Source organism: Mirounga leonina, unplaced genomic scaffold (assembly GCF_011800145.1).
Source record: "Mirounga leonina isolate KUSES-001 unplaced genomic scaffold, KU_Mleo_1.0 Mir_447, whole genome shotgun sequence".
Taxonomy (NCBI): domain Eukaryota; kingdom Metazoa; phylum Chordata; class Mammalia; order Carnivora; family Phocidae; genus Mirounga; species Mirounga leonina.
In genome coordinates this window covers 6,978,014-7,250,482 of record NW_023270757.1, presented here as the reverse complement: position 1 = coordinate 7,250,482, position 272,469 = coordinate 6,978,014, and the positions used below count along the sequence as shown (strand labels likewise).

Genomic DNA, 272,469 nt, shown 5'->3' with positions numbered 1-272,469 from the left:
ATAAATAAATAAATAAATAAATAAATAAATAAATAAATAAATAAATATTTTTTAAAAATAATCGATGGTGGTTACCAGGTCCTGGAGGGTAGGGAAAATGGGGACGTGTTTAACAGTTGTAATGTTTCGGTTATGCCAGATGAGTAAGTTCTAGAACTTTGAGGGACAACACAGTGCCTACAGTTAACAATAACATTGTACTCTTAAAGTTTTGTTAAGAGGGTAGATCTCCAGTTGTGTTCTTACCACAAACAGCCACCACCCCAACAAAAACCAAATGGCCAAGAGCCAACTTTGGGAGGAAATGGATTTGTTTCTTACCTTGATCATGCTAATGATTTCACAAATGTACACCTATGTTCAAACCTACCAAACTGTACACATTCAGTACGTGCAGTTATTTGGATGTCAATTACCCTTTCATGAAGTCGCTAAAAATTAGTTGATATTGTGGTATACACCTTAGCCATGCATTTAAGAGATTTATACTATTATGGCCTCATTCTTAAGATTTTACACTGGAGGGGCGCCTGGGTGGCTCAGTGGGTTAAGCGTCTGCCTTCGGCTCAGGTCATGATCCCAGGGTCCTGGGATCGAGCCCTACTTCGGGCTCTCTGCTTAGCAGGGAGTCTGCTTCTCCCTCTCCGTCTACCTGACACTCTACCTACTTGTGCTCTCTCTCTAATAAATAAATAAAATCTTTAAAAAAAAAAAAAAGATTTTACACTGGAGAATTTCAGCACTATATCATTTCCTCACTTTGATTTCTTCCATTCTGTTGTTAATGTGCACAAGTCACTCTGCCCAGAATTCCCAAACCTCTCCCAGCCATGGGATGTGGCCCCACCAGAGGTGGAAGCTCCTCTCTTTCAGTTTTCTTCTGCATCACTAACTTCTCCAGAGTCATCCACCCACAAAAGGCTTACATTTCAACCTGTGCCCTACCCTTATCTACTCTCCCTTCAGTAAAACAAATACATCTTTGTTCAGAAAAGTCCCTCGGAACATCTTAGTGTCTCTGCCATGTCATTTGTGACCTCACTCTATCCCTGATTGATCTTAACGGCCAAAGGGCTTCCATATCTCTAAGTACTCTTTAAAGGTTGAGCACAAGCAAGCTCTAAGAAAACGATTTCCAGGTAGAAGAATGGGCCTTAAAAATGGCCCAGCAGCTGCATTCCTAAAAAATGTCAAAGTCATAAAAGGCAAATCTGGAGAGTTGTTCCAAATGAAAGGAGACTGAAAGATCATGGTAAGTAAGTACAATATATGATCCTTAACTGGTTCCTGCACTGGAGGACAAATACGCTATAGAGGACATTGCTGGGTAGATAAACTGACAAAATTGAAACAGAGATGGTAGCTACTATAAAAATCCAGTGTTCACGTCAAATTACACAAGTTGATAAATGTGCTTTGGATGTGTAAGGAAATAACTCTTTTTCTTAGGAAACACACACCAAAGTATTTAGGAGGAAAGGGCCAGGATGTATGCAACTGAATTTCAAAAGTCTGGGACAAAGAATAATGTCTGTAGAGAAAAAAAGAAAGCAAGGGACAAATTATAAACACTACGTAAATCTGGGTAAAGAGAACTAGGACATTCTTGCAACTTTTCTGTAAGTTGCAAATTGTTTCCTAATAAACGGTTTTAAGAAATGGCCCACTGATCAGTCCCACTGAGTTTTAACACCCCTTGAGATGAACAGACTGATGTCCACCACCATCATGCTCACACCCAAATCCTGAAACTGAGGATTTCTAACTTTTAAACAGTTTTATCAGGTTTCTATCTCAGCCAAAAACACTGGGATCATCTTATTACAACTGTGGTTGTAACACTGTCAACATGGGTTTTTAAAAAAAAAAGATTGGAAAAAAAGGCAAATGGGATAAAAACACATACTACATATAAAGACACCAAGAGAATGACATTAATCTCATGATTTCAAAACCTTGCCCTGTAACGTACCAGCTGTGTGACTTGGGAAATGCCATTTTACCTCTTTCTTTTTCAGTTTCTTTCTCAGTAAAGCACAGATAAAAATCCTTGATCACATGATAAATAGTAGCTGTGATTAAGAATACTAACAGAATCAATAGGAGATAAGCAGACCTGAAATGTCTTTATTCGGAAGATCCCAATTTTTCTGAGTGCATCTGGCACAGCTCCCAGCTCAATAAGGCGTGGGCTACAGTCCTACAAGCCCATAGATTGATTCTTGCCAAGATGGAGCGCGCCATTCTCTTCTTTCTGTGTGTCAATATCACCGTCTCAGAATGCCCATCTGCCACGGACCCCTCCAAGCCAACCGCACCGCACTTCCGCCTGCCCCTGGCCGTCCTCCAGAGCCCTTTCACCTCAGGCTCGTCTCTTCTTTTAGGTCCCCTCCCAGTGTTGGGTTAGGCAGATTTCACTTAAATTCTATTTCTCTTCAAAGATTTTTTACATTGGAATATACCAATCCTGTGTTGTCTTTACTGTGCCTCCTGTTTTAGGACTTTTCTCTTATTCTTCATTTCCTCTCTGAAAATCAACTGATAGTCGTCATTTTCTAATAACAGACACCTTTTGTTGCCAGCCTCCTACAGAACAGAAACCAATATTCAGGTGCAGGTGTCCACTCCTCCTTTCTATGTACATCAGTGTCACGGTCTAGAAAGAAATCTATGACTGCACGGACAGTATGACCTGCATTTGGAAATTGCAGGCCACCAGATCTGGGGATGAAGGGTGTGCTTCACCAGATTCTTGATCAAGACAATGGAAACTCCCAGTTTGAAAGTTGGAGACAATAAAACATGAGGCTCTATCATGGAGCCCAATGCGAAATATTACCACATGATTTTTATTAAAAAGGAAAGAATACAAAGGTTTTGGCACTTGGCTTATGTGGTTGCAAATACACACCAAAATTCAGAAATGTCTTTAGAGATGTTTCTTTTGAAGTAATTTTTTTTGGTCTCAAATACAGTTTTTTCCAGGTGTTCCTCTTACAGAATCCTATGTAGCCTTAGCATTTCAGGGTTTCGTGTAATAAAACGATATCTGAGGAACAAGGGAAACTTTTTGAACCATAACTAACTGGAAGATTATATGATGACCAATATTTCTGTGCTCTGCCTTCCTTCACCAAAAGAGAAAATAATGAATCACCTTTATTTCCAGGGAGTGAGAGAAGAAATTCCAACAATGGAACATAGGATTGTGAAAATGTATATCAGACCCAGGTAAGGATCTACGAGTTAATTCAGTTTAACTCTCTATTTTATAGAATAAGAAACTGAGGCCCACAGAAGGTTTGCCCAGGACTACTAAGCCACAGGTAGTACATCCGGGTCATCGTTGGCCTCCTTGCTCCTGCTGCTGACATCGTCCTACTTCATGGCCCCGCACATGGCAACCATTCCACGGCCTTGTCTCCAATACTCCTTCTCCTCGTCGAGGTCTCCTCAGGGCTTTCTAGACAGGCTGCTTCAGAATCACGTCTTGAAGTACTTATTTCCATTCTCGTTTTCCTTCTGTGATATTAAGATTGAACTCAAATGGAAAAACCCCATTCTTGTTGACTGAAGTGCAATTTGATAGCATTTGTATGGAGAGCTCCTTTCTTATTCCTTTTCTTTTCTCTCCGTTTATCCAACATTATTGAACTCCTACTGAATGAGAGGAACTATGGTAGATGGTGAGGATATAAAGAAGAGTAAGACAAAATTCTTGCCAGAAAGAATTCAAAGTACTCCTTGAGTTATTTCTACTGTCATTATTGAGGGTCCAATCCATCCACCAGTTTGCAGTTCTCTTAGTTCTTGCCTTTTTTCTATGTGACATGACATGGCCTAGTTAACATGAGCTATAATTTGTTGACATGAACATTAATATTGTCTTCCCATCCATCCATCAGTCCATTCTTCATCTGTCCCTCCATCTATTTACTCCATCAGCTGAAGATACCCTTCTGTTGTCTAGGACACCGAACTGTCCAATTTAGTAGTTGGCCTAACATAAGCATGTTTCATCGTATCGCCTATTTCTCATAATGAATGGTCTTTTGTCCATGGGGTAAATAGTTTTGAGTTATGTAAAATCAAAACCTGGCACACAGTGGTTTTTACTCTTGTCCCCTTAGGGATGATCATTTTAAGGTGCTTCCTCCCATTTTTTTTTTAAAGCTATAAAATGACATTTAAAAATAGTACCATATAATCAAATCTTTTCAAAATACCAGAAAAGAATCGGTAAATGTATAGAAACTTGAGCCCTCATGTTCTTAGTGGCTAGTCTCTTAATTAACAGCTTAGAGATCCCACCTGCTGTCAGAATAATTGCGCCATCTTTTCACTTAATTTTTATATGACCTCAAGAGACCTCCCAGTTTTTTTTTTCCTTCTTGGAGACTTACTTTACTTCCCACTTTATGTTTCTCATAAAGTGGTTCTTTCAATACACCTTCTAACTCAAGGAAAAACTGAAAAGAAGGACTGTTGTCTTTGTTAAAATACAAGAGCCTTCTTGACAGGGAGGGGCTCTGAAATAAAGGGAGCAGCCTTGTTAAAACTTTGAGCTGTGCTCGAACACATCCTAAAATGATTAAATTGTCTGTTCTGGTTATAAATTATAAGCTGGGTAGTTTAAAGCCAACTCCCATTGACTAATAAAATGGAAAATATTGGGGTAGGCCAGATACCAGTTTTCTGTGAACTGCTTCTTTATGAATTGCAATGCAAAATGTTCAGTACAAGTGATAGTAAACAAAAGTTGGATTAAAAAAAATGCCTGGAGGATATGTGATTCACAAGAATTATGGAATCTGTTTCTGCCTCCAGATAAAGTCTACTAATAAATTATAAGCACACCCAATGTAGCTGCTGATACAGTAATAAATATTGATGTAAAACAAAACTCGGAATACTTTCTTTTGCAGCCTGAATCTTGCAGTCCAGTCTGACAGCTCTATGTCACCCAGACGTTAATGAAGGGGAAATTATTTTTTTTTTTTTAGATTAAACAACAACAGTGGAAAGCTGGATGTCTATATAATAAGGAGGCATTACAGTTCACATGAGAGGAATGGATTCTGGGGGAGACAAGATATTTTATAATGCTAAGTCCCCCTAAAGGTCTAATAATTGGTACCTCTAACGCAACTAGCATATGACAGCAATAAAAGATGAGCTTAGATGCTTTCCTTCTTGGTGTTTTTTAAGAAAAGCCACAAAATTTAAGAGCCTACCTTCCCTTTACTTCACAAAATTATTTTATATTTTTATCGATATTTTTATCTCCCAACTGATTAATTGCATCTTTGTCCTTTGCTTTCCTCCCCAGAAGGCTCCCATTTTGAAAACTTTGATAGAAAAGCTGACTTTTTGTGATTGGTTTTGATTTTTATTACACGCTGAAAATCTGGAAATGGTATATAATCAAAAGACCCCCCGTTTGGAAACTCGAAAACCTGAACACTGGTTTCATATCCAGCTTGAGTTAGCTGTGAGAGCATGGGGAATTCATTTAGCAACTCTGCATCTCTGTGTTTTCGGTTATGACATGAGAATGTTGACCTGGGTGACCCGTATGGTCGCTCTTAACTGTAGATTATGACTTTTGTCAGCTCTAGCTCGGTACACCCAAGGCTCATTAAAACTACCCCAAGAATGTAAAAATGAGAGCAAGATATCCATGCCCCGTCCTGAGATTTTTTGTCCTAATCGAGCTGGGGTAGGACCTGGCTATGACTATTTTTAAAAGGCTCCCTGAACATTCTAATGTGCAGGCAAGGTTGAAAACCACTGCTCCATAAAACCCTCTCAAGGCTTCCCATTTCTTAGTGCTTACGCCATATCCCTGAAACTGTGCACAATAGTCTGAATCATCCAATTTAGCATTTCTTTTTTGAGTGCTACCTTCTGTTTTCCTCGCCAGATTGTAAATGACTTTCCCTGTGTTGTCCACTGAGTCTACTGCTGCTCATGGAAGGTTCCAAATAGATTTTTGATGATTGAACCATTTTTGCTTATTGGACATATTTTGAATTGCAAAACAGTTATAGCTTTTGATTTTATAAACCCTAGATGACCTTAAGACCATCACCATTTATTGTAGTTAGTCCATTAATGAGACTCCTGTGCTGGACTGGAAGCTCCATGCGAGCAGGGCCATCAGTATTAAGCACTGTATCCTACCTACTACCTCGTATCTAGTTAAACACATAGAGGCATTGAATCAATCACTGTTGAATAATTTAATGAAAAAATAAGTACATGGATGAATGCATTTAAAGTCATGCCAGTGTATTGTCTTGTTTGTGGAAAGTGAGCATACAGTCATCATAACTTGAGGTGGTATGTGTATACGTGTGCATGTATGTGTGGGTGTGTCTATATGCATGTCGTGGGTGGGTGCTTCAGATGCACAATCACTGTGAGCATCCTTAAGAGGATCCAAATTTGCTGAGTATTCCAAAGGATCCCTCAGCACCTCTTGGTTCTGCACAGCTGGTAGTTCTGCTCTCCGTAGCTATAGTCCTGGGAAATATGGTTTTAATACTGAGTGAACAGATGGTGTAGGGTGTGTTCTTAAGACAGTTTTGCCAGGAGGTAAATTTATGCTTTATAAATGTACTTCAAAACTATGCTATTTGATTTAATCACTTAATGCAAAGACAGCTGCATACTATATTTGCCTTAACTGCAGTTATATGGGTTATCTGCCAATCTGTTAATTATAGTATTTTGAAAGGCTTCAGGAAAAAAAACAGTAATTATACAGATGGGGGGGGGAGTGGGAGAAAGGAACATTTTTGAAGCCTAAATTCAGACATTCATTCCCAGCTAATACAAATTTATTGAAGATTTAGAAAACCTGTTAGGAAAGTGGGAGTGGATGGGATGGTCTCCCTTTGAAACGGACTTGTGTGTGTGTGTTCCCAGTCAGCATTAGTTACCGTGGGTAATCACCAGGAAGCTGGGAATGAAGCACCATTCAACTGGACAGAGCTCCAGCCCATTCTCTAAGGTCTTGGAGCAATTGCTCAATTCCATAACATTTTTAAAAAGGAGGAGGAAGATGAAGAGGAGGAAGTCCTACTTTAATTACAGACATCATTCTGCCCTTGATTTTCTCATACTCTCCGGGAATCTACTTGCCTCCTGAGCGCTCTGTACCTATATTTTCTCTGCTAAGCAAGTGCAGTAATGATTAAGCAGATTTAATTAACACTTTATCAGGGAAGAGGAATATTTTAAACTTAGTCTGACAACTTCCTTTTCTTGCCAAGGACTAGATGCCACATCCTTGTAGAGAAGTCTGGCCCATTTTCCCCGTCCTCTGGGAATTATGTTCAATGAATTTCATTGTCATTTTGAGACCAAGATTTCCTCTCTGTGGGCAACTCTACCACAGTTAGAGGTTTAAATGGTACCCGGGTTATAAATCAGAGTATTCTGGAAAGGGCATTACAGATTATCTGGTCCAACTCTCTCTTTTCACAGATGAGGAAACTGGAGACCCAAATCTTTAATTGATTTGCCTTCCCATATTAGTTAAGAGACTTTGCACCAGTGTCAGGGAGGGGAAATGAAAGTTCATGCATGGGAGGCCAACATTCCAAGATAGGAGAAATGTTTTTCTGGTTTATACTGAATTGCTTATGGCACAGGGTTGAGTGTGGGAGTGTGTGTGTGTGTATAAAATAGCTTCCAGAGAAACTCTGCCACTAGCCCAATTACCCACTTCTGTTGTTCCAAGAAGGCATTATTCCTAGGAGGTATGTCAGCTTTGGGGAATTCCAACTGTTTCCAGAGTCACAGCCCCACATAGAAAATCTAGGTGTCTCCTGGCATCCTCACTTAACCAGCAGTATATTGGCAATCCTTTCCTTAGATACTGTAATTTAGAGTGGAAGAAAAAAAAAAAAAGAAAATCTCCTGCTGTCATCAAAGTTAAAACCTGTGTCTGTGTATGCCATTATTCTTGTTGCTTGGAGTGATTTCTGAAACAAGGGAGCAAAACCAACTTTATTCAATCCTCTACCAAATTTACGTGAAAACCTTCTCTTTATAGATCATTTATGTTTTTCATATTTATATTTCTTTCTATTTTAAATATCTAGTAAGTGTTATTTTTTAAATAGAGAAAAAACACCAGGTAAGCTCAAATACAGTCAACTGGTCTTTGTCCAAAAAAAAAAAAAAAAAAAAGCATACATTTTTCAACAAATGGGACTGGGATAACTGTGCATTCATATGCAAAAATATAAATCTAGACACAAACCTTATATCTTTCACAAAAAATACTCAAAATGGATCATAATCCTAAATGTAAAATGCAGAACTATAAGACCTAGAGAAGATAACACAGGACCTCTAGGGGGCCTTGAGTTTGGCAATTAGTTTTTAGATATGACACCAAAAACATGAGAAAATGCAAGAAAAAATTGATAGTTGGACTTTATTAAAGTTAAAAACTTCTGCTCTGTGGAAGACATTGTTAAGAGAATGAAAGACGAGTTCAGGCTGGGAGAAAATATTTGTAAAACACATATCTGATAAGTGACTTGTATCCAAAATAGACAAAGAACCCTAAAAACTCAACAATAAGAAAACAAATAACCCCATTTATCAAAATGGGCAAAAGATCCTAACAGACATCTCACCAAAGAAGATATACAGATGGAAAATAAGTGTATGAAAATGTCATATGACATACATCATGAGAGAAATTGCAAATTAGAACAAGATACCACTACATAGTTAATAGAATGGCTAAAATCTAAAATACTGACCACACCAAATGCTGGCAAAGATATAAAGCAACATGAATTCTCATTCATTGCTGGTGGGAATGCAAAATAGTACAGCCAGTCTGGAAGAAAGTGTGGCAGTTTCTTATAAAAATTAAACACATGATCCACCATTTATACTCCTAAGGTATTTACTCAATGGAGTTGAAAGCTTCTGTCCACACAAAAACCCGCACATGAGTGTTAGGTAGCTTTGTGCATACTTGTCAAAATCTGGAAGAAAGCAAGATGCCCCTCAATAGGTGAATGGTTAAACTGTGGTATGTTCATATAATGGGATATTATCCAGCGATAAAAGAACTGAGTTATTAAGCCATGAAAACCATAGAGGAATCTTAAATGCCTATTGCTAAGTGAAAGAAGACAGTCTGAAAAGGCCACATACTGTATAATTACAACTGTCTGACATTCTGGACACGGCAAAACCATAGAAACAGTAAAAAGGTCGGTGGATGCCAGGGGGAGAGGGGGGATATTAAGCGGTGGTTTTTAGGATGATGAAACTATTCCTCAGGAGGCTATAGTGGTGGAAAATGTATTATGCATTTGTCAAAACCCACAGAACTATCCAACATAAAGAATAAGATTTAATATAAACTATGGACTTTGGTTATAATAACGTGTCAGTACTGGTTCATTAATTAGCGCAAATGTACCACCCCAATGCAACATAATAATAGGGACAACTGTGTGAAGGTGGGGTGGGGGAGCCATATACAGAAACTCTGTACTATCTATTCAAATAAAAAGTATCTTTAGGGGCGCCTGGGTGGCTTCGTTGGTGAAGAGTCTGACTTGATTTTGGCTCAGTCATGATCTCAGGGTCATGAGATCAAGCCCCATGCCAGGCTCCATACTCAGCATGGAGTCTGCTTGGGATTCTCTCTCTCCTTCTGCCCCTCTCTCCACTTGTGCGTATGATCTCTCTAAAACAGTAAATAAACTCTTTTTTTAAAAAAAGCATTTTTAAAGCATCACATTTATTTTGAGAGGCCAGAGTTTTGGGTGATGATGCTATCAAAATGAAAGTCTTTGGAAAATTCTTTTTCGTACTTCCTTAAAAGGATGTGGTGCATTTTTTTGAACATCTTCAGTGCTGACAAGCATTATTTTTACTGTAAGTTTCTGAAATCAACTTTTACTATAAGTTTCTGAAATAAACGAAAGTCCTTAAGAGGTAACATAGGTGAAAACTTCTGTTGATAAATCTAGGAAATAAATTTGTGTTTCAAAGACTAGAATTAACTATGTTTATGGTAAAACAGATCTGTGAAAGATAGATCTTTAAAAAGATTATGAACAACGACAATATAATTAGCATATTGCACAGTTTCCCAAGGTAACTGTTGTGGAAGACTGCCTTCATTCAGATGCATAAACTGATTCTCATAAAATCCGTCAGAAATATTAACCCGTTTCATCAGGCACGTACATAAGGAGGAGGAAAGAATGGAAAACAAGAGAGGTTGGGGCGCCTGGGTGGCTCAGTCGGTTAAGCGACTGCCTTCGGCTCAGGTCATGATCCTGGAGTCCCGGGATCGAGTCCTGCATCGGGCTCCCTGCTCGGCACGGAGTCTGCTTCTCCCTCTGACCCTCCCCCCTCTCATGTGCTCTCTGTCTCTCTCATTCTGTCTGTCTCAAATAAATAAATAAAATCTTGAAAAAAAAAAAGAGAGAGAGGAGGGGGTCAGGAATCAGAAACTTGAAGGCAGCAAGAGAAAAAATGTGTGGGATAATAGTACCAATAAGAAAGAGGGAAATGATAGCTGTTTATTTATAGGGCATTTTACTTACTCATTTTACCGGTGCAATAAATAAATAAATAACGTTAGGAATAGGTTAAAATTTAATACGTATAATATGTATACTAAAATTATTTTCTTACAGAACACAGAAGATACGCAGCTAATTATGGGAATGTAAGTTACATGTATAAGATCATCTCTATTGCTTAGTATGGCCCGAGGGACAAGTTTTATATATCCTTTGTTCACAAAACTCTTCTTTCTCATAGATTCTGCGCACCTAGAGCCACGCCTTCTGTTCTTCAAGGTGCCCTAGAGCGCCTCTTAAGTCTTCACACAGCAAGACTTTAGATACGTGATTTAGAAATGGGTTAACCCAACAAAGGGTGTTACCCAGTGCATGCGCGTGGCTGTCTGAAACACAAGCTCGGACAGACAGTTCAGGACGCAGCTTCGGTCTGAGAAATGCAGTCTCTCTTTGCAGTAGAGACGATACCACTGAGAAGAACAAGCCTTTTCTGAAAAATGAGAATGGCATTCAGCCATGGCGGATTGGGGGTATCATGATTTGTACTGCTTAGGGTCCCAAGAAAGTACCTTAAATAACTGACTCCCACTGGAGTCTTGTGAATATAATGTATATTAATAATTTTGAGTTCTCTACGGAGACCAAGGCATATTGTTGACATGAGCATTCATTTGGCACGACCTGCCATTCTTTTCCTGTTACTTATTTCCCCAACTAAACAGTATTTTTTTTTTTTTTTTTTTTTTAGTTGGGAAAGGCTATGTCTTCTTTTTTGGCTCATAACACCACACTGCCTTGAACATAATATATGCTAAAAAATATTTAATTTTTAATTTTTTTTATTTCATTTAGGTTTTATTTACATGTGAGTAGATATTCAAAAGCATATAGGGTGCCAGTTGTAAATTTTTTGTATTTCTCCTTTTCCTTTTTGAATGTATTCTTCTTTTTTTTTTTTTTTAAAGATTTTATTTATTTATTTGACAGAGAGAGAGATAGCGAGAGCAGGAACACAAGCAGGGGGAGTGGGAGAGGGAGAAGCAGGCTTCCCGCCGAGCAGGGAGCCCGATGTGGGACTCGATCCCAGGATCCCGGGATCATGACCTGAGCCGAAGGCAGACGCTTAACGACTGAGCCACCCAGGCACCCTGTATTATTCTTTTAAATTTATTGCAAAACTATATCAAAATAAACATAACCTCCTTTCTCTTTTTATTTTCACCAAGATTATTACAAATCTCATCACATTAATGTCATATGATACTTACTATATACATACATGCTCAAGAAATGTGTGAAGATGTCTATTATAACATAATCATGTGGAATTTTTAGAATTCCCATTTACTCTGTTTGAATGAACACTTAGGTTCATTTTCAATTTCAGCATTGATTCATATTTTGACACGTGTCAATGTATTTAGAAATAAAATATGAAATTTGACAGACATAAAACAGACTTTTTATAGAACTATTGTATTTCTACAGTATAACTTACACATAATTTTAAAAATTAAATCCAAAGCATAGGTTTTTCATTTCTGACCATGTTTAAATAACTTGTATAAGACCTACAATCTTGCTGTTATAGAAAAAAATAACTATAAAACTTAACAAAATATAAGAGACAGTTATATTCAGATAGTGGAAAATGGGCAGGGCAGTACTATGATCTAGGAGGAAAAAAATAATTGAGATCATTCCTATACTCTCCCTAATGACTATAGCCTTAAGGTATTTTTTCTGGACCTTAGTGCAGGACAGAGCACAGACAACAAAAATCAGAATATGGGGAGACTAGAACAACTGAAGTTTTCAGGCAGATTACAAGAGAGACAGTAACTGTGCAGAAGGGATCTCCAGAAGTTTGAATAGGAGTTGCATTGAATCTGTTGCTGAATATTACATTGCATATGCACAAGATGAAACTCCACAGGGGGACCACTGAAGCTCTGTAAAATAAAGTCCCCAGGGCTCACGGAGAGCTGAGAAACAAATTTGTAGAGTCCTTGTTATAAAACCAGGGCATTCAGTATTGACTCTAAAAAAAAAAAATGTTGCTTAGTAATAGAGTTAAACTAGCTGTAGAATAAAAGCTACTCTATGCCAGCCCTAATAGTGCTGAAAAGCAAGACTTAAAAAATGAAGCTGATGTGTAAATTATTTAACTACTTGTCAGAACCACATCCACCATTGTTTAAAGAAAGACAATAAAACCAAACACTTATATGCATAAACAATTTATATGAAACTTCTAGAAATAAAAACCATAATGTTGAGATGTCCAGCATACAATAAAACTTTACTAAACATGCACAGAAGCTAAACAATATAGCTGTTAATCAGGAAAAAAGCAAAATCAGTAAATAGAAACATGCAGAAATGAAAGTAATAGTAAAATTAGCAAAGACTTTAAATGAATTATTATAAATCTGCTCAAGATTTAGAAGAAAATCTGACATCAAAAAGAAAGAAAAGATATATAAATATCATTTCTAGAACTGAAAAATAACTGAAATCTTAAAATTCACTGGACACAGTCAATGATAGACAGAGGATCACTAAAATTAAAGACCTAGCAGCAGAGAATGACAAACTAAAGCACAGGAAGAAAAAAAATTGGGATAATGAACTGAGACTGAGGAACCTGTGGCATAATATTAAGTGGCCTAATATACATATAATTGGAGTCCCAGAAAAAGGATGGATGACAAAACTATTTCAGTAATAATGACCATTTTTTTCCCAAATCTGATGAAATGCATAACTTAACCCATTCCAAGCAGATAAATCCAAAGAAAACTACATCAAAACAAACCATAATCAACTTGCAGAAAAGCAGTCATAAAGAGAATTCTTAAATGCAACTAGGGGAAAAAATGGACACACTACATATTGGGCAATAAAGATGAAAACAGTGTCAGATTACATATTTCAGAAAATATGTAAGCCAGATGTATTAGTTTGTTAGAGCTGCCATGACAAAGTAACACAGATGGGGTGGTTTAAACAATAGAAATCTTGTTCCTCAAAGTTCTGGAGTTTTGGAGAAATAATGTCTAGAATCTTATCCATATTTGATTAAAACTATAAAGTTATAGACCCATGCAACTTAAGTACAGGCAACATGAACAAAATTGTTCAACACCAGTAGTAAAGAAAAAATCTGAGAAGCAGTAAGAGAAAAAAAAAAAAAAAGACAGTCTATACACAGGAAGAAAGATAGAGACAACAGTAGATATCAGAAAACTTGCAAGTGAGAAAAAAATGGAGTAACATCTTTAAAGTGATGAAAGAAAAAAAAAGCTTCAAACTTAGATTCCTATATCCAGTAAAAATAGTAAAAATACCTTTCAAAAATGAAAGCAAAAAAAAAAAAAAAAAAAAAAACAGTTTTTTTAAGGTTTACAAAACCTGGAAGAACTAAATACCTACAAATCCACATTACAAGAAATGTTAAAGAAAGTGTTCCTTCAAACATGAGGAAATGATACTAGATAGAAATATGGATCTACAAAAATGAATAAAGAACAATGGAAAGCATAACTACATATGCAAATATATGAGGTTTATTTTTAACTATTTAAGTCTCTTCAAAAGATAATTGACTTCTTAATGATAATAACAATGCAGTGTGGAATTTATAACATATTTAAAAGTAAAGTATATGAGAAAGCAGAGAAGTCAGAAGGGGAGAACTGAAAACATACTGTTGTAGGTTTTTATACTAAAAATAAGTGACATCATATAATTTGAAGATGTGTAATAACTTAAAAATGAATATCATAAATCATTAAAATAACAAAATAGTTATAATGTATAATGGAAGATAAAGTGTAATTATAAGAGATATCTAATTAGTGCAAAAGGATGTATAAACATGGAAAAATGGAACAGAGACCAGATGAGGTGGAGAAAAAACAAATAGCAAGATGATGGATTTAAAACTAACCATATTATTATCATCTTAACAATAGTCTAAATACACCAATAAAAAAAATGGTTATCAGATTGGATATAAAAGTAAAAGCCAATTATATGCTGCCTATAAAAATGTACCTCAAATGAAAAAAACAATTGGGTTAAAAGTAACAGGATAAGGAAAGATACAATGCTAGCATTAATGAAAAGAAATCTGAAGTAGCTATATTAATATCAGAAATAGATTTCAAAGCAAATCATATTACTAGAGATTAAGAGTTTCATTTAGTAATGACAAAGGGGATATTCATCAAGAGGACACAGCAGGTGCTCCTGGGTGGCTCAGTCAGTTAAATGTCTGACTCTTGATTTCAGCTCAGGTTGTGATCTTAGGGTTATGGGATCAAGCCCTGTGTCAGGGCAGAGTCTGCTGAGATTCTCTCCCTCTCCTGGTCCTCCCCTTGTTCTTACACTCTTTCTCTCAAATAAATCAACAAATAAAATCTTAAAAAAAAAAAAAAAAAAGAGGACATAACAATCTTAATTGTCCTTGCAACTAATAATATGACTTCAAAATACATGAAGCAAAAACTGATAGGCTACAATGAAAAAATAGACAAATCCACAGTTTGAGTAAGAGATTTCAATCTCCCTATCTGAACATTATCAACCAATTTGACCCATTTACGGACCACTCCACCCAACAAGAGTGGAATATACATTAATCTGTAGTTGAAGTCTTTCCACAAAGAAAACACGAGCCTCAGATGGCTTCACTAATAAATTCTACTGAACATTTAAGGAAGAAATAATACCAATTCTATATAAACTCTTCTAGAAAATTGAAAAGAGAATATTCCTCAATTTATTTTATGAGGACCATGTTGTTCTGATAACAAAGAATAAAGACATACAAGAAAAGAAAACTATACACTGATATCCCTCATGAACATACATGCAAAACTTCTAAATAGAATATAGCAAGTTGAGTTGAATAATATTTTAAAACATAATACATTATAACTAAAGTTGGCTTTATCCCAGGAATTCAAGGTTGGTTGAACATTTGAAAGTAAATAAGTTAAGGTACTTCACCATATTAATAGACTTAAAAGAAAATTCAACTCAACAGTCACAGAAAAATCACTGGACAAAATCCAAGTTTTATAAATACTCCCAGTAAATGAGAAAACAGGGAACTTCCTAAACCTGATAAAGGGCATAAACAAAAAACCTACAGTTAATTTCATGCTAAATAGTAAAAAACTAAACTGGACAAGGATATAAGCTCTCACCACTTCTATTCAACATTACACTGGACCCTCTAGTTAATGCAATAAGGCATGAAAAATAAATTAAAATTATTCATATTGGAAAGGAAAAAATAAAACTGCTTTTATTTATAGATGATATGATTGCCTATATAGAAAATGAAATGAAATCTGCAAAAAAGCTATTAGAATAAGTAATAAGTAATAGAATAAGTAATTTAGTAAGTTTACAGGATACAGGATCAATACGTAAAATTAATTGCATTGCTATATACCAACAAAAAACAACCAGAAACGGAAATTTAAAAAAAACAATATCAATTACAATAGTGCCAAGAATAGAAAACGTTTAGGAGAGGTAAACCTAAAAAAGATGTAAAGGTTTATACTCTGGAAACTATAAAAGATTGCTTAGAAACTTAAATGAAGAAGAAATATACTTCGTTCATGGGTTAAAAGACTCAATGTTGTGAAAGTGCCACTTCACCTCAAATTGATTTACCTTTTTAAATTTTTTTTAAAGATTTTATTTATTTATTTGACACAGACAGCTAGAGAGGGAACACAAGCAGGGGGAGTAGGAGAGGGAGAAGCAGGCTTCCTGCTGAGCAGCGAGCCCGATGCGGGGCTCGATCCCAGGACCCTGGGATCACGACCTGAGCTGAAGGCAGATGCTTAACCAGGCGCCCCTCAAATTGATTTATATATTCATTTACATATTCATAATAATCCATTCAAAATCATCAAAGGCTTATTTTGTAGAAATTGAAGATTTGATTTTAAAATTCCTATGGAAATAAAAAGTGCTCAGAATAGCCAAAAGCACTTAGGGAATTAAAAACAAAGTTGGAGGATTCATACTACCATATTTCAAGGTTTCTTTTAAAGCTAGAATAGTGAAAACAGTGTGACATTAATGTAAAGATAATAAAATAAATCAAGGGCGCCTGGGTGGCTCAGTTGGTTAAGCGACTGCCTTCGGCTCAGGTCATGATCCTGGAGTCCCGGGATCGAGTCCCGCATCGGGCTCCCTGCTCAGCAGGGAGTCTGCTTCTCCCTCTGACCCTCCCCCCTCTCATGTGCTCTCTCTCTCTCTCATTCTCGCTCTCTCCAATGAATAAATAAAAAAATAAAATCTTTAAAAAAAAATAAAATAAATCAAGAGAACAGAAATAGACTCACACATATACGAACAACTGATCTTCCTCAATGGTACAAATATAATTCAGTGGAGAAAGGACAGTCTTTTCCAACAATAGTGCTGGAACAACTGAATATCCATAAGTAAAAAATGAACTTGGATATATATACCTCACACCATATGTGAAAATTAAATCAAAATGAATCATTAACCTAAATGTAAAACTTCAAACTATTATACATGTACAAAACAAGATATAAGAAAATCATTGTGACTTTGAGTTTGACAAATTTTTTTAGATGCATGATCCATACAAGAACAAATTAATACTTGGGTTGTATCAAAGTCAAACTTCCGCTCTCTCAAAGACAGTCCAAGAGAAAGAGAAAAATCATAGATGTGGAGGGAAAATATATATAATACGGGACTTGCATCTAATATATATAAAGAACTCTCAAAACTCAATAATAAGAAAAACAAGTTAAATTTTTTAAATGCCCAAGAGAGATTTGGATAGATACTTCACTCGAGAAGATATACAAAGAGTATATAAGCACATGAAAAGTTGTTCAACATCATTACTCATTAGAGAATGCAAATTAAAACTGCAATGTAAAATGGCTACCCGTCTATTAGGATCACCACAATTAAAAAGCCTGACCATACCAAGTGTTGGTGAGGATATCAAGAAACGGAAACTCTCATACTTGGTTGTGGGAATATAAAGTGGTATAGCTTAGCAATTGCCTATAAAGTTTTACATACACACACTCATTCCTCATGACCCAGCAATTCTAGCCGGAGGTTTTACCCAAGAAATAAAAATGTTATATCAACACAAAAACCTTTTCATGAATCCTCAGAGAGTCTTTATCATAGCTGAAAACTTGAAACAAATGTCTATCATAGTGGCATGAATAAATAGACCGTAGATACCCCAACAGTGAAACACCACTGAGAAATGTACTATTGATACATACAATATAGATGATCTCAAAAACAGGCTGACCAATAGAAGCCATTACAAAAAGCATACATACTTTATGTGATTTCATTCATAGAAATGCTAATAAAGAAAAACTAATCTTTGGTGACAGAAAACAGGTCAGGGTTGCCTGTGACCAGATGCAGTCACCGTGGGGAAGGGAACTTGCCTTGAAAAGGGACACAATCGAACTTTAGGGGACATTGGATCTGACCTGACATCTAGATATATCCAAATATAGTAAGATCTACAGTTAAACCTGGTGCATTTTACTGAATATCAGTTCTGCCCCGTTCAAGGTGATTTTGGCTATAGTTTGTCTAACTCCATAAAACATCCTGACCAGAGCACCATTCAACAGCGAGATCTACATCATTTTCTCTGCTTACTGTCCCTCAATTTGTTCTTGACTTCCAAAAAAAAAAAAAAAAAAAAAGAATGAATGGGTATTAAAGGAAAAAAAAAAAAAGGCTTCTAGAGATGTGCCAGCTTGCTTTCAAAACAATCATTTATATGACTGAGACGAAAATGTAACTGGCCTTTTCAGCTGAAGCCGATAAAGATCTGGGCTGCTGAAACTTGCTATGCTGCTCTATAAGAGTATCACTGGCACTTACCTGGAGATGGTGGCGCAACCTTCCTGTGTAAAGACTTGAGCAGAACAGTTGCATTCCGAGCCCAAATGATGTGGTTGAGGGCAGGACAGGGTCTGGAGGGACAAGAAGGCTTATTGGGGGTTGACGCCACTGTTCCCATGCAGTTCACCTGGCTTGTGCTTTCCAATCCCGTTTTGGTCCAGTTTATACCATTTTTTGCCTCCAGGAACGCAGCTACAGCGACAGTCTTGGCAAACACAAGCGTGGATACGAAGTCAGAAGATGTGGCTTTGAGTCGTACTCTGTCTCTCTTGAAACTGTATGACCTCAGACCAATGGTTTAACTATCTGATCTTTATTTTCCTCATATGTAATTTGGAGATCGTTGCCCCTGTCACATGAGTATTTTCATTCCATTTCATAACATATTTGAGTGAATCGAGTCATCCCTAAGCCCTGAGGAAATCATGGTTGAATAGGAAATCAGAGACTTGTGCGAAAAGCTGCCATGTTGAGGCCCCCCAGAAATAATGCCACAGACAACAGGATGGCTGAGGTGCCCCACTGTGGCCCCGTTACAAGAGGAGTCATCAACTGTTACTCTCCGGGGCAGCCTGGCCCTCAGACTCAACAGAGAGAAACTTGGCCAAGTTGTACAAGTTGGGATGTGAGTTGACCTGGCTTAAACATTGGGCTAACTAAGGTTATCCTCTTTCCAGTTTAGTGTTATCAAGCATCTCATTTAAGCATAATCTTAATGATGGAGAGGAAAAGAGCTCCTTTGCAGACCTCTCTCCCCCACCAAAAACACCTTCCTCATTAAAAGTTGCCAGATAAAATATCTCATTCAAATTGGGTCACATTCATGAGATAAATAGGAGTCCTGACAGGTTTCCAATTCCAGAAAGGTCACTGTACAAACGCAGGTCTTCATAGCTGAAATACCAATGCTCTGCTTTAAGGTCTAAGGATTTCTCCTCTGCACTAAGGAGATATAAAAGTAACATGTTTGAGGTTAACTTGTATTTTTTAAAGAAAGAAGTGTCAGAATCCACTGTGGCTGTCTCCCAAGGAATCCCTTCTAAAAATATTATTACTGGATTGCTTTGCTATGAGCATGCTGTCACCTGAAGATCATGTCCTTGTAGTTCCCTAAGAAGGGCCAATGTAGGACAGGCACTGTCTGAGTAATAATAGACTAACACACCAAGGAGAAAGCTAAACCAAGCCAGGAGGATTTTCGTCTAAAAAAACCCCTCTTGCAAAGCCTTTCCAGGAAGTTACCTGTCAAGCCCTAGGCCACATCCAGAATTAAATCCTTTGCAAATCTCCAAAGTGAATTTACGCAGAAGGGGCAGAATACCAAAACTATCTGTGGGAGTTTAAAAGCAAATTTTGGTGATAACGTATGGGAAATTTGGAGAAAATTCATCACCAAAGCCAGCAATTGATAGTACTGTCTTTGAGACACTGTAGTTTGCTTGCAATAATCTCAGTGTCTGTTTAAAAATTCTTCACTAAAATAATTCAGTTCTCTTTAACTGGAAGAAAACATATATGTCACAGAGCACTTTCGTTTGCAGAGTAGAAACGTTAACATTAGCAAATACGAGTGTTAAAATTAATTTGTCTTAGAGTTATCAATGTCACACATTTATTAATCTAGAGACTTTGGTTCCCATAAGGCAGAAATAAGAGTATCCAGTATAGTGTTTAGAATTTAGATATACTTAATAATGTACCATTTTTTTTAATTTTTTATTTATTTATTTATTTATTTTTTTAAAGATTTTTATTTATTTATTCATGAGAGACAGAGAGAGAGAGAGGCAGAGGGAGAAGCAGGCTCCCAAGAGCAGAGAGCCCGACGCAGGACTCGATCCCAGGACCCTGGGATCATGACCTGAGCCGAAGGCAGACGCTCAACCATCTGAGCCACCCAGGCACCCAATAATGTACCATTTTTTTTTTAACAAATGGACTCTCTGCTCTATGCCCAGTCCTGCTTTCGGGAATAAACAGTTATTCAAAAGTATAGGCTAAAGGTCTAACCATGTCTAATAGAGTTTTCTAAGGAAATCTCATATTGGTTCAAAATGTTTCTCTATGGTGTTCCATTTCTCAAATGGTAAAATTACCATTTCTGTAATTATGCTTACAGAAAAATTCAATTCTAAGTGTTCCAAGGCCAAAACTACTAACTAAGTTTACTTTTTTTTTCTGCAGAGGAAATTTTATGCACAAAATGTTAGACTGCAGTGATGATCATAGATTATGCTGAAAGCAGAAATCAGAAAAATGATTTTATTTTTATCAGTGAATTATTACAATATAACCTTTCTTTCTTGTGTAAAATACAAAAATAAGCACTTACAAAAATCTGTCTAAATTAAGTCAAAGAAAAATTTCAACCAAATCTTTCTTTTTACCAGAAATGAAAATCTTCCTTTTGTTAGGAGAGAAAGATAAAGAAAACTGGAAACAATGATTTTAAAAAGTCATCTTTTCCCTTTTAAATTCTAGCCATTATGTGCAGTAATAGCATCAGTGAAAAGCCAGGCTTCTAAGTATCAAGTATTTCATGTGGCCATTGTTTTAATGTTCTTCATATAGAATTTCTTGTTCGGAATACAAGGAGCTTGGCTTTATCACATACATTTTCTGACATGAATTTAGATTTCAGGAATGGTAGATTTTCTTAAGAACTGACTGAACAATTAATTGATTTAGTGCTTGGTATTTTCTCAATAACCACTGAAAAGCCCGGGGATATACTCTTCTTTTTGCCCTAAGCATTTACTTCAAAAAAAGAGCTAATTTTAACAGAAACAGAAAGAATATAATCAAACTCTCAAATTTGGGGGAAAGGGTGTATATATCACTTTCTACTCTGCTTTGTATCTTGGCTATGTTTCTGAGGAAATATAATGTTCCAGTACTTTAGAAATGAGAAACAGCCCCTTTCCTGAAGAATCCATTTAGCCACTCAGAATGAGAAGGATGGGCTGGGGACAGAGAGGGGCGTGGGGGGGGTGGGGGCTCCGGGGTGGGGAGGGTAGAATAGATAAAGCAAAGGAGCGTGGACTCTACTGCCCTCTAGTGGGCATGCACTCCAGAGGAAACTCAACTGTTCCACGGATTTCCTTTATTCTCTAGTGGCTTTATTTGCCCTTTGAGAATTTAAACTCAATGGAAAGGTCTTTAACCGACTGACAGCATTTCCTGGAGTCTCAGGAATAGTCACTGCATCAGTCATAGCTATCATCTGGCCCCTGACTTTTTTTTAGGTCACTGAGGAAGCATCCCAAGCACAGAATCAGCTCTATAAAAGCATTCGTGGAAAGTGCTCTCCCCCTCCCCCTCTCCCCCCAAATTCAATAGCCTAGTTTCATTTCTCCTGAACATCTAAGGTCCTTTTCACACTCTGAAGCTCAAGAATGAAGATAACTCTGGCCCAGGGGTGTCACTGTTGCAGTGTCCATGTGTGCGTGCCTGAACCAGGCTTGGTTGTTGAAAGCTAAATGGTGATGATCCGGGGTAAGCCTTCTATTTTAATGTGGGTGCAAGGTGATTTCATCATTTACATTTATTTACTGTGTCTCTCAAAATCATAGGTTAATCCTCCATTTTTTGATTCCTAAATTTTCCCTTCAAATAGGACTTGCGCTTTTTAGAAACACTAAAACATCTTAATAGTGTTCATTGCTAATCTATACCTACCAATTTCTAATGCGTCTCCATGTATTGAATATGCTATATAATCACATGTAATTCCAACTGACTGTATGTGCACAAGGGCTTTTTAAGCTGCACAGAGTATTACATTACCACACAATGGTTCTGTCTGGTAACCTGATATTGTCACATAGACATTTAATCAAGGTTATGTAGGGAACTCCTGCCAATAATAACCACAGTAGTAATCAAAATATAATTTTGCTTCGTTTTGCTTTTATGTAACTGTCCTAAGACTTAGTAGTTGGCATGATAAGAAACGGATAGGGCTATTTGCCTTATGTTGCCACGGGTCGGGCAGATAAAGTTTAAATCAACTCCAACTCACAGACACAATTTAGGAAACCATGAACTTTATTTAATACTTGCTGAGCAAGTTGCTCATCTGTAGCTTCCTCTTCTGTCAAAGAGGTGAATTGGAAAGATCTTTCAAGTAGTTTCCTGCTCAAAATTTCTATATATTGGTGACGAACTCTTAATGGTTTAATGTCTGAACTTTTGATAGGACAATTCAATAAGTTAATGATAACAATCAACTATTATTTATTTATCTTCTTTACCTGAACTTAAATTGTACAAGGTGAGCCAAGGTTAATTTGGGTAATTTTCCTTCAATTGAGCTAATATGGTAAGATACTATTGTTAAGTATCTAAGATACTATTGTTATATTTATATTTATATTTATATACTATATGTTATATTTAAAGTATTGAATTCTTTTAAAAAAATCATTTGCATCAACCTGTGTTAAATTAAGAGTCAGTGACTCATCATCAGAAAACTTTGGGTTTTAGTCCTAGTTTTACCATGGACTACTGCTAACTTTGAAGATGACTCATCCACAATATTAGTGGATTCTTTCCTAATTTAAAATTTTTAATCTTATTGAAAATCAGAAAGTTCCAGGCATGTTATTTAGTATCACCTTTGGAACGATACCATGCCAGGGCCATAGGATAATGTCAATGTTTTGGTCAAAGGTAACAAGCTAGAGAGGTGATAGATAATTAGAATATGAAAATATACCCAAGCACAAGAACTTACCAAGTAAGAACAGCCAACTTGGGAACATATTTTACCATTAACGGACTGGCTGGTACTTTACACCTAACCTTCCAATATCAACGAACTTATTTTCGCTGTAACATAGTGGGTATGCCAAACGCTAACCTAATATTTCCCTTTCCAGCTCCAAGCTTCCTGCAGGCTGGACCATGCACAGAGGGTTTCCTTTTCACCACTCACAACTCAGCTAATTCCTCAAAAATAAAAACACAACTCCTGTCCAGTTCCTTTAGGGAAAAAAAAAAATCTTTCTCTCTCAAAAAGAAAAAAAAAAAAAGTATTATGGCCTGTTAAGTTTTGTGGAGTAAAAAACTGAATGAGAACCCAATCCTTCTGTCCCAAAGCTCAAAATCTGTTGGGGAAGAGAATATATAGCTAAATCACTTTAGCAAATCAAAGTCTAGTATGGTAGAGATATGCTCCCTACACAGATATTCCTTAGAACTTGAATCTCACTAGATATTTTTGGTCAAATGGGTTTGGTAAATGGTATTCTACACCCAGTAAAGATTTACAGTATACTGCTATATTTGACATTCTGACAAATTGGACATAAAACAAATCTCTTTTACTGGGTTTAACCAATGTTCCAGCAATTTATTTTTGGACCATGATTTGTGAATATATAACATTTGAAAAATACTGTGCCAGAGATAAAATTTTATGAGCACAAGAAGAAGAAAGATGAATAGCTACTGTTTTCTGGGTGTGCATTATATTCTAGGTACACCTTCCATGAGAAGCACTTTAATGCATACCAGCCCATTAAATAGAAAACTTTGTGAAAAATACAGGATTTGAGCTAAGTCTTGAAGAAGGAGTAACCCAGGGACATGTTTGAGGAAAAGGTAAGTATAAATAGAAACATGAAGGCCAGCATATGCCAATCACATTTGGAAAATTAGAAAGTGAGCAGTAGGCCCAGGTTTCATCAGAATAAAACTCAGGAATCATGGGAAAATTTGGGGCCAGGTTGTAGATGTCTCAAATCCTAAGCAAGGTATGGACTTATTTTTCTAACGGGTGGAAAGCCTGAGACGCATCTGAGCAACAAGTGGTATGTTTGAACGACTGGTCCATGTATTACCAGTGATACATAATAGATCGAAGACAATAGAAGCCACACACTGGGAAGTAAAAATCAGGACTCACAAAGAACCGGTACTTTTTTCACTTCTAGAGCTCTTGAACATGTCTAGCAGTTTTCTTCAAATTCTTCACAAAAGTGTTCTACTCCTCCTCCTCCTCAGTGAAGCCCCGTTTCCCTCAAACACTCACATCTGACACATCTTAACACTAGTTTTTCAGGCAATACAGTATTAGCAGTGTTTATTTATTTATTTATTTTTTGATAAAAGCTGCAAACATTTTAACCCCTTTTGTGAGTTAAATATTTGGAGGTGAGGGAACCCATTTTATAAAGCACCAGAGAGGAGTGGCCAGATAAATGGCAGGAGGACCCTCTTGTTCAGAAAGATGGACACTCGGGCGCCTGGGTGGCTCAGTTGGTTAAGCAACTGCCTTCGGCTCAGGTCATGATCCTGGAGTCCCGGGATCGAGTCCCACATCGGGCTCCCTGCTCAGCGGGGAGTCTGCTTCTCCCTCTGACCCTCCTCCCTCTCGTGCTCTCTGTTTCTCATTCTCTCTCTCAATTAAATAAATAAAATCTTTAAAAAAAAAAAAAAGAAAGAAAGATGGACACTCATGCAAGAGCCAAAGGCAGGTTTGGGTCAGTGGACAACCATATGGCATCATGGCAATCTGCACTCCCAATCCAGATAAAGAAACAGCAAGAAGGGAGAGACCCTAAGATAAGCCAGAGGTGTATCGCATTCAAAGCCTGGGCACATGACAATGATGACAAATGCAGGGCAGGCCATATTGGAAAGTGTACAACATGTTGTATCTGGGGGCTAAGTGAGACTTGGTATTTTGGACAGAATTCTGTACCGTCCTTGGATAGGGAACTAACAAAGACAAGCAGATAAACAGACTAGAAAATGAAGGCCAAGGCCCAGGACAGGAACAACAACAGGTGCTAGACAAAAGAGATGTGGAACATAAAGGAAGTAGGGTTTTAAATCAAGGTAAGACTGGTAGCCAAGATACCCATTTTGATCTGCAGATTGCAGAATGAAAGTAAATTCTTTCCCTTCTTGTCTCTGCTCAGGGCACCTGTGGGGAACAAGGCTGGATCTCTGCCGGTGACCATATAACGTGGCTCAGGGGAGGAGGGCAGTTCAAGGAAGGAAGATTCTTCCCTTAACAAACCAGTCTGGATACAGACACTCTAGCCATCGGCTAGAGCAGTGGTAAAATACGTCCCAAGTCCTATCCTCAACCTTCTTCATTCCTAACTATCCCCAAGTAAAATTGTGAAACATCAACCACTTGGGAGTTGGAGATAGCCTCTGTGCACTGGGACTTAAAAGTTTGCGCTGTGGGAAACAAAAGGGCCATAAATCTTGTTGTCTTACCTCTCAGAGAACTTCCCACCTGGTAATGAAATACACCCACCTCCTTAACCAAAGGGAGGAAGATTTTTTTCCCTCCATGTCACCAAACTCACCCAAGTCATCCCATGCCGCCTCCATCAGTTGGGGGACTCTCAGTGACTAGTTCTGGCACATGGTGGGTGGTCCACGGGTGATGGTGTGGGGGAGTCAGGGCGCTACTGGTCAACTGCACATGAGCTGGCAAGCAGGGCACTTAGTCTCTATCTAACAGTTTTCTGGTCCTTATACTGGAGGTTTCTTCCCCCCACCCCCACACACAACCCACTAGGGGTCTTTCATCCCCTATTCCTTCCCCCTCACCAGCCTTATTCTGATGTAGCTTTGGGGAGTAAAAACATTGTGAGGTAGGCACCCAAGCATTTTCCTCTAACAGTTTTTCCAGCAGCTACTCTGAGACTCTGCTTATGTTTCAGTGTGGTCTGGGGAAGGGAAAATGGCTTTTTGATTAGGAGAGAGAGGAAGGGTGGAAAAGGGGGAGGGGCAGAGAGCTAAGCAATGTATAGAAAACACACGTATTTACAGTTCCAGATACAATCCCCTCACAGTTCTGCGCATGACTCTACTCACATATCCTGCCTTGCCTTCCCTACAGTCTCACAAATAGATTTTTTTTTTTTATTTTTGCTTGCTATCACTTATTTATGTGCTGAAACCAGGGGATGATTTTACCAAGAACAGTGGTTAGAGATTAAATATATTTCCTAGGGTTACTCTGCGCTGCCCTCCATTGATAGTCAAGGAGTGTATGGAACTTCTGGGTCATCCACAAGTCCTAGGTCAACCTAGAATGCCTGGCAGGCACAAGTGGCCATTCTAGTTGGAAGGTGGAGGAAGGAAATGGGGCAGCATGTAGTGTGAGGATAGTGCTGGAGAATGAGTAGGGGAGGTGATATAATTTTTAATCCTTTCTTTGAGAGAAGAAGATTAGGATAAAAGTCAATCAAAAGATTTTTAAAAAGGTTTAATGAGCATAACATTTAAGAGTTCATAAATGCAATAAATAGACTCCTTTCGGTTCCCAGACTGTGCTTCTTGGAATATCGCTCATTTATATTTGTACCACAGGTATGTTGTGGTTTACCTATTGATCGTGCCTTTATGAAAATCGGCTTTAGATTTCAAGTCTACCATAAAATTTGTAGAGGAAATTTGGAGAGGACCCACAAGAAAGCCAAAGAGATTGGGGTGCCTGGGTGGTTCATTTGGTTAAGCATCCGACTCTTGATTTCAATTCAGGTCATGATCTCAGGCTCGTGAGATGGAGCCCCTTGTGGGGCTCCCTGCTCAGTGCAGAGTCTGCTTGAGATTCTCTCTCCCTCTCCCCCCGTTTGCATGCGTGCTCTCTCTCTAAAATAAATAAATCTTAAAAAAAAAAAAAAAAGCCAAAGAGATTGGCAAGGTGATAATAAGCTATGGGTAGAAAAGGCTTAGTCATCAGGGATGTCAGGTTTAGCGATGGAAGACTGGGGGAAAATACAACTTCATGAAACTCTCCATCTAACTCACTTAACTTGCATGGGTTTTGTTTGCTTTATATTTGTCAAGCAGGGGTTGCAAGTACCTCTTCTAGATGAAATGTTAGTGAAATTCTGAGAATGACCTGTGGTCTTCAGCCTTTGTAGTCAGACAACAGATTGGAACTGAGGCCTCCCCTTGACTGCTACAATCAGATTGCCCCTTGCCTCTGAGCCCAGGCTTAGGCCATGAGCTCTCAGTCCACGCATCTAAACCGGGGTCCTTAACGCTGTGATCCTTCTTAGGAAAAGGCTTGCCATCACTGCCATCTTCCATTCTATTGATTCAAACCAAAGACCACACCCTTTCATTTCCAGGAACTTAGCTCCTACTTATTTGTCTGAGAGAGGCAAGGAATCGTTCTTCCTACAGTCTTGAACAACGATAATCATGTCCGTATTACAAGGGTACTGCTCTAACGGGATGTGAAGAATGCATGAATATCCTTCACTAAAGGGAGAGTTGTTTGGTGTGGGGAGAAGAGAAAGCTGGGGAAGATCCCACAGAGGATATCTTTACAGTCACTGAGCCTCTACCAATCAATCTGTTTCTAGAAAACATTCACTGTCTAGAGACTCCATACAGATTATAGATTAAAGAAAATATTTCCTGAGCCAAAGACTACTCTGGTTATCAACTCTTACCTTATTTATCAAATATACAATCCATAGCCCTGTGTGTTCAGTTTTTTGTTAGTACTTTAGTTTGATTATACTTCTAGCCAAATCTACACTAGAAAACTATCTGGGGGACTGGAACACTTACTTAGCAATTTAATCCAGAAAACGAATTTCATCTGAAATATCTAGATTTTGGCTTTACTTCATTTCTCCTCTCACGCCATCTGTCATGATGCTTCTCAGAGGACTTCAGGTGGTTCACAGGCTAAAGGAGGGAGGAAATAACCTTTTCCTTGCATGATATCAAGTACCATTGGATTGACTATTCTGATTATCATTAATATTACCTAAGGTAAATGTCAAGGAGATTAAGAAGGCCTAAGTGCTACTTTTTATAAAGATTTATTATTTGTCCAGCAGATGGGGAACCCATTTTGATAAATAAGATACACATAATACTCTTTTTTATGATAAAGACTATCTTAGTGAGCAACTCCAATTGATTAAATTCCAGAAAGATTTAAACCATATTGCCAGCTAAATACCATTCGTTCCCCTGGAAAGCACCCACTGGACCTAATTTTTGGCGAGATCTACAGAGACAAGCAGCAGTTAACAACCTGCCCTTCATGCCCTTGAGACTGTGAGCAATTTTTTCTATTTCTTCAGAGAGTAAAAAATATCCATGACTTCTCACTGTTCTCTTAGTCTCACTTTCCCAAAGTTAAACAAAAAGTTTTAAAAGAAGGGAAAGAGACAGAAGATGAAAACCAACAATGTACCCCATTGGCATTATCCTTGGTTTGTTTTTCTTTGATCTGTCCAAGTCTGTCCCAAAATGATTATTAAATGTTTATTAAATGATTAAGCAATACACTCATTTATTTATAATTACTAAAGATTTATGAAGCTCTTGGTAATTATATGCAATTTGTGAAATTTTGTAAACTCTGCTTTTTGTCCTCAAATTAGAATTAGAATTGACCCTCTTTTGTTTTCCATGGATTCTGAGGAAGCCCCTATTTAGCCTTTATACATAATGATAGAAATTTTATCAGAATACACTTGGGGCTAATGATCTTCCCCTTTCCTCTGAACTTTTTCCTTTCTAAAAAAATAACTCTTTCCTTCTTCCTCCCATCCTTCTCCCTCTCCCTCACCTCTCTCCCCATTGCTGAGCAGAACTCCTGAGCTAATATTATTCTCAATATAGTAACAGAGTCCATAATGTGGACAAAACAAAGCAACAAAGTACAATCATTTCCTATAAAATGTGAATGTCCGAGACACAGCAAAGATTTTTAAAAATGTTGGAAATATCATACTTGGGAATGGATGTGGGTTTGTTCTTCAGTGAATCTATGGTGAATACTTTTTAAAAATCATGTACTGCAGGGATGCCTGGGTGACTCATTTGGTTAAGCGTCCAACTCTTGGTTTTGGCTCAGGTCATGATCTCATGGGTTGTGGGATCAGATGGAACCCCACATTTGGCTCTTCACTCAGCGGGAAGTCTGCTTGAAACATTCTCTCCCTCTGCCCCCACCCTGTGCTCACTCATGCTCACACACACACACTCTCTCTTCTCTCTCTAAAAAAATAAATAAATCTTTTAAAAATTATGTACAACAAAATAAAAAATATATACCACCTCATACACTGGAAAAATGGGATATATGTGATTTATTAATAAAGCATTTTATCAGTAGGAATGTTTCATTTCTAAGACTATGTAATAGGAAAATGACAGCATATATAGGCAGCATTGGTCAATTTGATAACTTTTTAATCAAAATACCTATAAATGTATGGTTTAGCTAATTATAACAATGGTCTATGCTTTAAAACTTTAAAAACTTTCATATCCATTACATGTTTTTGACTTTCAAAAATGTGGGTGGAAGATATTATTCCCATGAAGAAATACATTAAGAGAAACTAAGTATCTGGTTAGTAAAAATTTATGGATCAAATCCTATTTTTTCCTCTTTTGAATTTTGGAACATTTTTCATAATTCCATTCAAATTCTTTAGTAACTAAACTTCTATTCTCTCCAGTATTCAGAATCCCCATATGGAAAGTTAACTTACTTTTAATACCTTTTTCTTCTTTTCATGTGGAAGGTGAAAAATAGAGAGGCTCTTCAGGAGTAACATCATGGCAAGTATGTCACCCTCCCAAAAAAAAAAAAAATGATGCACAGTCAGAGAGGAAAGCTCACCAAAGCCTTGCACACTTTAGGACTTGCCATCACAACTTCACATGGGCACGTCTATCTGCCAGTGATCACGTCTGCACAGGTGGTTATAAACACTCTATTCTTTGGGATCTCAATGCTTTAATGTTTAAGGGTGATTCTTGGCCCTTCACAGTTTCCAAAATTTAGATAACTGAAAAATATGGTTTCTTTTATAAGTCCTCATAAACTATTTTATTAGCAAGTGGGTATTGAGAATGTTTATAAGCTTACCCCATTCGATATACAAACTTAGTAATGACTAGTCTGCTCTCCGGGTCAGAACAACACCACTCTTCATCACACCCAAGGAAAAGTGTGCTGTAGTATCCCAAGTAGAAGTTTCTATTTTCCCAACCCTCACCTAAATCTTAAACAATATGAACTTTCATACAGCCTGAAGCTTTCTTTATCGTCAAATGTGATCATCACTTGGGAGAAGTCCTGCTTAAAAGCAAATCCCCTTTCTTTGACTCCTTAGAAATTTAAACATTAAAAATTTAAAAAAGAATTGAACCATTTGTAGTACATACAATTTCCACCTTACATTTCTCCAACTGATTTAGTATCAGTCACTTGAGAAATAAGATCTAACATAGAAGAAAGGAGTACCTGCCAGACATCCTGATCTCACCAACTTCCTTCTAGAAGACTGTTTGGTCTACCAAATTAACTTTTTTAAGATTTTATTTGAGAGAGAGAGAGCACAAGTGGGAGAGGGAGAGGGACAAGCAGACTCCCCGCTGAGCCCCCTACTGGGGCTCGATCTCATGACCCCAAGATCAAGACCTGAGCCAAAATCAAGAGCCCGACGCTCAACCGACTGAGCCACCCAGGCACCCCATATTCCACCATATTAATTTCTGCTTTGTTCCTCCCTTCTAAAAAGGAACTGCACATAAAATGGAGGATGAATGTAAAATTTATCTATCCCAATTAATTTAACACAAAGGACTGAGGGAGATAGATTATGTGAGTGACGGATATTGTATAATTTTCCATTTACTTTTAAAACTAGATACTTGTCTTATTATGCAAGTGATGTGGCTAGATTGATAAAACTTCCCACTGGGGTTAAGTCATTCCCATCCCAAATACATCTTCTTTAAATATGAAGGAGTGGCACATCCATTTCACTGATCAATGAGACTCTGCAGTTCTCAGTTCTCCTGAATTGTTTTTGCTTCCCATTCTAGCAGAAATTATGAGGAAATTACTAGAATGAGCAAGTAAGAGGCACCTTCCAAGTTTATCTTTAAAGTCAGAATATAAATGAATACCAGTGACAGTGTACTCCAGATGACCCCCACGATTCCACTATGTGTATCATCATCACCCTTGAGTTCACAGGCTTTACCATTTATCAACTGCCATCACGTACAGACACTTCATCTCATCTGATACTAAAAGAACTGCGAAGAAGATGTTATTATTCCCATTTTACAGCAAGGAGGCAGAGGCTCAGAGAGATCAGCTGCCTGCTTGTTGGGAGCCATGCCAGGGTATGAATCCAGGGCTTGGGAGAAATCTAGAGTTCCTTTGGCATAAGATATTTATCAGCTATGACTTACATTCATGCAAGGCAAAGTGGGTGCTGAGACATTGAGGACCTCATTGCATAAATACCCATAACGTACAGAGAGAAAAAACTTCAGAAAAAAATCAACTACCAAATAGAAGGAATAAGAGCGAGGGACTTAGAAATTAAGGTAGATAGGATGTAAATAATCCCCAGCTTGTTATCCAAATGGCAATAAAATTACAAATATAAATTTTAAATGTACAGTTCCTTTATTTATTAACTTTGAGATGAAAAGATGAAATTATATGCTCCTTTGACTAAAAAAACCACTTCTTTTCTCCCCACCCCCCACACTTTTTCTCAAAAGTGGGCCAGCATCCTTTATCATACAATGAACGCCTGGCACCGCATCTTCTATTTTGGTGGAAACTATGTCTGCAAAAGAAAAGTTTGTCTTATTTTTAAAATGTGGGTAACAAATATATCTGATTATAAGATAAATAATAGGTGTGTATAACAAATCTCATGAAGGCACTTAAAAAATCATTCTGAAGCTAAAACTAGAAGATGCTGGTTGTCCATTTAACTGCATAGGTAGCCAATGGCCACAAACTGAAGTTCATGAGAATTCGCATTCCTTAAAGGAAGAGTACTCACAGTAAGTTCTACAAAGTTCAGGGACACCTTTGAAATACCTGTACCAAAACAAATTGTCTCAATACTTCATTATACTGACATATTTCCCAGAGTAGCTACTTCTTAAAATATTGAACAAGTTTCTGAATATCTGAGTGATATTTGGCCAATCCAGTTTGTACCTACAGTGAGAAATCAAGTAAACTTTTTTAGGATTCACTTAGTAAATTTATCTTTATAACTAATGTGCAGCCAGTAAAATGTAAACTTAAGTATTCCCTTACTGGTTTGAGAGCAATCTTTTTCTTATGGAGCTGACATATATTTTAATACTCACAGAAAGGACAAGAGACCATGACTGTAGTAATGACTTATTTTTAAAATCTGGTAAATATTTAATTATTTCATTTAACTTAGAGAATTGCCTTTTTTCCTTAAAAAGTAAGTATGTCAGGCTGTATTTTTTATGTATTGTATTGCCTCACTCAAACTTGTCTGGAGCCAGTGAATGAACATATTTTAAACTCAGCTGAGAGATTTTTATCAATACACTTAAAGGCAGCAGGGTGCATAATTAGGTATGCCTGCCATCTGCATAGCCCTCCAGGTGCAAGAGGCATTAGCTTTATTTAATATCACCACAACATTAATTTTACTCCATTAATTTATGTCATTTGTTCCTTATTTCAAACTCAAGATTGCCAAAACAAAAGCATCGGAGGTGATGACCCAATTCTGGTTTTAGAGAAAGCCTTGTAAACAAAATTTTAACCTCATTAGCAAGAATATTCTTAAGAACAGGAATTGACCAGCTTGCTTTCACATTTTAAAAAAGGAGCCTATAAACGAAACCTTCCTGACTTTGGTATCACAGAGTTTTCCCAAAGAGGGAGTGTCTGCTGAGATCACTGTTGTAGGTGGCAATGACAAGGCCCTAGAAAATACTGAATCACATAATGAAAAGGTATTTTCTTTCAGTTCCTTTAAGAAAAAAGTTACCTGCTGAGTCATTACCACCATTTTAACATTTATTTCTCCCTTTCTAGCAAAGTGAGCAGGCCTTCTGACCCTTCGTAGGCAAGAGTATCCTGATGGAATTTAATAAAGTAAGTTTTGCTTGTAGTTACTTTATACTTATGGCAAATGATATTAGTTTTCCATTTAAAGTACTGAGATACAATTCCTCTTGTAAGCACATTTAAGTTAAAAATACTATTACTAAATATTAAACGAGTTACACAAGGATATGGAAAACATGGATTGTATGACAACTGAAATTTTGGTATAAATTGATTTGCCCCCACTTTAGAGGAAAAGGGCAATATTACACAAAAATGAAAAGTGAAAGCTATTAAATTACTGAATTTATATTACCCTCTGTCTACTGGGATATAAAATACATGCACAACTATTACCATTTCTTGATAGATTATCCTATGCACAGTATCAATGATTTATATAGTTATTTCATTGGATTTTCCAAAGCAAGGTAAATCTGTACGTCTCATCGAATGGAATAAAGTGCCTCTGGGTTAATGAAGTTCAGGGGAGTGGAACTTTGGACATGAAATCATTCAAGGTAGACTCAGAAAAAAAAAATCGTAGTTTTTAATACATCAGTAAGAAAAGAAATGAGAGAGAAAGTACGCTTTCCAAGGACAAGTGTGCTGTTTTTGAAAATATGTATGCATGCAAAGAGGAGGAGGGAGGGGGAGGGAAGGAGAAAGGATCACCAAAAAGTATTCCCAAAGGACACAACCCTCTGAAAAAATGTCCAGTGTTAAATGAACAAGTTGAAGCTCCTCCTAGAAGCCACCCAAAGCAGTCTTTTGATGGTAGTACTTTCAGAATCCTCAAGAAACATTTTTAATGAGAGAATTTTGAGATCATTGCCACAGATTTGCCTCCTTTTTGACAGAATTCTAAGGGCCCGCTATTGAACTTTCAGTACTTCTCCAATAAGTAAAATTCTCAGATAATACAATTTTTTCTAATTTACATCAAAATGAATATGGACTGCCTCCCTATATTCTGAAGGGAAAAAGCAGTCGCAATACCAAGTATACAAAAGTCACCTTTAAAACATTTGCTCTATCTAGTTTTCATGCTCTTTCATTTAGAAATTTTGTCGCCTACAATTTTTTTTTTTCCATTTGAGGTGACAGAGGCTAATCCTGCCTTACAAATAACTCTCTTTTGAAAAGGGCAAAGTTAAGCATTAATTCCTAGTAGACAAAATTGAGGAACATCTTTGCATAAATCACGTGCATTCCAGAATACTTGTCACTGGCATGAAACAACACACCAGGGCTGCAGGAAGCAGGTGATGATAGTTTTGATATTCCCACACCTAGACCCGCCCCCCCAAAAAAAGCTGTTTAGTCCTGTCTCCCTGCAGGCATCCTTTCAACTTCTCTACTCACCAAGAAAGCCCGTCAATCAGTGCACACCGTCCTCAGACAAGAAGCCAGCTGACCAGACCTAATGCAACGTAGGGCCGGTCACCTCAGAGCAAGGAAGAGGTTCCTTTGCTTCACCAAACCTATCACGCTCTGCTTTACCACTATGCCCCAAAACAAACAAAAACCTGTCCCAAATCTTGTCTCGTCTTTCATGATTTTCATGTTTTCATGCTCCCTACTCCATCCCTGTTCTGATGTATGGAGCCTATGGACTTGGACACCACATCTCGATGACTCCCGCAGCTACAGACCAGGTGGTGCCTTATTATTATTGTTATCCTTAGTGTTACAGATCATCATCGTCCTTTGGGAGGGATCACAAAGAACACCAGAAATGTGTAGTATTCACCAGTGTGATTTAATCACATGAGCAATTATATGCTACCTATTATGAGTAATTCACTGTCTTGAGTTAAGGTTCAAGTCCTCAAACTCTTTGCTCAAACACTTCCTTCCACAGAGAACTCTTATATTTACACAAAATAATAATACAGGAAGCATAAGCCTTTGTCACGTCTCTCCAATGCTAATGCATCTATATATTCCTCTCAATCTTTCCCTTCCTTCCTCCTTCCTCCCTCCCTCCCTCCCTCCTCTTTCCTGTGCTGACTTTGTTAATGAGTAGCAATTCAGGAGGTTAGGTTTTCCTCAGTGTTTCTATATCCTCACAGTGGCATGCCCACTGTTTTGTTTTGTTTCTGCATTAGCATAAAGGCTGCAGCTAGCTAATTAAAACAATATTAATACCATGAAATGAATCATGACCTATAATTTAATCATTTGCATGCTCAACACACATGTACGGCTCTTCTCCTGTTAGTCAGGTCCAATGATGGTAGCTATGAATATAAAAACATTTAAGACACAGTTACTAGTGTTCCCAGGCCTCCATAAAAAAGTACCACAAACTGAGTGGATGATAACAGCAGGTATTTATTCTTTCACAGATTTGGAGGCCAGAAGTCTGAAATCAAGGTGTCAATAGGGACAACCTCCCTCTGAAAACCCCAGAAAAATTCCTTCCTTGCTTCTTCCAGCTTCTGGTAGCTCCCAAGGTGGTCTTGCGGGGTTTTTTTTGCTCCATCTTTACATGGTCTTCCTTCCCTATGTCTCTGTGTCTTGATAAGACCTTAAGGATTTAGGGCCCAGCACGATCTCATCTTAACTAACTGTATCTGCAAAGCCCCTATTTCCAAATGAGATCACATTCTATGGTTCCTCGTGGCTGTGAGTTTTGGGGAGATGCTACTCAGGCAAGTACAGACACTTACCTGGGACTGTTCTCCTTGGGGTATTCCCACATATTTACTCAAACTTTAATTTGGTTGGTTAAGTTGCTCCTCTCGAGTCTACCATGGAGTGCTGGGGAGAACACCTCCTGAACTGTTGCAATGTGTGGTCCTGTCCATTCTGTATAAGAATCATAGAATGCTTCTATTTTAGAACTGGATGCAAGCTTTGAGGTAAGATGACCTATCATTTTACAGATGAGTGAATCAGACGGAATGCACACATGCATTAGCTAGTGCAGGGCAAGAACTAGCAGAACAAATGTTCCCCAATTCCTCGCTCAGTGTTCAAATCAGACTTTTTGCCTCTATTAACATAAATAACTTCATTATGACTTTTTTCTTTCTGAAATCACTTTAGCTCTTGACTACCCCCAAGAACAATTTAGAATATTACTGCATTAACATAGCACGTCAGAAAAACAGATACAGACCGGACACTTCAGTATTAGTAAAACTTCTGGATGTAAGAAACATCGAGCTTTTCATAATGATGGTGTCCAAAGTTCTGATGGTAACTACGGACCCCATATGTTCAGTTAGACATGATAAAAACCAGTTTTAAATTGTAAATCTTGAACAATATAGTGAAGCTTTTTCCCAGTAAAAAGAACAAAAAAATACGCCTGTTTCTTTATTTGTGCACCATGAAACTTGTTATTTATTCACTTCGGTACTCCATTTACACAAAAGTGCTGTAATAAAATATCTGTACACTACTTCTGTTACAAATATAGATAATATTTAAAGTGACTTTATATATTCTAATGTAGGAGTTTCACGCTCTAAAATGGGAATGAACACATGATAATTCCTCACCAGTTGTCTCAATAAACAGCTCCATCTGTTTCCCTTAGTCTTAAACTATTGTATTATAAGATGTTAATATAAGGCAATGAAATGAAGTTATGTTAATCCCCTTAATTTTTCTATCAATTTACTAATGGCACACAACCAAAATAATTACTAACACATTGCTTTTTTCTCTGTCATTAAGATTAATAGTAATTGAAAACCAATTGCCCAGCACGCATTTTTAGTGTTGCATCGGTTAAAACCAGCATTAAAGATTCTGAGAGACTTCCATGTTCCTCCGTGGCTAGCACGGCTGCTTTCTAGAGAAACCACAGTCAATAGTGGGTGACATCACAATCTTACTTACGGAAACATGAAAATATTTCATAACAGGTCAAAAATAAAAATGAACATCAAGATTTGCATCAGCTGTATTCTTTACCAACTTAGGGACACTGCTTCATATAATTGCTTTTTACTCAATCTTAGAAACCCATTTTAGGAGGAAAATATGTAGGGGTATATTAAAGGAGGGGATATGCAATTTTTTATAATATTCAAATATTTTAAATACTGAGAGTATTTTTAAGGATTTTCAATAGAGAAAAATGTTTTATTTTCTTTTCTAGTTAGAAATGGGGAGGAGTTGGACTGACAAAAATGAAGCATTTTTTTATATAAAACTTGAGATTTTCCTTTTTCTTTTATATTTTCATTCTCACCCTAATTTACTAAAGCCATTTCTCTTAGTTTTCGCTTTGGAATTATTTTTATTTTCTTCCTCTACTAACCAGTTCAGCACATCATAATTTCTGCACATGTGACTGCCAAATGTCAGACATCTTTAGAAGACTGGGTTTACCTATGCACACAGTCCTTCCCTTTGAGTTTATGTTCACAAAATCCAAGGAGAAAGGAAAAGTGATGCTAGGTTGCCAGAAAACCATTTCCACATGAGAAAAAAAACTTAAATGGTACTTTCCCCCCAGAGTTCTGAAGAGCCTGATGAAGACGGCGTGGGGGAAAGTTATCCGCAAGAGCAGTTCCATTCCCTTCACAGTGTGGGATGGGAGCAGGGGGCTGAGTTGGCCCCACTCTGCAGTAAATTCAGGAGAGAACCATCAAAGTGACAGTTCCCTTCGTCCGCTTGAGGATGGCCACAGCTTCTTCGTGGGTCACCCCTTCCAGACTCTGCCCATTGACAGCAATGATCTGATCACCCCTTTTGAGACGCCCGTCTTCCGAGGCTGCTCCCTGCAATTATAAAGCAGGCTTGTTTGCTTCTCAAAAAAATGCTGCCTCGCTGCTATACAACAGAAAAAGATCTAAACAAGAATGTAAACTGCTCTGCATGTATACACACACTGCTCTCGGTGCTCCCTGGGTGCTCCACAGCCATTAAGCAATGATGAACAGACACAAAGGAGGTCTTGCTCCTAAATGGTTTTAGCACCGAGATTCCAGTTTCAGAGAGAATTCAGCAGTCAATGGATTAGTTGGATGGTTTTTGGCTGTTCAGCACAGCAGTTGGTGGGAACTCAAATTAATAAAGAATATTTGGGAATTTGCCTAGCAGGAATGATTTCATAGAATCCAGGGTTTTTTATCCTGTAAAGAAGGCTTACAGAAGACGACAAAGGACTAGACAGGAACAAAAGCAGTTTTACAGGACAAGGGCATGAGGCCACGGAACCCGAAGGTCTGCAGAAGCATGAAGCCCACACACACGTTGACAAGGGCAGGGCAGGACGCGAGTCCTACAAAGTCTAACTGTAATTCTTTCTGTGGCTTTGAATAGGCTGCTCGAGCTGCTTGTTCTTTACTTCCCCAGGGCGTGTGGAGTCTTCATATTTCTTATGGGCCTTAAATGGTTCAGATTAAACACAGACATTGCTGTGTGAAAAAGCATCCCATCTTAAGGCATGCTTAGAGTAGGCAATTATGCAATTAAATAGAAGATTAAAAATATGGAAAAGTTAATGAGGAATCCATAATGATGAAATTCTTAAAATATGTTCTAACTAGCATGCCTTAAATAAATTGTTCCAAGGCTGAGGAAAAGGACTGCATGACTCTTCTATTCACTGACAAATGCTGTTTGTATTTTTGGACACACCAATGGCTTTTAAAAAATCTCATAAATTAAGCCTATAACTAGGTTGCTGTAGATACAGCACTTTAAGTTGGTTAAAAATAATAATTCTTTTTCAAAATAATGGAATGAAACCTACACAGGTAGGCACTTTAAAGGACAACAGCACTAATCTAAAACCCTGAATCAAACTGTTTAATAGGTCAGCCATAAGGTTTGTTTGCTTCTTTGCACTGTAAAATCTTGAGATTCCAGATTTTCTCCTGCAGGAAATTATGTCCAATTTTGGAGCTCCTGGAAAAATGTCTTAAGAACATATTAACAATAATTATAAGGGTTTGAATTATTTTAACGGCTTCACCAATGTTGCGATAAATTTATTCTTATTCTAAACATCCTTAAAATAGAATACTTACTGTATCATTACAACTAAATGCAATTTTTTAAAAAACTGAATTCCCTGATTGCAAATAGCTGATTTACTGCAGGTGACAGAGCTTCTGGATACTCTGCAATTTTTTCAGTTGTAAATTTTCTATTTTATTCAATAACATTAAACGGCAAAATAAATGCCCTATTAGTTATTTAACCTGTGTAACTATTTTCTGTACTTTCCCATGTCTATTTTATATTTCACAACCAAAAAAAAAAAAAAAAAAAACACAAAGGAAAAGAAATGCCAGCACTCTACAGCATAGATATTTAAAATGTCCCATTTTCAAAAGACAATCAATCATAGGCAACCTGTTTTCAAAGGACAAAAAAATCAGGTCTTACTGTCGAACTAAAGTTCATTAATATTTTTATTGCATATTGTCAAGAGTTCCCATGGAATTTCAATTTGAGCCTATTTTCCTTTAAATATAACTAAAGCTCAAATTGGACAAAAATATTTAATGACCTGTTACTGAAGGGAGTTCCAAAAGAAAATGATCAACTGTTAACCATTTGGCGTTACCTCAGGCCATAAACTAATAAGCCAGCTGCTGACCACTATTAATGAATGTTTAGGGGGCAAGGGGGTGGTTAAAATGTGCAATCTTACCTTCGCAAACACCGTTTTAACATAAATGGGTAAGTCTCCATGAGGGCTGCCATATCCTCCTACTATACTGAAGCCTAAGCCATCTGGTCCTCGGTCTAGTGTAATAGATTTACACTGAGGGGGTCTACAGTAAAGGGAAAAAAGGAAAAAAAAAGAGGTTTTCGATTTTTAAAATCATATCTGTAAGTTACGGATTATCTGACATCCACCTAGAACCAGTATAAATCTCAGTGCTACTGACAGTGAGTATATTATGGGTATTTTGGGGATGCTTGAACTGTCCGAGCATGCTGTGCTCAGTATTTTAAATTTACATAATCCAAAAAAATCCTACTTAACACCCTACTTCTATTACTCATTTACAGTTCCCCTGAACTAACATGTTCACGACAAGTTCTCATTGCATGCACGCACATTCTTTTCCCAGGTTATTTAAAGGAAGAAGGCTACAGCACAGAGGTCTACCGTGGAGTAAATCACAAACATCAGGACTCCCAAGCTCAGAGAGAAAAATCCACTACTAGCAATGTAAAGACTGCATCAAATTATTTAAAAATTCTCATATGTCCCTCTCTTCCCCTCTTTATGATCTCTTTTGTACTCACGTGTTGGGGAACTGTGAATTTTTTAATCAAAAGGATGATTTATTAAATGAGTTGGCAATGTTGGAATTTCAAAAGGATAGGTTTGATCTGTTCCATGTCACATAGGGTAGTGACGTCAAGACTAAAATGTCCCCCAAAAAACTCAGAGCCAAAACCGTGGGAAGGGTAGTGGCATGCTATCTGTCTCCACCTGATAAACTAAATCCATGCCACAATCATTTAACAGTTTAGAAACACTTGGTTTTCGTATCTCATACCTCGTCTCCTGTTTCTTCACCTTTATGTGAGTGGTAGGGACATAGAAACCACAATATGTGCACTCACCCTAAATCATCCTGAAATATACTGCTTGATGTCAGCCCAGTGAAAGAAAGACTGGAAGTGGCTGGCTCCTGCTGATGACCTGTGACCACACTCACATCTCCTCCAGCAACCACCTGTGTGCGGGAGAAACAGAAAGAGAAAAACATGTGTTCGTGTGGCCAGGGAGACATCAGTAATTTTCCCTCAGAAACAGCATTTGGATTAAAACATGTACCTTATTGTCCACTTAATCATTTCTGTGAACCTGATATACAACCAAAGAGAAATTCACAAGGTCCAGAGGCCTCTTCAACTGACAGGAAAAATCTTTTAGTAATTCAATTCTGCAAAGTTCTTTGATCTCTTTCAAACATGGTCTCACATGCAATTATTTTTTAAAGAACTTCAGAATACACAGCCACTCATACCACTTAACATCCTAGCAATTAATCATTTACTGCTAAGACCTTGTATTTTTTTCCCTTTAGATATAAAGTATGAAACAAAGAATGCATCAGGATAAAATGTTTCATACATACTTTCTTGGAACTCTCAGTGAAATCATTTATGTTCACAGGAAATACTGAATAAAATGCTACCAGGAGATTTAAGGACTTTTACTGCTTTAATGCTTAAAACTCCTGTGTCCTCAAGCCACCCATACCGTGAAGAGTGCCTGGGATACAACTCTTACCTGCATTTCAATGGAGCCCGAGGCACTTTTCAGTAAGTTAACTGCTTGGGTGTGAGTCATCCCCTCAGTGGAAGTGCCACAGATAGTGACAATCCGGTCCCCAACCTGCGAGGGAGGCAAGAAACCAGCCATCTGCTAGAGCAGCCATGGAGAGTGGGACCCTGACACCTGAACAGTCACTTCCTTCTCTACCTGGCACATCACACACACACTGCCCTCAGCAACTGAAATATAACCAAGGAAGCCAATCATTTCAAGAAGTGGCCACAGTGAAAAGAAGCTGTCCATGACGATGGAGTTCGGCAGTCTCCGGGGGAAAACCACTCTTCCCTTCTCTTCATTTCTCCTGGGTAAGACACCGCTTCTTATTAGAGAATAAAATACCTGATAGCATTTAAAAACCAGAATTTCTTTGGACGTTATTACTGCACACGTTAGCTGGGACCCTGAGTCAGCTGTGACTTGAGTCCACCTCTGGCCCACGGCTCGTTTTTGTTGGCCAAGTTTGGATGGAAGACAGCCCTGCTCATTCATTGCTTTCACAGGGCAGAGCCGAGTCGCTGCCAGAGACCCGCTTGTCCCACCAAGACCCAAGTATTCACGAGAGGTCCCGCACAGAGTGTTTTCTGCTACGTGCAACAATCAATTTTTAAGTGTCAGTCAGTCACTAGTTCAGATATCAAAAGAAATTGAACCATTTCTAGTTTAGGGACTAAACTAAGAGGTGGTTATGTTTTGAGATGCTCTGTGACCCAGGAGGCCACGCAGATTTTACGTCATTCAGGCTTGAATGGAACATTCACATGACTCCAGACCTGGACAGTCAGCATAAAGAGGGCTCTACCTTAGCGTAATCCCTCAACTTTGAAGCACGTTTTGTATAGTTTCACAATGTAAGTCACATTCATATTAAGCTTCTGCAAAATGGATGACCAACTGCAACATAAATGATAGTTTTCAATTTAATGATGTTAAACTGGCATTTAAACCAGTGACACACATAAGGAGAAAATTTCATCTCATACTGGTGTTCTGAAACACTTTGTTTTACCTTCTTTCAGAGTTGTAAACAAGTAAAAACTACTAAGAAGCAACAGGAGATCTTCCCGTCTCATTTACTTGTCAATCTGCATTCCACAGCAAATTCTCCTCTCTTCCTTTTCTTCACCTTTACTCAAAGCAAACCCTGCTGTAGTCGGATTAGCGTATTTAAAAGCAGATACAGACACTGAAAACTGGCTGCAGCAAGTGGCACATCCAAAGGGTTTAAAAAACTTCTGCCAGATTTGTGAGGGCTGCCTCCGTTATTAGTAGAACTTACTCTGAGTTTCTGGGTCTGAGCTGCAACTCCATTTGGGTGCATCATTGCAATAAATATGGGAACATCCCCAAGTGGGCTGCCCACTCCTCCAGCAATGCTGATTCCCAGTGAGTCAGTAGGCCCCTGCCATGCAAGAGATTAAAATATTTCGGTCAATGTGGTATTTTAAATTGATGTTTGGTGTCTTTGGCCCGATGCCCTACAGTTAACTCAGGTCTTCGAGGTGTGAGGAAAATGAAGTTCCAGAAAACTGTATTACTTCATTTGACACAGATCCTTAGTGTGACTTAGGAAAATAAGCATCTGTCCAGGAAATAAAAGAAATCAAAACACATTAAATGAAAATCATGCCGTGGGGGTGATGAAAAGCGGGTCCACTGATGAAGAGAAAGACCCCAATTTTGGAATCAGAGAGATCTGTATTCAAAGCCAGGAACCCACAGTTACAAATGTTGGGACCTGACCAAGTTCAGCCCTCTTAATGAGTCACTAGACCTGCAGTGACAAAACGGAGATCAGAGGAGCCCTAGCAGGGGGCTTGCAGAAGACAGTGCAGGAGACGGTGACAGCACGATGATGCATCTCCAAGAATGCTCAGCAGAGAGCAAAGGCTCAATAAACTGTAGCTGCTTTTATGTTCTCTCTTGTGCACGGCTGTCAGGGGAATCTGTTTCACGAGAGTAAGAAGTATCTGTGGAAGGCAGAGGCTTGCTTTGCAGTATGAGAGGTGAGAGGTGGGGTGACACTTTGTGTGGGGTTGGGTGGATGCCATTTTTGGCAACACAGGATACACCGACAATGATTTTTCATACAAGGCCCTGTGACCAGGAAATTCAGTGAAGACTACTGTGGTATTTCCACTGTATATACCACATAATTTTTATGATGGTATGGTAAAACAGTGAGACAGCTAATAGGAAAATATATATGGAGATGCCTCTGAGGTCAACAGAGTTTATATTGTTTTCTCTTCCCCAAGTTACCTTTTTTATTTCAACTGTTCTTAATCCCTGTATTTCAGATGCCACTGTAAAGTGAAAAAAAAAAAATACGGTTATTAAAGTATTTTTATGTTCAATTAAATTTTAGTCAACGCCTGAAGCTGGAATAGGACTAAATGAGATACGCTAATTGTTTCTTTTTTAAAGAGGGTGCTCAAAGTTGCCAGTACACATGATTAAATCTGTCTCACATAGGGAATCTTTATTTTTCCAGTTGGAAAAATGTGCACACTACCCCATTTCTTCCTTCTTATTTTAATCATTGATTATATAACTGCATAATCCACTTTCAATGAGTCAAGGGCAGAATAGGCTTTGGATAGAAAGTGCACAGCTGAGAAAAATAAAGTCATGGACACATTAAAAGGAATTCATGGACTTAAGTGGCTAAATTTCTAGAATATTAGTCGCATTGCAAACAGAGATTGCCATATGGTTAGTTCTTCAATTTGAACAACTTTCAACCAATACTCCAAGCCAAAAAACCCTCTGCATCATGATTTCATGTAATTAAAACACAGGAGGATCATACTAATTTTCTCAATCAAAATTTTTGCAGTCTTCATGGAAAAAGAAGGCTTCACTTAATGGCATTTTCTGAATTACTGGTGTTGATTAAACAGAAAAAGGAAATAAAAATCAAGCATACCCGTCTGCTTAGTAAGAAAAAATTACAGAATCCTGATTCTAACGTTTAGTATATCTTATAGAAAAAACAACAAATGGAAAAACTAAACAACAAAGACGCAGCTTCATATTGCTCAGAATTTTTGCCAACACACACCTCCGCACCCATATTAGGATATGAAATGATTTGAGGAATGAGAGCTCAGAGGTAAATTGATACAGGGGAAAAAATCAGTGTTGGTTACCAAAATTCAAACCAGTAAGTCATGCTTAAAATATCAAACCAATCTTACATGCATTCTTCTTCAAGCTACTTTCCAGTGACTCAGAGGTACTGGATCCAGAAAGTGGAAAAGTGAATGATGACAGGCTGCCTTCACTCATCTACAAACACACAACAATTATTTTAGAAAGTTTTGAAGTAATAATATCCCCTAAATACCACTTACTTCAGAATTCAATTCTTTCAATGCATCTAGAGAGAAATATCTGTGAAGCAACAGTGGCATTTGATAATTTGAAATCTAACGATTTTTTTCTTTTTATGGAATAATTTGCCTAGTGACATAAATAAATTGAAGCTAAAAGAATGGATGAGATTGATTCCAACCAACTTAAATTTTAGTGGATTTTCATAGTTTCATTCAAGCTAAATTTAAACTGATGTTGTCACATAGACTGGGGCTTATGAGAAAACTGTAAAATTAGGGCCCGGCAACAGGAAATGAATGGTAGTCTTGAAGGGGTGAGTAAAGGTTCTCTAAGGACAGGCTGATGAAGACAAAAGTGAGGAGAGTGGTGTGCCAGCGATCTTGAACCGACACGTGGTGAGCTTCAGACAGGGTGGTGAGCTTCTACAGTTCACCTTACGTGGGATTTTTTCAGCTGAATGCTTGTTATAAAATACTTTAAAAATATATCACGTCGGTAGGCGTTACAGATATTAATTGGTTAACTTGTACAATTATGGAAAAAGAAAAGAATGGCTGAAATGAAGTTCCTGAGAATGACTTGCAAACCACTCAAGAGCTCCATTTCGTTCACCTGTCCCCGCTCACCCGATGCTCTTCCCCGCCTAAGAGTCTGCAGCCCACTGTGCCGAGCTGCCGGAGGCCCGGCCTGCGTGCAGACCACTGTCAGGGCCATCTCGGAGCTGCTCCAGCGCGTGGACTGCACCACCCTGATGAACCCCACAGCTACCCACCTGGCTGCTTTGAGAAGGCCTCCTCTCTGAATGGAATGGACCGGCTTTGATTCTTCCAACTTCTAAGGTCACTGTGCCTAGGGAACACTAGGGGAGTGGTTGTTTTAGGAAAATGGTCAAACAAGATGCTATAATCATCTTCGGGAGTAGATACACTCTTTAGGATTAGGTTTTTGAAAGGCCTCCTCCTTTTGGGATTTCCATAGTCAAGGATACCTCCAGTCCTTTGTGGAAGGAGGCTTTTCTAAAACATAAACAAGAGTAACAACAAGCAGCAGCAGGGGCAACACCCAGCGTCTGTCTCATGGCCTCATGATTTACAGGGAGACTGTTGGTGCCGAGCTAAAGAGAAACTGAGAATCGAGCAACTGTCTCATGAAACATAGATATGCCAAATGTACTAACTAACTCAGGGCTTAAAAAACAAAACTGAAACAATACAACAATGACCACAACAACTTGCTTTGTCCTTAACAGATAACTGGGCAAACTCTATTGCCACATGGCACCTGAACAGACCTATTACACAATGCTGAAAGAAGCCGTAATGCTATAAACACAAAATAAGAATTGAAGACAACTTCCCTGTGATCTCTAACAAATAAATCCTAGGCATGCAAAAAATACTATATTGTCTAAGGAGAAAGCACAATGAGGTATTTTGAGATCCTGGGTTTCTGGAGTTAGACATACAGGTTTAAATCCTACTGTGTGATTTACCAGCTGTGGGGCCTTAAGGGATGTCTACCTTGAAAACTGAAAAGTCTTTCACTTGACATTTAATAATAGAAAATACATAATATAATAAAGCTATTATTAGTTAGAAATTTATCACTAAAATTTGGCATCTTACTTAGAAATGTGTCTTATGTGAGATAACCTTTTAAATAAGGAGGATTCAGTGCTTATTAGACCGCGGTGGCCCAGTTAGCATCTCCTCCTCCTTCCATCCTACTGCACAGAGTCCTTGCCAGCGTTTGACCTTTACCTTCAGCAAAGCGGCCACAGCTTCCTGGGTGGCGTGCCGGACATCTTCTGCGTTCACCGTTAGTATCTGGTCTCCCTGCACCAGTCTTCCGTCAGCATCGGCAATCCCTCCTTTGACGATGTCGGACACAAACACTCCGGTATCATTTCTGTAGACATGATTTGGAATTTCAACATGACTATTTTTTCTCCACTGTAATGCAATGCTTACTTATTGAAGAGCTAACATTTTTAACTGAAAACGTGACCTCCACTCTTGTGACTTTACAAGTTTGTTTTCAGCAACATGGGGGCAATATTATTAGAATTATTTTCTGTGATAATAGCTTATGTCTCATACTATTTCATGGATTAAACAGATCTTCATAAGCATATTTATTCTTCAACAATGATGCACTGTGAGCTCAAGTGACCACGACTGTTGTCTCACTTTATGGGTCACACAGTTCCTCCAAAGCAAAAATGGGACGTAAGAGTCAGTTCTTGGGTGCTAAGTCTATGGTCCTCTCCACACCGTAACGAAGCCCTGAATGAATACTGACCAGTGGCTACATAACTATGTTGGTATTATCACCAACATTAACGTTCCTGAAAATAAACAATGAATGTGTACCTCTAACCGAAACCCTTGTTTAAGAACCATTCCTGTGATGTCTTTTAAGTTATTATGGATCTAACTTGCAAGCAAGATGGATTCATGCAAAATGAACAAACACAATTCTTATTCCAATCTTCCTTTCATTCAGGAAACTACAAACAACCCAGGATTTTCTTGCCAAGAGACAAAGATAACTGTAAGTAGAAATGTGTAGTGAAAATACGGTTGTGTCTCTTCTTGCCAAGGTCAGGCCCTCAAACACATCATTTCACCTTCTGATCCTCTGCCTTCCCATCTTTAGATAAAGGTGTTGGAACTTGGGGCATCTGGATGGCTCAGTCGGTTAAGTGTCTGCCTTCGGCTCAAGTCATGATCTCAGGGTCCTGGGATCGAGCCCCACATTGGGCTCTCTGCTCAGCACGGAGTCTGCTTCTCTCTCTCTCCCTCTGCCCCTCCCCACTGCTCATTCTGTCTCTCAAACAAATAAATAAAATCTTTAAAAAAAAAAAGATACTGGAACTTACTGGATCATGTATTTGTTAATAATTCTTATCTATAAATACTTAAATAAATTAGGTACTAAATTTATACCTATTCACCAATTTACCACCCTGGCCTCTTACTTTCTGTTCCCTTCTGATGGCATGTTTATGTTCCAGCCAATCCTTCTCCCTAGAGTATCCTCTGCTCCCTACAAATAGACCAACTATCACTGATCACTTTCAGCCTCAGCGCAGGCACCTCTTTTCTGAGAAGTTTCTCTAATCTGCTTCCTCAAATAGAGTCACTTGTCCCCTTTTCCTCTGCTGCCACAGCTCCCCCACAGTATGTCTCTGTCTCTCATCAATGGAATCCTTTGTTGCAAGAACATATTTAATTCTCGTTGACTAAATTGTGAGTTTTTTGAGGTCAGGAACCATGTCTTTTTTTTTTTTTTTTTTTTTTTAAGATTTTATTTATTTTTTGACAGAGAGAGAGACAGTGAGAGAGGGAACACAGGCTGGGGGAGTGCGAGGAGAAGCAGGCTTTCCGCAGAGCAAGGAGCCCGATGCGGGGCTTGATCCCAGGACCCTGGGACCATGACCTGAGCCGAAGGGAGATGCTTAATGACTGAGCCACCCAGGCGCCCCAGTCAGGAACCATGTCTTATTTAACTTTGTTCCCCAGAACATAATGTATTCCCCAGCACACAGCAGGTATTCAAGAAATATCAATCAGGGGCACCAACCATAAGTTGGTTAAGTGTCTGCCTTCGGCTCAGGGCATGATCCTGGAGTCCCGGGATCAAGTCCTGGATTGGGCTCCCCGCTCAGCAGGAGGTCTGCTTCTCCCTCTGCCCTTCACCCTACTCGTGCTCGTGTGCTTTCTCTCTTTCTCAAATAAATAAAACCTTAAAAAAACTAAATACTAAACAGTTTTTTTGTCTAATATTCTCAAGATCCCCCCAAATCCTAACTTAAAAAGTTCAAAAGTGAGGTCTTTTGATGCTGAGTGGGCTGACAACAGCTACCCACAGAACACTAGCACCTGAAAAAGATTCGACTACTGATAATATTCTTTGTAAGAACTGAAATTCAGTCATTTCCAAAAGATCATGAGGTTTGCCCTCTTCAGTCGTACCTTTTCCCAACAATACTTAATCCCAGGCCTTTCCCTGGCTTCTTCTGCAGCTCAACAGTGAGGGTGTCATACACATCTTCCTCTTTGTATGGGGCCTCATCTCTGTAGAGCGTCAGGCGCACTCTTGGTGGGGTCTGTCTCAGGACATGTATTGCTTCATCATGCGTGGCCTTTCTCAAGTCAATTCCATTCACCTGTGCAGAAATGGGACACTGTGAGGAGCCAGGTGAGTCAAATAAAGGAAGAGCAAAGACGAAGTGAAAGAAACAAAGAAAGAAACAGAGACCGCCCTCCCCAGAGTAGCTTTTTCTTTGTTAATTATAAAGGTATTCTGTACCTCTAGAATCTGATCTCCAGCCCAGAGTCTTCCATCTTTACAAGCTGCTCCTTCTTCATAAACTTCGTGGATAATAATGGCACCCTAAGGGCCCAGACAAGACATACTCATGCTTTAGCCCATCCTCCATATGACTGGTGAGCAGAAATGAGGTCAAAACACACTGTACTTTTAGGGGCGCCTGGGTGGCTCAGTCGGTTAAGCGTCTGCCTTCGGCTCAGGTCATGGTCCCAGGGTCCTGGGATCGAGCCCCACATCGGGCTCCCTGCTCTGCGGGAAGCCTGCTTCTCCCTCTCCCACTCCCCCTGCTTGTGTTCCCTCTCTCACTCTGTCAAATAAATGAATAAAATCTTAAAATAAATAAATAAATAAATAAATAAATAAATAAAACCACACTGTACTTTTAAAGATAATGTGAAGGGTTATATACTCACTGGATCCATAGGGAGTCATATCAAAATGCAAAGAAAAGTGTAATGCAATTTTTGCTACAAGGCTCAAAGAAGTTTATATATATCTTTCTAATGACAGGGATGTTTAAAGAAAAAATTATGAAACATATAAATCATACATACATACATATAATAGGTATACATCACCTTTCCTATCTGCAAATGAAACTGATAGATATACATCACTTTTCCTATCCACAAATGCAATAATTAGATTTTAAAAGATTTTTGACATTTAGAAAATTTTGTCTATAATTATCCAGTTATTCAGACTCCTCTCAATATGGGCCCAACCCAACCATATCCAGCCAATTAAAGTGTAGCAAAGACAGGTAAACTAACAGAAACATTTTGAACCTAAAGGTCACAGTCACAAGTGTAACTATCTTATTGAGTCAGTACTCACACAAAATAGAAGTCCTGGTAATCAATTTTTGGTATTTGCTCTACGAATTAAAATAACAACGAATGATGCATCTTTCTAGGCCTTAATGTTTCATTTAATAAAACAGACAGAACTCTCCCAGATAGCGATCTCTCAGGGCTCACTGGATCTGAAGCATCTCAGGGAGTGTCCTCACCAGCAGAGTGTCCGACCCTCCAACAATACTCAGGCCCAGCCCTGTTCGCCCTTTGGAAATCTCAATTGTTGTTTCGCAGCCTGGGATAATGGGGCAGGTTGCAGGATCAGAAGCAAAGATCGCTGGTGTTGATGACCTGCTTGTACCTAAAAATAAATTTAAAATGAAATGAAATACAAATACAAACTGATTAGGTGGTATATACAACAAACTCACAGCCCCCCCGCCCCTTGCCTGTGGGGGATGGAGGAGAAAAGGGACCCAAGGTTACAGACAAGGAAGACTTCAGACTTACCTTAATCTTTTAGTTATATTTTAAAAACATCAAACAAAATGATTCAATCATCATTAGTTTAGGGAGGTGGGAACAAAGTTACGTTTCGCACTATGGTGTATTTTCTAAATTGCTAGGGATGATATGTATAAAGGAATAAGAGCAGAGAGTTGAACTGAACCTCTAGTTTCATGCTGATATTCCACACTTCACTAGAGCCAAAAAACTTCTTATGAAATTATGATTTGTACAACTCAGAACTGAGGTATATAGTGGTCATATAAAAACACATTCTGGGAAGACTACAAAACACAAAGCACATCAGCACATCAATAATTCTGCTCATGGTACCTGCATGTCAAGGCTTTTTATGTTTTGGTTTTGGTTTTCCTTTTCTTCTTATCCTAGAGCATTTCTTCTTACGTAATCAAATCTGTGCACACATGCAACTGGATTTAATATCTGAGTTTATAAAACACCAAGTGAAACTCACATGCAGTTTCTTTCTTTGCTTGTCTCACTTGATGTTTTATAAACTCAGATATTAAATTCTGGTGCATATGTGCTCAGGACTGAAGAGATAAGAATAGATTATGAGAAAACAAGGAGAATATAATTTCACACCTTGTTTTACGATAGTCTTCATATCATATGTTTTATGATATACCAAAGAGCATATAGTACACGTCATGTTTTGAAAAAGCTGAGACAGTTGGTAGAGTAGCTTTAGGCAAGAGGCTCTCTTTTTAGGAAACCAGAGACAGACTAATTCTTGCTCCTGAAATGGTAAGAGCAGGTGTAAGATATTTTCTTTTATGTTACATTTTCATTTAGAATTTTACATTTTTATAGACAATGCTATTTTGGGATCAACATAAAATTGAAAAAGGAGACAATTGCCGTAAAACCTTTTAACATGTCAGTGAATTACCCAGTCTTTCTAAATAAAGGATTACATTCATCAGATATGTATTACTTTCAGACTTTTTTTGTCTAACTATATTACATATGTTTTAAACTGCTGTTTCCTTAAAAACCTGTCAAAAGAACTTAATGTTTCAGTTTGGAGGCCAAAAGAGAATTTTTTCTCCCATAGCAGAAAAAGCCTATGTGTTTAAGTACTTTTTTCCATGCTGCAAAGCTTGAAATTTACTGTCTTATTAAACACTAGTGTAATTTTTGTCAAGAAGTAACTTAAAGGAATAATTTGCCTCAATTTGCTACACTGGCATTTTAATGATACACACCAGTCTCATTCCATGGTCCACATACAACCATTTCATCTATTTTGACAGGATCTATTAGACCTAAATGACGATCGCTTACTATAGCAATGACTATTATTTTTAAAGAGTTTCTTGTAATGCAACGCACTGTTGATGTCACCGATAAAGCGGCATCACTGTATCCATTTTACAGATTAGAATACTGAGGCTTTAGAGAAGTTAAATTACTTGCTCAATATAAAAAAGGAATATTCAAAATCATGTTGTTACATCATTAGTCAAATACCCGAATCACAGGTACCTTCAGCAAAAGATCCTTGGTGAGCAAAGAGTAGCACTCCACTGCTTTAGAGACAACGAAGCAGAGGCTCAGAGTGGGTGGGTGGGTTCCCTGAGGCCCTACGGCTGGTTAATGTGCAGCACGCAGATCCCCTGCCTAACAGCCCAGTGACCTTTCTTCAGGAGCCCCTCTCTTTATACTTGACGGCCTTCAAACAGTGAGTTACATGCAGGCAGGGGGCTCACGTAGCAAGCTGCCACTGGGGGGTTTGAGTACGCCACAGAAGCAGGAATCACAAGAGACTGGCCCTTACTTGGGATGGACTCTGGTTCTGGGGAGCCAGAAGACGGGGCCGTCAGAGACAAGGAGCTGCTCTTCTGTTCTCCACTGGCCGTCCCAGCCTGGGGGTCGCGATTCTCAGCATGAATGCTAAGTTTCACTGTTGTCTTTGCTGTTTTCAAAAGGCTAATAAACTGGGAGGGTGTTGGTGTGGCAAGGAAACAAAATTCAAAAGCAGATTAGTAGATTTATACCAGTAAGTCACTGTTAACAGTTGGTATCCCTTTCCTTATCAGAACTTGAGGGGTCAAGAAAGAATGATTGTCCTTTCTTTCTAGTTTCTCAGCTGCCTGATATTAAGGCCAAAGTTAATTTCTATTGTAAGTCTAATTGTGGCCATATTCTTCTTTATATAAGTATAGGGTTTTCCATTTTTGAGATTTCTAATTAATCTCATCCTTTTCTCTGGATCCCTACAGACTTAGAAGATATATGGGGTACTTTTCCCACTTCCTGATTCTACCGAGAATCTGAAACAGCTTACACAGACACTTTTAATAAAATGGAAACACTTATGTTAAAAGAAGGGTAAAGAAAACTATGCAACAGAAGAGTCAAGCCAAATGGAACGTTAGAACATAGACATATGGGTTAAAAGGGTTCAACCTATACAATTATTAAAGCTGAATTTAAAAAAATGGTTTAAGCTTCTTGCTGGCCAATGTAGAAATAAAAAACATTTGCACACCAAATCTCAAGAGAAACATAGCTTTTTTTCTTGTACTTATCTATGAAATGCCTCAAGTGAGACTACTAGTAAGTATTACCACTTTTGAGGACAAGAAAACTCACAAGTAACTGTTTAATCCCAATGAAAGTAATGCATTTAATGACTGAGTCTGTTTATAAAACAACAGACAAAATGGATATTTATTGGAGCAAATATTCATAAAGATTCCTTTGGTCTTAACACTAAGTTGACCTTTGTTTAGAAGTTGCAAGTTTTTCTAAGGGAAAATGGAAATGATATTTATCAAAAATGCCCACTGAACACTGGATTTTCTAGGCAATAGAAAATACCTCAATATCATTTGATTGGAAAATAGAAAATAGAAATTGAAGAACTTCTAAATTCTTCTTTTCCTTAATGATATGTCTAATATAATGTCTAGTATAGTGACATGGTTCCAATTCCCTATGACCACACACACACATAGGCACACACACATGGATACACACAGACACACACAGGCACACACATGTGCTGGCCATGCCCACGGATGGGTTCACAGTGTTATTTGCTTCCTTTTGGAAACATACCTTTTCAACAGGATAGCCAACAACGACTTCATCATCTATAGCCAAAATCTGATCTCCAACTTTGAGCCGTCCATCCTAAATGGAAACATGTTAAGATTTGGGGTGATTTTATAGAAGTAATTCCCTTCCCCACCACTGTATGACAGTGAGAAAGCCTCACCTTGGCTGCCACCCCATGCTCGGTTAGACTCTTTATGACGACTCCACTGAGCGTATCTTCCTCACTGATAGCAATGCCCAAACCCCCTTGATCCTAGAGAAATAGTAACAACTTAGAAAACTTGAAGCAGATTAAATTTATCCAAAGGAAAGCTATATGGCCATAACTTCTGAACATCATCTTCTACCCAAGGGCTAGAAAACGGATTAAAACCATTCTAAAGTTCATTAATAGAAATCTCTTCTTAAGCAAACTCTCAAACTTTTTAATGGAAATAAATTCTCTTCTATCAAATATTCAAATGTATTCATTCCTCCCATATGTTTACTATTTCTAGCGTCTTTACCATATATATCCAGTTACACATCTCTAGTAATTTTAGCAAAATATCCAGAGAACAAAATGCATTCAATAACACAATGAATATACATTTGCCAAGGTAGTTTTGGGAACTGGCTGACGAAATAAATCATTTAAAACCTAATCAAAGTATCCTGCTTCCTCTTTCTGGCCTACAGCTAAGAAATAACAACCCAAACTGGCCCCTTCATCCCTCCCTTCTCCCTTAGCAGACAGACTACAATTACTTCTGCCTGCTCTGTCCTTTCTGGGGCTGAATACACAGCGTTGTTTCCCCAGACACTTGTGTTTTGATTTGGTGCAGAGTGAAAACACTCTCAACTCTGAGCCCAAAGACGTGCACTGAAAACCTGCCAAGCCTAGAGAGCTATATATATTTTGTCTATATTTTCCACATTTTCTTTTATCAAGACCAAATGTTCAGTAGTATTGGCTTTTGCGTTTTTTTAATGTTTACATTAATAAAATTAAAATAAGATTTTGAGTATTTTCATTCTGGTTAGAGCTAGCAACCATTTTCATTATAGTTTCTACCCAGGGAAATGTAAAGCAAAAGAGAGAAAAAGGAAATTTTGCCATGGTTTCTATGAAATGTATACATGAGAGCCACACTTGCCATCAGGCTTTTAGGATCAGGATTATGACATCAAGGTAAGGCTGCACCATCATTTTAAAGATTATCAACATCGTGGCTTTTCTGAGGTAGATTATTCATGTTTGATGATTTTCAGACTGTCATTATGCATCTCTCTCTACCACACTCTCTTTCTGCAGAATCAGTCACATGTGTAAAGCAGAGAAAACTGCACTTTTAGGGTGAGCAGAGCTCGGTTCTCATTTACTTCCTGTCTAGCTGTAGGAATTTGGATACGCCATATAACATGTCTAAACCTCAATTTTTTTTTTTTTTTTAAGATTACTTATTTATTTATTTGACAGCGAGAGATACAGCGAGAAAGGGAACACAAGCAGGGGGAGTGGGAGAGGGAGAAGCAGGCTCCCTGCAGAGTAGGGAGCCCAACGCTGGGCTCCATCCCAGGACCCTGGGTTCATGACCTGAGCCAAAGGCAGATGCTTAACGACTGAGCCACCCAGGTGCCCCTAAACCTCAATTTTCTTATCTAAAAAAGGAGTAATAATGCAGCTGACCCTTGAACAATGTGGGGGTTGGGATGCTGATCCCCTTCTGCACAGCTGAAAATCCATGCATACCTTCCGACTCCTCAAAAACTGAACTATTTATAGCCTTGACTGAAAGTGTTATCAATAACAAATAGCTGAATAACACTTTTTATATGTTATATGGATTATATACTGTATTCTTCCAGTGAATCTAGAGAAAAGAAAATGTTAAGAAAATCATAAGGAAGAGAAAATACATTTGCAGTCCTATACTGTATTTATCAAAAATTCCCACATAGAAGTGGACCCATGCAGTTCAAACCATGTTGTTCTCGCCCAACCATGAGACTGCTGTGAGGATCAGGTATAATAAGAAAGGGATTGAAAACTTGATGTGCTATATACAGTGTTGTTATTACACATACCTTCCTTCTACTTATTACCGTACAGGATATAATCAAATATACTTCAGATACATTTTCTAAACTTGCCAGGATTTTTACACCCCGAATCCCGATCTAGCCGGTGAAAGAATCAGATTTAACGACCAGAAAGGTGAATGTGCTACCAGAAAGACAAAATCCCAATGCCAAATACATCTAATTTAGCTAAACACTCTATTTGGGATTTTGTACACCAATGGTCTTTCTTATTACCACAAAGAAATGTCTGTTTGAACAAGTAATGCTCTACATCTACGATGACTGTATGTATGCAACCCTGAGATTTGGTTCTATCATTGCCTATTCACTTACCTGTAGTCAGGAAAGTACTTTAGTGGTACAGAGGGCATTTACTGGTTGTTTAGTTAACACCATTATCATATTCCTTCATGCAAGCTCACAGATTTTTGTCAGAATATCCAGGCCTCTCCCCCTGCTGCCTCAAACAACATACAGGAGCATGCTCTTGCTCTTGCTCGTTCTCTCTCTGCCTATGTTTTAGGTGGGGATATTAAAATATGCTCACAGGGGCACCAGGGTGGCTCAGTTGGTTAAGCGACTGCCTTCGGCTCAGGTCATGATCCTGGAGTCCCGGGATCGAGTCCCGCATCGGGCTCCCTGCTCGGCAGGGAGCCTGCTTCTCCCTCTGACCCTCCTCCCTCTCATGCTCTCTGTCTCTCATTCTCTCTGTCTCAAATAAATAAATAAAATCTTTAAAAAAAAAAAAAAGATAAAATAAAATATGCTCACAAATACCTTAATATTCCTCCCTTCAAGAAGGGGATCCTGAATGTGCACTGGACTGGGTTACCTGATTGTAAAATATGGAATAAAGCAGGAGGAAGGGTATGCAATTTCACACCTATGTCAAAGGCAGCGGGGCTTCCTCCTCGCTGTCTCTTGGACTACCTGCTCCGGGGGAAGCCACGTCCATATATGAGGACATGAAAGCAGCACCACAGAGAGGAAACGGGGCTTCCTATCAGTGGTCATTTAAGTCGACCATCCCGGATGTGGATCTTTTGGCCCTGGTCAAGCCTGCGCATGACTGCAGCCCTCGCTGGTGCTTTGTTGACTCTACATGGAGTCTGACCAGACCACCCACTGAGCGGCTCCCAAACCCATGACCCACAAAAACAGAGATAATAAGTGTCTGTTGTTTTAAGATTCGAAATTTTGGGGGCACCTGGGTGACTCAGATGGTTAAGATTCTAAGTTGTGTGGCCATTTGTTATGTCACAGTGGACAAATAACTCCAAGGACGGAGTCTGGATGACTTGGCTCAGTAGCACAGTTCTACTCCCACTGCCACAGTCCCAAGTCCCGGAGCAGGCGGGTGAACGGAGCGGGCTCAACTAGCATGCTTGTGGGACTTTTCTCAGAATTACAGGACAGCCACTTGCCCCCCGACCACAGGTGAGAGAAGCAGCACACGACCCTAACTATGGCTGGCAGCCATTCTGAAACTGAGAGGAAGACCAGCCTTGGGATACAGCTGACCTCTGATGGCTGTGCAGGGAGAGGAAAAGACCTGGCTCTTGATGACCCTACTGAACCACAGACCAACCATCCTGGAAGATCACTGCCCAGTAACCTGGGCCCATAAATCCCCTTCTTTCACTAAGCCTATAGGAGGAAGAAGGTTTTTTGTTATTAGCAACACGCAGGGTCCTACAAGGAGCAATAAGTTACATATCTGTATATATAATATGCTCCAATCCCACTTAAAATACTACAGAAATAAACACATATAAACACATCTACAGGGCGCCTGGGTGGCTCAGTCGGTTAAGCGACTGCCTTCGGCTCAGGTCATGATCCTGGAGTCCCGGGATCGAGTCCCGCATCGGGCTCCCTGCTCGGCGGGGGGTCTGCTTCCCCTTCTGCCCTCTTCCCTCTCGTGCTCTCTGTCTCTCATTCTCTCTCTCTCTCTCAAATAAATAAATGAAATCTTAAAAAAAAAAAAAACCCATCTACAGACGATCTGCTGGTATCAGAAGAGTAGGATGAAATGCAAGTAAGGGTAATAGGGTGTGAGTACAGTTTCCCAGCTGACTGCTTAGCTCTCCACCTCACTGCTACCACAGGACATCCAGTTTGTAACAGAAAAAGGTCTGAGAAACACTGTTCTGAGCCAGTTATTAAAACACCACCATATAGAGAATGTGAAACAAATTAAGGAAACTTATTTATGGAGTAACATTTCTATCATTCAATAGCTAGAAAAGAATGAACAAGAATTAAAAGTGGGACGAAGTAAACCACCATTATTATCAGGAGAGCTATTCTGAAGTTGGAAGATTCCCCAAAAATTCAGAAGAAAACTTTGTTGTTGTTGTTTTTTTAAGATTTTTATTTATTTATTTGACAGAGACAGAGATAGTGAGAGCAGGAACACAAGCAGGGGGAGTGGGAGAGGGAGAAGCAGACTCCCCGCCAAGCAGGGAACACAATGTGGGGCTCGATCATGACCTGAGCTGAAGGCAGCCACTTAACCGACTGAGCCACCCAGGCACCCCAGAAGAAAACTTCTTAATGCTATTTGAAGACTTTCAACCTATAAAACTGTATGGACATGAAACGTATCTCTGAAAATTGTGTAAGGTTGTTTAGATTTACAGGTACTTTCCTACGATAAAATGTGCTTAAAAACAAATCTTCAATCAATATTATTTTGTCTGATAAATTGAATTAGCATTTCAGTCAGTCACTAAGGGTTCAGATTATACACATTATAAACTTTTTGTTTACACTTCTATTTTCCGACTTAAAAAAGGGGATTAAAAAGAAAAAAAGATAATCAGGGTGCCTGCATGGCTTAGTCGGTTAAGCGTCTGACTCTTGATTTCAGCTCAGGTCATGATCTCAGGGTCGTGGAGCCTGCTTAAGACTCTCTCTCTACAGGGGCACCTGGGTGGCTCAGATGGTTAAGGGTCTGCCTTCAGCAGCTCGGATCATGATCTCCAGGTCCTGGGATGGAACCCCCATATCCCCATGTCATGGTCCCAGCTCAGTAGGGAGCCTGCTTCTCCCTCTCCCTCTGCCTCTCCCCCTTGCTTGAGCTCTTTCTGTCTCCTGTCTCCGTCCCTCTCTCAAATGAATAAATTAAAAAAAAAAAAATCTTAAAAAAAAAAAAAATTCTCTACCTCTGCCCCGCTCCACCTCCCTTTCACCCTAGCCTTGCACTCTCTCTATCCTAAAAAAAAAAAAAAAAAAAAAAAGATAATTGACCTGTCTGGAGAGTTTCTAAGGAGTCAGAACTTAACTACAAATGACCTGTTACTACAATTTCTGTTTTAAGACTGTTAGGAAAACCGTTCTCTCCTTCCTGACCCCCCTGTACTTGACATTTTTCCCTTGTGTGCACACAGCATGTAAGCCTTCATCCTTTCCACCCTCCTGCATACTTAGTATGAACTATGCTACCCCATACTATATGAGATAATGGTAGAAAAAATATAACAGCTTCTTCTTTTTCAACATGTTTTCAATATAGATGTATAGAAAATTTACCCACATGAATGTTTATCACAAGAGACATGTTTGAGCCAGGCACAGTTAAATGACAAATAAGTGAAGACATTACTAGTAAGCATTATATAGGCCAGAATATTGAAGGAACATTTCAAAATAAACAGACATGAGATTAAGCTAGATCTTGAGTCATACAGGATTTAGGTAATCTAAAAGAAAGCAGAAGGGTACCCCAAGTTGTATAAGCAAAGGCAAGGAGGGATGAATTCTTTTTTTTTTTTTAAAGATTTTATTTATTTATTCATGAGAGACAGAGAGAGAGAGAGAGAGGTAGAGGGAGAAGCAGGTTCCCAAGGAGCAGGGAGCCCGATGCGGGACTCGATCCCAGGACCCTGGGATCATGACCTGAGCCAAAGGCAGACGCTTAACCATCTGAGCCACCCAGGCGCCCAAGGAGGGATGAATTCTTAAAATAAATCGCCATGGGCTCTTGCTACAAGTCAGTTTGAATGAAGTAGAAGATTCTTATAAGAAACATATAGGTGTTTTGGAAAGGTAAATGGGCCCCAGTCGCAAGCTGAAACAAGGAACGGAAAATGGGACTTGGAGCTTTAAGACCAGAGTTTAAGTTCTAACTCTACCATTTTGAGTTATGAGAACTGTTATAAGTGGGGAAAATAAAAGCAATCTCACAGTGTGGCTGAGAAGTAAACAATGCACGTGAGACTTCACCATTAATTTTTTTCAAATAATCATAATCTTTAAAAATACAGGGTGCTATAAATGACAAAGAATTGCAGATGAGGTATGAATGTTAGCAGGCTGGTTGATTCTCCCTTCTTTGCTTTCTTGAGTTTTGTTTGCAGAGTCCACTTATAATGGGGTTTGGAGTGGACAGGCTTATATAATAGTATGCTGTGTCTTTTAGCCTGTCATTTTTTTTTAAGATTTTATTTGACAGAGAAAGAGAGACAGCTGAGAGAGGGAACACAAGCAGGGGCAGAGGGAGAGGGAGAAGCAGGCTCTCCGCCGAGCAGGGAGCTGGATGCAGGGCTCAATCCCAGGACCCTGGGACCATGACCCGAGCCAAAGGCAGACGCTTAAGGACTGAGCCACCCAGGTGCCCCATTAACCTGTCATTTTTAGCAAGGGCCTCCTCAAAGGATGTTTTTAAGCACACATTCTGTGGAGCATTCAGAACCTCATGGTTAAAATATTAAGGAAAATAATGACTTGAACAGTGTGAAGCATAGGCCGCTTTCAGACAAACAGGTGAGCGATGGAATGCAGAAAGGGCCCACAACGACCCCCTGACTGAATACAGATGGACGCATCAGGTGACCCACCTCAAAATATCCATAAGCCCTACCCGACCAATGGGCTACTCACAACCAGGCACAATTGCCAAAAAAAGGGAAAATTCCATACCTCTGTGCCTACCTCCTTGCCTTCTCCCTTTAAAAACAGCCCCACCCACTGCCTCCTGGCAGATAACCTCTCCTCTGCAGCCCTGGCCGCTGCTTGCTTGTGGTGTGTTCAATAACCTTCTATCGCCCTTGTTCTGCCTCAGGTGAATTCTTTCACCTCCTAAGTCACTGGCTTCCACAGGACTGTTGCCCCACATCTGGGGGTTCCCATCCACCTGGGAGAGACACCACACGAAGTGCTTTATACAGATTTTTTCATTTAATCCTTCAAAAATATTTCTAATATAAAGGTTTCATTATTTCCCTATCCTATAGACAAGGAAACTGAGACCCAGAAAAGTTAAGTGGCTCCGAAAGCCCACACTTGAAGTCATAGTTGATTGCCTCTAACGTCAGCTGATTCTAAAAGATTCTTGACTATTCCCCCTTATTCACTTTGGCCTTCATCAATAAAATACATTTCAGTTACCTGAGCTTTAGATTTGTTTGAAATCTATGTATAAATGGAAGCTTTCCATGAGCAATAAAATCTGGAGTTTCTTCAAGTTCTTGGATTCCCCTACAGCAACTACTTCAGAAAGGGAAGTGCACATAATAGACACCTGCTGATTAAGTCAGCAGGAGGCTAAAGGCAGAGACCAGCTGTAGAATGAAGGGAGCTTGCTCATTAGCTTAAAGAATCTCAACAGTAACCCCTGATACAGGCAGCCCCATTTACAGAAGAGAAGTGGGGACCAATGAGATCAAGTTTCCAAATATTTTATCAGAGGTCACTCAGAAGGGCCTCTGACAGACAAAGCAGGCCTCTGTCCCCGCTCCCCCCACAACCCCCCCACTGCTGAATGCCAGGCCAAGAGACTTGAATTTATCTGTTTGAGAATGGAGGTCCTTGAAAGATTCTGAATAGGGGATTAGGGCAATTAAACATCTACAGAACACCTTAATCAGGTAGCCTAAGACAGGAGGAGACAGCATCACAGAAAACTGGTACCAGAAAGCAGTCAGACATCTCTCTGCCAGCTTATTCTTTTCTAATAATTATAACAATAAAAAAAACAGGCAGTATTTATATATGAGTGCAAGGTACTGGACTCTTCACACAATATATATTTAATTCTCACTACAAATGTAGGAGATGAGTACTATTATTATCTCCACTTGGTAGAGGGAAAATTGCCCAGATTAAGAACCCTGTCCAAGGTCCCAGCCAGCAGCTTGTAAGAGGCAAAGAAGGGCTCCGACCCAGAAGGTTTGGCTTTAGTCTACAAGCTCAACCACTAGAGTGTTTTGCTCATACTGCATCTGTTTAACAGGGTCATTCTCCCAACATTTCCTGGGCACTCATTATATTCTAGGATGTCCTAAACTCTAGGTAAATAAATTAGGCCAATGCCATGAAAGGCATGTAAAAAAAAAATGATCTTATTTTGGGCTTTTCTGAAGATAAGCATAAACCTATATATTTAAAAAAAAAAACATTTATTATAATGAATCCAGCATACATTTAAATGCTTCATAATTCACAAATTGTAGGGAAATGACTGCACTCTTAAATAAATTCTGATACTTTGGGATTTAGGAGGAAAAGGAAAAATCTGTAATCAACAGGGGAAAAAGGAAGGTATCTTCTCTCTCAAATGGCAACAGAGTGAGGGATCCTGAACTGAAGTGTATGAACTTCTTGGTAGAAAAGGCAAAAAGCTTTAATGACTTCTGTTCTTTTCCTTCTACCTACAACACAAAGTGTGTGTAATAACGACTTCTTTTAAATGTACTGTAAGTAAGACCAGGGCAATCCATTTTGCAGACATTTATTGTGAAAACAAAACCAAATCAATAGCATCACAGTCTTTTTTTGCTTAAAAAGTCAGACTGTATGTCAGGCATTATGCCAACTACTTACAAAGGACTCATTTAATCTTTACAATTAGGTCAAAGGTAATATTATCATCTCCAATTTACTGGTGAAAAAATTGAGGCAAAAGAACATCACATAATGTGTCAGATGTATACCTGAGGAAGCAAGGGCTGAACACAGATTCTGGAGTCAAGGCCTGTAAGCACCATGCTGCACTGTCTCAGAACTGGACAGTGGCCTCTGGCCACTTCTTTCTGCCTGCAGTAAATATACCCCTGCTCCATGCCCACCCCCTGGCTTGCCTTCCTCTTCTCCCTGAGCACTTTGCTGCTCTCTCTGCAAATATTCTCCTTCATCCACCCCTCTCCCTGCCTGCATTTCAGCATGAGCCTGCAGAACCTGAAAGCATTTGTAGGTTTCTGTTCAGCAAACCACCTCTCTAAAGTGGTCATTTGAACCTAAGGTCCAGATCTTTTCAAAAGTAAATACTTCACTGATGCTTATCAGTGAAACTTCTAGCTATTCGAACTTTGAGTTTTATGAAGGACAAAGACTATAATTTGTTTCTTTCTTCTTTTTATTTCCTCTACAGCAGGCCCTTGGTAAATGTATCAAAGGAGTGGGGCGCCTGGGGGGCTCAGCCGGTTAAGCATCTGCCTTCTGCTCAGGTCATGATCCCCAAGGTCCTGGGATTGAGTCCTGCATCCGGCTCCCTGCTCAGCAGGGAGTCTGCTTCTCCCTCAGCCCCTCACTCAACTTTCGTGCTCTCTCACTCTCTCTCTCTCTCAAATGGATAAATAAAATCTTAAAAAAAAAAAAAAGAGAGAAAGACTGCCAAATGTCATACCTTGGGATAATCATAAAGGCAGGAAAAGCTTAGTTCCCGTTAAAGTATCAATTAACACAATAATTCTTAAGTGTCTGTGTGCACTGGAATCACCTAGAAGGCTTATAAAAATGCAAACTGCGGGTCCACCCCCAGAATTTCTCATTCAATAGGTTTTGGTGGGCCCAAACATCTGCATTTCTAACAAGATCCCAGGTGATGCTGATGCTGCTGGTCTAGAGACCACAATTCTGAGAACCAGCGAATTAGATCACTGGTGTAAAAATCCCAATTCAAAGCAGATTTACCTTGGGAAGCTCCAGATGTTGCACATTTTTAAATGAACAGAGGTCCACAGCTGCATCAGAAGTAGTACCACTTGGCTCAGCCTGACAGAGGGGAAGAAATGGTAAAATGGGCAACTGAGTGTTATGTATTTTTGTTTGCTTAATAAGGGCCACTTTAATCAAAATTATTTCATGTGTTATAATTAACATTTCATGACATTTATGAACATTATACTCTCTTCAAAATACTAATACGGTATGATTAGACAAAAATTATTTCAGAACACAGAGACACAAAGCGGTTCTCAAGACTTCCTGGATTTATTCTCTAATGAGATCTCATCACAGCCCAGCTACCCGCGGTGAGACTCACTGAAACACAGGACACTAGCGGAGGCACCACCCACTATTCTTCCCTATGTTAGTCATCACAGGAATTTAGGAGCTATTAAATGTTTTACTCTCTCTCGAAATAAATAAATAAAATCTTAAAAAAGGAAAAAAATATTCCATTTTCTTAAGGGCTTTCTATGTGGTAACATTTGTATGAAAATAAAATTTTCTCCTTTATAATCTTGAAAAGCCACTCAACTCAGTTCACCATTCGAATGATTTCTCAGTTCACCAGAACGAGTGACACTCCTCACATAGACAGCCCAGTGCTTACACTGCTTTAGGGAAGAGTGTTTCTGCTTCTGCACCTTCTTGCACTGTAATGATATGGCTCCTCTCATTTTAAGCTTTTCATTCTCTATGCCTTTTATTCATCCTTAACAAGGATCTGAGGCTTTGGCACACCAAAAAACTCTATGTTACCCTCTAGCTCTGAGGGAAGCTGTGGAGGCAGGTCCAGCCCCTAGATAGGCCCTTCCAAGGGCAGGAAAGGTGGAGAGGAAGCTTCTGGGACACGGGTCCTCGGCCTGAAGGGTGTGCAGAGACTCAGATACAGAGGTGAGAGCCAAGCCCCTGACACTGGGATCAGCCCCATTCAGATTTCTCACCCAAGTGTCCTGGTCAACCTGAAGCAGCTTAGATGGACACTCTGGGCCTTGTCCCCCCGTGCCCCCCAGCAGGCTACGTGACGGGGCTGATTCACAGCTCTAGTGAATCAGCCCGCTATGGTCATAGGTCATGCTTTCTTTTTTATCCATCATTTGCTTTCTAAAAAAAACACTAGTAATCAGCTGGTTGCCAAGTCCAATGGGCTCTATTCATCTCCTTACTTGACCTCTCCTTGGCATTCAAGATCGTAGAATATACCCTTCTTGAAATGTGCCCTCTTTGGCTGCCAGGCATTGTGCCTGCTTGGTCCTTCCTTGTTACCTCTGACCACTCTTTGTTAGGCTTCTTCCTTGTTGTTATTAAAGAATTCTGACATTGGCCCTCTTCTTTCTAAGTATTCTCTGTACGGAAGAGCCTAAGCTCCCATGGCTAACAAATGACAAATATGCATCTATGGGAATTTGTCTCTAAACTCTAGACTAAATGTCCCAATGTACATCTCTACCAGGCTCTTCAACCGCACTCCACCCTAAAGCTGTTTTCTATTTTTACAAATATCTGCTTTTTAATTTTTTCTATTCTGGTAAAAGTCAGCCATCCACCAAGTCACCACGTCAGTCTTCCGGAAGCTGTCTACATCTTGTCTGTCTCATTCACCAGCCTATTCCCAGCCCAAAAAGCAGTACCTGGCATAGGGCAGATAATAAAAACTTGTCAGGTAAACAGATTCTCAACCACTCGTTGTTTCTTATGGAGTACATTTAGTTAGGGATAAGGTAATGCTAAGTTGGATCCTAAACTTCTGCAACTACTGACTTAATCATTTCTTTCTTTCTTCCTTCTTTATTTTTTTGCATTAGTTCAGGCCCTCAATAACTTTCTCCTGAACTACTCTGATAATTTTCTTACTCCCTTTACCTTAACTTCTCTTCCTTGAAACCTCTGATTTTTCTCTGCACTATTTCCAGAGAAGTGCTTAAAAATACAAGTCTTACTCTTTGAGTTCCTTAAGCCTCAAAGACAAAGTCTCCATCACACTTCCCATGATCTGACCCAATCTCCCTTTCTCAGTGACCTTTTCCTCACCAGCTCCCCATTCCCCGCCTCCCCCACTATTCAGTGATGCCCTGCAATTCTTCTTCCCTGTATCTTCCAGAGCCTGCATGCTATCCCTTAGTCCATGCCGTCTGCTTGGAATGTTTTTGCCCCCTGCGTCTTCTACTTCCAACACATACCTCACATGTCACCTCACCTAGGGATTCACTGTCACTATCTCTGCAGAAGGAGACTTAACAACTTTTTCTACCTTCATTATTCCCTATGCAGACTCTTCATGGAAGTGGTGTGGTTATTTACATGAGCGTTTCTTGTACTAGGCTCCTTGGGGGCCAAGACCAGGAGTCATTTATCTTTAATATTCCTGTAAGGGCTCTATAAATTGTTTGCTGAATTAATACATAGTGTATCAATCAAATCTTCCCAGAGAAACAAACACAAGATACATACCTCCTTATTTTGAGAATTCTCTGAGGTAGAAGGCAAAGGTTCTACTGTATTTCCAGGACATACAGCCATCTGACTCACCGCATCTTTATTTCTAAAAGAAAAAGCAATGACCTATCATAGCATAATGATTCATATTATTTTCATTCTTTTACTTGAAGACTCAGAAGGATTATTAGAGAAAATTCTGCAACCCCAAAGACCTGGGACTATAACACACTCCGACATTTAGAAATGTTTTATTTTCATTTAAAAGAACTCTGAATTGAAAGACTAACAAAAAGTATTTAGTAAACTAAAAAAAGAAAATGCTTACCTGATAAAAATTATTTTTACTTTAGAAGGAGCACATTTAATGATTGAAGAAGCATTCTGATGACTTCTTCCATATAAAATTTGACCATTGATCTGTGAGAAACAAATAGCATTAATTGAGCCTGAAATTTTAGTTTTGCTAATTCTTATCATATCTAGCTAATAAAAAGGTCATTTTTTTCTTCTTTTAAAATATTATATGTATTTTCCTTCCCAGAACATGAACCTGAGATGGTGAATAAAGACAAGCCCAGGGTGCCTGGGTGGCTCAGTCGTTAAGTGGCTGCCTTCGGCTCAGGTCATGATCCCGGGGTCCTGGGATCGAGCCCCACATCGGGCTCCCTGCTCTGCGGGAGGCCTGCTTCTCCTCTCCCACTCCCCCTGCTTGCGTTCCCTCTCTCACTGTGTCTCTGTCAAATAAATAAATAAAATCTTTAAAAAAGACAAGCCCATGTTTTAAAGCCAACATTAAAATGATGTGCAGTGGGAGGATGGGTTAGCCTGGTGGTGGGTATTGAGGAGGGCACATTCTGCATGGAGCACTGGGTGTTGTGCACAAACAATGAATCATGGAACACTTCATCTAAAACTAATGATGTAATGTATGGGGATTAACATAAGAATAAAATTTAAAAAAAAAATGATGTGCAGGTGGGTCTGACTCCACAGATGACAGAGGAACCACTTGGACTGACTGTAGAAAAGTAGAGCATAAACTTCCTGGCAGGCACCGGGCTTCCAGCGTGTTCTGTACAAAGCAAAGGCTCTCCTGGAGGCACTAATGACCTGCACAGATCAACCTGGGAAGCCCGCTATGGTCATAGGTCTTAGTTAATCTCAAAACTCAGGCCCTGGGACTAGGCCACGGGGAGGAGCACCACAGGTAGATTCGGGATTTGGAAAGCAGAAAGTACCAAAGCAGAATAGTACCTACTGGAAACTGCCAGTCATCTAGTCACTTAGCCATTGCTGACTGAGCTTTCCCAGCCAATGGAGAAACAAGAATGGAAGGAAGAGTTTTAAGGCGATATAAAGGCATGTGGGTCCCAGTCTCCAGAAGGCTAGGACAACCAAAACAAGCAAATGCAATTCTAAACACTCTAAAGTATGGTTCAGAAATTTATTCTGTTTGGACAGCTGAGTTACTGTTTTCATTATTTAGCCTTAACCTTGACCCCACTGCACCCCAACCCCATCACTTCTACCATTAGGAATTCAGCTTCCAGAATGTCCAGTGGGTCAATCTCATTACTGAGGAGTGATTGGTCATTTGGCTTTTCAAAACCTACTAAGAAAAATACAGCACACAAAAAAATGTTTTTGAAGTGTGATCTTTATTACTGTCTTGGGGCAAAAATTGTTTCTGGTGCTACCCAGTCACAACCTTTTAATGGAAGTTAATGGGAACACGGACTCTACTTAGCAGAGATTTGGTTTACAGCCAAATTTGCTGCAGTGCATCTATTTTATTAGGCAAGCAATAGTTTTCTCAGTCACCACAGGAGGCCCGGGTGGAAACTGATGATTCCAGTGCACCAATTCAGCAAGAGTAAATTCAGCATCTTTCACAAGAACTTACCTCTAGAAGCTCATCTGCAATCTGCAGTCGACCATCTTTTCCAGCTGCTCCATTTGGATCAATCCCCACTACAAAGACACTCATCCTGGATCGGTCTTTGTTCCCAGCAAGACTTAGACCCAAACCACTACGACCTTTCTCCAACTCAATCATATGTAGCTCTCCTGTTAGGGTTCCGTAACGCTCTCTGATATTTTCTATATAAAACAACAACAACAACAACAACAACAGTAACAACAACAACAAAATTATAGGTATAAAGTTAATTTACAGCCAATGTTTTACTATGGAAGGTTATTTAGCTTCAAAAGGCATTACTTGGACCAAATGTAAATCCTTGGCAGCTAAGAAAAGCTAAATAATCTGGCCACCTAGGCATCAAGACTGGTTTCCGGGAGTACCCAAACTCTGAGGAATTTCTTTCCATCCAGAGTACAGAGCGTGGAGGGTCTGACTGATCAGTTCACCCGGGTGATTCACATTAACAAACTCTCCAAAGACTCTGATTAAAATCATTTGCAGAGAAGAACAGAAGCACTCAGAGGATTTATCTTCGTTGATCAGCAGAACTTTTTCTCCCACAGGAAGATTGGCATGCGTGTCACATCGTGTTGGGCAGCTGCTTGGTACATAGATCCAGAATAAAGGGAATGCATTTTCCTATTGCACAGAGCCATCAGGCCAGGACAAGTCAATGTCCCTGTCTCAGCTTTAGGACACATTAGATAAGACCATTAATCTCTCCCATCCGACACGTTCAAGAGGTAGAATTTATTCTTGAATCTGAGAGGGCAAGGCTGCATGCAGGTACCCTAGCCCACAGGAGCCAACACTAATTTCCAGCCCCATGAGTGCACCAGCCTGAAGGTCCAGCCCAGCTGGGCCAGTCAACCACAACACCATGACACCATAATAAACTTTTCCCTTATGGCATTAAGTTTTGGGGTGGCTTGTGACATGACATTCTGTCTCATGTTTTCCTCAGAGTACATTCTGGCCACCTCAATAGATTAGCAATATACTCTTATTTAACTGAAAATCGACTTAGAAAACCGCAAACTGCAAATCATCTCTTAGAAAATGTTACTATGCAGCTGATGTCTTACATTCTATATTGATTCTTAACCGCACAACTTTATAAACTGTCATTTCCTGATTCCTTCTAGAATCTAGCATTTCACATCCTGTACACTTCCTAAAAGCATATGCCATGCTTTCTTAAAGGAAATAATTATACTTTCAAAATGAAACTTTTTAAAGCACTGATATATTGGTAATTTTTCACTAAATTTTTACCATTTCCTTGTAAAAAGGCTTATTTCATTAAAAAAAAAGAGACACCCCAATGATCCTAATAACAGCTGCCTCTGAATGCTTCCTGTGCATCAGACATTGTGGTTAGCACTCCTCAGACATTTCAATTTAATGTTAGCAACCTCGGGTAAGGACTGCGTTTTCAAAAGAAGGGTAGCCACCAGGCAAAGACTTAGAAGTAGTTCTACAACTTGCCAAACGCTCCAAGTTTTCATCTCAACAATTATTCCATGTTACCACTCTAGTACAGAAAATGCCAGAGGTTCAAGGCAAAATATCACCAGCAGCCAGATTCTACAATGAGGAATCTGAGGTCTGGAGAAGGGCAATGACTTGTTCAGGATCATCAGGTGGCAGATCCTTCTGAGAGAGAAGAGAGCCCAGCTTTCTTTAACGCTCACACAATGGCAAAGTGGGCTTTAGCAGGAAGGGTCATTCAAGGGAAAGGAAGAACACGATTTCATGCCTTGGGAACATGTGCTGTATTCAGGCAAAACAAACAGTATTTTTTCCAAACAAAACTGCAGTATGTATAACTAAAGCTGAAACATGCTTATCCAACCAGGACATAGGCTTCGAGAAACCCAAAGCTATTCTAATGTCTCTTATAACTCAATGCATCACAAAAGACAACTTACTCCAGCTGTAACCAAACTCATCCTCTTTGTCCACATCTTCTGGGATTTTGCTTGCAGAAGACGACTGTGTCTGATCACCGCTCATTTCTGCAAATGCTGAAGAAGGGGGCGGAGGCGCATTGCACAATGGAGCCTTTTCCGGCTCTGATTCTGACTGACTGGGTGCCTGTGGGAACAAGAAGAATGCAGTGGATATGTGCAGTCCAAGGAAGAAAAATTTAAGAAATAAAAGTATAATGACAAAAACTGGCTTTAAAATATCTGACACATAAATAATGGAAAAAAAAATATGTAATGGTAGACAGGATTCAGGTAAAGTTTAAATATACTAAACAAAATATATGTTCAGAGCATAATTCATTAAACTGTTACTTGGTATTTTAGGCCAATGAATTCTTCAATTTGAAGGCTTAAATGACTTAAGATAGAAAAAATTGTACAAACTCCCCCTTTTGGAAAAAAACTCTCATTCAAAAGTCTTCATAAATATGCAGGGGTCTGGATAAGATTTTGTGGGTCTAGAAAAGTCTTCCAAGAAACTAGAACAAAATTAACAAATAAGTTAATCAAGCAATTAAAGAAGTTCAGAGGTTGCTGGTCAGACTTTATATATATATGTCTGAACATATATATATAACAAGAAACCTCATATATACACACATATATATATAAAGAATTCTTCACTGATACCTGAATCTTCTCTCCAAATGACTCCCTTAACAAACCCATGAAAGTGAGCAGTACACATGCAGGTTTATCAACCAGGGGAGCCAGTTTGTTAGCACAGAGCACACAGACTCAGGTCTGAGGAGCTGGTTTTAAGGAACAGCACCATTCTTCCCTTGCCAAGATAGCTCGCAAGATAGGTAAATGAGAAAACATGAGAGACCACTGCTACAAACCCAAAGTGTGGCATACTTGCTGTCACTGAGGGCCTATGGGTCCTATTTCAAAAAAAGGACTTGGTATCAAGTTCTTATATTATAATTATCAAATAGAATATTAGTGTTCGAAAGGCCCGTAAGTCACTGAGTTCATTTTATTCACTTTGCAGATGAAAAACGTGAGGCCATGAGAAGATTTTGTTCAAAATCACACTGGTACTAGATTTCTTTTGCCTTAATTCTTAATCCAATGAGCTTTCCATTATGCCATGCTACCTCCTCCAATTTCCATAGTAAGAGAGTACTGAATTCAACAGAGATACCCAGTGAAAGTTCTAGCTGTGGTATGAAGCTATCCCTGATACCCTGAAACTACATTTTCCCTCTCCTTCTTTACCTTTTAAACATACAAAAATCCCTCTGATATACCTCATTTTGATATACATGTGTATATGTGGAAAAGACTGCAATTTAAAAAGACTTCCCGGGGAGCCTGGGTGTCTGCCTTCAGCTGGGGTCATGATCTCAGGGTCCTGGGATCGAGCCCTGCATCGGGCTCTCTGCTCAGCAGGGAGCCTGCTTCTCCCTCTCCCTCTGTTCTCTCAAATAAATAAATAAAATCTTTAAAAGATCAAAAATAAATAAACTTCCTATAGAACACATCAAACGATAATCATGAACAAATATTGAGGAATTATTAATTGGTGTCAAGAATCAGAATACCACAAAATATACCTAATACTAAAACTATGTAACACTGAATGTGATCTTTCTTTGTTGATTCAGAAACCACTTCAGGATTCTAAGCTGCCCCAAAATGAACCCAATAAACATCAAGTACTGTTTTTCTAGTAAAGTAAAGGAGAGCTGAATGGTAGAGACTTACAGGCAACAGATTTTCAAGTTACAGAATTACTGTTGTAAAATGTTTGGTTTACACACAACTGGCCATACACACATAAAGTACGAGGGCAAACAAAACCCTGTCATCTTCTCAAATGCTGTGCCATAAAACTCTCAAATCAACAGTGTACAAATGAAATGACGAAAAAACAAGAAACCTCATTTGATCCAATCCAGGTTCATTTAACATACTAAGGTTGGGACAGGGGGTAGTATGTAATTTACATTTTTTCTGGTTAAAATAAAAAAAAGTACTTCTCTATCGTAACAGAAAATGTTAGCAAGAATAAATTAAGCCCATTTGATTTTTAAAAAGGGGAACAAAACCTGATTTAAACTTCCCATAATTTTAATAAATTTATGGATGCAAATGTAATAGGTCTTGCTTCATAACTTTCCTTAGCTGCCATTTACCTTAAAAAACAAAAACAAAAACAAAACCTTCCCGTCTAAAAAATTGTTCAAGACTTTTCTTAGGCACAACGTTTTCATACTGTGAGTAAACTAAAATGGCATCCTAACATTACTGACTAATCATAAAAAAATACGAGTCTGTACTTACAAAAAGGGGCAATTAGGTGTAAACCTTCATTCTCAATGAGATCATGTAATTAGTTTATTGTTGACACTTCTTAATCAAAAACTAATGATGTACTTATATGTTGGGTGATTGAAAATAAAAAAATAAAAAAATTTTGCCACATAAAAAATTATTAATGAAAATATAACTCTTTAACAAAGATCGTTTAGCCTTCATCGGCAAAAATATACAAAGTGCGCTTGAAATCACTCCATGCCATGTATGCATACAGGTATAACATACACACATAGCACACCATAACACACCTACTTATTCACGAGCATTTCACACTGAGACAAACCTTAAATGGTGTGGGAGCAAAAGGGTTAGTTGGGGAACAACGGAAGGTAACTCTACTTGAATTCTGTAATTCCTATAGTAACAGAAAACATACTCCTTCAGATACAGCATCTTTGGTTATCCATATTACAGTAACATGAAAATCCAATGAATATTCATAAAGTGCTTCCTGAAATTGTTGAAAGCTTTCTTCCTTATCATGATCAAATTATAATATGCAAGTTCTTGTAAGTTTTTGTTTCATTTTGGATTTGAAATTTCATCATTATATGAGAATATCCACGTCTAGGTTTACAAGCATTGAAACAGTTATATATTTCCTGAATCACGCATTTACATGGACACACTTTATGAACATTCAACACACTCCGTGATATATGCAATTATTTGTGGAGTGATTTTCACACAGAAGGGCTTTTAGGACCACCTTGTAGAAGTCTGAGAAGGATTAAACCAATACAAGGCTTCAAATAACTTGTGTGTGAAAGTAGTTCATATATTTGGCAATTAGCAAAAATTTAAATATCAGAAAATTTAACTCACAACAAAATTGAGGAAAGGCATTGGACTCACGATTCTCCCTTACTGTTCAGGAGGGCCATCTAATTTCAGCTATAAAAATGAATATGCTCTGGCAAAAAAAATGTGCTTAAGAAAGGATTTGCATGCCCACTCCAAACACACAGTTTTGCTTTGTTTTGTTTTCTTCCCTGCCCAAATTTAGTAAACAGTGAACTAGGACAAAGGCATAGTAACAAAGAACAAAACATTTGCAAAAGGCAATGGCAAGACAATGGCATTATCCAACCTTGTCAGCGTTGAACGGTAGAGAATCAGCAAATGGGTTAGTGCTGCTGAAGTTGTACTTAGGGTAAAGGTTGTGCGGCAAGGAAGGCAAAGGGGATTTCTAAAAGGAAACATAAGAGGCGCTGAGCGCAAAAGAAATGTATTTAACACAACTCAGTTTTAAGAACAAAGTACTGATTGAAATAACAGTGTGAAACCAGATCCTGTCAGATCTAGAGATTAATAACAACGTCATATTAAACAGTCGTTTACCTCTAGTGATCTGCATCTACACCTGAATCTCAATCTGGCCACAAAGGAAATGAGTTTGGGAAATTGATACCAAATTTCTTTTATTTTCACTATCACAGAGAGATGTACATAAATTTTGCCCACTTTATGTATTTATCTATGTTCCACGCATATCAGTAAACAGGTATCAAAATTAAAGCCATCATTTTTTGGCTTACATTTAAAAGCAAATTATGTTTTTGTAAAATAAAAAGATGGTCTATCTGTTCCAGAATGTAAATTAAACATTTGTCTGCTAGTTCACTGGTAACCTTCATGATTCTTGTATCTTGCTTCCCAGGAAGGAAAATTATCGTATTTAGGCTAGAGATTAAGGTGGCTTCCAATCAATGGTAGTTTTTCATTTAAAAAAAAAAAGAAATCAACAATTTTAAAGAAATGAACCACTGTTCAGTGGGTATTCTGGATTTCTATCCACTTTTTGTGGAGTAAAAACATTGATTTTTTTTTTTTAATTTACCTATAAAAGTTCCCATATTAGGGGGAATTTATGAGGCTTTGAATATATTAGAAGTCCTGGCTTAGAGTGATTCTCATAGATTTTGTGTTTGCTTGAGATATGCCCTGAGCTAGGACTATTGGAGTTGAATATACATATTAAAGGCAGGATGACTGCCAGATAGACTTTAGCATTTTCATAGTAAAAAAAAAAAAAAAAAAGGAAAGTAATTTCCTCAGCACAATAAATTCTTCTCCTTCTTTTCATACCCGCTATCTTTTTCTTTTATTGACTGTATCTTTCAGGGAAAATTGCAGACATTTAAAATTCATTTTGGCTCCAATTAAATGTTTGTGTTACTTCTGTCTATAAAAAAGCCCTACTGGCAAGCATCAAGAGTAGGGAGAGGTTGTCATGTGACACCACCCTGTCTGGGAGAACACTCTGGAAAGACTCCATCCTCCGTACGCCTGCACTAAAGCTTACGCCACATTACCCTTTCAATCTGCTCTTCTTGCAATGTTTTTCCTACAGAGGGAAGACGGGAAAAAGAAATGGGCACAATGACATTTCTGCTCATCTCAACTTTCTCTCTGCTTTTCAGTTTAAATGTCAACTCCTGCTTTACAAAAGAAAAAGACCACAAATGCCAAGGAACACGACCATTTATTAAGGTGGAAAAAATGACTAGGCAGAGATTAAAAACATATTCTAGGCAAAATAACTCAGTGCTATGGAAGGTGAAAATTATTTCCAATCCTCATACATAGAATTTTTAGGCTTTTTATTTCCTTTATAATTCTGTAGAACAATAAAAAAATAGAACCATAATGGCAAGAAATGGAATATTTAGAGAGAGCTCTAGTTTTTTGTTTTGCTTTTTTATTTGTTTCAATTTCCAGCTCTTATAGGATTAGAATTTGGCCCTGATAGTAAAGTATAAAAGTACAGCATGAGCATAGCAAATGAAGTGGTAGATCTATTACTATGAAAAGAATTATAGAAACAGGCCATATTTCTTATTAAAAAATAAATGATGAAACTCCTGTTTATAGTTCTAAGGGCTGATAGGAATGGAAATATTATTAACTAAGAAGAAGCACAGGGAAGACAAAAACATTCTCTGGCCCATATTAATAGGGCCTACTCTTTGGGAAGACAATGTGGTCCAACTGATGGAATGGTCAGTAATAAATCAGTAAGTATGGAATTTATTACTAAATATTACTATTATTATTATTCTCAGTTCTGCGAAGTTCTGATTCTTGAATAGTCTATGTGCCAAAGAGAGACTGTCTTTTCAGCCTATCTATGAGATTTTTGTTGAAGTTTTATTGCATCTACAAATAAAACATTTTCCATTGAGAGACTCTTATGTATTTGTGTTTTTTTGTTTTTTTTTTTTTTCCTTTAGATTACTGGAGACATGATTATTTCACAAGGAAGTAAATCACTGAAAATCCAGTATATCCCATTTTAAATGCAAAAGTAATTCTGATTTCTCAAAGCTGAATGCATATGCAGAGGAGGAAAAATATCTTTCCTCTATTCATCTTAGGTTCTCAGCTGGATCTCTGTAATAAAAAACAGATTAACAAGAGAAAAGTATATATATGTATTGATTTAATGTTAACTTTTATGTGACACACAGCCTTCAAAAGATAGTGAAGACCTGAAGAAATGGTTAAACAGGAGTATTTTGACACTAGGTTTGCTGAAGAGTAGGAAAGTCAGGGAAATTTGACAGGACAAAAGAATATGAGCTAAGTGGGGAAACGGGGGGAAACTTAGCAAGGTGTGTTCATTCAGGTCCCTCCCAGTACCCCTGCATCTCTGAAGGTAAGGATGTTCCTTTCCTCCAGGTACGGGGAAGGCACCTTTCACATGAGGGTTTTTATGACCTGAATCAGGGGAGAAGGGGGAGGTCTGAATCATTCCAGCAGCTGTCTTTTCCTAAATTCCTTCAGCTTAAAATATTCAATATGCCAGTGTGCCCTATTTTGGGGCAGTGTGCCCTGAATCCTGTCACATGTAACTTGACTAAACATGTCACTCTAGGCAAGATTTCTCCTGGAATAATTGCTATAAAATCAAGTGTCATTATACCTCAGACAGTAAAACAGGAATATTTTCCAGGTGTATGAGAAAAATATCGTCCCAGCTCATTAGAAAATGTGACTGGCATTGAAAGAAATGTTTGTAGTTTAAGTTTTTAAAAGTACTATGAAGAATCCTATTCAGCAGTTTACAGTATTGTCCTACATGATATAAAAGTTGGAAATTAAAAATAAAACAAAAGGAATAGAACACACACACACACAAAAAAAACTGTTTTAACTTAAACAGCCATTCACCAATACCATCGTGCTGTATCTATGTTTGACACAACAAATGGAAACAAATGTGGAAAGATTTGTAGTTATTTAAACAAACTGAATACCATTTGAAGAGAATGCAGCATGATGCAGCCCGACCATTTGGCAGATTTTCTCATCTGAATGGATAATTATTACCTAACAATAAACAACTGAATGATTAAAAACTGCAGATGTGAAGATAACTGCTTACATTAAGAACTACTAAATTCATTTCTTACAGTAAACCCAGACCACAGCTACACCTGTCTTGACAACAAAAGGAAGGACCAACAGGATAAATTTGGTCACTTTGAATTCCATTGCACAGAAGACTGACAAGTTACTTTTACTGATCTCGGCTACAGAGCTGTTTGCTACTCTCTTTCCATCATTTGAGCACTGATTTCTTATATTCTTAATTTTAAAATGATAAACTACAAAATAATTATATATTTTAAAGTTTTAGATGGTTCTTTTAATTTCCCTCACATATGTTGACATTTTCCTTTTAAAGACAACCAAACCTCAAAGCTAATGAGCAGCTGTTTCAAAGAGAATCACTATGACAGGGGTTGTTTTGTTTTCACTAAAATCCAGAAGTAGAACTTCTATGAGTTTCAGAACATCTAGGAAGCTCCTAAAATGATACACAAACTTTTCAGTGAACACATATGTTTCTGAAGAACTTTCCAAGGGGTATGTGGCCCAAATATGCTTAAGAACTGCTGCATATGCAAATAATCTTTTTCACTGAGACATAAAGAAGGAATAGTAAAAAAATAGTTTTAAACTCTTGGCATAATTTTCATCTTCAGAATCATTAGGGCATATCAAATACACAAAGACTCGCTTAGTATCTTCTCCATCAACAACATTAATTAAATGCATCCACTGTACTTTCTAAAATATTTTTAAAGCCATTTTACCTGTCATGCCTGATGGTAAAATGGGTTAGTAGGTTTCTGTCCACAGGGGGCTATCCAGTGATGAAGAGCTATACAGTGATCATGGCTGGGAAGCAGCAGTAATGAAATCATTCCTATATAAACATACTGCTTAAATTTCCACTATGTAGAATGTTCAGTGGGACAGGTAAATACATTCAAGATGATTCACAGGTGATCATGGGATTGCATACATTGGAAATTCTGTCTAGAGGATATATACATAAGAAAATGTAATCTCTCTGGCTTCTCAGGAACTCAGAGGTCATACACTAGTAAGCTAAGTCATTCTACCACATTCCTCTTAACAACATATAATTTGTGACTATGGTGAATACTAATAATTATCCATCTAGATACCTATGGCCACCAATGGATCCTACTTCTGTATGTTTTTAATAGACTTGAAGTGTTTATTAAACATGGTAGAAGGGATTTCCAGGACAACTCAAAAAAAAACCCAAAAAACAAAAAACAATATAAAGTTTTAACAAGTCCCCTGAGATTTCAAGACTGGATATCTGCTCCTAGAGACAACTTGGCCCTTGATACATTAGACTCCAAGTTGAACATTGTTTGGATTTGCCTACCTTGCCCTTTTTGTTCGCTTACCCTTGGTCTGTTTATAATGCTCTGTACCATAAAGACTACGGGGTTGCCTGCTTTCCGAATGGCTTCCACAGCTTGCTCATGGCTTGCATCTCTGAGGTCCATTCCATCCACCTGCAATGGAAGGCCTCAGCTTAACATTTCAAGAAGCTATAGAACAACAGAACAATTTGTGGATCTGTAGTTCTGAGGATCCTGGGTGAGGCTCCTGGAAAATCTGTTTCAGAATCAAAAATAATTGAGACTACTTGTGAGATTCCAGAACTTTGCATTTGTCCAGCAGATTGTGGTCCCTTATTTTGGACCCTGATTTCTGGGTCCAAAACCAACTGAAATAATCATCAGTTGACATGAAGGCTCTGCTTCTGCTTTCTTTACACTATCCGTTGTTCCTTCAATAAATCAAAATCATTAAAGAAATAATATAAGGGAACTGCCTCGCATGAAAGTCACTGTACACATTTTCTCCCGATCCATTATAGACTAGTTTGGGAAATGGGTGGGCGATGCTTTGTGTGTTTCTCTCTGTACAGGGAAGCTTGAAGTGAAAAATAAAATTCTGATGTTCAGAAAAATCAGGTTATGGCAAGATTAGTTTTGCAGAAGAATCTTTGTAGTAGACATGATAGGAGCTGGAAGCCAAGAAATTGTGCTTGTTAGTAATTCTTCTATAAATAGCTTGAAAATGAATGTTATTTTGTAACTTTTTATTGACCATGGATTGCCTGGGTGATAATCAGCTCAGCTAACATACTATATGAATAGGAAGGAAAATAGTTTGAAAGGCCAAATGCTAATCCTGCCAGAAAACTATAGGATACTATTATCATTTTATCATTTCCAATTATCACACAATAGGATATATATAACAAAATAGCAAAATCAGAGTAGACACAATTCTGGAAAAGAAAATTAATTATTAGATCTCTGCATAGAACATTATCACCTTTAAAAGAATTACATACATTTAACTGAAAACCTCCCCAGGTTGATACTTGGATAATGTAATATGCATTTCAGTGCATATTAAAAATGGCTTTCATTTTTTTGTAGAATAAAAGTTAGTACTCATGTCTATTATATATTCCATTTGTGGAAACATTTAATAGGACATTAAGTATCTTTGCTCAAGTCCAAAGAACTCTATATACTTAGAATAGAATACCTGGTAGGTCTCGACTAGTCTAGTCTAAATACTTGGCAGACGTAGGTTTCCGAATCCCCAGGATTACAGAGGCCTAAGCTTTCTTACTTACTAGAAAAGTCCCCGTACATAACAGCCCTCAACAAATCACTGCTAAATAGCACAGAGTACTTTGCAACACACACACACAAAAAATACCTTTTCAATTTGAAAGGGAGGCTTTAACTCCCTCAATACATTTAAACAACATTCTGGTGCCAACTGTGATCAATCCTTTCCAGAAATAATTATAAATATTTCTTACTTTTTCTCCTTAGGTCAAAGGTGCTGATAATTCAACAGTGAATTAGCCATAAAATAAACTGCCCTGTGATAATCTGAAATTGGGAACTTTAGATAGTATCCTAAATAAGAGTTCTTTAAAAAGGTGCTAAGATATCCCCTAATGAAAGGTAAGGATGCAGGAAGAGAGAACAAGCCCATCATTCTTCTTCCAAATGGTTGGAGATAAAAACAAGACAAAACAGACATGACCCTTGTGTCCTCCCAAGCCTCAATCTTCCTCGTCTTCAGCTCTCACAATCAACCAGTAAAGGACTAAATAAATAAATCCTAAAAATGTTCATTTTAAAGTTGTGGTTAAAATGTTGTAGCCTTCTTCTATGAAATTAATGCATTTTAATGGTAAGTTATATGGATTTAGAAAATGAGAGACAATCACTTGTATAAAGTAAATATAATGGTCCTTATAGCAATAAAGTGATTGGTTTCTACTGGGAAGTTGTCTCTTTTACTCTACTCTATAAATCCTGACAACTTAGCAAATCTGGGTCAGGTACCCTCCCTCTACCCTCTTAACTAAAACTACACTTTCCCTGATCAAATAATTTATCACACTGTTCTGAAGTGACTTGATGACTTGTTAAGTCTGTCACACTTGACAGCAAGCATGGTGCTTGTTTCCTGCAGAATGCCCCGAGCATGTCATAGCACCTGGAACGCAACAGGTGCTCCAGGAATATTTGCTGAGCAAATGAGTAGTGACCATGGAGAAAAGTCCATTTAAAATATTATATTTTGATTTGAATTAAGAGATTAGGAACAATTTGACCAAATACTTCTCTTGCACATACCAAAGTTACACATACATGAGTGTGTAAATACACACACACACACACACACACACACTCCTCAGTGATGAATGGGCACAGCACTGAGAAGAAGGAGGAGGAAAATCTGAGCCTGGATTGTGGGGGCGGGAGCATTTATGTAAAAGATAATCAGGGTAATTAGCATAAAAGATTTACCATAAAGACTCACTTGGAAAACAATCTTACCCAACAAAGTTAATCTACAATGAAATGATCATGACAAAGCATTTCTTAAAATAAAATCTGACTGGAGAACTTAGTTCAGATGTATATATTTTGTGCATGTATACATAATTTCAAACAATTCCATTTTTTCCCCAGGAAATTTGCTTGTTCTTTCAAATAGAACTTCATTATTTTAACACAGGGCCAATGTTTTTTTAAAACGGTTATATCTCCAAACATCAGTCTCTGAATCAAGATATATAATCTGTCACCATGCACTAAAGAGAAAAATTATGGATGAAATGGGACATATAAGAAAGAAATGCTTTAACCATAAAACATTTTACTTTCACGTTGGGTCAAATGACCAGTATAAAGATGATGATTCCCTTAGTAAAGAGGACGGAACAGGTGAAGAACTTAGGCACAGAAAGCTCACTAGAGGGTACCTCTACTATTCTATCTCCAGGTTTCAAGGTTCCATTTTTGCCAGCTGGACTATCTTCAAGAACATGTTTGATGAAAATGCCCCTCATCACTTCACCGTTGCTTAGACGACTCCCCATGCCTCTTCCACCAACAATGCTGATGCCCAAAGATTTGCTTGGTTCTCTCCACAGTTCAACCCTATAAAGATAAAAAAAAAATTAAGCTCTTATAAGAAAGCTAAGGCGGGAGAAGCCTCACAATGCTGGGTTTTGCAATGATTTTTGGATAGGACACCAAAGGCAAAATTAAGACAAAATTAAGACAGACAAATTAAACCTCAACAAAATTAAGAGCTTTTTTTTTTTAAAGATTTTATTTATTTATTTGACAGAGAGAGACACAGCGAGAGAGGGAACACAAGCAGGGGGAGGGGGAGGGAGAAGCAGGCCCCCCGCAGAGCAGGGAGCCTGATGCGGGCTCTATCCCAGGAACCTGGGACCATGACCTGAGCAGAAGGCAGACGCCCAAAGACTAAGCCACCCAGGCACCCCAAGAGCTTTTGTTAATCAAAAAATACTACCAACAAAGTAAAGAGGCAACTCACAGAATGGAAGAAAATATTTGCAAATCACTTTCTGCATAAGGAATTAATATCCAAAATATAAAGAGAACACCAAAAACTCAACAACTAAAAAAATAAACAGGGGGGGCGGAGCAAGATGGCGGAGGAGTAGGAGACCTGGATTTCGTCTCCTCTCAGGAATTCAGCTGGATAGGGATCAAACCAGTCTGAACACCTACAAATCCAACAGGAGATCAAAGAAAGGAATAGCAACAACTCTCTGAACAGAAAAGTGACCACTTCCTGGAAGGTCTTTTCTGATTTGTTTAGAGTATATTTTCTGGGGACGTTGTTACTCTGCTAGCATTTTGTTCTCTCATTAATCTACGCTCCTCTGCACAAAATAACAAGACGGAAAAAATCACCTCAACAAAAAGAACAAGAAGAGGTAGTACCGACTGCCAGGGATCTACTCAATACGGACATTAGTACGATGTCAGATCTAGAGTTCAGAATCATCACTTTGAAGATACTAGCTGGGCTTGAAAAAAATATGGAAGTTATTAGAGAAACCCTTTCTGGAGAAGTAAAAGAACTAAAATCCAACCAAGTAGAAATCAAAAAGGCTATTAATGAGGTGCAATCAAAAATGGGGGCACTAACTGCTAGAATAAATGAGGCAGAAGAAAGAATCAGTAATATAGAAGATGAAATGATAGAATATAAAGAAGCTGAGAAAAAGAGATAAACAACTGCTGGATCACGAGGGCAGAATTCGACAGATAAGCGATACCATAAGACGAACCAACATTAGAATAATTGGGATCCCAGAAGAAGAAGAAAGACAGAGAGGGGCAGAAGGTATACTGGAGCAAATTATAGCAGAGAACTTCCCTAATTTGGGGAAGGAAACAGGCATCAAAACCCAGGAAGCACAGAGAACCCCTCTCAAAATCAATAAAAATAGGTCAACACCCCGACATCTAATAGTAAACCTTACGAGTCTCACAGACAAAGAGAAAATCCTGAAAGCAGCTCGGGAGAAGAGATATGTAACCTACAAGGGTAGAAACATTAGATTGGCAACAGACCTATCCACAGAGACCTGGCAGGCCAGAAAGGACTGGCAGGATATATTCAGGGCACTAAATGAGAAAAATATGCAGCCAAGAATACTATATCCAGCTAGGCTGTCACTGAAAATTGAAGGAGAGATAAAAAGCTTCCAGGACAAACAAAAACTAAAGGAAAGTGCAAACACAAAACCAGCCCTACAAGAAATCTTGAACGGGGTCCTCTAAGCAAAGAGAGACCCTAAAAGCAACATAGACCAGAAAGGAACACAGACAATATACGGTAACAGTCACCTCACAGGCAATACAATGGCACTAAATTCCTATCTTTCAATAGTTACCCTGAATGTAAATGAGCTAAATGCCCCAATCAAAAGACACAGGCTATCAGACTGGATTAAAAAACAAGACCCATCGATATGCTGTCTGCAAGAGACTCATTTAAGATGCAAAGACACCTCCAGATTGAAAGTGAGGGGGTGGAAAACCATTTACCATGCTAATGGACACCAAAAGAAAGCTGGGGTGGCAATCCTTATATCAGACAAATTAGATTTTAAACCAAAGACTGTAATAAGAGATGAGGAAGGACATTATATCCTACTTAAAGGATCTATTCAACAAGAAGATCTAACAATTGTAAATATCTATGCCCCTAACATGGGAGCAGCCAATTATATAAGGCAATTAATAACAAAAGCAAAGAAACACATCGACAACAATACAATAATAGTGGGGGACTTTAACACCCCCCTCATTGAAATGGACAGATCATCTAAGCAAAAGACCAACAAGGAAATAAAGACTTTAAATGACACACTGGACCAAATGGACTTCACAGACATATTCAGAACATTCCACCCCAAAGCAACGGAATACACATTCTTCTCTAGTGCCTATGGAACATTCTCCAGAATAGACCACATCCTAGGTCATAAATCAGGTCTCAACCGGTACCAAAAGATTGGGATCATTCCCTGCCTATTTTCAGACCACAATGCTTTGAAACTAGAACTCAATCACAAGAGGAAAGTCGGAAAGAACTCAAATACATGGAGGCTAAAGAGCATCCTACTGAAGAATGAATGGGTCAACCAGGAAATTAAAGAAGAATTTAAAAAATACATGGAAACCAATGAAAATGAAAACACAACTATTCAAACTCTTGGGATGCAGCAAAGGCAGTCCTAAGAGGAAAGTATATAGCAATACAAGCCTTTCTCAAGAAACAAGAAAGGTCTCAAGTACACAACCTAACCCTACACCTAAAGGAGCTGGAGAAAGAACAGCAAATAAAGCCTAAACCCAGCAGGAGAAGAGAAATCATAAAGATCAGAGCAGAAATCAATGAAATAGAAACTAAAAGGACAGTAGAACAGATCAACGAAACTAGGAGCTGGTTCTTTGAGAGAATTAACAAGATTGATAAACCCCTGGCCAGACTTATCAAAAAGAGAAGAGAAATGACCCAAATCAACAAAATCATGAATGAAAGAGGAGAGATCACAACCAACACCAAAGAAATACAAACAATTATAAGAACATATTATGAGCAACTCTATGCCAGCAAATTAGATAACCTGGAAGAAATGGATGCATTCCTAGAGATGTATGAACTACCGAAACTGAACCAGGAAGAAATAGAAAACCTGAACAGACCTATAACCACTAAGGAAATTGAAGCAGTCATCAAAAATCTCCCAACAAACAAAAGCCCAGGGCCAGATGGCTTCCCAGGGGAATTCTACCAAACATTTCAAGAAGAATTAATGCCTATTCTTCTGAAACTGTTCCAAAAAATAGAAATGGAAGGAAAACTTCCAAACTCATTTTATGAGGCCAGCATTACCTTGATCCCAAAACCAGACAAAGACCCCATCCAAAAGGAGAATTACAGACCAATATCCCTGATGAACATGGATGCAAAAATTCTCACCAAAATACTAGCCAATAGGATCCAACAGTACATTAAAAGGATTATTCACCACGACCAAGTGGGATTTATCCCTGGGCTGCAAGTTGGTTCAACATCCGCAAATCAATCAATGTGATACAATACATTAACAAAAGAAAGAACAAGAATCATATGATCCTCTCAATAGATGCAGAAAAAGCTTTTGACAAAGTACAGCATCCTTTCTTGATCAAAACTCTTCAGAGTATAGGGATAGAGGGTACATACCTCAATATCATAAAAGCCATCTATGAAAAACCTACAGTAAATATCATTCTCAATGGGGAAAAACTGAGAGCTTTCCCCCTAAGGTCAGGAACGCGGCAGGGATGTCCACTATCACCACTACTATTCAACATAGTATTGGAAGTCCTATCCACAGCAATCAGACAACAAAAAGAAATCAAAGGCATCCAAATTGGCAAAGAAGAAGTCAAACTCTCACTCTTTGCAGATGATATGATACTTTATGTTGAAAACCCAAAGACTCCACCCCAAAACTGCTAGAACTCATACAGGAATTCAGTAAAGTGGCAGGATATAAAATCAATGCACAGAAATCAGTGGCATTCCTATACACCAACAACAAGACAGAAGAAAGAGAAATTAAGGAGTCGATCCCATTTACAATTGCACCCAAAACCATAAGATACCTAGGAATAAATCTAACCAAAGAGACAAAGGATCTGTACTCAGAAAAGTATAAAATACTCATGAAAGAAATTGAGGAAGACACAAAGAAATGGAAAAACGTTCCATGCTCATGGATTGGAAGAACAAATATTGTGAAGATGTCAATGCTACCTAGAGCAATCTACACATTCAATGCAATCCCCATCAAAATACCATCCACTTTTTTCAAAGAAATGGAACAAATAATCCTAAAATTTGTATGGAACCAGAAAAGACCCCACATAGCCAGAGGAATGTTGAAAAAGAAAAGCAAAGTCGGCGGCATCACAATTCCAGACTTCCAGCTCTATTACAAAGCTGTCATCGTCAAGACAGCATGGTACTGGCACAAAAACAGACACATAGATCAATGGAACAGAATAGAGAGCCAAGAAATGGACCCTCAACTCTATGGTCAACTAATCTTCGACAAAGCAGGAAAGAATGTCCAATGGAACAAAGACAGTCTCTTCAACAAATGGTGTTGGGAAAATTGGACCACCACATGCAGAAGAATGAAACTGGACCATTTCCTTACACCACACACAAAAATAGACTCCAAATGGTTGAAAGACCTCAATGTGAGACAGGAGTCCATCAACATCCTAAAGGAGAACACAGGCAGCAATCTGTTTGACCTCACCCACAGCAACTTCTTCCTAGAAACATCGCCAAAGGCAAGGGAAGCAAGGGCAAAAATGAACTATTGGGACTTCATCAAGATAAAAAGCTTTTGCACATCAAAAGAAACAGTCAACAAAACCAAAAGACAACCGACAGAATGGGAGAAGATATTTGCAAATGACATATCAGATAAAGGGCTAGTATCCAAAATCTATAAAGAACTCATCAAACTCAACACCCAAAGAACAAAGAATCCAATCAAGAAATGGGCAGAAGACATGAACAGACATTTTTCCAAAGAAGACAGCCAAATGGCCAACAGACACATGAAAAAGTGCTCAATATCGCTCGGCATCAGGGAAATCCAAATCAAAACCTCAATGAGATACCACCTCACACCAGTCAGAATGGCTAAAATGAACAAGTCAGGAAACAACATGTTGGCGGGGATGCGGAGAAAGGGGAACCCTCCTACACTGTTGATGGGAATGCAAGCTGGTGCAGCCACTCTGGAAAACTGTATGGAGGTTCCTCAAAAAGTTGAAAATAGAGCTACCATATGATCCAGCAATTGCACTACTGGGTATTTACCCCAAAGATACAAAAGTAGGGATCCGAAGGGGTACGTGCACCCCGATGTTTATAGCAGCAATGTCCACAATAGCCAAACTGTGGAAAGAGCCAAGATGTCCATCGACAGATGAATGGATAAAGAAGAGGTGGTATATATATACAATGGAATATTATGCAGCCATCAAAAGGAATGAGATCTTGCCATTTGCAACGACGTGGATGGAACTGGAGGGTATTATGTTGAGTGAAATAAGTCAAACAGAGAAAGACATGTATCATATGATCTCACTGATATGAGGAATTCTTAATCGCAGGAAACAAACTGAGTGTTGTTGGAGTGGGGGGTGGGGTGGGAGGGATGGGGTGACTGGGTGATAGACACTGGGGAGGGTATATATATACAATGGAATATTATGCAGCCATCAAAAGGAATGAGATCTTGCCATTTGCAACGACGTGGATGGAACTGGAGGGTATTATGTTGAGTGAAATAAGTCAAACAGAAAAAGACATGTATCATATGATCTCACTGATATGAGGAATTCTTAATTGCGGGAAACAAACTGAGGGTTGCTGGAGTGGGGGGTGGGGTGGGAGGGATGGGGTGACTGGGTGATAGACACTGGGGAGGGTATGTGCTCTGGTAAGCGCTGTGAATTGTGCAAGACTGTTGAATCTCAGATCTGTACCTCTGAAACAAATAATGCAATATATGTTAAGAAAAAAAAAAGAAGAAGAAGGTAGCGGGAGGGGAAGAATGAAGCGGGGGAAATCGGAGGGGTAGACGAACCATGAGAGACAAGGGACTCTGAAAAACAAACAGGGTTCTGGAGGGGAGGGGGGTGGGAGGATGGTTTAGCCTGGTGGTGGGTATTGAGGAGGGCACATTCTGCATGGAGCACTGGGTGTTATGCACAAACAATGAATCATGGAACACTTCATCTAAAACTAATCATGTAATGTATGGGGATTAACATAAGAATAAAAAAAATAAAAAATAAATAAACAATCTGATTTAAATGGGCAAAGGAATTAAACAGACACTTCTCCAAAGAAGATATACAAATGGTCCATAAGCATATGAAAAGATGTTCAACATCACCGATGATTAGGGAAATGCAAATCAAAACCATAATGTGATACCACCTTGTACCTACCCACTGGGATGGCTACTATCAAAAACAAAAACAAAAACAAAAAAACAAAAAACAAAAAACAGACACCAGGGTGGCTCAGTTGGTTAAGTGTCTGCCTCTGGCTCAGGTCATGATCCCAGGGTCCTGGGGTCGTTTCCCACATCAGCCTCCTTGCTCAGCAGGGAGCCTGCTTCTCCCTCTCCCCCTCTCCCCTGCTCATACTCTCATGCTCTCTCTGTCTCTCTCTCTCTGAGAAATAAATAAATAAAAATCTTAAAAAAAAGAAAGAAAAGAAAAAAAGAAAAGAAGTGTTGGCAAGGAGAAACTGGAGAAATTGGAACCTTGCGTACTGTTGGTAGAATGTGAAATGTTGTAGCCACTACGGAAAACAGTATGGAAGTTCCTAAAAAAAATTAAAAATAGAATTACCCTATGATCCAACAATTCCATTTCTGGGCATACATCCTCTCAAAATTAAAGAAAGGTCTTGAGGAAATATTTGTACAGCCATGTTCATAAGAAAAATCATTCAAAATAACCAAGTGTCCATCTAAAGATAATGGATAAACAAAATGGTATATACATACCATGGAATATTATTTAGCCTTAGAAGGGGAAAAAATTCTGATACATGCTACAACACAGATGAACCTTGAAAACATTATGTTAAGTGAAATAAGCCAGCTAAGTGAAATAAAGGACAAATACTACACAAATTCATTTATATGATGTATCTAAAATAGTCAAATCCTACACATACATGCGTGTGTAAATACACACACACACACACACACACTCCTCAGTGATGGTAAAAAGTTCCATGAGACAAATCAAAAGGAGACACAATGTACTAGACAATGGTAAAAAGTTCCATGAGACAAATGAAAATGGAGACACAATGTACTAGAACTTATGGGATGAAACAAAAGCAATTCTGCGAGTGAAATGCATAGCAATATATGCCAACATTTAGAGACTAGAAAGATCCCAAATAAGCAACGTAACTCTATGTTTTAACGAACTAGAAAAAGAATAAACTGACTCCAAATTCGGCAGAAAGAAGGCGAGAGTAAAGATGACAGCAGAAACAAATGAAATAGAGAAGAGACAAATAGTAGAAAAGACTAACCCAATCAAGTTGGTTCTTTGAAAAGATAAACAAAATTGACAGGCCCCTAGCTACACTAACCAAGGAAAAGGGACCCAAATCGACAAAATTATAAATGAAAAATAAGACATTATAACTGTTAGCACAGAAATTCAAAGGATCACAAGAGGCTATTATGAACAACTATACACCAACAAACTGGACAACCTAGAAGAAATGGAAAAATTCTTAGAAACATACAACTTACTAAGATTGAATCAGAAAGAAATAGAAAATCTGAATAGACCAATAACTAGTAAGGAGATTGAATGAGTAATCAATAGTCCCCAACAAAGAAAAGTCCAGAACCAGATGGCTTCACTGGTAAATTTTACTAGTCACTTAAGAAGAATAAACACCAATCTTTCTAAAATGCTTCCAAAAATCAAAGAGGAAGGAACGCACCCAAACTCATTGTATAAGACTGGCATTATCCTGATACCAAAACCAGAAAAGGTCAGTACTAAAAAAGAAAACTACAGTACACAATATTGCTGGTGAATATGTATGCAAAAATTCTCAATAAAATATTAGCAAACTGAATTCTGCAGCACATTAAAAGGACCACACACCAAGATTAAGCAGGATGTATCCCTGGGATGCAGGGATGGTACAACCTAGGCAAATCAACCAATGTGACAAATCACATTAATAGAACAAAATAAAAGAATTATATGAACATTTCATAGAGGGAAAAAAAGCATTTGACAAAAGCTGACATCCTTTCATGATAAAAACTCAACAAATTAGGCATAGAAGGAACATATCTCCACATAATAAAGGCCATATATAGCAAGGCTGAAGCTAACATCATACTCAATAGCGAAAGGATGCAAGCTTTTCCTCTAAGATCAGGAATAAGACAAAGGTGCCCACTTCGACTACACTTAGTCAACACGGTACTGGACAGCCTACCTACAGCAATCAGGCAAGAAAAATAAAAAGTATCAGACTTGGAAAGGAAGAAGTAAAACTGTCTCTATTTGTAGATGACATAATTTTACATATTAAAAAATCCTAAAAACTCAACCAAAAAACTGTCAGATCTAATTAATGAATTCAGTAAAGTTGTGGGATACAAAATTAACATCCAAAAATAAGTAGCACTTCTATACACTAATAAAAAACTTTCTGGAAAAAAAAATCGATCTCATTTACAATAGCATCAAAAATAATAAAATAGTAATAACACTTAAAGAGGAAATATCTCTACTCTGAAAACAAGACATTGATAAAATAAATCAAAGAAGACAGAAATGGAAAGGTATCCTGTGTTCATGGGTTGGAAGAATATTGCTAAAACATGAAATGCTATCAAAAGCCATCTACAGTGGGGTGCCTGGGTGGCTCAGTCGTTAAGCATCTGCCTTCGGCTCAGGTCATGATCCCAGGGTCCTGGGATCGAGCCCCGCATCGGGCTCCCTGCTCGGCGGGAAGCCTGCTTCTCCCTCTCCTGCTCCCCCGCTTGTGTTCCCTCTCTCTGTGTGTCTCTCTCTGTCAAATAAATAAATAAAAAATCTCTTAAAAAAAAAAAAACAAAACAAAAGCCATCTACAGATTCAATGCAATTCCTACCAAGATTCCAAGGGCATTTTTTAAAGAAATAGAAAAAACACTGATGAAATTTATATAGAATCACAAAAGACTGAATAGTCAAGGAAACCCTGAGAAAAAAAGAACAAAGCAGGAGGCATCACGCTTCCTGATTTGAAGCTATACTATAAAGTTTTAAGTCATCAAAACAGTCTAGTACCAGCATAAAAACAGACACATAGACCAATGGAATAGAATCAAGAGCCCAGAAATAAACCCAAGAATATAAGGTCAACTAATTTTTGACAAGGGAGGCAAGAATATTCAATGGAGAAAAGACAGTCTCTTCAGTAAATGGTGCTGGGATAATTAAATATTTACATGTAAAAGAATGAAGGTGACCCATATTTTACACCACTCACAAAAATTAACTTGGATTAAGGACTTAAATGTAAATCCTGAAACCTACTGGATGGATTAAGGACTTAAATGTAAGACCTGAAACCTACTGTGATAATCTTTCTACAATATATATAAAATCAAGCCAACATGTTATATGCCTTACATCACTTACACAGTGATGTATGTTCAATTATTTCTCAGTAAAACTGGGGTTAAAAGAAAGTAGAATGGTGGTTGTCAGCAAGTGGGGAGGGCAGAAATGGGGAATTATTATTTAATATTTACTGCAGACAGATTTTCAGTTTCGTAAGATGATCTAAGTGTTCTGGAGATAGATGGTAGTGATGGTGACACAGCAATGTGAGTGTTCTTAATGCCACTGATCTGCATACTTAAAAATGGTTCACATGGTCAAAAATTATAACTAAATTTTTAAAAATGTAATATAAGTTAATTTTTGCCAATTTTATCAATTTATTAAGGTTTTAACAGTAGTAAAACAAAATCATTTTGTTTATTTAAAATTTTGTTTTTTGACAGAGAGAGAGAGAGAGGGAACACAAGCAGGGGGAGTGGGAGACGGAGAAGCAGGCTTCCTGCTGAGCAGGGAGCCCGATGTGGGACTTGATCCCAGGACCCTGGGACCATGACCTGAGCCGAAGGCAGATGCTTAACGACTGAGCCACCCAGGCACCCCAACAAAATCATTTTAAATAGTTTCCCAATTATGTGTTTTATAGGGTCTGATAAACACTAATGTATTTCTGAAGCTGATTTGTTACAAGTAAATACTGGACTCACACTCCAGGCTGGGACGTGGACCGATATAAAAGTACGATTTTCCAGGGGCTCTAATATTGCAGACATTAAGTAATCAAGAAATTCAACGACTCCTGAACAGATGGTAACTTCTAAGCTTGGCAATCAAATCAAGGAAAAGAACATTCCTGCACATGCTATGTCAGAGGCTTATCCCTGTAGAAGTCTTCTTTGCCAAGGCAGACCCAGTAACTAACAGTCAGGGCATGGAAAGCAGGGGCTGACAGTACCCTTCATGATTTGATCCCACCACCACCTCCCTAAACTCATCTCCCACAGCTCTCTGGCCTCCGCTCTCCACTCCAGCTACCACAGCATCTTCTTGCTCTTCCTGAAGTTCATCAGGCATGCTCTCCCGCTTTGGGGCATTGGTGCTTGCTACCTCCTCTGCCTTGAATGTACTTCCTCCACCCGTGTAACACACACAGACACTCAGAGTTAATAACTGCATATAGCTGTAAGAGCTATGAATGCAGTAAGTTCCTGTCTTATGAAAAGGCTGGGACAGAAGAATAAGGACATTTGCAGTGAGGTGTCTGGCTGCGAGGAGAAACGCAGAGAACTCTAGCCAAGAGCTCTGAGATAATGAGACTGTAATCGGCTCTGTGCTGCAGGAAGGGAGTCAGTGTTGGACGTTAAATAGAAGAGAGCATGGTCCAAACAGATGCCCTCAATCTGAGCTTTGAGGAGATCCCAGAGGAGAGGAAAGGTTGGAGTAAGGACTCTCGTGTGGTGAGGGCAATCCAGTAAGAAAAGGCTGGGGATAAAAGAGCACTGGCGGTGGGCGCTGGGGGGGACGACAGTCCCCAGTCAGATGGAGGTACCCGAGGTCAGCGTTTTTTTTTCCTTATTAGAAATCTAAAATCCTAGAAACTCTATTTAGTTTGAAAGGATGTCACCATGTTCCTGAATCTTAATAATGTTTGTTTGAATAGTTTAAACTAGTTAAAATCCTAGTCATCATTTTCTTTCACTATGGGAATTCTGTGAAAGACAAGAACCAAAATCCTTCCTTGTTTCTGAAAGCAGTTCCTAAGATAACAAGACGAAATAAAGAAGTCAGTATATTTAGCCATTTGTAGTAAACATTTAAGAATTCAGAATACATTCGTAGGACTACTTAACCCTTCTCTTATAAAGGAAAAAATAAATTTAAAAAAATGAAAGAAAATGTCTCCTAGGGTTCTCTGTAGTTAGTGTGAATTGGAAAGTGATTCTTATAATTTCTTAAATAATAAAAATAATAGCAGCAAACACTCAAGAGCTTATTTTGTGCTCAGCATTATTCTCTAGGTGAATTCCACATACTTTCATTTAATTCTCACTTCATCCCTATGAGATGGATACTCTTTTTTTTTTTTTTTTGAGATGGATACTCTTATTAGCCCCATTTCATAAAGGGAAGAGGAGCAGAGAGGTTAAACAATCTTTGGATAATAGCCCTGTACGCTTACATGGGGTCTGGCAGACAGCAGTGTCTTCAAATACAATGTACTCTCTGGAAGAAAGGCCATAACTACTTAAAATACTGGAGAAGATTGAAGAGGAACACAGAGCTGCCAAAATGACCACAGTGCTGAGGAACCAGACTCCCTCACTGAACGGAACATGGGAAACATTCCTTGGACAGAAAAAGGAGACCTATAAAAGCAAAGTTTTAGAGAACATGTTCAGAGTTAGTTGTATGGAAAAGTGGCAGCCTTTCTTGAGCCCTATACACAGGCTTACAAAGAATGAAATTCAGAAAAGCAAAGGTAAAAGGGATCTGAGCCCAGGCTGCCTGAGCTCTGAACTGAGTCCCTGGGTTTGAGTCCTGATTTTTTACTACTTAACAGTTGTGTGACCCTCTGCAACTTATTTAGTCTCTCTCTTACCTTCCTCTATGAAATGGAGCCAGTAAGTCGCTCTACATCAGGGTTTGCTGTGAGGATTAAATTAATGAATGTATGCAAAGTGCAACGCGAAGTTTGGCATACAGCAATCAATCAATCTTTTATTACTCTTATTATGATGATTGAGATTATGATTACTGAAGCAATGTAAGCAAGATACAAAATTCAATCCACATGGACAAGTGAGAAAATGTGCACCCCACCACCTTAATCCTGTTTTGCTCAGACATTGTTTATTAAGACAAGATACCATTTTCTAACTATCAGGTTGACAAAAACGTGTTGTTTCAATGATCATATGATGTGGCAACAAGGATGTGAGGAAAAGGGAACTCGCATATATTGAGAATTGAAGTAAAAATTGGTACAGCCACCATAAAAAGCGAGTTGACAACTTCTGATAAAGTAAACAGTACATTTAAATCTATGAGCCAGGGGCACATGTGTGGCTCAGTCAGTTAAGTGTCTGCCTTCAGCTCAGGTCATGATCTCAAGGGTCCTGGGATAGAGCCTGGTGTGGGGCTCCCTGCTCGGCGGGGAGTCTGCTTCTCCCTCTGACCCTCCCCCCTCTCATGCTCTCTCTATCTCATTCTCTCTCTCAAATAAATAAATAAATAATTTAAAAAAAAAAGAAATTTACCTTAAGAACTGTCGAAGTTAGAATTCTAACATGGCTCTTATGGATGCCAAACATTTTGTATATTGCCTTCTAAATTCTACTTTTCCTCCAACAGCATTATTAAAACTGAAAAATCTATCTTTTTCTTTGCCTGTGATTACTGTCCTCCAACAAAATTCAAGTTTATCACTATGATCACCAGCTACAAAATAATTTCATCTAACTCCCTTTTGCTTTTATCCTCATATAAATAAGAAATGACACATTTTCTGCCACAGATCTAGCATTTATATTCTGTTCTCAATGTGAGTAATGATGTAGAGAGACCTTGATTTCTTTAAGTAGGCTAATAGCTTTTTAAAGAATTCCAATCAAAAAGTCATTTTAAATGGCCAGTAATGCTTATTGTTTTTTGTGAAAGCAATATAGTATGTTTTCTATACTTTGAATAGGACTCAACCTAAAAATGTTTAAATGTAAGCAACGAAAACCATCGAACCATGTTACATCTCTGAAGAGTAGAAATTTTTCTCTCTGGAGTATTTTATGTATTTATTGTAGAATAAATATTAAGTGTTTCCTAAGTGCAAGAAATCATTATGATGGTCACCTGTGGATCTGTTTAGAGGGGACAGCCAAGACGACTAATATTTTACACTTAATATACTTTACATTTACATTTTTCTTTAATTATTTTGTGTGTCTCCACATCTTGCCTATCCCAGTACATGACACTTCCTTGAAGGCAGGATTTAGGTCTCATACTTGCCTGTTATTCACAAAATCATCTGCATCCACAATCAGGACTCAATAAATTCCTATGAAACTGAATTTGATTTTACTCAGCATGAACACAAAAATATGCCTTACTGATGCACAGCGATATATCTGAACATATTTAGGAAAGCTATTTTTCTACTATATATGAAATTGGTTCCAGACAGAGCATGGGTTAAAATAACTGCAGGCTGTGATAACAAGATGCTTACACACACACACACACACACACACACACACACACACACACATTTTGAATATATATGTTACAAATGCTAGAGAAAATTTAAATTAACATTTGGTGGTAAACCCAAGATTGAACTCTACAGAAAATATTATCCTTTCCAACTACCTATGCATAATTTTCTCTAGTTAATCATATTTAGCCCCTACTATGTGCCAAACCCTTGTATATGTGTTTAGTTTAGACCCTGTGTAATAACACAGTATCCTCTCCACTGCACACAGGAAGAAATGGAGGGTAAGGGATATTAGAACACCCTGCCCTATGTCACAGTGCCAAGTTGTAATCCAGTACTTAAAACCACACCTCCCTATCTTTAAACACTGAGTAGGCAGAAGACAGAAATAGTTCTTACCGCCTGGGCTGGTTCCAATTACTGTACGCTGAATTCTGAAGCTCACTTTCTTCTCCCTCTCCTTCTTCTCGCTCTGGTAGTTCTGGAATGTCTCTGTTAAAAATTTACACAGTGAATACTCCAGAATCCTAGTAAAACTGTGCAAGTTTGTCTTATATATACTTTACTACTGATTTGCTAAAAATCAGAACTACTTCATATTTTCACCATACTTGGCCCATTTTACATTAAGGGGGAAATAAAACCTAATCAAATGAAAATAAAAACCTGACATTAGAATCAATCTACCATAACTTAGTCTGGAGATAGAGCTGAACACTAAAATTCTTAGCTAGTCTGTTTCTTTCCCAAAGAAACGTGGGAGAATAAGGAAAAGGAACAAGAAGGGGAAAATATCAGAATTAAAGAGAAAACTTCAAGTATTTCTTAAACACAACATACAAAAGGTAGAAGCACCATATGGGTTATAAGCTTACACAGCCCTGATCGATCCCTGACTTGAAAGAACTTATCGTCAAGTAAGGCAGAAATTTAGCATCTCTGTCTCCTAAGAATGGGCCAGTGTTTTCCCTTCAAGAAAAATATAAAATGCTTAAAGTCCAACTTCACTCCAGCCAGAAGGACCACACACAGAATACTCCTTACAGAAAGCAGTTCACGATGTCCTTCTATTTAAGGTCACTTTTCAATTTCTGTAGGAATTCAATTTTGCCAAATGCCAGGCATAACAAAATGTGTCCAGTCTGTTAACTAATTGTAAATTAAACTATAAATAACCATATTGATAAATACTTTGTTTTCCCAAAGGTATACTTTGTATTAATGAGTGACATTGTAAGGGCAATAGAGAATGGTTAAGCAATTATGGTGTGTCCTTAACGCTGTTAGTTAAACTTGGCTTTCTAAAGATGAATGTCCACATATTCCTTTGAAAGCAAAGAAAGCCATAAAAATTCTGATTTAATAAATGTTTGCAACTGATTTCTATAGAAACTGAATAATCTAAAGAAAGTATACACTCAAATTATATCTATTCTCCAGTGACAGGAATACTGAACTCTGTCAAATCACATAACCTTTTGACTCTGAGATCAGAAGTCATAAAACCCAATAATCGTCTGTGTTTGAATATGTTTCACAACATCTTTGGAAAGCAACTAACTGTCCAGGGTCTCCCTAAACATGTCATTCTTCCTTTGACCTAAATGTTAGATTTTTGCTTTTCAACTGTTAAGGGAAAATCTATCTGCCTAACTGTACTACCTACTGTTGTATGTTTGAATTCCTCTCCTGAGCAAGTTGAGGAAGAAGGTTCTGAATGAGGCTGGGATCCAATAGCCTAAGCCTGACAGTGGGACAAGACTTTTGGGAATGGATCCACATAACGGATTTAATTTAATTTTATTTTTTCAAAAAGGGGAGTTTTAAAAAGGATGTTAAGAAGCAGACCGAGAACAAGATAGACTGAGGGAAGCTGTATCCTGAAGATGCAGGGCAGAGAGATGAAGAGAGGGTCTAACCCTCGGGAAACAGAGTTGGAAGGAATAGGAGAGAAGAAGAAGTATGGAACACAGACAATAATGAGAACTTAAAATGAGTTCCGAAAATATTCAGTGACAGCCATGGGGAGGGGGAGGATCTTACCCATCAAGTCCAAGCTCAGGGGGCTACTCGGACACACTCTCAGATATAGTGGATCACATCTTCCTGCCTTTTTAGCTATAAGAAGACTAACATCCTGAATCCTCTGATACAAAACCCCCATTTTCTTCAAACGATTCTATAATCCATGAATCCTTTCATCAACCCAGATAAGCCCCTATAAATGTGTTGGTCATTCCTTATGTTGTTAATGCTCGTGATGTTCAGCTCAACACTTTCCAAAAAAGTAAGAAATAACCATTAAAAATGTTTCTGAATCTGTATGTATGTTAATAAAAAAATAAATAAAATTTCTGAACATGTTTGAAAACATTTATGAGAGAGGAAAAGGCATGATACAGTATCATACAAACTGTAGGCGCCAGTGAATTAATGAAATAATACTGAGATCTGAGAATTCCCCAAACTTAGTATATGAAGAGTACTATGCAGAGTGGTGCAGCTTAAGATGATTTTAATTTCTTGATTTGAGCTTTCATGTATTTTCCACACTGTATGATACTTTCTTAAGTAATGGGGAGGATGGGGTGAATTTTTTTTTTTTTTTAAATCTGGAAAGAGACAAAAGGAAATCATTCTTTTTCATTGCTAGTCCTGCTGACTCTGGCTTCAAAGTCTCCCTTGGAACTTGCTGCATCATTCACTCCCTGCACCAAGCTCACTGCTTCACTCACCTGCCAGAGGATGAAGAAAAAATATCCAGGGCCATTATTCCTCCAGATTGTTGCCCCAAACTTATTTTGAACTCTTCCAAATGTTCTGCGGGCACATAAGTAATTCTGGAATAGAACACAGTCCATGAAAAAAAAAAAAAAAAAAAAAAGAAGGAAAGCAAAGTTGTGCCTAACAGGAAAAGATTCCAAAATACAGAAATAAAATGATCTTGTCCCTTCATCCCTACTTTTTCACACAACTCATTTAACCAGCTTACTCAGCAGAGACTCCAAACTTCCAAAGGATAAAGCATCCTATATGCAAAAATAACAGATTAAAGTTTAAAGTTTTTACTTTAAATTTTAAACAACAATTAAACTTTAAAATGCTGATAAACTATATGTTTACCAATAATCATATGGGGGAGAAAAGCAGCATTATTTCAATTTCCAAATAACAAAACTAACAGCAATTTTTAGAAAGATCTATTAATCCTGGGGCACCTGAGTGGCTCAGTTGGTTAAGCGTTTGCCAGGGTCCTAGGATCCAGCCCCTCGTGCAGCTCCCTGCTCAGCAGGGGGGAGGCTGCTTTTCCCTCTCCCTCTGCCCCAACCCCAGCTCGTGCTCTCTCTCCCTTTCTCAAATAAATAAATAAAATCTTTTAAAAAAGATCTACTAATCCTTACAAATATAACTGTCAGTAATAACATTAATTTCATCCAAAGACTTTTGGGTTCCTTAGCAGGAACAAATTACACATACTCTGCTAAAATACTGGCTACCCCAAATTACTTTACATTCTTCCATAATACATAATTAATTATGGGAATTAACAAATATATAATAATTATATGTTAGCTCTATTAAGTTATGAACCCGAAAGTCTGAAGTTCAAACTAGCATAAGTTTATGGGAAGACTCTCTTACTAATTTGTAGCAACTCTGTAATAAGTTATTTTGGTTTTAGAGAAAAGCCTCATGTTTACACTTGAACGGTCACTTAGTAATTAAACAAGTATTGGCTGAATGCCTGTAATGTGGAAGGCACTGAGCAAGATGTTGACTACAGCTAGAATGTTTAGAAACTGATATTTGAAAATTCAAGTTTACTGCTGTCCTATAAAAGGCTAGATAACCAATATACCTCCAAGATCCTCAACTTAAGGAATAGTTAGGTCAGAGAAACACTGAACTACAAACTGGTTCTGCACTTGTGCAACTAAAAAAGAAGTATGTATCAAAATTACACAATATAAAAATCATGAAGACTATTAAACTAGCTATCCATAACTTACCCATGAAGACAATAAGTACATAAAACCTTAGCAGGGGAGGGCATGGATCAAAGGACTGTCTTTTATGTCATAATAAAATCCGAATTATGCCACTGGTATAATTTACTAAGGGAGGAAGATATGTAATTTCAGACATACTGGATATTCCATAAAAAGCATTCACTCTGTGAGGTCACTTAAATTTGGAGTCAGAAGACACAGCTCTGTGTGCTCATCAGAGTGTAATGGGAGGGTAAATCACCACTACCAAATCTCCATATCCTCAATCACAAGAAGGATGTCACTTTTCATGCGGCTATTGTAGCTGAAAAGCATAAAACAAATATAAAACAGTGCTTTACCAGGGCATAAGCTAGCCTGGTCACGCCTGATCACTCTGGGCAGACTCTGTGTACACTTGGGAGTCTCTCTTCATGACACTTTCACCTCCAGGACCAAAAAATAAAGCAGAAAGCACAGTTCAGAGGGTTTAGGAGTACACTGGGAGACAGAGTCGCATTCTAATTCTGGTCCTACTTAATTTATTCATCTACAAAAACACCTTCTCTATGGTGTTAAAAATATATTGAATAGTAAATTTGAATTTATCCCTTCCCAAAATAATGAGTAAAAAAATGTATAACGCATTATGTCAGAAGATTGATTCTATTTTATACAAAGACAAATAAAGATAAACCTAAAAAGCCTATTCAAGAAAACTGGTATTGGAGCGCCTGGGTGGCTCAGTCGGTTAAGTGTCTGCCTTCAGCACAGGTCATGGTCTCGGGGGTCCTGGGATGGAGCCCCAAGTCATCAGGCTCTCTGCTCAGCGGGGAGTCTGCTTGTCCCTCTCCCGCTGCCTCTTCCCCTGCTTATGTTCTCTCTTGCTCTCTGTCTCTCTCTCTTAAATAAATGAAAAATAAAATCTTAAAAAAAAGTATTATTTCTGAAGATTCAATAAAGGTAAAGGGAAAGCCAGAACACACTAGCAAAGATAATAATAATCAGTTCAAAGGACTGTGTTTTTAAAATGTTTTGAGAAGGAAAAAAATGTTTCTATCCCAAACAATGCCAAAAATGAATTTTCCTCTATATTTGTCCCAAACTGTTTTTCCTTTTACCAAGGGTAGGGGACTGGGAGTTATACAAATATTTTTATGATATTTTAGACAGCAGTGAGAAAGAGGAAAGAAAGCAGTTTTCATAAATATTTACCCCAATACAGACAGTGAGGACACGGGAACAAGATTCCCACAATGCAACAGCACATGCAAAGCAATTTTAATACACGCCTAGTCATATGGCACATAAAACCTCCGAATCCCAGGAAGGGCACCAAAAATGAATTATGAACTGAATAAACACACTGAAACAGCTTCTTTGAGAGCTGTATTAGAGATTCTTACACGTAAACTAACCTTTGGTTACAAATGGAGTGAAAGGATGAAGAATAGCATTAGTGATGCTGAAATGTGATCCGGCTATTAATCCAGAGACCGTGCCTGCACACACAGGCAGGATCATTCCCTACAAAGGAGCTTGAAAGCTTAGTAGTTGGAAAATATGATTTTCAAATGAGTTCCCAATCATCAGTGCAATGTGAACAGGTAACAATCTCATAGTTCTGCTGGTATTTACATTCTCACATAAATGAAGAAAAGAAAGCCAAACTGTTCACACTGAGTCTCTATCTGGATCTATCCCTGCAATGGGAAGTTACAAAAGCATGAAATGGTTTTCACAGACAAGTTGTAACACACAGTCATAATGAGCTTTTGAATCACCGATACTCACACATAAAAGGGGGCTCGATCATCAGCAGGTGCTGCAGAAAATCTAGAATGTGCGGCATACGCGGCGGCATCTTTTTACAATGGTGTTAACAAATGTCAGTGTCTTGTGCGGAATGTGAGACGCATACATATGTAGTTACAAGTGGGTGCTCCTGGTTGTTTTTTTTTTCCCCTTTCCACCTCCCTCCCCATTGACACCTCCCCCAGAAAAGCATCTGCTCTTTACTGGTGTCTATAGCAGTGATTATTAACAAGCATAGAAAAATGTAACTGCAATCAATCTTTTATTCCTTGATCAGGAATTCATCCCACACTTTAGGTTAAGGCAGGTGAATTCTGATTCAGCTCGGTAATTATCTGGCAGATGTTGGAAGCAGCTGCTGCTAAGCACAAAACCCTGGCTATTATTACAGAAATATAAGAGCTCCTGGCAAGGTGGAGTGAGAAGTGAAACAGAATGCATTCTGGTGAGGCTTCACATCTGGTTTTCCATACAAAATAATGAAACCTGGAACTTAAACTGGCTGTTCTTGAACTCTTGAAACTCAAATTATCTACCCAGGCATGCATGAATGCACACACACAAAGTTCCTTGCTATCTATCGCAAACGGCAAAAAAGAAATGGGGTGCGTTGTCTTCAATAGCAATGCTTTTCCTAAAACCAATCAGTTATGAAACTGAACCATTTAGAGTCTTTTTTTTTAAGTCCCCCCAATACACTCCTCCACTACCATCCCATATTAAACTAGGTTCATAACAAGAGACAAAGAGGAAGAGATGTGGGTGGAGCCTAGATCCACGTAATGACTACAAAGCTTAATTGGCCAGAGGCAATGATATGGTTCCATTCAGAGTAAAGGAAGGACTTTCCTTTTGGGAGAATTATTCACATAGCTCTTAAGGTAATTCTAAACCTTCTGCTACATAAAAGCTAGTGATAAGGAAGGGACAGGGCCAAAACACTTCATGCAAAATGCTGCTCAGCCCTGGTCAATCTAAATGGCTATTTATTTTTATCTTTTCACACACTTTTTCTGAAAAAGGATTATATGATTCGAAATTCTCTCTACCATTTACCCCCTAAGTCAAACTATAACCATCTGAATCTCAGCCTTAGTAGGACACTTGGGAAGAAATTAACGTGTTTTGTGATTATGTTTATGAATTATGTGTGTGTGCGCCCACACACAGGTGAGAATGTGAGAAAGAGATTGATTGGCTAATTGATTTCCAGAGGAGGGAAAGTTGCAGGATTTTTCTTATTCTCTTTTTTAATTTAAGATATTACATTTTGACTCCTGGGATCCTAAGGCAGTAATTTATGAAGTTACCTCGGATATCCTTAAAGGTCCTAATAAAGCTGCTGTAAGCACGAATGGGTCCATCCTGGTGCTGACTCAGAAGGTGGGAAAACAAACAAACAAAGCAAATAACAATAGCAGTAGAAAGAAGAAAAGGAGAAAAAGAACTTTGGGAGCTTGAAAAAGTACCGGACAACTTTCCTAGAGTTGACTAGATGCCTAACTATGCTAAATCAATGTCACAATGGTCTTATTTCTTGGTCACTTTCTAAGTGTTGCAGTACATTAGAACTGAGGGGGACAGAGAGATAACCAAGCACCATTTCTGGTGCTCAGAGTGCCAAAAAGTGGGCAGGGGACCTGCAGCCGTGCTCATAACAGAAGACATGCATTATCACACAATAAATCAAATGACCAATTACCAGGCCATGTGTGTTTTATACTACATCTAAACTATGTAAGCTAAAAGCCTTGCAGTAAGGGATCCCCACGTGGTCTACATCCTTCATCTTTGAAGCTAGCGGGATGGACACCGGCCCACAAGTGGTAAAGAAAGCTCTTAAAGTTTTTATTTTTTCTTAGAGGCACTGAAATTTTTAATGTACTTGGACTCACATTATTAAGATAATTAAGGAATTGTCACAGGATGAAATGATCTATTCCGTTATAAAAGTCAAAAGGGCATGCAAAATTATGAAAGCCCATTAGAGAAATTCTGCCCCCAAATAATACTACTTTTGTATAAGATGGCAGAATCCACTTCAAACAGTATATATTTTTCTGCTTTTAATGATGGCATAATGAAAAACAGAATGTATATATATTTTTTCTTATCTAAGCTCCAGCAATATATACTTTGCAAAAGAATAATACAGAATGCAGTCAGTAAAATAACATTAATACAGCAAAGTTTCCCATAATGGTAATCATTACATTAATTTAAGGTAAATAATCTTTCCCTGAGCTCTTATTTTACTATTTTATCCCTTATACATTATATAAAAATATTCAATGGTTAATGCTAGAGAAAAAAAGCCAAGCTATTACATTGATGAGGTGTGACAGAGTCATGAACTGATTTTTATGTTGGCTCAAGAAATGTTTAGTAACTTTAAAAACCAAGCCACATCTATAACGTGCTTTTAGCACATTATGGGATTATGGGATAGTTTAAGCACTTCCTGACAAAATATCCTATGTGACCTACAATTGGACTATACCAATATACTGGTGACTGCTCTTGGATCATGAGGTAGTTGACCAAATGGTAAATTATGGGTCAGACTGATGCTGTTCTATATGGTCTTTTCCATGACTGGCCATTAAAGAACTAGCTTAGTCCTAGGATTCATATACATCAATTAGGTAGTACACAGTCCCTTACATTGAGGCCAACTTCTTTGTAAGATCCTGAGTGGACCCTCCTGCTCTGTGAGAGATGTCTCAGGTTTTTGCAAAGCACTGGAGTAAAATTAAACACAGGAGGCAAATCGTTTTCAAATATTTCAACATCGTATAGTCTTAAAGAAACTATACCTACAATCAAGAACTATTCAGGAATAGTCAAATTCCTGAGGGTTTTATTTTTAATAAATATGTGATAATTTTTGCATATTAAACAGAAGTACATACTGAAAAAAAAATTCTGACTCATGAATTGAAATTCTCGAATTTCCCAAGCCAAACTGGAGTCCAAATGATACTTACTTTATGTCAGGCCCAATGAGAGAGTGTCTTCTCAACATCGCTCGTGCCTGGGCATTGGTTAAACTGATAGTAGATTCTTCATTAATAGATAAGATGCAGTCCCCAACAGCAATCCGGCCATCTCGACTAATGGAACCTCCATGAATAATGCTTCGAACGATCATCCCCAAGCCATCCTTATTAGCACTCACTGTCATCCCTATGGTAAAGGAGGAGCACAGATATGTATCAAATTCATGACCCTGAAATTCATTTTAACTTGAATTTAATAATCCCTATGGATTCATAGATAAAAGAATAGGAGTAACTTTTTTATCCAATAAAAAAACAATCAAAAGGAAAGAAAAAAGTTTCTAACACAAAATATATTTTAAGTACATTTTAAAATGTTTCTGAACCTGTATCTAGAAAAAGACATTCTATGTTGAATATACTGGAGATGAAATAGGTCTACGCTGTGGAGTGAATATAACTCAGGCTATTTGATGCGTTGCCCCCTAAATAGAAAACTCTCCCAAGGAAGGTATTTTGACAATAACAGATCAATTTTATAGCAGTTCATCTCTTATACATAGAAGAGAATAAAGAGCAAGACTACAAATGGAAAATGAGTTGTATAAATTAAGAAACTCCATGCTATTACCTTATTTCTACATCATTTATTCATTCACTATATATTTACTATATACTTACTATGTGCCAAGTTCTATGATGATTTCTTGAGATGAAAAAAGCATACCTAACACCAAGAAGCTTGTATTCAAGTCTTATCCTCAGTGCCTGATGTACAGTCTGTTTAACTGAAGTGATGTGGACCTAATTCTAATCTCTTCCCATTTCATCTCTAAATCTGAAGTTCTAGGAGCTCCAGATCTGGGTATTTCATTGCCTGACATGTTCCCTAGATGGCTAACAGGAAACGCAACCTTAGTATATATAAAATTGAATTTCCAAGTTTTCACTTCCCTTATTTCACCAGGTCCCTTCCTCTCTTTGCTAAAGGCATCATTATGCTCCTCTGCATTTCTCAAAGCAGAAATGCTGGAGTGGTTCCTCATTCCTAACTCCCTCGCTCACCTCTTATCTCTAATCCATCACCATGTCCTGTCATTTCTAGCTCCAAAATTTATCTCGAATGCATCCATCTTTCACTGTTTCTACACTAACCCTACACCAAGCCGGCACTCCTTGCCTCACTTTTTGAAAGAGCTTCCTAATTGCTCTTCCTAATTGGTCTCCTGACAACTGCCAATGTGTTCTTCTCAGAACAGACACAGCGACCATTCAAAAGAGACAGATCACATCACTCCCTAGCTAACAATCCGTTACCGGTGTCCCGTGGTGCTTCATATACAGCACACCTAATTGGCACAGATGTAGGGCACTGATGGACTGGCCCTCCCGACATCACCCGTCTTGAGCACCATGCCCTTGGCTCCCTGGCCTCCAGCCTCATGGACTGCTTTCTGAAATACACCCAGTCTCTCCCCACTTCAGTCTTTGCCTGACACCCTCTTCCTGCAGCTCTCGCACAGCCAATTCCTTCTCACTCTTCAATACCACTCCCTGAGAAAGGGTTTCTCAATAAACACCCTCTGAATTTATGTTTCCTTCTCATCCTACCTTCACTCTACTTCTTCAAAAATATAAAACCTTTTGAAATTATGTTTAAAACTTTATATAAAATTAATGTAAGGAGGGGCACCTGGGTGGCTCAGTTGGTTAAGCATCTGCCTTCGGCTCAGGTCATGATCCCAGGGTCCTGGGACTGAGCTCCACGTTGGGCTCCCTGCTCTGCGGGGAGTCTGCTTCTCCCTCTGGCCCTACCCCCTTTTGTGCTCTCTCTCTCTCAAATAAATAAATCTTTAAAAATTTTTTTTAAAAAAATGTAAGTAAATTCACGTAAAACCAAGTGCTAAAAGTTCCTTCCAAACAAGTTTATGTAATTAAATAATGTAAGGAGAGCTATAAAGCTATAAGGGTAGTTTATAAAAACTGGCTTTGAGAGACATCACAAATTCCTTTTTAGGTTTGTAGTTTTTATATAAAAATAAAGAAATTCTTCTAAATATTAATTTTAACAATACCAAATTAGACATATTTCAAATATTTTTTCTTAATTTTTAAAAGATTTTATTAATTATTTGAGAGGGAGAGAGTGAGCGAGAGAGAGCATGAGCAGGGAGGGGCAGAGGGAGAGGGAGAAGCAGACTCCCCGCTGAGCAAGGAGCCTGATGCAGGACTCGATCCCAGGACCCTGGGGATCATGACCTGAGCCGAAGGCAGATGCTTAACCGACTGAGCCACCCAGGTGCCCCATATTTCAAGTATCTTTTTAAGAACAATCCTGACTATAATATGTTTCCAACTTGATATTTCATGTCTAGATATGGGACATCTGAGCTCTAGTTACCTAGCTATAGCTCTCTCGTAGAAATGAACCATTATCAAATGTATTTAAAATATTCTGTTAAGACTTACACTAATGATTTTTATCTTTATTTTTTTAGCAACCACAAATGAAGTTTTATTGGAACCTGCCTGTGGCTGTTCACTGATGGATCTTCCATGGCTGTGTCCATGCTGCACCAGCAGAGCTGAGCAGGCACAACAGAGGTTGTATCCCCTACACAATCGAATGTATTTACTGTCTGGTCCTTTACAGAGAAAGTGTGCTGACCCCTGTTTTACATCATCATAGGAAATTTGCTAGTTCTTGGCTCTACCTCAATTTTCCCAGCCATGGAGATTCTTTTTTTCCAACAGCTTGATCGAAGTATAATTGACAAAGAAACTATATATATTTCAAGCATATAATGTGATGATTTGATAGACATATACCTTGTGAAATGGTCACCACCACAGTTCAGTTACTTACATAGTTACCTTTTTTGTGTGTATGAGAACACTTAAGATTGATTCTTTTAGCACATTTTAAGTATACAATATAGTACTATGGTCAACGTACTGGACATGAGATTCCCCAGAACTGGCTCATCTCACAGCTGAAGGCTTGTATCCTTTGACCAGCATCTCCCCATTTTCCCCATCCTTCAGCCCCTGGAAAACACTATTCTACTCTGTTTCTGTGAGTTAAACTTTTAAAAAAGTTTCCACACATAAATGAGATCACGCAGTATTTATCTTTCTCTGGCTTATTTCACTTAGGTCCATCCATGTAGTGACAAATGGCAGGAGTTCCTCCTTTCTCATGGCTGAATAATAGTCCACTATAATGGACATTTTATTTTTTTATTTTTTATTATTTTTTGGAAGCACATTTATTGATTTTAATGTTCCTAAAAACTGTTTTCTGGGAAATTTTCTTTTTTTCCCCAAGTTTTTATTTAAATTCAAGTTAGTTAACATATAGTGTAGTATTGGTTTCAGGAGGAGAATTTAGTGATTCATTACTTACATACAACACTCAGTGCTCATCACAAGTGCCCTCCTTAATGCCCATCCCCCATTTCAACCCATCCTTCCCGCTACCTATCCCCCTCCAGCAACCCTAAGTTTGTTCTCTATAGTTAAGAGTCTCTTATGTTTGCCTTTCTCTCTGTTTTTATATTATTTTATTTTTCCTTCGCTTCCCTTGTGTTCATCTGTTTTGTTTCTTAAATTCCACATATAAGTGAAATCACAGCAGCATTATCAACAATAGCCAAACTATGGAAAGAGCCCAAGTGCCCATCGACTGATGAATGGATAAAGAAGATGTGGAGAGTGTGTGTGTATAATGTGTGTATATGTGTATATATAATGTGTATGTGTATATATATCTATATATATATAATGGAATATTACTCAGCCATCAAAAAGAAGGAAGCCTTGCCATTTGTGATGGCATGGATGGAACATTAAGTGAAATAAGTCAGAGAAAGACAAATACTTTAAATGTATTATTGTCAAGAAAACACCTCTGCTTACCATAAACCAACAAAAAAGTTTAGACACTGTTTCATCCAAGATGGGTTTCTTATGAGCAAACAGGTGGCTCTGAAATGTTTTAATAGGGACTCTAGTTTGCCCGGATGCTGCCACCCTTCCCCCAAGACCCACCAAACAACTGTACTATAGTAAAACTAAAATGCATGACTATGAAACAAAATTTAATTTGGTGGCCTGTACCAGGACTCTAACCCATCATCTTGTTCTCACTAGCACCATGCACTCTACAACAAAGCAAGTCACAGACGTGGGACAAATCACTGTGAGCTATAGTAAACATGACCTCTAAGTTCATTTTTAATGGTATGTTTAACTCACAGTTCTATCAGCTATCACTATTAAGGCCACCAGGTCACATCAACTACATAAACCAGAAGTTGGCACAGTTTGCTCAGCTTAGAATCCCCTATCACCAAATGATAATTCTGCAGGTTCAACAAATTAGATGTAATAGCCACTAATTAGATTTTGGTTGTAACTTCTAAGATCTCTCGAATTTTTCCTGGAAGAAGTGTAATAGAATAGCCCAAAGCATGTACGGTAGAACCAGAGAACTGGTTCCAAATCTGAGTTCCACCACTTTTAATCAGTGTGGCCTCGAGCTGACTTAATGTCACCCTTGGCTTCATTTTACTCATCTGTAAAATGGGAATCATGCCCCCTTTTAGGGTTGTTTAGAGAATTATCTGAGAAAAACATGTGGAGTTCCTTTCAAAGTGCCTGGCACAAAGTGCTCAATAAAGTACAAAATAAAAACAAAAGGAAACTCACAAAATGTATTTTAAATGCATCTCTATCCCAATCCAAAGCTACATTGCTCTCTAAGGGCTAAATGCAAATCTTAATTCAGCTTCAAAATGAAACTTCTTTGAGCAATCTTGATGTAGCCTTGGGTAACTCAAGCACTGAAATGTATTATACGGTACATGAAAATCAGAGACAGACTAAGGTTTGAGTACTGGTTCTACTCTCTAACAGCTGAGTACCTACAGAGAAATTCCTGAGTCTGTCTAGGTTTCTAGTCCTAATCAGTGAAAAGAGGATAATACCTTTCTTTCCTTCTTACCTTTTTTAACCTTTTCTTTTTACTTTCTAAGTCCTAACACAACATAATTATCCAATGGACCATAAACCTTATGAAAAATCACCAAGACCAAATTTTTTTTAAAAATCACTATATGCATGTGTATGTAGTATATCTGCATATAACATTCCTCCCTTAAATTTAACAAAGTAAAAAAAAGTGATTTGTGACATCAAAGCAAACAGAATGTGGCAGCTTTTATGGAAACCTGTCATTTATTAATAATTTCTCTGGTTAACCCTTGAGAAAGAAACAAATAATCCAGAAGGCTAAAGCTGCAAACAACCTTACACAGTTGATTAAAGGGAGAATCTGAATCTAAGAAAAATGTGCTCAGGGGTGCCTGGGCGATTCAGTTGTTAAGTGTCTGCCTTCGGCTCAGGTCATGGTCCCAGGGTTCTGGGATCAAGCCCCGCATCGGGCTCCCTGCTCAGCGGGAAGCCTGCTTCTCCCTCTCCTACTCCCCTGCTTGTATTCCCTCTCTCGTTGTGTCTCTCTCTGTCAAAAAAAGAAAAATGTGTTCAGTGATAGACCCTATTGTAACATACTCTCCTACCAACACAAAGCCAGCCTCTAGTTAGGTTTTCTAAAACATAAACATGCTTTTTATTACTTTAAGTTGTAAAGACAACACCTTCTTACATTAAAAGCTTAAATGAATGCTTTAATTATTTTAATGCTTTACATAGACTTTTTTGAATAGTCCTTTTTTGTGATTCCGTTCATATGTAGTTACTCTAAGTGCTATAAAAATCTGAATATTGAACATCTGTCATTTGAGATCATAGAGAAATGTTCTCTCTTTGGCATACTGAATGCAAACCCCAAAATGCTAGAGAAACCTCACTGGGTTCCAGAAAGTCTAACATCCTGGGACAAAGCCCTGTAAATATTTTGCATACATAAATTATTTCAAATAATGTCAATGAACCAGAGAAATAACACTAAAAGTTACTTATACTTTTGATATTACAATTTAGTTGGTAAACTAATGAGGGTATAATGTCACACTTACAAGTAAGTGGTTTAGTCTCACAAAGCAAATGAAAGGGCTTCCTTAGGCTTTAATTTTAAGAAAAAGCTGCAAATCAATACAGCTTTTATTGCATCTTTAAGATTTCATAAATAAGTCTGAAAAATCATCTGGCATCTTGCTGTTTCTATAGCTGGATGACTTAGATCTCATTCATCAGCCTGCTGAACTGTTCCTTTTTTAAAAACATAGATACCATCCAAAAATTTTCTGATATCCTTGCTTTTAACTGTTGTGGCTTGCTGAATCAGAGCAGCTGAGTTTGATACAGGTTCAATATCATTTCCTTCAAGAATTAACTCATGTTTCTGGGTTTGAGATACCGAACAAGCAACACTTGGCCTCATCTGAACCCTGCAGATGTATTTTTCACCCAAGACATTTTGGATTTCAACAAGAGAACCATTCTCCTGAATAACAACATCGATGGGGAATTGACCATTCACAGACCTGATCTTGTACTGGAAGCCCAGTGTAACACCCTTGGTCGTGTTCTCTGCATGACAACAGATTACCATGGGCAGTAGCCCGTTCTGTTCAGTCCCCAGCCATTTGTCAACTCAGAGCCTCTTCTTTTGCTTTCCAAGGAGACTGAGCTCTACATGGATGTGACTGATGTCCCTTCGCAGGGTTCCTCTGGGACCCTTCACAATACCAGTGCATCCCTTCAGAGTGAGGTCGACTTCTTCTGTGTTGACAGAGTGTTGACAGTGGTCTTTCGCTCTCACAGTAGATGTGGCAAAGAACTCTTATGCTTTAATTTTAAAATCAGAGGTGACTGGGTGGCTCAGCTGGTTAAGCATCCAACTCTTGATTTCAGCTCAGTTCATGATCTCAGAGTCGTGAGATCGAGCCCCGTGTTGGGCTCTGCACTGCACATGGAGCCTGCTTAAGATTCCCTCTCCCCCTCTACCTCTGTCCCTCCCCCTGCTTACACTCTCTTTAAATAAATATTTAATTTTAAAAATAAAATAAAGGTTTAAATGAATATCCTGATATAATAGAAAGCAAGAACACTTCACCTTTCACTACTTTTTTCCCCAAGAGCTTAATCATCTTAGTATTTTTTTTTATGTCAAAACTCAGAAGTTAAGGTAGAAGCAACCCAAGTGTCCAACAACAAATGAAGGAATAAACAAATGGAATACTCAGCCTTAAAAAGGAAGGAAATTCTGAAAATATTTTTTTTAAAAAGGAAGGAAATTCTGACACATGCTATGAATGGATGAGCTTTGAAGACATTCTGCTAAGTGAATAAGCTAGTCACAAAGGGACAAATACTGTATGAGTCCACTTACATGAGGTACTTAGGATAGTCAAGGTTTATAGAGACAGACAGTAGAATGGCTGCCAGGAACTAGGGGACAGGGAGGATATTTATTATTTAATGAGTATAGAGTTTCAATAGGAAAAGATGAAAAAATACTAGAGATGTTTGGTGGTGACAGCTGCACAACAATGTAAATGGACTTACCCGTCACAGGAATGTACACTTAGAAATATTTAAAATGGTCAGTTTTATGTATCTTAGACCACACTGAAGAATGATGTAGCCTAACATACTAAAAGAACAAACAAAAACCCATTTGGCTGTCTCAATAGAGGAAGAAAAATATTTGACAAAATTCAACATTCTCTCAGCAAACTAAAAATAGGCAAGCAATCCAAAGGGTCGGTTTGTAAAACCAGGTATGGTCAAACCATGACTGTTAATTGAGTCTCCTGGCGGCTTCCAAAATACTTTACCAGTCTAAGCCAGAATCATCTTAAAACCCAATCTGACCCTGTCACTCTTCTGCCCTCAGCAACTGCTGCCTATAGGAACCTCCAGCAGGAGGGTGCTAGGACAGAAGTCCTGTGTCCTGCACATGAACCCCTCCAGCAACTGTATCCCACCTACCATTCCGTTAGCATCACGTCTCACTCCGCCCCCTGTCACACCTCACTTCATCCACGCCACACAAAGTTCAGTAGTGCTTCACATGTCTGCCTCAGCACTAGGAGCTTCCAATTTTCCCCAATTATGTGATAAAAATCTCCTTGAAATCTTTCTAAACTCCTCCACGCTCAGAGTAGGGATCCGCTATTCCCTCCTTTACGCCTTCCATGTTCTTGCTATGAATGTCTAGCAGAGCATGTACAGTACTTTAATGCATTTAGGATTTGATATGTCAATTTGCTTACTCTCTTAAACTCTTGATCCTTGAGGAAAGTGGTTAAATCATGGTGTCTATGCATAGTGACTAGAATATAGAAAACAATAAATGTTCAATAGTTGAATAAATAAATACATTAGAATAGGAATTTTCACCTGGGCTTTGCAAAATCTCTGCCTTATAAGAAGGTCAAAAAAAAATGGGTTCCATGGTCAATTAAATATAAGAAATGCTGCATTCTATAACTTCTTAGACATCCACAACGCACATTTGAATACCAAAGATACTGAGAAGTAATACAAATAAAAACCTGTCTCCTTAAGTGTATCACATTCCCAACTTCTAAACTTGTAGCCCATTTATAACTTCCATTAACATCCTATAGAACTAGTATTCAAAGTAACATGCTTTCAGAAACACTTTAACAGATGAAATATTTCTGACATGTTTAGATATCTATGATATCTGTCTCATAATTAACAAATTATAGAAAGTTCTATAGCTTAAGTTTTAGATTACTCTATTCAGTGTAATATGAAAGAAATAGTAAAGTTAAGTAAAAATTCTCTGCTATAGTTCCCCATTTAGCTGCTGTTAGTAGTACCCAGCTGCCACCAAATGGAACAAAATTTAGAAGGAGACAGAGACTGGAATTCTACTCACCAAGTAAGCACGGTTAGACTTCACTGCCAAGTCTCAAACTTAACAAGGAAACAAGACTCTGCCATAAGATATCAATGCAAAGGGCATTGCTTGGTTACATGATAGAAGGAACAAGATCTCTGATGTAGAGCTAAACAGTGTCTTGGGCTACGACTGGGCATCCAGAGCAACTAAGTTACGATCCTATTTAACAGCACCAAGCACTAGGGACAGAGCTGAGTCATGAACGCAAAAGAACAAATGTGCTCTGCCTCCATATAGTTTTAGCTATTGTAATTAGGATCTTATTTGTACAGGAAATCTTCTTTGCCCAATTCAGTAGGTTTGTGATTATTAACCAGCCTCAGCCCCTTTATGGGTAAAAGAGGACACAAAAATCCTGCCACCTGGAAAGAAATATTGAATAACTTGCATTTATAGTTTGGTGGTAGCACACCTGGCTGTCTTTTTAGTCTTTATTTCACTGAATGAGATAAATTAAATACAAACTGACTTATGCATAACTGGTAACATTCAAAGAAACTAATAATTTACTTTTTCAAAGAATTCTAAATTCCAAATTGCTGACTTTTCATTTTCTAAGAATTCCTTTTCTGATTTGCTGTTTCATACACAAACAATTCATATATCTTTTACTTGAATGTGAATGAGGCTCATGAATACTTTTAAATAATTAAGAGAGTGAGGATTTAAGCTAGTCTGAAGTAAACAAACCTGTTAACCATTTCAGGAAAAATAAAGAGTACATAAAAAGAGAAACCAGAAAAACTACAGGAACATTTATGACATCTATTTTACTGCTTACGGCCAACAATGCTGAAACCATGCTCAAGACTTTGTCTCTGGCAAGGGAGTAGAGAGGGAAGATAGGTGTGCAAAGGAAGGCACTTACCTAGGCTGGAGTTGCCTTTTGCTATAGTAATAGTCCTCTCAAACGATTCTTTGGACAGGTTTTGGAGCATGACGCACTCCGCAGTTGAGGTCAGGGAGCTCTGCTGAATTAAGAACTCGGAGCCCTGACAGAAAATAAATAAATAAATAAATAAATAAATAATTCACATGGAAAGGAAAACAAGACTTTGGAGTATTTCAACATCACTCATGTTCTCTAATTGGTTATGCCTTCTTCAGCAGGAAGCTATAACCAATAAGTTCATAGGTTGGATTCTGAAAATCTCAATGTCAAGAGAGCACTTGCTCCAAATGCAGAGATCAGCCAGAATACTCCAACGTGTCACTGTTTCCAACCTCATCATCATATACAATACATGTCTTAAAATGTTACCTTTCCAGTTGAATCAGGTAGCATGGGAGAAGTAAGTTCTGCACTTGGTATCATTTCATTTGGTAGGTGAGATTCAGCCCACGTTCTTGTGTTTTCACATCTGTACGGCTGTTCAATAGCATTTGCAGGGGTATAATCATTTACAGTAAAGCCAGAGGCAGGCCCCATGCTCAAGTCTACTGAAGATGGACTCTCATCCTGTCTTTGCAGGAGATTCTGGGTGTATAGTTCCTCCAAGGACATGTGCAGATCAAGTACTGGATCTGAAGAATTTTCAATAACATCCTGATGATTAAAGAACAAACAATAAAAAATCACAGCCAGAGTTACATCAATGTATTTTGCAAGACCATTTCTTAATGAATAACTAGTGGAAAACAAAACACAATATAATTTTCATTACTCAAGAAGTATTAGCAAACATACAAATTCTTCTCTTAGCTGACATTCTGCATATCTTTATTTTTATAAATGCTTTTGTATGCCTTTCCTGCAGATCATGTATGTCATGTTCAAGTGGGTTATACTTGTACTATATATTGTACATGAGATCATTTAGATACAATATTATGTTCTGTTCACAAATAAAATTATAGTTCAATCCACACAGGAAAGCAAGTAACGTCTACTTTCAAATCTTAAAGAGTAGTTCATTTTCAATCAGTATGAAGTTCCTATGTAAGATCAACAACGTAAAGAGAATATTGATTCTGATTTATAAGAATCTCCAAGGAAAAGTTATTTTGATAGGCATTTCTAGGTATTTAAGGAGAACAGAAAGCTATGTAGTTCAAATTATTATAGGGAAAACTTTCATAAATATTCTGCAAGATAAACAAAGGGAATACTAAGAAGGTGTATAATAAGATGTAGGCTCTAATCTAGGCTCTCTTACATCATAACAGAACCTCTCTTGACTTATTTAATTTCTAAAATTCCCCGAAACGCTAAAATTCTAGTTTGACATATATGTATACATCTATTTACAACAGATATATTCTATCACTTATGTGCTTTGGGCAAGCAGTTGCTCCAGCAACTGCTATTGAATAAACATATGTTTGTCCTACAATTCTCTTATTAATATTTTTAAAGTATGAAAGCAGCATATGGATACATTATCATCAGAAAAGATTCAAGCCATGCAGGTATATATATGTGTGTATATATAGAGTATAATATGAAAGCTCTCCCTATGGGTCCTACTTCCATTTTTTCCCTGGTAGAAATAGCTGGAATCAGCTGAATGTCTGTCAGAATTTTTTATTCATTTGCATACTAAATATGTACAAGTACAAATACACACTCACATATACATGCAGTTATACATTTTTAAAACATTAAGTAGAATGTTTTTACTTTCTTTTTTGAGGTATCTTTATATCTAGACATGAGAGATTTCCATGTCAGTAAATAAATGTCAACCTCAATCTTCTTATGACCACAAAACTACTCCTAAGTCTGAAGGGCCCTGGAGTACAGACGCTGGAGTGCATGTTCAGACGCTCACTGCACCACTAGCATCCTCTGTGTCTTGGTCCCTTCATCTATTAATTGCAGAACATAAAAATAATTCAGGACTATTGGGAGGACAGAGAGAGTTAATACCACAAAGTACTAAATAACACATCTGGCTTAACAGAAAATACCCAATAACTGTTAGCCATTACTGTTATTTTTATTACACATCTTTGTGCATGTGAGAAAATTTATTTAGTATAAACTCCTAAAATTATGGGCCAAATAATACGGGCACTTAAAATATTGGTACATATTGCCAAATAGTCTTCCAATTTTCTCTCACAAAAATTTGGGACTACCTGTGAACTAATCTTGCCAACCCTAAATTAGTTTGGTAATTTGATCTGAAAGAAACATATTCTAATAAATATAAACCTTAGCATTTACTATGCATGTCCCTGACAATTAATGAGGACATGCCATTTATATATCTCCTGTCAACATTCTCTTCATATATTATATCCAACTTTTCATCAGGGGGTTTCCGCTTGTTCCTGTCATAGATATACTCTGTAGGTAAAGTCTGTAATATATACCACAAGTATTTCCCCAGTCTGTTACTTATCTTTTCAGTTTGTATGTTATATAGATATATTTGCAGAAATTAAATTATTTATGTAATCAAGAATTCTTTATGTAACTCTTTATGAAATTCTTTACATAATCAAATTTGTCAAAATTTTCTGTGCTACAGAGTTTCAAAAGTTGCTTAACAAGTCCTTCCACACAAAGAAAATGAAATGCTTTCTAGTATTTTTCTTCTGTTTTATAAATGCTTTCTTTTCAGATTCAGTTCTAATCCTTCTAGAATTTATTTCAGGGTGTGGTGTGAGATATGGATCTCTTTCTATTTTTTCTAGAAGGGTAATCAATTTTTCCAACAGAGTTAATTACATTCCTCTTATCAGCATAAGTTATCTCTCTGGAATTATCAAATATTCCTGGTACAAAGAATTGAGGCAAGTGGGAATATCGTACAAGCCAGGAACATTGTTAGACTCTTCAGGAACAACGACAGGAAACCATCATCCTCCACATTGCTGGAACCTAGACAATAACCTGTTGGCCCATTCACCCAAATTTGATGACTTTGTTCTAATGAAAAATAACAATGCACTTACTACAGAATTAGCTTCTGTATTACTAAATTAATTATAATATTTAGCAGTATATCATCTTCCCCAGGCCTCAAATAAAGATAACAATTAAAACTGCTTTTCATCACAAAAGGAGGTCAAGCCGCCCTTGTTAGCTAGGGTTTACTATAAATCGTATGACAGAAATTTCCATGCATTATTCATAAAGGAGTTAACACAGACACATAGAAAAGAAAGAGCTAATCAACACAGCAGACAACATACGCCTACTTCAGAAACGTTTCTGGTTGCTGAACAACCAACTGAGTTTTATTTTTAAAAGTCTTAGGGATCTAAAAGAAAAGCAGTTCTTCCCTTGTAAGATATTCGAAAAGAACTCTATAATTTCCCAGTGCAACTTGGTACCTAAACTGAAGTCTTGTAAAAATCCACATTAACACGTGCCTCTACTTGATATATTCTTTTTTTTTTTTTTAAAGATTTTATTTATTTATTTGACAGAGAGACAGTGCAAGAGAGAGAACAAAAGCAGGGGGAGTGGGAGAGGGAGAAGCAGGCTTCCTGCTGAGCAGAGAGCCCGATGCAGGGCTCGATCCCTGAACCCTGGGATCATGACCTGAGCCAAAGGCAGACGCTTAACAACTGAGCCCACCCAGGCGCCCCTCTACTTGATATATTCTTGTTCTCTGGAAAAAAAAAAAAAGAGAGAGAGAGACAGGTTAAATAAAAATGTCAAATACACTTGAAAAGAGCTGTTTAAGGGTGATGAGTAAGTTAGGATGATACCTGGGCACGCTATTTACCCAGATGATTTATTTATATAGACTAGCCAAGTATTGAAACACTCACTGGACACAACCTGATCTTCTTCATAAGCGGTCTACCACAGAAACCCTTCCACACTGTGGGAAAACATACTAAAAGCACAGCCACTTCAATTTACTGTCCTTTCCCCCCTCTTTCTGAGATAAGGTATAGTACTTCCTCTGTTGTTTGTGTACCGACCCTACTGAGCAAAAAAGGGACTTCTTTTATACTTTGAGAGCTTGCAGTTTTGTCACCAAGACTTCCACAATCACTCTCATCATCTTGACTAGAGTGATCTCATTAGTTTTTGACACTAACTGTTTCTCCAAAAAAAGAAACAAGCAAACACTTTAAGCATGGGTGTGAAGGCAGCAATACTGATGCTACAGAATGACAGTAGGTAGAGATCTCTAGGAACAGGTAGATTTTTTTTTTAAATCATGGAATCCACTGGCTATGTTTTGTGTGCAAGGTGCAAGGAGGGGCTTCTAGCTTGACGAACACTGAGTTCAACTTGCACTAGAATCAATAGCATTTCCTAGTGGACCAGTATGAGGAACGAAGGACATGCACCAAACTGGTAGTCATTTCATCCCTGGAGCGACAGTGAGTGTCGATATACAACGGAGGGTGGGGCTTGGGAGTGTGGATAAGGAGTAGATGGGGAGACTCATTACATAAATAATCTTTATTGGGTGTATTTAAATCCAAAACAGAAAAAAATAAATGAAAGCATCTTCTCCCCAAAACCATGTTGAGCTTTTAAACAGAAGTCTACAAGCGTTTAAGTTTGGAAAACAATTATTTCTGCATTTTGTTGTCTTTAAGGGTGACAAGGAAAGGGGGATAAAAAGAAAAAAATTTAAACCTACAACAATGAGAAAACCCACTGGGTTTTTGCCTTTAAAATTCACATCTCAATGACTTGCCTCTATTAGTCCAAATGCCATAGAAGTAGCTCTACAGTATTTTTCAGATTCTTGAGTAATGGTTATTTTCCTTAAATGATAATTAATCAAATTAAGTGAACACCACTCCTTAAAAAAAATCAGAATGGTCTCCCAGATGGGAGAATTTTGGACAAAGGAGTTCCAACATATGCCTAGGAGCCTTTGGTATTTAAGCTGCTGTCAGGCCCACACTCTGCTTTTAGGAGTCAGGCCTCCCTCCTATGATGAGTCCCAGCTCTGGGTGATTAGTTCTTAAAACTTCTGGCAGTGTACCTGACCAAGATCAAAGATTTCTCATTAAGGTAAGAAGAAAGGTGAAATTATCTGTGCATTTCCAACCACCAAGATTATTACATATCTAGCAAAGTCAAAAACCTAGGAATCACTGAGATCCTCAAACTCAATTTTACACTTCTTTAAATCAGTATGGAGGCTTCTCTGTCTTAAATATCTTACAAGATTTTATGTTATCAATTAGAGGGTTCCAAAGTGAGCGCACTCTTAAGAAAAATGGCCAGAAAAAAAATGGCCAGTTCTAAATTCCATAACAAAGTGCCATTCTATCTTTTTAAAATAAATTTAGTGCAAAGAAATAGGAAAATGAATACATCATCTAATTTTTTATTTACACATAATCTTCTGGTAAATATCTTGGTGCTATAAAGACACCACAAAACAAAAACAAAAATAAAAACAATGTTGCAGAGATTTACCACGATGCAGAAACAGTCCTACTTTCTAAGAAAACTGAAAGTACACAGAGTAGTTTCAGTGTGTTTTTAAAACATCCTCATTAATGTCTTCTTTGTTGTTTTGTAGTTTAAATATTTCAGTTGATAGGCCAGCTTGCCAAAATCTGCTTCAACAAAAGAGTAAACTGCTCAAGAAAAAAAAAAGAGGCAAATAGACTTCAGTAAGCCAATATGTTGTGCTGCATACAACCAGCATTTGCCCTGTAAAATACATGCTTCTCAGTATGCAGATTGTGTAATCCCTTTAAGTAACAATTACTAAGTTAAACAATGCAATCTGTCCCACTGGCAAGAAGCAGTGCGCTCCGCTGTGGATTAGGAGAGTCCATTAGGAGATGAACTCAGCTTCCAGCCCCGAGGCCAGTAAAGCCTGAACACGTTCCAGACAGGACGCAGGCACACAGACAGTCTCAGGTGTGGCGAGAGAGGAGCAGCTGCTCCATTCAAGATTATACCTTGCAAAGCAATTCAAGGAGATTTCCTAGCATCATTTGCAAGGATAACAGGTGCACCCTGAACATAAAAGAAAATGCTTTGAAAAGGTTCTGGCCAAAAAATTACTTGTTAATCAGAAAAGGAGGAAAACTGTGCTAGACCTGTGGAAAGTCTATTTTCCATCTTACTCAAAAATGCAGATTTCCTTCCTGCTGAATTTAATTTATATGGAAAATATATATTTCATGTATTTAAGAAAGTTACCGTCTAGTTGTTTTATCTTGATTTTTAATGTTTATTTGTGGTATATTTCCAACACGGAAGAATAAAGAAATTATATCCATACATGAACTCTTTGCCCAGATGTTAACATTTTGCCATATTTTCTTCAATCTCTCTTTCCTTGTAAAAGGATATAATGTATTACAATTACAGCCGAATTCCCATGCTTCCTTCTTTCTCAAAGAATAACTTCTTTCCTGAAGTTGAAAAAAGTCATTCCTACACATTTTTGGCTTTTTTAATACACATACTCACACACATACTCATAAAATACACTGAACTCTTTTGTGTATTTGTATTTGTATTTCTAGAAAATATAAAAAAAAAACAAAACTCCAACAAATCAATAGGAAGACAGACAACACAATATAAAAATTGCCAAAAGACATGAAGAGGTCACTGACACAAGTGAAAACTGAAGGACCAATATATGAAACAGTGTTCAACCCCACTAAAAAGCAGAACTTCAAATGCAAATAGTAAGATACCATTTCATGCCCAAAAGATTGGGTAGGTTTTAAAATATTATTTACTAAGCATTATAAAGTACATCACCAAGAAAAGGAAGAAGAGTTGGGGCATTTATGCCAATAATCTATTTCTAAAATATACATGGCACAGATATGTCAAACAGTAACTAAAGTCTTCATTCATATCCAGAGACTTAACTATACTTTGCCATTCACTGTGATTTCTATATAAAGTATTTTTTGGCATCATTTTATATAAAAATATGACAGTATTAAATTTATCTTGTTAGTAAATATTAAATTAATGCAAGAAATATTTTACTATCCAACTCTGCGTGAAAATCAATTTTAAAACCATTAAGAAAATAAAGTAATCCTCATGATTTTTCTAAAGCAGACACAGCTAAATACACAATTTGAGAAATACATTTCATTGAAACTTTTCTATCATGTAAATCCTACTCAAAGCCTTGGACCCTTGTCTCTCTCGTTCTGTACAACAGATCCTAGATTTAAATAGTACCTAGTGGTCTGAAAGATGCTCAATCAACACTACCCAAATGGAACTACACTTTAATCTGATAATAAATCCAAGACTGGAAAAACGTAACACCTCTACCAAACTACTCCCACCATCCCCCATAAACATTGACCTCTAGAGAATTACGCACAGGGCCCTCCTGTAAATAAAATGCAATTCCTTCGTACCTTGGGAGGAGAAGATGGGAGGGGGGGACCGGAGTTCAGGCCATCACTACCAGCACTTCCATGAAGAGATAAAATGGAGGCTTGAGTGGAGTAGATACTGCCATTATCAGGAGAGTACTGAGACTCCAGTGTCGATTCATCTAAGGCGGCCTCATTTGTGTCCACCTAGGAATCAAAACGATAATATCAGCTGCAAATTCTGGTTACGTGTATGCCAAGTCTCCACTTGAGACGAAAAAGCATACCGGCATGCATCCTATCTTCAACATGACCTCTTCACCCTCTTCAACACATCAGAGACTGACTAAGGCACCGGAATGAGGACAGACTGGTGCCAGCAGTTCCTATTCCAGCAATGAAAGGACAACAGTAACAATTAACAAAGGGCCTGGATCTGTTCGAAGTTTAAGTGGTTCCATAAATTAAGGAAAATACTTACTTTTTCTAGTTCACGTTATTTTTTAAGACCACCTGCCCAACTCCTAGAATTTTATAATAAAATGAATAAGGTCAACACCTTTCCTATTCAACTAAAATAAACTATTATTCAGCAAGGCAGCTAGGCAATTACCTATTTTTAAAGCTCACTAAAACAATGTATTTTAAGTTATTTTTTTAAAGCGGGCTCCACATCCAGCATGGAGCCCAATGAGGGGCTTCAACTCATGACCCTGAGATCAAGACCTGAGTTGAGATCCAGAGTCAGATGCTTAACTGACTGAGCCACTCAGGCACACCTATTTTAAGTTATTTTAAACTAGATTTTAAAAACCTTTCAAGTTGCAGATTCGGAATTTGCTGGTGATCATCAGAAAGCAAAAAAAAATTTGTGATTTCATACTGAAATTATACTAACAGACAAGGGGCCTAATGATGGTTGTGGGGAAGCTATGAAGTTATAAACTCCTATTCTTGGAAAACTCATATAAAGTAGAACATTTCAGTATATATTATCTAAAACACCTAATACTATCTTCTGTGGCAGAACCAAGTGAAAGAATCAACTCGTGAGGAGCTTAAAGCTCTATTTATAATTCACTACAGTTACACCTTAGAATAGATAGAACATAAATACTACCCTTCTCTGATACTATCGGCATTTTCTGTTTTGATGGCAAAATCCTATGTGTTCTACTTCTTTGTGATTTCAATTTGTTTTGCCAGGAGAATTATAACATTATACCAGGTCACATTCTTGCAAAAACATGCTAAGAATACACGCCATTTCCAAGTGACCCTCTCTCTAATAATGTATTTTAAATACATGTTCAAATTCACTAGTGAATTACTTTGTGGAGGTTTACCCTTCACAAATGTTTATCATGTACAACAATCTAGACAGTAAATACTTCACATCGCTATCTAGGCAGATGGCATTAACTAAGCTTTGTGTCATGGATTGTTAATTATATTGTAATGTGATATTATTGTATTTATTATAATATACACCAAAACTTTCTAAAAGACAATGTCAGGAGCTGGTTAACTGAAAAATATTAACAAGAAAAACTGATCTCCCAAAAATTAGGACCATCAAAATCAAAGAAATAATTCATACTCTGTGTTCTCAAGCAAGATGTGCACAACTGATTATAAGTACATAATGGAGAAAGCCATGGGTTCTAAACCTCACTCTCTATTCTGATACACTGAAACAAGGATTTCAAAAGCTGGGCATATCCTTTCTAGTCACACTGGGCATTATTTGCCAAAAAGGAAAGTTAGGCCAGGAACCTGGCTTTAATAGGAGCAATGGAATAGGATGTACAATTTGTTATATTTATGTTGTATAAACGTCACATGTTTCCTTATATCTGGTGTTTAGCTTTATATCTTAATTATTGCTATAGTATTGTCTCTTCTACCAGACAGTGAGGTTCTTGGGAGCAAGATGCATGCATTTATTCATCAAAGTGGTCTCCAGTGGGCCACAAATACATTTACTCTAATGAATGATTTTATATAGATCAAGTAAAAATAAAATTTTAATTTAAAATGTTCTAGTAAATCAGTGATGTTTATTACATTTTGTAATTTTAGAAAACATGGGTTTTGACTATTTTGGAGGCTTTTGTGTTACTTAATAACTGAACCAATTTATGTGGCTTTCATATTATTTGCATTGAATGGAAAAAATACAGTTGTAAGTTCCCTCATTAAAAGGTAGCCAAAACAACTGATTAGCTGAAAACAGCTAAATAATGCCTAGAAATGGCCCAAGGATGAAATCAGAGCAAACGACTGCTTCAACAATTTTTGGTATGATGTAAAGATTAATTCTACTAGTTGTCAGAATGCTTTGCTAACTGAATTTCTTCCCTAAGTCCAACAAATAGTTTTCACACATGTTACGGTTTTTCTTCCTATTTTGAACTATGAGAACCACTACAGTTGAAATGAAAATGTTTGGTTTTCCAAAACATTATGAACAAAGAGTATACAGTAAGATTTTAGAATATTTTGGAAGGCAAAACATAAGACACGTAAGATTTCTGAAAGACTTGATACGTTGTGGCCACTAACCAGAGCCAAGTCAGCCCTGAAGAGGGCTCTGTCAGCCAGCCCTTCCTCCTTGCAGGAGTGTGGTGGGTGGAGAAAGGAATCCTCCTTAGCAGAAACATACCCTTCTTCTGGTGAAAGCTGCAGGGAGAAGGAGGCTCAGTGTTTGAGGATGAGTTTGAGGGAGAAGAGCAAAGAGGGAAGGAAGGAAAGGTGGGGGGGGGGGGGCGATAGAAGAAGACAAGTAAGGAGAAGAAAGGGAAAAAATGGGAATGTTTTCAAATGGTAACATATGACTTAGACATAGAATGATGAACATGAAATACGATAAATATTCATATTTAATGTTTTTATTTGTTAAGATACAACAAGGACATTCTTCTAATACCAATACATCATCTGTTAGATGAAAATCCCTTCTAAATTTTTCATTCTCCTTATAAAAGATCATCAAAATCAATAATTTTTAAATATTATACAATAATCTTCTGATCAGTTTTATCTGCCAAATATTCTGGCTAAATAATGACTTCTTAATATAAAAATAAGTAAGGCACCTTTTAGATGTTAAGATATAAAAGAAGTTGCAGGGGAAAAAAAACATTAAAAAGGAAGGATCATCTTCTCTCTGTCATCCCTTACTAGAATATCATTTTAAAGAATGTGATTTACTTGATAAGGAATGTCAGAGAACCCTACAGTGGAGTCTCTCAATTGAGCATAGCTTAAAAAACAGCAAAAAAAAAAAAAAAAACAAAACCTCTACAGGTACAGAATCTACTTAAATTACATTCCTAATCTATTATACTGCAACCTTAATCACACTGACAGAAAACCTAACATATTTATTCCAATCTCAAATAAAATAGCCTAAAATAGATTGTCTTGCCTACATCACCCTGCATCAGCAACACATGCAGAACTTCTCTCCTTTCCTCTGTTGTCATAAATATATTTTCATAGGTTACCAAAATTCTTTGTGGAGTACAAAGTGAGGCATGAAAATCTAACATTGCAAATGTATTAAAACAAAGCTTACTATTTGAACAAATTCTTTCATAAAGTCAACAAATTGTTATTTGATGTTTATGCAAATGTACCTATGTTTGTGTTTTCTTAAGAAAAGGTGTATTTGCCCTTTGCCTTAAAAATATATTTATACATTAAAAAAGTCCCATAAATATTGAGAATGTCTCTCTTACTTGCAATTCAGTGATAAGTGCTATGTTGTAATCACTACACCTAATAAACATACTGACATTATGTAGCATGAACTGATTAGTTGTTTTTAATACTGCACTAATTAATGACAGGAGGGTGATTGCCTCCCAGGAGAAGAGCCACAAGCTGATGAACCCACTGTGAAAAGTTCAATTTCTTGCTCTGCAATAATTAGATAAGAAATGTGTTGAAATCAACAGAATGCAGGACCTTAAACCACACTGACAGAGATTCTACTTTATTTCACTATAATTAAAGATTGCACTGTTAGCTGTGAATGCTATTAATTTCTCTAATACCCTACTATATTGGTATAGACATTTTAAGGCATATTTCTTTTTTTTTTTTTTAAAGATTTTTTATTTATTTATTTGACAGAGAGAGACATAGTGAGAGCAGGAACACAAGCAGGGGGAGTAGGAGAGGGAGAAGCAGGCTTCCCGCAGAGCAGGGAGCCCGATATGGGACTCGATCCCAGGACTCTGGGATCATGACCTGAGCCGAAGGCAGACGCTTAACGACTGAGCCACCCAGGCGCCCCAAGGCATATTTCTTTTAAAATATTCAATTCTATATTCATCATGACCTTATTATCCAATAAAAAAGATCAAAAGCATACTATGAAAGCATAATTTAAAGTTATAAATTTATTTCTGAATCTCGTTTTCTTTCCTTTATTCTTTTAAAAACTATTACTCAAAATTAAATCTTTACACTCACACAGCCAATAACCATACCAAAAGTCATGATTCACTCATGAGAACACCTTCTGAAGCTAAAAGTAACCCTAAAAGCCATTTTGTTTACAAACTGAAAAAGAAAATCGATAAAATCCGAATTCTTACAGGTAATGGTTTAGCAACTCCGATTCTCACAGATCCTGCTGGCGCACCCTTCAGAGCCTGCACAGCTTCTTCAAGACTGCTGTTTTCCAAGTTAACATCATTGACAAACACGAGTCTATCTCCAGGAAGAAGTCGACCATCCTTTTCGGCAATGCCGCCAGGCACCAAAGAACGAATTACAATCACAGTGCTTGCTGGATCAATGGGATCCTGAAAGAATGGGGAAGGGAAAAAAATAAATAAAAAAGAAGGTAGCTCCTTTTTATTGAAAAAATGTTTTTATAGATTGGCCACTGAGTTATAATGGATGGGTAATTATTTCAAGTGCCTCAAAAAAGAATTTTCATGCAACACGTCTAAACGAATTATCTAGGTAAAGGCTATCTCCATTTTGAAGAGTTTACGAAGAGTTCCCCTAAAGGATGGCATCCTTAAGTACCAAGTTGTTCCTGAGTAGACCACTTCAACTGTACAGATCACTATAAAATTATAATTTTAATTTTTGATAAATTGTCCAATCTTACAACTGTCTTCTGAGGCTGGACATCAGATACAGGAATTACTGACAATAGCGTTTGTTTGTTTGTTTTTGAAAGATTTCATTTATTTATTTGACAGCGAGAGACTACAAGTCGGTGGGGGGGGGGCAGCAGGGAGAGGGAGAAGAAGACTCCCCGCTGAGCAAGGAGCCTGATGCGGGGCTCGATCCCAGGACCCTGGGATCATGACCTGAGCCGAAGGCAGACACTTAACCGACTGAGCCACCCAGGTGTCCCTACAACAGCATTTGTTAAATAGGATGTTACTGTTGTGGGACATCAGTAGATGTGAGTGTACTAGAAGGTCAGGCCTATCTTTCTGAAATGAAGAAAAACAGAAAGAGTCCATATAGTATGTGATGATGCAGTGTTTTCAGATACACAGCAACCTTAATATTAGAAAACAAGGATCCACAATCAAGCGCTATAAAGAACACAGTTCCTGGGAGTCACTGGAGATGGCTCTCTGGTCCAGTCTTAATTAATGAGGAGGCTCTCTCACACATGCATAAGCATTTCCTCAGTTACCCAGCACAGAGTGCAATGCAGGGTAAGGACGCTACACTTGACCAGTTTAAGTTTCTTCATAAATTTAGTCATTTAGTCAAATGACAAGAATCCATTTTCAACTAGAACTCTATAATTCACTACAGACAAAAGAAATAAGTATTTAATACTTTAAGTCTTACCACTGAAATATGAACTATCAATTATGAGCACGGAAATAAAAATAATTTAGACATACTCCCCAAATAACAAAAAAACTGTATTTCTATGATATTCCTAAAATGTATTTTGTATATTCTTCAAATTTTCAAGAGCTGAAATCTAGAAAGAGTTCAATGAACTCAATGTTAAAAGAAACGCTTCATGATAAATAAACCATATATATTATTATTTTAGAAGATTTGCTAGAAACAAGGAAATGTTTTTGATAACTCTGAAATATTAACTGCTTTTTCTCTTATCTACAATATACCTTGAATATATATCATCTTTAAAAAAAAAATTGTTAAAAATGGACATATTTACCTGATAATCTAAAATGCTAAAACCAAGTCCTTTGTTTCCTTTCTCCAGCTCGATATGCTGCACATCAACCTCCCACATGGCCAAAGGTCCTTGAACCTCCTCCGCATTCTGACCCGCCTCGGTCATCGCCAGCACAGGGTCCTCAGTCTCCGAGGACCCAGTGAACTCGCCCAGATCTACATAAGGCTGCGTAACAGACCACACAGCTCTTATTTCAGGGGCACTAGACCAACAGACACATACCAACACCACAAGGAGAGGGAGAGTCCCAGCATCTGTCCAGAACAAACCACTCACAAATAAAAGGAGCGAGAGCTTATCATGAAACTTTTACAAATTAAGGTAGTAATTACTGAAGGTTGTTAAAGAAGCAGAAATACCTAACATGGAACAGGCATTAAAAATGTATGGTTCAAAGGTCTCCTATAAAAATACACAAGGGTTGTATCTCAGCAGCATGACTGTGGGTGGTTTTCACTTTTTTTCATCAGTATCTGAGTCACCTCTGTAGTCAGAAAAAAAAAAAAAAAACTGTAAATCTACTTTGATATTAAAGAAAAAATTCTTATGATATGTAACAATTCAAGAGGAAATGGCTCTATGTAAATGTACTCTCTGCAAACAAAGGTTCTCAAATGTTGTGACTTGTGCACATGATTATTTCATTAATAAATTAGCATGCACAATAGCAAGACAAGATCTGAAGTCGGATTAGTCTGGGCTTAAAGACCAGGTCGATGATTTCTTAACTGTGTTGCCTTGAGCAATATTCTTAACCTGAATTTCACAGTTACCCATTTGATAGAATTGTTACGAATTAAATGAGATAACATTTATAAAGCACTCAGCACAAAAATAGGAATACAAAATGTTGGCTTCTTTCAGCAAAAATAAAGTGAATCTAAGTTAACTCAGTTTTCTTCATCTGTATGAACATATCAAATTTCAGAAAGACATGTTTTTGATGATGAAATTCTAGTTTATATACTATCTTTGCTGTTAATTATTACACATCCTAGGACCATGGATACAAATCTGTCCACCTGCTTTATTGTAATAATCCCATGTAGAACACATAAAAAATGTGTATGGACATGTATGGTGATAGAGTGAGTTCTACACAATTTGGAATTATGTCTCTTATTTAACCTACTCCACTCATATGAATATTACATTCTTCAAAGCTTTCAAAATTCTTCTACTGTACTGATTCCTGCAGTATAATGTAAGTCAAGTTCTAGCATCATATCTCATTATACCTTAAATGAGATTTGACTAGACCGCAAATTATGTAAAGTCCAAATCTTAACTTTAGATATCTATTATGAGTCCTCAGAAAAGCTGATGCACTCTATTTCTTGACATTTTGATGTGAATAAAAAAGAATAAGCAAACAGGAAAATGGGAGGTCTGAATGTCACAGAATATTATCTGACATGCAGTATTATGACCTCAAATTGTTCAGATTTAAAAAGTACAAAAATATGCAAGTAAGATCTAAAATCACAGAGAGGATGTGTCCATCCATACGTTAGCTATTTACAGAGCAGTAACCATGTGCCAGGCATTAAGTATCTTTTGTTTACCACATTTGTACTACATACTATTTACATCAGTTTTCTCTTCTATAAATGGGCACATTATGAGTATATTTTTCATAGGGATACTATAAATAAATTATACAAGCATAAAGGGTGCCATAATATCTAATATCATTATATAAACTTATTTGAACAAGAGAACAACCCTCTGAGGACTGGCACTATGATGTAGATTTTACAGAGGAGAAAAGTGAGATTCAGAAAGATGAAGTGATTTGCCCAAGGTCACAGAGTTAGTAGGTGCCGAGCCTGACTCAAACCCACGTTTGTCTGACTCCAAGGTCTTTCCTACAAGCCACTGATTTTGAGGAAATCAAATGCCAAATGAGAGGAAAAAAAGGCTTAAAATTCTTCCGAATGCCATTCAGACCTTCCACTACTTATTCTGGCTAGTCTCAAACCTGATACCTTTTCTGTCAGTTCAGTATCACGTAAGTCCAGGCTATCCAACCCTGACTGGCTGGGGGGTGGCACGGTTCGTCGACAGCACACCATTGTCACTTCTATCGGCAGTTCTTTTAAAATATTCACCACATCTTGGTGATTTTCCCCAAGCAAAGTTATGCCATTCACCTGTGCAAAAAGAGAAGTTGCCCAAGAAAGAACATTTCATAATGTGAGTACTCTTTTGAAACCAATCTTTTATTAAATAAATATGAATTTTACGAGGGTGTTTACCATAGTTCTACTGTGCTCAGAACTAGTTACCTACAGTAGTATGATCTAGAACAATGTTAGAGTTGTGTTGGAAATGGGACTTTTAAAGCACTCAGAAAAATCACCATCGTTCACCCCTGTTTCATGTGCCAGAGTAGTAGTTTGGAAAGGGAGAAGTAATAAAAAAATACCCAGGAAAGAAAAAGAAAAAAAAGAAGAAGAAGAAGAAGGTAGCAGGAGGGGAAGAATGAAGCAGGGGAAATCGGAGGGGTGGACGAACCATGAGAGACGATGGACTCTGAAAAACAAACAGGGTTCTAGAGGGGAGGGGGGTGGGAGGATGGGTTAGCCTGGTGGTGGGTATTGAGGAGGGCACATTCTGCATGGAGCACTGGGTGTTGTGCACAAACAATGAATCATGGAACACTTCATCTAAAACTAATGATGTAATGTATGGGGATTAACATAAGAATAAAAAGAAAAAAAAATACCCAGGGATGAAGGGAAAAGGAACAGATTATTCTACAAATTGACATTTTATATCACTAAGTGAAAAAATCAAAATGGAAAACAGTACATATTATATGCCAGTATGCTTTTAAAAGTGGGGGAAAGAATATATCCGAATTTTCTTAGCTCTTCATTAAACATATTGGGAAGACTGCAGAGTATCAAATGTAACAGTAGTTACTTAATGAAAGGTGATGAGAACTGGCTGGATTAGCACAAGAAAGAGACTGTTCAGGGTCTCTCTATGTTCTTTGTGATTCTGAAACATGTGAAAGTGATACCTGGTCTAAAAATTGAATAACTGGTTTAAATTTTTTAAAAGAAAGTTTTTATAGTTCTCTGGACTAAAACAAACAAAAACACCCAGCATGGAATTACGTCTGAAGATCAATGTACAGACAGATTTGAAATTTCTACTTCTGGTGGATTTTTACTTGCATATCTCTCTCAAGTACCCTTTGAAGAGGAAATTTAAAATAAGAACTTACTTACTATGCATATTATTATTACACTTTAAGCCTCCTGCAGCCTTTTCAGAATTTTATTTAAGGGGATGGAGGAATGGCATAGCTCCTTACTTCCAACAGCTCATCTCCACTGAAAAGCTTCCCACTGTGTCCAACAGGACCTTCTGGTAGAACAGATCGGATAAAATGATGTCCCACTGTTGCTTCCAGACTTATCCCCAACCCACTGTTCTCACTGAACTTGCTCACATGGGCCACCTGAAAGGAAAAAATCATCATGAATCTAGTATTTTTTTCATTTGTTTTTTTTCCCTCATGTATATATTTTATGTTCACCCCCCAAAAAGTCAACTTTCTCACAAAAGCTTCAAAAATGTTATTGTGGAGCTGCAAAGCTTTGGAGCTTTGCCTCCAAAAGAGTACTGATTATCTATCAGTTTCATGAGCCAACACAAATGCAGAGGAAGGAGCCAGATGCCAGCCCCTGAGATACTGTGCAGTGCAGCACCTACAGAAACTAGTAACAGGGGGTGCCTGGATGGCTCAGTTGGTTAAGTGTCTGCCTTCGGCTCAGGTCATGATCCTGGAGTCCCAGGATCGAGTCCCGCATCGGGCTCTCTGCTCAGCGGGGAGTCTGCTTCTCCCTCTGACCCTCCCCCCTCTCATGCTCTCTCTGTGTCTCATTCTGTCTTTCTCAAATACATAAATAAATAAAATCTTTAAAAAAAAAAAAAGGAAAAGAAACTAGTAACAGATGGAGGGTAACCTAAATGGCCACAGATTAAATCAAATGCCTGAGCTCGAACAACAGTATAGAAAAGACACATACTTAGCACTTCACTTATGTGCAAGGGACTGAGCTAACCCCATTACGTAGCTTATCTCAAGCTTCTCATAAATCATTCCAATGTCTATCCTTGTTTCCCAAATTAGGAAAATGAAGTTCAAAGAGGGTATCTTACCCAGAGTCACATAGCTATACAAGAACTTTGAAACTTATGCAGTCTGAATCTAGAGCCCACACTCCTGATCCTATGCTGGTATCAATGGACAACACTGGTCATTAAAAGTGAACCAGAGCGGGCGTCTGGGTGGCTCAGTTGGTTAAGCCACTGCCTTCAGCTCAGGTCACGATCCTGGAGTCCCGGGATCGAGTCCCGCATCGGGCTCCCTGCTCGGCAGGGAGTCTGCTTCTCCCTCTGACCCTCCTCCCTCTCATGCTCTCTGTCTCTCATTCTCTCTGTCTCAAATAAATAAATAAAATCAAAAAAAAAAAAAAAGTGAACCAGAGCTTCAAATAGGAGAATGAACTTATTTCCTACTGTTACATTAAATAATGAAGAATGTTAGGAAATCACCCATTTTCACAAAGAATCCAGTAACTATTAAAATCAGAAGGAATACTAAAGATGATCTACTTCATCCCTTGTATTTTATAGGGATAGGGATAGAGGAACTGAGAAAAACAGCGATTAATTAAAAAAGATATCTTTCAAATCTTGCTAATATGTGCAGGGTTATTATCAGAAGCTACATCATCCAATTTTGAAATCTACTGTGGATGAAATCCTCCTCACTCCCTAAAACCCAGTGTAAGTATCACTTCATCTGAGCAGCCCTCCAAGTCCCTCCCTGATAACGTCTATCAATCCTTCCTTCTACCATACCACTGCTCTTATGACTGCATTTAGGCTATACAGCTACATAGCAAACAATTTAAAGTCAGATCTCTCTTACTTTTGTTTGATGAAGGCCAATAAACAGCTTGGTTCTTACCTATAGCACATTTCACCCCTGACAGATTACTGGGGGTGCCACCAAGAGACAATGTGCACAAAGGACAGCCAAGAGTTCATGGTCCTGGGTCTCACCTCTATGACAAAGTGGTTCGTTAAACAGTTCCCTTCACTATTCCATTACCACCACAGAAGTGCAGTCTCAGTGATATGTCCCAGCATGTTAACCCTACCCCATAGGAGGAATCCCCCAACCTTTCATGCTAAATTAACTACAGTTAAGCTGGACCTTATTTTATTCTTCCCTGACTTGATTAAAATGGTAAAAACAGCTGTACTTACTACTTACTTGACTGTTAACCATCTTGAGTGTTTAAAAAAAAAAAGATAATTGTCACAAAGATTAAATGAAACACTAAGAATACTGCTTGGCACAAAGTGCTCAATAAATGCTAGTTATTATTAATGACATCTGTTCTTTGATCTCTCCTAATCTAGAGTTGTTTGAATATTATAAGCAATATGAAAAACTCTACTTAACCTAGTGTTTTATTTTTCCTTTTGAAATCCCTAAAATTTGCTGGTATACATCTCAAGATTGATAATTTGCATTACCTTTCTTAAGTCTCTTTTTAGGATAGCAGGTCATGATTGCTATATAAGGTATGCAAACTATTAATAAACATAAAACATTCACTACGGAATAAATGGTATGAAAAGAGGATGCAGAATTAAACCCCTTAAGCAAAATAAATATGTAAGGATAGAGTGGGAAAAAAATCCTCTTCAAATTTTATATATAAGATCATGATGATTTTTATTTTATCTTTAAGTATATTCTGTCACTCCGTAAATTCCAGACTCAAGAATCAAAAAAAAAAAAAACCATTCCTTTTGTCTAGATAATACAAATGACTGCTCAAAATATTAAAATATTGATGAATTACGAGTCCTAAAATTTTCATTCCATTTATTTAAGTTCCTTTGTTACTATCCAACTTTCTCCAACCTGAATTTTTAAATACCTCAATCATTTCGGTCTTCAAAAAAAGTCCTGGGCATTTGCTACTTCTCTAGCCCTCTTTAGGAAGATCATCTTTATTTTTGTCATGAACTTCCTGCTCAACCACAGTTACAAGTTAGGAAGTTAGGGAGGCTGAGCTAACCTACCACTATTTCATAATTAATCCCCATAATTCTTTGCCACTTTGTCAGCAGGGCAGCTTCCTGTTGTTGTGCATCTTCTATGTCTTCTATCTCTGCTGACAATAACGGATAACCTGAAATAGTCAACACAATTAAGTCAGTGACAAACTACAAAAACCTCCATATTTTTACATTCTATTCCAGAGACACTGTGATCAGAACCTGTCTGTTGTAGCAAGTCTGACTTTTCACCCAGTATATGAGTTACTCTTATTTCTCTATACATTTTTTATATTAGAGTATAATTCACAAACAATATCCTATTAATTTCAGGAATATATCATAGTGATTCGATATTTCCATACATTATGAAATGATCCCCACAATAACTCTAATTATAATCTGTCACCATACAAAGTTATTACAATACTATTGACTGTATTCCCTATGTGTACAATGTATCCCCATAACTTACTTATTTTATAACCGAAGTTTGTACATCTTAATCCCTGTCATTTACTTTGCCTGTTCCCAAACCTCCCCACTCTGGTAACCAACAGTTGTTTCCTGTATCTATGAGTCTATTTAATTTCTTTTGTTTGTTTGTTGTCTGAGGACCAGCACTAGGGTAGATGCATTAGAATCATTTAGAAGCTTTTCCTTAGTTTGTTTAAAAAAGAATTGGGGACTTCTGATTCTAAGTCTAGAGCGTTTCCCCACCCCAACCCTCCCATATGCACATTCACCAAAGCAAAGACATGATCTGGGCTTTCGAGGTGATTCCCCTACACCCATCCCTACTTTATATAAAGTTTCATGCTCTAAAACCTTTGTATTCTTTCCCACTACTCTTGATACTCACTTTAGCCTAAATAATTTCTTCACCTGCTAGTGTAAAAATGGCAGAATGCAATTAACACATATGAATGCATTACATATCACACTCCCAGAGTATTATGGCAAACACATATAGTCCTTTAAAATAATAAAAATAAATCAAAATTTTCAACAGAAAAAAAAAAAACGTTAATAACGAAGTAGATACTTTAAAGAACCACAAAGCATCAATATAACTAGTGAAGGGTAGCATACACATGAAAGATCAGTCTTGGACTCTGTTCAGTGGATTTAAGTTACTAAAGCACCTAAAGCAATGTGACAGGTAAGGAAAGCACACAGCTCCCAGCCTAAAGATGGCAGTAATATTCTGGCATAATTATATAATAAAACAATACTGCTCTAAAAAATGTTTAAACAGCTTGATGGAGTCTAGGTTTATACTGAAAGAAATCTCAGAAAGTTTTAGTAATTTTTCCATACAATTCCTTCCCAAACCAACTTCCCAATATTAAGATTTCAAATTTTGGAAAAATTGACAAGAAAAAGCCTCCCCAAATTGGACAGTTTCATTCCTAAGAGCTTATGCTTTAAAAAAGATTCTCATGTTTATTTTAAAAACACTTGGTAATTTTATTATTGCTTGCTCAATAAGATATGGACATGTTGGCTGTACTGAAGGAAGGGGATTGACATAAAACCTTGTACATAACTGATTGATTCCTAAAGGGTTTTAAAAATTTGTAAGAAAGAAAAATGTACAGCTAGAAAATACGCCAGGTGTAAATGAACTATTTTACTCTACTAGAGAAATTAATCCCATCTATATATAAGGACTGAAAAGTATCGTTTTCTTTTTTGATAGTTTTTTTTTTAGTAATTTATATCCATAGAGGCTTAATCACATTCACAAAAATCATTTCTCTAAAAAACAAACAAATAATAAAGAACATAATAACCTGGCTCCAGGTGTTTACCTTCTTCTTCAATTGGTAATATGCTGGTGTTTCTACTCAAAGATGAAGAATCTTCATCTTTTTCGTAATTTTCTTAAAGATAAGAATATTTTAGTAGTTACATTTATAATATAATCAAGCACATGAAATTTTTCAAATCCCACTGTATTTACCTGAACCCCAAGATGAATATTCTTTGTAGGTAAACTTTTCAATAACCACTTGTACTTAAAAGGGAAATTCTCCTGTTAACATGACAAAGAATAAATTTCTTAGGGAACCTGGGTGGCTCAGTCAGTTAAGTGTCCCACTCGATTTCAGCTCAGGTCACAGTCTCAGGGTCGTGAGACGGAGCTCCACATCAGGCTCTGTGCTGAGTGTGGAGACTGCCTGAGATTCTCTCTCGCTCCCTCTCCCTTTCTCCCTCCCCCACTCACTCTGTCTTCCACTCTCTCTCTCTTAAAAAAAAGAATAGATTTCTCATGTGATTTGCCCCCCTGTCTCCTACTGCTGTAATAAACAGTATATGGCATAAATACCAGAATGGTCAATAGTTTGAGAAATGACACAGCATTTTCAAACCAAAAGCCTGACTTCTACCAACAAACTCTTACATCAGTCAGCTACTGGGGGATTTCACTAATTTTCAGAGATATTCATGTACCAACAGCTTATGAATGACATTTCTAAATGTGTTATTAAAGTAGATTCCTTCAAGGAAGGCTGGACATCTAGGCACATGAGGCTTGCAGATCTAGCCCGGGCAGAACAGGTCCTCCCTAAAGAGGAAAACACGGCAATGGCACCTAAAAGTAAGGCAGGGATGGAAAGGTAAATGCACGTTTCTGACTCTGAAATGGTACCTGAATCAACAGGAAAGAAAGAAACCTGTTTTATTCGGAAGCACATTCTACAGTGAATGGACACATCGCTAGTTCTGGTTAGTCCCAACTTCACCAAATTTCCTTTTTATTTGGCTCATAATGAATAGTGAAGACTAAATACCATTCTTTAAGTATTTTCAGAATTAGAAAAATATCTAAGTAATGTAAAGGTCTAACTGAAAACCAGTTTCACCTGGCACTACCTTTGCTTCCGCTGGCATTCACAGGAGACGAAACTGCGTCCTTTGTGACATCCTCCCTTGACGTGAACTCAGCCTCCTGCTTCGCTCCTCTTCTCATTAGTGTCAGGTGCACAGTTGGTCCTGTGTGTCGCAACACCTCTACTGCTTGTTGGTTGGTAAAACCCTGAAGGTTTGTGCCATCTACCTGTGATCAGAGCAAGACGTGTTAAAAAATAAATGAGTATTTGTATTATCGATTCACCAAATGCATGTTTACTGCTTGTTAGTGGGAAATGAACAGGACTGAGTACTCCCCTAATTGGAGAATGAACTAAAACCTGTTTGGGGACCAGTAATAACTTAGATGCACTAGAATTACCCAGGTGAGTTTTGTTTTATTTATTACAGATGATGGTGTCTCACTTCTAGATATTATGAACCAATAGTTCCAGGGTGGGGATATTCTTTTATATTCCTCAGGTGATCCTGATACACAGTCAAGTCTGGAAGCTAGTACTATGCAGGATATAAAAGTGTAGAAGACAGTGACAAAAGTGGTCTCTGAGAGTGCTGATGTATTACATAACATACTTACCTGGCTTTAAAAAAAGAAAGATGACAAAACTATCTTCCTTTTTATTTTTTTGCCTCTTCAGAAAATACACGTGACTTTCCCTTTTCCTAGTTCACAAAGGATAAAATATTTGAAGACGTCCCTGTGATCTTCCCAAACTATAGATATGATCATATTATCCCAAGACTGCCTTCCATAGGACACTCCTTAAGCCAACTTTCCATACCGTGAACACAGCTTAGAAAGACCTGTGTCAACCGTCCCCAGCTCTACCACCAATCTCTTCTGGCATGGTGCTGCCTATCCCTGTGCCCTCTAGCCCCCAAGGGCTCATTTCCACTCCTGCCCTGCAATGTTCCCCTCAGCCAGGAGGCCTCTGCAGGTTTTGCTCCCCCCAGTCTAGACTCTTTGGACTCCCTCCAGCCCATGCTCTTTCTCATCCATCCACCCAGAAAACACCTGCACTTGCTTTAGATCTCAGTGTAATACTTTCATAACTGAACTATCCTAAGGTCTCTGACTATAGTCAAAGCCCCCTTTACCATTTATCCTTCCCAGCATTTATCATAATTTTAATTTTATATTTTCTGTCATTATTAGTTTTGTGACTGCATGCTCCAAGAGGACAGGTTCTGATGTCACCAAAGCATACTGTCATCTGCACAATAGTCACCCCAAATGGGAATATAGAGCCTTCAGTCCATATGTCAAGGATTTATTTGTAAAGCAAATTACCTTTTGGAAGGAATAAATGCAGATTATAGCACATTATTTTAAATTTAAACCTCAAAGACAAAAATTAATATAAGATAAATGAACATGTTATTTACTATCAGATAGTAAAGGAAAAAAGAAAAAACTCATAAAAATCTCAACTTTAAGTTTCCATAAACATTCTTAAAATTCACAGTACAATTTTTTATCTCCAATAGATTTTTATTGTTCAACTCTAAAAATCCAATTTTTTTATTATGTTATGTTAATTATACATTACATCATTAGTTTTTGATGTAGTGTTCCATGATTCACTGTTTGTGTATAACACCCAGTGCTCCATTCAGTACGTGCCCTCTTTAATACCCATCACCAGGCTAACCCATCCCCCCACCCCCCTCCCCTCTAGAACCCTGTTTGTTTCTCAGAGTCCATCGTCTCTCATGGTTTGTCTCCCCCTCCGATTTCCCCCCCATTCATTTTCCCCTTCCTGCTATCTTCTTCTTTTTTTTTTAACATATAATGTATTATTTGTTTCAGAGGTACAGGTCTGTGATTCAACAGTCTTGCACAATTCACAGCGCTCACCATAGCACATACCCTCTCCAATGTCTATCATCCAGCCACCCCATCCTTCCCACCCCCCACCACTCCAGCAACCCTCAGTTTGTTTCCTGAGATTAAGAATTCCTCATTATCAGTGAGAGCATATGATACATGTCTTTCTCTGATTGACTTACTTCGCTCAGCATAATACCCTCCAGTTCCATCCACATTTTGCAAATGTGGATGGCTGCATAATATTCCATTATATATATATATATATATATATATATATACACGTACCATATCTTCTTTATCCATTCATCTGTCGATGGACATCTTGGCTCTTTCCACAGTTTGGCTATTGTGGACATGGCTGCTATAAACATCGGGGTGCACATACCCCTTCGGATCCCTACATTTGTATCTTTGGGGTAAATACCCAGTAGTGTGATTGCTGGGTCGTAGGGCAGCTCTATTTTCAACTTTTTGAGGAACCTCCATACTGTTTTCCAGAGTGACTGCACCAGCTTGCATTCCCACCAACACTGTAGGAGGGTTCCCTTTTCTCTGCATCCCCGCCAACATCTGTCGTTTCCTGACTTGTTAATTTTAGCCATTCTGACTGGTATGAGGTGGTATCTCATTGGGGTTTTGATTTGGAAAAATCCAATTTAATTTTAAAAACTCAAATGCATATGATTTTGTCAATTTAATACCAGTAAAGTTCAAATACATTTTTAAAAACTGCATTCTTCCTTTATTTTCAAAATTTGATGGCCTGAATTTAAAAACATACTCCTTACCCAAATGTCAGAGATGGTACCAGCACAGAAGAACCTGGTATAAGGGAATAACCATGAACTTTTAAAACTGGATTTCAATTCAAATTTCTCAGCATCTTCATCTGTAATATGGGAATAATGGTACCTATTTTCCCAAAATTACAGTACCCAGCACTTTACACTGGGAAGAAACTCAGAAGCTGGTATTCTTAACAGACTGAAGAAGTGATTAATAAACATGAAAATTTCAAGCCTTCTTGAGAGAAGTTTCTGTTCAAATATCATTACATTTGTCATACGTATGAGGTAAGGTCAGCAAAGCCCAAATCGGGGTCCCAGGCAGCTCTGGTCTGCTATGATCACGGAGAGTGTTAAGACATGGCTTCAGGCCCAGTGGCACCACAGACAAGAGCGCTCTGGAACTAGATGCAATGGCAGGAGGCTGCCTGTGTGCTCTCAAGGAAAGTTCCACTAACCTCATAATGCTCAGTGCAGACACCACAATTAGCAGGAACAATAACGGAGCAGAGAATGACTAATTGAAACAAGTGGAAACCCCCAGCTCCCGAGTACGCTCAATCTAGCCAGCCAAGCCCTCCCTCCACCACAGCTTACAGATAGATATTAAGAGAGAACTTGAGCCTATTAACAAAGTCAGAATACCAAAGGCAACATTTGACACTTTTCCTTACTTACAAGCCTGTTTAATAATTTTTTTAAGATTTTATTTATGTATTTATTTTAGAGAGAGAGGGAGAGAGAGCATGCACGTGGGCGAGCAGGGGGAGGGGTGAGGGGAGAGGGAGAGAATCTCAAGCAGACTCTGCACTGAGCAAGGAGAGGGGACGAGGGGCTGGATCTCATGACCTTGAGATCATGACCTGAGCTGAAATCAAGAGTCAGGCGTTTAACCACCTGAGCCACCCAGGCTCCCGATATTTTTTTTTTAATCAATCATAATTCCATTCTGCTTTAGCAAGGATTTCTATACATCAATCTAAGAAGAATGAATATATGATTTCATCTGATGACCAGTTTGGTCAACTTTTTAAAATACAATAGAATCCCTTGATCAAATAATTGTTATATGGGATACCAATATACAAAGGGAATAAAATGGAATCATTCGCTCTATTCTGTCCCCTGTAATGTCTACAGTGAAACCCTAGGGGTCAACAGAGCACAATTTGTAAAACAGGAATCTTATAACAAAGTAAGTTTAATTGTTATAAAACAATACCTCCTCAAAATAGCAAGAAATAGTTTCTCAATCTTCTCACTGCCTGGACAACTACAAAATAAAAACAGAGTATAGTTCCAAACAACTGCTGCCAAAACAAAACCAGAAAAAACAAAGACTGCAGTTGTGAAAATGCAACCAGCGTGAAGAACTTTACTACAAGTATCTCAGAAGTCCACAAGATGGTGATATTTCACAAACCCTTAATGCATGGCTAAAAGCATTGCATGATGTTTCCTTAGAGTCTAAGAGGCCCCTAACTTTGAAGTAAGAGAATATTGCTAAAAGTTAAAATTCAGAACACTGATGACAGTGAAGACAAGTGACTTTATTGAAAACAAGAAAACCCTTCAGGAGAAGGGGGTTTCTCCTTTCGAGTCAACAATTCCCTTTATTACTGATCTTACCTAAGCAAAACCCTATGTGAGGTTCCACCTAATGAAAATAATGACAAGTTTGTTCTTTTTTTTTTTTTTTTAACATATAATGTATTATTTGTTTCAGAGGTACGGGTCTGTGATTCAACACTCTCACTCAAAAAAAAAAAAAGAAGAAGAAGAAGAAGATAGCAGGAAGGGAAAAATGAAGGGGGGGAAATCGGAGGGGGAGACGAACCATGAGAGACAATGGACTCTGAGAAACAAACTGAGAGTTCTAGAGGGCAGGGGGGGTGGGGGGATGGGTTAGCCCGGTGATGGGTATTAAAGAGGGCACGTACTGCATGGAGCACTGGGTGTTATACGCAAACAATGAGTTATGGAAGACTACATCAAAAACTAATGATGTAATGTATGGTGATTAACATAACATAATAAAAGGAAAAAAAAGAAAATAATGACAAGTTTGGAGGGAAGCTATTGTGCTTTTATTTATTTTTTAAGATTTTATTTATTTCTTTGACAGAGAGAGACACAGCAAGAGAGGGAACACAAGCAGGGGGAGTGGGAGAGAGAGAAGCAGGCTTCCTGCGGAGCAGGGAGCCCGATGCGGGGCTCAATCCCAGGACCCCGGGATAATGACCTGAGCCAAAGGCAAACACTTAATGACTGAGCCACCCAGGTGCCCCGCTATTGTGCTTTTAAATGTGCAATTATTTCAGGCCTTTAATAAGGATCTGCTTCGTAATTAAACTGTACTTATGTGCCAAGTGTTATACCAAGTATTTTAATTAATTACTCATTTGGTCTGCCTAAAAATTATACAAGGGAAGTTTCCTTTTCCCAATTTTGTATGTGAAAGCAGCTTACTAAGCAGTTATCATAGGATCCAACAATTCTATTCCTAAGTATATACCCAAGATAAATGAAAACATACATCCACACAAAAACTTGTACATGAATGTTCATGGCAACATAATCCGTAACAGCCAAAAAAATGGAAACAACCCAAATGTCCATCAGCTGATGAATGGGTAAATAAAATGTGGTATATCCATACAATGAAATATCATTCAGCTATAAAAAGAAATGAAGAATTGATACATGCTACAACATGGATGAACCCTGAAAACATGCTAGGCAAAATAAACCAGTCACAAAGGACCACATATTGTATAATTGCATTTACATGAAATACAGAGTAGGCAAATCTACAGAGACAGAGAAAAGTCTGTGGTTCTCTAGTGCTGGGAGGATGGTAGAATTAGGGATAGACTGCTACTGGGTATGGGGTTTCCTTTTTAGGTAATGAAAAGTTTCTAAAATTGACTGTGATAATGGATGCACAGTTGTGAAAATACTAAAAGCTACTGAACTATACCCTTTAAATGGGTGAATTGTAGGCTATGTGAAGTATATCTCAATAAAGCTGATTTTTTAAAAAACTTTTTTAATGGATTAAAATATATATCTTAGGGAAAAAAGTACACTAGCTATGTTTTTAATTTTTAATTCGGTATTGGATATGGATTTAGAGTCTGTATCTATGTACTCTCTCTCCACTCTTCTTCTCCAAAATTAAAAAAAAAAAAAAGTAGTTAATTTTCATTGTATGACAAATGAAGATACAGTGGTTAAAACTCATTCCCAGGTTATAGCCAACTTAAGTGGCAAGCACAACTTGATCTTCACAGGTTTCAAGAGGTGAACAGGTGTACTTAGTTTTACAGAACTAAGCCCAAGAAGACTCAAAATTGTAATGTAGAAGCAAAGGCAGAAATAAGGGCACCTCTTTTTTTTTTTTTAATTGTGGTAGAAAACACATAACAAAAAGATCAGCATCTTAACCACTTTTACCTATAAAGTTCAGTAGTGCTAAGTTTATTCAGTGTCATACAATAGATCTCTAGAATGTTTTTACCTTGCAAAACTGAAACTCTGTAACAATTAAACAACAGCTCCCCATGTTCCCCTCCACTCAGACTCTTGCAACAACCATTCTTTTTATTTCTATGAGTTTGACTACTCTAAGTACCTCATGCGAATGGAAACATACAGTACTTGTCTTTTTGTGACTCCCTTATTTCACTTAGAATAATGTCCTTAAGGTTCAACCATGTTGCAGGATATGACAGAATTTCCTTCTTTATAAGACTAAGTAATATTCCATTTCATATATATATACTTGTACTTGAGTTGCAATCTAAAGGTAAAGACCAGATATCATAAACTTTAGTGTATATAGGTATATATATAATATGTATATATTATATATATATAATATATATTATATATATGTCACATCACAGTTCGCTTTTCCATTCATCCATGGATGGACATTTGGGTTACTTCCTCATCTCACCTATTATGAATAAAGCCACTATGAACATGGACTCTTATATTAACATTCTACACTCGTATCATAATAAGATCCCAAGGAAACAACAGAGACTTAATTAAACATAAATACATATTAAGATAAATCGGTATTCTCCAAAATGTCTTTCAAAGAATGTTAATATATGTTTGAGGAAAGAAAGAGCCCATGATTACAAAAGTTTAGGAAAACCCAAAGTAAAATAGCTTTTTCTGTACTGCATAACTTCTCAGAGTCTTAGATTTTTCAATGTGCATTATGAATCCCTAAGAGACCTTATCAGTTTTTCCTAAACTTCTCTGACCAGGAAGCCCCTGGTGTAGGGTCTCTCAAACTGTGTTTCAACGAGTAGTTAGGGTAGCCCAGTTTGCAGAGAACACTGAAGTGAAGGTGTATTCTTCTGTACACTGCCTTGAATACCAATATGCTCAAAACATACTGAGGTCACTACAATAACAATGATGAGCTTGATCTGATTAAGAGGGAGTTAAGATCTATTTCTTTTATTCCTGTATATCCTTAGAGCTAAAAAGAGGCCTGGACATGGAGCCAACAACAACAGTGTCATTCTGCTGATATTAAAAAAAGCACACGTCCCAAAATTCAGATTCAAGTACACTAAAGATTATGATATCTGGTCTTTACCTTTAGATTGTCTGCAACTAAAGTATAAGTATATTAATGTAACAAATTCATTACGACCAGAAATCAGATATATCAGAAATTATTCTATTATTCAGAACTGAGATCAGTGAAGCTTCTATCCAATGTTCTTCTACAAAATAACAAAACGGGTAATTGTAATGACAGCCTCAAATCACCAAAAAGCTTAAATTAGTATGGAGCTAACTGTAGTTCTCAAAACTGAGTAAACTAGGAGAATGCATTTCTCAACCATGAAAATGAACAAATCTCTTATTAAATGTGTTACTTACTGCTATAATTTGGTCTCCAATTTGGATTCTTCCATCATGTTCAACAGCACTGCTCTTTGTAATGCTCTTTACAAAGATTCCTGAAGGTTCTAAGATTAGAAACAGGGTTTTTGCAAAGCACACTCAAAAACTATCCATCCTTCATTCTCCACATATAAAGTCCTAATTTTGAATAAATATAAATCAACAAGCCACAGGAACAAAACCAATAGAAACTTAGTCTAGAGAATAAGACAATGATTTTTGTCTGTCAAGCACAGTATCAGTTTCTGACACTGAATTATTCCTAAGGAAGTTTTTGATCAGTTCATCCAACAATCTGAAAATACATAATATTGATTCAATATCTTTTTAAGATTTTTTATTTATTTATTTGACAGAGAGAGAGAGACAGCAATAGAGGGAACACAAGCAGGGGGAGTGGGAGAGGGGAAGCAGGCTTCCCGCTGAGCAGGGAGCCCGATGTGGGGCTCGATCCCAGGAACCTGGGATCATGACCTGAGCCGAAGGCAGATGCTTAACGACTGAGCCACCCAGGTGCCCCATATTGATTCAATATTTCACAAGACAAAGATATCAGAGGCAATTCCTAAGTAAGAAAAAAAAAAAAAGTGTTTAAAACTACCTAATTTTTTATCTCCAATGTAACCAGCAATGGTAATTCCTAATCCTTGGACATTTTTAGTGAGTTCTACATCAAATGTCTCACTTTCTTCACTTTTCTGAGTAGAAGCATCAACCTAAAATAAAATCAGTAAATAAATATGCAGAACAAGAAACATGTATACAAACAAGATAAACTCAAAAAGCAACAACCTATGTTTAGGAATAATATAATATCATTAGGTGGCAAAGAAACTACGGAAGAGACTACTCCTTCAATCTTGACAACATGAACTGAGCATTACATTGTTACTCAAAAGTAATGTCAGCAGTAAGGCTGAACACCCACTTATCAGAAAAATGCATTATGATTTGTGTATACAAAATTTTAAAAATCAAATAGTCTCCTATTAACAAATTCTATTTTCAGGGATGGCTTATCTTCGTTTCTACAATTGAAAGAACTCATGTTTTGAATTCAGGTCAACACGTTCAAATCTGAATTTTTCTAATCATTGCTTTGCTCAACTCTCTATCAGGAATAAGAATAACAAGTCCAGATAACATTTATTGAGCAGTTTCTATGTAACAGACATTTGAGATGTCTTAATTTACTCCTTAGTACAACCTATGAGGGAGGTACAATTCCTATCAGTTTTTCTCTGGGGAAACTGAGGAACATAAACCTTTCCAAGGACAAACAGTAGGCAGTCTATTAGAGGCAGGATTCACATACAGGTAAGTTGGTTGCAAAACCCCTGCTCTTAAAATGTTCTGCAGTGTGTAAGATCCCTAGTAGAATATAGGAGCCATAGTGTCCACTCAGGACACTGTCCACTAACTTGCTGCTACTACTACCTTAAATGGATAGTTGATTCTAACACCAGGAATAGGAGTTCATCTATCTTCCAGACATTTTATTAATACACTGATGATGACTTTGAAAACCTGTGAAATGCAACAAAGAGCTATTTAAAATTGTTACTGTATTTGTTTTGTAAATTCAGACTTTAACTTAGAAGCTCTTTATAAGGAAAGCATGCCTTTCTGCATTGATCTTCATCCCTGAAAAGACAGCTGAAAGCAGGCTCCTCTAACACGTAAAACTATTCTTTTTTTTTTTTTTTAAAGATTTTATTTATTTATTTGACAGATAGATAGAGAGCACAAGTAGGCAGAATGGCAGGCAGAGGGAGAGGGAGAAGTAGGCTCTCCGCCGAGCAGGGAGACGGATGTGGGGCTCGATCCCAGGACCCCAGGATCACGACCTGAGCCGAAGGCAGCCGCTCAACTGACTGAGCCACCCAGGTGCCCCACACGTAAAACTATTCTTAATTACACATTGGGCTGAAGGGCAAGGTTCTCTGAATTCAGCATTAGTGGACTAGCGCAGTAAAGTTATCAGCAAGCTTCTGGCATTATGTACTTGTATGGTACCAGCAGAGTCCCCAGAGAACCCTACAAAAATCACAACAGAACGAAGGTTCGGATGGACATACAGGTTGGGGCTAGCTGGTAATATTTTTTTTATTTTCTTTAAGCCAACTCTGACTATATCTCACTGATAGTCCATCTAAGTGAGATACAATTTTATAGTAAAGTTTGATTTATTTTTTTCATTGCACATAATTATCTGTGCAAACTTAGCAAAAGTTTAAAGTTTAGATAATTACAAGAAAATGACAGGATGAAATCTGCTTCAATTGAAACAAATGTGTTTTCTATTTTTAATAAGACTTATGCGAGTGCTATTTTAGAGGGTGGCAATTTGACTATCGAATGGTTTTAAAAGGGGCACAAGCTTCAGAAATGATGATATGCACAGAATAGATATTTTTCTAAGCTTTCAATTACATCAAGTGGTTTTCGGTATTGCATTCATTTATATATTGCTGAATAAAATGTTTTGTTTACCACAAAAGAATGTGATTTAAATACTTTCATACACAAGCTTTCTTTCTTTACTTCTTTTTCTCTGCAAAAAATAGCAACTAACTCAAGCCTAAAACAACAGAATCATGGAAATTTCAAGTGTTCTAATAAAGTTTTAAAGGGCTTATAGAGGAGGTTAGGCTATTAAAAAAGAATCCATAGCAACTAATTAGAAAAAACTTTAACAGAAAAATATCATAGATGTTTTTAGATCTATGAAAAAGGAATGCAGGACTTGCATTTGCTATAAAGCTTATCTAGAAATTGAATGTAATTCTGTTTTTAAAGCTTTAAGAGATTTTTGGATAAAATTATTTTGTTGATACTCCCACCCCTATTCTCCCCCCCCCAAAAGACACTAAAAGGAAAGGTATTGAAAGAGAATGATGGAACTCACAGCCTGCCTAACGGGAGAGCCTTCTAGATAGAAGAAAAATAAAATTAAACATTTTAGTTATTAGTAGCAAATAATTCCTTAAAATTTTATCATCTTGCAAAAGATTATCCTCATAAACGTGCTGCTTAGAGAAAGATGTAAAAGAGTAACCTAGAATTTTTTAAAGAAACCTATTTTTCATGTTACACATGATTCCTAATTAATAAGATATTATTAGTGCTGAAACACATCTACACTTGAATTTTCTTTCTTTAGCACTAATATATGAATGAGTATCATTAAGTCTAGTTTCTAAACAGCACTATCATCTAAATGCTATTGTCTATGAGGCTCCTAGTAACTGCTTCTACCTACTTACCCGCATTTCTGGTGCAGAAGATGGGGATGAGGAAAGGGTGATGCCCAAAGAGGAGGGTGCTGCTGGTTCTTCTACGGCCCCTCTTGCGATCATCAGTTTAACTCTGTTTCCACATTGCCTGAGCACTTGTGCTACTTGCTCACTGCTCATTCCTGCTAGATCCGTGTCACCGATCTTTAGAATGTGATCTCCACTGCACAGTCGCCCATGCTGAATAAAGAGACCAGTTAATCAGGCTACTAATATTTTAAGTTCGTCAGAGAAATCCTAAATGAGGGAAAGAGAATAATTTAAAAATAGTAATGTCAATTATCAATCACGGAACATTAACCATGTGGTTGTTATTTTAACTGTCTTTTGATGCATCTTAACATTATTCAATGTGATACAAGTAACTGAAATTCACAAATATTCCTTAAATCAACAGCTGATAAGAGCTTTTCAATTTGATTTCTACCCATTATATACAGGAAAATAATAAGCCTTTTATAAGTTTTTTAAGAAATAGAAAAAAAAAAAAGAAAATGCCACTAAGCAAAGATGAAGCATATGCAAATACATATTACTCAAAAAATACAGAAAGACCACAAAAAAGCAGTGAATTAATACATTTCTGTCTTGCACTTTCAATTAAAAATATCCCTAAAAGAATAATTTTCAGACGAAATAGATGAAAATTTAGATGGATGAGTCTTACTATCCTCCATACGAGCACTATTCACTAGAAATTTCTGCAGGGACAGAAATGTTCTGCATCATCCAATATGGCAGTTACTACTGACATGTGGTTACAGAGCACCTGAAATGTGTTCAATCCAACTAAGGAACTGAATTCGTCGTTTTATTTAATTTTAAATTTTCTTTATTTACTTTAGAGAAAGCGAGCTTGAGCGGGGGTGGGGGGGTGGGACAGAGGGACAGGGAGAGAGAATCTTAAGTAGACTCTGTGCTAAGCGTGGAGCCCGACTCAGAGCTTGATCTCATGACCCAAGAGGTCTGACCTGAGCTGAAACCAAGAGTCAGACACTTAACTGACTGTGCCACCCAGGCACCCCAGGTATTCATTTTATTTAATTTTGATTAAATTTGAATTTTAGAAGTAGCAAGTAGCTACAAGTAGCTATAGTGTTAGACAGTGCAAGTCTGTACTGAAGACAAGGCTTAATTTATTGCAAACCAGTCAACTAGGGGAATTTCATTAAATACTGTTAAAGGCTGGCTATTATTTAAAAGGAAGAAAATATGCATATTATTGTGCTACTGTCAATACCTCTACTGATAAAGCTGCCATTAAACAGGCTTTTCATATATGAATATGAGAAATATTTGCTAAACTGACTTTCTAGTTTAAGTTCAAACACACATGCAAAAACAGACAACTTTATAAACAAAACGTTACAACCAAAGCAAAAGTTACTGAACACTAGAACTTTTCAAATTAAAATATAAATCATAACCAGTAACTTTACAACAATTTTTCTCACATATATTCCAACAGTGTCACAGAGCATAATGGCAACGCTTTAACAAACTACTCCGAGTGATAAAAATAGGCTGTGCTTCATTTACAAAGATGACACCATCACTAAAGGGACAAGTCGAATCTTGTTTCTTCTCTCAATAATATTCTTTTTTCCATAATACCTTGTGACTATAAAATAGCAGACTAGGTTTATAAATATGATTTATGATCATAAAATAAAGGGTAGCTACCTCTACAATGATCAAAACCATAACCTGGGCTTTAGTCTGTGGCTCTACAAGAGTCTTAAGATCATTGCCTAAAACTGTAACTTAAGGGGTGTTTGGGTGGCTCCGTTGGTTAAGCATCTGACTCTCGATTTCGGCTCAGGTCATGATCTCAGGATCCTGGGATCAAGCCCCACATCCAGCTCTGTGCTCAGCATGGAGTCTGCTTGAGATTCTCTCTCCCTCTACCCCTCCCCGTTGCACTCTCTCTCTCTCTAAAATAAATAAATCTTTAAAAAAATAAATAGAATTGTAACTTAAGAGCAATGTCCCTCTTCAAAGATCTTTCTCCGAGGGCTAAAAGTAAACACTTTAGGAAAAGCCCAGCAAAACAGAAGTTCTAACTCAGCTTCTTTGACATTATGTAAGGCCAAAGTTTCTTCTTTCTAACAGAAAATATAAAAGATGAAGGCATATAATTTGATAAAACAGCATAAAACACCTGTTGGAGTAGCTTACCTGGTCAGCTACTCCTCCAGGCAGAATGGTTTTTACGATCACTCCAGTTGCTTTTCCTCCGACGATGCCAAATCCCAGTCCAGATCCATCATTCACCAGTTCAATAGTCTCTACATGCTGCCAGTGAACCTGAAAACAAAACTCCTATATGACTTTGAAAAAATTTGGTGGAAAAACTGAAATTTTATTATAGTTGAGAGTTTTGTGAATATTATTTTGTGATTGGTATCAAATAATGGAGTTCAGATACAATGTTCAGATACAATGTCCCTTTGATTTAGTATAATTCCCTTTCAACAGATTGTTACTGCTATTGATATAATCATTCTTGAAATTATCAATACATCTTTACAGTGACCGCATTTAACCAGTTGAAGATAGGCACTGATTTGTAAGACCCTTTGTAGAACTTCTAAAAAAAGAAAAAGATCAAGGAGAAATCATCACCTGTTAAGATTATCTTCTATAAAATCTTGCCTTACAGGATTTCTAATTAGAGGACTCCTTGAAGTCACTGACAGCTAACTCAAACAGTATAATTCTGTAATTTATAAAGCAAAATCAAGACTATTTTCTGTCTAAAGATAGAGTCAGGTTTGTTGAAAAACTGAATTTTTTCTTTTTTTTTTTTTTGAGGAATGTGGTCAACCAGAAGAATACACAAAGAAAGGTAAAAGTTGATTTAGAAGGCAGTAACTTAATCGTAATTAAAAAACTAATATTCCAAGCTAGGGAGAGATAAAAGAATAAAATGGGAAAAACTCAAGAAATACAAGGACCTACAGGAAATGGAAATCTGTAGACAACCAAAAAGGACTAGAAAAATAATATCTGTCCCTTTTACAAATCTTATGTACTTACAGGGTTAGAGTGAGCTGAAATTGTGCTGGCTGCAGATGGAGAACGGGAAACTATGGGGCTGATGAGGTGAGGCAATGAGCCTCTGGCAATAACTAGCTGGACATTATCTTTGGCTTTCTGCAGGATGCTGATAGCCTGCTGATGTGTAATTGTCTGATCAAGTGCCTGTCCATTGATAGCAAGGATCTGATCGGTTTCCTTCAATCTTCCATCTCTATCAGGAATGAAAAAAGGAGTAAAAGACATCTGACAGCTCTCAAGAAAATGACAGCTTCTTTGCATATATTTTCAGGTTATTTTTAAGCCAGTTTTCTAATGTCCACACTTTTTAAGCTTTTCCCTGCAATTTTACTTTTGAAAATGTTAAGTTTGGGCTCTAGTTATCTACCCCTAATCAATCCCTCCCATTTAAAAGCCACCTTCTTTACAGCTACTCACTCAACCTATATGTTTTGTCTTAGATGTTCCTATTTACTACAAATAAAAGCAAAGGTGTATACATTTAGTTGTTGTTGTGAGTATATTAATAAAATATAGCTCAAGTTATCATGGGTCATTTGTATACTTATTCTATATTGCAACTTTTAAATCCGATCAAAATGAGCCCATTTAATAATAATGAGAATAATGTCCTACTCAAATTCTCCTTTCCTTCCTAAAAAGTGTTTTATGACCATATTTAAAAGACATTCTCCCTTCCGAGGACTGGCTTTTTATCACAGTGATGTTAAAGATTTCTAAAAACTGATTAATAACAGATTATATTACATTTCAGTTTTTATCCATTTTCTTTCTCTAAATTCTCCCAAGGTCATCAACACCTTCTGAATACAGTATCAGAAACGGAGAAGACGTCATAACAATCATACCTGTGGGCCACACTGCCCTCTTGGATCTCCTGCACGAATATTCCCAGTTCTCCCCGGTTTTCGCTCCTGAGTCCCACAACACTAAACCCAAGACCTCCACATGGAGGTTTGAGGAGCTCAAAAACTTCTATGTGGCGACCCTGTTCAGGAAACAAAGCAAGAAATAACTTTTAATTAAACGTTAATCACTCCATTCACAGTTATCTTATTAGTGGCATTACTGAGTTTAAAAAAAAAATTTAAAAGAATTTTCTCAGATAACATTTATCACGCATCACCTAGAGTGACGTATTTTATTATTGATCCTGAAGAATAAAAATAAATAAATAAATAGAAAAATTTCTGAACCACCCAAACTCACACAAAATCCACTTCTTTTCCATTTCAATTTTTTCAGATGTTATAAATGTCCTCATAAATATATTTAACCATATATATTATATATTTATATAATGTGATGTAAACATATACATATTCTTCCAATTATTCAGGACTTGTTTACACTGTTCTATCATAACTAACAAGAAGAAATGTTCTTACCTGGGCCATATTCTTGATTAGTTGATCAAATTCATCACAAGCAGGTTTCCCATTGATGTGTGGAGTACCAGATCCTGTAAATGCTTCCAGATTCCCATTATTTGAGGATGATAAGAACAATTCATTTTGCAGAGTAGGAATTACAGCTGGACTGAGATGTGGAATGTGAGCATATTCGACATTTGAAATTGCCAATGTTGCAGTGTTTACCTAAGAGCAATATGAAGATTATTAACAATTTTGACATTCCATAAACAATTTCACAGAAAACATCCCCAGCGGTAATAATGAAGTACATATGAAATTTCAAAATTCCCATACCCTTTGATTTAGCAAATTAATTTCAAAGAGAAAAATGAGAATAACACACAAAGATATATGTATAAGGATGCACAATACAGCATTGTTTATTAAATGGGAAAAATTTCAAAACCTACCTCCAGTGTTCACCTTTAAGGTACTCATTAAAACACACACAAACACACATTCACATACACACAAAAGTGAAAAAGGCTAGTTATCAACCAATGTGTACAGTACAACACAATGCACATTCAAAAAAGATGTTTATATTTGTATTAAACGTCTGGGAGAATATACACCAACCAACCAACATAACATTAGTTGTCCCTGAAAGACAGAGGGCCATTTAATCTTTTATATTCTTGAATTTTTAAAACAATATATATAGTAAAGAATTTGGTCTTTCCTGGGGCGCCTGGGTGGCTCAGTCGTTAAGCATCTGCCTTCGGCTCAGGTCATGATCCCGGGGTCCTGGGACCGAGCCCCGCATCGGGCTCCCTGCTCCGCGGGAAGCCTGCTTCTCCCTCTCCCACTCCCCCTGCTTGTGTTCCCTCTCTCGCTGTGTCTCTCTCTGTCAAATAAATAAATAAGATCTTAAAAGAGAAGAATTTGGTCTTTCCTGAAGAGAGGTCTGACCTTTACCCCCAGCTCCTAGGAAGTAACCTCTAAACCCTTGGGGTTTCCAGATATTCATGGTGGGCTCCAAGGCCACAAGGTCTCAGCCCCAAACTGACACTAAGTTAAATCACATAGGCAGTCAGTCATGCCTATGAAACGATACCCTAATAAAGTTTCTGAACACCAAACTCAGATGAGCTTCCTGGATTGGCAACACTCCATACATACTGTTACACATCAATTCTGAAAAGGAAACACTTTATGAGGAAAATGGAAGCTTCATATTTGAAATCCTCAGGCTGCACTATGTGTCTCTTCCTCTGGCTGATTTTTTACCTGTATCCTTTCTTTATAATCAACCGTAAGCATGAGTAGAAAAGCTTCTAGTAAGTTCTGTAGGTCCTTATACTGAATTATTGAACCTGAGGAGGGTTGGGGAACATCCAGAACTTGCAGTTCAGCTCAGAAGTGAGGGTGGTCTTTTGTGGATTCTTCCCTCTAACTTCATAGTTCGAACTTAACTCTTTGCTGTTGGTGTCAAAAGTCTCCAATGGACTTGGAAGTCTGGAGGATTGTACCCTCCAGCCTTGCCATTTGACTAACTCCGGGTACAATGACATAAGTAAGTAACAACAATGACAAAAAAGATCATTCCATTCTGGAAAAAAACATTCTATGATTACTTGTATGTGCCTGTTATACAGAGCATCAAGTTAAAGCGAAATAATTTCCCATTTCTGTAGGGTGTCTGTACTGTAATTTTTTATCCACAATTTTTATCAGAAAGAGTACATCAATGATGACTTTGGATCACTCTCTGAACTCATCTCCTGCACTATGTCCTTCACCCAGCAGGATCTAGCCCTACTGACCCTTTCACAGTTCCTCAAACCAAACTGCTCACTCTATCAGCCACGTACATCCTTCCCCAACATCTACATGCTTGTTGCTTTACTTCAATCAGGTGTGCTCAACTTTATGCCAGAGAAGCCCGCCCTGACAACCCTACCCAAGACAGCACCCCACCATTATGCTCCATGAGCTTACCCTGTTCTGTTTTTCTTCTTGGCACTTGCCATGGACCCTGTTGTCATGGAGTGTACATCCAAATCTGTGTGGACAGACTAGAATGTAGAATTCCCCAGTGGAGGAATTAGACTATTTTATTCTCTCTTATATTCTTCATTCTCTATAAGAGTGCCTTGCACAGAGTTGGCATTCAATATGCATTTGCAGAACAATTTTATTGTTTATTTTCTTAGGGATCTACTTTGATTTCATTTCCCCAACAACCCCCCCACTACCATTATTTCCATTTTTCAAATGACAAAATTACACAAAGTCACACATCTAATAAGTAGATTATGACCAGGATTTTTTCATCATGGCGTTCTTATGTTTGTACTATACACATAACAGTCACTTGAGGTATCATTTCTGGGAATAAGGCATTAGGTAAAATTTACATTGACAGAGCATTCAAAATATTTTACAACACATCACCAATCCATGCCTAAGAGTTTGTTACCTATCCTTAAAACTAAACAGAAGACTCAGTTAAGTTAATGAGGTTACCAATAATCCAACTTATATTGGCTTATATTATATTGGCTATCTATAATCACCGATGAAGAGAGATCATTGTGTTGAGAAGAGGGTTTTGGGAATTCTTTCAAATGGTTATTTTAAAATCTACAGCAGGCATGATCAATTATTATTTTTTCAAAAGCAAGCTCCTTATGCTAAACTTGATTTTTTTTTTTTTTTTATCCTGAGCCATGGCAACTTCAATAAAGTCTGCCAGCAGAAGATACACCACTCAGGTTGAAGCAGATGGCATAATGAAATCTGTGACAGGCTGAGGATCCCACACACCAAGACCTAATGCCTATAGTATGTTTGCATAGGAGAAAAATATTTGGACTTGTGCTACAGTAAGCCAGAATGAACAAATCACATTCCAAGAATAAAGATTTTATCTATATGAAGTTAACTGGTGAAACAGAAGCTCTGATTTTATGAAAGACTAGGTGTGAAGGCACTCTAGAAGTAAAGTTACAGGACCAGAAAAAGTACAGTACTATGAGAGTCATATAAAAGTACTGAATATCAGTGTTTTTTTTTCCAAATTTGTTAAAGCTTTAACCAATGTCAATGACTCCTCCTGTCTCCTCCTGACCCTTGAGGTAAATGTAAGAGCAGAGGTTAAAGAGATCACATATTTAAAAACGAAAATTTAATCATATCATCATACAAAAGGGCTGGTTTTAAATGTGCAGATTTACACTCAGAAAAAAGCACAAAGCACCTTCTGACTCTGCTGTAACTGTTTAACAAAATGGCTCTCTGAACTATAATCTCCTTGCAAAACAGGAATGTATCTTATTTGTCTTGATAGACCTGTTCATAGCAGACACAGCATAAATGTTTAATAAAAAAAGCTTGACTCCCATCTTGGTTTATAAATATAAAATAAACACAAGAAAACACAACTATCTGGTATTTTTATATACAGATAAACAATCTGTATAATTTATGGAAGTTGCTAGTAAATGAGCAAGAGTCACCAAATAATTACCTGTTCTCTGCTTAAGTTCTGGCTGAGTATTTCAATCTAAAAAGGCCTTTTATGTTCTTAGTAAATAAACATATTAATTTATGGATTTGAATTAATGCTAATACCTAAAACATAACTTAAAATTAAGATTATGTAAATTACTCAATTAAAAAGCCGAATTCTTTGTAATAAGGCAGGATGAAACACCCTTCAGTATTTAGAAGTATAGATGAAGTCCTCTTTTAAGACACAGTCAGTGGGGGCCTGGGTGGCTCAGTCAGTTAAGTGTCTGACTTTGGTCCTGGGATCCTCCCTGGTCAGGCTCCCCACTCAGCAGGGAGTCTGCTAGCCCCTCTGCCCACTTGTGTTCTCTCTCTCTCTCCCTCTCTTAAACAAACAAACAAACAAATAAATAAATAAATAAAATCTTAAAAAAAAAAAAGGATGTAGTCAGAACAGAAATTGGTTCCTGGGTGGCTCAGTTGGTTAAGCGACTGCCTTCGGCTCAGGTCGTGATCCTGGAGTCCCGGAATCGAGTCCCGCATCAGGCTCCCTGCTCAGCGGGGAGTCTGCTTCTCCCTCTGACCCTCCTCCCTCTGATGCTCTCTATTTCTCATTCTCTCTCTCGCAAATAAATAAAATCTTAAAAAAAAAAAAAAATTTAAGAAATTGGTTCAGTTATTTCAAAAGGCCATGTAAAGCAGAAATCATAACACAGGACAAATACATAACTTAAGTACTTTATTTTAACTTAAAGCATGAATGTATTTATTCACAAATATCCTGATGCATGAGAGCTCCTCACTTCTTTCTTGCACGAACTGCACTCATTTAATATGGCATTATTTTCAATTTCAGTCTCTTTAAGATGAAGCAAGAATGTGGACTCCTGAAAAATAATTTCATTAAAGAAACCTGGATTTTTATGAGCTCTTTCTTCAGTGTTTTACAGTTTGATTACACACAACCAATTTACCAACAATTGTTTTATCAATTCATTTATGTGGTCTTTCAAAAGAATTTAAGTAAGTTTTCATGGAAAAAATCCTTTGCCATCAATTTTTATATTATGTAACAAAGACACGTAATTATAAAAATAATTATGACAGGCAAAACATCTCTAAAAATGACTGATAAATGCACATTTACCTGGTGACAGCTGCAGAAGCACACACAAGAAAATGCCTGAAAATAAGTGTTTTGTGCTCTAAGCATCAGTCATACGCCTCGCAGGACAGTAGCCTTTCACTTAGCAAGTCACTATTTGGAGGTGGGCCAAGAGAGCTGCTTCTGTAACAGTTCTATATACAATTAAGCTCACCCTGTGGGCATAGCTATATCAGAGTAACCCTTCCACTGGATCAATCAGAAACTTTATATAAAGTGCTGTGAAAAAAAATCTGTAAAGGTATCAAAAAGAAATAATCACTGCCATATTCTATTCATCAGAAGCAAATCAATAAACCCACCCCACACTCAAGAAGAGATCACACAAGAGCGTGAACACTAGAAGGCAGGGATTATCCGCGTCCATCCCAGAGGCGACTACCCCAGCACATCATAGTAAAACTGCTGAAAGCCAACACAGAGGGAAGATCTGAAAAGCCACCTGAACAAAAAGGCACCTTATCTTCAAAGAAGAATAAAACTGACAATCTTTCAAGTTAATCAATGACAGAAGACAATAGAATTAAAAAAAAAAAACCTAAAAATGAAAACAAAAAACTCAATTTAGCATTTTCAAAATACCTTCCCTACACACACACACACAGTGTTGCTTTAGAATTCTACTAAAGAGGGGCACCTGGGTGGCTCAGTCGTTAAGCGTCTGCCTTCGGCTCAGGTCATGATCCCAGGGTCCTGGGATCGAGCCCCGTATCGGGCTCCCTGCTCCACGGGAAGCCTGCTTCTCCCCCTCCCAACTCCCCCTGCTTCTGTTCCCTCTCTTGCTGTGTCTCTCTCTGTCAAAAAAAAAAAAAAAAAAAAAAGAATTCTACTAAAGAAATACACAAGTAAATTCTTAGAAATACAAAAGATCCCTCATGGATTTCCCTAATGCAGAAAAGACTGAAAAGAACAAAAAAGGATTTAAAGATTTGAGTAAATCAGGGCACACCTGGGTGGCCCAGTCTATTTAGCATCTAACTTGGTTTCAGCTCCGGTTGTGATCTTGGTGTCATGAGATCGAGTCCCGCCTCGGGCTCTGTGCTCAGCAGGGAGTCCGCTTGAGATTCTCTCTCTCCCTCTGTCCTCCCCCACTGGCTCTTGAATTCTCTCTCTCTAAAATAAATAAATAAATCTTTTTTTTTTTTAAAGGAGTAAATGGTAATGTTTTAAAACAATACATAAAATCTGTGGAGTTTTAAATATAGACAGGAAAGAAAGTACATAATAATTACACAAAAGACACAAGGAGGGTACAAAAGGTTGAACTGTACTAAGTTCCCTTCATTTTCCAGGAAGTAGCAAAAGTTCCAATTAAAGTAAAATCAAAATAAGTTAAGGGTAATATATCTGACAAAAGACTCATGTTTGGCCTAAAAGAAAAAAATGCAAACCTCAATGTTAAAGAAGATCCAATTAGAAAAGGAACAAAGACATTTTACCAAAGAGGATATGTAGATGGCAAATAAGAACATAGAAAATGTTCAGCATCATTATCTATTAGAGAAATGCAAATTAAAAGCACAAAGAATATCACTATATACCTATCAGAATTACTAAATAAAAAAGTGACAACACCAAATGCTGGTGAGAATGTGGAGAAAATGGCCTGCTCATGCACTGCTGGCAGGAATGTAAAATGGTAGAGCCCCTCTGACAAAGAGTTTGGCAGTTTCTGAAAAAAACTAAACATGCATTTACCATACAACATGGCAATTACCTCTTAGGCACTTATTATACAGATATGAAAATTATGTACACACAAAACCATGCAGCAGCTTTATCTACAAGAGTGAAAAACAGGAAAGAAACAAAGGGTCTCTTAAGAGGTGCGTCCATACCACGGAATAATACTAACCAATAAAAAGGAACAAAATATTGAATAGACACACCAACTTGGATGGTTCACAAGAGCATTATGCAGAATGAAAAAAAGACAATTTCTAAAGGGCACATACATTATGACTATATTTTTATAAAATTCTTGAAATTATTTCGTTATAAAGACAGAAAAGTTGCCAGGGGACAGGGGTGGTGGCGGGGAGGGAACAGAGTATAGCGATTAATGAGTAACGCAGAGAGATCACTGTGGTGATGGGACAGTATCTAGACTGTGATGGTGATTACACAGATCTATGCAAGAGAAAGAATGACACAGACTGAAAAAAACTGACAGGCACTGAACCATTATCAGTTTCCTTGGTTTTGATATTTTACTTTAATTACCAAGATGTGACCACTGGAGGTAGCTTGGTGAAGTACATATAGGACCTCTCTATACAATATTGAAAAATTACTGAGAATCTATAATTATTACTACATTATTACAAAATAAACTGTTACAAAATTACAAAACATTTTTTTAAAAAGTTGACTCAAATAGGCCAAGGATACTTACTATTATCTTTAGGGTAACCGCTAAAAGAATAATAGCATGCTAATAGAAGATAAAATAAAAAATGAACTAATAAAAAAAGAAAAAATGAATAAACAAGACAAAAAGAAAACAATAAATGGTAAATTAAAATAAAATTTATTATTACATTAAATGATTATAATTTTCAGATTGTATAATACAACAAAACACAAATACATGCTGTATACCAAAGATACAAGTTAATAATAAAAAAGATAAAGATGAAAGTAGAGAGATCCACCCTACATTAACCAGAAGAAGCCTGGTACACCTGCCCTAGTATCAGATGAAGCGTTACTGGAGATAAAGAGGGACAATTCATATAGATAAAGGGTTAATTCAGTAAAAGACAAGACAGTCTTAGTCACCTAAAAATATAACCTCAGGGGCACCTGGGTGGCTCGCTCGGTTAAGCGTCTCCCTTTGGCTCAGGTCATGATCCTGGGGTCCTGGGATCTAGCCCAAAATAGGGCTCCCTGCTTGGCAGGGAGCCCGCTTCTCCCTCTCCCTCTGCCACTCCCCCTGCTTGTGCTCTCTCTCTGTCAAATAAATAAATAAAATCTTAAAAAAATAAAATAAAAACAAAAATATAATCTCAAAACATGTAAGGCAAAAAAGGACTCAGAATCTAAATGAGAAACAGATACATTCACAAACATAAGTAGAGATTATAATTTATCTCTTTCAGTAACTGATAGGATGGGAGGATCAATAAGGATATGAAAGATCTGAACAACATTCTAAATAAAGTTGATAGAGTCAATATAAAAAAGCAGCTCTATTTCCTAGAAAAAAACAACCACAAACTAAAACTTAAAAAAAGTTGCATCTAAAATATGATAAAATTATTTTAAAAAGCTGGAATACAACCTAAAGTTTAGAAACAGAGCCACATATATTTGACCACATGATTTAGTGTGTCAATGTAAGGGAGAAAAGAATGATCTTTACAATAAATGGTTCTGGTTCAAATGGACAGTCAAATGGAAAATTAACTAACATACATACTTTATCTCATACCACAGCTGAAATTTAGAAGCTAAAGCAAGCTTCTGAGAGAAAATCTCTATATCCTTGGCATAACCAATAATTTCTTAAGTAGGACAAAAAAGGCAATACCATAGAGGAAAAGTTTTAAAAATTGAACTTTATTAAAATTAAAAAAAAACCCTGTGGTCATCAAAACATGTAACTAAGAGAGTCAACAAGCAAGATACAAAACAGAAAAAGACAGCTGCAATACAAATGTCCAGCAAAGAAGTTGTATTCAGAAAATTAAAAAAAAAAAAAAAACACTCTCGTAAGTCAATTAACACTGAAAAACCAATCGAAACAATGGCAAATGACTTAAAACAGGAACTCCACCAAGGAGGATATCCAAATGATCAATAAGCACACGAAAAGGTGCTCAGTATCATTAATCATCTTATGATACTACAACATACCCACCAGAGTGGCTAGAATTGGAAAAAGAGAAATTTAAAGCTGACAGTACCAAGTGTAAGCAATGATGTGGAACAATGAGAATTTTCTTACATTTCTTACATTATATTGAGAGCATAGTCCTACAACTATTTTGAAAAACAATTTGACAGAATCTACAAATGCTGAATATGTACTTTAAGACCCAGAAATTTCACTCTTAAGTAAACATCCAAGAGAAATGTACGCTTATGAACATCAAAGGACATGTGTTAGAACGTTTATGGCAGTTTTATTTATAATAGCCAAAAACTAGTAAAAGATTACAATCAAAAAAGTACAGATATAGTCTAGTACATTCATACAATGAAAGCTGGAAAAGAACTACAGCTACATATAACAACACAAAGGAATATCACAGACACAAAGTGAAGACAAAGCCAGGAACAAAGCATGTATACTCAGATTGCATTTAAATAAAATTCAAATACTTATTCATGGGATAACAGTCAAAACAGTGTCTGATGTGACTTCTACAAGGAATCTAAAACAGCCAATCTCATAAAAACAGAGAGTAGACTGGAGGTTGCCAGAGCTTAGGGGAAGTGGGGAGATGTTGATCAAAGGGTACAAACTTCCAGTTATAAGTAAGTTTTTGAGATCTAACATACAATGTGGTCACTATAGTTAAAGATACTCTATGGTATATTTGAAAGCTAAGTGAGTAGATCTTAAATGTTTAAATCACACACACACACACAAACATTATTACTGAGGTGACAGATATCTTAACTAACCTCACTGCGGTAATAATTTCATTTTATATGTGCTTATCAAATATCACTTTGTAGGGCGCCTGGGTGGCTCAGTTGGTTAAGCGACTGCCTTCGGCTCAGGTCACGATCCTGGAGTCCCTGGATCGAGTCCCACATCAGGCTTCCTGCTCGACAAGGAGTCTGCTTCTCCCTCTGACCCTCCCCTCTTTCATGTGCTCTCTCTTTCTCTCTCTCTCAAATAAATAAAGAAAATCTTTTAAAAAAAATCACTTTGTATATCTTAAACTTACACAGTTATATGTCAATTTTATCTCACATAGGCTGGAAAAAAATAGTGATTCTTTTGGGGAGAGGATGAGGATCAACTAAGGGGATACAGAGTATTGTGGAGTGTTAATAATTTTCTATACTTTGATTTAGGTGAAGAGTTATATGTGTACATTCAATTTATACAAAATCCTTGAACTATATAATTTTGCCCTTTACTGTATGTTAATTCTCTCTTTTTTTTTGAAGTTTGCAAGGTAAGTGATAAAATCAGAGCAGAGAACCTGGGGCACTCCAGTGACTGATAAAACATCCACTTCTCTGAAAGAAAGAAGGTGCTTTGAATAGCCTCTGTATTATCAAGCTAAATCTTCTGCCAGAAACTCAGAATTTAAAGTTCAATTACCAGGCATTCACCTTAAATGAAAGAGAATATAGAAACTGGGTATCTGAAGATGAAGCCAAAACTATTACTGTGATGTATGACTCTCTGCAGGCTTGATATGGATTCAACTGGCTAATTCCCATCCACAGAATAAATCCTTCAACAAGTGCTCAAGTCAAGATGAATCCTCAGCAAGTGCATTTTAACCTCTGCAGCACACATAGATTTTTCTTTCTCAAAGATTATGAGTTTTTACAACTTGTAATCATTTAATTGCACACCAAACAAGAAAAAAATAATCATTATGCCATCTAATACTTTTATACTGAAGTATTTTGACCCACCCTGATATAAAGTTGATATATCTGAGATTTCAAAATTATAAATTTTTTCAATACCTATTATACAAAATTAATTTCTTTCCAAAACTACTTGAAAAGATCAATGTCTTAAATATTTTGATCATATAACCTATGTACTTAAGTTTAACCAAATATAACGTCTTCAAATATATAGATTTGCTAAACGATTTAAATCTGCTAAAAATATTGAAATATTGACTTCTTATGTTTCATCTATCCCTTCTGGGTTGTTAACTGAAAAGGAAATTAATATTATTAGCTCTATTTTAATGGCTAACATCAATCTTTCCAGAAGTACTTGTATAATTGTCTAGAAAAATGATCGCTTATGTTCAAACTGAATTTCCTAAAGCATTTTTCTATAGATTATCAAAACCTGTTTTCTGGTCCTGTTATTTTGACTTATTCTGAAAGCACAGAATAGCAATGACAATAAAGTGACGCAAATGCTTATATAATTTGATGGATATTTCTATCATTTCAAAGCTAAAATATGTATTATCTTGCATTAAGCAAGAAAAATGACCACTGCTTTTACAATCCTAGTTTTGGTAGACTTTAAATAAATTTATAAACATATATTGCTAGTTCAATTTCCCAGTTTTTTGTTTGTTACTCCCTAACGTAATGAGAAATAAGAAATAAGGCACTCTCTGGGGAATTTGCCATAACAGGTGCACCTCATAGAAATGCAGACTGTTTTTTTTAATCTGCACCTTGTCTTTTCTTCTTGCAGAACAAGAAAAGTGCTTATTTTCTTGTGAATTTACAAAAATGCTGTAAAACACTCTCTGGAACTGATCCCAATTATGAAATGCAAAGATGGATAGGATACCAAGAGTATTCAATGAAATATAGCACCTAAAATGGTAGCAATCACAGGAAAAAAAATTTTATACATAATAGAACTGTATTTCAAGTTTGGAAGCAAGGGAGGCCTCCTTTTCCATAAATCTTTCAGTGAAATACTGATTAGAGCACAACTCTGATGCATTATTGAACAGGCAAACCCTTACACAGTAATTGATGGTGGCACTCTGATTTAATGATCCTTATTTTTAAAGCTAATTAAAGAAATTGAGTTGCATGTTCAAAGGGGATTAGCTTAATGTGACGAGACTATTTTGGACATAAAGTACCTCCACAGCTCCTGAACTAAACACGATAGAAAACGGAGCAGCAAATTATAAGGTGGCGGGAAGGGATGCATTTTCTGATGGAATAAGCATAATTTCACATTGTCTATGTGAATTTCTTTTCATTCATTCAAATACTTACTGAGCACTTCAAATGTCCAAGACATTGGGCTCTAGGGGGTGCGACAGTAATTAAAGAGATAAAATGCTTTGCATAATCACTAATATGTTAGATATCCTATAAAATTGCTCCACCAGGCATAGTTCACCCACCTACTAAGATAGAATACCTTTCTTTTAATAGCTATGAATTGTTGAATAGCAAAGCAGATAGTGGACGAGAATTTTTGGATATTCTTAAAGTAGCCATTGAAGATCATTGGCTGATAAATTTAAAATATAAGGTTACTGAATTTAGAAAATAATTCCTTAACCCAAGGATGGTTAAGCAGTCATTCTGAGTAATAAAATGTAAATTTTCTGCATCTGTCTCTGTAAAGTTTCAGTGGCACATTTGTCCTAAAATTCCCACGTGCTAAATAAAAAGGATAAATGATCAACCAAGAAACTCAAGATGAAAGGCAAAGAAAAAAATGAATTAAAGAGTACCTAAGACTCTTATCTTCTCCCTTTTGATATGTAGAACGGCATATATAAATGACCAGTAATCTACCTAAAGCAATGCCTATTGTTATAGACTATTAAATGACAAGATCAAGTACAAAACTGTAAAGTCTATACAATGTAAGTGATGTCATCATGTTAAATGAATGGCCACATGGCAGGTTATGCTATTTTAGAATGTTCTAGTCTTCACTCAGAGCTGCATCTATGAAAATTTTATTTATTCTTAAAATTACATCATAATTAGAATTAATACACAATACATAATGCACTAAAATGTCAGGCTCAGTTAGCGTAATGCAAAGTATTCCATGTGTATTTTATAAACTAATTTTTTAAAGGTCTGAATTTCACTAAAATCTATAGAAATACTCATAGTTGAAAAGATTCAAATCCCCCCCATTTCCTTAAAACGCATATGAATACTTGAGTAAAGATTGCAAAATAACCTGAACTTAAAATAGTCAGTTTTGCTTTAAACTTTTTTCATTATTATTATATAATAAATTTTAAGTTTACCATTTAAAAAAATGTTAGGTTCTACAATGAAGTAAGATATTACAGGATTCTTTAACCTATCTCCTGAGTTCCTGAAATTCCAATTAAAGTCCTCTAATTTCAAAAGCAATGGTTTCTTTTTCATACTTGTTTGATCTTTTTTGATAGTACTTAACTTTTTATTGTTATTAGGGGAGAGGTGTCTATGATAGGCTGAAAGAAAAAGACACTATTCTTATCAGCTCTTTCTCATCAAGAGCAATAGTCTATTACCTGCCCCCCCAAGTCACTTTAAAGAGTTCTTGATGAAGGGGGCACCTAGATGTCTCAGCTGTAAGCAGCTGCCTTTGGCTAAGGTCATGATCCCTGATCTCTGGGATCCTAGGATCAAGGGCTCCCCCCCTCCCCCGCCACCCGGGTTGGGCTCCCTGCTCAGTGGGGAGTCTTGCTTGTCCTGCCTCTCCCCCCTCAGCCCCACCCCACCTCTTCCCCTCCTTGGCCCTGCCCCTCCCCCTGCCTTGTGCTCTCTTGCTTGTGGTGCACTCTCACTCTCAAATAAATAAATAAATAAAATCTTAAAAAAAAAGGTTCTTGATGCAGTAGTTAAAATCAGTTTTTTTCAATCTTGACTCTTGGGTATACATCTTTTTAATATTCTGTGATTCAAAATGAGAAGTGAACATAACACAATTCTGGTGTATAAAAAATACAATTCTGGTCAGGGTGCCTGGGTGGCTCAGTTGGTTGAGCATGTCTGCCTTCTGAGCATGATCTCTGGATGTGGGATCAAGCCCTGTGCCTGGCTCCCTGCCTCAGTGGGGAGCCTGCTTTTCCCTGTCCCTCTGCCTGCTGCTTCCCCTGCTTGTGCTCTCTCTCTCTCTCTCTCTGAGACAAATAAATAAATAGAATCTTTTAAAAAAGAAAAAAAATACAACTCTCATCTAGAGGAAAAGCATTATTGTTTGAGTTGCAAGCTGAACTAGCTACTTTCCTCATGAGCACCATGTTACTTGAAAAAGCAAATGAAAGTCAAAAAAATGATTGTACAAACGATATATGGCAGATAATTTCTCAAAAATAAAGTAAGCTTCTCACTTCAAGGAAAACAACTTACAGTAATTGTGGCAATAGTAAAATTTGAGGTTTCAAGTGACAATTAGAATTTTGGAAAACTTGTTAGCTGCCACTCTGTGCTTGACACCTTTCCACAATTTAAAGACTATTGATAATACCAGAAGCAATATTAGCAAGTTTAAATTTATGATATTTATGAAATATGAAACTTAATTTTCCTGTTTTTTCAAATTTTCCAGACAACCAATTTATTACAAAATTATACATGGTTAAAAAAAAATTCAAAGCACAAGATAGATTTTACTGTAATAGAGTACAAAATGTTCATTGATTTGGTTTCTGATTCCACCTTATAACTTAATTTTAAGAAACTACCAATAGGGGTGCCTGGGTAGCTCAGTCAGTTAAGCATCTGACTCTTGGTTTGGGCTCAAGTCATGATCTCAGGGTCGTGGGATCAAGCCCTGCATCCAGCCCCATGTTGGGCTCCATGCTCAGTGGAGACCCTGCTTGAGATTCTCTTTCTCTCTGCCCCTACCCCCGCCCTCTGCTTGCCTGCTTGCCCACTCACACGGATATGCTCTCTCTCTCAAATAAATCTTAAAAAAAAAAAAAAGAAAATACCAATAGTTTTGGTGCAGTATCAAAGAAGGATATCCACAAAAATGCTATCCTCCTCCCTTTGCCAGCTAAATAGCTACATGAGGCCAGATGTTCTCCATATACATCAACTAAAACAACAAATCCAAACAAATCAAATGCAGAATCAGATACGAGAATCCAGTCTTCTATTAAACAACATTAAAGAGATATGAAAAAAGGTAAAACAGTGCCATTCTTCTAATTTTTAAAGCAACGGATTACTGCTATTTTCAAATGAATTAATAAATATTTAAAATACTTCTCAATGTTAATTTCTAACCTGAAAAATATCGATGCATAAAACCACATAAATTAAAGCTCTTTGAGGTCTTCAGTAATTTTTAAGAATGTAATGGGGTCTTAAAACCAAAATATTTGAGATCTGCTGCCTTAGAATATTAAATTTCAATAGGAGGAAGAAGCACCAAGAAGAGAATCAATATTTATTGAGTGCTTGGTAAGCACGAGCTTATGCCTTGGAGTTTTTAGATCCATGTTATTTAGTTCCCACATTACAACTAATGGAGAGGCAAAAAAGAGGTTCAGTGAAGTTAAATACATATATAAAGTCACCTACTAATAAATATCAATGACACAACACAAATCTGGGTTGTGTCTGTTTCCAAATCGTATTAGACTACACTGCCAGCAACTGAGATCAGATCATAACGAAGGCCTCAAATCACCAGGATATCCTGAAATCATGTTCATTACGCTGTTTACGAGGCCAGTGAAACAAAAACTACAGAGCCCTATGATTAAGACCTGGGGTCTGAAGTCAGCCAGCCTACATTTAAATACTAGCTCCAGCATTTAATCTCCCTGTGCCTCCATTTCCCTATCCATAAAATAAGGAAAATAACATTATCTAGTACATCTATCTACTATTATCTACCACTGGAGAGTATCGTTGCAATGGTGAAACAGAGACAATAGTTCCTGGCACACAGTAAGAATTTCATATGTGGTAATCACCATGATGATGATGATGGTGATGAGTGGCTTCTTTCCAATACGTTTACTAGGAAAAACACAAGGTCTTCAAAGTAACTTCAGTTATTTGGCTAATTTATTTATACTAAAAATCATTTCTCTGGCAAGAAAAGATAACTACTGATGCACAACAGTTCTGAATTTTCATGAACATTTACATATCTCTTAATTAAACAGTCATTTAACAAGTAAAATATCAGATTAGGTACAAAGTAGACAAAGATGAACATGGCATGATTTTATCCCAAAGGTAGTAAATGGTTTTCAAACAAATCTGAAATGCACTTAATTCTAAAACTCCTTTTTGTGCTTGGTAAGAACAAATGGCAAATGGAACGCCACATACACACCATGGTCTAGGCATGTGTGTTGATGTGTATTTGCAGAATGTCTTTTCTTTATTTAAATCTCAACACTTCTGTGCTTTCTTAGCAAAACTTCCAAGAGAAAAAATTTAAAGAACATAGATTGACCAAAAGTAATATTCTTATCAAAGCATGCTGAAACTTTCTACATCAAAGGGGTGAAAGTATTAAGTAAATTAATATACCTTAAATGCCAAGACAAATAGAAATTTAAAATTAAAAACTTAGGGGGCCCCTGGGTGGCTCAGTTGGTTAAGTGTCTGACTTTGGCTCAAGTCATGGTCTCAGAGTCCTGGGACTGAGCAGTGCCTGGGGGGTGGGGGAAGGGTCTGAGCTCAGCAGGGAGTCTGCTTGTCCCTCTCCCTCTGCACTTTCCCCCCAGCTTGCACACGCATTCTCTCTCTCGAATAAATAAAATCTTTAAAAAAGAGAGAAATTGGAAACTTAGATGAACAACATGTTAGAGTGTTTGTAGTGTTTTTCCTATCAGTCCCACATTTCCAGAAGACAAATAAAACTGATTCACAGTTCACAGTATGCTTAGAGAAAAATAAAACCAAACCTTACAGACAAGTTTAAATATACAGAAATGGGCACATGAAGACTGATGGTACTTTGTCACACTCTCTCCTTCCACTATTATCCTACTCAGTTCACATCTACTGTAAAACCAGCATAATTATTTAAAAAGCAGAATGAAAGTTCTGGTTTATACTAAAAAGGTCCTCTGATTAAAATTTGGGGGAGAATTTAAGGGAAATGGCAAATCTTAATGAACCTGAATTTACTAAACATTAAGTGCATTTCTCTTTAGTAATGCTAATAACGGTTTTCCCAACCTATTTGTTCCTTTATAGCAGAGAACCAAGGGTTTAGAAACAGTGTAAATTAAAAGTAAAAAAAAGCACTGGCTTTGGGTCAGACAGACGTATATTCTTCTTCTAAATCTACCAATGACTAATTGTATGCTCCAGATTAAGTTACACGACATTTCAGCCTCAATTTCTTCATGGACAGAATGGGATCATGCACACCTCATGTAGCTGATGGACTAGTGAAATGGGACAACGTCCACAGCACATGAGAGCTTCCTAAAGGTGATGGTAGTTATTTTTGTTATATAGCTTCAGATGTAAATCAACCTCTATTGTTTTTAAACTCTTGGGTTAAAAAACTCATGTAGGTTATACCCAGTAAATCTCACATTTTTTCCCTCTTCTCCAAAGACCATTTAAGTTTGTCACAAAAACACCATACAATTAGCACCATTTGCTGTTTTAGACACACATGCATACCCAATAGCAAGATGGTGTTGCATTTTAATCCAGCACTGTATAAAAAGCTTGAACAGTGCCTTCTTGCCCAGGATAAAACAAGAATTTTAGTCCCTCAAAGGCTCTATATTTACAAACTTTTGGTTAAAGGAACAAACATTTAAAAGCTGTTATTGTACCAAAAATAAAGTATTTGAAATTCCTACAGTAAATAAACTCTATGGTAAATGTAAAAACATAAGAATCACTCCTTCTCTTTTAACTTCTCCTAGATAATGTATGTTAAAGTCTCAAGAAACAGATACTTTCCTGTCAGGCAGTTGCAATGCTCTATCATAAAAGAAAAAACATTTTGGGGCTAAGAAAAATATTTTTTCATTTTCACAAGCAACATCAACTTGGAAGAATTCCATTCCATTTTTAGATAATTCCTGTTAATGGGGTCAAGGCAGGTTTTTCTTTCTCTCTGTACTTCTTCCCCCCACCACCGCCAAGTCATAATTTAACCGAGGCATTCTTGAGAGACAGGAGTTATTCCCCCTTTACTGATAGCATGCTTACAGATGAATCTTCTCCATTTCAGTCTCAAATTAGAAACCGTAGAGAGAAGGGTGATTTTTTTGTCCATTTATGTAAGAAATAAAGCTGAGGAAACACAGGCATTTCTGCTCCCTACCACGAATCCTACAAAACTGTATCTTTCTGATTACCAAAGTCAGAACAGAGCAACAACATGCCCAGTTATCCAAATTCTCATCTTTCCATCATTCTACAAAATATAACTGTAAAAAATTACCAGTGCTAATGCCACTGCTTAAAAGCAACATAGCTCAACAGTTTGGCAATGAACCTGAGTTAGCAGTTTTATCAATGAGTACCCACAGAAGAGTGACCCTTCAGGCATGGCCCTGGATAGTGCTGCTCCAGCCAACGCCCCTGCTTACATCTGATATTTGAAAGCAACCCTATGGAATATACATCGACTACTTATGTCTCCAGGCTCTCTGAAAGTTGTTCCTCTTTTAAGACAGAGCATCAGAAAAACATGCATGGTGCACAGTACACTTTAGCAGAAAAGCCATCACTAAATTAGGATGTGATGCTGTATTCTTAGTGTGGACTCTCAGTATATTTCATTCGTAGAAAGATGAAAGAAGCATTTCTTTGAAGAACAATTCATGTATTTTATGCTTATAATTAAAGGTCTTATCTATCAAAATGTCAATTCACCTTAATTGTGTTAGGCAGTTTTATCATAATTTTTAAAATGTGGAGAGAATCGGGCGCCTGGGTGGCTCAGTTGGTTAAGCGACTGCCTTCGGCTCAGGTCATGATCCTGGAGTCCCTGGATTGAGTCCCGCATCGGGCTCCCTGCTCGGTGGGGAGTCTGCTTCTCCCTCTGACCCTCCCCCCTCATGTGCTCTCTCTCTCTCATTCTCTCTGTCTCAAATAAATAAATAAAATCTTTAAAAATAAATAAATAAATAAATAAATAAATAAATAAATAAATAAATAAAAAAAATGTGGAGAGAAACAAAATAAATGATTGTTAAATATTGTATTTAATAGAAGTGTTCAAAGATAAAGTTGATACAACTTTCAACTTGATACAATAAAGTCTGATACAGAATGCTGAATGCAAAAGAGGAATGATGAAAAACACACACACAACCTCCCCCCAAAAAAACCAAAAAAACTCTACCTTAATAAATCTTTCACAGTCTGGCTCCCAAGTTTCCTCCCTTGCCAAGAACCCACACATAGCAAGCTGTTGCCCTGATAACACAGATCTGGAGGGGACTCTGTATCAGGGTTTCTCAACCTCAGCACAACACACATCATGAACCCAATAATTCTTTGCTTTAGGAGGTTGGGCTATGCACTGAGCATGTTTAGCAATATCCCTGGTATCTACTCATTGACATGCCAGTAGCATGGCCCCTACCACCCCTAAGTTACAACAGTCAAAAATGTATCCACTTACTGCTATATGCCCCAGTCACCTTCACCCAAAGAACAACTTCTCTCTCTCCTTGTAAACATTGTTTCCCCTACCTGAAATAATTTCCCCATTCACTGCAGAAAAGTCCTACTCATTTTTCTTTCTTTTTTTTTGATTTATTTATTTGACAGAGAGAGATACAGCGAGAGAGGGAACACAAGCAGGGGGAGTGGGAGAGGGAGAAGCAGGCTTCCTGCCGAGCGGGAGCCTGATGCAGGGCTCAATCCCAGGACCCTAGGATCATGACCTGAGCCAAAGGCAGACGCTTAATGACTGAGCCACTCAGGTGCCCCACTACTCATTTTTCAAGACCCATCTTATATGTTACCTTCAATGTAAAGTTTGCTTGTAGTCAAAGTTAATAATTCCTTATCCTGCTCACTTTCTTATCCCACTCACTTACTTAGTTACATAAAACAAATGTATGTTCTCTTTCCTCCTCTAGGTAATGAGAACCTTTGTCCTATTTATTCATAGTATTTTTATCGACTTTATTAATAAATGATCATAAGCCTTCTAAAAAAGCACCCAAGAGAAAACCCTCCCATTGCCAAGGAAAATTTGGCTCACTGAATGATGTCTCACACTGAGCAATATATAACCCTCCAGCGCTCTCTCACTCTCTCTCTGTGCGTGTGTATGTGTATATTTATATACATATTTATATTTATATAATTATTGTTGACTTTGCTCCTGAGAAATGGAAATTAAATGATAATACTCAATTTTAGTAACCCAAGGTCCTTGGAATATCCAGTTCTCTGATATTTTTATTTAGTCTTTGTTTAGATTTACCTTTGAATCACCCATTAGTCCATACGTTTTTGCCATCAGAAGTTGTTTGAAATTCTTTTGGGAATGTGAACAGGTAAAACTTAAAAGCATAGAAATACAAGACAAAAATTTTATACCATGAACACTGTATTTCAAAATAAAAAAAAGAAGGATCCACTTACTCTAATCAACACTGAACAATAATTTCCAAACTTATTCTACGTTAAGTCAACATCTCTCCAATTACTTCAAGAGAGGTCATAAAATTTCCAAAGAGAAACTTAGAAAAAAATCTGGCTTAAATTTGCATGTATATATGTATACATTATGCATTTGGATAATAAGCATATAAGCTAACACTTTTCTGGGAAAAAGGTGAATGAACAAGGAGCCTGGAAATATCAAACAACAAGAACAACAGCAAAATAATAGAATATCATACTCCAGAAAGGCCAGAAATCACAGACATGGAGAAACCTCCAGAATATGCTCAGTCCTGAGGCTTGTTTCCCACGTTAGCACTGAATTATATACATTATTTCTTCAATCTTAGAATTGGTCTAGGTTGCCATAGCTTTAAAAAAGAAAAAATCTCAGCGATGTCAATTTCTAAGTATTAGTCCTAAATTTCTACTGAAATTAATAATTTTAATTCACAGGGGCGCCTGGGTGGCTCAGTTGGTTGGGCGACTGCCTTCAGCTCGGGTCATGATCCTGGAGTCCCTGGATCGAGTCCCGCATCGGGCTCCCTGCTCGGCAGGGAGTCTGCTTCTCCCTCTGACCCTCCCCCCTCTCATGTGCTCTCTCTCATTCTCTCTCTCTCAAATAAATAAAATCTTTAAAAAAATAATAATAATAATTTTAATCCACAGTTTTCCTACAAATAACTCAAGGTAAAAAGACATTTAATTTCATGTCTCTGGTCAATTCATAAGACAAGGCAATTAATTAATCAGGAAAGTCGTATCCACCTCTACTGGACTGGAGAAACATCACAGAATAAATATGCAAATCCAATATCCTCATGGCTGACAAGTTTCTATTATTAAACTGCTAACGTGTTTATTTCCCCCACAATAGCTGGATTTCTGTCATGAATACGCATTGAGCCCTGCAGTTATTAGCTGTGATGACGAGGTGACAGTGAGGACACTACTTGAGAATTTGCATCTGACAGATCATTGACACACAGTCACAGTTCTTTTTTTTTCTTCTCTTCACTTAAACAGGAATCATGCAATAGGAAAGGAACTGGAGCTATTAGAGATTATTCAGGTTTAATAGCACACATCCTTTTAGCTGGCGGTTAGAACAATACACAATGTGGCAGAGTTAAACAGAGGCATCAATTATGCTCTCAGACCTGTTAATATTTTTGACAATATTTAAATAGCACATCCCTTCAGGGCATGGCTTTTTTGCCCTCTCAGTTACACACCTGTCAAGTGTGTAATCTGCCAAAGGGAAACAGTTTGATTTCTAAGGGCAGTCTTAATACTGAAGAAGCAAATTGGAAAAATTACGCATTACTGAATAGAAGTAATGAGAAGGATCTGAGGGGGAAAAATAGTCAGCTTAATTCAACATGGCATGTCAGCATCTGTCATTAATGCAACAATATGATCACGTTCTCCAATATGCTGCATTTACCTCAGGCTTTTCAATTATTCACTCCTTTCACTTTCTAAAATGTAGGAGAGTAATGGTAAAGTTGGAGGACTCAAATTTGTATTACCAATACTAAAAAAGATGGAGACACTAACTTGTACCCATTGTGCATATAAAATTACATATCTGAAAACACAACTCAGGTAAAAGAATATAAATAAAAGCTAGCCACTGGTCAGATTGGTGTAGCTACTAGTTTAAAAGCACAAAACAAATTTCACTCCTAGGTTCATTAATTAAATATTAAATTATAAATATTAACAAATTAACAGGTAGTAAACTACATAGAATATCTAATTCTAACATGGTAAGTCTATAATATTTATGTTTAAACTTTAAAACAGAAAATAATACAAGGTTTTGAAATGTAGTATAGTCATACAAGAAAAACACAGTTCAACAAAGGTAACTGAGTCAGTAAGAATGAAGACTAAAGTGAAGAGTCACAGAAACTATGAGAGATATCGATGGTTTTCACCAAAATTGAACTCCTGACCTCTAGGGGCCGAGTTTCTATCCTCAGGAAAAAAAAAAGACGATGACGACGATGAGAGACAGGCTGCAGAATCACAAGAGGGGAAAGACTCTGCCTTGGGAGCCAAGAAACCCGAGTTCCAGTTCTGGCTCTGCCCTTATTATAAACAAGTCACTCAAACTCACTAAGTAGTTGCAATAAACAGGGTGTGAGCCAGCTGGTTTTCTTGGTCCCTTTCAGTATCTGAAAAGGTGACCAACTAGCCAAAAGTCCAAAGACATGTGAGACATGCCTAGAGAATGCCCAAACCTCACAATGTACCAAGTCTTGAAATATATCAACATCTATCACTAATACTGTACTTGGTCACAGACTACCTGGCTTGATAACATTATGCTCAAGGGTTTCCAAGGAGATTTCAGCTGAATCACATGGGACCCAAAGTTTTAGAGCCCATATCCTACTTCCATTTGGAAATGGTAAAACAAGGTAAACTTATGTCTCCCCTGCTTTCAGGACTAGAAGGGGTATTTCCAGTTATCTCTTTAGTGGTATTTCCTAACACACTAGCACTTTTTGTTTCAACTTTTCCTTTCATTCTAATCATATTTTCACATGATCTAATAAGGGCTCCCCTTATTCATCTATTCAACTTCTCCACTCTCTCTGAAAAACCAGATAATCTTCCACATCATAATTACACTTATATTCAGAACATTGATCTCTCCAAATTCTTGTCAATTCATTCTAAAAAGGAGTACCTAAAACCAATCTTTTCAATAAGTTGCAAAAAAAAAAAAAACCCCAAACACAACTACATGTAACAAAAACAACTCTTTTTTCTTAATTCACGATCACAATTTTTAAAATCATTACGTAAAAATTCACTAGAGAAAAATATTTTTAAAAATTCTTTATTTTTTGCTACCAAAATATCTAGATTAAGAAGTTATGTGCGTTAAACAAATTCCTTCTCTATTACTACTATTTGTTCTTTTTGCATTTGGCACTTTTTTTTTAATTGGAGCTCTTCTTTCACTGAATTATGAAACTGGTCTTCAAATTCATTTTTAACCTTTTAAGGCAGAATATTTGTTAGCAAGTCATCCATAGTGAGTAAATTAATGCTAAAAACATTAGAATGAGAACTAACTTAGATTGAAGGCATAAATGAGATTGACTTCAAGCCTTGTAAGGATAACAACCATTTTAAAAACATTTTTTTAAAAACCTGAGAAATGTGATTAAATTAAGTTAGTTCAAAGAGCATCTAACTTGACTGTTTGTTCTGTCATTGCAATGTTTCAATTTTAATATAAATGCTAGGAAATTTTAATGCTCTTAATTTTTACAGGAAAAAAAACAGTGTTACATTTAGAAGTTCTAATGTTTATCACCATCTGATGCTGTCATTGGAAGCAATTGCTACTTACACTCTTTTAAGAAGTGAGAATTGCAATTTCTCTAACTGATGACAATGTAATTATTTCTTTTACTGTCAAAATAGAGGTGATTTCCCTTCCTCACACACATGATTGCACATGCAGATCCAGGCTTATCTGAAATTTTATAAGCATGCTGAATGTCTGAATCTGAATGCACAAGATCACGTGAACAATGAGCCTTAGCGGGGATGTAAACCAAGCCTACAGCCATCTACCCTAAACTTATTTTTATCATCCCCATATCCTGTAGGGACTCACACTTCAGCATCCACACAGCTTTCAACGCAATGTCATATCATCTACAATGTACAGCAACAACCATTACAAAAATAACTGGGCGGGGGGAGTCACAGTGAATCTGAATGTCTCATTTGGAGGTTTAAATGACTTCATTAACTATTCATTAACACATACAAAAATCAGCCTTTCAGAAAAACGCAAGACTCCACAAGATCTATGCCATGCCATGAACACCGGCTTTGGGAGAATCGTGTCCTACCTGCTCTTTCAGCTGCTGTACGGAAGTCTGAAGGTTCAGAATCTGACTGAAGAGCGGGCTCTGCAAGACTGACTTGAGAAGGTTCAGCTTGTCTTCATTGGCTACGTCTCCACGTTCTCGCAGCTTGGCTTGCAAGCGCTCTGCTGCCTGCAGGGCTCGATTTTTGTCTAAACCAAAGAGCAGCACTGGTCATTAACAGGACTCAAGAGACACACATCAAACCCCGCTTACAGAATAGAAATCCTAAAACTATCCCTTTCGAGAGCATAAAATTGACTCAGAGAAAAAAGGACTGTAACATGTCCCTATGAATAGGTCCCTCAGACCCCGGAGTCTCTGGTGAGAGAGTCTGTCTGAAAGCAGAGAACTGGTTACATATACGCCACATGCAAGCAAGTGTTGCTCCAACTCAGATGGCGTGTATTTGAATTCCAACGCCAGCTGTCAACTCTTTTATATAAAAACTATTGAACCAAACACTTCGTGATCTTGTAAATGCTGATATATTCACTTTTCAAAAAATCTTATTTACATTTAAGAAAAATTAGAAATATAACTCACTAACAAGTGGATGTGGATGATGTCACTGATGAGTCATAACATCCAAAATACAATTTCATATATCAAGGAACAAACATTCTATACTTGAGAATCTACTTGAAAATATATCACAACAATGTATAACCCTTCAAAAACACTTCTTAATACTTTAAATGTCTTTCCCCAAAATTAAATAGCATGTCTATATATGCATCAAACCAAAATAATTCAAATAGTTATTGATCACCTTATATAGCAGGCATAAAAGTTGCAAAAGTAAGTATTTTGAGTAAGTGTATCCCTAATAATCCTAGCATCTTACATGCGTGTTTCCACCAGATGGTGATTTTCTATGACAAATCACAGTTAAAAACATCTCCCTAAAACTCTCTCACTCTCTCACAAGTGAACCCAAATTCGTTTCAAAGGAATGAAGACCATTTAAATATATGTTCTAACAGATTCATCATGGTAATAAGGCCATCTATTAACATTCATTTGCCATATTATAGTAATCAAAGAGTGGGAATTATCACCACAGACATTTTTTATAGAACCAAATGTGGGATGACATAGAAATGGGGAAATTAAGGCATGAATTAACGTTGACCATGAGTTCACATGCATTTAAACAAACAGAATTTACTCATCTGCACAATTTTTATTTATTATTTATTTATTTAGAGAGAGAGAGAGAGAGAGAGCACGAATGGGGAGAGGGAGAGAGAGAGAATCTTAAGCAGGCTCCAAGCCCAGCACGGAGCTCAATGCGGGGCTCAATCTCACGACCCTGAGATCATGACCTGAGCAGAAATCAAGAGTTGAATGCTTAACCAACTGAGCTATCAAGGCGCCCCATCATAAGCACAATTTTAAAAGTAAATAATGTTAACGACATGAGAATTTTATTCTGGGTCTTATTTCCCATGGTATCTCAGAATACAAATCTAGTATTAATTTCCATGTCCATTCTTGGAAGGTGTACACATAAGTAATAACTTACAAAATAAAGATTGGAAGGTGACCGTTTCAATAATTCTCTATTTCCCCTTTGCTGTCCACTTTCTTATGAGGAACTCTGCTTTGTAGACTAGTAGTAGTCTTTGTGGCATGGGACTTTAGTATAAAATGGGGGATGAAGGTAACACACACCCACGTACTTTTATCATGCACATTGTACCAGGAAGAAAAGTCAGAGTAATGATCCCCACCATCACAAAAACAGCTCCTTTTCCTTTTCCTTCCACCTACTCTCATCCTGCTTCCCAAAGCACGCAGGTATCAAGGCACCAGCCACAATCATCAAGGCACCAAGGTGAAATCCAGATACCTTCCAGTAGTCATACCCAAAACTTCCAGGGAAAACGTGAGGCATTAGGCCACCAGGAGAGGGATGGGTGTACTGATATGCCTGGAACTAGTTCTATAAACCAGCTCCTCTAAAACTAAAGAGCAGGGGAAAAAGATTAACATGTGAATTTGGGTACTTCAACCTACATTATCTCATGTAAAATCAAACTGCCTTAAATCATCACTGAAGTTTGTCAGCCTAAATGTTTATTATTGTTATGGCTCATCATCAACTTAAAAGCAAAGTTCAGTAGTATTTCAACTGCCACAAATAAAGAAGGCAATGAGCTTCTTTCAGTATTAAAAATACTGTTAACCTTTCTGGTGCTGTCCACAAACACCCATTAACCAGAAGTGGGTCCATAAATTAGAATAAGGTTTACATTAAACTTCATTAAAACTCATAATTGGTAGAACATTTCATATGTCTTTATCTTGTGCTTACAAATGGTTTGTTTTTGTAATACTTCAGATTAAATCATCCAAATATAGAAACACATTTCCCTGCTATAATGCTAATGGATAAAAACTTTTAAAAACTAAGCTACCAGACGAAATCCTGCTATGTAGAAAAACCATTTCAAAGATCCCAATGGGAAAAGTTTTGATTCTTAGAAAAATAAGAAGGAATAGGTCTTACCTATAGTTTCTAACATTTTTTTCCGAAGTTCAGTGTTCTTCACTACAATGATTTTAAACAGCAACTAAAACAGAACTCTGGGAAGAAAAGAAATAAAGTGGAATGGTTATGTTTTATCACAACATTAAAACTATATACTCTAAAAAGTACTTGATGCTACCATAATTCCTTTGACCATTAAAATCTTCTTGATTTAACTTAAAATAGTTTTTTTAATATGCAAAAAAAAAGGAATCATTTTAGGACTTACTCAAAATTATCTTATATTTGCAAGTAATACTTGCATAGTAAAGTAAAAAGCATACGATCTGTTTTAAATAAGATGGCAGATGTATCCGAAATACTTCTTTAAGAACTTCTCAACACAGACCACTATAATCTCAGATTCACGTACAGATTCTCACCCACAGAGTAAGGAACTTACTTGACTGTGCATGAGAAATTCAGTGGGCAAAAACATTGAAACGTAAAAAGCAGAAGATGTGATCCTGCCCTTGACTGCTCACAGTCCTAACTGGGGAGACCATACACACATACCAATTAGAAACGAGCTATGACACTCGTGCAGGATGTGAACCACGGGGAACTAATACATTAAATCAAGGATGAAAAACTGAATAAAAACATAATGTTAAATGAAGGAAGAGTTTTCAAAGGTTTTCAAAATACCCTCCTGACTATAATATTCTCTTCTCCCTCATTCAAAATAAACCTTCTCAACTCCTTCGACTCACACGGACTCATCTTTCTCTGACAATACTTATCCAGACTCTTTAAAGTACCAGCTACAGATTTCCAATGACAGTGTCCAAATCACTAACCATACTTAATCTCTGCTGTCCAACAATTTATATATCCTCTCCCTAGTCACACCCATCCTTTGCCTTGCAGAAAAACCCCAGTCATTGCTTCAGTGGCGGGGAAAAAGGTCACACCCAATCTCCTCACTTTTGAAAGACAAAATAGGATTTGTCTGAGAAGGAGCAGTTCCCCTTGTTGTCTCTTTAACAGAAAATGCATCTGGGACAAAAGGAAATCGTGATGTATATGAGTAGATGCACTGACTATCCATCAATGCCTATGATTAGCTCTGTGTAATAACAGAGAACAGTTGTTGTTGACTTTCCTTATCCTGATTTAGAATACACTATTTAAAACATTAACTCCATTTGAAATAGTCAAACAACTCTATTACTGGCACTTGTTTTATAAAATGCCCTGGTGTCAAGAAAAGGGCACCAGCTCTAACTTGGAATTGAAACCTAAATAACAGTGTAGGTATGGGCAAAGGGCCATACCATCTGAACCTTAGTTTCCTAGAAAACTTACTCATTGAGTATATTGCAATAAATGAGAAAGAGTATACGAATTTCCAGATCGTAGTATAACTCACACTGTAAAATATATATTCAGAATTAACACTGAGCCCATACAGATGTGCATTTCAATGTCAGGCATTGCATGGTTTCATGGGGAAAAATACAGGGAGATCTTTAAAATAAACTAGTCATATTTTTATTCTTATTGACAAGGACACTTCATAAGATAGTATACTATTAGGTCCCCCTCAAAAAATTACTAACTTCTGACAGTTAACAAATAAAAGTAAAGATACCCCAATAAAAGGACGATCTGTAACTGATATATGCCCAGCAGGAAGAATGCTAGCAATGGAAGAACATAAAACTTAGGGAGTCTGATCACCTGAAGGAATATTTCAGCTGGCCCCTTTATTAGCCGCAATGCCCTGTGAAGTCACTGTCTGTCTCTCCTAAACTAGAAAACTCTAACCACAAATGAATGACATTCAAAGTTTTAGAAGGGTAAAACTATACAAATCAGTGCTTGCTAGGTACAATAAAGTCAGCTCTACCTTCTCCCCCTTTTGAAAAATTAACTTGGAAAGACAAGCAATATTCATGACCTGGAGGGGGAGGTAGCCTATGGATTTAGAGACCCACTGATTTATGAGGAGTCTGCAGAGAAAGTACAGAGTAAGCAGTTCCCCACTGAGAAAAATATTGTCATCCCAAAGTTCACCTACAAGTCGGTTATGTGGAAAGAGAATTACTTTTCTTTTCCCCAGAGAAACTCTTATCATAAAGGTTTTGGTCTTTTTTTTTTTCCAGAAAAAAAAGGTCCATTCAACTGCGAGTCAGACATTAATTAGCTCCCACATGAGAGCTCCATTCCTCTGGATTTCAGAGATTTAAAAAAAAATGAGTTTCACAGTTTCTCTTCTCTGCTCTGATGTCCATTAAAATAAGTACATGTGGCTTTTTTGAGGCTTTCCAGATTTTACAATTAGTAGCCATGACAAAGAGACAAGAGGTTAAAAAAAAAAAAAAAAAAAAACTGTTCTTTTTCATGCCCTATACCCCATCCCAAGGATTCAGCTCTAAGTATAAAGATACTCATTTGTAACCACAGATGTTTTGATATGGAGGGACAGAATCCATATGCATCAAACTGCATGAGTTCTCCTTCTCACCCCACCATCAACCTTCCCTCTTCACCCCCCTCAACACCGTGTGGAAACAGAAGGGTACCTGGGTGACAACAGTGGGTCATGGCCAATGGGTCAGATGTAAAGAAAATCCAATACATGTCTAAGAAATGCCAAGTTCTCAGGGCTCTTCTGGACAATTCAGGCTAGCAGTAAAGATGGTGAGTCAGAAGGGCAGTAAAGAGAGGAAATGAGATGTGGACAAGGAGCAGCAGTAATGCCAGGGCAGAAGCAAGGGTGACAACAGCAAACATTCAACAGCTACCACATCCTGGGCACCACTCAAAACATATTATCCAACTAAGGCCTTTAATATTCACTTTACAAACAAGTTAACTGAGGCAATGAAAGAGTACACAACTTGCCGAGGTCATACCACCAGTATATGATGGCGCCAGATGTGGACCAGGCAGTTTGGCTCCAGAGCCAATTAACAATTTAACTTCTACAATATGCTGCCTCTCAACAGGAGGAAGATTCACCTTACCATTCTCCTTCCTCTTTCCAAGTTCAAAACTGTGTTGACTTTGCCCTACACAAGGAGAAACCAGAGGAAGAAACAGACCCAATGTGCACGAAGTCTGAATGGACTGGTGTAGACAACTTAACACAACCAACAATCCATACAAAGGTACGAACAACTCAAAACTAAGTATTTTAGAAACAATGGGTAGGTACATCGAAGAAAGATCAGTAAGTCACCATTTATATAAAGTTCATATATGTTTAAATAAATCACCTTTGAAACCCAAGATTTTAAGAAAAATCTCCAAGAAAGATAAGCCTCCTTATATTAATATTCAAAGTACATTAAAAAACATGGCTGTTATATTTCAACACAATGGAAATAGGCGTATTCAAATAGACTCAAAAATAGAGCCACTGTACACGAGCCCGTGTGGTTACTGCCACTATGTGGGTATAGCTGAAGCTGTTACAGCAGCCGTGACGCTCACAACTACAGGACGCACACCCTGAGTGGCTCCGTGACCTCAGTGCCGATGAAGCCCTGAGTGCTGGACAAGGGCAGGCTGCACACATGACATCCCGGCAGCAGGGACCCTGATCTTCACGCTCTCCATGGGATCCTCCACTGCCTCGCATATTGTTCTCTCCATCCTCCAGAGAACAACAGAGGAAGGGAGAGACTCAGGTCTTACTCAAGGTCATATAGCTCATAAGCAGAGCATAGAGTTGAATCCAACGCGGCCTGAATTCAAAGCCCACACTCACTCTGTCACACACCATGCTTTCCATATTGTACTGCAAAAATCATATGGTGGACATACATTGTTGAATGAAAAAAAAAAGACTGTAAGACAATGTATTAAGTTGTTAGTATCTGTATAAAAGGGAACGGAAATACTTGCGTAAATAAAATTAATATGTACATGTTTATAAAAGCACAGACTGTTTCTGCAAGCTTTCCAAAGACACTAATAGTAGGATGTGGAGGGCTATGGGACACTAAGAGAAACATTTTGCACTGCATTTCTTTTGGGTTTTTTAATTTTTATTTTTTTAAAGATTTTATTTATTTATTTGACAGAGAGAGAACACAAGTAGGGGGAGCAGCAAACAGAGGGACAGGGAGAAGCATGGTCCTCACTGAGTGGGGAGCCCGATGCAGGGCTTGATCCCAGGACCCTGGGATCATGACCTCAGCTGAAGGCAGACACTTAATCAACTCAGCCACCCAGGCGCCCCGTCTTTTGGGTTTTTTCAAATTTTCTATCAATATAACATTGCCACATTTAGCAAATAAAAATACAGGATACAGAAAAATTCAAATAAATTTGTATTTTGGATAAATGAATTAATTTTTTAGTATAAGCATATCCTGTGCGATACTTGGGACATTCTTATAACTAAACACTAATTTGTTGATTATCTAAATTTCAAATTTAACCAGGCATCCATTATTTTATATGGCAACCCTACTTATGTATATATTACCTTAGGGAAAAAAATCAAATTTTAAAAATCATTTTTAATTTAAGGCCTTTATGCTTCTTGTAGAACATTAATGCAATGACAGAGTTGTCAAGTCCTTTGCAAAGCTCTAAAGATTTTATTTTTTTTTTATTTTTAAAGATTTTATTTATTTATTTGACAGAGAGAGAGAGACAGCGAGAGAGGGAACACAAGCAGGCAGAGTGGGAGAGGGAGAAGCAGGCTTCCCGCCAAGCAGGGAGCCCGATGTGGGGCTCAATCCCAGGACCCTTGGATCATGACCTGAGCCGAAGGCAGATGCTTAACGGCTAAGCCACCCAGGTACCCCAAAGCTCTAAAGATTTTAGCTGTGACCCAATGATTGTCCAACAACTAGTTGACAATTCCAGCGTCAGAAGGGGATAAAAATCAAGTCAAATTTGGTTTTATTTAGAAACAGGGACTGATTAATTGACTAATCGTTGTACTTTTCAACAAGTTGTACTGGTAATGTGTGGGCACAGATTGTAAGTAGTAAAGAATCAGTGCTTCAAACATAAAACAGATCATTCTGTCCAATGTAGATTATATGGCAACTAACAAGTGAAAATATGTTTTCTGCTAAAAATAACCCAGAAAGAGAAACTGTCCCAAATGCATAAAATTTTCTAGTTATCTTAAACAATTCTAACTGTAAAAGAGGTACAACTTTATTTTTTTTGTGTTAAGTTTTTATTTTAATTCCAGTTAGTTAACATACAGTGTTATATTAGTTTCAGGGGTACAATACAGTGATTCCACACATCACCCCGTGCTCACCAGGACAAGGGCACTCCTTAATTGCCATCATCTATTTAACCCTTCCCTCACCCCTATCCCTCTGTTAACCATCAGTTCATTCTCTACAATTAAGATTATGTTCCTTGATTTGTCTTTTTTTCCCTTGGCTCATTTGTTCTGTTTCTTAAATTCCACATATGAGTGAAATCATATGGTATTTATTTTTCTCTGAATTATTTCATGTAGCATTATACTCTCTAGCTCCATCCATGTCATTGCAAATGGCAAGATTTCATTCTGTTTAATGGCTGAATAATATTCCACTGTATATAGATACCACATCTTCTTTCTCCATTCATCAATCCTTGGGCTTGATGGGCTGCATCCCTACCTTGGCGATTATAAATAATGCTGCTAAAAACAGCCGGGTGGACGTGTCCCTTTAGAATTAGTGTTTTTTTGTTTTGTTTTGTTTTTTATTCTTTGGATAAATACCCAGTACTGCCATTGTTGGATGGTAAAGTTTTTCTATTTTTAACTTTTTAAGGAGCCTCCATCCTGCTTTCCACAGTGGCTGCACCTGTTTGCCTTCCCACCAACCATGCACAAGTGTTTTCTCCACATCATCACCAACACCTGTTGTTTCTCTTGTTGTTGATTTGAGCCATTCTGACAGGTGTGAGATAATATCTCATCGTAGTTTTGATTTGCATTTCCCTGATGGTGGGTGATGATGAGCATCTTTTCATGTGTCTGTTGGCCATCTGGATGTTTTCTTCTGAGAAATATCTGTTCATGTCTTCTGCACATTTTTAATTAGATTTTTTGTTTTTTAGGGTACTGAGTTTTATAAGTTCTTTATATATTTTGGATACTAACCCTTTATCAGATATGTCATCTGCAAATGTCTTCTCCCATTCCATAGGTTGCCTTTTTGTTTTGTTGATTGTTTCCTTCATTATGCAAAGCTTTTTATTTTGTTGAAGTCCCAATAGTTTACTTTTGTTTTTGTTTTCCTTGCCTCAAGAGAGATCCAGAAAAAAGTTGCTATGGCCAAAAGGGGTATACCTTTAAGTGAGTTTGCTGCAATGCTTTGTGGCTGGTCACAGTCACTCAGCATCTATTTATTGCATTTTTTTTTAAGATTTTATTTATTTATTTGACCGAGAGAGTGTGTGTGCACAAGCAGGCAGAACGGCAGGCAGAGGGAGAGGAAGAAGCAGTCTTCCCGCTGAGCAGAGAGCCGGATCAGGGGCTCGATCTCTGGACCCTGGGATCATGACCTGAGCAGAAGGCAGATGCTTAACCAACTGAGCCACCCAGGCGCCCCTATTTATTGAATTTAAATTTCACATCTGTCTCGTTCACAGCTGCCTCAGCACTACCTGAAAGTTAGACAAATGCAAGGCTGTAGTCATTTGCAGGTAGTTTGTCATAACGTCAATTGGCCATGAGAGCAAAACTTACACTTCTAATCATAATTCACAATCTAGGGAAATGTTACTGAACTAGTACTCTAAAAGAAACATCACACTATGCACCAATGTTAGTGCACTCTTCAAACAGAAAACACTCCACCTCTTCTTAGTATCCATTCTTTTGAACTTCTCCTTCATTTCTATAGGCTTGATTCAAAAAGTATTCGTGAACAAAATTATTTTCAAGTTCATATTTATGAATCTTTCTGAATTCCTTCAATAATAACAGAATTTGTTAATTCTATTCTGTTTCCCAGAATGAAAAAAAATCAAGTATCAAATAACCTTACCTTTCCAACATACTTGAAATGCCAACTGACAGTCTTGTCCTTCTTTTATAAAACAGGAAGATAAATTACCTGCCGAAAGTAAAAAATGCTACAGGGGCCACGGGGTAAGAAAAGAACTCAAATTCTGTTAGTTACCGATTCAACAATACATGGGGCCTGCATGTTGTTGGGTGGCGGAATTAGAAATAGGAAGAAACAGTCTGGGAACTCATGGGCCAAGGAAATAAAAGAAATAAAAGAAAAAGGCAAGTGAGCGGACACTTAAAAATACAAATGACAGAAGCGGGGCAACAAACTCAAACTGAAGAGAAAGGGGAAATCTTCTGGGGGCAAATACCCCTGCACAGTGTCCTGAAGAACAGGTCGGAGTCACAGCAGGAATGAGGAGAGCTCCCCACGTGGAAGCAAAAGCACACAGCTCCTGGGTGTTATACGCAAACAATGAATCATGGAACACTACCTCAAAAGCTAATGATGTAATGTATGGTGATTAACATAATAATAATAATAATAATAATAATAATAATAATAATAATAAAAAGCACACAGCTCCTTCTGAGCACTGCAGGGAGCTTCTTATTCCTGGATTGGGAATGGAGAAAAGGAAAGTCAGAAGTGATAAGGCTAGAGATGTGGGTACAGGCTAAATTACTGAGGGCCCTGCATACCATTCTTAAGGAGTTTAGACATTTAATTTTGAAGTTTATTTTGGTGTAGTGAGTGACATGGTCAAAGTTTGTTTTAGAAACATCACTCTGGTAATGGTGTGGAAGACTATAAAAACAAGAGAAACTGGAAATAAGAAAGCCAGGTAAGAGGTATTTTCAAAAACAGACATGAAAGTGAATAAATGAAAACGGAAGACAGATTCAAGAATGAATGAAAAGCTATAAGCAACAGGACCTGGTAATGTGGAAGTAAGGAAGAGGAGTCTAGGATGAGCCCCAGGTTTCTGCTTGAGTTTATGACTGGATGGGAATACCCATCACCAAGAGAATATAAGAAGAGGGCAATGGTATGACTGCCAGAAATAAAGTCATACCACTAAAAAAAATATATTATTCCAGATATAAAGATGTGTCCTGAGCAAGAGTTTAAAAGGCTGAGTTCTCATACCTTACAATGCTGCTCTATGCACTGAACTGTATCCCCCCAAAATTCATGTTGAAGCTGTAACCTTCAATGTGATTGTATTTGAAGACAGGGCTTTTAGGATGTACTTAAGGTTAAATGAGGTCATAAGGGAATGGTCCTAATCCAATAGGACTGATGGCCTTATAAGAAGAGGAAGAGCTATCTATCTAACTTTCCTCCTTCCCTCTCTCCCCCTTTCTACAGAAAAACCATTAAGGGCACAGTGAGAAGCTGACTATTGACAAGGCCGGAAACCAAACCCTGCTAGACCTTGATGTTCAACTTTCAGCCTCCAGGACCATGAAGAATTAAATTTGTTGTTTAAGACACCCTATCTGTGGTATTTGTTATGGTAGCCCAAAGTGACAGATACAGATTTCAACCTTCCCACTGCCCCTGCTCCAAGGAATACGCTATTACACACTATGCTACATCCTTCTTTTCCAACCATAACCAGGAGAACAAGGGTTGGGCTCCTCACTCAAAGGAAGACAATCCAAGTGTTGACTGGAAAGGCAGAACTAGGCTAGACTCTCTCGGGAACTGAAGGAGAGAAACATTGCAAGAATAAACCGAAGATAAGTAAAGGATGAAAGGCTAAGATAAGGTACAAGCCTGATTTATGAGAGAGCAAAATAAATCAGATGAGAGAGACAGAACACAGCTGACATTGTAAGAGTGGCAGGTATTCCTTGGGGAGATCCAACATAGCCAATGAGAGTTAAACAGAGTAACTGGTCCCTGAGATGCAGAGTTACTGACATCCATTCTTACAGCGAACCCCATTCTGACAGAGATAATTTGTAAGAGGCTCTTTATTCCATTCAAACACACCTAACTACCACAGCCTGCTTGGGCATAGCACCACACTACCACATCCCACACAAACCAATCCCTTCAAGCATCCTGCTGTAGAAGTACCCTTGCTCTTTTAACTACTTCATTTGGACACTCTACTTCCAATAAAGATCTGAGGCAGCTTACAGGCCAAGGCAAGTTTAACAGGACCACTGAAATAATTAAGAACCTTATAGGAGGGATAGTTACATCAGAAAAAGAAGGCACAGGGAAGCAGCTTCTATGGCAGGTGAATAAAATAATATGAAGTATTCAGTTTTAATCAAAGCTGGAGAAAAGCCACTAGGTTCCAACCAAACAAAACAAATCCACTGTTGAAAAAGGCCTGTGAGACCTAAGTGACAAGGTTTCATTCTATCAATGAAACCACAGTAACTGTGAAAAACATTTACAAATAATTAAAATATTCCTGGCTAACAAATTTCAGTCCCAGGAGAATAACAATACTTTCATTTCAAACTCCACTAGAAAAACAAGGCAAATATGCACATTAAAAATTTAAAATAACACTAAAAAAAATAACAACCAGAAATGGAATCTATAATTTATAAACCAGGAAAAAAGATGCAATAGAGAATATTCAAGCAATCTAAAAGAGGCTGGGAAGAGAGAAAAAAAGAAAAAAGGAAAAAGCACAGTCAACAAAAAATATAAAACAAAGGGACTAAAATAAATCCAAACATCTGTATTCACAATAAATATGAATGGGTTAGACTCACTTATTAAGAATAAATTCACGGGGCGCCTGGGTGGCTCAGTTGGTTAAGCGACTGCCTTCGGCTCAGGTCATGATCCTGGAGTCCCGGGATCGAGTCCCGCATCGGGCTCCCTGCTCAGCGGGGAGTCTGCTTCTCCCTCTGACCCTCCCCACTCTCATGCTCTCTCTATCTCATTCTCTCTCTCAAATAAATAAATAAAATCTTTAAAAAAAAAAAAGAATAGATTCACAATCCAGATTTCAAAAATGAAATTGAGAGTTGAGGAATAGTTTGATATTGTTTACCTGTATTTTAAAATATATATAATATATGTTTACCTATAAATATATATATACATACATATTTTCATCATATTCAACAATGAATTAAAAGGACACATTCTAAAATCGATTACAGTAGTAGTTACCTTTAGGGGCAGACAGATGAAAACGGTAATCTCAGATCAGAGAGGGATCAAAAGGGAACTTTAGCTTTCTCTATTTTTTTAAGGAAACTGTAACTTTTAGAATGTTTTTAAAGTATATATGTAAGAAGTAAATGGGTTGAAATATTTATGGATAAAACGGTGAGATGTTTAAGATTTGCTTCCAAAAAATGGAAGAGGACAGAAGCAACAGGACTGGCCATGAACAAAAGGCTGTTAAAAATGAATGATGGAGGGGCACCTGGGTGGCTCAGTTGGTTAAGCGACTGCCTTCAGCTCAGGTCATGATCCCGGAGTCCCGGGATCGAGTCCCACATTGGGCTCCCTGCTCGGCAGGGAGTCTGCTTCTCCCTCTGGCCCTCCCCCCTCTCATGTGCTTTCTCTCTCTCTCTCTCTCTCAAATAAATAAATAAAATCTTTAAAAAAAAAGAATGATGGATACATGAGGATTCTCTATAATAATAATTTATTGTAATATGTACATTATAAAACATACATTTGAAATTTTTCATAATAAAAATTAGAAAAATAACAGATGGCAGTAAACATGTGAAAATGTTAATAACTAATTACAGAGGATAGAACTAGAGATGATTAAATCATTTCCTTCTTTATAATTCACAATGTTTTTGAAATCCTATCGTTCTTCCTCGGGGGGGGTGGGGAAGATTTCACCTCAAACTATGAAGTTACTTGGGAAAAAAAAAAATTGCCATTAATAAATGCTGCCAGAAAAATAATTGGTTCAGGCTAGATTACTTAACTCCATCAAAAGGAATTGAAATATTATGAAAAGATTTCTTAAAAATTTAATATCTCATAAGGAATTTTCATTTTTAAAATTTTCATTTTAAAAACAAAGCTTTATTCTGATTTCCTGATGGCTACTCAGCTGCTAGTTTTACCAAGCTGTTTTAGGTAAGAGCCTTAGAAGCAGAAGCTTATGGCTCTGGATTAGCCAACTTTGTGTGAAAAAGAGAGCAGCAGGGCAAGAAGTGATAGATGACCGTAGCTGTTCTAATTCTGAAAGTACATACAGTACAAACCAAAATCCCCACCTTTGGAAATGATGGGTGAACCCAAGAGAGTACACATAAATATAAATGTTCCAATTAAGAGAAAACTTATTTATCTTTCATGTATATTCAAATAACAATTCAAAATAATGAATAGTCACATATCTAAACTAATACTATAAAATGGAGAAATGGCAAATTAATCCACAATTATGTAGACATACATAAATCAAAATCATTCCTTTGACCAAGAATCCACATACTCTAAACAAGTTTTGGTGAAAATAATATCATCTCATTCCTTTGCATAGTAATTTCCTAATAGGGAAAAAAAAAAACTACTGAATAGGAAAATACATATAATAAATAAGATGGAATATTTTATTATTGATATACTTACACAACAATATATTTATACTAACAAACATTTTCATTAAACTTATTTTTGTATTGAAAGCTACTGTCTTTTATTTTTAAGACTGTTGGCCAGATGTAAAGGGTTCATTGTCCTTTCAAAAAGTATGCATGTTTGGGCGCCTGGGTGGCTCAGATGGTTAAGCTTCTGCCTTCGGCTCAGGTCATGATCCCAGGGTCCTGGGGTCGTTTCCCACATCAGCCTCCTCGCTCAGCAGGGAGCCTGCTTCTCCCTCTGCCTCTCTCTCTCTCTCTCTGTCTCTCATGAATGAATAAATAAAATCTTTGGGAAAAAAAAAAAGTATGCATGTTCTGTCCTTAACTGCAGATTCCCTAAAGCACACAGACACTTACTTTATAAAGACATTTACCAGATTCATAATCACTTCCAGAATTACACACACAAATTATATTTTGTGATGCTTTTGAGTTAATATCCCCTATTTACTGCTCACACCCAGGTATGAAGTCAATGTTAGTGTTGAAAGGAACAACAAAAAACATGCAGCTCACAGACACGTTAAAGCTCACGATGGTGTGGTTACTAACAAATCAATGGTGTGTCTGGGATGAGAACCTTAGGCTGCTACTATTATTCAACTGATTATCTGAAAGGCTGAACTTTCTTTTTATTTTTTTTAAGAATTTATTTATTTATTTATTTGAGAGTGAGAAAACGAGCAAGGAAGGGGGGGGGGGCAGAGGCAGAGGGAAAAGCATGCTCCCCGAGGAGCAAGGAGCCCGAAGCAGGACTTGATCCCAGGACCCTGAGATCATGACCCGAGCCGAAGGCAGACACTTAACTGACTGAGCCACCCAGGCTCTCCCGTAAGTTGTTTTCTTTTTTTAATTTTTTTTAAGATTTATTTATTTAATTGAGAGAGAAAGAGTGAGAAAAAAAAAGAGAGAGAGTATGAGTGGGGTGAAGGGCAGAGGGAGAAGCAGACTCCCCACTGAGCAGGGAGCCTGATGCGGGGCTCAATTCCAGGACTCCCGGATCATGACCAGAGCCAAAGGCAGATGCTTAACCGACTGAGCCACAAAGGCACCCCCTAACTTTCTTTCTTTTTAAATATATTAGACAAATCAATTCTGTTTATAGTCCACTGTATTATATTTATTTCCTTTCTCCTTACCCTCACTCACAGTTTTTTTAAAAAACAACGAAAACACACACACAGAACTATGGACTCCACAATACCTTCTCTCTGGGCACCCTTTTTTACATATTTTCCATCCATAATGTTCTCTCTTAGTACATCCCTATAAGGACAGGGACCCTTCCCCCAAATTGTTAACTCACACCAAACATGGTGACTCGGGGAAAAGATTCCGATGCTTCCAAGAATGCACATGTAGCCTCTTCTGTTCTCTCACTCCCTAGCTAAACTCAGAGGAATTTAGATTGTTGGGCAGTTTGCCACCGTTTGCTACCATATTTTCAGTGTTAAGGACCAAGATGCAACAGGCTAGCGTATTTCTGGGACAGAACCAGGCAAGGGGACCCCTCTCCAAGGGCTGTCCTTGCAGGGGAACAACAATGGGTTGACATCAGACTCCAGAGGCAGATGCAGCTCATAAAGCACTCACTCCAGTCACATAATATTCTTGAAGGAAACCAAAAATGCACAGAAGGATTAACCTTGTGCCACAGAATTCTCGGGTGCAATTCCTACACCAGCAACAAATTCTCCAAAGAAATTACTTTGGGCTCCTGCCTCCTGCCCTTTTGCCTGCCTGGAATGAGGCAATTCTCCAGGGAGCCCGGGGCAAACTGTATCCTTGGTGCTTAGAAAAAGCATGGATACTCAAAGCATCCCCATGGGACCCTGAAACACAGAGGTGACAGTACAGAAGATATCTGTCATTTCTCTCTGCCCTATCAGAGATAGGACTTTCATTGAGTTTGTGAGATCTCAGTGATGATACTGAGACAGGACAATACATGGCTTTGTCAACTGTAATGGAACAATTCCTCAGGGTAAAGCCCTTAAGGACAATATAGAGACGAGAGGGGTGGGGGGGCAGGACACACAGAATATTATAACCTCGTTGCTGCTTTGACTTATCTCCCCGGCCAACTACCTCAAGTTCCTCCTCTTCACCCAACATCCATTTTCTAGGGTTTTTCCCCATAACTTTTCAGTAACTCTACTTCTGCCATTTCCCCATTATTGTTCCTAATTGTTTCTTCTGTTTTGGAATCTTTTCTACAAAAATTATGAGGACTGTCATCTATCATATTGCCTACTTGGCTGTTACAGAGCTTTAAATACTATACATAATTAGATTATTTTTATCCCTCCCCACCAATCAGTGCCTCCTAATTCAGTTTGCGGCCCTCATGAATTCCTTCTGCTGAATTTGGATAGGAATAGAGATAAAGATTAGAAACTTCACTCAGAAAAGGGCAGGCTCAAGTTCCTAATAGGAAATCCTCTGGGAAGAGAATAGCATATTGGAGTGATATTTAATGTGGCTGTTTTTCTCTCCTGTACTACACTCGGGGTGACTAGTAGTCGGTACCCCCGGTTGGTTTGTTTGCCAGCTCTTTGCACAGAGAAGTACCATGCATGTATTGAGAAGGGCTGGTGAAAGAGCATGCTTTCTCTGAGCCCATTTATGCAATTCTTTTCATGGAGCAATTCAGAACCCATAAATTCAGCTGGAAGAAGAAATCAACCCATTTTTTGCACCTATTAATGCTTTATAATTTCAAATATCTTATTTGAAGATGTAAGAAAATTTTGTGAGCTTTTACTCTTCCTATAACTTTCTAACACCATATTTTATGGATGTGGAGGCAGAAGGCCAAAGAGATTACTAACTTTCTCAAGGTCACATAACTCAGACTTTTATTAAGCAATCATATTTCTATAGCCATTATTATGTGGGGGTACTGAAAAGTCTATGTAATAAAACATCAACAATTATCTGAAAGTATCAGCCGAAAGTAATCTAATTCAGTTACAAGAGGATTTGGGGACAGAGAAGAAGGAAGAAATAATAGGCTTAAAAGCCTTATTCAATCAGATTGGATGTCTGTTACTAGATTCCCCAAGTAACAAACTGTTTAATTTTCCATGTCATTTTACTGATTAAAAAAAAAATCAACTTTATTCCTCAGATATAAATTGACCATCAAATGCTCCCTTCGAGAGACAAAGTTTCCAAATATATACTCACCATTGATGTCTAAAATGTAAGCTTGGTCGTAATCTATAAATTAATTTGTTATTTGGGGCTTTAAAAAATGCTATTCAGTAAAAACTAATAATAAAACTGCATATAAGAATTGAGTGCTATTGCATCTACTATAACAGTAATTCTTCCATGGAATTAAATAATCTCCATGAGTGAGTTTTTTAGGCAATGAACTAGCATTATTTTTACTGTATGAAATGAAACCATTTATGAAATAGCTTTCCTATATCTGTGTTCTTAAACAGAGCATATATGCTTCACACACATGCCTTTTCTTTAATCTGCCAAGAGCTTCTTATTAGATATACACATTTTTAAGAAAATTGAGGATCAGAAAGATAAAGTGTTTTCCCCAACATTACAAAGCTTGTCAGCAACAGAGCTATTATTTAAAGTTAACCCAAGTCTGACTGATAGCAAAACCAAGACCTTTCCACTACATAGCTCTGTACTCTACTACCACTACTACAGGTAAGAAAATAATTATTTACCTTCAGATTATGTAGCCCCAGGCACCTATGCTTTCAGAGTTCCCAGACTGCCTTATAAAGTTCACTTTAAAAAAAAACTACCATTTTACTAATTGTGAGATCCTGAGCGGCTATTGTAAAGTGGGCATTAACAATAACATGCAAAGCACCTGGAAACAATAAGCATACCAAAAACTACTGCTATTATTATTTGGTCTTCTATTAGTGTCTGGACACTAATCTCCATTTTGCTATTTCCAATTTGCTATTAGATTAATCAGGCTTATTAAATCAGTAAATCCTCAACACAAATGAAAACTGATCACTTCTGATTTGGGACTTGCAAAATGCAGTAAAGAAAGTACATAGCTTTTAGAACACTTATGTTCCCATTGCTGAAAACTATATGCACTTTTTGTGCTACTGAATACCCCAAATCAAAATCACCCCCTACAGTACTTCAAAGGAGTAGAAATGAATCCAAACATTGCAGTCTTAGAAGTCAGCTTAGTCAAAGAACTGACACTTAAGAGTATTATGTTATCTACCAGAAAAGACAGATGGAGAGAAAACAGGTTTGATGTATGGCAAGACACAGATAAACAAACAGGGCAGGAAAGGAAGAAAAAATAATGAGGTGAGGAAGCTGAAATGGAAGAGACAGAAAAGATGGAGGGGCAGCAAGATCATTTACAAAACTCTCAGAAAAGTCCTGAACATTCACCAGCCAAACAGGAGGTGGAGCAGGGTGTTAACTGAGGTTACAAAAGCACAGGAAGAACTGAATCATTTCCCCCACCAAAGTGAAATCTGATCTCAAAGGAAGAACTTCAACTCTGTCTTTGTCACCCACCAAGCAGCCAAACACAGTAAAGATCATTAAGTCTGAGTCACTTTCCTTGTGACTCAGTTGTCAAAATCCCGTAAGATAAAGTATGTGTAAGTATGTAGAAATGGAAGTGCTGTGGGAGCATTAGGCAGTATTATTATTAACAGCAGTATTAGCATCAGAATGGCTAACTCATAATGTTTCCTAATTTTAAGAAAATCAACACCGAAATAAAACTACATAAATACACAGCATTATTTCAGCAAGTTTTAACTACGCACTTCTATTCCCCTAAGCAGATTTAACATGAAATACTTGCACAGCATCCTTCTATTCTCATTCAAATAAATAGGCACTTTCACATCTAATTTTGTATTCATAATTTTATTTTTTTAATTTAAGAGGGACATCCCAAATTCTACAAACTTTAGGCCCCCAAAGTCTGTATCTGCCTCTATCACTGAAGCATATGGTAGAGCAGAATACAGACAGGTACCTAACTTTTCAGCTTTCAATTTAATGGAAAACAGTTAAGTAATTACACTGCAACATGATGTGCTAAATTCTGTGAGAGTACAGAGAAATCCAATGCTGTCAGCATGCATCAGAAAGAACTGGGAGGGGTGCCATGTGAATTGTCCCAAAGGATGCACAACCTAAGAGAATGTGGGAGACAGCCAGGAGAGGGAAAGGCATGTCTTGCTGGGGGAAGGACATCTGCTAAGGCAGTGTCATCTAAAGAAACCAGAGAATTGAAATGACGGGGGTTCTATTGCACTGGGCTACCAAACTAAACAGGAGCTAGGAAAGCCACATTTCATGGCCTCCTCGGGCCCTTGTCCTGAAGGCATGGCAGTGCATGTGGAATGGGCCGGGGGAGAAAGGTGGTAACTGAAATTCATATTCTGTAAAAACAATCATGATAATAGGGTAAATAACTCATGAAAAAGAGAAAGAACTGTGATAGTATAATCAGATGGTAGGCTATTAAAACAAGCCAATCAAAAAATAATATAAGCCAAGATTAAGGCAGATACCAGAAAAACAAGGAAATATACACACATTCATCAGAGGGAATCGAAAAAATTCAATGACCCCTAGATATGTGCTGGGGGCAGGCAGAATGAGTGAGTAACAGCAATGGAAGTTGACTTCCAATGTTTCTAATTTGGGGAACTAAGAAATACCAGGACATAGCTTAAACAGTAGAAAGAGAAATGTCTTTTGTTTTTAGAGGAACGGGTAGAAATGCATTCCTTGTGAACATATCCAGTTTGAATTGTTTCCAGAAAATAGGAAATATTAAAATTTAAGTTCCATGGGGGTAGGAATTGTTGGTTTTTTTGTTTTGTTTTATTTTGTGGTAGTGATGGTCCCTTTTTATTCCAAGGCTATATCCCCAGAACCAGAAATAGTGACTGGGTCAGATAAGGCACTCACCAAGTATCTGCTGAAAGAAGGAATCAACTACACATGTGCATCTAAGGAGAAAATAACTTGGAAGACCTAAGAGTAGGCAATCACTGGCCTCTAGGTGTTGCTGAAGATAAAGGAGATTAATCAGAAAGAAGGTATGGATTGCCAAGAAGGGAGAAATGAAGTTGGAACCCTGGAGAGCATGAACATTTTAAAGTATAATGCAATATATATGAATTATTTTAGGTAAAAATCAATTAGAAATAAAGCCCTTCAACAAGGGAACAAACAAGGGTGAAAGGAAGGAAGGAAAGAAGGACTGACCGACCCTTCATGCTTGATCCACTCTAAGTACCATATTGATAAAGCACCCACTACAGCCAACACCCTAGGCAGGGTTATTTATGATACCGACACTAAATACAGTTTATTTGACATCACTTTGGCTCCTAGACCAATGTGAAAACAAATTACTTATGGAAGATAACCTATAGGTCAAATTAAAAATAGGGAGAGATTGGCGGGGGGGTGCTGGGTGGCTCAGTCGTTAAGCGTCTGCCTTCGGCTCAGGTCATGGTCCCAGGGTCCCGGGATCGAGCCCCACATTGGGCTCCCTGCTCCACAGGAAGCCTGCTTCTCCCTCTCCCACTCCCGCTTGTGTTCCTTCTCTCGCTGTGTCTCTCTCTGTCAAATATATAAAATTAAAAAAAAAAAATTGGGAGAGATCAAGATACCTTTTTTTTTCTTTTTAAATGAACTCTACACCCAACGTGGGGCTCAAGCTCACAACCCTGAGATCAAGAGTCACATGCTCTACAACTGAGCCAGCCAGGCACCCTAAGATCAAAATATCTTAGATAGATATCAAACAATCATCTGTGAAGTAAATTAAAAATCCCAATAGAATCAAAACCAAGATGAAATAAAGTCTACATATAGGGAGAAGAATATATCTAAAAAAATATGAAATCAGCCATGATCCTCTCTTATTCTACTTCATACGAAACCAAAACAAATTCACCTTTGGATCTTCTGTTAATTGAATATGCATACACTCAAGAAGAAAATAAAATTTGTTCACAATTATAAAAGCAATGTTTTACATAATCTGTACTAAAGAACTGCTAGAGAGAACCTTGTATTCCTGACGGCCAAGAGATGTCATTGTCTAAATCAGCAGATAAGCTTATCAGTCAGTGAGAGTCTACCTTCCTGAGAATACACTGAGGAAAGTCAGCAAAAGAGATGACAATTTACATCTTGCTGGCAAGATTCCAAGTAGTACAGACAAGGGGAAATTATATAAAGAAATCCAAATTCATAAGAACCTATCCAAACATGAACCTTTGCCATATAAGATAAATAAGCATGCACCAATTCAATCCCCCAATTACTAATTCACAGATAATTGTAACAGGCTACACTATTTAGTTACCACATATAATTCCACAGGACTCACTAGGGCTATCTTTGATAACTGGTATTTTCTCTCTGAAAACATTTTAAGAGGTCTTATTTTCTTTCAATAAACATGACTATTTGCTTCTTAATTAACTCATATACCATTTAACTACATTCATTAACTGTATTTTACTATTGTACTCAAAGGACTAACTGTTAATATTAAGATTATAAACCAACTTTTACTTTTGTAATAATCCAGAGACCACATCTGCCTTAACTGATATTGTTTGGGTTGGTTGTTGTTGGTTTTTTGTTTTGCCACTTAATTTCAGTTAAGTCATTAGCAAGCAGAGACAAACATCTAAGTGTTAAAAATGGCCCAAAATATCTGAGTGATGCCAACAAGAATAACATGTTTTCACAATATGATGATCATCTTCTCTCCAATTCTTTTTTTTTTTTCCCAGCATATATCCAATTCTTGATATGTTTGACGATCTTAGGTGTTAACAGATAATGAATGGCAATTATTTGGATAATTCAGGCACCAAATTACAACTTAAGTTATCATATTGACTATATGATTGTCACATAAATTTGTCACAAGAAGTGACAGATAAATCTATCAAAAACTATAAAGACTATAAAAACTATGCAAGTAAGTCAGAGAATTAGCCAAGCAGTCTTAAAGCTTTGAGCTCAATACTGAAGCTGACTTCACAAGGTAGGATACAAAAGTTTACAGAAAGCCTCAACACTCACATGACTGTTTTTTTTTTTTGTCTGTTTGTTTTGTTTTGTTTTGTTTTTACATAATCATCTGACATCTTTAAAGATCAGGAAACTTTAAATCTCTATTTTACATTTGTTAGCTTTTTAAAAAAATTATCTATGATTTACATATTTGAAACCTCAAGTAACCTTATGTAAGGGCGTTTAAAAAGTTTTAAGTATCCCAGAGGCATGAATTTAAGACTAAATAATACTGTCAAATACAGAATTCTGACACAACAAAGTTGAAACCAAGAATAAATACAATGGACAAAATGCAAGAGAATTCTAAACTATTTTTTAAAAAAAAACCTCTGAATGGTATATCCATTCAGTACAATGAACTAGCACTCAGCAATAAACATTATTAAGTTATGAAGAGAAGCAACATGGATGAATCCCAAAATAGAGTGAAAGAAAGATAAAATGAGAGAATATCCTGTATGATTCCATTTATTTAAAACTCTAATAGAGAATGCAAACTAGTCTATCCTGACAGAAAGATCAATGGTTCCTTGGAGACAGGGGATGGGTAGGTAGGAGAGACAGGAAAGTATGACATACAGTCATCAGGAAACTTTTAGGGGTGATGAATATGTTTACTATCTTGATTATGGATATGGTTATATGTAGGCCAAAATTCAACAAATTGTGCACTTTCAATATGTGCAGTTTATCATATGTCAATTATAAATTACACATCAGTAAAATAAATGATCCTTCTTCCCTTCCTGAGAAAAGGGTGAGGTCTGAAAGTTCTTAGTTTAACACCTAAAAGATGTTCACTGAACTTCACAGAGCAGGCCAGGGATCAATAAGCCTGACCTCGAGGCTGTTTCTTCTTTTGTTTTCCTACCACAGCCATAAAACACCTAAAAATACCTTGTGATTTAGCCTGATACAAAATAGACATTCAGCAGATTATATCAGAACAAAGAGACATTTCTCATGTTGTGCTTTTCTAAAAGGCAATAGAGTGACTATGTTTACTACTTCCAGGAAAAACATGAATGTGGTGGGAAGGGGGGTGCACACAAAACGCCACTGAATCCTATAGTTGAGGCCCCTGCAGTCCTACAGTAGGAAGGACATAAATGCTGCCCAGAGGCAGACTTCATGCCTGACTTACTAAAATGAAATATCCTTGGAAGAATGGGGTTAGCAAAGAAGGTGGGGGGGCTAACCTAGAGCTTCAGGAACTCTACACAGCAACAACAAACTTAGACAAACAGAACCAGTGAAGGGGGCCTAGCAAAGGTTAAGAGAAGCTGGGCATACCTTATAAAGATCAGAGAGGATCCTTTTAAACTACAAAATAACCTTTAATCTTTAGGATTCTGTCTTCACAGTTTTGTTAGGTCTGTGATGTCTTTTAAGAGCACAGAATGAGAGATCCTCATGACCATTTTCTACAGCCAGTTCCCCAAGGCAAGGCATGATAGGCACCACCTAATTACATAATGTAAAGTTATTCCAAAATTAACTATAAGACTGTAACATTAACTTTCAAGCAGAGATCAAGATTAAACAACTAATTCTCCACTGGTGTCCTATGTGCCACATTGTAGTTAGCCATATGACATCTCCTCAAAAGAGTCAACAGACATTGGTTCACAAAGATGGTATCAGTTTCAATTCTACATATGGATGTTTAATAATCTCAGATCATATTATCTTCACTGAGAAAAAGAGCAATCAGTGATCAACAGTGCTGTTTATTCATGTGCATTATGGGGGGGCTGATATATGGGTGACAGAATCACAGGCAAGTTTATTGCTTCTTTGCACTTGTCTACCTCTTCCATATTTTAAAAAAATGTGTTTTTATTATTAAATAAGTTACCAAGGAGATAACTATCTTATGTATTTTACTATATAGTTTTAAAATATAAATAATAAAGTAAATGGTAAAGTATCCCAAAACACATTCAAATTATCAACACTAAATTATCAACACACCTAAATAGGTTTTTCCTAATTGTTTTTGTAGCTAATGTCTGTTTTCCTTCTCTTATAAGAGTTTCCTTTTTCACTTTCCCCTCATGCATTTATGTATAGCACCTTAGATCTGAAGGTAGAGTTCTTTACAAGAAAGTAACAATGAATATTGTTTTCTAAGATATAAATAAAACTAAAAGGAGAATAAAGATCAGAATTCTCTATACTAGACAAATTTAACCACCACAAACAAGAAGAAAATAAGGAAGAATTTAAGTCTCAATTTACTTTTTTTTTTTTAATTCAGTGGGCCATATTTGAAAAAACTGCATTAATATTTCTCTAACTCAACTAATCTCAACAACCTAAAAAAGTTTTTGTTATTTTATAACATACAATATAAATTACCTTTTTAACCTTAATTTTTTCCAAAAAAAGAAATTTCTGGGGAAAAAAAATGATTATGCGAACTACTTGCCCACAAAACATGCATAGTATATACAGTTTTCAGGTCAATGTAATTTAAAGAATAAGCTTTGTTGTTTCAATCAGACGAAACATTTCAGACGAAATGTTTACAAACATTAACATTTCATTTTTGCCAAATTTAATGTTTTACTGATTTTTGAAAGAAATATAAGAAATATCTTTAAAAAGTAATGCTTTTATGAAACACTTAAAAAGGAAACTAACATAATGCTCTGTCCATAAAAAGCAAGGGCCAGTTTCTCAGTGAAAGCCAGGAAAAAGAAAACAAGTGGCTTCAGGCCAAAGATAAAGTGTCTTTTTCCTCATACAGCAGTTTCTCTTTTCCCAAACATCAAATTACCACAGTAATGCTTAGACTAACACAAGAGCCTCCTATATGACCTCCCTCCCTAACCCTACACCAGTCCATTCTTTAAGATCTCTACCAGTTTATAACCTAGGTCTCTTTAAGAACTTCATTGTGGGCTGAATTGTGTCCTCCTCTCTACCTCCCCAAAATACATATGTTAAGGTCCTAACCCCTGTACCTCAGAATGTGGCTGTATTTCGAGACAGGGTCTTTAAAGAGGTAATTAGGGTTAAATGAGGTCGTTGGGGCTCCCCTACTCCAATAGGACTGGGAGACACAGGGAGATGGCCATCTACAAACTGCCAGCAAGCAGTCCTCTGTTGATCTCTAATTTCTTTGAAATGGTATAACTTTTACCGAGTGTAAAACTTTCATATTCTTTCCTTTGTGTGATTTTTTTTTTCAACCAAGACAGTAAGTTTCTAGGGCAATATCTTATTTTATGTTCTCCCCAGTGCTTAACCCAAAGCAACACACCTCCTAATCCATCTATTATTATCTACTAAATAAACAACTACCTCAGATCTACTCAGAAAATATTTCACAGGAAGGCAATAGATTATGTAAGTAGAAGTAGTTCTTCATCTCCTTATTCTTATTCGCCCACACGGAACCCCACCATAATTACTTAATCATAGTATATCAACTTTACCATACTAACCATCACTTCCCAACTGTGTTTATATAGAGGCTCTCTCACACATGACACTATTTCAAAAGAGAAAATAGTACCTTTCTTCTTATAAATATGGGGTTGATAATGTACATAACAATGTAACTCTATCAAATGAATTCCTACTTTAGGCTAAATGTATTTTAAAATCACATACAACTGCTTGGGAAATATAATAATGATAAAATATATCATCATCCGTATGTGCCATCAAGCAGTGCTGAATTCTATAGGAAGTTTTCTGCTTCTTTACTTTGAAGTATAGGATCTTTCTCTGGCAGATATGTTGTTTGCTCCAGCATATGGGGACATTTCCAGTCCAATATATCAACTTTTCTTTAAGATATTTTATGAAATTCACAAAGTACTGTGTACATATTACAGATATACAAAATGGAGCCAACCTGCTACTTAACCTAAGGGAGTCAAGTCTATGATGTCAGACTTGGGATGTAATTTGAAGAAAATCATCTGCCTTTAACTCAGGGCAGTTAGTTATCTTCCAGGCAATCATTGTTGCATGCCAGCTTCTAAGTCCCTTAATCTTAACTCTAGACAATGAGTCCACTTCCTTTGTAAAGCAGAGCCTCCACACCACAGCAGCTGAAGGCTAAAAGCCTGCATCAGTGCAAAATTACATTTCAAGGATTTCCACAAATCTGAGTACCCCACCTTGCAGAGAGATAGTTAACTCTGAGGACAGCCTTCACTCCTTCATAATATATGTGCATTTAAAAGGTATCTGAAATGCAAAGGGGTCTTTAAGGGTCAAGCAGGACAATGTCTATGTGATAGGAATTTGGAGCAGACAAACACTGTAAATGACGTCTTGCTCTGCCTAAGCCACAAGCAACAGGCTTAGGCAATAAAAGGAGTATAGTAAAATGAGAAAGAAAACCAGAAATGAGAGGAGAAATGAAAAGAAGAAATACCAATGGGAGCTAAAGGAAGAAAAGGAACACATGTTAGAGGCATGTACACATGTGATCAATTCAGTAATATGTGGAGAATAAACTTCATCATTTTTTGTTTTAGCAAAGATTTAGGGAAGAGGAATGGTGAAGAGTCAAGTTCCCCCCCAAACTAGCTTTGCCTCAAGTGCTTCCCTGCAAAAGGGAATCCATGACATCCCCTAACTCCAGCTACTCTCTACCTAAATAAACAAAACTATAATTTTCAAACCTGCTCAAGCAGCAGGGCGGCAAGAAGTCACTAGAACTCGCTGCAGAACACCTTGAAATGTGGCTATCTATATTAAAGTTACTAAGCAGGTAATTTCTGCCAACCAGAAAACCCACTTTATCCTAGATTCTGACAAAGAAAGATACTAAAAGGTTAAGAAATCTTTTTGAGGGGTGAAACTTCAAAATGGGAAAATCCAATACATTAACTTGTCTACCTATTGGGGAAAACTCAGCCAGTTCAGGGGACACCAGAAACAGCGTGAAAGACAATGAAATTAAACAATGCACCCATCAAAAGAGGGGGCATTTAAGCAATGCTTTTTTTAAAAAAAGATTTAATTTATTTGACAGGGAGAGAAAAGGGTTCGGGTAGAGAGCGTGCGCACAAGTAGGCGGAGCGGAAAGCAGAGAGAAAGGAGAAGTAAACTCCCCATAAGCAGAGAGCCTGACCCCAGGCTGAATTCCAGGACCCTGGGATCACGACCAGAGCAGAAAGCAGACGCCTAACCAACGGAGCCACCCAGGCACCCTAAGCAATACTTTTAAAGCCTGCTGTAGGTTGGCAAGTTTTTCTGTAAAGAAAAAGAGAGTAAACATTCCATACTTTCAAGGCTATGCATCCATGTCTCAACTATGCAACCACTCAACTCTCCCACTGCTATTGTTAAAGCAACCAGAGACAGTAAGAATCCGCCATACACAAAAGGAATGAGTGTGGCCTTGTGCCAATAAAACTCTACTTATGCACACTGAGATTTGATTTTCAAATAATTTTTACATACCATGATATATTCTTTTGATTTTTTTTAAAGATTTTATTTATTTATTTGACAGAGAGCCAGCGAGAGAGGGAACACAAGCAGGCTTGCCGCCGAGCAGGGAGCCCAATGCAGGGCTCCATCCCAGGACGCTGGGATAATGACCTGAGCCGAAGGCAGACGCCCAATGACTGAGCCACACAGGCGCCCCTATTCTTTTGATTTTTTAACCATATAAACATGCACAAAACACTTCTAACTCCTACACTTTGAGGGAAAAACAGGCTGCTGCTGGCCAATTTGGCCCATGGCCCTTAAATTTAGAGACCTTCACTTGCAAAGACCCTAATATGAACTGAGCAAGGACAGAGTCCCATCTAGATATACCCGCCCATTTGTAAACTGGCTCATTAGCTAACAAGAAATCTGGGCATCCCAGACAAGATTATCTCCACCACCCTCTAAACCCTCAGTCCCTCCTTCAGGCAAGGGCACAGGTGCATCCATCCAGAGCTTAACACTGTATTAGAAGCTCAAACCTAGGAACCTTAAGTTTTGTTGGGTTTAACCTAAATTCTACGAGGCGGTAAAGCGTATATGAAATACAGTTGATTCGACCCTTTAAAAAAGTTCATTGTCGTCACGTATACCCAAATTCAGCATGTAAAAACTCCCAAGCCCTAAACCATCACCTCGTTAGTTTTTCAGATCGTGTTTTTTCTTTTAATCCTGCTAAAGGTAATCTAAATGAGGAATGTCTACGGAAACACAAAAGGGATGTTTACACTACAGCTGTCCACTAAAGCTGGGTGATTTGTGTGTGATTCTTCCCCTCTGGACATCAAACGAACACGGGTAGTATTCTTTCTAGGCTGAAGTCATGGTCCTCTTATCTGATGCTACCTAAGAAACACTAGCTGCCACCCGCACCCTCCCCACACAAGGCACGCAGCGCCCACGCTCGGGTTCTTCGCCAGCTGAGCAAGCTCTGCAAGCCCCACCCGCGGAGACGGATGGAGACGTCCCGCCGCCCCCGACTCGCCCCCAACCACCGCGCAGCGGCCGCCACCCGCCCCCCTCCCCCCGGCTGTCGCCCGGCCCCTCCTACGTTAGGCAGTCCCAGCTTGAATTTCCATGTGATCTGCGGGAAAGAATAGCCCGGCCTTTGTGCCTCTGCAGAGAACGCAAGCAAAAATGTACACCATCACCACCCCCGACACACACACAACTCCCAAGACACAAAGCGTCTCCCGAACAGCGCTTCCCGAGGAACATCCGGCATCCCCCCCGCTGCGAACCGCAGACAAAGGCGCCCCATCGGCGCGGGGTAGTTGAGGGTGGCGAGAGCTAACTGCTCCCACCGTGGGGGGCAGCGGATGAAAGGGCACAGGCGCCGCGGGGGATGGGGGGCGGGTACCAATTAGCGGCGCGCTCGGGGTCCGACAGACAAGGCTAGAGACGCCAGTCTGGGGGGGGGGGGGGGCGGCTTTCTCCCCACGACCCAAGCGCCCGGCCCGGGGCGCGGCCACACCAGCGGCGAGCAACAGGCTCCTGCGCCCCGGAGCGCCGGCCCGCGCGCCAGGCCCGCGGTTCCCCTCCCCGGCACCATCCCTGTGCCCCTCCAGGCGAAGGAAAAGAAAAAAACTTTTAAACCATTTAGAGTAAGCAAGGGCAAAGGGGGAGGGGGGGGTGGGAGGGCTGAAAGGACCGGGACTAGCGCTCGGGTGCCATGCAAGTAGCGAAGGAAACTTCCAGACCCCGTCCTTTTAAAAGAGCCAGAGGAGCGGCGGCTTCCCGGTACCGCCCGGCCGCGCGGGGTGGGGCGAACGCACCCCGCCCGCCCGCCTGCCCCGCGCGCCGAGCCCCCAGCGCCCGCGCACCTTCCCTGCCGGCGCGCGCGCAGAGCGCGGGGGCGCGCTCCGGCCTCCTGGCCCGGGCCCCGGCGCCGCTTACCCGGCTAGCGGCGGCCGCCCGGGCGGGGACGCGGAGGGGGAGGAGGGCTGGGGAGCCGGGGTCGCCGGGGACTCGGGAGCCTCGCCTCGCTCCCGCTCGCCCTCTTCTCTCCTGAAGTAACGGCCCGGCCAGGAGCTTCGGGATAAACGCGCACACTCACGCGCGACCGAGAAACTTAATCCCGCCCGGCCGGCGGCGGCCCGACGCCAGCCTCGCGCTCCGCCGCGCCCCCTCCCCCGCGCGCGCCGCACTTGCGCCGACCGGGGCCGCCGAGGAGGAGGCGGCGGCGCCGGCGCCGGGGCCGGGGCTGCCGGGGCTGCGTGACGCCTGCGGTCGGCGGGGCGGCGGGCGCGCCTCGGCCAATCAGGGGGCGCGGCCCAGCCCGCGGGTCCTGGGTTTTAAACTAGCTCCGCGGCCGCTGGGCCCGGCGTGCGGCGCGTGGGTTCTGTGAGGTTGCCTTGGGGGAATACAGGGCGCCCCGTTAACTGGGAATGTCCAATAACGAGGAATAATTGTTTTGGCCAGGTATGGCCCGTGCAACGTTTGGGACATACTTAACGCTGAAAAATTGTTCACTGTTTATCTGAAATTCGAATTTAACCTGGGGGTCTGTATTTTTCCTTTCTAAATCTGGCAACCTGTGGGAACTGGTAGGCGCTATTTCCAGTTTTGAGGACTTAATTTTTTTTCTTTTTTTCATTATGTGGACTGCCTTGTGGATGCCTTCTGTACAGGTAACTTATTTAAGTGGTATGGGAAGGTGATGAGAAGCGCTTTAATGAGGAGGCATGGGGCGTGGGGGCTTAATAATCTCACATTCTAAGTAACTTTTGGAACATTAGTGTGCTTCTCAGACATATGCAATTAAAAGACGGAAACAATAAACATGAAAGAAGGGTTCAGAATTGCATGGTGCCAGGAGAAACATACTCATTTCTATTTTGTGCCATTTAAGATTGTGTTTCTGATACCCTCAATTCCTGAGTCCCAGGAATCTTTTCTGCGGAAGAAAATTGCTTCCTCTCACAGTACATACATCTAGTATTACGGTATACATCAAAGGGTACTCAGAAGTCCAATTTAAAATATTTACAGGAATTTCTTTTAATATCCTGAATTAAAAGTTCTGATTTCTTTGGCAGACTTGTAAAATTTTTTGTCTACTAAAAAAAAAAAGTGTATTTCTCCAATATTCACCAAATATTTAAGGGGAAATACAGTTTTTAAAACATACGAGGCTCCAGAGGGAAGCTGATTTGAGCTATTAAATGGATATTTTCAGAAAGCTTCAAAATAGATCAGTTGTCTGCAAATGACTGGGAGTAAAATGAGCTAAAGTGCCCTGGGTGGAGAGAGTGTCCTCAGTCCAAGACCCATTGTACTTTCTCAAACATAGGCATCAGTGTAGTTTTGCCTACTGGGGAAATAAAAGCACTCACTAGATTTCTTTAGCATCTGTGGATATTCATCTCCTCTGGGTCCTTTGAAAATGAAAATGAAGTTAGGATGAAGGGAAAACTCATCCCTTGTATCTTCAGCACATCTCTGTCTTGTGTAACCTCTCAATCAGCACTCTCAACTCTCCCCATTGAGAGAGAGACAGAGAGACGGAGGAAGGCAAGCAGGCAATAACATTACTCCCCAGCACATCTCTCCCCAGTTACATTTTCTCCTCTTTTCTTCACAGTTAAATTTCTTGACATCAACCACCTGCATCTTGGGTTCCTGCCCCATCACTGCACTGAAGGGGCTTTTGCTAGGCACCAATAATCTCCCCTTAACTAAATCCAATGGAATTGTTTCTCTCCCTATATTCTCTGTCCTCTCAGATGCATTCGTAACTATTGAACACTCCCTTGAAGTGTTGCCCCCCACCCCATAATTCCATATAATCACACCCTCAGTTTTGTTCCTTCTTCTTATTGAGCGGCCAGTGTGTGGGACCTGAAACTTACACGATTTGGGGCTCTGATTTAAGAAAAGAAAAAGATATCTTTCTTGTGAAAACTTTACAGAAATATGTGACCATGTAAACACATTGCTAGGGCTCCTCCCAGGCAAAAGAAAGAAAAAGAATCTTTTTTTTTTTTAAGTTTTGTTTATTTAAGTAATCTCTACACCCCACATGGGGCTCAAATTCACAACCCTGAGATCGAGATCCACATGCTCTTCCAACTAAGCCAGCCAGGCATCCCTGACAAATACCCAGAATCTTAAGCTTCACTAGCTTCAAGACAGATCTGCCCCTGACATCAGGCCACTCTTCAATCTCCTTTGCCAACTAACCTCCACTCCCTACCCTTTAAATGATGGAGCTCCTCAAGTAATGTCCATGGTAGGGCCATACACTGAGACACGGAACTGTGAAAGATGACCAGGCTTGAGCAGAAAGATCATGGTTCCATTTTGGATAACCTAGGTTTGAGTCAGGCAAACAAGGAAGTCAAATAAACACTCAGATATATAGAGAAATCTAGATTGAAGATAAAATTTTAGGAATCTTTACCCAATCCATGATTAGCTGGAGGGGAAAATGAACTTACTTAAGGAGGGCCAGTAACTCAGATTACTCCATGATTTCCAAAAATTAGTATAAAACGATTGTGCTACATTCTTATTGTACTCTAAACTATTGCTTTATAGTATTCATCCTACCTTGTAATTATATATTTAGTTTTATAATGACTTATGCAGTGGTTCTCTGCCCCTTAAGACCACAGACTCCAGGAGAGCAGGGACCAAGTCACAGTCTCATCCCCAGAGCCTAGCAAAATGTTTCATAACTAGTTCGTCTTCAAATGGAATGGGACAAATATGACTGCAAGAATGAACAATTCATCAATAGAACTTCTGTGTTCTTGCCATAGACTCATCTCAAAGCATCCCTTGTTGCTTAGAAATTCCAAAGGATTCCTCTTTGAATAGCAAAGCATTTACATTTGTCATTTTCCAAATCTGGTCATTCTCAAATGCAAAGGAAGTAAGTGCATGAAATGCTAGCTGCTAGGAAAGCACGGGAGGAGAACAATTCCGTAACCAGCTACTACAGGTGTTCTGAGGGTCTTAAAAGGTAAAATGGTGTCTGTTCCATTGAATTATAGAAAAGCCTGTAACACTGAATGAGAGGCAAGTTTAAGGAATTTAATTCTTTGATTTAATGCAAGTGTATAAATGAGATTAAAACAAACGATTCTACCTTGTTTAAAAAGACACTATTGTTCTGATTTCATTTAGCACAGCAAATCCTACATGCCCACTTTATTTTTTTTTTAAGATTGTATTTATTTATTGGACAGAGAGAGCACAAGCAAGGGCAACAGCAGGCAGAGGGAGTTGATGCAGGGCTTGATGGGGGGCTCAGTTTGGGGCTTGATGCAGGCTCCATCCCAGGACCCTGGGATCATGATCTGCACCAAAGGCAGCCGCTTAACCGACTGAACCACCAGGCCCCCCCTACATGCCCACTTTAAAGAGTAGGGTTATCCGAGGACAAAAATGCATCTTGTTTAGGTTAGTTCTTCCACAAAATTATCTCGCACTTGGGGATGATTTCATCTGGGAGCTTCCCCTTTTGAGGTTAACCCCTATAGTTTATTGCTCTAATCTCTTCTGCTTATTCTAAGCCAGAGGGCCCAAGCTTTTCTAGAAGTAACAAGACAGTATGGTGTATTCCTCTTGTTTAAGAACAAATTCAAGGGCGCCTGGGTGGCTCAGTTGGTTAAGCAACTGCCTTCGGCTCAGGTCATGATCCTGGAGTCCTGGGATCAAGTCCCGCATAGGGCTCCCTGCTCAGCGGGGAGTCTGCTTCTCCCTCTGCCCCTCCCCCCTCTCATGCTCTCTCTCTCATTCTCTCAAATAAATAAATAAAATCTTTTTAAAAAAAAAAAAAGAACAAATTCAAGAGGTTTAAATAAAATCTTACTAAGAAAGCCAAAATAGAAAAATAAAACAGAGCTGATCTTCTCTATGGGGTAGGTTGAAATTTCCCTTTAGTGTTGGTCATGGCCTCTGGGATCTGAAGATGAAGGAATTAGGAACGTTGTGTGTGTCCCAGGTATATCCTCAGTGAGGCATTCTCTACAGCAATTTGTTTTTCTCAATTCTGAGTAATGTTCAGACCATGTTTGCAAGGAAAAAGATTTGGGGGACTTCCAGGATTGTTTTAAACTATTTTGTATTGGGCGCCTGGGTGGCTCAGATGGTTAAGCGTCTGCCTTCGGCTCAGGTCATGATCCCAGCGTCCTGGGATCGAGTCCCGCATCGGGCTCCCTGCTCCTTGGGAGCCTGCTTCTCCCTCTGCCTCTCTCTCTGTCTCTCATGAATAAATAAATAAAATCTTTAAAAAAAAATAAAATGTTAAACTATTTTGTATTAAATTCAACAAGTACAAACATAAATACATAATATTATTTTCCATTTGTAGTTCCTCCTCTGTAGCTCTAAAACTGGTGAAAGGCCCAAGTTGTCTGCTCAAAAATCTTTAATGTCTGTTAGAAAGATAGATTGTAGAAATTCAATTTTTGATCCATGGGGATACAGAGGAAGGACTCTTTTAGTTGCCTTTCAAGCACACAGTCTCTGTTCTGCCTTCCTAACAGTGGATAGCCTAGGTATGGAAGAGGGGCAGTCCCTTACTGGTTGGTATACCTGCAGGGCTCCAGGGTCAAAGCTTCATATACACTGAATCCTTTCCCAAGGACTAAGTGACTCTGGGGGAATTCTAATTGTGGGACAATGGACTTTCCAGACCTTAAGTAGCTCTGACTCTTATTAATGTTTCATTTAAGTGCAAAGTAGGTGGCATGTTTGCATCTCCCTCTGCCTAAGGGTTATCAGCTATGTAACAAATACCCATTTCTAATTTATTACACTTTGTAGAACGGTTTTTATCCTCTGTCTACTGGCTGACCGATTTTATAGTTTTAATTGGCCTCTAGTTTCTCAAATAAAGGAGAATACTTTTTTTTTTCCCCCAGTCTGTTTAATGTTAGAAAAAATAGACCATTTGAAACAATCTTTAACTTTTTTTCACCATTGAAAACAAACAAGATTGAAAGGAGAGAATATGGAGAAGAAAGGAAAGAATGTTAGGATAATGAATATATATGTGTCTAGGAGAAAGCCATTAGGAGGAGGGAATGGCTAAGAAAGAATCCCAGGCATGAGAAAAATGCAAAATTATATCTATTTTGAGAACATGTAGAATAATCTGTCTCTCTTTGTGTAACAACTGTTTATAGAAGAATAGAGACAGTGAAACCTACAATGTGTCGGGTTGAGTCTCATCTCTCTGAGGAAGAAAGAAAGGGCACTGGGAGGTCATGACCATCTGACCTTGAGTTAATTTGCTTTTATACCCACAGAATTCTGGTGCAGTGAGGAAATTCTGGGCAAAAAGTTTGGGACTAGGTTATTTTTTGGGTGGAATACATCCAAATACTGTTCCAGAATCTCTGACTCAAGTTCATGTAAGCTAGAATGACATTTTGGAATCTCTCTCCTACAAAGTAGGACTGTAAGTCAGTTGTTCAAATAAAGGTCAAGAAAAATAAGCAATTAACAAGCAATTAACAATAATGAGAAAATTTGTTCAAGTTGGCTTTTAGGTAACACCCCTCTATGTTCTATAAGAATATAGAAAAGAAACTGAGTTTTTGAGATGACCATTGTGTCACTGGATCACATTTTACCTGAAGCCCACCCCATCTCTTGAATTTCCATTTAGATGAGCCAATAAATCACCTTTAGTTCTTAAAGTAATTTGAATTGGGTTTTCTCTTATTTGCAACTAAAATCATTTAAGCTGATGAAATATACATATTCAGCCATTCACAGTGAACTAGACAGGTACTTTCAAGTGTCAAGGAACACAATAAAATTACCTCAGTTGGAGGGAGTTTGTTAAAAAATAGCTAGGATTATTAGGAAGACAAGAGTTTCCATAGGTGAAACAAATGGAGAAATGTGACATCTTTCTGGTTATACCACAGGCACACAGAGAGAAGTGGAAGGTCAGTTCAGATGATGCAGATCTCAAGACCAGGTTTTCTTAGAGATTTTGCACTTCTACCATAATTATGATTCAGCACAACCAGAATATGAAGGATCACCAGATTTTCAAGGAACCAATGTAAACAATTATTGTTTAACAATGAGGCAGTGGACAGCTCTGTGTTCTATGCACAGAGGAAGGCTTGTTGATTTATGGGCTTCACTTTTAAGGGAGCAGCATTATACTCAGGAGCCCCTAAATTCCAGAAAAAGAAGTCTTTGCTCAGAACCATTGGATGTATTTAAAGAGGGTATTTGGGGGATGTTTGAGAAATAGACTCCTAGTGGCCAGGAGTTCTGTATGGAAATTGCCTGTGTGTATGCGTATGTGTGTGTATGCGTGCGTATGTGTGTGTGTGTGTTTATTTGTGTGTGTGCCTGTCAACATGTGTGTACATGGTAGTGGTGATGATGGGGATGTCAGTTTTTTTTAATCCCCATGTTTTGTACCTGAAATTTTATTTTAACTCTTCCTTATACCTGATATTTCAATGTTCCCAGCTTCTCTTCAGTTTTAGTGAATGGTATAGTCCCCACCATCGCTGTAATATTTTAGGCCCTAAGGCAGTGCTTCTTGGACTACCTGTGAAGAGTCAGGTTTTTTGTCTTTTGCTTTTAATTTCCAAAGTATCATTGACCAATGCACTTAAAATTAATTACTAATGATTAGATGCCTGAATGTTGGGTCAGTGTTCCATTGTTATAAAGATTTTTAAAGAAACATTTAATTTCTTTGTGGACAGGCTGTCCACAAAGCAATTTCCCAGGGCCTTGTTACTCCAAGTATGGTCAATAAACCAGAAACATCTGCATCAGTTTGGAGCTAGTTAGAAATGCAGAATCTCAGGCATCACCCCAGACTACTAAATCAGAATCTTCATTTTAACTTGATGTCGAGGTGATTTATATACACATTAAAGATCTTAGGGATCTTTTCTACGCTTTCATCTGTTTTTTGTCTTCCAGGAATGTTCTGCTATGTCTTTACCTAGAAAACTTTTTTTTTTCTTTCTTTTTTTTGAGCTTCAGACTGCTGGCATCTTTTCCTCATTCATGTCACTGATCAAATGTCCACCTCTGCTGGAGAAGGCTTTTCTGGCTCTCCAGTAAAATTAGTAGCCTCTTCCACATCACATTACCTTGTATTATTTTCCTTATAGTATTTATCGCTATCTAAAATTATTGTTGACCCCTTCCTGCCCCCCCCACACTCAGCCCAGCTAGAATGTAAACTCAATGAGATCAGAGATCTTATCTGTCTCATCCCCTGTCCTTTATCCAGTGGTAGCTCAGTGCCTACTTGGGGGTACGACTCAAGTGCTGTCTACGCTCTGCTTCCATTCACTTCATGACTCTGCTTACTCCGGGCCCCTACGACTTCTCTGCTTGTGTTTATTGCTTGCTCTGTGTGTCCCTCTGAATTTGCAGCAGAGAGCCCAACCCAAACTGGCTTATAAAATAAAAAGGATGCTGGCTTATATAACTAGAAAGGTTCAGAGTAAATGCAGTGGTCAAGCACAGTTCCCTTACGGCTCTGGCCCTTTTTCTCTCCAATTCTTTCAGCTCAGCCATCTCCACGCGTTGGCATCCTGTTCAGGCCGGCAGCTGGATGACCACCACAGTCCCAGCTCTCGCATTCCCATGGAGTGTTCCCCAGAGACCATGCGCTGCCGCTGCTCTCTTTCACAGTAAGAAAACTTCTGTCCCTCAAACCTCCGGCAACTTTCCTCCAACATTCCTTAGACTGAATTGGATCACATGCCCCTTCTAAATATGTATACATATACAGAGTGGTGTAATTACAAACGATAAAATGGGTAGATCTTAAGAGCACGTTCATTAAGTTTTGACAATTATATACATCCACATAGACACTAACCAAACCAAGATGTAGAGTATGTCCATTGCCCTGGAAAGTTGCTTTGTGTCCTTTCCAGTCAATCGGAGGAGTAACAGTGCCCTGCTGAGCCCTCGTGGAGTTGGAAGCCAAAAGAACAATCAGGAATACTGAGCCTGTCTTTCTGTAAAATATTGATGTTTTATTCAGCATGTATATTAACTTATAAGAAAAATATTGCATTAAAATGTGATTTATGCTAATTACTAGTTGTTGTTGTTTGATGTCCTCCATCTTAAAAAACATGCCATACTCACCTTACTTGTATCTCCCTAGCTGCTGTCCTGCCGTCAAAGAGCCTCTGTTTTTGTCTCTTTGTCTCTGTCTCTTTTTTTTTTTAAAGATTTTTTATTTATTTATTTGAGACAGAGAGAATGAGAGAAAGAGAGAGCACATGAGAGGGGGGAGGGTCAGAGGACGAAGCAGACTCCCTGCCGAGCAGGGAGCCCGATGCGGGACTCAATCCAGGGACTCCAGGATCATGACCTGAGCCGAAGGCAGTCGCTTAACCAACTGAGCCACACAGGCGCCCCTGTCTCTGTCTCTTTCTTAATATGATCTCTGCCCGTGATCTCTCCACATGATGGCTTCAATATAGCTGAACTTTTTACATGGTAGCTAAAGGCTCCCAGAGTAGGTACCTAAGAGAAGCCAGCAGGCCAGCTCTATTTCTTACCTGATTTAGTCTTGGAAGTCACCCAGGGCAATTTCTGCCATATTTCAATCACTGTAGCGATCACAAGGAGAGGAAACATAGACTCTGTCTCTTGATAGAAGGAGTGTCAAAGAATTTGCAGAAGGGTTGCCTGGTGGCTTTCAGTTGGTGAGCAGTTGGCTCTTGATTTTGGCTCAGGTCATGATCTCAGGGTCATGGGATCGAGCCCCGTGTTGGGCTCTGCACTCAGTGGGAAGTCTGCTTGAGTATTCTCTCTCTCCTCTCCCTTTGCCCCTCCCCAGCTTGTGCTGTCTCTCTCTTAAATACATAAATCTTAAAAAAAAAATTTGCAGATGTACTTTTAAACCACCATGGATCCCACTGCTTTTATAGCCATTTTTGGATAATAGTGAATAGTCCTTATTTTTGAGTATTAAAAAATCCTATCCCAACAAAATTTTTAAAAATTCATCTTCCTTTCAATTTCAAGTGTCTCCTCGTTGCCCCCAAGTTTAACTGGATATCGTTGGTTTCATTTACTCCCTCCTCTCCATTCACTCACTCACTGCTTTTTTGGCTCATCCAAGAGTAAGAAGCTGGGGATAAGATGAAAAGGAATAAAAACATCTTTTTATTTGGCTGAATGTTGAAAAGAGTCTTCAAAGGCAGATAACCAAAGGCCAACTCCCTCTTTTAGGGGGTGATTTAGTGAATTATTTGGAGACCCCCTCTACTCTGGCTTCTCAGCCCTCTGTCCATTATGGGGATGGTGTACATTCTGTGACCTTGTAACACTCTCCCTCAACTCCTGCTTTCCTGATACACCCTCACGCAGCCTCTTCCTGCTAGGGTCAACTTATCCAAGCAGGCAGTTCTTTTCGGAATTTTTTTCAGAATGGCAGCAGTCTAGACTCACTACATCCAAGTTGTCTTTATGGACAGCAAATCTGTAGATTGTTCTTGGCCCTGCTATCAAGACAATTCTAGACAGCCTTTCATATCCAGACTTTTCTATGGAAGAGTCAAACAGTGTTCTCTATGCTCCCCAAACTCCAGAACAAGTTTCCCTTAAGACAGTCTTACCATGTTCTATTTTAATAGCAGCACCAGGCAAGACCTAAGTTTTATAGCTCAGCAAGCATCCAGGCTGGGTGATGAGATGCCTCCTCTCTATCAGTCAAACCAGACTTGGTGAGTGATTCTCTTGAAGTTTCCCTCATTTTTATGGGGAGATGGTGAAGAAGCAAGATTCTGCTACTATGAAGAGTGGTAGGAAAACATAGTACTCTCTCCCAAGTGTGCAATTTTCTCCAAAGGAAGCCTCACTTTGAAGACAGTGTTTGAAATCCTACTCTCTTTTAATGTAGCCTGAAAATGTGCCAGGATCCATGTTGTTTCTTAGTAAGCTGGTAGGCATGTGTCTAGTTTCTCTGTGTAGAATATGTGGAGCAAATATCCCTTGGGTCCTGAGGTTTAGGACTTCATGAAAGCTTAAAGACAACAAAAAAATGTGCCAATTGACATCACTAACACTTCTATTAATTTTTTTTAACATTTTTTTAAGTCGGCTCTGCATCTGATGTGGGGCTTAAACTCGCCACTCTGAGATCAAGAGTCACATGCTCTACCGACTGTGGACTGAGCCAGCCAGACACCCCAACACTTCTGTTATTGTAGATTAAAGTCATTTATAATAGTGCCTGTTCCTGGATCATGTCCCATCTGTCTCATTTCTTGCATTAATATCACATTGTTTTAATTATTATTGCTTTGTAATAGGTTGTAATAACTGGTGGCCTCTCACTACTATTTTTTTTTCCTCAAAATTCTCATAGCTTTTCTTAGCTAATAGAAAAATTACTTAGATTTATGGAAATTAAGAATATTAGAAAATCCAAAGTCAATCCAAATGGAATTTGTAGTTTATTTTTTCTTTTAATAGAATCTAAAGTTATTTGTATTTTTTTGCAGGTAACAACATTTGCAGATTTTATGGAATCTATATTTTAGAGGCAAATACATAAGAGCAATAACAGCAGTGGCTTTGAGATGTGTTTCTTTCCATGACATTCCCTTTAAAAATGCAGTCAGTTAGCCAGAGACTACGTATCAACCTACTTTATGATAAGGTGTTAAGTGAGTGATCAAGTATACAAAAGTGTAGGATTCAAATTATCCATACACTAAATAATTCACCTTTGAAAGGTCTTTCTTTTTGCAAGAGAATTACATATTTAATGAAGGTAGAGATTGTATTTTCTAAAAAAAAAAAAAAAAAAAAAGGCATGAAATTAACAAACATGGTGCATTCTTAGTAATCTTAGTTCAGTAACCTGAGTGCAAAATTGAAAAGAGGGAAGGTAAGGGGTGCCTGGGTGGCTCAGTAGATTAAGTGTCTACCTTAAGCCCAGGTCATGATCCCAGACTCCCAGGATTGAGCTTGGCTTTGGGTTCCCTGCTCAGCCGGGAGTCTGCTTCTCCTTCTGCCCCTGCCCCCACTTGTATGCTTGCTCTCTCTTTCTCTCTCTCTCCCCCCCAAATAAATAAATAAAATATTTTAAAAGAAAAGGAAAAGGGGAAGGTGAAAATTTTGATAAGAGCACACTAACACATCAGTAATACAATTTCAAGGGAATATTTGAGTTTCTACTTTGGAGGGCTCTGCCGCATCATAATAGTGTCTGAATTTTGGTTCTTTATCTCTGCAATTATATGCCATGGTCTTGAACTATTGAAATAGTTCAATTCTTGAGAAGCTTGCTCTAGTTTACTCAAAAAGTATGGGTTTGTTTATATTTGACAGCAGTTCAATTTTGAGGCTTTTCTCTTTTATCTTATGTTGCAATTATATTCCATGTAACATAAATGATAATATGTGAAAAGTGGGCTTACATGAATAATATTTAGTATAATATTTAGTATATTTAGCATAAGATAAAATTTATCCAAACTTAAAGTTCTGAGGGAAAAGGGGAAGCCATGAGCCCACCACAGAGAGTTGACTACAGACCTGGGGGTGATATGTACAGCAAAATTGCTCAGGGACTCCATTGACCTATCTCCTAATACCCACACATGTTATGTACAAGGACCCTACTGTCAATACTTCCCCATACCACCACTGCTGCAACCGACACCGCAATGAGCACCAGCCTCACAATCACATCCACTACCCCACACCACCAAGGTCAACCCCAGCACCACCCCCACCACCACAAGCATCCTGCATGACTTCCTGGTTTGGGTAGTGACTGTGTGTCTGGACAATAGCTGAATGGCATTCTGTGCACATACACACACGCAGTGTGAACTGGGCATATGCACCTCAAAAATCAAATCCTGGAACATTTCCTTTCCCCTCCTTGAAAACAGAGAAACTAGTGAAATTGGCTACAGTTTCTTTTTGCTGAGCTTCTCCAACCTGATTTATTTTTTCCTTTCTTTTCTAGTTATCTCCTTGCGTTTTGACACATTTTGATGTCATGTTTCTTTTCCAGGTCCAACATCTCTGCAGAGTGATATGGATCATAGAAAACCCCCAACTCTGACCCGCCCACCAAAATTACACTTTTGGAATTGCCCTATAGCCATTTTTATCCAACTGACTTCTGTGCTAAATGGCCTGACTTGACCTAGTTCAGATCCAACAAAAATTTACAGAGAATGTCTTCTTCCTGAAGCTTTCTCTTCTCTTGGATTTCATGTAATTCTTCTCTCCTGATCATGTCAATCTTTTTTCTATAAAAAAAAATGTTGAAAATTTTTAATTATTCTCCACCGATATTGTTTTTCTTTCTAGAGATCGGTGTCTCCAAAATCTTTAGACAAAAACAAGCCATTTCCCTATCAAAATGATTGTACTTTGAAATTTTGACTTTTTGGTTGTAGCTCCTTATCAAAGTAAAATTTAAGTTTATACATTTTGTCATCACTTGGATTCCCGGGGAAGTGTGAAGTTTTTGGGGAATGCCCTAGGGATCAACACTTAGGTGAGGGGATCATGAAAGTAGTAGGACTGGGAAAAGGGAGGTGTAGAACGTTACAGCATTGCAACAAAGCACTCAGCAGATCCTACAGGAATTCTGGAACTAAGATGGCCCTTTAGAGTTGTCCCACCTTGAAGAAAGTGGTCTGGCCTTTTATAAGTCTATGAAATTTGCCTAACTTTTTAAACATTATTCCCAAAGATTGTTTCAATAACATCATCCTTGCCTATATCTTTGTGGACTTTGCTTAAACAATTTGCTTTCCCAGATATTTTTCTAATTCTATAGTTGTTTTTCATATAAAATCTAATTATGTTGAGGAAGTTTTGCCCACGTCTCCTTGTCTCCACACACAAGGGTACAGTACAAAAAAATGCAGTGTTGATTACAGCAAGGTTAGGGTACAGTCAGCACATCAGAGTATTCTCAAGTGGAAGGAAACAAAGGCATGACTGACTCAAGCCTGGGAAAGCAAGTATAAAGGTCAAGTCTAAAGGCAGAAACAGGGTAACTAACAAACAGGAAAGGTAGTTGGGTATCAGGATCAGGACCGAAACTGGAGCAGGAAAGAAACTGGAGCAGTGCAAGGGTAGGTCAAAAACAAAGCAATTGCTACAAATAGCACCCAATGACCACAGTTTGCCTTTGTTGGTCATTTAGTCCTGAATACTTAGTGTATGAAGTTGTTAGTATGACTTAAAAGGACACAAAGAGAGGATACATCTTAATATTGGGGTTTATTTCATGAGAAATGAATCATAAAGAAATAAAAAATCTGGACAGACTGATTACTAGTAATAAGATTACATTGGCAATTAAAAATCTCCCAACAAACAGAAGTCCAGGACCAGATGGCTTCATTGGTGAATTCTACCAAACATTTAAGGAATTAATACCAATCCTTCTCAAACTCTTCCAAAAAATAGAAGAGGGAACACTTCCAAACATTTTAGGAGGCCAGCATTACTCTCCTACCAAAACCAGACAAGGACACCACAAGAAAAGAAAATTACAGGCCAATATCCCTGATGAACACAGATGCAAAAATCCTTACAAAATCTAAACGAAAATTATCAAACCGAATTCAACAATACATTAAAAGGATCGTATACCTTGGTCAAGTGGGATTTATTCCAAGGATGCAAGGCTGGTTCAACATGTGCAAATCAGTCAGTGTGATATACCCCATTAACAAAATAAAGGATAAAAATCATATAGTCATCTCAATAGATGCAGAAAAAGCATTTGACAAAATTCAACATCTATTTATGATAAAAACACTCAAGAAAGTGGGTATAGAGGGAATGTACCTCAACATAATAAAGGCCATAACAAGCCTAGAACTAACATCATAATCAATAGTGAAAAGCTGAACTGAAATCAGAAATAAGACAAAGATGCCCACTTCTACCGTTTTTACTCAACATAGCCTAGCCAGATCAATTAGGCAAGAAAAAGAAATTAAAGCCATCCAAATCAAAAAGGAAGAAGTAAAACTGTCACAATTTGCAGCTGACATGATATTATATGTAGAAAACCCTAAAGACTCCAGCAACAAAAGAATACAAAACAAAACAAAACTGAAAGAACTAATAAGTCAATTCAGGAAAGTTGCAGGATACAAAATCCATGTATAAAAATCAGTTGTATTTTTATACATTAATAAAATATCAGAAAGAGGAATTAAGAAAACAATCCTATTTACAATTGCATAAAAAGAATAAAATACTTAGGAATAAGTTTAACCAAGGAGATGAAAGACTGAAAACTGTAAGACATTGATGAAATAGGAGAAGACACAAATAAATGGAAAGATATTCCATGCTCATGAATTAGAAGAATTAATATTGTTAAAATGTCCATACTACCCAAAGCAATCTATATACTCAGGGCAATTTCTATCAAAATTCCAATGACATTTTTCACAGAAATAGAACACACAGGGCGCCTGGGTGGCTCAGTTGGTTAAGCGACTGCCTTCGGCTCAGGTCATGATCCTGGAGTCCCTGGATCGAGTCCCACATCGGGCTCTCTGCTCGGCAGGGAGCCTGCTTCTCCCTCTGACCCTCCCCCCTTTCATGTGCTCTCTCTCTCTCTCTCTCATTCTCTCTGTCTCAAATAAATAAATAAAATCTTCAAAAAAAAAAAAAAGAAAGAAAGAAATAGAACACACAATCCTAAAATTTGTGTGGAACCACAAAAGAGGCATTTCTTACCTATCTCGGAAAACAACATTTTTTTCAGGCTACCTGGCCAACTGGCTTCCTGCTCAGTTCCACGAAAGGACAGAAGAAAAGGGAGAAATCTGTTTTTGACCTCTTTCTCTTTGCTTTGGGCAGCATCTAGAAATGCCTTGTTCCTTGGAGATTTCTGCTCCCTCTGGACTGATCCATGAGCTTCCATTCACCCTGCTCTTGAGTTCTGGTAAATCTGCATTATTCCTTTGTTCCTTAATCCCTTACTGAGGACACTATTGGCTTCCCGCTGTAGCTACTATCTGGGAGGTCTCACCATCCCCTCTTTGGTTTTTCTGTCTTTCCAATATATTTGTAGGTCATTTCTCATGCTAAATTCCTTTTATTAAACTAGCTGGCATAGGCTATATTTTTCTGCCTGAAACTTAATATACCCACTAATTTTTTGGTCCCCTTACACAAAATGAGGCTTGCACTGACTTCTAAGGTCCTTTCAACTCTTTTATTGGGGATTATATCCCACCACACCTTCCCTGTGATCTTGCACACTGATTCCTCCTTTCCTTCCTTCCTTCCTTCCTTCCTTCCTTTCTTCCCTCCTTCCTTCCTTCCTTCCTTCCTTCCTTCCTTCCTTCCTTCCTTCCTTCTTTCCTTCCTTCCTTCCTTCCTTCCTTCCTTCCTTCCTTCCTTCCTTCCTTCCACTAATATTTATTGTGCTACTACCAAGTGCTAGGCACTGTTCTAAGTGCTGAGGATACATACAACAGTGAAAAAATTAAAGTCTTGCTATCATAGAGCTTGTATTCTATTGTGGGATAGGAGAAGCAACTGTCCCTTTTTGATGAGGACTGAGAGGGTTCTCCAGATGTAGGACTTTTAGCACTAAAACTGGACAAATCCCAGGCATTTTAAGATATGATCACCCTTGTGTGGGAAGATAGATAAAGAAACATACATGTATTTTTAAAAATCTCAGGTTGTAATAAATGCAATGAAGAAAAATAAAGCAAGATAGGAAGAAAAGAATGGCAGGGGTGCATGAGTTCTCTGTTTTGATAGTGTGGTCTGGAAGACATTTGGGATGAAATAACATTGAGCAGAAACCTGAATAACTTAAGGAAACAAATATTGTAGATATCCAGGTTGAGAGACCAGCCAAAGGAAAGGCCCTAAAACTGAAATATGTTTGACAAATGCATCAGTCATGGTTCCAGTAGGAAACAGATGGCATAAATAAATAAACAATAGTTAGTCAGTAGGGATACCTTGAAGATTAGAGAAACTAAGCCAGTTAGTGAGCCTGGGTACATGAAAAGATGCCATCCCAATTTCTCCATGATGCTCAGCTCTGCTCTGCTCACCTCAAAGACATCACCACAACAATCCCCTCCCACAAAATAAGTGAAAAATGCACAAAAAACTTCTTATCCAAAATCAAAGAACTCATGAATCAAAGGAGTTTTGGGGAAGGAGTATCCTCTATATATTTACCCTAAATATCCAAGTTCCAGTTGCAACCTAGCCAGAACACTAGATTATAATAAAATACCTTATTTTAATACCTTGAATATATTGGATTATTTAAAGCTTCACTAAAATAAAATTTACATATATATATAATAGAAATCTCACAAAATACAGTAAGATTATGTGACAGAGACTACTCATTTTATGTACAATTTTATTCTTCCCTTCTTAGTGAAGCAATCTTGAATTTTTTCAGGGTGGTAATGTATGTTGGGAGAGCCATGGACCCTGAGCATGCCTGCATTTTCTTGTTGGGTGTGCCAAGGATGCAAGGTCCTGACTGCTCTTGACCCCAACCATTTTTTAAGGTTGTTTTTGCAGCAAGCAGGACCAAAAGCAGGCTTGCTTACATTGTGTTTCCCCAAACTCAGTGCTCTTCTTCTGTAATACAACCCATTGCAGGTGCAGGCTGCCATCCAAGCCCATGGCATCGTTCCCATGGGACCTAGGGGCCAACATAATCTATACAAATATGCTGTGTAATGATTAATAAAGACCCAAAAGCCTCTTGTCTTCTGTCAGCATCCATGAAATAGTAACAGGATAATTTAATGGCTTGTAAGTTAGGTAAAATCAAATTCCAGATTTGACTTGTGGAAAAGTATTTTGCAGGTAGATATGACCAGGTACTTGAATTCTGGCAAAGGATCTATAAGTAGAAATTACTGGGAAGAATTTGTGCAAAATTTCCCTAAAGGGAGATAGACAGCAAGAGTGTTCTTCTGTTGTTATTATTATTCTTTGTCTCCTCTTCCTTTCTATTGTTGGAATAAAGTAAGATGGGTGGATATCTAGCAGCCATCTTGGGCCACACAGTGATCTTGAGTATAGAAGCCTACACCAAGGATTTCAGAGCAGAAAGATAGAAGCAGCTCAGGTCCCTGCTGACCTTTATGGAGCTTTCATACTGACTTTTGCCTACTTGTCTAGACGGTTATATTTGGTGAGAGAATAAATTGTTATGTCTTTGTTACAGTACTGGGGGGTCCCCTACTTTCAAAATTATTAAAGAATTTTTATATATTATGAACGCCTAATAAATGAGATACCGGTGGTTTTAAGTGTTTCAAAAGCATAAGTAATTTCTGAGAAGTGCCTCATAGACCTGTCTGAAAAAAACGATCAGTAGAATTGGGAGTCAGAGAGTCTGTTGGGCAGGCCTCTGGGTCCCTCCCCCATCACTTTAACTAGAGAAGACTTATTTCTAATCTGTTTTGTATCATTTGGTCTTCTGGATAAGTTTTTATTTAAAGAAAAACTCCAGCTCTATAAGAAAGTTTAGAAACTACTGTGGTAGCTAAAGTTTATAAAAACACCATCCATGTTATTACGTGAACGTGAAATTAGAAAACTTTATCTTAAGTTTACTATTTGGAATTCATTTGATATTCTATAATTGTATTTGCAAGAATAGAAAATTAGTTTTAGTTGTGATGGAATGTTTTTTGGCAATCCTAGTGCATGGATTTCCATTTGTAAGTAATTTTAAAAGGTTATATTCTTCTCTGAGTACAATTTTCAAGTACCTATTACTACTATTCTATTTTATGCATTAGTATCTTGGGATGAATATGGCCCTTAATGTAGAACCAGGGATTACAATGTTATCATTTTTGAATTTTTTTTAACAACTGCTAAGAAGACTCTGCAATTACAACACATTAAAATACTTTTACTAAACAATCTTATAACAACTGCTTCAGCTTTTACCATACGAAACACAGCAAAACTTTGATAAAATACATAGCAGCCTAAACAAACACAAAAGATTTTTCAGATGCTAACTAAATGAAACAGAATATGATTTGGTTCTATTTTATTTAAAACAGTCATATACCTATTTATTTTGAATTCAGATCCAATATGAGTAATGAGAGATGGGAAGCAATTACACAACATACTAGCTAGTCTTGAGTTGAAAGCACCAAGATGTCTTTTGAGTAGTAAATGTTTTCCTTTTTTAAAAAATTTTTGTTTATTTATCTATTTTTGAGTAGTAAATGTTTTTCAAAATTACAATAATGTTTTTAAAACTTGATCTAGGGGCCTGGGTGGCTCAGTTAGTTAAGCGTCTGCCTTCAGTTCAGGTCATGATCCCAGGGTCTTGGGATCCAGCCCCACGTCAGGCTCCCTGCTCAGCGGGGAGCCTGCTACTCCCTCTCCCTCCGCCTGCCACTCCCCCTGCTTGTGCTCTCTCTCTCTGTCATATAAATAAATAAAATCTTTAAAAAATAATAAAAATTAAAATTAAAAGTTAAATTTTGATCTAGTAAAATCCTTCAGGGACAATAATGCTATTTCTTACCTAAGGAGCTACCAGAAAGGATGCTTTCATGAACCATTTACAATGGCTACATTTCCTTCCAGTAAAGGAAGATTATGTACCACGATGATCCAGAATCAGCAACTGATTGAGGCTGAATAGGAGACTAAGCAGAAGTCTATTCAAAATGTTTAACAAGCAGTATGGCCTGGGCACTGGGAGACAAGGGGAAGAGACTCCACCTCTTTACTGGAGAAGTTTGAAGTTCACATGACATAGGTCATGTGATATGGGGTGATGTTTGTGTCAATCTTCAGAAACAACTGACTACAGTTTTCTTATCTCTGGTTGGCTTATATTGGAGAGTTAGAAGGCTTTCACAGGTAGGCTAGGAGGAAGAAGCAAGTATTTTTTTCTTTTGTGGAAATATTAGGTACTCCTAAGTTTCCATTTAAGCTATAGCAAGCTGCTGTGGAAAGATCCAAGTACTCCCCAGCCATAGTCCTTAGACTCAGTAAAAATCAATGGACTACAGTGGGATCCTATGACTGAGTTCTAGTATCTTAGATTAGGTGTTAGAAATGGAGGCATGTAGGAACACATCTAATGTGACCCCTACGACTTATCTGCCATCTCTCAGATGCCAGCTACATTGTCCCTGAGACAGGGAGTTCTGCCATCCCTCCAATGAAAACACTCCAGTTACAGAACAAATCATCATCGGTGAGACTTCTAACTACAAAATTAATTTAATCAGTTCAATCTTTTCCTTATTTGTAAACAAATATAGTTAGTAAATATTATGGAAGAAGAGATTCCATTTATAAAATCAATACAATAAAAAAACTAAGAATAAACTTCTCAAAACATAGGACACACATAAAAAGACTGTTACTCAATATACACACACAAAAAAGACTCAAATAAATGAAGAAGTATGCTTTGTTGTTAAAGAAGAAGACTGAGCAGCATGTCAGTTCTCTCACGTTAAACCAGAATTTAAATGTAATTCTAATAAAGATCTGCATAGAAGTTTTTAGGGGGGAAATGATCCAATAATTCAAATGCATATGTAGAAGGACAAATACATGGACCTTCTAAATAAAGATGGTTGATAAAAAACAAACATATTTCCCTCTGCTACTGAGCCCCTCTTAAATGAGAATAAATGGATATGACCATATAAAAAGGAGCCCAGCGCATAGATAAACAAGGGTAACAATATTGGGAAAGGAATCCACAGTAACAAATTTGTAATGTTGGAAAGAGATAGGGAGCTGCAAAACCACTCGATTTGCATTGTGGAGTTGAGAATTGATGGTGCTAGGTAGTTCTGGAAATGAGAGTAAAAGAAAAGTGCAAAAATAGTAGATTGGCTGAAAGTATCTTTAAGCAGAAGTAGACCCCAAGATTCCCTAACACATTCCTCACACCTGGATTGTTGTGTCTTTTCCATCGTGACAAAAGGCTGGGGGTTTATTCTTTCTGATGAGTAAAACCAAAGGTCTCTGGCCTGGGGAATACTGGGCACAGTTGAGGGCCAGTGTACTGTGCTGAAAAATAGGAATGTTGAATATGAATAGTGAGAAGGTAATTGATAATGCCCAATAGTCTCCTCTTCAATTCAGCTCACAGAGCAATAGCAACCTGACCTACACTCTTAAGTTTGCATTAGAAAATTCTTTATCGATGAATCAAATCAAGCTAAGATGAAATTCCTAAAGATATTGATATCAGATGCTCCCTAAACTCATTTTTTTAATAATAAAAATTAAAAAAAAAAAAGATCATAGGTTAGGTTCTCCAGGAAATAGACTCTGAAATGGAGATTAGCTTACAGGAAGTTAACTAGGGAGTGCTCACAGGAACCACACCTATAAAAGGAGAAGAGAAGGGAAGAAGCAGGATCGGAGGGAGGGAGTTGGGCTAAGACCACATCTCAAGCTGATGCCATGGGAGATCTGAAGCCGGGATGGTCTTGCAGAGTTGCCCTACATTATGGGCTTTTATGACTTCATGTGGATCAATCACTGGATGCAGGTTGCCCCTAAGAAGGGTGCATGACTTTGATGAGGAAATTTTTTTCAACTGGGGGCAATTTCCAGAAAGGGCTACTTCCGGATGGTGACTGTCAACTGATGGCACTCCTAACAGCTAAGGAAATTAAACCCTCGGTTTTGAAGGAGCTGGGAACACCTGCTAGATTGCCTACAGTGACTTTGCCCACATTTGTCTTATGCACACGTTTCCCATTGGCTATTTAGTGTCTGTATCAGGCAAGAAAAGCTAAGTTATGCTGGAGTAACAAGTGATCTCCAAATGGCAATTGTTTATAACAATGCACACTCTGCTCAAAGTCAACTTTGATATGAGACATAAGGCTACTGGGGAATACCTCTAACTGGAATATTGCTGACTTTTGCAGATTGAGAAGAGCATGCCAAATTTTGCACTGACTCTTAAAGCTCAGATGTGAGAGACATCACTTTTGCTAACATTTCCTTGGTTATAGCATATCGCATGGCTATGCCTAATGTTATAAAATAGAGATATATAATACCCTTTACCTCACTTATCTATTACCTCAGAGTTTAGTGACCTAACACAATATATATTGATGTATTACTTTTCATCATTCTAAAGGTTGGCTGCACTCATTTGGGTGATTTTTCTCCATGGTGGAAGCCAGATTCACTGAGGGGGCTGACTTCAACCAAGAACTTAGCAGAGGCTAAAACAGCCACGATATGGCCTCTTTCCCATGTTTGACAGTTGGTATCATGGAAATCATCATGGTTTTCCTTCATGAGGTCTCTCATTATACAGTAGACTAGGCTGGGCTTATTTATATGGTTGTCAGAGCATTCAAGACAGTCCAAATGGAAATGGTCAGGCCACTTAAGGCTTATGCCTAGAGCTGGCATCAATTCTGATGGACTCTGTTGGTCAATACATACTCAAGGGAGGAGAAAGAGACAAGGATGGGAAAAAAATGTTGGCAGCTGTCATTGGAAGCCATTTACATTAAAAGGGAGGGAAAATAGGAGTTTTGGTTAATGGTCATACCATCCAGCACTGGAGAGTCTGCTAATATAAACATCTGGAACATCCGGTATTTAAGATTTATTTATTTTAAAGAGAGAGAGTGTGTGTGCACCCATGCATGAGTGGGGGGAGAGGCAAAAGGAAAGGGAGAGAATCTTCAAGCAGACTCCCTGCTGAGCCCAGAGCCTGACCTGGGGCTTGATCTCACAACCCATGAGATCATGACCTGAGCTGAAACCAAGAGTCAGACGCTTAACTGACTGAGCCACCCAGGTGCCCCTGAAATATCAGGTGTTTAATGAAAGCCTTGAACAGGAAAAGGAACCCTAAACATATAGAATAAGAAGCAACTTGGAAGAAATATACAAGGAAAGGAAAATGGAAAAAAACAAAAGATGAAATCAAAAAACCACTTAAAGGTAGAGGAAAAAAGAAAAGATTTCATTCACAAAAAATAACATGATTTAAAACAAAAGAAAATTTAAAAAGTTTTAGAATTTAAAAACAATGATAGAAATGAAAAACTGCATTAGAAAAGAGACTATGGACTCTGAGAAACAAACTGAGGGTTCTAGAGGGGCAGGGGTGGGAGGATGGGTTAGCCTGGTGGTGGGTGTTAAAGAGGGCATGTATTGAATGGAGCACTGGGTGTTATACGCAAACAATGAATCATGGAACACTACATCAAAAACTAATGATGTAATGTATGGTGATTAACACAATATAATTAAATTAAATTAAAAGGATATTACACCAAAAAAAGAAAAAAGAAATTTTGGATTATTAAGTTGGGACCTGTCAGGAGATAAGGCACAAGACATAAAATGAAAACTAATAGAGAAAAGAGGAGAAAATTAGAGGCTGGGAATTCCAAATTTATAGTAATCGGAAATGCAAACACAAAGAACAAAAGAAACAGATGGAGGAAAAATCACCAAATAAATAATTCAAGAAAACTTCCCAGAACTAAAGGTCATGAGTTTTCAGACTATAAAGCCTTCTGACAGCAAAATGGATCAAAATACATTTAAACTAAAGCACACAATTATGAAATTTCAGACATTTGAGAGAAAATATAAAAGCCCACAAGCCCCTGAAGAGAAAAACTTATTTCATATAAAAGATCAAGGAGCACAAAGGCACTGAACTTAAGTAATAATGATATTGGGAGCCAGGAGCCAAAGGGGATTTGTCTTAGAATTCCCAGAGAATAAGATTTCCAATTTAAAAATCTAAACTCGGCTCTCTATTACAACTAAGGGTATCTAACAATATTTTTTCAAGTGTGCAGTGTCTCAAAATATCATCTTCCATTTAGCAGAATAAAGGAATAAATCAAGAAAGAATAAGACATATGAGCCAGAAAGCTAGAGATTGTTTAAGAGAGGCAAAGGGAGACTCCAGAATGACACCTGTCTTAGAGGACAGTCCATAAAAAAAAAAAAAAAAGCAACCTTCATTGAAGACAACGTATTTAAACAGACTGAGAGAAGATTAACACTTCTACAAGCAAGTTTGTGTGTGAATTAAAAATGATTGTTCACATAGATTACGTAGGAATGGCAGTTGCATAGCTAGAGAAATATAACCCTGAATATTGAACTACATTGGAAAGTATGAGAGAGGGAACATGGGTGAGGAGGGACAGAGATTGGTAAATAAACTAAATTCTCATCTTCCAAAATGGGAAGTCAATAGATAAGTCCTACAACCAAAGTATTAAGAACTGAAACTACTCGTGTGTTATTTAGAAGTAGAAAGTACACCCCTGTAAAAACATGTAAGAGTAGATCCATGTTATGTAAATTAATAAATCCTTTTTTTCTTGCTTCAGTCAGTTTGAGTTTTTCTTCTTTTTTAAATTTTGTTTTGTTCTTGTTTTTATTTTACACTGACAGAGTCTTGTCCAAACATACACACATATCCTCAGATGCCACATAAGAGGTTTTGGAAAAAAAGTGTTTTGAAAAACTTCCTAGGTGATTCTGATGCATAGTCTGGTTTGGGAATCACTACTCTGAAGAACAGTGACCTTAGCAATGAACTGTGTTCTTTGATAAGGATTCTAATGAGCTCATCTTTCAAATTCAGATAGAGATAATAGCTGATGTTCTAGCACAGCTCTTCACTTCTTATCTTCAGTGTAGGAGGCCAGATATTATCTCACATATGGAAGTATGAAATAGTGATGATGGTGGGGGGAAGAAACACATTGCTTGCTTAGGAAAAAAATCACAAAAAACAAAGGACTTGAAGAAATCAGGAATTTTGTTATCTGATATATACATAAATTGCCTAATGTGCTTTGAACTTTTCTGTCTCCCTAATGCTCCTTCATATCCCCTGCCCTAACCCTGGAAAAATGTATTAGTGTATTATTATTTATAAATAAAGCTGAACAAGGGTAGCACCTTCATCCTTCATCCTATGAAGAATCAGTTTCTTCTGCCAGGAGATGTTTTTCTAGTTGAACTGAATCTGTAAACTCATGTAATAAAATGGACAACTGGACATTTTTAAATCTTATTTCACTTGATTAACAAATGTTTCTGCATCCCCATTCATTCTGTAGAAAGCAGAATTTTCATAATCTCTACCATATTAGTGTTGCTGACATGAAAACGGGTGTGAAATGTTTAAAGAATAAAACCACCAAACTTCCACAATCAGGATTGAAAGCTCTAGTTATCAATAACTGCATAACAAACTACCCCAGAGCTTACTGATTTAAGCAATAACCATTTTCTAATATTTCATGATTTTACAGGTAGGAAATTTGGGCTGGTCTGGGTGATTATTCTGTTCCACATAGCATAAATATTTGGAAGTCACTTCGTGGTATTCAGCCAATGAGAAGACTGGGCTGGAGGATCTCAGGTAGCTTCATTTGCATATCTATTCCGTTGGCAGATTTGACTGTAAGGCTGAGCTCAGCTGGGACAGTTGACCAGAGCATCTATAAGTGGCATCTCCAGAATGTTGGATGGCCTCAGAGTAGTTAGGCTAGTTACCTGACTGGCCAGTGCTTCCAGAGAAAATGTTCCAAGAGATCTGGTTGAGGGTGCAAAGGGTAGCCACCTTTAATCTACCACAGAAAGTATGACATTCATATTTCTGAGCATTGGGAAATCCCTTATGATACAGAATCAATCTAGAAGTTATTATTCCTACTAAAAAAAAAAAAAAGAGGAATATGCCACTCAGATCCTTAGAAAAAGGGATGACCCAGAAGACAACAAGATACATGAACACCCATAAGAGGGACAACTACATCAATTAAAAACCAAAACTTTATTGGTAACAGGAAGCTAATACAGTCATTTAGCATAGCATATTGGAGGAAGCCAAATCTCTGCATCAATGTGATTGAAAAATACTTTACATTTAAAATAAGTAATTGCAGATATGGTGAATAAGGACTCTCTGCAAATAGTAATAAGGTCTTTACATATGAAAAAATTTCTAGTTCAGGTGATGAAAGACAAGAGCCATGGATAAACCCACAAAAGCAGACTGTAGGCAATGAAAAAGGAAGAAAAATATGGCTATGGCAAGAAATAAGTCAGTTTTTTAGTCACAGATGACTAAGCCATTTTAGTAGTTTCTTAACATAGAGATATTACTATAAATATCCTACTATATTGTCTTCATGTTTGTTATCTATAAATTAGGTTTGTATTAACCATCTAGTAACTGAATACATATTTCTCTTCTCCAGGCATCATTTCTAACTCAATATATATTTGTTGATTAAATAATCGAATGTATAATGAAAGCACAAACAAAAGATTAATAATAAAGAATAAATAATCAAGATTCCCTATGTTTGAATTAGATTCTTGAAAACATCATGATCTATGGTACAGAATTCTAAATTAGACTAGAAAAAGCTAAAATCTGTTTTTTGCATATGTAATATACAAGTTTAATCATCCTCACTGTTTCAAGACAATAAACTTGGATCTGAAATTCTCTCTCTCTCTCTCTCTCTTTTTTTAAGAGAGAGACAGTGTGCAAGAGAGAGCAAGCAGACGGAGGGCCCAAGGGAGAGGAAAGAGAATCTTAAGCAGGCTCCACACCCAGCACAGAGCCTGGACATAGGGCTTGATTTCACAACCCTGAGATCATGACCTGAGCCAAAATTAAGAGTTGGACACTTAATCGATTGAGTCACCCAGGTGCCCCTGACCTGAAGTTCTCTTAAGTGATTAAAAGTTTCTTTAAAATGTCTGCTTATGTTTTGTTTTCAACTTAGAGATAATTATTCCAACTATGTTGCCAGAATGTATGTAGAAGTATGCAGGAAAAATGTAGATGACCTTTTTCTCTTATCAAATAAAGAGTAATAGTTATGCTGTTGACACTGAACCTTCTGGGGATAAGAATATCAGGCAAGTTAGGAGATTGATTCTCTTAGACGGGCAAGCATCCCATGAAGGAATTGTGTTTGAGGAATAAAACGGGGAAAATGTCACATACTGCAATATAGTTAATGGAAAGTAGAGAGCAAGTCACCAAATGTGATATAAAGAATTCAGGATAAGTAGGTTTTTAAAAATCTTCCCTGAGAAATGATGAATAACTTTACATAATACAAAATCGGGAAATAATGTTTATAGTTGAGCTTCCTGAAACTTATTATAAATTTGCTCTGCACTGTTAATAATATTAACTGTATAGTCTGGGGAATGATACACACTGGAGCCAGGCCAGGCATAACCATAATGAATGTTTTTTCATTTGAATGGGATTGTAATTATGCAAATTAAACTTTAGCTATAGTTACTCTTGCCTCCATGCTGAATGGGTTGTAAGCACAGATCTTATGGAAATTTGGAATTATGTTTTCAGTGATGTATATTGCACCTGCACATCAGGAAAGGGGTTAAAGTAAAGGCTGTGGAAATGAAGAGTGGCTTTGATTGCCCTCAGAGTTTCAGAAGCTGTACGTTTTTGTATTGGTAGCATGGCTCCATGTAAAGACGGAAATATTTTTGGTCCAGAGAGAATTCCTCGGAATTTCTTTCTTAACTCAAGTGTGCATATGTTTCTGATTATAAAATTAATATTTGCATGATGGAGGAAATTTGGGGATTGTACAATAGCAAAATAAGACACCTGTCATGTTCACCACTTCAAGATAGCCACCATATTCATGTACCAGGTTTTCCTTCCAATGTGTTTTTATGTATCTGTGTGTATATACTCAGTATTTTAGAAGTTAGTATAGCAGTGGTTGTAAATACATGCATTGGAGCCAAAGTGCTTGGATTAAATTCTGATTTCATCAGTTCTTATCTATATGACCTTATACAATGCCTCAGTTTCCTCATTGGTAACGTAGGGATGATAAGCTATTGCTGAGAGTTTTTTATGGGCATTAAATGACCTAATTAGAGCACCCAAGGAAGAATTTCTTCCCCACCCCTCATCCAAACCTTATTAGAAGGGGCTGATTTGGCACATAAAATAGAAGAGAACTTGCTATGGTAGCACATTGGCAGAACTGACCAGAAATCTACCCTCTAGAATACCAGGGAAAGCTGTTCATGAAGTGGCTCATCAGAGGCTCTGATACAAACTGCCTATTGGGGAGGGACATGCCAAGGACCTGCCGGCCACCATGTGTTGCAGGAGCCCACTGCTGGAGAAACCACGGAGAAAGAAAAAGCCTTTCCTCCTGCAATGTCTCTCCAGCACCCTCTACTGGCAAAGCTTGACATTGTGCCCAGTGGCAAAGGAAAAATATTTAAAGGGTCTGGTTTCATTTTCACAAAGCAGGCAAAAAGGGTAAATTTGGAGCTGAGAGGCAATCAACTGATAACTGGCCGACCTTGTAAAAACACTTTGAATAGTTTCCTGGAATAGAGTAAGTGCTCAAGAACTATTAGCTCTAATTTTTTCAGTCACGTATGCACACACACATGCAAAACTGGGATCGCCTCTGCTGTATATGTATTTTGTACCCTGAATTTTAACTTAGCCTCATATTATGGCTGTTGTCATTAAAGTTCCATGGAATCCTAATTTTATGTCATATAATTATACAACATGTATACACATCATAATTTATTTAGCCATTACACTATTATGCATACTGTTGATTGTTACTAATTTTGTCCCATAAGTAAGGTTGGGTGAATATCTATGTTTTTAATGCATTTAAAATAATTTCTTATGGTTAATTCCCTAACATGAAATTCAAAGGATAAACATTCTTAAAATTTTTACATATGTTGCCAAATGGCTTTGTGGAAATATACTTCCAGTTTATACTTTCTCTTGAAATTAGGCAACTACAATAGATTTAATATTACATATTTTTTAACCTTGACTATTTGATAAAAGAACGATAGTGTTTGTTGTCTTAATTTACAGTTGGCTTAATGAGGTTTGACATTTGGCATCTTATACCACTTGCCTATTTTCCCATTAGATTATTAGAATTATTATTTTGAGGAATTCTTCATGCATAAAGGATAATAGTCCACTGTCTACTACATTTGTCACAAATGCTTTTCTATTTCTAATTTTGCTTTTGAGATTTAATTTATGGTTAGAAAAATGAAGCTTTAAATTTGATAAATTCACACATATTTTCCTTCATGATTTTTCCATTTCTTTTATGATAAGAAATTACTTCCACTTTCTTAAGATTATTTACATATTCACATAATTTCTTCTAGCTTGTTTATCATTTCATTTGTTAGATATTTAATTCTAATGCATTTGAAATCAAGTGTAGTGATTATCTAACATTGAATTTTTAAAAAATAGATTAATTATCTATCATTTGCTTAATAATCATTTTCTGATTGGTTTGTAACATTGCTTTATACTTACATATTCTTCTTCATTATTCTGTTTGGTAAGTTCTATGCTAGTAACATGTGTTTTGTTTCTTGTTTTCCCTCTTTCTCTCTCTTTCCTCTACAATAAAATTTCCTTGAGGGTAAGGAATTTTTTCTAAATTTTTTCTGTATCCTAGGTCTACAAAGTTTCCTACATATAAGAATTACACATACTTGGGGGGCGGAGCAAGATGGCGGAGGAGTACGAGACCTGGATTTCGTCTCCTCTCAGGAATTCAGCTGGATAGGGATCAAACCATTCTGAACACCTACAAACTCAACAGGAGATCGAAGAAAAGAAGAGCAACAACTCTCTCATCAGAAAAGCGACCACTTTCTGGAAGGTAGGACGTGCGGAGAAGTGAATCCGTGGCGATATTTGGGAGGATAGACGACGGGGAGGGGCTTCCGTCGGCCGCTTCTGGCAAGTGATAGAGCCGCGGAGCACAAAATCGGAACTTTTAAAAGTCTGCTCCGCCGAGGGATGTCACTCTGGTGGCTAAGCGGGGGGTGGAACCCTCCGGGACAGTGGGGTCTCAGGACCCTCAGGGTCACAGAAAGACCGGGGGTGCCTGAGTGTGGCAGAGCTCCCAGGTATCGGAGCAGGGAAGCCGGCTGCAGAGGCGGAGCCCAGGCGCGGGCTCTCAGCTCGGGGTGGCCATAAACCGTGATCCGCGGCACAGTCGGGCCCCTGCGCCTCCAGCAGGGACCCAACAAGCGGCAGATCCGGGGAGACTCACCTTCCTCCCCCGGGAGGAGCTGTGCGGGAGCGCACCGCAGGGATCTGCTGGGTTTGGAGACTTCACATGGGGTCGGGTGCCAGGGATAGAAACGCGCAGTCACAGGCCGGGTGAGCACGGAGTGCGGCCGGAGACCGGGGAGACGGGAGTGACTGACGGCTTTTCTCTGGGGGCTCACTGAGGAGCGGGGCCCCGAGTTCTCGGCTCCTCCGGGGCGGAGATTGGGAGGCCGCCATTTTCACTCTCCACCTCCAAAGCTGTACGGAAAGCTCACAGGGAACAAAAGCCCCGGAGAGCAAACCCGAGCAGATTACTTAGCCGGGAGGGGGCAAGGGCGGGGCAATTCCGCCCCCGGCAGAGACATTTGGGAACCACGGCAACAGGCCCCTCCCCAGAAGATCAGCGAGAACAGCCAGCCAAGACCAAGTTTACCGATCAATGAGAACGACAGAACTCCAGCGCTAGGGGAATACTGCACATAGAATTCATGGCTTTTTTACCATGACTCTTTAGTCTTTTAAAGTTAATTTTTTTTAACTGTCTTTTTTCTTTTTTAATTTTTCTTTTTCCCTTTTTCAAGCAACATCTTATGAATCCCTTTTTTTAAAAAACATTTTTATTTTTCATTTTTAGAGTCATATTCTATCCCTTCATAGTAGTTACCCGTATTTTTGGCATATATATATAAGTTGTTCTCTCTTTAAAATTTTGAGATAGTTTCTTCTAACAGATTAAAATATACCCTAAATCTCTAGCATATGGTTTTTTCTACTCCCCTGCCTGATCACATTCTCTCCCTTTTTTTTTCTTTTTTCTCTTTTTTTAAATCCTCTTCTTTCTTTTTTCAAACAACTTCTTATCAATTCCTTTAATAAAATTTTTTTATAATTTCCATCTTTACAGTCATATTCCATCCCTTCATCATATCAACCCTTATTTTTGTACATATATAAGTTTTTCTTTCTTTAAAATTTTGGGAGGCACTTTCTTCTAACAAACCAAAATACACCCCAAATCTAGTGTGTGGCACTGATCTATATACCAGCCTGATCATTCTTGATCACATTCTGGTTTTTTGTTGTTGTTGTTGTTTTGTTTTGTTTGTTTTAGTTTGTTTTTATCTTTTTCTTTTTCTTTTTTTCTCTTTCCGTTTCTTTTTCCACTGCTTCAGGTCTTTTCTGATTTGTTTAGAGTATATTTTCTGGGGACGTTGTTACTCTGCTAGCATTTTGTTCTCTCATTAATCTATTCTCCTCTGCACAAAATGACAAGACGGAAAAAATCACCTCAACAAAAAGAACAAGAGGTAGTACTGACTGCCAGGGACCTACTCAATACAGACATTAGTACGATGTCAGATCTAGAGTTCAGAATCATCACTTTGAAGATACTAGCTGGGCTTGAAAAAAATATGGAAGTTATTAGAGAAACCCTTTCTGGAGAAGTAAAAGAACTAAAATCTAACCACGTAGAAATCAAAAAGGCTATTAATGAGGTGCAATCAAAAATGGGGGCGCTAACTGCTAGGAAAAATGAGGCAGAAGAGAGAATCAGTAATATAGAAGACCAAAAGATGGAAAATAAAGAAGTTGAGAAAAAGAGAGAAAAACAACTACTGGATCACGAGGGCAGAATTCGAGAGATAAGCGATACCATAAGACGAACCAACATTAGAATACTTGGGATCCCAGAAGAAGAAGAAAGAGAGAGAGGGGCAGAAGGTATAATGGAGCAAATTATAGCAGAGAACTTCCCTAATTTGGGGAAGGAAACAGGCATCAAAATCCAGGAAGCACAGAGAACCTGTCTCAAAAATCAATAAAAATAGGTCAACATCCCGACATCTAATAGTAAAACTTACGAGTCTCATAGACAAACAGAAAATCCTGAAAGCAGCTCGGGAGAAAAGATATGTAACCTACAAGGGTAGAAACATTAGATTGGCAACAGACCTATCCACAGAGACCTGGCAGGCCAGAAAGGACTGGCAGGATATATTCAGAGCACTAAATGAGAAAAATATGCAGCCAAGAATACTATATCCAGCTAGGCTGTCATTGAAAATTGAAGGAGAGATAAAAAGCTTCCAGGACAAACAAAAACTAAAGGAATTTGCGAACACAAAACCAGCCCTACAAGAAATCTTGAAAGGGGTCCTCTAAGCAAAGAGAGACCCTAAAAGCAACATAGACCAGAAAGGAACACAGACAATATACAGTAACAGTCACATTACAGGCAATACAATGGCACTAAATTCCTATCTTTCAATAGTTACCCTGAATGTAAATGGGCTAAATGCCCCAATCAAAAGACACAGGCTATCAGACTGGATTAAAAAACAAGACCCATCGATATGCTGTCTGCAAGAGATTCATTTTAGAACCAAAGACACCCCCAGATTGAAAGTGAGGGGTTGGAAAACCATTTACCATGCTAATGGACACCAAAAGAAAGCTGGGGTGGCAATCCTTATATCAGACAAATTAGATTTTAAACCAAAGACTGTAATAAGAGATGAGGAAGGACATTATATCCTACTTAAAGGGTCTATCCAAGAAGAAGATCTAACCATTGTAAATATCTATGCCCCAAACATGGGAGCAGCCAATTATATAAGGCAATTAATAACAAAAGCAAAGAAACACATCGACAACAATACAATAATAGTGGGGGACTTTAACATCCCCCTCACTGAAATGGACAGATCGTCTAAGCAAAAGATCAACAAGGAAATAAAGACTTTAAATGACACACTGGACCAAATGGACTTCACAGACATATTCAGAACATTCCATCCCAAAGCAACGGAATACACATTCTTCTCTAGTCCCCATGGAACATTCTCCAGAATAGATCACATCCTAGGTCATAAATCAGGTCTCAACCGGTACCAAAAGATTGGGATCATTCCCTGCCTATTTTCAGACCACAATGCTTTGAAACTAGAACTCAATCACAAGAGGAAAGTTGGAAAGAACTCAAATACATGGAGGCTAAAGAGCATCCTACTGAAGAATGAATGGGTCAACCAGGAAATTAAAGAAGAATTAAAAAAATTCATGGAAACAAATGAAAATGAAAACACAACTATTCAAAATCTTTGAGATGCAGCAAAGGCAGTCCTAAGAGGAAAGTATATAGCAATACAAGCCTTTCTCAAGAAACAAGAAAGGTCTCAAGTACACAACCTAACCCTCCACCTAAAGGAGCTGGAGAAAGAACAGCAAATAAAGCCTAAACCCAACTGGAGAAGAGAAATAATAAAGATCAGAGCAGAAATCAATGAAATAGAAACTAAAAGGACAGTAGAACAGATCAACGAAACTAGGAGCTGGTTCTTTGAGAGAATTAACAAGATTGATAAACCCCTGGCCAGACTTATCAAAAAGAGAAGAGAAATGACCCAAATCAACAAAATCATGAATGAAAGAGGAGAGATCACAACCAACACGAAAGAAATACAAACAATTATAAGAACATATTATGAGCAACTCTATGCCAGCAAATTGGATAACCTGGAAGAAATGGATGCATTCCTAGAGATGTATCAACTACCAAAACTGAACCAGGAAGAAATAGAAAACCTGAACAGACCTATAACCACTAAGGAAATTGAAGCAGTCATCAAAAATCTCCCAAAAAACAAAAGCCCAGGGCCAGATGGGTTCCCAGGGGAATTCTACCAAACATTTCAAGAAGAATTCATACCTATTCTTCTGAAACTGTTCCAAAAAATAGAAACGGAAGGAAAACTTCCAAACTCATATTATGAGGCCAGCATTACCTTGATCCCAAAACCAGACAAAGACCCCATCAAAAAGGAGAATTACAGACCAATATCCCTGATGAACATGGATGCAAAAATTCTCACCAAAATACTAGCCAATAGGATCCAACAGTACATTAAAAGGATTATTCACCACGACCAAGTGGGATTTATCCCTGGGCTGAAAGGTTGGTTCAACATCCGCAAATCAATCAATGTGATACAGTACATTAACAAAAGAAAGAACAAGAATCATATGATCCTCTCAATAGATGCAGAAAAAGCTTTTGACAAAGTACAGCATCCTTTCTTGATCAAAACTCTTCAGAGTATAGGCATAGAGGGTACATACCTCAATATCATAAAAGCCATCTACGAAAGACCTACAGCGAATATCATTCTCAATGGGGAAAAACTGAGAGCTTTCCCCCTAAGGTCAGGAACGCGGCAGGGGTGTCCACTATCACCACTGCTATTCAACATAGTATTGGAAGTCCTAGCCACAGCAATCAGACAACAAAAAGAAAAAAAAGGCATCCAAATTGGCAAAGAAGAAGTCAAACTCTCACTCTTTGCAGATGATACAATGCTTTATGTGGAAAACCCCAAAGACTCCACCCCAAAACTGCTAGAACTCATACAGGAATTCAGTCAAGTGGCAGGATATAAAATCAATGCACAGAAATCAGTGGCATTCCTATACACCAACAGCAAGACAGAAGAAAGAGAAATTAAGGAGTCGATCCCATTTACAATTGCACCCAAAACCATGAGATACCTAGGAATAAATCTAACCAAAGAGACAAAGGATCTGTACTCAGAAAACTATAAAATACTCATGAAAGAAATGGAGGAAGACACAAAGAAATGGAAAAATGTTCCATGCTCATGGATTGGAAGAACAAATATTGTGAAGATGTCAATGCTACCTAGAGCAATCTACACATTCAATGCAATCCCCATCAAAATACCATCCACTTTTTTCAAAGAAATGGAACAAATCATCCTAAAATTTGTATGGAACCAGAAAAGACCCCGCATAGCCAGAGGAATGTTGAAAAAGAAAAGCAAAGCTGGCGGCATCACAATTCCAGACTTCCAGCTCTATTACAAAGCTGTCATCATCAAGACAGCATGGTACTGGCACAAAAGCAGACACATAGATCAATGGAACAGAATAGAGAGCCAAGAAATGGACTCTCAACTCTATGGTCAACTAATCTTCGACAAAGCAGGAAAGAATGTCCAATGGAACAAAGACAGTCTCTTCAACAAATGGTGTTGGGAAAATCGGATAGCCACATGCAGAAGAATGAAACTGGACCATTTCCTTATACCACACACAAAAGTAGACTCCTAATGGTTGAAATACCTCAATGTGAGACAGGAGTCCATCAACATCCTAAAGGAGAACACAAGCAGCAACCTCTTCGACCTCAGCCGAAGCAACTTCTTCCTAGAAACATCGCCAAAGGCAAGGGAAACAAGGGCAAAAATGAACTATTGGGACTTCATCAAGATAAAAAGCTTTTGCAAAGCAAAGGAAACAGTCCACAAAACCAAAAGACAACCGACAGAATGGGAGAAGATATTTGCAAATGACATATCAGATAAAGGGCTAGTATCCAAAATCTCTAAAGAACTCATCAAACTCAACACCCAAAGAACAAAGAATCCAATCAAGAAATGGACAGAAGACATGAACAGACATTTTTCCAAAGAAGACATCCAAATGGCCAACAGACACATGAAAAAGTGCTCAATATCGCTCGGCATCAGGGAAATCCAAATCAAAACCTCAATGAGATACCACCTCACACCAGTCAGAATGGCTAAAATTAACAAGTCAGGAAACGACAGATGTTGGCGGGGATGCAGAGAAAGGGGAACCCTCCTACAGTGTTGGTGGGAATGCAAGCTGGTGCAGCCACTCTGGAAAACAGTATGGAGGTTCCTCAAAAAGTTGAAAATAGAGCTACCGTATGCTACCAGCAATTGCACTACTGGCTATTTACCCCAAAGATACAAAAGTAGGGATCCGAAAGTGTACGTGCACCCTGATGTTTATAGCAGCAATGTCCACAATAGCTAAACTGTGGAAAGAGCCAAGATGTCCATCAACAGATGAATGGTTAAAGAAGAAGTGGTATATATATACAATGGAATATTATGCAGCCATCAAAAGGAATGAGATCTTGCCATTTGCAACGACGTGGATGGAACTGGAGGGTACTATGTTGAGTGAAATAAGTCAAACAGAGAAAGACATGTATCATATGATCTCACTGATATGAGGAATTCTTAATCGCAGGAAACAAACTGAGGGTTGCTGGAGTGGGGGGTGGGGTGGGGGGATGGGGTGACTGGGTGATAGACACTGGGGAGGGTATGTGTTCTGGTAAGCACTGTGAATTGTGCAAGACTGTTGAATCTCAGATCTGTACCTCTGAAACAAATAATGCAATATATGTTAAGAAAAAAAAAAAGAAGAAGAAGGCAGCAGGAGGGGAAGAATGAAGCGGGGGAAATCGGAGGGGTAGACGAACCATGAGAGATGATGGACTCTGAAAAACAAACTGAGGGTTCTAGAGGGGAGGGGGGTGGGAGGATGGGTTAGCCTGGTGGTGGGTATTGAGGAGGGCACATTCTGCATGGAGCACTGGGTGTTATGCACAAACAATGAATCATGGAACACTACATCTAAAACTAATGATGTAATGTATGGGGATTAACATAAGAATAAAAAAATAATAATAAAAAAAAGGAATTACACATACTTAATGAATAGATGAATGCTCTATTTGCCCTCTATGTTGTCAACTAACATGAAGGATGGCGAAAGAGGATTCATTGATTCTTCTAAGTATCTTTTAAAGTTTTATTTAATTCCAGTTAGTTAACATACAACGCTATGTTAGTTTCAGGTGTAAAACACAGTAATTCAACAGTTCCATACATCACTCTGTTCTCATCATGACATTGCCCTCCTTAATCCCTATCACCTATTTAAACCATCACCTCATCCCACCCCCTCTGGTAACCTTCAGTTTGTTCTCTATATTTAAAAATCTCTTTCTTGATTTGTTTCTCCCTCTATCTCACTTTTTTTCCCTTGCCTTATTTGTTTTATCTTTCTCTGACTGACTTACTTCACTTAGCCTTATACTGTCTAGCTCCATCTCTGTCATTGGAAATGGCAAGATTTCATTCTGTTTTATGGCTGAATAATATTCCATTTTATAGATATACCACATCTTCTTTATCCATTCATCAATCCATGGACATCTGGGCTGCTTCCATACCTTGGCGATTATAAATAATGCTGCTCTAAACATAGAGGGGCATGTATCCCTTTGAATTAGTGTTCCTGTATTCTTTGGGTAAATACCCAGTAGTGCGATAGCTGGATCATAAAGTAGTTCTATTTTTAACTCTTTAAGGAACCTCCATACTGTCAGGCGTCCTGTCCACATAGCTACCTTATCCCGGTTCTGTTTATGGGTCCCTCCGTTTGCCCCTTCAGCCTTATAAGAAGTCTAATTTCCCTGCCTTTGCTAATTTAGGATGCTACAGAATCCTTTGGTGTTTTTTTAACCCTGCTACCCAGCTTGAGTGCATCATCTGTTTCCCTCCAGGACCTTGACTGAGAGAAAGCAGCACCCAGGGATAGCACATACCCTTGCCATTTTTCTCATATTATTGAGACTGCCCCTTGGCTTTCATCATAATTAGGATTTTGGCAGTTGGTGTGAGATAAGTGTTCTACATTATGTTCAGGAAGTATCCGTCTCTTTGTGATTTTCTGAGTTTTATCAGGAAGGGTTGCTGAATTTTAGCCTTTGCATTTTGATACATATTGAGATTATTTTTAAGTTGAACTCAGTGATGTATTAGTTCATATTCTGAAGTTTTCTATCAAAAACCGTCCTTTCATCCCTGGAATAATCCAAATTAAATTTATTTTGATAATATTTTATTTCCGGTTTTTAAAAATCTCTCTCACTTGGCTACCTTGAGCCATCTAAAACAATAAACTTAGACGAGAACTCATATTTTGTTTAAGTATGGATCACCTTGAATAACTGGAAATCTTAGTAGCCCTTCATCAGCCAAAGTCTTTTGTTGTTGTTGTTGTTGTTTTCCACAGTTTGGAGTTCAGAAGCAAGTGGCTTATATACCCTTTCAGGGTGCCATGTTTGCCTGGGTAAGAGTGGGGGTCGGGGGGAAAAAGCAAGAAGCAAGGGATAAAGCAGACAATATAATAATGTCTAGCAGTTATGTCTGAGCCAGAGTGAAGAGAGTATATGATGACTGGAGTGTCTTTCTACCATTTTATTTCTTGAAAAAAAAAATTACTTTGTTCCTTCAATTGTGTTTCTTATTCTAACTCTATCAATCTTGGATTTTGAATCTGGCAATAGCTTGAAATAGAAATCTTACCTAGGTGATTACAATGTATATTAGGTCAAAACCTAAAACTATCAATTTGTAGCAATTGGTAATTCCAATATTTTACACCTGTTCTATATCATATTATATCAAGCTTGGATTTTCATTTTGGTTCCCATAAATCAATTCCATCACAGTATGATTCTGAACACAATATCCCCTAGGGAAAAGAATAATTTTATTTACTATTTTTATGAATGATTGTGTATTTGGTGCCAAGCACTTGAAATATTAGAATCATAACCAATGTAATTGCTGAGTCATTAACATAAGAAAACAAACACTGTTTAGTTCTAACCTGAAGAGTCTGGCATTGAAAACCGAAGACTATAAAGGTTTTTTCTGAACTTTTCAATGAAATTCTATTTGATTTGATCTGATTTAACTTAAGAATAGAATCTGCAAATATTAAACTTTACATTTTTATTTAAAATTTGTCAGGCAAATTCCTAGTAAAGACAAATGTCATGATTTATAATCAAGGGTAGTTACAAATACCAAAGAAGATTTAGCAGTTGTTTGAGAAGAGGCAAGTTGTTAAATTCCATATTGAAGAGTTTACTTTTTGAAGTGTTTTCTTATTTATCATCCCTCCTCACTTCCCACTCCTCCTGGCACATGAAAATTCCATTCCCACAGTAAACTTGCTTCAGTCTTGTGGTTTAGAGCTAGAAACCAAGCGTGAGAACACACAGTATCTAGTAAAAGCCAGCATTACTGAATGAACTCATTAAAGCCAAGTGGGAATTGCAACTCTGAAAATTAAAACATCTGAACATCTGTTAAAACTCAATCTGTGTTTCTTTGAGAAAAATAATAAATCTGATCACCTCTCGGTGTAGCATCTCAAAAGAATAAACAAAGGAGCTTGATAAGTAAAATTAATTTGGCAGATGGCTCAATAAGTTGGAATCTGGGACAATTCTTGGAAAGTTTCCCTAATTTCTTTTGAAAAGTAAATGTAAATCAAGAAAATTCCCAAGCAACATTCGAGTAGAACTAGAGAATGGCATTTACCAATAGTAGAAGAAGAGATGGAGAATGACTAACAACAACTCTGTTACTTGGAAAGAAAAGAAAGAAAAGGCAACTGACATGTACTTTATGAGCAAATACTTTAAGTTTTCAAGAAAGTTAAAATTTTCATTTTTTAACTTTATTTAAAGTTGTTTATTTGCTTAAGCTTTAGTTTTTTACAAAGTGCCCCACCCCCCACCCCTCAGCTAAGGCCTTCTTAAGTTGCTTTTTATTCTTTCTTCTGTCTGTCTCTCTCTCTCTCTTTGTATTTGCAATCAGCTTTTTCTCACAATGGAAAAGTGAAATGCTTGTCGGCTTTGTCAGAAAGTCAGGTTTCTGCAGAATATACATCACACGCATGCAGAAAGCCCTGCATATTCTAGTGTTGCTGTGAGCTGTGGGGTGGGTGTGGAGCTGGTGTTTCGGGAGCCCGGACTGGGGGGCCAGCCATGCAGGTGTCCTTGATGCCACCTGTGGGAGCAACACATGTAACTCTTACCATCTAGCGACAGCTAAACTAATTCTCCTATTTATTATTTATCATTGTTTCCTCTATAGCTTCCAAATTAAGGTGTGATGTCTTTGTCCTCTGCTCAAGAAATTCGTAATTTTTTTTTTAATGGGGTGGCAAATTTAAAAACAGTAAGAAAAGAAATCATGATCAGTTTTGCACGCTAAAACCACATTTCCCTAAGCCGTGCTAGTGTCGGTATCAGGTCCTGAAACACCAGCTCCACATCCACCCCACCCCATCACTGTACTTTCTCTTCAAGCGGATCACTCAGGGAAGAAAGAGATGCTCCTAGAACAATTCGTGCCCTTGTTTTTTCCTCCATGATATCAGATGCTACAAATAGGGCTGCTGGGTGTCCAGTTTCAAGCCATCTGGCTTCTGAGCTCCCAGCTCTAGATTTATCAAGTATGTCTGGTATTTTTGTCAAAACCATCTGGACACAGAAATACGAAGATCGGGGCACCTGGGTGGCTCAGTCGGTTAAGCGTCTGCCTTGGCTCAGGTAATGATCCCAGGGTCCTGGGATCGAGCCCCGCATCGGGCTCCTTGCTCAGCAGGGAGCCTGCTTCTCCCTCTGCCGCTCCCCCTGCTTGGTCTCTCTCTGACAAAGAAATAAATAAAATCTTAAAAAAAAAAAAAAAGAAAGAAAAGAAAAGAAATACGAAGACCTGCTTCAAGGTAGGAGAGTTAGCTCTCTGTGAGGACACTATGACTCCACCCACGTTCCCCAGATGCTGCTTCCATGCCCGCTGTTCCTCCCGTTTTAAGTTTCACTGTTGCCATCTGTCCTGCCATCAAGATCATCAAGATTCAGGGCTGGGGTTGAGACTGAATTCTGGGAGTTTTCCCTACTCCACCTTCCCCCCATCCGTATCTTCTCCTGCACAGGTGAAGCCATGTTCCCTTTTGCTCCTCCCTTCCCTGTCATTCCAGCTCCTTCCCTCAAGCTCCTTCTAGACAGACTCAATTCCTTGCCATGGTTTTCCCAGTCCACATCTTACCTCCAGGAAGGACATAGGAGAGTAGTGCTGGCTTTAGATACAAAATATTTCCGTGTAGCATAATTGTTTTTGTGGTGGTTTTGGGGCGGTTGTTTCTTGTTTTGTTATGTTTGTTTGTTTTTAGTTTGTTACATTTTTACAAAGTTAGTTCATGCACAATTAGTGCAAAGTGGTAAGAGGGTAGAGTTAAAAATGCATTTTCCTCCCACTCTTGATTCCTATTCATGCGGTTCATCACCTTAGAGGAAACTCAGTTCTCTTTCCTATGTATATTTCTAGCGATAGAGAAAAGGTATGCATATCTAAGCATACATATTTACGACTGTTTTTAGAGAAATGCTAGCATGCTATGTATTCTTTTTTTCATCTTTCTTTTTAAAGTTAGTGAAATGTAATAGAGATAATTCCATGTCAATGTCACAGGCTGGTCTTACAATTTGTATTGCCCTTTGCAAGCCTTTTTAGTGGGTACAGAGTATTTCACTGTGTGAATGTATCATATAAAAACAATCCTTCACTGATGATCATTGATGTTGGTTTCAGTCTTTTTCCTACCACAAAGATGCAGTGAGTATCTACGTGCACATGTCTATAATAAAAGCAGAAAATTAGAAGGAAAGTCATTGGGTCAAAAGTTATGTACATTTTAATTTTTGATAGAGACTGTTAAATTTCCCGCTCATACCAATTTGCATTCCCTAAAAGTACTTAGCTTCTCCCAACCTCACCAAAACTGTATATTTCTAAAGGAAATATTTGGTTCTTTGTGAATCTAATAAATGAAAATATTATTTCATCATTATGGACGAAGAGAACAAGCAGATAAACTGTTATCTTCCTAACAGGGGCTAAGCATAGTTACTGAGTGAGTCCTCCTCATCCCCCCTGACTCTCATCTTCACTATCTTTATGCCTGCAGGCTAGTTATTTTACCTTTCTAAGCTTTACTTTTCAAATCAGTAATACCAGCTTACTATGTGAAAATACCATTATAACTATCAACTCAACCTTCAAAACAAATCGATAACCTAGCTATCGGTAACTTTATTTCATAGATGTGAAAAACAGTTTCCTCATCTTTTAGACTGACATGAAAGTGCCTTCTTATACGGTGTTATGAGAATTGAATGATAAACTGCATGTAAAGTATTGAGCACACTTGGCCATGACTCAGTACACGTTTCACTTTCAAGGACACAGGAAAAAGCTTTATCACTATACCTGTAAGTGAATATGTCCCCAAAATATGTTTAGAATATTTCACTTTGTTATTGTGCCAAACTTTCAAAAGCTAGAGTAAAATATTTAATATTAATATCTAAGCTGATGAATTTCAGCCTTTATTTCTCCAGTTATCTTTAGGGTTAACTACTAAAACTCAATGAAATTAATTTAGGGGTGCCTGAGTGGCTCAGTTGGTTGAGCATCCAACCCTTGATTTCAGCACAGGTTTTGATCTCAGGGTTTTGAGTTCAAGGCCCGGGTTGGGCTCCACACTGGCATGAAGCCTACTTCAGAAAAAAATAATAATTTAAATTTACTGTCTTTAAAAACAAAATGCTGAAATCACTCATCAGGAGCAGCAGTGCCTATTGCAAAATAAAATAAAAACTAAAAATATGAAACTCAGAAATAGATATCAATTTTTCTCCTTTGAAAAGGGTATATTCTAGGACTCCTCTACCCATACTCAGAATTAACAAATGATGATAGTTTTGTCATTTTTGCTGTAGTTACTCTTTGTATGCCTAAGTGATTCAAAATTACAAAGATGAAATCCTGTGTTCTTCCATCTATGGAGAAAAATTTCTGTACCACCCCAAAGGTAAACCCTGTCATTAATTCAGAGCATATTCAGGCTCTGTTTTCATGTATTCACTTATATTTTATTCTGCAACTTATTTTTTATTAAACATCTGTATTTTGACATCCATGTAGAATTGTTTATTCCTTTTAACTGAGATTAAATTTATTTATCCTGACTTGTAATAGTGGAGATTTGAGTAGTTTCCGAAGTCTACTTTTAAAAAACAGTGCTATAGTAAACATTCTTGGAAAAATTTCCTTATTTCTGGAGTGTATTTTTCTAGAAGCCAAATTGCTAGGTCAGAGGGAATTTGTTTCTTACCATATGAGACAATCAATATATTTTTTTATTTAAAATCAATTAATTAACATATAGTGTATTATTAGTTTCAGCGGTAGAATTTAATGATTCCTCAGTTGCATATAACAGCTGGTGCTCATTACATGACGTGCCCTCCTTAATGCCCATCACCTAGTTACCCCATCCCCCTATCCACCTCCCCTGCAGCAACTTTCAGTTTGTTTCTTATAGTTAAGAGTCTCTCATGGTTTGTCTCTCTCTCTGATTTTGTCTTATTTTACTTTCCCCTCCTTTCCCCTATGTTCACCTGTTTTATTTCTTAAATTCCACATATAAGTGAAATCATATGATATTTGTCTTTCTCTGATTGAGTTATTTCACTTAGCATAATACCCTCTAGTTCCATCCATGTCGTTGCAAATGCTAAGATTTCATTTTTTTGATGGATGAGTAATATTCCTTTGTATATAAATACCACATCTTCTTTATCCATTCATCTGTTGATGGACATCTGGGCTCTTTCCATATTTTGACTATTGTGGAGATTGCTGCTATAAACATTGGGGTGCAGGTGCCCCTTTGGATCACTACACTTGTATCTTTGGGGTAAATACCCAGTAGTACAATTGCTGGGTCATAGGTTAACTCTATTTTTACTTTAACAGAACCTCCGTACTGTTTTCCAGAGTGGCTGCACCAGTTTGCATTCCTACCAACAGTATAAGAGGGTTCTGCTTTCTCCACATCCTCACCAACGTCTGTTCTTTCCTGACTTGCTAACTTTAGCCATTCTGACTGGTGTGAGGTGGTATCTCATTGTGGGTTTGATTTGTATTTCCCTGATGATGAGTGATGTTGAGCATATTTCCATGTGTTTGTGGGGCATTTGTATGTCTTCTTTAGAGAAATGTCTGTTCATACACGTTGATAACTAAATGGTTGAATCATTTATGCCTCTACTTAAATGTATGGTAGTTCCCTTTTCCCACTCTTTGCCAACACAAACTATTGTTGACTTTGAATTTCTTCTCAGTCTGATGAATATAAAATGCATCATATTTAAATTTATATTTCTCTAATTACTAGAGAAGATGAACATTTCTTTATATATTTATAGGTTCTTGGGTTTTCTTTTCTCTGAATTGACCATTTTTCTTTTTTTCTTTCCTTTTTTTTTTCGTCTTTTTATTGTAGTCCCATACCAATCCTTTGAATGTTGATTATGGTGCAGTGTGTTTCATCTGTTACTTTCTTTGGGTTATCATTGTATGTTGGGTGGTTTCTGTGCAAATATTTAAATGTTTTATGTATAATAATCTTTCTTTTATAGTTTTATCTCTTTGTATCTTGTTTAATAAATAATTTCTCAATCCAAAATCCCAAGATATTTTACTCCTACAATTTTAAAGATGTGCATATGTGTTTACATGTAGTTATTTTTCCATTTGAAATTTTTTTGTGGAAAAGAGCTACCCTTATTTTTTAATCTATATGGCAAACCAATAGTCTCAATACCATATATTGATATATATGGTGTGTTTCCAGTGCTGATTTGTAATGATATTTCTATTATATATTAAGTCTCCTCTATAATCCTAAACTCTTAAATCTGTTTCATTACCTATAGTCTATCAATGTACAGGTATTACTATATCTTAATTACTATAGATTTATATGTCTCAATGTTACTGTTCTGTTTTATCAGGAGAGTATTTGGCTATTCTTGGACTTTGCTTCCATAAGAATTTCAGTAAAAGTATGTCAAGTACCAAGATAAATCCTATGACAACTTTTATTATAATTTGTATATATTTGTCCTGTTGACATACCAAGTACTTCTGTCCATCATTTCTTGCCATTAATTTCATTTTTTTAAATTGTTCTTCAATAATATTTTGTCATTTCTACCCTACAGGTCATGTATATCTTTCATTATACTCGTTCTTTTTTTTTTTTTTTTAAGATTTTATTTATTTATTTGACAGAGAGAGACACAGCGAGAGAGGGAATACAAGCAGGGGGAGTGGGAGAGGGAGAAGCAGGCTCCCCGCAGAGCAGGGAGCCCGACGCGGGACTCGATCCCAGGACCCTGGGACCATGACCTGAGCTGAAGGCAGACGCTTAACGACTGAGCCACCCAGGCGCCCCGTTATACTCATTCTTAACATATTATGTTTTTGGTTGACATTTTTTTTATTAAATTCTCTTTTTTGTTAGTGATTGTGATTAGAAGCATTATTGATTTTGTATGATGACCTTGTGTTCAACAATTTTGCTGAATTTGCAAATTCTAATAATTTCTAAAGATTTCCTGGATTGTCTAGTTAGACATTTCTGTTGTTTGCAAATAATGAATTTTCTCATTATCTTTCTATTTCTTATCTCCTTTTTTTCTTATTTTGCTGCATTGGTTAAAAATTCCAGTATAGTATTGGATAGCAGCAGGGTCATCCTTGATTTATAGTGGCTGCTTGATCATTAAATGTGATGTTTACTAAAGATTTTTGGTGATATCCTCAATTAGATGGAAGAAATTTATCCTTGGTTTTCTAATAATTTTTATTGTGAATGGGTGTAATATTTTATCAAGTGAATTTTTTGCACCAATAGAGATAATTATATGAGATTTTTTCTCCATTTCTCCATGAATATGGTTATATATTAAATAACATTTCTTGATTTTCTAATGTTAAGCCATCTGTGCATTGCTAAAATAAATCCTACTTGATTCTGATACATTATTATTATTTTTAATACACTGTTGGATCCTGTTTGCTATTTTATTAGCATTTTTATATTTATATTCAGAAGTGAGGTTAGCTTATAATTTTATTTTCTTTTACAATTGTCTGCTTCTTAAACTAGTTTCATAAAATGAATTAGATAACTTTTCCTCCCTCTCTCTCTCTTTTTGCACTTTTCCTCCTTTTTAAAAATTCTGAAACAGTTTTCATAAAATAGTGACTATCTTGCCTGGGTACATGGTGGGGGTGGGAGGATTTGACTATTAATTTTTTGGTTATTGATTATTCAACTTTGCTGGATTTCTTCTTTAAGTCAACATTAGTGATTATTTTATTTTTATTTTTTTAAAGATTTTATTTATTCATCTGAGAGAGAGAGAGAGCATGAGCAGCAGCAGAGGCAGAGGGAGAAGTAGACTCCCTGTTGAGCAGGGAGCCCAATGTGGGGCTCGATCGCAGGATCCTGGGATCATGACCTGAGCCAAAGGCAGATGCTTAACTGACTGAGCCACCCAGGCGCCCTTTAGTGATTATTTTAAAGAAACCTGTCATTTCTTTTAAGTTTACAGGTATAATAACATGAAATTTCCCATTGTACTGTATCTATGTGTTTCCTTTTTGTAGCTACTAAAATTTTTTATTTGTGCAAACTTTTTTTCATTGATTGATGTACTAAAAATTTTTTTTATTGCATTAGCTTTTCCAAATAAATTTCTCTAATATTTTCTTGTTTATGTTTGACTTTTTATTAGTTTATTACTGTCTGTTTTGGGGAGTACCTTACTTTTATCACCTATAGGTTTCCTTTAAAGTTTTTAAAAATTGCACTTTTGCTATTTATTCTACATATTTTATAATTTTCACTTTAATGTATCAGTTATTTGTGGATATGAATTGTAGCTTCCAAACTACGTCTTAACTTTTTAAAAAATTTTTATTCCTAATTGAATTGCAGTAATGACCAAATGCTTTCATTGTGGTCCTTTCTCTACCCAGCTTCCCTATTAATATTGCCCACTTTGTATTTTACTGCCTCCCTCCATAGTATTCTTATTTTATAGTCAAGCAGTATTTTTTCCATGTTTGTTCCTTATTATTTTAGAACTTTAATTTTGTGATTTAAAAAATCTGTTTCAAAATTCAAAATATACAAAAGGAGTCTCTGGTGAATTGTTTTCTTTCCTTCTCCTCTGAGGGAGCCAATCTTATCAATTTCTTAGGTAGATGGAAGTAATTAAACAGGAAAAAGTGTTCCAATAAAATCCCGAAATACATGTCATTATGGGCAGAGAAAAAGCCCCATGTGCAATAAATAATGCCCAATTTGAAGATATATAATTAACTGAGACATTGTCTACATACACTAAAGCACTTAAAATGATAATTGGGACACAATACATGCTCAACCAATGGAAAAGATACACATTGTATTAATTATTATTAATAAAAATGTATTATTATCATTGTGTTCTTAGCTGGATAGTTGCTAAGAATACAGGCTTATTGTCAGGCACTCCTGGTATAAAATGAGTACTTTAAAGATTTATTTATTTATTTTAGGGCGAGAGAGAACCACACAAGTGTGATGGGTAGAGAGAGAGGGAGAGCGAATCTTAAGCAGACTCCATGTTGAGCGTGGAACCCCACACGGGGCTCGATCTCACAACCCTCTGATCATGACCTGAGCAAAAACCAAAAGTTGAATGTTCAACTGACTGTGCTACTCAGGTACCCAAGACATTCTTGGTTTAGATTTCCTGTTTTGAGACCTTCTAATGGGGTGATCTTGGACAAGTAATTTTAACCTCTTGAATTAATCTCTTTAATCTCTTGAATCACAGACTTACCACCTGTGAAATGGGCATCATAATACCCATTAAAATTTTGACAGTTAAGTGAAATAATGGGTGTTAAGTGTGTATACATCTAAATCATGGTGTTGCCTGAAAGATAACAAACACTCAATATTATTATTATTATTATTATTATTATTATTATTATCGTTATTACTTTAGTGGTGGTAATTAATGATAATTATAATTTTAAAATCACAGTGTTTATTTGGCGGACTAGCAGTTGATCCAGTTGAGACTGGAAAGATAGGTTGGATGTGGATCAGGAAATTTAAAGATTGACTGGAGTGTGGCTCCCCAGCCTTATGCCATAAGAATGATCGTATTCAATCAGTTTCTCAGGTGTTATTAAAATTTTAAATATAAAATATAAATACACAGTATATTATTGTCCATTTTAGAGGAATGAAAATAGAGCTACCTAAATGGATTGAGACCATGGGAATCACAGCCATGTTAACCCATACTCCCTTGTTCAACTTTCTATTTCTCCTCAACACCAGCTCCAGGCAAGACTACAGCTTTAAGTTATGCATATAGTGGGTGGGAGAAGACTGATCTGGGTAGGAGGTAGGCTGATTGCCATATTCCCCAGGGTGATAGAGAAAGCTTTTTATTATAATTTAATAGAAAGTGTTATGCCAAAAATGTTTCCATAAATAAATGCAAATGTTGGTTCTTGTTGAAGAATGCAAATCAGATGGTTTCAATGTTTTAAAGCTTACTTGAAATTCCTTAAATAACAAGCACAAACATTTATGTGTGTACATATATACATTTACATGTATACCAAATTAGGCACATAGAAAATGTTTTATAAAACAGCATAATAGGACCCCACCAGCATCCTGACATCAGGCTGAAATTCAAACCAAATAATGCAACCCTGGAAACACTGCTGGAACTTTCATCACCACAGCAAGTATTCATTAGACCTTTTTTGTAGGTTGTATTTAAACAATCACAGCCCCAAACAGAGAGAAATAAACATGTGGTCTGTCTGGCTGCATCATTCCTATTCCAAAATATTAATCTTCTACTTAGAGGACATCAAAACAAATTGGGCAAATTAAAAATTCTAGTGTCTGATCCATAGTCTGACTCCTCTATATCAAGTAGAGCTGACTTGATCTTTCCCTTCCACTGCTGAAGCAGAAATGACAAAACTCGCTGAGAATTAGGATGTTGGCATAAATTATGGAGACCTGGTGGTTAAGCTAAACTTAAAGATTGTCCATTCCTTATAAAAACCATCTGTAGGACATAATGGTGTTTTTTGAGAATTCGGTGATAGGCATAGATGATAAATATATACAATTTGCCTTATTAAAGCTTTCCTGATGTAATAAAAATATTTGCTGAGCTATGTTGGCTAATTCACTTCTAAATAATGTATGCCTGGGAATGAAAGATTATATTTTAAGACTGTTGGATCTAGCAAATTTCAAACTTTTCCAATTAAAATGTATATTGAAGACAGAGTTCATATTTGAATTGTAGACTAAATCATCATTTAAAAATTTTTATGGAGAAGTAAAGATAATGTCAATAGTAATAGTAATAGGGCACCTGGGTGGCTCAGTTGGTTAAGCGACTGCCTTCGGCTCAGGTCATGATCCTGGAGTCCCGGGATCGAGTCCTGCATCAGGCTCCCTGCTCAGCAGGGAGTCTGCTTCTCTCTCTGACCCTCCCCCCTCTCATGCTCTCTCTCTCTACCTCATTCTCTCTCTCAAATAAATAAATAAAATCTTAAAAAAAAAAGTAATAGTAATAATAATAATCATCATCATGATTGTCATTATTGTTATGTGCCCTGTAACTGGCACATAAATCTTATTACAACAAATACATAATAATAAACCCTACAAAGAGGTTGACATTAAGTAACTTTCTTATTGGGGAATAATTTATCATTTATTCTCAAATTAAATGAAGTACTTAATAAAATGACATATTATGGCCCTCACGTGCACCTTTTGGTTGCCTAGAATGAGGTGCTAAGGACGCCAAATAGTTTATGTAACTAAATACTTTATGTACCTATCTCACAATTTGACCTTAGTCAAAAGGGTGTTCAAATGAAGCCTTGGAATTACTTAGTAGAAACCCTCATTGCCACAAATTGGAAAAAATAGCCCAAGTTCGTATTTTAATGATGACAGTAGGTAGTGTTAATTCTCTAAATATATTTCAGAACTTCAGGAGGGAAAGTGAAAGTCTAATTTATTCATTTACGATATTTAAATATCTAGTTACGTTTATCAGGCACTGTGCTACGTGGTAGAAATTAAATAAGGTGTGTCTTCTGCCCTCCAAGAGCTTGCAATCCAGCAAAAGGGAGTAGAACTGAATATGGTCACGCATGCACAGGAGCCAGGTGTATATACATATATATATACATACATACACCATATATATACATATGGAGGATGCACTTAGAGGGCATGTGATGTCTTTAGTGCTGAGGTCGATGAACATTTTCATGAAAATTAAAGCTGGAATTAACATTGACCAGGTTACCAGTAGATGAGACAGCATACTCAGGGCTCCCATGGTCAAGGAAGAAACACTGGAGGATATTCTTGATTTCTTGAACACATGTGGATAGATTTGATGAAAGGTAATGGTAAGATAGGGGACAAGAGCAGTAAGCATTCAGGGCTGACTCTGGGGCTGGAAATCAATCCCGCAGTGGAGTGGTTGGTAACTCTAATCCAATTCTTAGTTGGCAACACACACAAAAGTCAGATGTGAGGGGCTCTGGGGCAAAGATGTAGAAGTGAGATGAGTGGAGATGGAAGGTTGTATGCTATGTTAGCTGCACATCTGAGTATTTGCCAGGACGTGGATTGATTATTTTATATAATAATTACATATTTAGATATAACAATATAACACATATTATAATTGTCATTATAATTCAAGGGAGACTGAAGCTGAGGTCACCACAGGGAGGACTCCAGAGTGTTGGTATGTCAGGCAACCTGAGCAACCTGAGGGCCAGCGGCACTCTGGATCCACAGGAGACAGCACGACAGTGTTCAACCCTGGCTGCACAGTAGAATCACCCGGGGAACTTTAGCTAGATACGAACACCAAGGTCTGACCCCCAGAGATTCTGAGTTAATTGCCTGGAGTGGGGTCAGGCACTGGCAATTTTTTTTCTAATTAATAAAAGGTCTTTCAGAGCAGTTTTAGGTTCTCAACACCCCAGAGCAGAAAGTACAGATTTCTCGTATACCCCACCCCGCCGTCCACAGGCACAACCTCTCCCTTTATCAACATCCCACACTGCACAGGTACATTTATTACAATCAAAGAACCTCCACTGACATATCATTATCCCTCAAAGCCCATAGGGTACATTCAGGCTCACTCTTGGTGTGGTACGTCCTATGGGTTTTGACAAACACGTGACAACATGTATCTGTCATTGTAGCCTCATACAGTTGGGCAGTTTTTATTTAAAGTGTCTCTTGGTGGGCCACTGCTCTAACAGTAAGGAGCCACAAAGACAGACTTGACATCCAAAACCTGCCATGTGAGACTGTCAACAAAATCACAATAGGTCCATCGCTCTCCAGGACCATTAACCTTTGGGCAAAAGCAGGATATTTCTGAAACTCCACTGACTAGCAGAAAGAGTGATCACTTGCTGAACAGTTGTCATTGTTGGGACGAAAAGATGGGGGCAACCTATCACTGCCAGAGGTTGGAATGCTGCCAACAGACAGCCCCTAAGGCTGGAGTTGGGATGGAAAGCACGTTCAGACAACAAACTTATGTATCACAATGGGAAAAGATGTTTGGAACTCAAGACAGATTGATTGAGAAACCTAACTTTGTCAAGATGTGTTATGTTGAACAAAGCATCTGATTCCTCTGAGCGTCAGTATCATTGTCTGAGAAATGGAGATGATAGGACCTAACCTGAAGGATTACTGTGGGGACCATCTGGAAATGGATTCTATTATAATTATTATTGGTAGTGTTTAGAGATGAGCATGCAAACAATTTCTTGGTGGTGTCTTGGAGACCAGAGAATAATGAGAGTTTAAAAGCAGGGAAAGGGCTGCTAGAAGACTGGTCAGGAAAGCTTTTTGGGATTTTATAATTTATATAGCTTGCTCTCGAGGAGCGAGGGAATGAAGGGTGTGGCTGACTGGTGTGATGGAAGACATGGCCAAATGTTGCTTGCTGGTGGGGAATGTGGGTCAGAGGGAAGGGGTGTTGTCACTTTTGGGAAGCCTCACAGAGCTGAGGATGAACAAGAGAAGTTTACAGATGTCAGGTGAGCCAGACCTCTGAGAAAAGACCACACTGTCAACGTGGAATATATAGGTCGTGTCCAGGGGCTTTCAGAGGTGATGGTAAGTGAGACCATCCTATAAATCTGCAATTCATGCAAAAACCTTCTTTCTCCTTCATTTTCTCCTCCATTTGTCAGAAACACTGTCTCTCATGGGCATCCTAGCTAAGAAGAGACATCTGGTTTTGCATAAGCATAAATGAAATGATTTGTGACAATCTGTTACCAACAAAAAGGGCATTTCTTCGTCATATTCAACGAAGATAACACAAACCACTGCATGCCAAATTCTTACTCTGTAAAAGAAAACGCTATCTGTATATATTTTCTCTTACCAAAAAGCTACTGAAACGAGTTAGCTGAAGAAAAGAAAGAATTTGCTGTGGATGGCGAATTTGGGACCCGAGAATGATCATACGGACCTATGACATTATTATTTACTGTATCTTTAAGAACTAGGTGTACCTCAAGACCAGTAGGTGTCACTGCAACCATTAAACACAGTCTTTGTTTCTAGAGAACACTGTCCCATAAATGTTGGTGTAATTTAATTGGTAGAACATAGTTATGATAGGCATAAAGGATATTTATTCTGAAAAGCAATATATTTTATCATGGTCATGAACTTGTAAAAACTTTGGCTTAAGGAAGCTAAAGTGTATACTTTAAATGGGCTTACTTAATACAATATACTGCAGAAGTAATAGAATCTTATGAGGTTTTAAATATATACAGTGGATTTTCCTGGATAAGATAAGGTTTGCTTTTCAGAGTTATTCTATGGAGTCTGATTTATAGAACTAATTAAATGAGAACTCACAGACCCAAATACTACCTTCCAAATCTTTGTGCAATTGGCATTTTTTTCTTTATAGCCTTCTCGTAAGTTTTGTTAGAGAAGGAAAGGAAATTAAGAATTTTAACTTGAATTACATTTGTTACCCTCTTTTGGGTTTCCTTGGCCTTATAAACATATAGTATCTCATATTAGGAAGTTAAATTCACTAAGCTCTTTTAGAGAAGCACACGTTAGTGGCTTCCAAGCATCCTACAGGGAAATATTGGTCATAACCAAACACTGATCTCTTTCTATTTCTACTGTGGTTTTAGAGTTGATTCATTAGTGCAATCCTGCTGGCATTGCTGAGTTGAACTCTTGAACAAGAGTATTCTCAATAGAAATCCTTGCACTTTGAAATTAATTTGCCTGCTGAAGGTGTTGGTGGTTCTTATTTATGCATAATTTAAGGGCTAGGTATGTGAATGTGCCCCTAGCAACAATTTCATTGGCTCCATTTTACAAATTGAAACTGATGGTGGTGGTTGTGGTGCTTTTCAAGTGTGACTTGGGGGCAATCTAATTTACCTAAGCTGTTCAAAGGTGAACTCAATCTTTTCAATCATAAATTAAAAATCCATTCCAGTTTTCAAATCAAAAACTGCACAAATTACATATCTGCAGGCCATCAAGATTCTCTTGCCCTAGCCTCCTTCCGTTGATTTCATCAGGATAGACAAGACATTCCCAGACACCCTGTGTCTTAACATGTCCCTGTAACATCTAAAGTATTTTTGGAAGATCACATTGCCTTTTTTCCTGTGGAGACTAACAGGAACTTTGTGATCCTCTTGCCTTTGCCTATCTAAGTAAACCCCTCTATGATAATCTTTTTGACTTGTTAGGTTACTGAACTGCCATAATACTAACAGGGTTTATCTGAAAGACCTAATATTATAGACTAAAAATCCAGACCTTTGGAAAATACTTAGCAATGCCAAGTAGGTGTGTGTATTCTTAACACATAACGATGTGTCCATGTTAACTACAAGATGTAGACACTGCTCTCTATGAAGCCTACATCCTAAACCTACACCATAGATCTTTAATGGAAACACAACAAAGAGACAAAAATGTATTCAGCAACTCATGACACACACATCACTGTATTTGTAGTGTTTGTAGTAAGTAGCACTCCTGTGTGAAGTCTGACGCATAGCAGTTGCCAAAGACCAATCTTCCAGATATTCTAAAACTTATATTAAATTGGACTTCAGGGATCAATAAACTTCAATCACATCATTATGACACCTAGTGCCATTCTTTTTTACTTTAACTTATTCTGTTGGGATGCCTTTGGCTTTTATTGAGGGCCAGCATAGGAAATAGCTTTTTGGGAACTTGTGTTAAGAGTGAGGATGTGTTGAGAAAGCTGATTGTTGTTTCATGGGGTTCCAACTTACAGTCTTTGTATCAGTAACGGCTTGCTTCTTCCTCGTTATAATTCTTTTTACTTAATTTCATCACACAGTAGATTGTTTCGTAACCGGATTCTTCTCTCTCCTCTAACCTCAGCTTGTAAGAAAACATAGAGCCAAAGTTATGATCCTACAGCAAGTGTGATGGTCTTTACAGTTTACATTTTTTACAATAACTTCATTCCTAAGCACTCTTGATTTTTTAGTCTTTTTTACTTTCTTATACCCTCGTATTGTCATATGTTATATGTGCTTATAGGCTCTGGGACTTTGGGGGACAAAGTGAGGAAAGTTATAAATGAAATACAACAAAAATAAATAGACCTATATTAGACTTAAAATTCACATAGGTAACCACAGCTTAACCCGTGACATTTACAAGAAAAGCACAAGAAGATAGCACCCGCAGTTAAAAGGAAAGATAAACACCACCAAGATCCTTCTACAATACCTACACTTTTATGCTGTATAACAATGTATTAAGAATTGAGTTTGCAGGTCTCTAAGAAGGGTAAAACTCATGAGTAATTATTTTTCCAGGTAGTTTGAAAGACGTAGTGTTAGGACTTCCTCCATTCAAAGCAAGAGCATCTGTTACACGAGAAAAGGAGCTCTTAAGATTTGATAGAGTAATCCATTGCTGGAGGTAAAGATATAGGCATAGATATTTTAAATTACCATACAAACAGTGAACAGAAATAATGAGCATAAGCCTGAAATTCGTGAAATCTTTGAATTATAAAAGCAAATAACTTTATTGAGCCAGAAAGGAGTTACCTTTCTAGGCTCAGAGTATGGCTTGCTGGAGGATTGGGAGAACCATCTGGGTAGGGGAAATGAAGGCTGGTTTGGGTGGAGAAGAATGACTAGACGTTGGGCTAGGACAAGGGAAAGTGACTCATTGAGGCCCCTTTCAGCATTATGGTTTTGTTATTTGATTTTGGACTCTGGGTATTTTGGCAACATTTGCAAAAGCTGAGACAGGAAATTAGTCTTCATTTATAAAACATTTGAATGGTCTTGGAAATAGGAAAGAGATTGTCAAAATAGAAGTAAAAGACTTCTTTCATTTTAGTAATAGAATAAGTAGTAAGAGTGATGGGTAGATAAGAGATATTAATAATGGAATCTCTATTAAATATTTATTGTTCCATTGACACATTGGACAATTGATTGATAGAAGCCTTTATTCCAGAAAAGGATTTATATATTTAAAGGTCCTTTAATATTAATAATCTTATATGATCACTTTTTACTCTTCTTATCTTTATTTTATAAATTTCCTGAAGTCTTTCAACCCAGCCTATAAAAATTTCTTTAGAATTGAAAGAGTAAAACTGCTTTAAAAAATAGCTCTTTAAAAGCATTTAAATAAAATTCTAAGGAAGTAAAAAAAAAAAAAGAGTATTACATATGAAGATTTAAGAATGTCTTCTGAAATAATATGTCCCTGCTTCTCAAACTTTGTAGAGGTAGTATGGTGGTGGAAAATGGGCAAAAAACACGTATTTGTTACTTAGGCTTACATATGATGGAATGGACATGGGAGAAATATACTATTTTGAATTTGAGTTTTGGCTTGAAATATGTTTCTCCCTTTGGCATAAGGATAGGGTTAGTCATTGCAATTTGTCATCTCAGAAGAGAGGAAAGCAATCATTTGATTTGGAAGCCATGCATTTTCCAAATGACCGACCTAAATTTTCTGTTTAGCTGCTTTTATAAATGAGAAAGAGGAGGCCACTCTATTTAAGTGCCCGAGCCACAATTATTCACTGAATCAATGACAAAGTTAAACTTGTATTCATCTCATCTCTTTTTGTCCCACAATCTCATTTCAACTATGGGATAATTATATTTTTAAGTACCCATGTGTCTACAACATGATACATGAAAATTTACTAGGAGTTAGCTGTAATGGAATACTGGATCTGGAATTAGACAGATCTGGATTTGAATTTTTACCCTCCATTTACTAGGCATGTAATTTTGGGAAAATTACTTTATATTTCTGGATCTCAGTAATCTCTTCATAAGGTTATTATGAGAACCAAATGAGAAGATTTATGGGAAATGCCTGGCAATTTTAAATGCCAAACAAATGGTAATTCCTTTCCTGTTCCTTTCCCAACTCTAATTGCCACAGTGAACCTTACCATTTTTAATTGAGACTCATCATTTAGGTAAGATTACCCTGATTCGAGCAGAACTGTCAGGAGTCTACCCTGGGCAGCTATGTGGTCATTCCCATTCTGTGAGTAAATTGTGTACATTCAGCACTCTATGTTGAAAGAGACACACAGACACTTGGAATCTAGAAATTTGCCAAAATGATTTTAGTTTACTTCAAAATCTAAAGTTTTTTAAAGTTCAAAATGTACAATTTAGAATTTGACTATTAGGCTTTTTATTACTGTGTATCATTTTTACCTGAATCTAGTTACTCTCTCGAGACTGTAAAGTCAGAGAAAGAGAAAAGAAAATGCTTCAAAAAGAAGTCTGCATTCTTAGACTTACAGCTTTATCCTCAATAAATACCTGAAGGCTGATTGTATGAAAAACTCCATTTAGGCTCTTAATATTGAATGAATAACACTGAAGCTGATAGTATTTTTAGCAAAATAGACTCGAATTCCCTAGATTATCTGATTAAATTTTGGAATTTTATGGAACATCTGTATATATAACTTCTGTATTACTAGGCATTACTAGTCCCTAAGACTATTCACATGAACAAGATTAGGTATCATTTGATTTGGGAGGCACAGAGAAAATGAAACATTCCTTAGCTTTTGTTGTCTTCATGGTCTTAAGAAATCACAAAAATCATTTGAACGGGTGAGACACAGTAGATTCACAGCAATATATTTTACCTTAAAAGTAAGAAGAGACTGTAAAGATCATGCCAAGGGAAAGCAATGATATTTCTAGTCCCATTAATCTTAAAGCTCTCCTATTAATTTCAGGTCCAAGGGACTTAGCTAATACATTTTCCACTGATAGACACTCTAAATCGTTTTCATATGTATACTATGGGAAGGAAGGTTTGTCCTAGGAATGTAGACGAGCTTTAGTGGTAAATGAAAAAGGTCTTTATTTCTTTCCTTTTGAGGCAAACTGAGGATGCTGGGACCTTTGTCAGTGTCTTTTTGGTTTTTGCCACACCCCCAAAACCTAACTGATCAATTACCAAAAATTAAGAACATTGTCACTGTATCTACTTAATGACAAACATGACTCAAATTGACAAAATTCAATAAAAATTGCTTTATCTCTTGGGGCCCTAATCACTGCCCCCCCTCAACTTCATCTTTCCACTACTAGACAGGCTATCCCCACTCTGCTGTCAGCTCTAAAACGTAACAACTAGATGATCTCTAGGTCTCAGATTCTCAGTGAGTTAGTTCACCTACACAAACATTTCAAGAAAAGCTGGTTGAATCAGTGTAAAATGAATATGCAGATGTTTGGTGCCATATGGTCAAACATCTGGATATTTGACTCAATTTTTCAGTTTTTAAAGGTGTTCAATCTTTTGAAGATACTCGTCTACAGCTGAACTTTCGGTTCAGTTCCAGCAAGGTGGAATGGTAGTGTGAACTGCTCTAGAAGGAAACCAGTTGACCTGAGCCACACAGAATTAACAAGTCAGACAACATTTCAGCCGCTCTTTATTATCTCTTAATAGCACCCATCGACAACTAGTACCACAGATTAAGTATCACTGTTTGGTGTTGCACTTGGGCACATTTGCTCCCTCCACATCTTACTCATCGTCTCTGCGCCGTAACTATCGAAATGGGAGTCTGGCTTTTGTTAGCAAAATGAGAGAAAACTGTGCAGTAATAAGAAGGTAGGCCACCTCACACTTCACAGTAGTTGTAAGGCTCAAATACCTTTAAGGCTTTTTCCTTTATGTTGAAGTTCTCTCTCTGGTACACACAAACAGGCCTGCATACCAAAAACATATAGTCATTGACTACATTCACTAGATGAGAATTGGGCCTACAGCCATACCACCAACAGACTACAAACTTGCCAAGGCTCACAGAGAAGAGTCAGGCCAGCTTCTCTCTGGATAAGTTAACTCTGAAATATCAGGTCGGGAAAATAACAGCATGTCAGAATGAATAGATTCTAGAGCTCTGAAGTCTGGAAGATATAATCATATTCTAAGATCCAGCCTGATGGGGTACCACAATGGCCTTGGTCTTGGCTGAACTAATTTTTTTTTCAGACTAAATCTAATTCATGTAATTAATCTCTTTTAGCAGGAACATCTTTAATCTGAGTTTTGTTATTCTACATGCAGATTGCTTTTAAGAGTAATCTTAAAATGTAGTCATTTTTTCTTAAATTTTAGAAATTGGCCATTGTGTTTGTTTCACCAGTCTACCAACACTTCATCTTCTCCTCCTTCCATATTTTACTCCCTACCCTATACCACACCTCTTGCTCCCCAAAGCCTCCTGATACCCCTTCCAGGAAAATCTTGACATCAATACATCTTCCAGCTATAAAGCTCTACCTGAAGCTCTGTTTCTTACCTGTGTGTGGTTGGAACTCATTTCTCCAGTCATTTGGTACAGGACCCCCAAATTACAGTTGTCCAGGAACTATGAACACAATACTTTGGAAAAAAAGATTCTAGATTGTTTCCTTATAAAAATGACATTAAAAATTACATTCAGATGTTATTCGTCAATACTGATGTCCCAGAGATGGTCATCACTGGGATGCTGAGTGTTGAGCTACATCAAACCTAAGTGAAAGAACCATTCAGCTCTATTAACATGCCAGCCATCCCATTCTTTTCATATTCCACTTCTATTATCCCATGTCCAAACCTCTTGCCCTGAAAAAGGCAATAATCTTTAGATTGTCTGTCTGCCTGCGCTATCTCCCTTCCAGTTCTCTCTGCATTTTGCTGCCAGATTAACCCATTGGATAACCCATATGCAGTTATTGTCACTAACTTTCAGTGATTCTCGATTGCTTTCTGATGCTGGTCCTGCCCATAGCCTGATACTCAGTCCCTCTTTCTATTTCTCCCAAAGACTCTTCTACTGCTGACTGTGGTTGAACTGAATAAATTTGTGTTTCCTAAATACACTCTGTGCTTTCTTACCTCTTAGATCACACTGTTTCCTCTGCCTGCAACCCCCTCTCTGAAATATTTATCTGAAATTTGAACCCGGCTCTTCAAATTCCTACCAGTACCCTCTCAACAATTATATTGTCTTTATGTGAAGACAGTTTGTGTCTTATGCACATAAGTTAATGTATTGTTAGGGGTCATGCTGTGGTGGACAAAATATTGCCTCCCCCACACCTCCCATGGTGCCACGGTGTCCATGTCCTAATGTCCAGAATCTGTGAATACGTTACCTTACATGGCAAAAGAGACTTCGAGTATGTGATTAAAGCCTAAGAGATGGAAAGATTACGCTGGATTATCTGGATGGGCCTAATCTAATTACATGCGTTCTTAAAAGTGGAAAATCTCTCCCAGCTGCAGTCAGAGAGAGATGATGGCAGAAGAAGGGTCAGAGAAATGAGACATTGCTGGCTTGGAAGACAGAGGAAGCCTGCCACAAGGAATGTGATCTCTAAAAAAGCTGGAATAGCAAGGAAATGGATTCTTACCAGAGCCTCTAGAAAGAAACAAAGACCTGCCTTAACCTTGATTTTAGTCCAGTGAGATCTCTGTCAGACTTCTGATCTCCACAACTATAAGAAAATAAATTTGTGTTGCCACTCAGTTTTTGGAAAATTGCTGTAGCAGCAATAGAAAATGAATACATCTGGGTTCAAATCCCAGAGTTTGCTAAAATGACTATAGATTGAGGAAATTGCAACCTAAGTTTTCCTAAGCTCCCTTCCAGTGGCAAAAGTCTGGTCCTAGACTAAGCTCTCTTGATCCTTCAGAGACCAAGGTACTACCTAATTAATATAACATACAAATATATACTAATGTGCTAACCAATTTTATCCCATAAACTCAGAACATTTTCAAGTAATGAGAAAAATAAAACTCTTGAAAGACATGAAACTCCACCATTGAATTAAAGCCAATTAAATTGACATGGAGACATACTTAATGTCAATGACTAGGTACCTTGTACATCTGAGTTGCCAAATGAAGATTTGTTGGTTAAACCACCATTTATTAAGGAAATAAAGCTCAGAGATATTAACCCGCTTAGCAACAGACCCTGAGTTAAGTGACTTATTCATACATTCATTTATTCAATAGCTTTTAAGAACCTATTATTAGCCAGCCTATCCATGAAAAATCCAGAACTCTAAACTATGTCTGGTGATGAAGAAAGGTAGGCTTATGTAAGGAAACACAGAATTATCATCCTTGGACAGCATGAAGTTTTGAGGAAGTCGGGCAGACCTGCAGGAAAACGAGGTTTTTGGGAATAGAACATTTTTATAAAAGGGAAGCCACAGAACGAAAATGAAGGAACCACTGAAGATAGCTCTACATACTTAAAGGTTTTTATTTAGAGTTGGCTTTCAGAGATTCAAATAATATCATTGGAAATATTTATTCAACAAAAACTGTGAAGTATTAAATGCTAGGCTTGTGTGATGAATTCAGTATAGATTGTGTCCCTTATAGTCCCTGCTGTTCTGAAGCTCACAGTTGCACTGCCTGTCAAGAAATACAGACATTTAAGAAATAATTGTAAATGACACAAGGGCTAAAAGAACAAGTATCCAAATAGGGCCCTAATTCAATATCACAGATTTTTGGAAGAAGTGCGATTTATGCTGAGACCCAAAGGATGAGGCAAAGAAGGTAAGGTTCTCTTTAGAGAACATTCTTCTTAGAGAACATTTCTCTTAAGGTATTTTTTTTCTTCTCTGAGGGCTTGTTTTCTCAATGAATTAACATGCCAAAGACATCACTTAAGAGGCTTTAAATGGAAGCCACAGAACAGCCCTTATTCTCTTAAGAAGTTGAGAGGTCAGAAATCCTGGCTGATGACTTTAAAGTTTAACAAAGTTGTAAAAAATCTAGAATTTTTTAACCTTCTCCTCAGCCCTCCTCAGGAGGTTGGCCTTTCTTCTCAAGTCCGTTCACTCCTAAGATGGCTACTCGACCTCTAGGATTCATGTTCTATCTCAAAGGCAGGACGGAAACTGAGGAGTAGAATTTGTTTAACATGTATCTCCCTTTTTATTTGGAAAAAAAAAAATCATTCCCAGAAAGCAAGTCATTCTCTACCCGCCTCTAAGAATATTGTCCTTTCTGTAGAAGGCTATGGCCAGGTCTATTATAGGCCACACGATGCAATTAAAAACAGAACCATCATAGTATGAAACTATGATGTCGCAGAGAATTGTCTTATAAAGTAGTAGGTAGACCTTCTATAACCAACATAGCCTCTCTCCCAGTCTAATCACATAAAGGGCTTGAGACTGCAGTTTTTTGGCTCCCGGGAACTGGTGGTTGTCATTCTGTGTGGGTTTCATTGAGCACCATTCCTCACACAGGCTTCATTCAGGAAACTGCATGCGCCCTTTCTTGTATACGTATCTGGTGTGTGTGATTTGTACCACTTCTTTGCTAGTTCAGCTGTAAACCAAAGTGATAGATGGCAACCTTGAACCAAGTCCAAATCCTTCTTCTCATAATTTTTTTTTTTTAACCTGGACCAATCCTTTCTTGTCTGACCTAGCTTCTTACCCAGAAAAACATTTGGTTTCCCCTAGCTGCAAAGAAGATTGGGAAAAGAAGTATCTAGCATTTTCGGACTCTACTGCATGTTTATACAGAATGAAAGGGGAGAAGTTGACTGTTGGTTAGGCAACCAACAGTGTCTGGGGCCCCATATATATTTTTAGAAACCAGTTAAGAAACATTATTTCTTCAAAAGGAAAAACTACCATAATGATATGATACGGGGGATAAAAACCCTTAATGTTTCTCAAGAAAGTGTTTAAGATGAGGGTTCCTTCAGTTCTAGAAGTATAAACTCTCTATACTATTTCATGTTTCTCAGGTAAATTCTAGAGAGCCCAAATTCTTTCTGTTGTTTGCCAAGGCTGCCACAGATAACTCAGGCTTGGAGAAATTTTTGTTGTTCTTGGATATCAAAGACCATGATCCTCAGTTTAAGACAAGTGAAGTGAAGCTAATTTTCAAATATCAACTGAAGAATTAGATAGCTGTGGTACACAATAAGACAAATCGTTTGCATTCTGTGTGGCAAGTGCTAAAATGGCCCACAGAGCACCTTGTATGGTTCTGAGATTATTGTATGCTCAATATTAATGAAGCTGAAGGCATGGTGGCCCTTCCAATTATGGATCAATTCCTGTGTCCCAGAGTGAGAAACATGAATAGTCTTGTATGTAGTCATATCTGACTTACATTAGAATTATCAGTAAGCATATTTTAGCTTCTTTTCTAGATTGTTCCTTGAGGAAGGAATGCTGTCACGTACAGGAATGCTGTATCTCTCACAAGGCCTGGATTCAAATCCTTGCTCCATTATTCAGGACCCGTGTGACCTTGGGCAAGTTACTTGATTTCAATTTACTCATTGGTCCAGGAAGGCTTATACTAATAAATGCCTTGTGGGTTGTGCATGTGTATGTGTGTGTGTGTGTGTGTGTGTTGTCTGTGTTTGCAAATACAATGTGGAAATTTGTGTAAAGAATTTAGAGCAGTGTCACTCAGAGGAAGTGTCCAATAAATATTAGTTACTAAGAACAAAATTTATGTCTTAATTGGAAATTAAGGCCTGCTTTTTTCACTAGCTAGTTGTGTGTTTTTGGCTAAGACACTCAACTTTCTGGGCCTCATTTACCACATCTGCTAAAGGAGGGAGGTATGCTAGAATCTGCAGGCTCACTTGCAGCTTTAAAGATCAGTAATTTCGGGCATTGTCTATCACTTGAGCATGTTGCAGGCACTTGAGGAAAGAAAGAAAAAAAAAAGTCTAACAGCCACCAAAGAAGACACCTAGTACAGTCAGGAGATGTGGAAACTTCATGATAAAGTTTCATAGTAAAACTTGTCCACTAGTCATTACTAACTACTCTGTTACCACGGGATAAAGTGTTGATAGTAGCAGGTAGAATGTCCAAAAAGTGGAAGGACCCTTTTAAGAAAGTGAACATTTTCTCCCTCATGTCACATGGAAAAAAGGATCCTTCCATGATGTTTTGTAAATGAGCTCTTGGCTATTGCTGGGCACTGAGTTCCCAAGTTTAAGTTTTACCATTTATTGGCATCCAACAGAGAAACAGAGTACTTTTATTTGGAAATACATTTGGAAAGGATTCCAGAGAGCCCAGGCAGCATTAATTGTACTCTAGTTTGGGAGATTTTCACCTTTTCTGTGCTCTGTAACTAGCTGGCACTCTTCCAACTGTAATTTAGACTTACCATGAACTGTAGGGCTCGTTTTAATGTTTGCAGTGATTTCTAAAAACGAATAACTTCTTTTACTCATTCTAAATTTTAATTTTGCATCTGCCTTCATTTTCAAGCACTCTTTAGCCCCTGAATGTTTATTCTACAAAAAGAAAAAAAAAAGGTATCAGTAGATTCTAGTAACATTTAAAAACTTTGGATATTTGGTGAATTTGGGTTCACTCAGGAAACTTTTACTAATCCCTTTCTAAGCTCTCATCAGTAAAGTCTACTACCCTAAGACTGCTTTATTTAAATTACAATAGGAAATGCCTCTGAACCTTCAAGCATCCCAATTTATGCTCTTTTAATCAAACAAAGCAGGTCAGGGTGACTCTCTAAGTGAACTCATTAAGGGAACCAGGTTTCATTTAGGCCGGACTTTTTATTTTCTAGAAGATTAAAAAAAGTAGCAAAATTTTACATGCAACCTCATCTTATAGCTGTCTACATGTTATGACCAAATAATCCATGTTGTAATCAACCAAATATTAGCATGAATGGTTTTTGTATGAACAACTGAATAGCCAGATGCACTTTGGGGTCTTTGGATTCAATTCATTAAGATGGACAATTATTTCGTTTTTGTTGTAGGAAGCTCACTCGCTGGGAACAAAGAGGAATAAGATTGATATTGACCTGGAGAATCAGATCAGTATTCAGATTCTTATTGTGTTTACGTGTATCAGTGACAGTGATGATCAGTGTCACGTTACATATTTTTCCTAAAATCTAAGTAAAGACTTTACCTTGGAAGAATGGAAGAAAAAATGTAGAAGGTTATCAAATACATCAAAGCTAAAAGAAAGGTTATGTTTTGGTGGGTATGGGGACATTAGACATGCACCCAAATGTAGACCGAACAAAAGATTGAGTCAAAGGGCGCCTGGGTGGCTCAGTCCTTAAGCGTCTGCCTCCAGCCCAGGTCATGATCCCAGGGTCCTGGGATAGAGCCTGGCATTGGGCTCCCTGCTCAGCGGGAAGCCTGCTTCTCCCTCTCCCACTCCCCCTGCTTGTGTTCCCTCTCTCGCTGTGTCTCTCTCTGTCAAATAAATAAATAAAATCTTAAAAAAAAAAAAAAGATTGAGCCAAGAACAGGCATTTTTAATATGCTTTCTGTCTTGGTCAAGATTGGCTCAGGAACTGGGAAGTAAGAGACTTCAGGGCCTACCTCTGCCATCAGAGTTCTCTGGCTCATTGGTGTGGGTGATGAGGATGGGAGAGTCAAGAGGAACATCTCTTCCTTTGTCACAAGTCTTCAAGAGGCTGCTATGCTTTATTCCTATAGCACACTTCTTCGTGAATTCTCCATTGTTTTTTCCTGAAATTTTGTGGTAAATCTTTTCACAGTTAAATCTATGATTTATTTGAAATTTACACTTAGTGTAAGGTGCCCTGTATGGGTCCAAGTTATGTTTTTCAGGCGATTGGCAAACTAGTTGCCTCAATACCATTTTTTAAATAATATATATTTTCTCAACTGGTTTAAGATGCCCTCCCTCCACTTTTATATTCTAAATTCATTTTGTATTTGGATTTATTTCTGGATTCTCTATTGTATGTCATTGCCCTGTCTGTTGAGTCATGCACCAGTACCATACTGTTTTAATCATTGAAAATTTAAATTAACAAACAAACCTGGTATTGATAGTAACTGGCCCATTTCCACACCCCACACTCTTAAAAGACAAGTTCTTTATTATTTGTCATCTTTTCCCCTAGGGTCAACCAGATGCTATGACAGCCTGATGACTGGATCCTCATTATCTCTTTAACCACATAAGCATTTACCCAGAACATAGTTACTGTAAAAATTGAGAATTTCCACAGTGTGCTTTATCAAGTGACAGATAAAGCAAGGGGCAGATCTACTGTGGGGAAAAAGAAACAAAACTATTCTAGCATATGAGAGAAGTATTTCCAGAAATATAAGCTCTGGATTATAGAAAGTTCCCTCTGTCAGAAGTGCCACATCATTCTTTAGTATTAATACCAGGAAGAGAAAGAGCTTTCATGCTTTGGAATGCATTATTAATTAAGTTTAAATAGGAAATATTTGAAGCTATTTCTTAAAGCAAACTATCCTGCCACTACAGAATATGAAAGAGATTTCATCCATTCATCTTTCCTACATAATTCTTCTCATGGTAGGATAAGTTTATCTGCCTACCAGTGTATGTAAAGTAGTTTTTGCATTGCTTCCAATTTTTAACACAATAGTTACATTTTTTAAAAGGGTGTTTTTGATTTTAAAAAATCCTTAATTGAAAATTTAAAAACATCAGGGGAGCTTACTATTCAAAGAAGACTTTGGTAAATCTCTTTGTTAAATGAACTACCGCTATTTTATGTTTGATAAATCTAGATTTTTATTTTGCTAAAGGTAAGATACCATTATACAGCTCTCACCTGTAGCAAATGCTATTTCCTATCTCTTGTGGACTTTTTTTTGGTACCTCTGGAAAGAAAAGCAGCAAACAGATCAAGCAATAATGCAGGAGAGATCAAAGCAACTCCTGTCAACAGTAGCAATTCACGCAAATCTCTGAACACCGAAGGCTTTCCTTAGCTAAAGAGAAGTCTGCAAGAGAGGCTCATTGTGGAAAACAAATCATAGGAAGTGGTATCAGCTTCTGAATTTTATGTCATGAGTAGATTCTGCTTAAGGACAACCAACATTGGTGGATGAGGAGGGAAGGAAGGAAAGAGGAACTAGGATTTACTGAGCACTGGTATTTCCCATGCATGATAGCAAGACCTCCACCATGTGCTCCTCTACGGTGTTGTGGTAATGAGTGGGCTTTTGAGCTAAGCTGCCTTGGACCTATACTCCGTCTTGGCCACGTACCAGCCGTGTAGGTTTGGTGCAGGTTATTTAAGCTTCTTTTGTTAACACTTTCGTCATCACAAAGAGTAAAATCAGATTATTGTAAGTATAAAATAAGTGACTTTACATAATGCATTTACAACAGTGCCTGACGTAGTGTGCCAATGAAGTATTATCACTTCCACTTTACTGATGAGGAAACAGAGGACGCGTACCTTAATTCATTTGCTTATTAAGTGGTGGAGCTTGCTTTCTAGTAGTGGTCTGACACCCTGCTGAAGGATTGTTCTACACCCTTGCTTCTCAAAGTGTGGTCTCTGAGTCAACGGGATCAGCCTCACCTGGAAGCTAATGAGACATGGAGAATCTTGGGCCTGCTCCAGACTCACAGAGGTCGAGTCTACAGTTGAACAAGATACCCAGGTGATTCCTGTGCAGATTAAAGTTGAGAAGGGCTATGGAACACACCACTGCCCAGTCAGACCTCTGCTAAGTGGAAGGACTGCAGAGATTTATTTGCATGCAAGCTACGGCTTTAGAGACCGTAAGTATCCCAGAGCAGGGCTGGTCTTCAACACTTCAGGCTCTGCTTTTCTTCTTCGTCAGGTGTACAGCCTAGAGGCTAACTCTCAGGGCTGACTCTTAGTTTTCTCTAGTATGAACAAATCCCTACAGTTCTTGATCTCTCTCTCTCTCCCTCACTCTCTCTCATACTCTCTCTTTCTATCTCTCTCCCTCCCTCCTTCTCTTCCATTCTCCCTATTTTTTATTCCTTAATTTATATCTTGAAGGATTTACCTGGGGCTGCCCAAGGGTAGTTGTGCCTTGTGGTTCTGAACAAAATCGCACTGAAACATGCCCTGATAAAGGCAATAGTTTATGGAAACAGGGCAGATTATGGAATTGGACAACACTGGGTCCAAATGTTAATTCTCTCACTTCCATTTTTCTCTGAACAATTTCTTTAATCTCCCTGAAACTTTGTTTCCTCGTCTTTAACAATGGTGATATTAATAGCTGTATCTCAAAGTTGAGAAGATCAAATAAAATCAAAGTATGACAAAGCATCTCGAACATAATAGGTGCTCAGTAAACTTCAAACAACCAAATAACTAAACCCTGACCTATGACAGGAGGTTTCCTGTCAAAATTAAGGAGACCCATTACATTTAAGGGGGGGGGGGAAGACACTGACTGCCCTTCATGGAATGCATGAATTCCAACTGTGTTTAAAGGAATATCTTCTATATTTAAAGACTAAGGCAATTGCTTTTATGTGGAACAAACCCCAGGAGGGCTCTGTTTCTTAGAGACAATCATCAGTTTCATGTTAGTCTGTACAGATGTTTTTTAGGAGGATTACCGTTAACGAATTGCAAGAAATCTTGTCCCTTTCATCATGTGATTACAAAAAAAAAGTTGCTCCAGTCTTAAGAGGAATTTTTATCAGGGCTAAAATTCTTTATATAGGAATATAGTACTGATTTTACTAATAACAAATTGAGGGCCATGAGCCAAAATTTGCTTTCTGGTCCTATTCAGAGTATAAGCTCTTTCCATAAAGGAAGGTGTGCCCACATAGCATAAAGCCAGGGAGCGGGGCGGGTAAGCTCCTTCAGTTCCAGTTCTCAGGACCACAGCGAGCAACTCACAATGGAAATGCCTTCCAAATTGTTGCAGCTGCTCTCTGAGGAGCACCCACCAAGTTAAAGGACAGACACTCCACATACATGTGGAATCCTCAGGCCCCAAAGCCTAATTAATGTCCTGAAATCTATCCCAAATGGTAGAATCACACATCTAAAGTATGTATACATTCTGGAATAAGAAACAGCTTAAAGATAAATTGGAAAAAAAAAAAAAGTAAATTGCACACAACTTTATTCTGTCCTTCTTCTGTGTTCACATACTCCTTGAAGATTAAACTTAAAAACTACCTAAACCTTTTTGCCTCACAGTTTGACTTCAGTTATTTCACTTTTGGGTAGCTTGGCACACTTGAAATTGGGTTTCTTTGTAATTTGTGGTTATGTGCAGATCATGTAGGCACACCATTCCTGCACATTTTCTCCTGATTCCTTTTTCTCCTTTCAAAAGAGAGAACAACGCTCAATGAGACTAAAAAATAAAACGCAAAGAATCCAGCACAGTTTGGGGGCAACTTTTTGATTTCCCACTAAAATAGTTTTAAAAAGATTTGGCAGACAACATAAATATGCCATTAGATTACACTTTCCTAGTCTTTCTCCTCAACTGAAGTATCCAGATATGAAAATGCCTGGGCATGAACA

General features: G+C 37.8%; 1 protein-coding gene, 1 long non-coding RNA gene and 1 pseudogene across 6 annotated transcripts; 1 reads left to right on the top strand and 2 right to left on the bottom strand.

The window, feature by feature from the left end:
* Positions 1-36,707: 36,707 nt before the first annotated feature.
* MPDZ (multiple PDZ domain crumbs cell polarity complex component) lies at positions 36,708-187,464 on the bottom strand. Of its 5 annotated transcripts, none has more exons than XM_034987980.1 (47): positions 184,687-187,464; positions 177,701-177,777; positions 175,171-175,337; positions 151,432-151,641; positions 150,892-151,031; positions 150,023-150,236; positions 149,162-149,290; positions 146,954-147,163; positions 144,289-144,403; positions 143,664-143,752; positions 136,140-136,323; positions 135,056-135,145; positions 133,284-133,393; positions 130,489-130,635; positions 129,152-129,316; positions 127,143-127,328; positions 125,572-125,781; positions 123,530-123,646; positions 121,007-121,171; positions 113,985-114,269; positions 113,592-113,715; positions 103,813-104,011; positions 97,757-97,861; positions 95,421-95,513; positions 81,059-81,236; positions 78,153-78,263; positions 73,511-73,609; positions 70,036-70,201; positions 68,084-68,280; positions 66,506-66,597; positions 66,193-66,283; positions 63,706-63,786; positions 53,888-53,980; positions 53,728-53,802; positions 52,442-52,601; positions 50,349-50,494; positions 49,316-49,399; positions 48,979-49,172; positions 46,762-46,909; positions 45,774-45,860; positions 44,863-44,953; positions 43,925-43,968; positions 42,942-43,064; positions 41,621-41,725; positions 40,948-41,060; positions 40,019-40,142; positions 36,708-38,135 (listed from the first exon to the last, which is right to left on the bottom strand). In XM_034987980.1, exons 2-47 carry the CDS (start codon positions 177,714-177,716, stop codon positions 37,989-37,991), a joined length of 6,219 nt encoding a protein of 2,072 aa, XP_034843871.1. In that variant the 5' UTR covers positions 177,717-177,777; positions 184,687-187,464; the 3' UTR covers positions 36,708-37,988. The 5 variants fall into 5 exon arrangements, with proteins under 5 accessions (XP_034843871.1, XP_034843872.1, XP_034843873.1 ...); XM_034987981.1 differs by having other exon boundaries at positions 135,074-135,145; XM_034987982.1 differs by lacking the exon at positions 73,511-73,609 and having other exon boundaries at positions 135,074-135,145.
* Positions 108,712-113,525, bottom strand: LOC117999004 (annotated as a pseudogene).
* Positions 187,465-205,044: 17,580 nt separating the features above from the next.
* LOC117999070 lies at positions 205,045-217,025 on the top strand. The gene is made up of 3 exons (XR_004676202.1): positions 205,045-205,423; positions 212,304-212,428; positions 216,790-217,025. It is a non-coding gene; the product is annotated as an uncharacterized LOC117999070 (long non-coding RNA).
* Positions 217,026-272,469: the final 55,444 nt, after the last annotated feature.

Excerpts from the sequence above, each read along its gene's own strand:
- MPDZ (XM_034987980.1), bottom strand. Across the intron at positions 129,317-130,488 it reads GTGGAGATGAGCTGTTGGAA|GTGAATGGCATAACTTTGCT; the intron begins GTAAGGAGCTAT and ends CTTTTTGCACAG. Across the intron at positions 40,143-40,947 it reads ATATTTCAGGATGATTTAGG|ACCCCCTCAGTGTAAATCTA; the intron begins GTGAGTGCACAT and ends CCTTTACTGTAG.